Here is a 229614-nt window from a genome sequence, read left to right on the forward strand (position 1 = left end):
ATTTATAGATGTGATGAGAAACCCTCTTCCAAGAGGAATGAGGAACCCCCTTTAGGAATAGAAATCCCTTTAGGAATGTGACCTCCTTTCACGAATAGAAATTCCTTTAGAATTGTGAAACCCATAACCTTATCCAGTATACATCTTTTAACCCTTATAAACTTAAATTTTAACAGAATGAGAGGGAGGGAATTTCACCCAGTAATTCCGCCTTTACACATCACTAATCATCAACGTGAGTACCTTATGGAATTACAACCTTTATTATATAAATCATTGTTATGAAATAATTATTTCTAACAAATTAAACACCAAAAACTAAAAACATACATCCAACAACACAACAAGGTTTGAATTTGACAGCCCAACAACACAACAATCTTAACTCACTTATCAAAAGCAATGTTTGGTTTTAGGCTCACATGGATGCATTCATCAGTACATATTCATTGAGTAGGGCATACCTCCCCAGCTTTAACCAGTTTTCCTCAAACGCCCCCAATATCATCAAACTCCTCATTCACTTTCATTTTCTTCAGAGGATTCACTTTCATGCATTTTCACAGCTTTCCTTCATTGGCAATTTAATCTAGAAAACCAATTTCCATTGACAAAAATAAATAAAGTGAAAGATATTAGAATGAATGATTTCCATATATATATATACAATAATAAAAATTCCATAATAAGGGTCAAAAACCAATATTTCAATATCAAGGAAGGGTAATAGGAGACAAACCTTAGCTCCAAGATCACGAATAACAAGTGCCTCATTACCATAGCTGTGCTGCTCTTCTTGAATTTCCTTGCAGATTCCACCAGAATAGGATAACAATTTTCTAACTCAATTAGTTGTAGTGTATTTAAATTTGAAAATTCACTTGGAAGTTCTTCCAACTCCAAGCAAAATCTTAGGATTAAGCGTTCCAAGACCGGGAAATGATCATCAGTTGTATTCCAGCATTTGAGATCTGAGCGTTCAATTAGGAAGAGCTTTAATCCCTTAAAGCCATCATCATCTGCTGGTTCCCACTTTGGACCGGAGAAGGTAAACTCTTTAAGTTTGAGCACCTCGAGCATTGGCAACCTTCCAATAATGTCCATGTCCTCCCACGAAAGATAAGTATTACAAAGTGTCAACTTCTTAAGGTTCTGACGAAGAGCGGTTGGAAGATAAAAGCCCTCCACATTTCTCCTTTCAAATTTCAATCTCTCAAGCAAACTCAAATGAACAAGACTGTCAAAAGCACTGTTGCTAGATGGTCCCACCAATGTGGGTAGGGTGGTGACCAAAAGCTTAACAATTAAGGTTGGAAGATGAAGTGAAAGGTTTTTTGATTAATGGCTTCATTCATGTCCACTTAATGGGAGATTAAAGTGGGCAAATGAAAAGACAAAAGAGTTGCCTTTGTAAAGCCTATATAAAGGCCATGGATTTGGCTACCTTGGACATGAGAGAGTTCAAGAAGAAGAAAAAGAGAGGAGAGAAAATTTGTTGAGATATACAAGTGTGAGAAAATTAGCCGAGAAGAAGTTGGTGGATTTCGTAGAAATTCTTGTGCCTCGGGGTATGTTATTTTCTCTTGTATTTTGTGTTGCCTCTAATCGTTGAATTAGAGAAGCCTCCTCTGTTGTACCCATTATCTATATAGTGGAAGGTTGACTGGCTTGTGCCCGTGGTTTTTTACTCCTTGCCTTGAGGAGGTTTTTCCACGTTAAAATTCTTGGTGTTCTTCTTGGTGCCGTTTATTTATTTTCATTGTGCTAATTATATATTCTTGCGAGCTTTCTTCCCAACAACTGGTATCAGATCTTTGTTCAAGTGCGAAGCTATGGAAGGAAAATTCAATAGAATTGCAAGTTTGAATGGCACAAATTATCACATATGGAGAAATAAGATAAAAGATCTACTATATGTGATGAAGTTGCATTTACCCGTGTTTGCTACCTAGAAACCTGAAAATAAATCAGATGAAGAGTGGGCCTTTGAGCATGAACAGGTATGTGGTTTTATTCGGCAATTTGTTGAAGATAATGTGTATAATCATATTTGTAGTGAAACCCACGCAAGGACACTGTGGAGTAAACTTGAAGATTTATATGCTTCAAAGACTGGCAACAACAAATCGTTTTATCTCACAAAATTGGTGCAGTTGAGATATAACGAGGGTAGTTCTGTTGCGGATCACTTGAATGAATTTCAAGGGATTGTTGATCAATTGTCAGGTATGGGAGTTAATTTTGATGATGAGGTCCTTGCTCTTATGGTACTAGCATCATTGCCAGATTCTTGGGAAACTTTAAAGATTTCTTTGACTAATTCTGCTCCTAACGGTGTTGTCACAATGGAACTTGTTAAAAGTGGTGTCCTGAATGAAGAGATGAGACGAAGGTCACAAGGTACTTCCTCTCAACATTCAGAGGTCTTGGCTACAACAAATAGGGGGAGAAGTCAAAGCAAGGGTTCAAGGAGTAAAGATAAAAACAGAGATAACAGTAGAGGTAAATCTAATAAATTTGCTAATGTTGAATGTTATCATTGTCACAAAAAGGGGCCTATTAAGAAATTTTGTCGACTACGAAAGAAAGAAAATCAGAAAAATAAAGACTCTGAAAAGAATAATGGTAGTGAAGATGATAGTGTAGCTGCTACAGTTGAACATGATTTTCTTATCTTCTATGATGGTGACACAGATGCTATTAATTTGGCAAGTCATGATACAAACTGGGTAATTGATAGTGGTGCATCCATTCATGCTACAGCTCGAAAGGATTTTTTTGTTAGTTATGCAACAGGTGATTTTGGAGTTGTGAAAATGGGCAATGATGGTAATGCAAAGATTGTTGGTGTTGGCGATGTTCAGTTAGAAACCAACAATGGCACCAAGTTGCTTCTGAAAAATGTGAAGCATGTTCCAGATATCAGGTATAATTTAATTTTTGCTGAAAAATTAGATGATGAAGGGTATTGTAATACTTTCCAAAATGGCCAATGGAAACTCACAAGAGGTTCTCTAGTTGTGGCTCGAGGCACAAAGTGTTCTACACTTTATGTTTTACAGGCCAAGATCTCAGGAAATATTGTCAATACGGTTGAGAACGATGATACGAATGATATATGGCATAAGAGGCGTGCACACATATCTGATGAGAGGATGTCCATGCTGGTCAGAAAAAAGAGCTTAGCTGGGTTGGACAATGTTCATTTGAAGAGGTGTGCTCATTGTCTAACAGGGAAGCAGAACAGAGTATCCTTTAAAAGTTCTGCTGAGACTAAGAAGAAACCAGAGGTATTGGAATTGATACACTCTGATGTGTGTGGACCTTTCAAAACTAGGTCACTTGGTGGTGCTTGCTATTTTGTTACCTTCATTGATGAATGCTCAAGGAAATTATGGGTTTATTCTTTGAGGCATAAAAGTCAAGTTGTGGACATATTCAAGCAATTTCACGCCCTAGTTGAGAGACAGACTTGGAAGAAGCTAAAATACATAAAGTTAGATAATGGAGGAGAGTATATTGGGCCACTCAATAGGTATTGCGTAGAGCAGGGTATTCGCCATAAGAAAACACCACCAAAGACTCCTCAGTTAAATGGTGTTGCTGAGAAGATGAACAGGACTTTGATTGAGAGAGTTAGATGTTTGTTGTCACATGCAAAGTTACCAAAGACATTCTGGGCTGAGGCACTAAGCACTGTTGCGCATGTGTTGAATCTCTCACCATTTGCTCCTTTAAGGTTTGACATACCAAATCGGGTATGGACAGGAAATGATGTTTCCTATGATTATCTACGTGTCTTCGGGTGCAAAGCATTTGTGCACATTCCGAAAGACGAAAGATCGAAACTTGATGTTTAGACATGACAGTGTCTGTTTATTGCTATGGTCTAGATGACTTTGGCTACAGATTTTATGATCCAGTTGAAAAGAAGCTTGTGAGAAGCCGAGATGCTGTGTTCGTGGAGAATCAAACCATAGAGGATATTGACCGGGTTAAAGAATTGGGATCTCATAACGGTGATTCAGTTGATACTGAGATAGTACCTCCAACAGTGGTTCCTGAAGAGGTTGGAGAGGAGGACCAAATTGAGCAGCAAGATGTTACTGATGCTTCCATTAATGATGATGAACTCCCAGTTCCAGAAGCTTCAACTCCACCTCAGCTTCGAAGAAGTTCAAGAGTTAGACAGCCTTCCACAAGGTACTCTTCTGATATTTATGAAATTAATTTTGTTGATAATGGTGAACCAGAATGTTATGCAGAAGTTGTGGATAGGGGTGGAAATGGGACGAGCCGAGCCGAGCTTTAAAAAATTAGGCCTGGGCCTGTTACGAAAATCTAATGCCTAGGCCCGAGCCTGAGCCTGTATGTAGGCTTTTTGTTAGGCTCAAGCCTGAGCCTGCAATTAGCCTGGCCTGGCCTGAAGCCTCTTTAAAAGCCTGTTTAATATTTAGGTCATTAAAAATGCTTCAAAGCAAGTCCTACCTTAGTCTATTAAAGCGTACATGTTAATACTTTTTAAAAACTTTAGTATGTATAAATAATATAAGAAATGTACCTACAAAACTAATACATAAGTATATCACCACAATGCAAACATAATAGCAAATAAATATAAAATAAAACAAAACAAGTCACGACTTCAACATGCTCGTTAACTTGTTTAGAAATAAATTCAATTGTATCATTGTTTGTTATCCTATATAATATCGTAAATAATTAACAATCAACTACATTTCATTAAATATTATGATAGTAAGAACAATTAATAAAAAAAAATAACACAATAAGAAGAAGACTTATAGCAGGATTAACAACAATGTTTATAGTTGAGTCATAATTTATAATGAAATTTTGGAGGTGCAGGGTTAGGGTTTGATAATTATATATACTTGGGGTTATATATATATATATATATATATATATATATATATATATATATATATATATATATATATATATATATATATATATATATATATATATGCCAGGCCTGTAGGCCTGAAGGCCGAGCCTGGTATATATAGGCCTGGCCTGTTTACTTTAATAGGCTTTGAAATTGGCTCAAGCCTGGTCTTTTTACTAAACGAGCTAGGCCTAACTAGGCTTTAATTAGGCCTGGACATAGGCCCCTACAAGGGGCCTGGCCTATTCCCACCCCTAGCTGTGGAGGATGAACACAAGGAAAAGGGGATTGAAGCCATGAAAGATGAGATGAAATCCTTGTATGAGAATAATACCTTTGAGTTAGTAAAGCTACCTAAAGGTAAGAGAGCTTTGACAAACAAGTGGGTGTACAGAGTAAAGCAGGAAGAACACTCTTCACGGCCACGGTACAAAGCTAGACTAGTTGTCAAGGGATTCAACCAGAGAAAAAGTATTGACTTTGATGAGATATTTTCTCCAGTGGTTAAGATGTCTTCCATTCGTGTTGTTCTTGGACTAGCAGCCAGCCTAGATTTAGAAATTGAGCAAATGGATGTAAAGACTGCTTTTCTTCATGGTGATTTAGATGAAGAAATATACATGGAGCAGCCAGAGGGTTTTGAAGTCAAGGGAAAAGAGGACTATGTCTGTAAGCTAAAAAAGAGCCTATATGGCTTAAAACAGGCACCAAGGCAATGGTACAAGAAGTTTGAGTCAGTTATGGCGCAATAAGGTTACATAAAGACTACTTCTGACCATTGTGTGTTCTTTCAGAAATTCTCTGATGATGATTTTATTATGCTTCTGTTGTACGTCGATGATATGTTGATCTTCGGCAAGAGTGCTTCTAGAATTAATCAACTAAAGGAACAGTTGAGCAAGTCTTTTGCTATGAAAGACTTGGGGCCAGCAAAACAGATTCTTGGGATAAGAATTACACGAGACAGGAACGCCAAAAAGTTGTGGTTGTCTAAGGAGAAGTACATTGAGAAAATACTTTGTAGGTTTAACATGGACAATGCTAAAGCGGTTAGTTCTCCTCTTGCTAATCACTTTAAATTAAGTAGTAAGCAAAGTCCTTCTACAGAGGAAGAAAAGGCAAGTATGCAACAAGTCCCTTATAATTCTGCAATTGGCAGTTTGATGTATGCTATGGTATGTACAAGGCCAGATATTGCTCATGCAGTTGGAGTTGTGAGTAGGTTCCTTTCTAATCCTGGCAAGGAACATTGGATGGCTATTAAATGGATTTTCAGATATCTTAGAGGTACTTCTAAATTATGCCTATATTTTGGTTCTAATAAGTCTATGTTGGTTGGATACACAGATGCAGACATGGCAGGTGACATTGACTCTAGAAAGTCGACTTCGGGATATCTAATAACATTTGCAGAGGGAGCAGTATCATGGCAGTCTAAGTTACAAAAGTGTGTTGGACTTTCTACCACAGAGGCTGAGTTTATTGCAGCAACTGAAGCTTGTAAAGAGTTGCTATGGGTGAAGAAATTTCTTCGAGAACTCGGGATCAAACAAGACAAATATGAGTTATTTTGTGATAGTCAAAGTGCTATACACCTTGGTAAGAATTCCTCTTTCCATTCAAGATCGAAACATATCGATGTAAGATATCACTGGATACGAGATGTTTTGGAGATGAACCACTTACAACTTGTAAAGATCCATACAAATGAAAATGGGTTTGACATGTTAACAAAGTCATTACCAAGGGAAAAGCTTGAGATATGTCGTTCAGCTGCAGGGATGCATGTCCCTCCCACATTGGCGTGAGGGGGAGTTTGTTGCTAGATAGTCCCACCAATGTAGGTAGGGTGGTGACCAAAAGCTTAACAATTAAGCTTGGAAGATGAAGTGAAAGGTTTTTTGATTAATGGCTTCATTCATGTCCACTTAATGGGAGATTAAAGTGGGCAAATGAAAAGACAAAAGAGTTGGCTTTGTAAAACCTATATAAAGGCCATGGATTTGGCTACCTTGGACATGAGAGAGTTCAAGAAGAAGAAAAAGAGAGGAGAGAAAATTTGTTGCGATATACAAGTGTGAGAAAATTAGCCGAGAAGAAATTCGTAGAAATTCTTGTGCCTCGGGGTATGTTATTTTCTCTTGTATTTTGTGTTGCCTCTAATCGTTGAATTAGAGAAGCCTCCTCTGTTGTACCCATTATCTATATAGTGGAAGGTTTACTGGCTTGTGCCCGTGGTTTTTTACTTCTTGCCTTGAGGAGGTTTTTCCACGTTAAAATTCTTGGTGTTCTTCTTGGTGCCGTTTATTTATTTTCATTGTACTAATTATATATTCTTGCGAGCTTTCTTCCCAACAAGCACCTGGTGGCAAATCATTGTCAATGTAAACCCCTAGTTCCTTCAAGTTTGGGACCATTGCAAAATCTGTTGTTCTTGGGACCCGGCCATTAACTTTCAACCAAAACAGAGTTTGTATGCTTTCCTGAATCACATTTGGGAGGTATACCGTGGCTCTTTTGTCAAGGTGTGCATGCCTTAACCGTGGCAAATCCAAAATATCTCGTGGCAATAGCAAACAACATTCTTCCCTCCACGAACAAATAATTAGAGTCTGCAAATTTTGAAGCTTAAACAGTTAAAATTTGTCAAGAGAGCCCACAGTCGTCAAAGCCAAGTATCTCAGATGAACTAACTCCACAATTTCACTAGGCGCGCCATGCCAACATTTTATTAATGATAAGTCCAACACTCTCAGAAAGTTCATATATGAGAATACCAAGTTGCGCTTCGAGAGGTACACATCTTCACCAAAGTAGAGAATAGTATGAGTTCCATCAGAAGTAGGCCAATTAGTTGATTTACAACTAATCCAACGACAACTCTCTGCTGATTGGGATTGTTTTCTTACGCTTAGAAGTTTCCCCCTTCTAGCTTCTTTCACAGATATGTCATGCAACATATCATGAAGCTTACATGACTTGATTTTGCCATCAAAACTTTGCTTGCTGATTTGCACTAGATTTCGATTGATAAGATTGTGCAAGTAACTCTCTGCCACTTCTTCCAAACTCTCAGTCATCTCTTTCTCATTCTTTAAAAATCCCTCTGCAACCCACAAGTTGATCAATTTGGTCGCAAGAATGTCCCTATCTTCTGGAAAAACTCCGAAATAGAGGAAACAAGCCTTCAAGTGACTAGGCAAGTAGTTGTAACTCAAAGAAAGCAGTCCTAAACACTCATCCAAAGAATTCATATTCTTTACAACATCACCCCATGCTTCTACTGACTTGTCGAGTGCACGTAGAAGTCCAGCCATGACAACAATGGCCAGTGGCAATCCCTGACATTTCATAACAATATATTCCCCTATAGCCTCTAATTCGGGGATGTGAACATGTTTCCCTTCAAATACCTTTGTCACAAATAAATCCCAACTTTCCTTTGGGGTTAGAAGACACTTGGTATGAATAGACTTACTTGAGCTAGCATATTCGGCCACCTCTTTCTCCCGTGTGGTCATCAGGATTCGGCTTCTGCTGAAATTATCTGGAAAACATTGTCTGATTGCATCCCAGGCCGAACTGCTCCATATGTCATCTATCACAATCAAATACCTTTGACCCAACAAATGTTTGCGCTACTGGTCTGCTAGCTGACCATGTTCTTTGCTGTAGAGTTCATTGGTGGTTGGTACAATACAAGCTAAAAGGCTAATGAGTATCCGCTTCACATCAGGTTCTTGAGACACAACTGCCCATGCCCGAATGTAAAACTTTGACATAATATCGGGATCGTCATACACCTTTTTTTCTAGCGTAGTCTTCACGATGCCTCCCATACCTGTAACTGGGATGACTTCTAGTTGCTCAGAAGACTGTTGACCAATGATCATGTTCTTTATTTTCCGAAACTCATCTCACATCCCACCATTTGATTCTCAGGCTCTAAATCATGATGATGGGTGGAAGTCGAACCGCCGGCAGGCAGTTTGTTTTCTAACTTCAAAGCTTCTGGAGATGAACTGTCATGTGACTGTGACTCAGATGTGCTTTCCTTGTCAATCTGGATCCGGACTTCAAGTGCCTCAACATCCTTTAGTACTTGCTGCAAGGTCTGGTGAAGCCCACAACAAGCTTCATCTTGGTTGGTAGAAGCCAAATAAACCTCTCTGAGTTTTGATTCGATTTCAGCTTCTGCTTTAGCAGCTTCATCTCTGATTTCTGCATCCAGACTTTGATTAACAGTCTATGTTTCAAGAAAGTGTTGAAGAATGCGGAGCTTCTTGGATAACAAGAAGACTAGTTGCGTATCATCATCATCAAGAATATTGTTCAAAGATGGGTTGGGATGCGAAAGGTGTTGATCCACTATTTCCAGTAGAGAAGTTACGACAACAAAAGCCATTAAAGAATTCTAGTGAGCTAGTTGTATGTAAAGAGAGATGCAGAGTTTGAAATGAAGGGCAGCTTTAGTTTGAACTCTGAAATACTGAACAGGAAATGCAATGGGTATATGTTAATTAGAGCAACCACATTAGTATAATTTTTTCACAAATTTTTATGAACCAAGTAGGAGAGGAGCAGGGAGGGGAAGAAAACAAGAAAAAAGAGGAAAAATTATTATGTGGACCCGGTTCATCCTTGCAAAGTAGACCCAAATCTAAAGATATACAATTTACCTACTAAATGTTCACAATTTATCTTTTAAAATTTTACATTTAGTGATGATCTAAAATTTAAAAATTTCAAACACAATTTATATTCTAGAACTTCACAATTCCAATATTAAAATTACACTATTAGGACCAGGGTTCACCTTACAAGGTTGACCCTGGTCCATGGTATAACAACTAGAAAAGAGTTGTCATGAAAAAATTTGATATGGTTAACATGCCCAATAGGCTTTTTCATCTTTGGTCGGGCCCTCTTCTTCACCCTCACATTTGGCCACACTAAAAAATCAACAAAAACCAACTAATGGGGATGCTCTTAAGACTCCTACATTTAAAAAATGTACAAAGAAATATGTGTTTATAATGTTACAAAGTAGATTAATTAATAATAGATTCAGGCATTGTTTAGTAATCATCGGTTAGTAGATTCTACCATCGGGTTATAAAAATATATTTAGTAAAATTAGTTGTTTAGTGTTAGTGGTTAACATGTAAAATAATTATCTATAAAGACATACAGGGGAGCCATGTCCTAAATTTTGTCCTTTTTTCCACATCAATAAGAAAAGTGACATGAGAGCCTTAGATTACAGCTTGCATGCCCATCCATTGTAGTTTTATATATATATATATATATATATATATATATATATATATATATATATATATATATAAGTGTATTCAAATGAGGACAACTATATTATATAGGATTATGAGGATAAATGTAGTTGTGTGCTATTAGTTTGTATGTCGTGTGCATGGCTGGATGTAGTCATGTGCCATAATTTGTATGTAGGGTGCACAAATTTGTTAATTAATAGAGTCTGGGTTCGAAACATGATGTTTACATGTATGCTTGTATGTCATTGTGTATTAAATTGTGTGCACTACTTTGTCGTGAGCCCATTATCTGTCTGCACAGTCCTCTATATATTGTTGTCCTCATACACTACTAAAAATAACATTTTTAACGTCGGTTTTTTTAGACAAACGACGTTGATTTTTTTCAACGTCATTCGGGGAGACGTTATAAATAAATGATACAACGTCGTTTATAAAAAATTGACGTAGTATATTTTTTAAAATAATTTAAATGAAACATACGACGTCAATTTTTCACTAAAAACCGACATCTTATAATTTTTAAAAATTTAAAAATTAATAACCGAGCAAAAATTGATGTCGTTTGTATTTTTTTTTTTTAAATTAAATTATACAAACGACGAATGTCGTTTGTATCTAAAAAAATTTAAATTATACATATGACGTTGATTTTTAACTAAAAGCTGATGTCGTATGTATTATGTAAAACTTTAAAAAAAAAAAAAACAAACAAACAAACGACGTCGATTTTTAGTAAAAAACAAATGTCGTTTGTTATTTATAAATTTTCTTTTTATAAATTATACGATGTCGATTTTTGGTTAAAAACCGACAACGTCGTATAATATATTTTTAAATATTAAATTTATTTTATAATTTTCTCTCAAAACCTGTGCAATTTTACAATTCATATCAACATTCAAAATCTGTACTAACAGAGCATCAAACTTATCTTCTACTCCGTATATTAATCTATACTATATTCTAAAATATGTCTAGTATATCATTTTTAAAGTCTTGAGTACCGGGTTATCCCCTCCACGAGGATGATTCTGATTCAGAAGCATATAGCTCATTGTCCCAAGTTACCCCTCCATCAGATCCGAAAAAAAAAATGAAAATGTCTTTAGGAGCTAGGTCATTTTCTAATATTTCTTTCACTGTCTTAGAGTTTATAATAACAATTAATAATATGCTAGTTGGCAATTTCAATTCTTTTAATTTTTTCATATACTATGGTATTCATATTCTGCTATAATTTTTAAACTAATAATTTAATTGGAGAAACATTAATTAAATATGCTAGTTGTCTATTGTTATATTTAATTTGAAATGAAATTTTAATATTATCATGACAACTAATATGCTAGTTGTCTATTGTTATATTTAATTTGAGAGAAAATATTAATATTATCATGACAACTAGTCAACTATTATGCTAGTTGTCTATTGTTATATTTAATTTGAAAAAAAAAAAAGAAATCTTAATATTATCATGACAACTAATATGTTAGGTTTCCTATTGTTATAGTGAACTTATATTTTGCGTAATTTATTGACTATTCAATACTAAGAAATATTGTAATTTATGCATGTCTATCACAATATGTCAATTATATATATCATTTTTAAATTATTAGTGGTGTAAATATTGTTTCCCAATCTCAAAATCCGACATATATTGTTCCTTCCCTGAATTATTAGTAGTGTAAATGTGGTTACTCGTCGTTTTCTCTATTCGAAAACCATGTTTTTTTTTTCTATATTTTTCTTTCTTCGTTTGTTTTCCTACCGCCGACAACAATATTTCTCCTTCTTCCTATTAGGAGAGCGAGGGACAATATATGTCACGTTTTAAAAATTGAGGGATAATATTTACACCACTAATAATACATAATAACATTGATAATTGACATATTTGTGAGAGGCATAAATTACAATTTTCCCTTAATATTATCATGACAACTAGTCAACTGTTATGCTAGTTGACTATTGTTATATTTAATTTTAAAAAATAAATATTAATAATATTGTCATGACAACTAATATGTTAGGTTGTCTATTGTTATAGTCAACTTATATTTTTCACTGAAAATTCCGTGTACCATTCTCTCTACACGGCTCTAGGGTTTGTTAGTTATTTTTGGTAAGTTTTCCCACGGCTTTGCTGGCTTTGGCCATGGAGGCCAAGCCGGTGGCTCCGACGTCCATCGTTGAGGGGCAGTCGAAGCACAAGTTGGTGGCGAAGAGAGAGTTGTTAAGCGGTATAAGACCTCGAAAAGGACATTTGCTAGGACGGCATCTGATCACCCCATGCTGGGCGAGGATAATGGTGGCGTCGAGGAGGAGAATAACTGGTTTGACACCGAGATCATATCGTGGTGGAATCGGACAAGGAGGATGAGGACCCTGCCGTTGCGGTGGATATTCCGGTGGTAAAGTTTTCCAAAAAACAACATGAGGAATGGATCAAGCCTCAGAAGAACGATTTGCTGGTCAAATATTTGGGTAAGGCGGTGGCACTCCCTCTCTTTCAACAGAGGATGTTACGCATCTGGAACCCGGAAGGGAGATCGGAGATCATTGACTTGGGTTCGGGGTGGTTCATTGCGAGATTCCAACTCCAAAAAGATTGTTTGCACGTGCTGGTTGATGGCCCCTGGAAGCTATTCGATCACTAAGTCGTTTCTAAGAGATGGCGACCGAACTTTAGGCCGAAGTCTGCAAAGATGGACCGGATGGCGGTCTGGGTCCGATTACCGGGGTTGCCGGTTGAGTTCTTCAGAGAAGAAGCAATCAAGGAAATCTTGAGGAATGTGGGGACCCCGCTGAAACTGGATACCACCACGATTGGTGTTCAGAGAGGACAATTTGCTAGGGGAGTGGTAGAGATTGATCTTGCTAAGCCTCTGGTGGCGGTGGTTAACGTGGAAGATTACCATCAACGAATTGAGTTTGAGGGATTAAGAGTGATCTGTTTTGATTGTGGTGAGATTGGGCATCGCTCTGCGGCTTGCCCTAAGATTCAGAGTAGTGGTGAACCGAATGCTCCGACGAATGATAAAGAAGAAGGGGAAGCCCAGGTGTCTATGAGTATAGAGCAACAGAAGCAACCCGCCCCAGTGGAGAAACATGGAGTGTGGATGATCGTCAAAAACAAACACAAAACTAAAAGTAGGGCTACGAGCAAGCAGAATACTAAACAAAACAAAGGGGACAAAAGCCAATCCCGGACTGCCGCCAATACTGGGAAGAAGTCGACAACCTCCAGAAACAATAACCAGTTTGAGACTCTCCGAGACATGGAGAACGTGACTGAAGCAGGGCGCCCACGAGGCAGAAACAAAGGGGTGTTGGCATCGAATAGAGGTAAAGGAACTAATCCAACTTTTTCTCTCCCACAAAACTTGTCATTTCCCATGCAGGACGGCAGCACGGTGAGACAGGTTGGGGGTGGCATCATTGATATGCCTCCTAGAACCCAGACACTGCTTTATACTGGAGGGGGATCTTCCAAGAGAGGTAGTAGTCGCGGTGGTTCCCAGTCAAGCCACCGAGGAAGAGGACGCAGCATTGGATGTGGAAGAGGAGGTTTGTTTTCTGTTCCTGAATCTAGTGCGCAGTTTACCCACAGGGAGGGTAACCATGAGGATAACCCTTTGGTTTTTCTTTTCGGTAGTAGCCTTGCCTCTACCAGTGGGGGGACTACTCCCCCTGACCGGCCTTTGTTTAATCTCAACAATGTGTTTACGCCCGGGGAAGGCGGTGGCCCAACTTCCCCCCCGGCTTGTAGTAATCCATGAGGATCGTATCCTGGAACTGTAGGGGTGTGGGGAATGGGAGAGTGAGGAGACATGTGAAACAGCTCCTTCGCTCAACCAAACCCGACGCCTTATGCCTCCTGGAGATACGGACTAGTTTCACTAAACATTTTCTTGTCGAGCCTCTTGGTTTTGCAGGAGGGTTGCTTCTTTTATGGGATCATGGACGTACGAATCTTGAGGTTATGAGTCATTCGCCCCAAGCAATCCATACCAAGGTAAAGCAGGGGTTAGGTGACTATTTTATCACCTTCGCTTACGTCAGACCCAATCTCATGGCCAAGTCTAGGTTCTGGGAGGACTGTAGGGCCTTTGGTAACACGCTTCAGACCCCTTGGGTTCTTTTAGAGGATCTCAACGACATCGCTTCAGTCGAAGAACAATGGGGAGGTGACTCAATCTGTTCCTCGGCGGTGTAAAGGTTTGTGGATGCTTTAGACATTTGTGGGTTGTTCGAATTGGAAGCTGCAGGGAGTCGGTTCACCTGGTGCGGACATGTTGGCAAATCGCGTGGCACAAATGCGCAGACTGGATAGGATCCTATGGAATATGGGTGCTCATTCTTTGTTCCCGGAGGCAAATTCAGTCGTCTTGCCTAGGCTCCACTCGGATCACCACCCTATTATTTTCATAGATGCGGCTGGGAATCCACCAGACAGAAGTGTGCGACCTTTTCGCTTTGAGGCCGCCTGGCTTGGAAGGGAAGATTAAGAGAAACTTTGGGAAGACACAGCTGTAACACCCCGAAATTTTAAAACTTTTAAAATTTATATAATAAAGGTAAATCCTCATTAAATCCCGAAATCAAACATAAGAGTATGGGGTGCTATGCCACACCTGAGCTAGAGAACTCAGGTGCACAAGCTAACTAACTAAAATCCTCAAATAATGTCAATACATAAGCATGGCACGCAGGCCGAAAAGGAAACTAGCTACTCTACGCCTCGGATCTCTAGCGCGCTCTGGGATCTACTCATCTGTGCCTGAAAGCCAAATATATCTGTTCAGCGAGAGATGCTGGTAACCCACTCCAACGCGTTGAAATACAATATAGGTATATATATAGATATAGGTATAGGAAAACCATTTTGAAGCAGGAAGATATATACTTAGGAGACTCTAGCTTTAAAATCAGGGATAGACTCAGCAAATAGGGACAAGCACATTAATCAATGATAAACAGTTAAGTAGAGATAACATCATAAGGAATACGCATCTAAGGTCACAGATTCAATTCAAACACATCATCATTCAAGTATCATTCATATCACATAATCATTGATGGCGCCACGGGACCAATCGCATGCCCCGAACATGAGGGTTAATGCCTATAGCATTAACATGGCCCCGCAGCACCCTACCTCAGTACCGCGGTACGAAGGGAGTTGATCGCAACCAACCCTTTGAGAACCGCTGACGAACTCAACGTCGGACCACGATCTGACACACCGCTGACGCGCCCAGTCGCTGGACCGTGATCCCCTTTACAAGGGGGGACTTACGACCCTACACACCGTTGATGCGCACAATCGGCGGGCCGTAGCGGATCAAGCCCGACACACCGCTGAGCTAAACTCAGTCGGTGGGCAAAGATCCTCGGAGACTACGGTCCTACATACCGATGTCCCACCACTCGGTGGGTCGCAGCCAGTCATAGCCCTACACACCGCCTGATTACTCAGGTCGGTGGACTACAACCTTCCTCGGCTTGTTGGCCCCATACCGCCTGGCGCATCCCGGTCGGTGGGTCATATCACCGAGGCCCATGTGGACCTTCAGTCCTATACATAATCTTTATATACCTGACCGGTCTCTACCAGCTTGGTTAACAGTTGAGATGGTTCTCAACCCATTCAACTGCCCGTATAGTGGACCTCAGTCCTATATCATATCAATATCCCTGACCGATCTTAACCGGCTTGGTTAACAGTTGGGATGGTTCTCAGCCCATTCAACTGCCCGTATAGCCCAATTGGTCTTAACCAAGTTGGGGTCATGCATCACGTAACACATAATAGCACATAATAACACATAATTCACATAGGGAAGGGGGAGACATATAATTAAGCTTACATGTGATCATTCACACACTAAGAATAGTTCCTAAGGGCTCATATAACTTCCACCTAGGTCCACGGGTTACCAATTCAACTAGTATGCAATATATAAGACTCACACAACCTACGAATGGTACCCGAAATATTAAGCTAGACATAGGCACGATAGATGGAGTCCGTTGGGACACCACGGGGGTCGGGGGAACATCAAACGGGGAAGCCGAAATCCCGGGTTGGGGTATTTTCCAGCGGGTAGCCGGTGGGTGAGGGTTCACCCGCCGGCGTGCACTGTTCCGGGCAGCGGGTGCCCGGCGGGCAGCTGCCCGCCCGCCGGCTGCCCGCTGCCGGGACTGCCCGACTTGGCCGCGGGTAGGTGGCGGGTCCCCTACCCCCACTTAGCCCCCACTGACTCTTTCTCACCAAAAACGCCCCGGGAACCTTTGTGGAACCCGAAACCATGCTTAGACACTTTCAAACGCAATTGTCAACAATACGTAGACAATTAACGGATCACAATCAAGAAACATACGGCACATATCCTATCATGCTTTTCTAAACATAATTAACACCCAAACATGTGAATTCCCACCCAATATACCAAGAACAATACCACACGAGTTCCACGATGCAACCTAGGGTTCTAATCACTTTTAAATCAAACAAGAACACAATTCATCTTTTAATATCAAGATTCGGTAGGAAAATCATATAACCCTCAAGATCATCATACGAACACCAAGAATAATATATAATCATCAAGAACATCAAGAACTCCATAAAATCCTTAAGAACCTCTTATCATCAAGATTATCAAGAACATCAATGGAATCATAACACCAATTATCCACATAACGAATCATCAACACATGATAATATGGGGAATCCTAAGGGAGAATCATAGCTATGAAAATAGGTTTTGTTGAGACATGGGTTATCTCTTAGCCTTAATTAATTATCCCTTGGCTATTAAGGTTCTTCCCTAAGATTTCCATCCGTTTTGATCTCCCTAGGCTTGGTGGTGGGGAGTCTCTTGGGAATTCTTGTGTGGTGATAATTATTGTGGTGTGACTTCTAGGTTCCTCCTATGTCCTTATATATATATATATATATATATATATATATATATATATATATATATATATATATATATATATATATATATATATATATTTAGGAGTCCTAATTAGGGTCTGAATGGTATGGGTTTACTAATTCTATTCCTTATAGGATTAAGGGCTTCTTTTAGGGATAAGGGTCCATGGTCCATGGTGGACCATATTAATTAATTAAAGAAAATCCTAATCGTAATCTGAATAGTAAATGTATACTTTCTTTATTCCTAATAGATGTGTAGGCCTAGGATTCCTAATTAGGATCTGATTAGTAAAATGTTGACTTTCTTTATTTCTAATAGGCTTATGACTCTAGTTTAGGCAAGGGTCCACGATCCGTGGTGGACCACATTAATTAAAGGGATTTCTAATCAAATTAAATCCTTTTTAATTATTATTAATGAAATTAATTAAATAATTAATTCGGGATTAAAGGCCGTAACACGGGGTGTTACAACAGCCAGGGCCATTGAGGGCGGCATGGAGAATTTTATTCCATCTATCACAGAAAAAAGCAAGGTGTTGATTAGGGACGTGTTTGGGAATATCTTTCAAAGGAAGAAGCAGCTAGAGGGACGGATTCGTGGAATATAACAAGCCCCTAACTTTGCAATTTCAGGTGGACTGCAAGCGCTGGATAAGCATCTTACCAAGGAGCTTAATGCAATGCTGGATCAGGAAGAAACTCTTTGGTTCCAAAAATCAAGAACTAGCTGGATCAAAGACGGCGACAGGAATACTCATCTTTACCACAATTCGGCGGTCATCAAGAGAATAGAAATCGTGTTAGATTTCTTAAAGTCAATGGTATCTGGACGGCCGACCCCACATCTATATCCAGTAATATCAGTGACTTTTTTTCTTCGCTGTTTTGCAGGTCCCCTTTGATTGGAGGTTCGGAGATTGCACCAGTGGATGATACCCGAAAAATTACTACAATTCAAGCTCGGTGTCTTATAAATACTATGCCAATGGACGAGGTTAGAAAAGTTGTGTTTGGGATGAAAAGATTTGGTAGCCCGGGCCCGGACGGCATTCTAGCGGCCTTCTATCAACACTATTGGGAAATAGTGGGGCCTTCACTAACACAGATGGTTAACCATGCGTTACAAACTGGAACCGTTCATAAGTCCATGTTGGTGGCCTTCATGTGTCTCATCCCCAAGAAAGAGGCCCCGGAGTTAGCGGCAGACTTCAGACCAATAACCTTACTTAATGTCGCCTTCAAAGTTATCTCCAAAGTTTTGGTCAACGGGATGCGGCCCATCATGTGCAAGATTATAGGGCCGCACCAGAACAGCTTTCTGCCGGGCCGTTCCACCCTTGACAATATTATCTTGACTCAAGAGGTTATCCACACCATGTATAAGAAGAAAGGGCATAGGGGTCTTATGGCGGTAAAAGTGGACCTTCAGAAGGCTTATGATAGTGTAGATTGGGCGTTCTTGGAGGATACTCTCATGGGTTTTGGTTTCCCCAAGAATTTCATCGATCTTGTTCTCTACTACTTGAGGGAAAGCAGCATTTCTGTCCTTTGGAATGGGGTACCCTCCCCTCCTTTGTGTCGGAGAGAGGTCTTCGTCAGGGGGATCCTCTTGCTCCTTATCTCTTTAACCTTGTCATGGAACGCCTCGCTTACGACATTCAGAGCGAAGTGTCACGGGGGAACTGGAAACCCATCTCCATCACTCGGGGAGGGATTGGGATCTCTCATCTTTTCTTCGCAAATGATCTAATGTTTTTTGGTGAGGCTACAGAACGCCAAGCAAAAGTCATGATCGATTGTTTGGATAGGCTAAGCAAAGTGTTTGGCCTGAAGGTAAATCTATCCAAATCCCAGATCTTCTATTCGCCTAACACAGTGACAGGTTCCAAACAAAGTATGGAAGCCGTCATGGGGATCTCAGTCACGCCTCATCTCGGCTCCTATATAGGCATCCCCCTTCTTCAGAAACGGGTTTCGAAAGACATGTTCGGGTCTATACTGAGCAAGATGAGAAGGAAACTGGCCTCTTGGAAGGCTAATTCGTTGAGCATGGCGGGTAGAAGAGTCCTGGTTCAATCCTCCCTATCCACTATCCCGACCTATACCATGCAGTCCTTGTCTCTGCCGGTGAGTACTTGTAACGACATTGACAAAATTTGCAGGAATTTCCTTTGGGGTCACTCAGAAGATACTAGAAAGATCCATACTGTCAATTGGACCACCATATGCAAGCCCAAAGAACTAGGTGGCCTGGGGATCAGAGTAGCAAGAGACTTCAACCTAGCGTTCATGACTAAATTGGCCTGGCAAATGACTAATTGTTCAGACAAAATTTGGGTGCAAGCGCTCAGAGAAAAGTATGTTAAAGGGAATGATTTCTTAACGGTACCTCCTCAACCCAACGCCTCCTGGGGGTGGAAAGGGATTTTAAAGGGTCGTGACATCTTGATCAAGGGTGCTTGTTGGAAAGTTGGCACTGGGGAGTCTTTAAAATTTTGGAATGATCGGTGGGTGGGGACCTCTCCTCTTGCGGATCTACCTGATGTAACCGTACCCCCCTCGCTGCGCAACTTGCATGTTAACAACATGATCAAGGAAGACAATACGTGGGATCTCACAGGAGTGCAAGACTGCCTCCCGGACCGAATAATCAACACTATTTGGGCCATTCCTATTGCTTTAACGGAGAGCCCACAAGATGCCTTATCATGGCCTCACTCAGGAACGGGACTCTTCACCTTAAAATCTAGGTTTAATTTTATTACAGGTCATGAGGAAATTGAAGAGGACCTTAGCTGGGTTTGGCACGTTATGTGCACAGAGAATGTTAAGCTGTTCCTTTGGAAATTACTCAGAATGGGCTCCTCACGAATTCGGAAAGAAGACTTCGCGGGTTGAGGGCCGATGGTAGCTGCCAGCGGTGCGACTGTGTTGATGAGTCCTTGGATCACATTTTCAGAAGATGTGACTTTGCGACGGACTGCTGGGTAAGAAGCAATGCTCCAGCCTCTTTCAACGCTACTGCAATCATCCCTCTATCCCTTTGGATCAAGGGCAACTGTGGCATGGTGAAAGACTCTCCAAATCAGGGAAGTTGGCACACGGTCTTCCCCTACCTGCTTTGGTCTATTTGGAGGGCTAGGAACGAACTCATTTTTAATAATCATATGGTGCAGGTAACAGAGACGGTGACTCGAGCGAAGCTGGAGGCCATTGAAGCTGAACGCTTACTCATTACACATGGAGGGCTTATTCTTGGCCGGCAGCTTTGGATCAGCTGGAAACCACCGACACAGGGGTGGTGCAAGCTGAATACTGATGGGGCTAGAAAGGCGGCAACAGGGCTGGCATCGGCAGGTGGCGTGTTGCGAGATCACGATGGCTTATGGATGATCGGCTTCACCTCCAAAATCGGTATCACTTCAAGCTTCATTGCAGAGTTGTGGGGTCTCCGTGAAGGCCTCATAGTGGAAAAGAATCGGGGTTTTCGTTGGCTCATAATAGAAGTCGACTCGGAAGCGGCACTCCACTTTGTTTCGGGTGACAACACAAGTCGTCCTGAAGCCAACACCATCATAGGAGATTGCAAAGCCTTCATGAATATGTTTGAACGTTGTCTTATCACTCACACGCTCCGCGAAGGCAATCGGTGTGCAGACGCGTTGGCCAACTTGGGTCAAAGTAGCAACTGGTGGACCACGATCTTCGCCCTCCCGCCGTATGGGATCCAAACCATCCTTGATAGCAACTGTAACACCCCGTGTTACGGCATTCAAACCCAAGATTAATTGTTGAATTAATCCCGTTAATAATAATTAAAAAGGATCTAATCTGGATAGGGTCCCTAAATTAATTAATGTGGTTCACTATGGGCGTGGACCCTTGCCCATATTAAAGACTCCAAGCCCGATAGGAATAAGGAAAGTAGACCTTTTACTACTTAGATTCTAATTAGGAGTCCTAGACCTATACATCTATTAGGAATAAAGGAAGTAGGCCTTTACTATTCAGACTCTAATTAGGATTCCTGATTCTATAAATAGGGGATTAGAAGGCAATTAGAATCCTTTATCACCCATAATCATATCACACGAAATTATACCCAAGAAACCTAGCCAGGGAATTTTCCCGCCATCAAGCCTAGGGAGATCAATCAGAGGAAAATCTTAGAAAAGAACCTTAATAGCCAATGGATGATTAATTAAGGCTAAGAGGTAACCATGTCTCAACAAAACCTATTTTCCTTGCTATATCTTATTCATTGGCTCCTTTGATATATGATTATGTGCTTGAGTCTTGATAGAGCTTTGCCTAGGGTTTATATTGTGTTTATGTGATAATCTCGATGTTTATATGATGATCTTGATGATTATATGATAATCTTGATGTTTATACGATAATCTTGATGTCCTCGTATTTTGATTTGTATAGAGCCCTTTTCTAGGATTGATATATGGTTTCTTGCGTTTCTTGATGTTCTTGCATAATTGAGAATTGAGTCTTGAGTCTTGTTGTATTAGGAGCATGAATCTAGGATTTAATTGTGTTGAAGTCTTGGGGTAACCCATTGTAATGTTCCAGTTTGTTGTTACGTGTTGGAATGTGTTTAGTCCCGTCTTGCGTGTTAATTGATGAATTCCCAAGTTGGGGAAAGTTATGCCTATCGTGTTATTCTAGTGGGGGGTAAGTGGGGGGAAGGAGTCCCCACCACATACCCACCAAAGCTGTCCAGAATTCCAGCGGGCAGCCACCGGCGACCCGCTGGAATTCTCGTCGCCCCCGACGGGTGAAGTCTTCCCCCGCCGGCCACCCGCTGGAAGAGATCCGCTGCCCTAGAATAAGCTTCGCTAAGTGACCTTGATTTGAACACCATTAGAGATTTCCTTGCCTCATAATTGAGCCTGGCCACAAACTTCTCCACCTTGGCGACTTCATTGGGGACCAAAACGCGCGCAAAGCGAGCTAACTCGAGAAACCGCTTGTAGTACTCTACCACTGTTGAGGCCCCTTGCTTCAAATGGAGAACCTCTTCGTACATTGCCGCCCGAACATGAGAAGGGCAAAAACGTTCTCAGAGCTTGTCTTTCAACGCTTCCAACCAAACCCCGGTTCATCTTGACACACCGGTCTCTCGTGGACCCACCACAAATCGGCTTCATGGGTGAAGTAGCAAACTGCTAGCTCAACTCGGCGTTCCTTGGGACACCCAACTAAGGTAAAAATCTTGTACATGGTGCGAACCCATTCTTCCAAGACCGTGGGGTCTTCCTCCCCAGCAAAGGTCGGAGGGCGGTGATTGGAGACTTGTTGGGCAACATCGCGATTCCCATTTGGCTGTGGTTGATTGTTGTTGTTGTGGAGGAGTGCATTGCTCAGGGTTTGCGTGATTTGAGTTAGATGCTGCAGGTTCTGGGCTAGCTGTTCGTTCGTGGACGTGTCAGGAGTCCGTGCACGATGACGAGGCGGTGCCATTGCTGAGCTCTACATAAGCAACACAGGTTACGGCAGAACTAAAGAACTTGCACCCTTACCTGGTGCCTAAACAAAAGAACTTAAACTAAACAGAAGCAAGTAACGAAACACAGCAAAGCAATAAAAGAACTCACATCCTCACCGCGTGTCCTAAGAATCCTACACTTAGGTACTTAAACACTTAAAGGCTTCGCTATGCAACTTAAAGTCCTTAACTTACAAGCACTAACCTAGGCTCAAACCTAGGCTCTGATACCAACTATAACACCCTTGATTTTCAGCATAATTTAAAACTTAAATATGAGGATAAGGCTAGTCATTAAATTAAAGCTTAGCGGAAGCTAATCAATAGAATATGAGGGAGTTACGCCACATCTATTTAACCATAGATGCACAGGATAGAATCTAAACCAAAAACCAACATAAGTTAATATCCAATAATTCTAGGCTCACAGGCCACAACTCTAGAACAACAAAAGGAAAGCTACGCTATATAAGCCTTTTGTAACACCCCATGTTACGGCCTCCGTATCCGGACTAGTCGTAGAATTAATTCCGTTAACATATAATTAAAAAAGATTTAATTAGACTAGAATCCCCATTAATTAATTAGTATGGTCCACAATGGATCATTGACCCTTATCCTTAACCAAGTCTTTAATTCTATTAAGAATAGGAAAGTGGACCTTTACTATTCAGATTCTAGTTGGAACTCCTGAATCTATATATAGGGGATTAGAAAGCATTTAGAAACCCTACCACTATCAATTCCACCACAATAGACATTCCCCGAGGAAACCTAGCAAAGGAATTTCCCCACCAAACCTAGAAAGATTCATTGAACGGAGATCTTAAGGAAGAACCTTAGTAGCCAAGGATATTGAGTAGGGCTAAGAGGTAACCCATGTCTTACAAAATCTATTTTCCTTGCTATAACTTATTTATTGGCTCCTTTGATAATTGTATGGATGATTCCGTGATTGAGTCTTGATAGAGCCTTGCATAGGATTTATATTGTGTTTATTTGATAATCTTGATGTTGTGATTGATTATATGTGTGATCTTGTATTTAATTATGTCTAGAGCTTGTCCCTAGGGTTTATGTCGTGAATCTCATTGTTGTTCTTAGTACATTTGGGTGGGTTTATGCATGATCGGGTGTTGAGTCTAGCCGAGGACTTGTCTTTAGGACTTAGCATATAGATTTCTTGATGTTCTTGAGGTTCCGGATGCTCCTGAACCGTTATGTGTTTGATGTCAGGTCTTGGTATGTTTAGGAATCGTGTTAGAACGTAATTGGAATGATGCTTAGTTTAATCTTCGTAAATTGAATCCGTGATATTGTTGTTGCGTGTCAAAATTTGTTTGGGCATGGTTTTGGGTTCCATGAATGAACCCCGAACCGGACTTTCTACCCTCGTACCAGTGGGGATAGGTGGGGGGACGAGTCCCCACCACCTACCCACTGCCCCGTACTGCCCAATTCCAGCAGGCAGCCGACGGGCATCCGCTAGAACAGTGCCACCGCCAGCGGGTGGTCCACCACCCACCGCCCACCCGCTGGAATGTGGGTGTGTAGTGGGGTGTTTTTTCCCGTTTGATGTTTCCCTGTGTCCCGTAGTACCCCGTTTGACGTGTACGAGTCTTGTTTGATGTTTGGAATACCGTTCTAGGAATTTATGTGTAGTACGTGTCGTCGTTGTTATGTCTTGATTGATTATTTATTAATTATGTGTTGATTGATTGAATGATGACGGGTATCGTGGTCATTGCGCAATGATCGATGTGACTGATGATGATGAGATTGTGATTTGTGGAAATGAAATGTTGGTAGAAAGCACAACGAGTGCTCGGTTATCGTGCTAAAGGCACGAACCACCCCTTAGACTTGCTGGCTAAAGGCTTGGGTCAGGGTATAAGCGCCGCGGTGTCATGTTATTAGAGCTATATGCGCTAACCTCTTGGTATTGGTACTAGAGGTACGGACCATGCGAAAGACACTTTGGTATATATATATATATATATATATATATATCATGCACCAAACTTATGCATGCCACATCTCAACAACGTCTCAATGCAACAAGATAATGATATACCACATGCTCATGAATATTTGAAAGAAATACTTAGGCTCACGTTGGCCACTTATGCACTTTTAAAACATGATATACTTGGAATGCAAAATACTGTACAACATGCTCCAAATCCATATATATCACATAGAACTCTCAAGAACACAATATCATGCTCGGTTTGCAACATATCAAACTCTATATATTTCTACCATCAAAATAGACTTCAAATTCCATTGAACATAAAACACATTCTACTCATGCTTTTCTAATAATTATTTTTCACAAAGTGTTCATGCTTCTCTATTCAATACACAAATAGCATAATGGGATCAAAACAAAGCGATTCCTAAATCAGTGAACTCAAACAAACATACGGTGAAGCAATTTCATCACTAAATCCATCATAACATGCTCATTTCTAATCTAAATTCAACGAAATCAAAGCCAAAACGTGCGTCAAGGCGGCCCCGAGGTACCAAGCAACAAGGGCCCGTGACACCTGGTCCGAAACGACACGTAGCTGAACCACAAGGGCCCGACCACTGCACAGGAGTAACTCAGGTACCATGGGGCGGTGCTCATCATGGCCCGCCCCCTCAGGCCGTAAGAATGCCGGCCCTAGGCAAAAGCCCTCTCCTAGGGCTGTTCCCTAGGCCCGGCCGTCCATGGCTCTAGCCAACGGTCCCCTTGTTGGGCCGTTGGCTAGGGCCGTTACTTCATCTGGTGCACACTATCTGTGCACCAGATGATCTCTCTTCATCTGCAATTCAATTTCAAACAATTCCAACACATCCAAAACACTAACAACACATCATAGACAAGTAATAAATCATTTCATAGCTCAAACACATCAAAAACCTAGCATTTCCACTCATTTCTACCTAAGAACAAGGTTTCACAGAGCCAAAACTAAAAGTGGGAATTCGTGGGGTTATACCTTTGAAGCTTGCACTCCTAGCTTGGATCTCTTCTTCCTCCCAAATTAGCTAGCACCTCCTTCACCACCTAAACTCCTCAAACAAACCATACAAAGCTTAAGACTAGAACCTCAAAGAATGGATGGAAGCTAGAGGGGAAATGGATGGCTAGGATTGAATGGAGAAGGAGGATGAAACTTACTGTGTTGTTCTTCTTTCTACTTGGCAGACAAACTTTGGTGAGGCAAAGAAAGAGATCAGGGAATCAATGAGGGAATAAGGTGGGTTTTATAGGGTGCAAATGTAACACCCCAGATTTTCAACACTTTTAAAACTTATATAATAAAGATAGAATCTCATTAAATCCCAAAATACGATACAAAGAGTACGGGGTGCTATGCCACACCCGAGCTAGAGAACTCGGGTGCACAGGCTAAATTCTAAAACCCCAAACAGTATCAATGCTAAATCATGGCACGCAGGCCGAAAGGGAAAACTATCTAAGCTATGCCCCAAGCTTCTAGCGCGCTCCAGTGATCTACTCGTCTGTGCCTGAAAACCAAATATATCTGTTCAGCGAGAGATGCTGGTAACCCACTCCAACGCGTTGAAATACAATACATATAGATATACAAAAGCCATTTTGAACATGAAGATATATCCTACGAACTCTAGCTTTTAAAATAGAGATAGACTCATCAGATAGGGCTAAGCACAGACAGCAGTTAAACCAACATATATAGTTACAAACAGGCAAGACAGGTAAAGATAAGCATGATTAATGATCATAACCCAACACATGCGATTCCCAGTGTAAATCCCCTAGTCACATCCCCAAGATACTCATAACAACAACTCATCCGTATTTCATCACATAGCACACTTTGTTGGCGTCACAGGACCAATCGCATGCCCATACATGAGGGTCACCGCATATAGCTCTGACACGGCCCCGCAGCACCCTGCCCCGTATCGCAACACGGAGGGGTCGATTGCAACCGACCGATGAACCGCAGCTCATCATAGTTTGATCGCAACCAAACAGTGGACCGCAGCCCAAGAGTATGTCATCTGACCGCAGCCAGGAAATTATGAACCGAAGCTCATGTAGAAACGTTTGATCGCAACCAAACGGTGAACCGCAGCCCAAGAGTGTAAATCTGACCGCAGCCAGCTTCTGAACCGCAGCTCAGGAATAACCAATCCGATCGCAACCGGATTGGGGTATCATGCACACATAACACATAGCAAGCACATGCAACCCACATTATCACATTGGGAAGGGGGAGAAAACGTATAACAAAACCTATGCGTGATCCTTCACATATTAAGAATAATCCTAAGGGGTTCATACTTCTTTCACCTAGGTCAACGGGATACCAATTCAACTAGCATGCAATATATAAGACTCATACAACCTACGAACGGTACCCGAAATATCAAACTAGACATAGGTACGATAGACGGAGTCCGTTGGGACGCCACGGGGTCGGGGAAACATTAAACGGGGAAGCCAAAATCCCAAAGTGGGGTTCAAACCAGCGGGTAGCCGGTGGGTGAGGGATCACCCGCCGGCTGCCCGCCGGCAGCAGCTAATCCGGGCAGCGGGTGCCCGGCGGGCAGCTGCCTGCCCGCCGGCCGCCCGCTGCCGGTGTTGCCCAAGAAGGCCGCGAGTAGGTGGCGGGTCCCCTACCCCCACCTACCCCCCACTGACTCTTTCATCACAAAAACGCCCCGGGAACCTTTGTGGAACCCGAAACCATGCTTAGACACTTTCAAACGCAATTGATAACACACGTAGACAATTAACGGATCAAAATCAAGAAACATACGGCACATAACCTATCATGCTTTTCTAAACATAATCAACACTCAATCATGCGAATTCCCACCCCATATACCAAGAATGATATCATACGATACAACCTAGGGTTCTAATCACTTTTAAATCAACAAGGACACAATTCATCTTCTAATATCAAGATTCGGTAAGAATATCACATAAACATCAAGAACATCTTACAATTATCAAGAACATAATATAATCATCAAGAACGTCATATAATTATCAAGAACACCATAATTACCAAGAACCTCTCATCATCAAGATCACCCATGGAATCATCCCACCAATCATCAATAATAATATCACAATCATCAATACAGAATAATATGGGGAAATCCTAAGAGGGGAATCATAGCTATGAAAAAAGGTTTTGTTGAGACATGGGTTACCTCTTAGCCTTAATTAATTCCTTGTCTATGAAGGGTCTTTCTTGAAGCTTTCTTCTTTCTTGATTTCTCCTAGGGGAATTCTTGGAGCTTCTTGTGTGGTGAGGGATTATTGTGGTGGGGATTCTAGGTGCCTCCTTATGTTCCCTATTTATATATCTAAGAGTCTTACTTAGGCCTAATTACTATAGGTTTGCTAACACTATTCCTTTTGGGACTAAGGATTGGGTTTAGGGATAAGGGCCCATGGACTATGGTGGGCCTCCCTAATTAATTGTTGTGATTTAATTCTTTCTCTTAGGTGATTAATTAAATGATTTAATTGGTTTTAGGGATCGTAACACGGGGTGTTACAGCAAAACCCTAGGATGATACTCAATGATTGGTGGAGGGCAAGATGGTAATTTGGTGGTTGTTCTAGAATTATCAGACGAGGAAATGCCTTTGGTCCACCTTACAACATGGACCATAGTCTAGAAAGGTGATTTTAAATAGTTTGGGGTCAAAATAGATTTTTTCAAAGATGATTTCTAAACAAACACTTGGTTCAGATTTCTCCCGGTCTCACTCAGATTGGTTTTTAAGTTTAAAACTTGGCACACAAAGTACCCGAATGTTTAGGATTTTGGAATTAAAATAAGTTCCGGTGTTGAATTAATTTTAAATGTAACTCAAAATAATTTATTCAAACACCAATTTATTTTTTAAAAAAAAAATTAATGGAGTGAAAATGGCTATTTTGGAATTTCTTAAAATTGGATTTATAAAATTAAATTTTGGGTTGTCACATTCTATCCCCCTTAAAAGAAGTTTCGTCCCGAAACTTAGAAGAAATGAGTTGATCAAACTTTCGAAGGGTAAAAGGAGATACAACAAGGAGGTTAGGTATTTCTGTTGGAATACTTTAAAAGGTTTAGGAATCTCTGAGTTCTCAACTAAGCTAAAACTTATGCAACTAAACGCATAACAAATCTATTAACTGAACTCAAAGGCTTAACTATTTACCTTAATTGAAGCCTCCCGAAGAAACTCCTGGTGGCATGCAGCTAAGATCCCATCCATAAGGAGTCCATTTTTTCACGTTTTCAATTCCCACTCTTTCCTCCATCACAGCTGCCCTTTGATCAAAATTAGCAAATCCATAGCTAACTTGAGCACTCAGATTGTCAAATCGGGTATTGATCATAGCTTACAAATCCTCATAGGTGGGTCCTCTAGGTCCGCTCATGTATCCTTCTTGTGCTCCTGTCTGGGTTGCTGCAACCAGTGCTCCCTCATTAACCATTCCCATTCCTTGATCGGTTCCTACAATATTTCCTTCACCACTAGCCTCAGCTACATGTCCAGATTCAATTCCAACATCAGACCACTTCCTTTGTGGCACATTCAGGCTGACCACAAGTGCAATCCTCTCATCCATAGGTTTCTTGGTAATGTCTGCCAAAGTTAGGTACTTGTTGTCGGTGGTTTGGTATAGCTCATAGTACCGCAGATTGGTGGCATTCAAAGCCGTCATGGTGGTCATTTGTATCCTTTCTCCTCTCTCGGGCAAATTCATCTTTGTAAAGACCCAACTCAACATCATACCATAAGGCAAGTTTTTCATGTTCTTCGACTTAAAATAAGACATGTGTTTGAGGATTAAAACTAGCAGATTTATCGCGCGCCCAAACCTCAAAAAGAAAGCAATAGTGCAAGTCCAACTACCAATCTCTATGGAGTTGTTCCTACATGGAAACAAACACTCCTCTATCAACAATACCAACAACTTCTTTTCACCAGTCAGAGTGGGCCTCTTAGGTCTGTATTCCTTAGGGAATTCCTCCCTACTACCAGTCATATATCTCAGATACTCATGATATGTCAACCACTCGTGGGTAATCCAATCATCCCGATCATAAATGTCCAGTCCGTCTAATGGTAGATCAAACCAATTAGACAACTTTTGTGGTGTCAATTCAATTTTTGTACCTCTCACATTAGAGGTAATCATGGTCACTCCCTTCTTATGCTTTGTGGACAAATTTTCATAAAACTCAATCACTAAATCCGGATAAATTTCTTCCTGTATCCTTAAGAATTTCTTCAATAATCCTCGACCTTCCAGTATACTATTAAAATCCTCAGAAAAATACTCAGGAAAATAAGTTTTACCTCCAATCACGGTGTAAGTAGGGCCTTCATGAGTAGTTCCTTCCACTTGTTGCTTTCCTTTTTCCATTGTAGTCCAAAACTTCTTGGCTTGAACTTGCTTGGATTGGGGTAGATGACCCAAGTAATATTTTTCTTGTACTTAGGATGACTTGTAGAAGGCCCTCTTGAATTTTCTTGGAGCAAAGATGAAGTTTTGGAGAAGATAGGTTTTTGTTTGAGTTGAGGCAGAATGCTACGCCAAAAGGTAGAAGAAGATGATGATTTTGGGGGAAATCTGATGAAAGGTTAAGGGTTGGTGGGGCTTGGCAGCGGCCCTCCAAGTGGCCCGCCTCCAAGGCCTAGTGTCAGCGCTGCTGACACAGCCCCAGGTCACGGACCATAACATGGTTCGTGACCACGTTCTGTTACACGGAACGGAGTCCGTTCCAATCCGTGGCCTCGCTCCGCCATCCGGGTTGGGTATCCGGCCCCAACTTCTTTCGGTCCTCTGACTTTGTCAAATCTTCAAATCAGGTCAAATTGGATGTAGTCCTCGACTTTAATAAATCCCGATTCTTAGTCAATCCTTTGAATTTTAAGTTCCTTCCGGGAATTGCTTGTCCCAACTTAAACTTAAATTAAATTCTTATCCAATTCTTTTCTCGTCATTTCTTTCTCTTTCTCGTTCTTACTTCTACTTCGGAAATCAACTCTTTTAGTTAAACTTTAACAGTTTCTTAGCGATTTTACTCTTACTTACAGCTACTTTTATTCTTCTAATCTCTTGTTCGTTTAATCCTGGCATTCTTGCCGATACTTTCTCTAAAACACTTCTAATTAACTCTTAAATTCTCAAAATCTTAGACTAAGTACAACTTGCAACAAATTTTCTCAAGCATACACAACTCAATCAAATATTCGTGCAAGAATTCCACGCACTCATTCCAAGTTAGAGCGTTACCTTTCACAAGATTGTGGCCACCGGCCTGTGTCTGTCCCATGACCATGATCCTTCCTGGTCCAGCTCCTCCCGAACGTCCTTGCTGAGCTCCACCTCGTCCATGATTTCCATTCCTGTGTGGACCTCTTCTCGGTGGATATCCACAACCCATAGCTTGATTTGGTGCCTGACTACCCGGACCTCTAGGTGGCTGGTTCGGGATCGTGCCATGAGATCCCTCCGTCCTCGGATACCGATATGTTGCAGCTCTATGGCCCGGCCTCCCACACTGGAAACAAATCACAGGCATCCCTCCACACGTGGTCCTTACCGCATCTCGGGCACACCGTACCCCTCTCACTAGGTGGTCCTCCAGCTCCAACTCCCTGTCTCATCACCAGATTTTTTCGTTCCCCACTTCGGTTGTCGTATCTGCCCGTCAGATTGAACCTGTGCCCCTTGTTCAACTGTGAATCCACACCCTCATTCTTTTTCTTCAATCCCTGCATGGAATCTCGATGCAACTTTTGAATCCTAGAGTAACCAGCAGTTGCGTCGTAGGCTTCGATCAATGTAGCAAACCTTGTCGCGGAGAATGACTTCTGTGCATCATAGTGCAGTCCTCGGATAAACTTACGAGCTCTACTAGCCTCATCAGGTTCCAAGGTAGGAGCGAACCGAGATAGCGCCACAAAGCAGGCATGATACTCCTGGACAGCCGAGCTTCCTTGCTCGAGATGCAAGAACTCGTCATACTTGGCAGCTTTAACATGCTACGGATAGAACCTCTCCCTCAGTACCGTCTTGAACATCTCCCAATCAAACCCCTCTCTCGCCTGAGCAGTCGGTTCCTCCATCACCCACCAATGGTCAGCCTCTCCCTGAAGGTAGTACACAGCAGCATCCACTTGCTGGTCCATCGGGCAACCTACCACGTCGAACAGCTTATCAAACGTACGAATCCAACTCTCGAGAACCTCTGGATCCTCCTGGCCTAGGTAACTCGGTGGATTGCGTCCCGTGATCTTCCTAGACACATCACAGCCACCGTTGTTCCCATTGAGAACGGTGGCTCCGATAGTCTGAGTGAACTGGGTGAGCTGGCGCAGGATCTCGGTCAAGTCAGTAGATGATGACGCTCCGGATCCTGAGGAGTGAGGAGATTCCTCTCTAACTCTTCGCAGCGGCATTGCGATGTCCTTTTAACATGACCAGAACAGATCATACTTGTTAGCACAACTAAGGGTTAGCTGAATCTAACTTTTCTTTTCTTAAGACAAAGCTCGCAACAAGCAAGACACACAAAACAAGCAAAGGTACTTCTTCTCAACTACTTGAACAACTTTTCAAAGAAAACTTCTCTTCTATGCTTTAACTTTCAAACTATTGGTTTTTCATTTCAACTTCTCACTGATAACTTCTCTACTTTACTCAAAGAGATTACAAAAACACTTTAAACACATTGATAAATCACATAAGCAATTTAGAACAAAGCAAGGAACTCACAACCTCACCGCGTTCCTAATTGATACTTTAGGGTTTTTCTTAACACTGGATCTCATACTTAGTCACTGAACTTAGAGTCTTTCCCATCTTAATCTTCATAACTTAAGGCTCTTTCCTTAATCTCATCCGTCCTAGGATTTCCTTTAAGTTCATCTTCTTAACTTATTCCACTTAGGATTTCAACTTAGAGGTCATTTCCTAATCGGTCCTTCCTAGGATTTCCACTTAGAGTTTCTATACTCAATCCTCAGAGAACTTCCTAAGTCTCCCGCGGTTCGTACCGCACTGATACCAATTTGTAACAACCCACTTTTCTTAAACCTAATTACAGTTCTAATACCCAAATTCAAGGTAAACTACGTAGCGGATAAATAACTTAAATAATAAACTAGTGGGAATGTCACCGCCACAGTCACCTCTCCACGGTGATTGTACAGGCTAAGGATAGAACTAGATCATTAAACCAAACTAACATTCGAATTACTTAAATTAAAGTCATTTGCGGGAAAAAAAACCCCGAAGTCTAACATCAAACATAAATATCAAAGTCCACAATCATCCAATAAACATCATAACAACAATAAGAGTTTAGACTACTAGATCTACTAGACTAGTCTAACTCGATCATCTCTCAAACGCTGGGCCCACCTGAAAGGGGTTTTGCAAAACAACACATAGACAAGTAGGAAAACACCCGTTAGCACGAAGCTAAGTATAACCACACTCAATCCTGTAAATTACTACAGTATATACTTTGGAAAAACATTTGTTCACAAACTCAATCAAGCAATCTCAACACTTAGACAACTTTAGATACATCACAGACTTTCTATATGCTCGCAACCTATAATATCAATGGGCATGCTTCAAATATAAATAACTCGACAACATAAATATACCAACACATATTTCTCATAACAAATCTCATCATAACTAAATCATGCTATCAGTCATATTCATACTAGCAACCAATACGAAATTATCTTCATGCTTTCAAGTTCTCATCATGCAAACTGGATATGTAAGACATCAAAATGCAACTAAAGCAATCATACTCAAAATACAATCTCGGTTAATAATTCTCATTATGCAATCTAGTGCAAACATTCTCATTATGCAATCTCGTGCAATACTATAAGTATACTCATACACTCGTTTGTAAAATAGAATACTTTCTGTGGAGGTCTCTTGCTTGCTTTCTTTCTTTTCTTAGAGTCGCAATGACTCGCTTTCTTTCTTTCTTTTCTAAGAGTCGCAATGACTCACTCTCTTGATAAATGGACGAGGTAGGAACTTCACCATATTGTGAACGAACCTATCCGGGCACGGCGTCTAGCCGACCTAATACTCTGCTCGTCCACCGAACCACTCTCTGGGTTCTATGCTCAAACTCTGTGGAATCAGATATCGAACTATCAGCGTGCACACCCCCTGACCAGGATTCCAAGCATGGCGGGAAGTTTCCAACCTCGTAACATGGGAATACACCGCGTTACATATACTGGGACCGCAATGTCCATAACTTTCATCCGAGAAGACATAGTCCAAACAGGGTCCTCCAAAATCTCACTGATATAGACAATATATATATATATATATATATATATATATATATATATATATATATATATATATATATATATATATATATATAGGGTGAGGTTCTTGTGAGGTCACGTCTTCCCGTGCGGTCAGTGCGGCATACACCATTAGGTATGCATAAATGCACCACACAGTGTTCGTAAATACACCATTATGTGCAGTGTATTTTTTTTTTTTGTGTGGTGTATTTTTTGGTAATTCATTCTGGTGTATTTTCGAACACTGTATGGTGCATTTATGCATACCTAATGGTGTATGCCGCACTGACCGCACAGGAAGACCTGACCTCACAGGAACCAAAATCTATATATATATATATATATATATATATATATATATATATATATATATATATATATATATATATATATATATATATATATATATATATATATATCATGCACCAAACTTATGCATGCCACATCTCAACAACGTCTCAATGCAACAAGATAATTATATACCACATGCTCATGAATATTTGAAAGAAATACTTAGGCTCACGTTGGCCACTTATGCACTTTTAAAACATGATATACTTGGAATGCAAAATATTGTACAACATGCTCCAAATCCATATATATCACATAGAACTCTCAAGAACACAATATCATGCTCGGTTTGCAACATAACAAACTCTATATATTTCTACCATCAAAATAGACTTCAAATTCCATTGAACATACAACACATTCTACTCATGCTTTTCTAATAATTCTTTTTCGCAAAGTGTTCATGCTTCTCTATTCAATACACAAATAGCATCAAGGGAACAAAACAAAGCGATTCCTAAATCAGTGAACTCAAACAAACATACTATGAAGCAATTTCATCACTAAATCCATCATAACATGCTCATTTCTAATTCAAATTCAACGAAATCAAAGCCAAAACGTGCGTCAAGCCGGCCCCAAGGTACCGAGCAACAAGGACCCGTGACACCTAGTCCGAAACGACACGTAGCTGAACCACAAGGGCCCGGCCACTGCACAGGAGTAACTCAGGGACCATGGGGCGGTGCTCATCATGGCCCGCCCCCTCAGGCCGTAAGAATGTCGGCCCTAGGCAAAAGCCCTCTCCTAGGGCCGTTCCCTAGGCCCGGCCGGCCATGGCTCTAGCCAACGGTCCCCTTGTTGGGCCGTTGGCTAGGGCGTTACTTCATCTGGTGCACACTGTCTGTGCACCAGATGATCTCTCTTCATCTGCAATTCAATTTCACTCAATTTCAACACATCCAAAACACTAACAACATATCATAGACAAGTAATAGATCATTTCATAGCTCAAACACATCAAAAACCTAGCATTTCCACTCATTTCTACCTAAGAACAAGGTTTCACAGAGCCAAAACTAAAAGTGGGAATCCGTGGGGTTATACCTTTGAAGCTTGCACTCCTAGCTTGGATCTCTTCTTCCTCCCAACTTAGCTAGCACCTCCTTCACCACCTAAACTCCCCAAACAAACCATACAAAGCTTAAGACTAGAGCCTCGGAGAATGGATGAAAGCTAGAAGGGAAATGGAAGGCTAGGATTGAATGGAGAAGGAGGATGAAACTTACTGTGTTGTTCTTCTTTCTACTTGGCAGACAAAACTTTGGTGAGGCAAAGAAAGAGATCAGGGAGTCAATGAGGGAATAAGGTGGGTTTTATAGGGTGCAAAACCCTAGGATGATACTCAATGATTAGTGGAGGGCAAAATGGTAATTTGGTGGTTGTTATAGAATTATCAGACAACGAGGAAAAGCCTTTGGTCCACCTTGCAACATGGACCATAGTCTAGAAAGGTGATTTTAAATAGTTTGGGGTCAAAATATATTTTTCCTAAGATGATTTCTAAACAAACACTTGTTCAGATTTCTCCCGGTCTTACTCAGATTGGTTTCTAAGTTTAAAACTTGGCACACGAAGTACCCGAAAGTTTAGGATTTTGGAATTAAAATAAGTTCCGGTGTTGAATTAATTTAAAATGTAACTCAAAATAATTTATTCAAACACCAATTTATTTAAAAAAAAAAATTAATGGAGTGAAAATGGCTATTTTGGAATTTCTTAAAATTAGATTTATAAAATTAAATTTTGGGTTGTCACAGTATCAATTTAATGAGACTAGTCGCACAAGATGTTCTTAAGTCATGGCCATTAAAACTAGTATGTCTCCCCGATTCAAATATATACTTAATGTTTAACTCTTTGGGGGTATGAACCTAAAACCGTAAGGTATACACTAGAAAACTGTATGGTTCACCTATGATTAAAGCTTAAATGGTGAACTAAAAATAGCGGACTAAACGTGCTAAAATTCAGGCACTACCGCGACTAAAGTTTATGCGTAAGTCCAACTTAAATAGGAACTAATATAATTCCATCTCAAAGTATGCATTGCTAAAGGCATAATAAAATTGCATAATTTAAAACATAATATTATGCTTAGGACCAATATGCATAAAATTAAACATTAAACTCATATATTCCAAATAAATTACATAACTTGAAGCAATTTACAATATGAGATTTTAAAGTATAAAATTAATATTCAAACACCGATGAGTCCAAACCAAAAGAGACCCAACATTTTGAATAATAATGTACTGAATATATACTTTAAAAATTTTTAACTGTAAGCCCATGGTATTTAATGCATGAAGATCAAATTCATGAGAAATAACTGAATTTACAAATTCAAACAATATCAAACCAAATGGATATGCTATAATTTGTAAATCTAAATCTCACAAACCCTAATTGCATAATTAAACTTAATATTATGCACTTAATGTGATCGAATGCATAAAACAATCTAAAGAGTATGAACCAACTAAAGAATATTAATTTACACCAAATATTCATTTATTCATACTTAACCAAATATGGGCAATCAGATCTAAAATCATAATTCAAAGAACTAAATGAATTATGAAATTAATAGCAATATCCAATTGCCTGGATAATGTTTTTCCAAAATTACTAAATTGATACAGAACCACTCTCCATATCCAGTTAATAATATTATTATTATTAATGGCACAATTGCAAATAACCAAAATAGCAATAAATAGCCATAATAATATTATCACATTAAGTAGGAGACTAAATATAGAAAAACAAATGTTAAAACCGCTAACATTTATAAACGTTTTTGGATAAAATTTTGAAAACTTAATAAAATTTGAAGTCCGAAAAAACCTTAATGTCAAGAAAATTATTTTCTGACTCGAATATTGCCACATAAATTTATTTAAAAACAATTTAAGATACATATCTGAATGCCATAACAATATTAATGTTATCATTAATTAATTATTAATAGCAATAAGTAACATTATAATCACTATTAACATTAATAATGACAAACTAAAGTATGGTAATGGACTTTTAAAAGTTTTCATTTTTCTAAAGATAAAATATGTGACTAGTCCAAATTAGCGGTTAACTGTAACTGTAGCACTAAATATCAATAATAACCGTAAAAGATGATTAATGACTAACCTTAATGATGCAAACCGCATCTCCCCATTGCGCTAACAACGATGATGATCCACAAGAGAAGAAAAAAAAAAAAAAAAAAAAAAAAAAAAAAAAAAAAACTCCAGAGTTCTCCCATCTTCACTATCGGTGTCAATAGCCTCGATGCAGTGTCTAATGGTACATTTAAAATTTTATTGGTAGAACTTAATTACCAATATTAATAGTCATGTAAAATGAAGTGGTAATCATGCCAATGTACCAAATATAGCATATTGTCATGAAATAATAATTATTATTATGGAAGGTAATAAATGAGATTAGCCCCTAAACTTAATAACAGTAATTAATAATGCCAATTAATAATAACTAAAATAAAGGCAAAATTGTAATTAAGGGATGCCAAATACTACTCTCAATTTACAACATAATAATTAACCATGACTACTATGATACTTAGGGAGACTGAAGTTAAGGTAATAACCAAATTACCATTATATAGACAATATACCTGCTATATTGCTTTTGCTATGAAATTAAAGATTTAATATTATTATTAAGGCACTGAAAATTATTGATAGATTAAAAATTAATCAACTTAAACAATAGTTTGTAATTCTTAATGGCCAAAATAACAATTAAATCCTTAATCCTTAATGTCTCAAATCAGGCCAAGACCCAAGTGAATTATAACATGAATGAAAAATGGTCTTACTACTAAAATAGACCCAAAACTTAATATTATTACCAACAAGGAATACCAAAACATCGTAGTTAGTAATAATTAAAACCGAATAAACATGTTATAATCAAAAGGAGCTATAATTATTATTTAAATATCAATCAAAATGGTGGGATCCATACTTTAACAGTTTAATGACCCAAGATAGGTTCCAAATAGCTTGTTCAAAAAATCGCAAATTATGCTGTGCAACCATGTGCACCATGTATTGTGCACACGGTTGCAAAAACGACGTCGTTTTGACTAAAAACGCGCGTCCACTTAAAAAAAAAAATTTCAGGTTCGATTCCCTGCAATAGCATTTTTTTGTACTTAATTTGAATTATTTATCCACAAATTCATAACTATATATTCACAGTGAATGAATAACACAAAATTCGGAATGAATGAACTACATATCCACAATGAATTAACTAAATATCCACAATGAATGAACAACATAATGCTGTTGAGAGGAATCGAAACTGAATTTTTTTTTTAAATGGGACTCGCGTTTTTAATCAAAACGACATCGTTTTGCAACCGTGTGCACCATGCATGGTGCACACGGTTGCACAGCATAACTATTAGGTTCTAAAGTCCCAAAGACACATAAAACTAAAATGTGCTCAAAATTAAGGCGAAACCAAAACAAGCTACCTTAATAGGCTATAATGTCCAAAATTACCCTGAGGATCTAAAATTGAATGGTATTTTAATAATAAATTTATGAGTTAATAACATGCTAAATTCAACCTTAATATATGCTTTTCTAAATGTATAATTATAATAAAATAATTTATGAATACACAAAGCATGCTTGGATTTTTGCATATTAATATATTATTAACCATAAATTGTAAAACTTGAAACAATTCAATTTTCACCTTAACATTAAATTAAAATTCAAACAGCAAATTATAACTTAATATTTACCCCAAATTGAATGATAATTTAATAATTATTTAAGAAAAATTAAATTGAACAATCATATTAGAAGAAATCCTAATATGATGAATGAAAGCTGAAGCAGGCCCAATATACTTAAATAGGCTTAAGATTTTTTTTTTATAGTGGACTGGGTCAGACCCGGCCCAAATGTTATTTCCATCATCTTCTTCATGTTTCTTCAAAGGCAGAAGCCCTAGCTGCCTGCCTGCCTGCCTGAAGACGAAATCAACCGGTAATGAAGATGGAACCGTGACAGCCGGAGCCTGCAACGCTGGAAGGAGGAAGCAACGATGGCTAAAGCTAGCATCGCCTGAATGGGGGGACAGTAGCGGCGAGCCGGTAACCCAGCCAACCTCCGCCGTCACTCGTTGTCACGACACCAACGCCGGCGATCGCCGCCGTCCATCACGGCAGTGCCACAGTTCCCTTTCGTCGTCGACTGGAGCATGAGGAGCAGCGACAACCCAACTTCGCCGGCGTCGCCTGAAGAAGAGGAAGCAGCGACAACCGGAAACCCAGCCTCGCCCCGCCATCTCTCCTGGTGCTACGCCAGCTTAGTTGCCATGTCCAGCGTCCAACGACACCACCCACCTCCGCCATCTCTAGCTTCGCCACCAAACGGAGACCGTAACCGGCGAACAAATCCGGCGATTTTCCGGCGAACAAGTAGCAAGGCAGTAGGTCTATTGTTTTAATTTCGAAATTATTTTCTTTATATTTTGAAAACAATTTATTAATTTTTTTCCAAAATTTTTCTGGAAAAAACTGACATGTATATATATGCATATATGAAATCCGAATATATATGTACATACATGATACATACTGTAAAAGCAAAGCACAAATAATAGATGTATGCCTTTAATAGAATAAATGTATTCAGGTTGCATACATATTCAGCTTAGCCAAAATTATTCTTAATTTCAGTAGAATTAGAAATTAATTCACTCCAAAACATACACTTCAAATTACATAATTATATCCCGACTGAATAAATATATTTTTATGTGTATAGTTTAAAGAATTAAAACATATACAAAATCTTAATGTATATGAAACTTAACTTGTATATTATTTTAGGCAAAACAATCAACCAAGCATAGATTATAATGGATCTGAAACCAAATTACTCAACCTTGATTTACTCAAATTGAAAGATTTTGCCTTTTGTGGCCCAGAGTGGACACCCAAGGATGGGGAGTTTCTACAACTACGGTTCTTCCTTATTGAGCGCTCTGATCTTGAACATTGGAATGCAAATGCAAATCATTTCCCAGTTTTGGAGTGTCTAATTCTAAGATATTACTTGGACTTGGAAAAACTTCCAAATGATTTTGAGGAGGTTTGTACATTGCGATTAATTGAGTATGGCAATTGTTGTTCTTTCTCTTGTGACTTAAGCAAAGGTGATCCAACAAGCACAACGAGACTTGGGATATAAAGGATTTGTTGTTCGTGATGTAACTAAGGTCTCTCTCTAATTCCCTTTTATGAATTATGAATTTTGATAAATAGTTTATGAGTCATTTGGTTCTAAATAATCAATTTTTTTTAATCCCTCCTTCCTCTCCTATTTTTTCTTAATTGTTCTGGTTTTTAATATTATTTTTTTTATTAGATTGAGTTGCAAACCAATGAAGGCTCCGAAAAAAGGAGTGATGAGAATGCAATTTGATAATTTTGTGTTTGAGGAAATCTGGTTTAACCAAGGTATGCGTACCAAATTACCAATGGAACATAAAAACCTAGCTACCCTCATTTAGACATTTTATTTTGGGTATTTGCAAAGAATTTTAGCTTTTCCGTCTGTGTTTCTTGAAGGGAATCATATTCAAGTTACAATGGTGCATTGGCTTCATCCCCAGAAATGCATCCTGGCTGCCTGAAGTTGTGGTGTTCTCATTTGCAGCTTGTCTGTTATTAAATGATGTCGATGTTGAATTGGAGTTCATCTTCAATAATGTGGCTGGCTAATGTATTTGATATGTTGGAATTTTTTATAAGTGGTGTTTTGCAACTTGCAAATCTCTAATGGTTAGCATAGAATTGGCCAGGTCACATTAAAAATCAATCCTTATATGGTGGACCATGATTCACACAACTATGTACATTGGCGGAGCCAGAAAGTCTGGGTTGGGGCCTGAATTTATAGAGAAAATTTATCATCTTAGTCAACATTAATACCAACCATACAATATCATTATATATATACCATATATGATTGTGTCAATTATTATTGATAATTATTTTAATTATACTATGTGCAATAATATATTAAATTTATAATTATATGAGTACGATCGTTAAGATTGTCAAACATTACTTTCGAATTTTTCACAGAACACAAAATATATAAAATAGTTAAAAAAAAAAAACAAAAAGAAAAATTGCACTTTTCATCCCTAAGTTATAGGGTCATTGTAGAATTCATCTCTAATTAATAGTCGTGCTCATTTTTCATCCCTAAATTATACTCCCTAATTGAAGTTGCAAATTTCGTCCCTTTACTAACAAAACATTATGATCAAAATTTGCAACGCTAGTATAGCTTAAAGACGAAGAGTGACTACAACTTGTTATTAAAAGGACGAAATTTGCGACGTCAAATATACCTTAGGGCCGAAAAGTGAGCACAACCAACAATTAGGGACGAATTCTACAATTATCTAATAACTTAGGGACAAAAAGTGTAACTTTTGAGTTCATTTAATATATAATAGATTTATAAAAAAAAAAAAAAAAAAAAAATTACGAGGGGAGCCAAAAATGTAATTTATCCATAATCTAATAATATATACATATATGTTTACTAAAAATGGGAGGTGGGGTGAGGGGCCAGGGCCCCCTACCCCAAGGGGTGGCTCCACCCTTGACTGTGTGGATCATATATGGTCCAAAATGACGACATACGATATGCCAATCAAGTATTGGCAGCATGCAGTGCAATACTTCTTAATATATATATATATATATATATATATATATATATATATATAAACGAAAAGCAAACATTTGGCTTCGTTACCTCTCCAGCACGCCATTGTTACGTCTCTAATCTTCAGAGTAGTTGTTTTCTTCTCTTTTCGACGCATCTTTGCAAGCCTAAATTTTCATTAAGGTGATAATATTGTTATTCTATAGTTGTTTTATTCTCTTTGCAAGCCTAAAGCTTCCTTAAGGTGATAACATTGTTATTTTATAGGCAATGTTCCATTCCTTGCAAATATCTATTCAAAAAACAGAGAAAACAATTCAAACTACGTCATTTTTCTTCTTGGTCCATGCTGCTACGTGGATCATGGTCCACATTAAAATTTTCCCATTAAAAATTTCTCCAACCTAACCCACCTAAAAATTGCGTTAAACAGGCCTAATACAGCGGTGTGAGCCTCCTTTTGATAGCTCTACCAGCAAATTATTATGTGGACCGTGGTCCACACAGTGTTGTGTATACCATAAAAAAAAATACATTTTTAATATATTAAAAATATATTATTTTTGTACTGAATGTACATTATACAAAATAATGTACTTTTAGTACTCAAATACTATAATTTTTCTGAATATAAGGTACATTTTAATATATTATATTAAAAGTAAATTATTTGTGTACTGAATGTACATTATTTGATAATATACAAAATAATATACTTTTAGTATTCAAATATTATACTTTCAAATAGTATAATTTATGTACACAAATAATATCAAATGGATACCAATATGTGATTTTCCCAATTATTTCTACTTATATTTCCCAAATAATATTAAAGGATGTCAAATCCTCTACATGCTTTAATATTATAAACATTAATTTCTTTACAAAGAAAAATAACTTCTAGCATAAATGGTCACAAGTTCAACTCCTAAAGGAGTTGTTCTATTAGCTTTCTTGGTTTGACTCGACCAACTATGAAGAACATAGACTGATTTACCTCTTTATGATCTTTTACCGACTAGAATTTTAAGACAAAGTTTATCCAATGCACATTCTCAGATGTTGATTGCGAATTTTTTTCTTCCCTCAAATAAAAAGGACATTTTATTTGATTTTTTATTCAACAAACTAAAATTTTATCAAGTTAGACATTTTAGTGTGGTTGTTTGCACAAAATCAGCTTTTTCACTTTCTTGAAAGGGAGTCACAGATTTTTTTTGCACTTTCTGTCTCATGATTATAGTGTCACTAACAACTTTGATCCACAACTTTCAAAACATGCAGAATTGGTCCACGATTATTACTTTTTTAGCGAATTTGGTCCTTCCAGTGCATTCTCCGTTCAATTTTATCGTATTCAAATTAATTTAGTGGAAAAAGACAATATTACCCACGTTAAAAAGGTGGAAAAAAATTTCATCTAAAATTGATGTTTGTTTGTCTGTTATCACAATGATGTTTCATTGAGTTGTTGTTGGAGTTCATCTTCCATAATGTTGGTTGGTCGGTTGAACAGTTATTGTATCAAAACAATGGTTCATTAAAATAATAAAATGTATGATAATGTTGTATTGTGAAGTTTCATCAGAATTCTTATTATGTCTCTTATGATGTTTGTGGTGTGTTGTGGAAATTATAAACTTCCATTTGCAACTTTTCAAGCTCTAATGGTTAGCGATTAGTCATAAAGGCTCCAAGAATAAAGCTTTTTCTTTGGAAATATCCTCTGGTAATGTCCAGGTTGAACTTCCATTTGTAGGTTGCACAATCTGTAATGGTAAGCCATAAAGCCAAAACAAATGCAAGTATAAATGAAAGATGATTGCTGAAATACTTCAAATTTTTGTAACAAATATTTGAGGATCGTTTACTAACTTGGAAAAATGGAGGATTTTTCAGAAAAATAGAGAAATTGAGAAGTGAAAAAAATAAAAATTGGAGAAGATATTTACTAAATTTTTTCTTCCAAATGCTTACTCCTTCTCCAATATTCTCCAACTGTCCATGATAATAAACATCCACTGCACCAGAATTGACAGGAGTAGTCTTACCACAGAAATCAACTTACACAATTAAACACCAAAAACAAAACACCTATGTCTGCCTAATCAGCCTCTGCACAAGGAATTTTAGTTGAACATAAAACAGGAAGAGGAGGGAGAAGGGGTTGAAAAACAAGGTTCGTTGCAGCATCGAATCGAAGCAATGACGTTATTGTAACACCCCCGATTTTAGGCATATTTTAAAACATTTTAAGCTTAGGAAATACGATGAAATCTAATCATTTATACCCAAATAATTTGGAAGCTAACCATAATAGTTGAGGATGTTATGCCACATCTATGCGAAGAACTTAGATGCATAGGCTACTAATCAACTAATCATAATTCGTAAATAACATCTGTATAGCATAGTGGCTCACAGGCCGTCAAAAGTAAAGGCTAACGCTAACTAAGACTAGGAATCTCCGCTCCATCTAGCGCTCTCTTGTATCAACTAGACTGCACCTGAAAAAAATGCGGTGTAGCAACCGTTAGCGAAAATTGCTAAGTAACCCACTCAAACGCGTTGAGTACAATATGTATGTATGTATGTATGTATGTATATATATATATATATATATATATATATATATATATATATATATATATATATATATATATATATATAGTGAAAAGTTCCCATGCGGTTGAATTCTTCCCGTGCGGTTGATTAATGTGCGTGAGCGTTTTGTACCAATGTGCGTGAGACTTGTGCTTAATGTGCTTGAGATTTGTATTTAATGTGCGTGAGTGTGTAATGTTAATGTGCGTGAGTTTTGTACTTAAGGTGTGTGAGTCTTGTGCATAAGGTGCGTGAGTTTTATGCTTAATGCGCGTGAGTGTGTACTTAATGTGAGTTGTTGTTGAAACTTTAAAGAGCATAAGTTTTGTGCTTAATGTGCGTGAATTTTGTGTTTAAGGTGCGTGAGTCTTGTGCTTAAGGTGCGTGAGTTTTGTACTTAATGTGTGTGAGTGTATACTTAATGTGAGTTGTTGTTAAATCTTAAGGTGTCTGTGTTTTTGTGCTTAACGTGCGTGAGTTTTGTGCTTAAGATGTCTGACTTTTGTGCTTAATGTGCGTGAGTTTGTTTTCTGAATGTATTTTGTTTATGTGTTTAATTTGCGTGTGTTGTGTACTTAAAGTGCGTCAATGTAATGCTTAATGTGCTTCCAACCGCACAACCGCACGGGAAGCCTCAAATGCACCTCATCCCTTCTCCATATATATATATATATATATATATATATATATATATATATATATATATATATATATATATATATATATATATATATATATGGTCAGGTTCCTGTGAGGTCAGGTCTTCCCGTGCGGTTAGTGCGGCATACACCATTAGGTATGCATAAATGCACCACACAGTGTTCGTAAATACACTATATGTGTGGTGTATTTTTTTTTTTTTTTTTGTGTGGTGCATTGTTTTGGCATTTTATTCTGGTGTATTTTCGAACACTGTATGGTGCATTTATGCATACCTAATGGTGTATGCCGCACTGACCGCACGGGAAGACCTGACCTCATAGGAACCAATATATATATATATATATATATATATATATATATATATATATATATATATATAAGGAAATCAGTTGAGACTTGAGAATACATAAGTATAATCTCAATAACTCTAGCTTTAAAATCAGAACATTGACTCATTGGAGGATACACTCGTCAATCCAAACAAACACATGACTTACCTATAGGATCGACACAATAAGACAACGTTAGGATACAAGAATAACAAATCGTAACCAAGTTACACGTTCCAAGTTCCAACCTTTATACTGCTCCATCCTTATAAAAGTTCCAACCTTTATCTCCGAGACCACCATGTACACCAGTCCAACCTTATCCTTCTGGAGCCATGCCCCCCCGCCACCTTTTCGCCAGCTTTTCATAAACATAATCATAATAGCACACGCAATGCAATATCATGAGCACACGCAATGCAATATCATGAGCACACGCAGTGCAATATCATAAGCACACGCAGTGCAATATACCACCAATCATTTTGAGCACGCAGCTCGTTACCGCGAATCTCATCACATTAATCATACACAGACATCATCATAGCATTCAAGGCTCAACAATAGCCTATTCAAAGGGTAAACAAGGGAAAGTACACATACGAACCAACACTGGATGATAAGTGACATCAAGATAATCATAAGACTCATAGGAAACATCATAGGCTTTACATTAATCCAACGAACCCACCACCTCTCATATGGAAGAGCAATTTGGTGCCATTAGACCACAAGGTCCTTGGCAAACTATTTCAAAGGTAAGGCACAATATTAGTTTCTTATTTATTTTTGGGTAACGAGGGAGGCCACTACCCGAGGGTGTGCACAAACACCCTCTTGTGAGCCTAGCAGGCAAAGGAGGTAAACTAGCCTCGGTAACTAGGTTGGCTCTTAGCTGACAAGTTCAAACCAAAAATATCAATAGGCCACTCCTACTAGGAGTTCGATTTGGAACCTTGTGGTTACCAAGCCAACAGCCTAACAAACCTGGTTGGGGTTGCCCAACAAAATATTAGTTTTGAACATTAGGGTAGTCAATAGCCATAAAAAATTCTCCCACGAATTCTATGCACTCACCTTTAACGTTTGTCTGCATGTTTGTGTTTCCACGTCAAGAATTGATACAACATTCTTAGCAGCTGCTGCAAGATACCTGCCAAGACGAGGCTGAAATCTCACCTGAGCCGTGTCACCCTATTTCAAATAATGAACATCAAGATCAAGTCAGGATACCAAATAACAGTGACAACGAGGAAAGTAGCACCTTGAACGCTCTTGTGCATCTACCATTGGTGATGCTCCAGTACCTAATCTCACCATCCCTATCACAGGAACAGATCAGGTCTAGGATCTTCTTTATTGGGATGGAAATCTAGTGACATAACACCAACAGAATGCCCAGTAAAATTCCGAAGGGAGTATCCAAGCTACACAACAACCAAAACAGGTCCAATTAGGATAGTTTTAAAGAAACCGTGGCAAGACACTTCTCTCAAAATCTCCTTTCCATTTTTGGTTAGATAAAGGTCTAGCACATCCATTTTCAGAAATAACTCAACTAAGTGTTATGCACAATCTAACCATCTATCTTCAAATTTGAACGATCAACCAAACTTTTTAAGTTTGGACATGAACAAATTTCAGAAAGAAAAGAAACAAAGTATAGTATAACCTTGGCATTACATTGTCAGCACCCCAAACTCTTACACACTTGTCAAAAGAAGATGTTGTAAGGCGGACCATGCTGGGGCTAAAACGAACATCAGTTATGAGTGATGAATGCTCTTCAAGTGTAGTCTTTGGCTTTATGGTATCTGTATGCCACGAAACAGCCTGCATGACCAGATGATGAATTAGAACTTGTGAGGAACAATTAATATGAACCAGTGAGAAAATACTTAGGTGAGAAATTGTTCACCTTTTTATCATGGCCACCGCTGACAAGCAGCTTTCCATATGATGAGAAGTGGTTATTAGAAGAGAAGGAAAGAAGTAAAGTTGGTTAGAATCAGTTAGGATATTTTCTTCATTCAGTTAGTGCAGTTAGTTCTATTAGCCGTTGTATATAGGTTTTGTGTAAATTCTTCTTCATAGTTGATGGATAATGTCAATGTAACAGTGTTCATTCTTTAGAGTATTAAAGCTATCACTTTTTTCCTTTTCTTTCTTAGTCCTGTTCTGTAATATGGTATCAGAGCCATAAGCGTCCATGGCTTGGAACTGCGCATCGATCAGACCTCCTGGGACCTCGACGGCTCCACCTGTAACAGGAACTGCGACGGCTCCATCAGCACCGACGAATGTCAATCCCGCAGCAGCGAATTTTGATCCAAACGACGGTGTCAGCCCATATTTCTTGCATCCGAATGAGAATCCTTCGCTGATTCTAGTCTCAATTGTTCTCAGTGGCCGGAATTATCACCCTTGGGCCAAGGCAATGGATATGGAATTGCTATCTAAGAACAAATTAGGGTTTGTGGATGGCACATTCCCCATACCAAACGTAGGTGAAGTGAAATACCCTTATTGGAGGAGATGCAATAATATGGTGGCAACCTGGATCATGCGAGCCATTTCCCCATAGATCGCATCAACACTTCTTTGGGTTGGATCAACTGAACGTATATGGAGCACACTAAGAGCCAGGTTCAACGAGGCAGATATCTTCAGAATCACCGATCTACATGCTGAGATTCATCAGATCAGACAAGGTGACTTAACTGTTAGTGCTTACTTTGCAAAATTGAAAAACTTATGGGATGAGCTTCAAGTCATCAAGCCTTTGCTTACAAGCAAGTGTGATAGAATGTGTGACTGTGGATTGTTGGAAACTTTGCAACAACATCTAGAAAATGACAACCTCTTGGTTTTCTTTAGAGGCCTTAATGAGACTTATGCATCTGTTCAGTCTCAAATTATGATGACAAAACCCATTCCTACTGCTGACGAGGCATTTATGATGGTTCAACAGCAAGAAAGAAGGTTCCACAATGGGGTAACTAGGATGCAAACTCAAGAAGTAGGCAGTGTTCTACTCACACAGGGCAATGGAACAGGTTTCAAGAAGTTTCATTCCAACAATAACAAGAGACCTGTTTGTTCCTACAGTGGTTTTACTGAATACATAGCAGAGAAATGTTACAAGAAGAATAGTTATCTACCTGGGTGGAAACCAATAAATAAAGCTGTTGGTTCTGTTAATTTGGTTGCAACCAACACTAATGAGCAGTCTTCCAATGAAGATACAGGGTCTAATAGTACTGGTTCTATTACTCTGAGCCAAGATGAGTATAGATTGATCAAGCAGCTTTTCCAGAGGGATAGAATGACTCACCAATCATGCTTGAGTGTGACTGGAGGAGTGGCACCCCATGCCAACTTGATTGCTGCCAACTTTGCTCCTAATTCCCAGCTTGAAGGTACTCACTCTGAACTCTCTTCTGAAAACCAAGCTGTTTGGATATTAGATAGTGGGGCTACCCATCATATTGTGTGTCATCATAGCATGTTGACTAATGCAAAAGGGGTATAAGGTATGTTTGTTGAACTACCTAATGGAGGCAAAGCTGATATTACACACATAGGATCTGTTATGCTGATGATTTGGTTCTGCAAAATGTATTCTGTGTGCCTGCATTTCATTATAATCTAATCTTTGTCAGTGAGCTAATTTAGACCTCCAAGTGCAAAGTGTTGTTGTATTCTGATTGGTGCATTATACAGGATCAGGAATGTGAGAGGATGATTGGCTTGGCTAACTTGCAAAGAGGGTTGTATTACCTTGTAAAACCAACTCTTCCTGTTTCTAATAAAGTAGTACAGGCTAGAGTCAATTTCTATAATTCTGCCAATACTTGGCATGCTAGATTAAGGCATTGCTCTTATGAAAAATTGAAGCAATTACCTCCTTTGTTGAATGTAAATTTGAAAGTGAATAAAGATGATGTTTGCAACACTTTCCATTTATCCAAACAAAGGAGATTACGCTTTAGTACTAGCTCTACTGTCTCTAATGAGTGTTTTGATCAGATCCATATTGATATCTGGGGACCATACCACACACACACCATATATGGACACAGATTTTTCTTAACCATTATGGATGATTGTAGCAGGGCCACATGAGTCTATTTACTGAGAGAAAAAGATGAAGTCAGAACATTAGTCCAAGGATTCTGTGTTTTAGTCATGACACAATTTGGGAAGATGATCAAGTATATAAGAACAAACAATGGACAAGAATTTAAAATGGATAAATTTTATCAAGAAAAAGGGATAATCCATCAGACAACTTGTGTGTATACACCACAGCAGAATGATGTAGTTGAGAGAAAGCATGGGCACATTCTAGCTGTTGCAAGGGCACGGAAGTTCCAATCAGGGTTATCAGATGGTTTCTGGGGGGATTGCATACTGCATGCAGTCTATATTATTAAAAAGCTACCTTCAACAGCTTTGCAAGGTCAGATTCCTCATCATGAGTTATTTAAGAAAGCACCTCAATACTCACATTTAAGGGTTTTTGGGTGTTTAGCCTATGATGTCTTGCACAAAGGGTATCTCGGAAAGTTCTCACCTAGAGCCAGGAAATGCTTTTCCTTGGACATCCTAATGGAGTAAAAGGGTATAAGCTCTATGGCCTGGACTTTAGAGAAGTATTTGTATCAAGGGATGTGGTGTTTTATGAACATGTATTCCCTTACAAGGTAGCAAACTAGACTGGCAGGCAAGGATCACCTCAGGACCTCATTCTGTTAAGTGACACCAACATTATGGAAGATCTTGATTTCCAGAGGATTGTACAAAGAGAAGAAAGAATTTACATGTGGTCCCACACTTGATGCTACTCAAGGTGATCCAGTGCAGGCTGATCCTATTCTAGTGCAACCCAGGAGGTCCAACAAACAAATATCTAGACATGCTTATCTGAGAGACTATGATTGCAATTTGCCTACTGCTAGGACCTCTCCTCACACCCTATCATCTGTGCTGTCTTACAGGAAGTTATCACCTACATTCAAGGCCGTTGCTGCCAATATTCTTAATATTCAAGAACCCAAGTCCTATAATGAGGCTATAAAATATGACTGTTGGAAGGATGCTATGTAAGCAGAAATAGATGCCTTATAGGCCAACAACACTTGGGAGCTGACCACTCTTCCTCCTTCCAAGCAACCAATAGGATGTGGGTGGGTTTACAAAGTAAAACACAAGGCTGATGGAACAGTGGAAAGGTGCAAGGTCATGCTGGTTGCAAAAGGATACACTTAGACCTGTGGAATAAACTATGTGGAGGTTGCAAAAGTGACAACTATTAGAACATTGCTTACTATGGGATCTGCAAAAAGGTGGCAGTTACATCAACTTGATGTCAACAATGCTTTTCTACATGGAGATCACAATGAAGAAGTTTACATGACCCTTCCCCCAGGGTTTGTTCCTAAGTAACCTGGGCAAGTGTGCAGACTAAAAAGATCACTCTATAGATTGAAACAAGCAAGCAGACAGTGGAATGCTAGGTTAACTACTGAGCTGATCATCATGAGGTTTAAACAAGCAGTGTGTAATAACTCTTTATTCACTTGGAGATCTAGCTTGTGATGATTTCATTGCCCTCTTGGTATATGTAGATGATGTGATATTAGCTAGTAGTGACAGGACTCAAATTCAGTAGATCAAAGACCATTTACATTCAGTTTTCCAAATCAAGGACTTGGGAAGCTTAAATTATTTCCTTGGATTGGAGGTTGCTAGGAACCACACAGGCATATCCTTGACTCAAAGAAAGTATTCCTTAGACCTTCTACAAGATGCAGGTTTCCTTGAGAGTAAACCTGTAAATGTCCTATGGTCCAGACAAACAAGCTCTCCAAGGAGGATAACGAAGCATTGGAGGATAACACTCAGTACAGAAGACTGGTGGGAAAACTTTTGTATTTGACCATGACTAGACCTGACCTGCATATGTTTTGTTGTGCAACAGTTGTCACAATTCTTAGATAAACCCACTGTTTTTCATCTCCAAGCAGTCCACAGAGTGCTTAGGTACATTAAAGGCTGTCCTGGACAAGGTTTGTTCTTCCCTGCAGATTCCAATCTAAAGTTGAGTGGCTTTGCTGATTCAGACTGTGCAGCTTGTTCTGACACAAGAAAATCTGTTACTGGTTTTTGTGTGTTCTTGGGAAATGCCTTGGTGTCCTGGAAATCCAAGAAGCAAAGCACTGTGTCTAGATCATCCTCTAAAGCTGAGTATAGAGCCCTTGCTCTTCCTGTTTGTGAAATACAGTGGTTATTCTACCTTCTTCAGGTTCTCCAAGTGCAGACATGAGAAGCAGCCATCTTGTTTTCTGACAGTAAATATGCAATTGCAATGGTAGAGAATCCAGTCATTCATGAAAGGTCCAATCATATAGGAATAGACTGTCACTTGATAAGAGAGAAGATCCAAAAAGGCATTATAAAACTCTTACATGTTCTCACTGAACATCAGATAGCAGATATCTTGACCAAACCCCTACAGCCTATGCCATTTCAAATGTTTGTGACCAAGCTGGGGCTCCATTCCATGTACACTCCGGCCAGCTTGTGGGGGGTATAGTATTAGAAGAGAAGGAAAGAAGTTAAGTTGGTTAGGATATTTTCTTCATTCAGTTAGTGCAGTTAGTTCTATTAGCTGTTGTATATAGGCTTTGTGTAAATTCTTCTTCACAGTTGATGGATAATGTCAATGTAATTTAACAGTGTTCATTCTTCAGAGTATCCAAGCTATCAATTTTTTCCTTTTCTTTCTCAGTTATGTTCTGTCATAGTGGCAGTAGATTACTTTACTCACACTTGCACGAACAAAGTTTACTTCCATAAATGTGAACCATAACATTATAATTTATTTACATCAGGTTCATTCCAATGCATTAGACTGACTAAAACAACATTATATATTCTTTGGTAGAGTTGATGTTTTAGAAGATTATTTATCAAGTTTAAAATAGTGTAGTACTCCATTTTACATATTTAAGAACATTGTTAAATGTATACACGGATATCGGTATATATGTATATCCAAAATCCATGCATGCATTGGCATAAACATACCAATCGAATGGTTTCCGCAATTTCGCAAAGTTCCCAAGCGCGCCAAGTCGCCAACTCTTATATATGAGAAGCTAAGTTAACATGAATTGTTTAGGGGTCATTTATCAATTTGAAAAAATGGAGGATTTTTTAGAAAAATGGAGAATTGAAAAGGCTGAAAAATGAAAATTGGAGAACTTGTTTACTAAATTCATTCTTCTAATTTCAATCTCATCTCCAATCGCCCACTTTTTATACAATTCCGGAAAATTGAGAATAAACATTCTCCAAATAGAGGAATGGAATACATGGGTGAACAGTGGATGCGGATGAATAGTGCGCAAGTAGGGGCGACCACGGTTCCGGTTCCGGTTCGGAACCGTCGGTTCCGATTCCGTGGATGGCGAAACCGGAACCGGAACCTTATAGTAAGGTTCCGGTTCCGGTTCCAGTTCAGAACCGGCGGTACGGTTCCGGTTGGAACCGCCGGTTCTAACTGGAATTATTAAAAAAAAAATTAAAAATAACACTATAATATTTAATTTTTTCGGTTTGGAACCCGAACCGTCGGTTCCGGTTCCAAGATTTTACAAACCTTAACCGGAACCTTATAGGTTCCGGTTAAGAACCGAAACCGGAACCGTGGTCATCTCTATGCGCAAGGTCGTAAGAAGTTGTCATCTCTCATTTATACTTGCATTTTTGGCTTTATGGCTCACCATTAGAGATTGGGAAAATTACAAATGGATGTTCAACCAAGACGTTACCAGAGGATAATTTCCATAGAAAAAGTTTTAATCTCGGAGCTCTTAAAGGTGTAGACAACTTACAACCGAGTTTGTCTGGCTGTTAGTTTGCTTGGTAATCATAATGTTATAATTTCGACAATTTGTTATTGGCCTTTATCGAGATTGAGAATTTGATAATCACAAAATTTTAAATCAATTCTATATGAAAGTGATCTATTGACTTTCTAGGTTTCAACAGATTCCAATAACATCTCAACAAATATCATTAACCAATCATTACTTCAGCTTGCAGCGAGGATGCATGCATATTTGGAAAGTCCATGCATATGTGACTCCCTTCAAGAAAGACAGTGAAAAGCTGATTTTGTGCAAACAACCGCAGTAAAATGTCTAACTTGATAGTGTAATATAGTGGCTAGAACATTAATCGAACAAAAGTTCAAATAAATTTTCTTCCTTTCATGCTAGAAATAATTTTTCTTGGTGGAGAAATTAATGTTTATAATATTAAATGATCTTGAGGATTTGAAATTTTAATTAAAATATAATGTAATTAGAAAAATCACAAAACATGACTTAACCGACTAGGTTAGACTCGCTTCGCCCAATTTTTAGGTAGGTTAAGTTAGAGAAATTTCTAATACAATTCAGTCGGTCTCGACCTGTTTAGGGCTTTATAGCTAAGGATTTGAGATTGGACAATCTGCAAATGGAAGTTCAATATTTCCACAACACACCACAAACATCTTAGACCAATCAACAAACATAAAGGCCAAGTCTAGCACCTGATGACTAAGAGATTGTTGGGCAGGGATCAGTGAAGGGCTTAAAAGCAAAGTCCATCACCTAGTATCTCAAAAATATATGACGAGTATATAAAGAAATAAAATTACGGATTGATGTTAGGAGGAGAGATTATTGGGCGAAAACCAGTAAAGGCCAAATCTGGGCAAGTCCCATGAAACTTCACAATACAAATTAACATTTCAATGAACTATTGTTTTGATACAATAAAACTTCAACCAACCAACCCATTGATCCAACAGCAACTCAAAGAACCCAAAAAAACATCATTGTGATAACAGACATACAAACCCAATGAACCGTAGTTTGGATAAAATTCAGAACTAACATCTCAACCGAATACCAAATCATGTTTACACTAACACTTCAATGAATTTCACAATCTAGTAATAGACAGACTATCACTTATGAAACATTATTCTAACATATCAAATACAATAACCAACCAACATTATGGAAGATGAACTCCAACATCAACCCAATGAAACATCCTTGTGATAACAGACAAGCAAATGAGCAGACCACAACTTCAACTAGTGAGGATGCATTTCTGGGAAGCCAATGCATCATTGTAACTTGTTTATGATTCCCTTCAAGAAAAGCAAAGTGAAAAGCTAATTATTTGCAAATATCCAAAATACAATGTCTAAATAAGATGGTAGGTTTTGATGTTACATTGGTATGCATACCTTGCCTAAACCAGATTAGCTCAAACACAAAACCACCAAATTGCAGACTCAAAGTTTTTTACCTGAGCTTTCATAATCTGTTGACAGCTCAACCTAAGAAAAATAATAAAATTAAAAACCAGAACAATTAAGAAAAATAGGAGAGGAATGAGGGATTTAACCAAAAAAAAAAAAAAAAAACAAACAAAGGAAACAAAAGACTAACAGAACCCAAAGGCACATAAGCTATTTATCAAAGTCATAATTCATAAATGGGAATTAGAGAGAGACCTTAGTTACATCACGAACAACAACTGCTTTATAACGGGACTCTTGTTGTGATTTTTGGATCTCCATTGCAGAAGTCACAAGGGAACAACAACAATTGTCTAACTCAATTAATCGCAATGTATAAACTTCCACAAAATTATTTGGAAGTTTTTCCAAGTCCAGGCAATATCTTAGAATTAGACACTCCAAAACTGGGAAATGGTTTGCAGTTGCATTCCAATGTTCGAGATCAGAGCGCTCAATAAGGAAGAACCGTAGTTGTAGAAACTCCCCATCCTTGGGTGTCCACTCTGGGCCACAAAAGGCAAAATCTTTCAATTTGAGTAACTCAAGGTTGGGTAACTTGCCAATAACGTCCATATCTTCCCATGAAAGATACGTATTACTAAGAGTCAATTGCTTGAGGTTTGATGGAAAAAAATTTGGGAGATTAAACCTCTCCACCCTTCCCATTTTAACCTTTAACTTCTCAAGTTGACATAACTGAGCAAGGCTGTCAAGAGCATTAGGCAATACTTCACCTTCAATGTAGATCCCCAACTCCTTCAGGTTTGGAACTTTTGTAAAGTTTGTTGTTCTTGAGTCCCGACCGGTAACTTTGAACCATGAAAGAGTTTGTAAGTTTTCTTGAACCAAGTTTGGGAGATAAGATGAAGATCCCTTGTCAAAGCGCACATGCCTTAACCATGGCAAATCTAAAACATCACATGGCAGTTGCAATTGATACTCTTTTGTCCACGCGCTGAGAATGAGAGTTTGCAAATTTTGGAGCTTAAACAATTGAGAGTTACAAACAGAACCTATAGTTGTTAAAGCTAAATATCTTAAATGAACCAAATTCACAATCTCACTAGGCATGCCATGCCAATATTTTATGAATGATAAATCCAATACTCTTAACAACTTCAAAGATGAGAATAAGGACCAACACTTTGCAAGATATAAATTTTCATCAAAGTAGAAAAGAGAACGGGTTTTAAGTGAAGAGTTAGTAATTGACCAACAACCAACTTCACGACTTACCCAACGACGCTCTTCAAGAAACTTATTATCTTCCGCCTCACTAACCATCAAAATATCCTCATCAATTGCTTTTCTCAAGCAAAATTCTAATGAATCATGAAGCATACATGATTTGATTTTTCTATCCAAACTCCTCTTGTGAATTTGAACTAGCCTTCTTTTTATAAGATCACACAAATATTCTTCAGCTATCTCTTCTATACTCTTGTTCATCTCCGGGCTTACAAATCCTTCAGCTACCCATAACTTTATCAACTTTTTCACATGAATTTTGGTATTCAGAGGAAAAACTCTGAAATAAAGAAAACAAGGTTTTAGGTGAGTTGGCAAATAGTCGTAGCAAACATTAATTGAATCGAACAAGAGCTCAAAAGGATTCTCCTTCCATGATGAAATGATGAACAGAATATCCTCCCACTGCCGTGGTGAGTTGTTGAGTCTGGACAGAAGTCCACCAATCAAAACAATTACATGTGGCACTCCCATACATTTCTCAACAATGCATCTCCCTATTTTCTCAAATTCAAGGGGTAGACTACTACATTTTCCATTAGACATGGCAGTTTTGCTTAATAATTTCCAGCTTTCTTCTGGATTCAGAAAACGTGTTCTGTAAATCCACATACCTGAGCTGCTTGCAAATGTAGCCAATCCCATATATCGAGTAGTTATCAGAACTCGGCTTCCATTTCTATCATCTGGAAAAGATGTTCTCAATTGAACCCATGCCATTATGGACCAAAGGTCATCAATGACAATGAAATACCTTTGGCCCATCAGAAGTTTGCGGAGTTGCTCTGCTAGCTGCTCATCATCTTCTTGTTTGGAGATTTCTTCTTTGGGCAATGACACAATACAACTTAAAATATCAATGAATAGATTTCTCCTACTGTGTAGTAGTGGACCTTCAACCGTCCATGCTTGAATGTCAAAGTGAGACACAATAGATGGATCTCCGTAAACTTTTTGGGCCAAAGTAGTCTTACCGGTCCCGCTCATTCCCACAATTGAAACAACTTGTAGTTGAGTGGACGAAGAAGTTTGAATGAGCATGCCTTTTATTTGCTTAACATCACCTTCGACTCCTATTGTTGTATTCTCGAAATCATCCCCGACGTTCTCTAGCTGTAAACAAGGAGGTGTTGATGATGAAAAAGAAGAAGAAGCATCATCAATAGAGGCGGTACCTGAACTCATTAGCAGATCTCTGATTTGCACTTCAACAGACTCAAAATCCTTCACTACTTGTTGCAAGCTCCGATGAAGATCTTCAAAAGCTGCAGCATCTACTGCTACTGCGCACTCACCCTCACCCTGCAGCTGGTTAGCCGCCAAGTAAACTTCACCCAGTTTGGACTCGATTTCATACTCTGCTTTCATTGCAACATCTTTGATTTCTTCATCCAGCCTTTTCATCACTGCCTTAGCGCAATCGGGATCAGAGGTAATTATGGGCTTTGGTTTGTCAAGATAGGCCTGTAGGAAATGGAGCTTGTCCTTTAAGGTGGATAGGATGATTTGAGCATCATCTACATCTATCTCAGGAAGAATCAAAAAAGGATTTTTATTATGAAGAAGAAGAAGCTGTACATGTAGTTGATCTACTATTCCTAGTAGACTACTTACAACAACACAATCCATTGCTCAATTCAATTGCTTATTCTCTTGGATCTTCTTTTTCTCAAGTACTGATGGATCGGATCGGAGAATTTCCAGTATAGGAGAAGAAGTATTTGGTTGGTGTTATTGTTCAAACAATAATTAAAACAAGAGATAATAATTAAGGGTTCATTTCTCTAAGCATTGCATGATTAATTAATTGATTGTTTAATTAGATCGATGACTCATCAATTGGATACCCACTAAATTACACAAAATATAAGTTGACTTTAACAATAGATAGACAACCTAACATATTAGTTGTCATGATAACATTAAGATTTTTTTTTTTTTTTTTTTTTTTCAAATTAAATATAACAATAGACAACTAGCATATTAGTTGTCGTGATAATATTAAAATTTCATTTCAAATCAATACTATTATTAAAAAAACAAAATCCTTCTTTTTAACTTTCCGTCTAAACTCTTAATAATAATAAGGTTAGCAGTAAAAAGAAAACAATGAAAAAGAATATGTAATTCGAGAAGCCATAATGTTTTAAAATTATTTCTATATGTTGTTTTACTATTAATTTACTAAATAAATATGAATATAGGGAAGATTTTGTAAAAAATAAAAAAATAAAAAAAATAAAAAAAAAACCAGTTATTTATAATTTAGGTTAAAATTACAGGGCGTTATTTTACTATTAATCTAATGAATACAAGGAACATTTTGCAAAATAAAAAATAAAAAAGAATTGTTTATTAATAATCAATACTTCTATACAATTATTAACAAAACCCCTCATTTTAACTTCCTATTTAAGATTTTGAATATCCAAATTGATCCAAAACTTCCTATTTATGCAAATTTTGGAAAAAAAAAAAAAAAAACAGTCGGGTTGTCTTATATCGTTCTACCTCCATTAGTTGATACTTCAAGGTAACTTACTATGTCTGGGATGAAAGAACCAAAATGAATTCATGAGGCCGGGTTTAATTAATGAATCGCTTCCGAATAGTATGTTTTGGGTTTATTTAATTTAGATAATGAAGATCTGATTCTAAGTTATGTTTTGGGAAAGATTCGACGTAGGTTTATACGGATACCACCATAAAATACATTAAAAATTTAAGTAAGTAGTTATAATTCAATCAGAGGGCGTATAATTTATCGACTTTGCATCAAAGATTCGAAGGATTCATTTTTTATCTTTAACATGCCTTTCGCGGGAATACAATTCGAAATGCAAAATATCAAGAAACATTTTTTCTTCCAAAAAGTAGAAGTCAAGTATATTTTAAATTAAGGTAAGGAATGAGAAATATGAAAATAAGATCTTCTGTTTGTGAAATTTGTGAAAAATTTCGACTAATCCGTAGAAGATGACGAATTATAGTAATTTGTTCCAACTCGAGACATAAACAACAAGAATAATCAGACTTGCCAAATCAACCAATGTACAAATAAAGAATTGTGAAATGGATATATCCATATTGTTGAACTTATAATATATAAACATAAATGTTGGCCTGGTGTAGCAAAAATGAGTGATGGTGAGTGTACGATTGTGAAATGTCGTCCTCAGGGGATTGGGGGTTATGACACGTAATATGCAATCACAACAAACTAGGCACTAGCGTAAGGAAGTTAACAAGAAGCTAAGCAAATCATAACGAGGTTTAGGCTATGGTAACTAAACAAAATAATACAAACACATATTAACAAGATATAAACACGAAATAAAGAAATATGACTCAAGCTAGAGAACATTATCATCAAGATACTTCAACAACCTATGGGATCAGGGAGAACAAATAACCAAGGAATCAAGTGAGAATGCGAGTAGGTATCCTACAATTTATTAGGCACGTGGCAGTTTCAAAAGCGAAGTCCCAATATTGTAGACTTATTCTAATACAAGATAATACTAGACTAGGACAATAATAATAAATGTAACAAATAATAACATTACTAATAATCTAAGAACCACTCTTGTGATTAATAAACAATGATTCGAACAAGGAATCGCTCCGCTCTCGTGACGTATCAATTCCAAGTCTATCAAGCACACAAAGCATCTAAAAAGCCTCAAATTTCCCTTATTTTTGTAGGAAGAAATCGGGTCTATGCAAGGGGTGGTTCGAATTCATCACCCAACTCTCGTTGAGGCAAGGAATCCTCCAAATACATGCCAATGAATGTGTACATCAAACATTAACAAGATATAAACACAACATCCTCATAAACACTTGAACCCTAGGTTAGCGTTCTTCCACTTTTTGCAATAATCACAAATTAAGCATCAAGATAGACTATACAACCCTAACTCAAGTCCATAAACTAACTACTCATGATTCAATAGCATAAAGAACACAAAAATCATAAATGTAAAACATAAACATTGAAAGATAAAGAGATTAAAGGAAAGAAAACTTCGCTAGTGAAATGGATGGTAAATCTTGAAATCCAAGTGTTCAATCATTGATTAAAAGCTTCAAATATGTTTTGGAATCTAAATCTAAACCTAATCTAACACTATAATATGAAAGAAATGAGTAGAAAATGTCTAGAGTTCGAACAAGGTCCAAAACTGAGTTGAAAACGGACTTAAATATGAGCAGAGCACAGGTGGCACGGCCGTGTCTTAAAACTGCAAACTTCACTGTTGCAAAGATTGGTCTAGGTGATCCTAGACCGTGGCGATTTCTCTCCTAGGCGCTCGCCTAGGTGACTAGCCGCCTAGGTGCCCGCCTAGCGCCTAACTTGGCCGACTTGGCCACCTAAGTAGCCAACTAGCTCCTAACTCAGCCGAGTTAACTCGTCCATTTCGGTCGAGTTAGCCGAATTAACCCGGTATATATATATATATATATATATATATATATATATATATATATGTATGTATGTATGTATGTATGTATGTATGTATGTATGTATGTATGTATGTATGTATGTATGTATGTATGTATGTATGTATGTATAATATGACATATATACACCCATATATGTGCACTATTTTTTTTATTTTTAGTTAGTTGCATAGGCGCACATCTAGAACGCCTAGGCTCTAGCCGCTACTCTACCGCCCGACTAGCGCCTAGCGCCTACTGCAACCATGGCAAAAATACACGGCCTCACGCACGACCGTTCATTTGGCCGTCTCTTTTGACCTTCCAAACGTCTGAATTTGGATTTATGGTCATAACAAAAGTTGTATCTCTTTAACTCTTCTTTTTAATGGCGCAAGAATCACTTCATTTGGACATTGCTAGGTTGAGATATGATCAAAATACCAAACAGTAGTCGGTTTTGGACTATAAGTTTGGAACTTCAACTTCAAGGACGATTTTGACCATTGTGACTTCCTTTTTAGGCTTTGATGTCTTCATAGGAGTTGTAACCCTTTTATTCTTCTTTCCAATGGAATAAGAATCACTTAATTTGGATACTTATAGACCAATATATTGTCTGAATACAGAACAGTGGTCAGTCTATGCGAGAATTTCGGCGTTTTGACACTTGTTTCACTTTTGCCTTGGTTTGTCCATATGATCAAAACCCTTGTAAATATCACTCTTTGTATCCTTGAAAGTATTCATCCATCTCCATAGCTTCTTCTTGGCTCCCATGAACTCCTAATGCATCCAAAACGCTTCATTTGACTCAAATGCCCCCCAAAATGCATGCAAATACTCATCTTTGCTTCCAAAGCTTTCCAAACCAAACTCCTTGCAAAATAATACCTCCTCTGTCCCATTTTATTTGTCCTACTTACTATTCATCGGTCAAACCAACTCTTTCTTCTTTGTTTATTTCCTTTAATAATTTTTACTTATTTTTAAATATAATTTTTTGTGTTTAATAGTACTTTTAGTGTAGTTTCTAAATATATAAATTTTATATACTAATACTAAACTTAATATTATGAAAAATTGGATTAAAAATAACTTTAGTCGAGCCTCGTTAACTGAACAAGACACATAAAATGGAACGGAGGGAGTACAATGTAGTCCTAATCTCATGAAGTTTGGAATGATCTATAAGCCAAATGGCTTAGTGAAAATGGGCAAAAGTATAGACAAATAAGCACTTATCAAATGTGTTATCCAACTATGAGCTTAGGCTTTTAGTTGAGATGGAGGACATGTTTCAATTTGGTATTAGAGTCAACCCCATGCCAAAGGTCATGGGTTCGAATCTCTGCGTCACCCAATAAAAAAAGAGACTTGGCCCGCACCCGTGAGGGAGCGTGTTGAGCATATAATATATAAATATAAATGCGCCATCCAACTATGAGTGGTACAGTATATATACGGAGGTAGGCGTTGCTATATTGTATTGAGTACGGTGTACCTGTGCTCGGGGTCCGCTGATAGTAGGTCGGTAATCTCGAGGCAAATAGTACGGGTGTGAAGTAGGTGGAAAAGATCCCTCACTCGGTATAACAATTATGCATATAAATTTGGTTTTAGTGTGAGGAAGGGTCATCAACGTTACAAGGGATCTACTAACACAATTCAAATGAAGAACTTTTGTTGTTCTAAGGCTGGTTATAAGGCTAACAGTGGGGTTAAGGCTTATTCAAAAATTGACACAAGGACAGGGTGTGAAGCATTTGTTCAGTTTGACGTGGGTGATGATGGGTTGTGGACAGTTACAAAACATGAGAAAGTGCACAATCATGAGTTATGTGTGTTCTGTGAAAGAATAGGTCCTGGCAGTTTTATTCAACTCCTTTTTTGGTGTTATGTTTCCTTTATTATTTTTAGGTTGGTTGTAACTGTTCCTGTATTCTCTGCTTGTAGCCTCTATATAAGAGGTAGCCTCTGTTTATTTTGAACATTGAATACACAGTTTCCATATGGTATCAAGAGCCTAATACTCTAAAGAGTTTTTTTTTTCTCTCCCCAAGCATGTCTATCACACAAACCACCCAGATTGTTCATCTCAATGCCCCAACCCATTTTCCCATTAAATTAACTACTACCAATTTCCCAATATGGAGGAATCAAGTTGAGTCTACTCTAATTAGCCTTGATGTTATTGGCTTTATTGATGGTTCTATCAAAGCTCCGGAATGACTTTCCGATGCAGCTACAAACACCATTAATCCCCTTTACACAATTTGGAACAGACAAGATCGTATAATACTGAGTGCTCTCTTAGGCAGTGTCTCAGAAACTCTACAACCAGTTATCTCTTCTGTTTCTTCCGCTGCAGATGCTTGGTCACGCTTAGCAACCTGTTGTGCTGCCTTTTCCAGAAGCCGCATAGTCTCATTGAAGGCAAAGCTTGCGAAAAATCCAAGAGGGAGTCGCTCTATTGATACCTATATGCGCGATATGCGTGCCATCACGGATGATTTAGCCCTTGCTCAAAATCCGATTAGTGAAGAGGATCTAGTTGTTCATATCTTTACTCAATTGGGTGATGAATACAATCCTATCCTTGCTGCTGTCCGCGTACGGACTACACCAATCTCTTTTGGTGAATTAAGTGATGTCCTTACTGATTATGAACGTTTGTTAAAAGACAATGAGGGTGCCCACCAGTCTCTAATTGCTACAGCGAATGCCACTCAACGCCGATTTAATACCTTTCCACAATCGTCAAGATCAACCTCTCAAAATTTTGGACAACAAAATCGTCGTGGTAGAGGTGGTTTTTCTGCTCAGTTTGGACATCCAAATTCTGGCCGTGGAAACACCACTCGCAACAATCATTACTGCAACTTTTGTGATTATCCGGGTCATGACACTCGTTTTTGTCGCAAACTTGCTAAGTTCCTCCGTGACAACAACATTAGCGTCCATATCCCCTCAGTCAATCTGCCCAGGCTCCAATGGTCAATACAACATCTACTACTACTACGACACAGCAACCGTGGATTATGGACTCGGGAGCCTCGCATCATACGGTGAATGACCCGTCCCGACTGCAGTCGTTTGTTGACTATACGGGTCCGGATGAGATTGTGCTCGGCAACCAGAGTCATCTACTTCGTTCACATAGAAGTGTTGGAGATAATCAGCTCTTATATTTACAAGGTTTGAAGGACAGTGGAGTTGCACTAGCGGATGGTATTAGGTTCCTAAAACACCAATCAGGGGGGGGGGGGGGTGTCTCCATTAGTTGGTTTCACCAATAGAGATGCTTATAATTCAATGGCTGCTGATACAGTCAAGCGATTGGATGGAACTGATTCTAACTCTTTAATTGAAATATTTAGGAGGAGGCAGTCAACCGAGTTCGATTTTTTCTTTGATTTTGAACTTGACTTGGATGCAAGATTGTGCAGTTGTTTTTGGAGGGATGGTCAAATGAGACGAGATTATGAGGTGTTTGGGGATTTGTTAGTGCATGATACGACATATCGCACCAACAAATATGATATGATTTGTGACCCATTCGTATGGATGAATCATCATTGCATGAATGTAATGTTTGGATGTGGGTTTTTGATGAACGAGAGGATAAAATCGTTTGTGTGGTTTAAAGCGTTTTAAAGATCTATGGGTGGCAAGTGTCCACAGTCTATCATGACATATCAATGTGCAGCTACGGCTGCTGCTATTTCTCAAGTGTTTCCAACATCACGTCACTGTCTTTGCATATGGCATATTGGTGAGAATTCAAAGAAGCATATCAAGACGTTAAGGAATAATAAGGATTTCTTGGATATGTTTAACTACGTGTTGAAATACACAGAGACCGAAGCTGAGTTTCAATTTTATTGGACAAGGTATGTTAGTAATTAATGGTTTTTATTGAATTATATTGCATATTTATAGTATTATTGGATTATATTTCATATGTATATAGCATTAGGCTTTCTGATCATTTAGTATATTTATTATGGATGTATATGAATTATGGATGTATATTGTAAGAATTATGGATGTATAGTATAGCAATTATGGATGTATAGCAATTGAACTGACTGGTGGTCCCTGGAAATGTAATATATGGATTATGGATGTATAGTCTATCAATTATGGATATATAGTATTTCAATTATGCATATATAGCAGTTGAACTGATTGGTGGTCCCTGGAAATGTAGTATATGGATTATGGATGTATAGTCTATCAATTATAGATATACAGTATTTCAATTATGCATATATAGCAGTAGAGTTCGGAGCATGTGTTAGAGATGTGGTGATATTGTTTGTTATTCTGCTTCATAAACATTAGTGATTTTGTCTTATCAATTTCAGGTTGGTGACTGACTATAAATGTCACAAGAATACTTGGTTAGAAAAGCTTTATGACTGTAGGGAGAAGTGGTGTCCAGCATTTAAGAAGGATTATTTTTCTGGGGGCATTTTGTCGTCACAAAGGAGTGAAACTACAAATCATTCAATTTCTAGAAGGTTGTTTAAGACAGTTGGTCTTTGTGATTTCTGTTCATCGTTTGTAAGCGTAATTTCTGAATGGAGAAGTAAAGAGAATGGTGAAGATTTTCGTTGTGCTCAAGGAGTACCCGCTATGATGATGGAGCACGTGAAACTTCTTTCACATGCTAGAGAGGTATATACTATTGAGATATATTTTTTGTTTGAGGAACACTTTATGAAAGGCAGTGCTTGTCATAAAAAAATGGTGTTGAATGATGGCCGTCAACACAAGTATCACGTGTGGCGGCTAGATATATACATTATAAGGCATGAAGTTAGTTTTAACCCAGCCAACTTAGACATTTCTTGTAGTTGCAAGTTGATTTCTGAGTTGGGAATTCTATGCTGTCATTGTCTACGCATTCTTCATGTACATTGTGTTTCTAGTATCCCTGACAAATATATCCTTAAAAGATGGACTAAAAAGGTTATTGATGGTAGGAATGTCAACATTGATTCTATGGTTTATAATGTTGGTGTCCCTCCTTCAATTTGGGTTTTTGATATTAGTAGGAAATTTCAAAGATTAGTTGTTTCTAGTCAAGATAGTAGTGTAACTAGAAAATTGTGTGATGAAGTTGTTGACGATGCAAAGAAAACGGTTGAAGTTGAGATTGGGTATGTGCATATTGAAGAGTGTGGTGTTTCATCTTCAAGTGGTGGTGTACAAAATCCTTCAAGCCGGAGATTGAAAGGTGAGCGTAATAAAAAGAGGAGTGGTGTTATTGAAAAGAAGTACAGTCTTGCAAGGGGGAGAAGGAGTGCTGCAAATAAAGTTGCGTTGAGTACGAAGGGTGTTGTTCAATATTTGGTTTTGGAAGGCATATCCAAGCTTGATGGGGATGGATACCTCGTACATCCAAGTTCTTCGAGTTCATATTTTGTTCAGTTTACTAAGGGTTTAGATGACAATGTAGGTGTAGATTGAGAGCATGTTAATACAAGTTGTTATCATTGAACTTATTCAATTCTGGATTTATAGTTTTGTAATTCTGGATATGTAGTTTTGCAATTATGGATTTACAGTTATGCAATTATGGAATTATAGTTCTGCAATTCAGGATTTATAGTTATGCAATTATGAATGTGTAGTTTTGCAATTATGGAATTATAGTTATGCAATTATGAAATTATAGTTATGCAATTATGGATGTGTAGTCATGCAATTATGGATGTGTAGTTTCTATAGTGATGGACTTTGTAGTTACGAAATAATGGATGTATAGTTATATAGTTATGGACTTGTAGTTATGCAATTATAGATGTACAGTTATTAACTTATGGATTTGTAGTTATGCAATATAGTTATGAAGTTACGTATGTGTAGTCATGCAATTCTAGATTTGATATGTGCAAAAAAAAAATAGAATTGCATAGATCAGAAGTAATTAAATTGGTATTCAGTTTTAGCGTCATGCATTCACAGAGTCAAGTCACATTGTTAATGTAGAACACAAAAAGTTTCACATTTTTGAATACAGTCAACATGTCGAAGATACATATTCATTCACTTCTTCTTGGAGACACCTTTGGCCGCTTGTAGAACCACCCCCCTGACTGCGTTCATCCTCCACTTTATGAGATTGGCAGCATATTTCGCTCTCAATTCGTATATGAAGTTTGCCTGTAAATAAAGAACATTAAGTAATTAGTTTTATGCATTTTTTTAATGTATTTTGAAAGTAATATATTTATTGTACTCTTACATTCAAGCGTATGTTCTTCTTGAATCCTGGCGGCCAATTTTGTAGAGTCCCTCGGTATGTCTCCATATGCCGGAGTACATATATTCCGCAATCGGTGACATTTTCAGTGTTGGCCCAGTCCAACTTAAAGAACTCTATTGCAACATTTTGCAATCTCACATATAAGGAGTAGCACTCGGCTTTAAGGTAATCGTTGAATGCTTCAATCTGGACAAAAAATTAGTTTAGTGTTGATAATGCTTTAAAGTCAATATATAGGTAATGTTACGAAGTTCAAGGTTTTTTTTTATCAATTTTACCAACAAGTGTGGACAGTCGCCATATTTGTCTATCTCTGAAACATCAGCTGGTAACTCCTTATTGTCTATGACCTGTACTTTATGTTCTTTTATGTTGAAGCAGACCAAGAAGTAGTGACCATGGCGATGAACTGCGAAAAATATCTAATTCTAATTCAAAGTTAAAGCAATGTTAATATTTTTTGGACATGATAAAGTCAAATTGGACATGGGTAATAGAACTTACTAACTCTGCGTCACTGATATCTAGGTTCCCAAAGCTGGATATTTCATATCTTAATCGTTCATTGAAATTCTACTTTTTTATGTCAGTTGGGAGATCCTTCATCCACTGGTCATTTGGATCAATCTGCAGCCGTATACACAAATGCAAGAATGAGTATTCATAATTCATATACTATACTTTGAAAATGTTAAAGTTATACATACAGAATTATATAACTACACTTCCAGAATTGCATAACTATAGTTTCATAATTGCAAAACTATAAATCCAGAATTACAAAACTATAAAACCAGAATTTCACAACTACACATCCAGAATTGCATAACTACACATCCATAATTGCACAAATAAATATCCATAACTACTTTTAGTGTAATTACTATTATATGACTCTTAATGTAAATTCAAATTTTTAAAATAGGTGTTTGAAAGTCAAAAAAAAAAAAAAAACAAAAAAACACTTACATGTACTAGCGTGGAGAAGTAGACTCACTTTGTGTCCCCAACTGCACGGGAAGTGTTTAGCAATGTAAAACGCAAGGACCAGACATCTAAGAAGCTGCTGAGTATCTCACCATTGCCCAGAGTGGCAAAGTCATCCCTTGATAAGTAGTAGTCACCGTAATTGAACAATATCTCTCTACAACACAAAAAATAAATAAATAAAATAACATAAATTAATAAATAAAATTCATGTAAAATATGTGGATGGAAACATACCCTCCTAGGTGCTCATTTGAGACTTCCAAAAATGCGTAGTTTGACATGACATTTTCTTTGGCAGTTGCATTATGGATTGAGCCTTTATTCTTCGTCCAGCACGATGACCTCAAATAAAGTGGATGTTTCTGAATTTCCGCACAGGTCTTTTCCTCATGGTGACATCCTCGACGTCAAATTCACTCTCTTGCATAGCACTGTTGTTTACAAAAAACATAGGCAGTTATAATACCAAATATTCATAAATACACATCCATAAACTAATAACTATACATCCAGGATTGCATAACTACAAATTCATAACTTCATAAGTATATATCCAGAATTGCATAACTACACATCCATAATCTGTAAACTATATATTCATAATTTGAGAACTATATATCCATAATTATAACAATCAATGTCAATAGTTGAATAAGAACATATTCATTATAATCAAACTTCATATTCATAAATATTGATCAATTGAACATCATATTCATAGTTTAAACCTACATAAGAAAACACTAATCTACCTATCAAAGTCATCAATCTCAGCAGCAGCTTGGACAGTAGGTGTAGTAAGAGTGGTGGATTTTTCAAATGTCACTCTAATTAGTGATGGAGTTGCTTCATTCTCCCTCGAGGTTGATACTCCTGCACTCCTCGCAATTTTCTGCACCAAGGTGTCCAAAGGTTGCTCTTGAGATTGTGGTGGGGTTAGAGTAGAGCGTCCAAGTAGCTCAAATGACGAGGGTTCTAGTTCCATATCTTTTCTTGTTTTTTCAAAGGCCTCCACCAAAGAATCAACTGCTACCGTGAAGCTTTCACTTCCGAAGAATATGTCATCCAGTTGCGAGGCAGTTGGGTTAGAAGTGGGTTGAATCGTGCTTGCAGCACTCAGCATCGTGGAGATTCCTGAAAAAGCCTTCTTCATGATCTCAACTGGTGCCCCTTGCTTGCCGATATCATACATGACCTAGCCGAATTCCAGCACATCTGTTGTAAGCCTCTGAAGCACATGTGTCACTCTGTCAACATTAGACAGTGGCACAAATGGAGTTGGAACGGTTGGTGTAGCAACAGGGCTGGGTACTGGTCTAGGTATTGCAGCAGGAGGAGGTGCAGGTCGGGGTGATGATGTTGTTGCAATGGTGGTAGGCCTCTGAAATCTAGGGATAACATTCCCCTTTCCAAACCCCCTTGATTTTATTTCAGCTGATACTCTCTTTCGTACAAGCATCTTTGTCCAAGTAGAACAACTTCAAAAATTACAGAAGAGCATGTTAAGGAATTGAATAACTACACATCCAGAATTGCAAAACTACACATTCATGATTGGATATCTATATTTCCATAATTGCACAATTACACATTCAGAATTGCATTACTACACATCCATATTTGCATAACTATAATTCCATAATTCTAAAACTACACATCCAGAATTGCATAACTACGCATCCATAATTGCATAACTATAATTCCATAATTGCAAAACTATAATTCCATAATTACAAAACCACACATCCATAATTGCATAACTATAATTCCGTAATTGCAAAACTATAATTCCATAATTGCAAAACCACAATTTCATAATTGAAAGAATACACATCCATAATTGCAAAACTACACATCTAGAATTGCATAACTACACATTCATAATTGCATAACTATAATTCCATAATTGCAAAACTATAATTCCATAACTGCAAAACCACACATCCATAATTGCATAACCACACATCCATAATTGCATAACTATAATTCAATAATTGCATAACTATAATTCCATAATTAAAAACAGTTTACGCATAATAGGATCTTACCAGGATGAATACCATTGGCCCTGCAAAGGATCTTGAAGGAGTTTCCTTGTAAATTTCAATTGCATCAATCAGAGACCTGTATGTGTATCGACACCAATTCAGTCTTGGAATTGCCCGGATGTTGATCAAACACTCAAGAACTCTGTAGTTGGCATTTCTTCCAGTGTTTCCTCGGAGCAAGCAGGAAACAGCGAACACCACAAAGTCTTTCTTGAAAGCATCACCATGGTCACCTCTTCTAACTATCTGATCAGGCATTTTGGTTGTTATGGGTGACCCTGTTTGGACATTCCACCTTTTCCTCCAGTCAGTTAGGAGTTTATTATACGCAGCTATTGAATTTTCCTTAGACTTTGTCCCCTCTTCAACTTCCCTCTTTCCTCGGGGGATCCCCAATGTGTATTCAATGTCCTCTTCATTGACAAGGAGAATATCACCCTCAAATACAAAGTCTGACTTGAAAACATCAAATCTTTTCAGAAGATACTCAACTAATTGTGAATAATTGCTAGAGAATTACAGATGTTGCAGGCCTCCAAAACCAATATCAACAACTGCATCCTTTTGATCTTGTGATAGGCGTTGGACAAGGTCAAACATTTGTTTGGGACCCATCCGTGTGTTGAAGTAATCTGTGTCAGGGTTATGTACTTCTTCTCTTTTTGCTGGTTGTGCCCTCTTTCTTTTGAGTGCTTCTGGTTGTTGCCTTGTTGAAGGCTCTGCACAATCTATGCTTTGACGTCCATCGTTTTGTGCAGGGGAGAGCTACTCAGCGGTCTGTGAGTTCAATATTGCTCTGGTTTGTTTCTTCCTTACTGCCTTGACAAATTGTCCGAGTGAAGTTTCATCTCTTGGATTTGAGTGTTCCATTTCTGCAAATAAAAATCATACAAAGTTATGTTAAAAAGACTTGAATGCATTTTGGTGCACAGAGTAAGGTGAACAGAGTACTATATCCAAATTTGTATAAATACAATTCCATAAACGCACAACTATACTTCCAGAATTGTATAACTACATATCCATAAACTCATAACTATACCCCTTTCATATTTGTATGAATAGAAATTCATAAACTCACTACTATACATCCAGAATCTTATAACTACAAATCCATAAACTCATAACTATACCACATTCAGAATTGTTAAACTACACTTCCATAAACTAATAGCTATACATATAGAATTGCATAACTACACATCTATAATTTCACAACTAAACAACCATAACTTAATAACTACACATTCATAAGCTATGATCAATACATTCATAATGATAAAAATACACATCCATAATCATATATTCAGAGCTGCATAAGTACAAGCTCAAAAAGCAATAAAGATGAGACTGATATGGTCATAATGATAACATACACATTCATAATCATAAAAATACACATTCATAATCATATAACTACACATTCATACATTTTTTAAATAGTGCAAAACCCTAGTCTAAAATTACAAAAATGAATACTGAAAATTCATGCTTATTTTCTATAAATCCATAATGTAACAATGTAAAATGCATAATACCTATCTAAAAAAGAAGTAGAGTTCGATTGTAGAGAGGAAGTGCTCTGCGAAAATGACGACTGAGGAGGACGGCGACAATGACGACGACGAAAGTGAGCAAACCCGAGAGAATGTCGAAGAAAAGCTAATGAAAATGGTGACAGTCGGAGCAGGTGGAGGGAATCGTGTGGGAGAAGAAAGAGCTCTGTACTCTGTAGTGGAGGAAAGTGTTATGGGAGAGGAAACGATGTACTGAAGCTTTTGTATTTAAAAAAAAAAATAAAATTGATTGGTGGAGTGAAACGGTGCCACTAACGGCACCGTTTCTCCAAAACGGCATCGTATGCATCCGTATGCACCAAGAATGGTGCATACGGATGCACAACCTAACGATTGTTGATGGCAAATTGTGCTATGAGCATGTGTCCACCTTGCAAGGTGGGCACGATTCCATATCCATAATTTCTATACTATAGATTCATAATTTCTATACTATAGATCCATAATTTCTATACTATATATTCATAAAATTTATACTTTAGATTCCAATTGTTTAACTCTGTTTTCACAAATCAGAGAACTATATGTTCATAATTTGATAACTATACAGTTTAGAAATTATGAATTTAAAGTACAGAAATTATGAATCTACAGTGCAGATATTATGAATCTACAGTATAGAAATTATGAATTTACTGTAAAAAAAATTATGAATGTACTGTATTTAAATTATGAATCTACGGTTTAGAAATTATGAATCTAAAGTATACATTTTATGAATCTACAGTATAGAAATTATGAATCTACATTATAGAAATTATGGATATGGAACCGTGCCGACCTTGTAAGGTGGGCTTGTGCTCACAGCATAACGGTTGTGTGGACCATTAAAACAATACATTTTTAATATATTAAAAGTACATTATTTTTGTACTGAATATACATTATACAAAATAATGTACTTTTAGTACTCAAATAATATACTTTTTCTAAATATAAGATATATTTTTAATATACTAAAAGTACATTATTTGTATACTGAATGTATATTATTTGATAGTATACAAAATAATATACTTTCAGTATTCAAATAATATACTTTCAAATAGAATAATTTATGTACTCAAATAATATCAAATGGATACCAATATGTGATTTTCCCAATTATTTCTACTTTAATTTAAATGTTAAATCCTCTACATCCTTTATAATAATATTATAAGCCTGAATTTATTTACAAAGAAAAATAACTTCTAGCATAAATAGTCACAAGTTCGACTCTTAAGGGAGATGTCCTATTAGCTTTCTTGGTTTGAATTGGCCAACTAGAGTCACAAGGTAAAGTTTATCTCTTTATGAAGAACATAAATTGATTTATCTCTTTATGATCCTTTGCCGACTAGAGTCACAAGGTAAAGTTTATCTAATGCACATTCTCGAATGTTGGTTGTGAATTTTTCTCGTCGCTCAAATAAAAACAACATTTTATTTGATTTTTTATTCAACAAACTAAAATTTTATCAAGTTAGACATTTTAGTGTGGTTGTTTGCACAAAATAAGCTTTTCACTTTCTTGAAAGGGAGTCACAGAATTTTTGGCATTTTTGTCCCACGATTATAGTATGACTAACAATTTTGATTCACAACTTTCAAAACTTGTAGAATTGGTCCACGGCTATTACTTTCTTAGTGAATTTGGTCCTTCCGGTGCATTCTCCGTTCAATTTTAGCCGGAAATTTTCCCCTTTTTAACATGGACAATATTGTCTTTTTCATCTCACTGTGGTTACAGAATTGGTCCACGACTAGTTTTATTTCTACTCATTATCCTTTCGACACCTCCGGCCTTCATTCTTTATTAGCAAAATTCCTCATCATTTCAAGCAAAAATAATGAATATTATTTTTTGACTAAAATCAAAACTATCTTCTTCTCTTTTTTTTTTTTTTTTTTTTTTTTTTTTTAAATACCAACACAAAACTTATTTTTTTAAAACACGTTTTACCTCTTCCCTGCCTAATGACAGAGGTTCTTTGGACTTAGGATTAGTCTTTACATGAGATGAAACCTAATGTAAATAAAAGAAAAAAAAAATTATTATGAATATACAGGCCGGAACTATTGTCTTGTTTGCGGGGGTTGGAGCCATAAATCTAATTGGCTGGGGGCAAAAGAGAAAATTTTAATTTTGGCCACACGACTATAGGGGCTTTATTAATTTCAGCACATAACTTTTAAAAGTGTCAATTTAGTACCTTAAGTATGTAACTTTTGTTAATTTTGGTCACTCCGGTCAAATTGCCGGCCAAATTTAACCAGAAAAATTTAATCCAACATTTAGTCTAAAATCTGAGGGGCAAAATGGTCTTTTCTATCCTTTATCCTTAAGCTTTCCTCTCAACGTGTTCACCTCCATTTTCACATGAACGAAGGAAATGGAAACACCAGTTATGCTAACAACTCCTTGGCTCAGGTGCCTGCGTTTTGCATTCTAAATTTAATTACTATGTAGTTTTTTTCGTTAATTTTTTGGAAAAACTAAAGTTAATTTTATGGTTTATATGAACAGAAAAATGTGATAGTTCGTACAAATTAAAGCCCACAAGAGAACAAGCCATAACAGATCTCTATAACAGCCTTTGCCCAGAAACCATATCCATTACTTCTTCGAAAGGATAGAAAAGACCGTTTTGCTCCTCAGATTTTAGACTAAATGTCGGATTAAATTTTTTTGGCTAAATCTGATCGATAATTTGACCGGAGTGATTAAAATTGACAAAAATTACGTACTCAAAGGTACAAAATTGACACTTTTGAAAGTTAGGTGCTGAAGTTAACAAAGCCCCTATAGTCGTGTGACCAAAATTGAAATTTTCTCGGGGGCAAAATTTTAAAGCACTTTGGAAATGCTATAAAAATATTCATGATAAAATGTGAAAACACAATCAATTAGATAAATAGCTTGAATAGAAAATACATTATAAACCACGTCATCTCTAATCCTCTATTGATATTATTATGTTCATAAATATTTTTTTTTCTAGTTAGATCAAATTTAGAGTTTTCTAAATTGATTTGAATACGATAAAATATTAAATAAATTTGTAGACTACATTGACTAAATGATTCATAAAAAGTAGTTAAAAAAATATTTGTCATGACTAAATCACAAAATATCTTTTATATCAATTAATAAATTCATTTAAATAATTATTATCACATATAACATAATATAACCAACATGGTTAGCATGGTGGTTTAGGACCTCGTCCCTTAAGCATTGGAGTTGGGGGTTCAATCTCCACCCATGTAAATGGAGCAAACCATTTGGCCAGTGCCGGTTTGGGGGTTCAATCCCCACCCATGTGAATGAGCAAACCATTTGACCCGTGTCAGTCTTCTAACTATCGGTTGGAGGGATACCTTGGGCAAACCTAAAAAAAAAAACATATAACATATTATAAATATACGTATTAACAAATTATAAATCTCACAAATTAGCACACATTATAAATATAAGTAGTAAAATACTCAATGAAAAATAAATTTTGAAATTTGATATTAATTAAAAATCAGTCTAAATTAGAGGTGCGTATAATTCAGTGAGTGAATTAGTCACTGTGTTCGACGTTGATTAAATGTTTAAATTAATATAGTTAAATTGTATACGTAATTTGTATATTATGTATTTTAAGTATATTTTATGTTGAACATGTTGATGGGCGATAGAGATGCGAAAGTGAACAATGCACGTTGTTTATTCAAATTATGATCGCTACGAAAAATAAATAAATCACCAAATGAATGTAATCATTTTTGTAATATCTTTAAATATAAGAGATTTAAAAAAAATAAAAATAAAAAATAAAAAAATGAAAAAATAAAAAGATGAAAGGGTAAAATACACTATTACGGATGGTGAGATAGAAAAAGACAATATTACCTACATTAAAAAGGTGAAAAAAATCGGCTAAAATTGAACGGAGAATGCAACCGGAATGACCAAATTCGCTAAGAAAGTAATACTCGTGAACCAATTCTACAAGTTTTAAAAATCGTGGATCAAAGTTGTTCGTTACACCATAATAAATTCGGGAGTCATATATATACAAGTTATATGATGCATGGACTATCCAAAAATGCATGCATCCTGGCGGCAGGCTAAAGTGATGATTCATTGATTTGTTGAGATGTCTATGTGATCCGTTAGAACCAAGAAAGTCAATCAATCATTTCACATGGAATCATACTTAAAATCTTGTAATTATCAAACCAAGTAATCAATGTCAACCAACTCAATAAAAGCCAATAGGTCACTTCCATATGTTGTCAAACTTGGAACGTTGTAATTCTCACAAGTCACAACTTATCAAACTTAAAACATTATAATTATCAAACCAACAGCCCGACCAACTCGACTAAAATTACCTCAAAATCCTTATTTTGGCTCTTCGGTTGGAAGTTGCCTGCACCTTTAACTGCTTCAAGAATAAAACTTTTTCTATGGAAATATCCAGGTTGAACTTCCATTTGTAAGTTGGACAATCTGTAATGGTAAGCCTTAAAGCCAAAAAAAATGCAAGTATAAATGAAAGATGACAGCTGAAATACTTCAAATTTTTGTAACAAATATTTGAGTTTTTCCATGATAATAGGCATCCACTGCACCAGAATTGACAGGTGTAGTCATACCACAGAAATCAACTTACACAATTAAACACCAAAAACTAAAAAACCTATGTCTGCCTAATCAGCCTCTGCAAAAGGAATTTTAGTTGAACATACAACAGGAAGATGAGGGAGAAGAGGGGTGAAAAACAAGGTTGCAGCATCGAATCGAAGTAATGGCGTTGTCGTTACTTCCAAAGCTTAATGATCTTGTCATGAATGGCTGAAGCAACCAAACCCGCCACTGTCGATACAGCCAAAGAAGCAATCAATCCTTCATGTGCAGGAAGCGTCATCGTTTTGTTTTCGGTCATGTTCCAAAGCTCTAGAGACTGCAAGAAATGTCGTTTGGCTAGTTAGTTAGCACAGAATCACATTCTTAAATGGACGCAAATTGAAGGTTTCACAGTAATCTCAAGGAGTGGAGATAAGTTGATAACTTGCCTGGTAACAGCCAATAACTAGCAATGAAGAGTAGGAAGGATGGAAAACACAAGAGTGAAATTTGTTGCCGTTTGAACTAAGTTCATGTACACAATTCACTTCGCTTCCTGAACCCAGTGTCCACACTCTCACAGAGTCCTCGCTAACTGAAGCCAGATGCTCGCCTGAAGGGTCCCAGCACACAGAGTCACAGAGTGAATTGGTTTTGTATGACCCTAGAAATGAAAGAATGGATCTGTAACATCCCACTTTAAGGAACACAAGGAAAGGCAACACAACATAATAGTAGCTCACACTAATAGCCAGTGATTAAGTACGGAGAACGATAACAAAACAGTACTATGAGAAATATAATACACCGACTCTTTAAAATAATTTATTCCCATAAACTATTGCAAAGTTTTTTTTTTTTTTTAGTGTTACTGACTCTGTTACAATGTAGTATCTGTGTTCATAACTACTATTGAAGTTTCAAAGAGTCAATACCGCCTCCACTGAAGCTCGAACCCACAACCTCCCATATGGAAGAGCAACTTGGTGCCACTAGACCACAAGGTCCTTGGCAAACTATTTCAAAGGTAAGGCACAATATTAGTTTTTTTTTTTCTTTTTGGGTAACGAGGGAGGCCACTACCCGAGGGTGAGCACAAACACCGTCTTGTGACCCTAGCTAACAAAGGATCTGTCACGCCCCACTTCTAGGACATGACCCGGTCGTATCGTTACGTGAAGACATGTAACAATACGCAGCCTAACCATACATACCTCTCGGAACCTTCATAATAACACTTGAATACATGATAATTTCACAGTTAAAATGGCAAAATATAATCAACTAGTTCTTCCCAAAAACTCATCAAATCCACTATTCAATATTTACAATCAAAAGTAGTATGTCGAAAATGCATCACAAGCACCGAAACCAAGCACAATGGTTTACAAAAAATACAGAGGGTCAAAGAGAATATCCAAATAAACAAAAGTCCGTGATAAGGTCCAATACTAGGACTAAGTCTCCTAGTTTCAAGAATCAACTTCAAGAACCCACCACTTGTGCTCGTGCTATTCACATGTCCTTAACTACTCTGAAACATGAGGAAAAAAAATACAAATAATGAGCTAATGCCCAGTAAGTGGTATTCCTCTCAACCCCGGATCAAGTAAACCCAAAATATTACAAAAAGCTTTAGAGTAATAACTCGATGCAAAACTCGATCTTTAAACTATATCGAAGTCATAATACTTTCATCATACTATACACAAGTTCACAAAACAAGAAACTTTAGCTACATGGGCATCAACAATATTTCATAATACAATACTTTCAAATGCACAAACCATTCCTTAACATATGACTCATTGGCAACCTACAACCACCATTATCGGCATAATGGTCCAAAAAGACTCGACGATTCGGAATGAGTCGGGCTCGACGATTCAGAATGAGCCGGATGGAACGTTCCAACAAATAATTCAAAAGACTCGACGATTCGGAATGAGTCAAGCTCGACGATTCAGAATGAGCAATTAGGAACGTTCCAAGCCAAACAAAACAAATAACAAAATGTAGGTTGCCTCATGAGTTTGATCAAACAATCAAAATAGTTCTTATAATCAAATAGCCCGATGTAGCAAAAATCATTTCCTTAGGATGACATAAAAAAGTTCATATTTCCAAAATAGATAATAAGCTTATCAAACTAAGAAATATGCATGGTATAAACCATTCTCAAAATAATAATTTTCTTAGTACATAACTCTTTAAAAAATCATAAAATGGTATATTACCAAAGTAATTTCAAAGGGATTGAAATGGCTTAGGTGGAAAGAACTTAAGTTAATAAGCATAAGCTTTAGAGTTCAAGTCTCACTTTGCATAAATAATTTGGCCATTTTATAAAGCATATGGTATAGAAAAAAACCACACAGTATGCTAGCAAAAAGAGTTAAACCCACGACCTACCCACTTGCACAGCAGCCATAAACCACTCTACCGTCTCAACACATATGTACAATTTCAGTCAGAAATAATTTACCTTAATAGCTATTCCGAAAACACACCCAAACACAATTTCCATCCAGACTTCAGTTTAGCATTTCATACCCAAAAACATATCATAGTCTAAAATATTTTTAACTCATACTAACCCTAAAATGGGTATCCAAAGTAGTAGAGATTCCAAAATAGGTTAATATATGGGTTTTGCAAAATAAGGAGAGAAGAATTAACCACTTACCTAAAAACATCCAAATCTTAGCTATTAAACTCGCCCAAATACTCCTTGTCAAAATCCCTAATATTTTCAAACATTAATCTTAGGGTTCAAATGATAAACCCAACTCAAAAAGAGTGAAAAAATGGAGATCAAACTCACCTAGAATACTCCCAATAACTTGAGACCTGAGACCTAAACTTGAAGAAGATGGAGATCAAAGCTTCAAGATTTTTCCTTCCCCTATCTCTCTAGTAAATTCTCCTTATCTTCTTTTAAAAGAGAACTTTCTCCAAGACCAAGAGATTCCTTAATCTTTAAGGGTAGAGAAGGGTAATTTAGTTATTTTATCTAATATCAAATTTTAATAAGCTTTGACTTGTTGACCTCATTTACTAAACATATATATATATTATTTATAAGGTTGTGGGAATTACAATCTCCCCTCGTTAAAATAAGTTTCGTCCTCGAAACTTGCATACCTTCACACTTGAAGAGTTCTGGATATCTATCCTCATATCATCTTCCTTTTCTCATGTTTCTTCTCTTGGAGTATGATGTAACCATTGCACTTTAACAGGGGGATTAATCGGGACCTTAACAATTGTTCCTTTTGGTCAATGATGCGAAGAGGTACTCCTTCATAAGTTAAGTCATCTCTAACTTGCAAAGGTTGATACTCCACCACATGACTCGGACCTGCAATGTACCTTCGTAGCATTGATACATGGAATACATTATGAACTCTAGCTAGTTGTAGGGCTAGCTCATATGCCAAACTATCAATTCTACTCAAAATCTCAAATGGTCCAATGTAACGTGGACTTAATTTCCCTTTCTCTCCAAACGTCATTACTCTTCGGGTTGGTGAAACCTTTAAATACACCAAATCCCCAACTTTGAATTCCAATTCTCTTCTTTTCAAGTAAGCCCAGCTCTTTTTTTTCTGTCTTGCAAGGCTTTAATTCTTTTCTTAATTAATTGAATCTTCTCAACTGTGCGTTGTACAAGTTCTAGCCCTAAGATCTTTCTTTCTACAACTTCATTCCAATATAAAGGATATCTACATTTCCTTCCAAATAAAGCTTCAAAATGTGTCATTCCTATACTCGATTGGTAGTTATTGTTATGTGCAACCTCAATCAAAGTTAAGTATTTACTTCAACTACCTTTGAAATCCAAGACACAAGCTTGAAGCACATCTTCCAAGGTCAGAATAGTCCTCTCTGTTTGCCCATCTATTTGTGGATAATATGCAGTGCTTAATTTTAATTTAGTCCCCATGGTTCATTGTAAGCTTCTCCAAAATTTTGACATAAATCTAGAGTTCCAGTCAGATATTATACTAACAGGTACACCATGTAACTTTACAATTTCATCCACATACAACTCAGCTAGGTCATTCAATGAAGTTGTCTTCCTAATGGGTAAAAAGTGTGCAACCTTAGTTAGTCGATCCACAATAACCCAAATTGTATTTTCCCCATGCTGACTGTTCGGTAATCCAATCGCAAAATCCATAGATATATGTTCCCAATTTCATTGAGGTATCTCTAGGGATTTCAATAATCCTACAGGTCTTTGGTGTTCAGCTTTGACTTATTGACATATCATGCATCTAGCAACCAAGTCAGCAATTTCTCGCTTCATACTGCTCTACCAGAAATTATTTTTTCATATCTTTATACATTTTGGTAGCACCTGGAAGTACCGAGAAGTGAGACTAATAGGCCTCCTTTAAAATATCCTTCTTTATCTCAACATCATTTGGAATGCATAGTCGGGACTTGAAATATAGGGATCCATCATCATGAATACCGAACTCTCTTGGGTCACCCACTTGAATTTTTTTTTTCCCGAATCTTAATTAGCTCAGGATCTAAAACTTGGGCCGCTTTGATGCGATCTAACAATACCGATTTTGTGATCATAGTTGCCAATATCCCTCCTTGCTTATTTTGCAAAATAACCTCAACTTCTAAATCTTGAAAATCTTTCAACAATTGGGTTTGAGTAGTCACCACTATCACATTAACCGTGGAAAACTTACGACTTAAAGCACCAGCATACCATGTTAGCTTTACATGGATGATAATTAGTAGTAAGGTCATATTCTTTTATTAGCTCCAACCATCGTCGTTGTCTCATGTTTAATTCCTTTTGGGTAAAGAGGTACTTCAAACTCTTATAGTCCGTAAATATTTGTCAAGATTTTCCATACAGGTACCTCCAAATTTTTAAATCAAATACCACAACTGCTAGTTCTAAGTCATGAATGGGGTAGTTAACTTCATGGGACTTCAATTGTCAAGAGGCATAGGCTACCACCTTATCATTTTGCATCAACACGCATCCTAATCCTCTTCTTGATGCATCACTATAAATAACAAATCCTTATTCCCCATATAGTATGGTTAAGATAGGTGCACTAACCAATCTTTCCTTTAATTCTTGAAAGTTCTTCTCACACTACTCATCCCAATTAAACTCTATACCCTTCCGAGCTAACCGAATCAATATAATGGCATAGTTATTAACCTGCTAAACCCAGAAAACTCCTTACTTTTGTAACATTAGTGTGTCTCGGCCAATGTGTTATTGCTTCAACCTTAGTTGGGTCTACAGAAATCCCGTCTCCATAAATTACATGACAAAGAAAAGATATCTTCTTACAAAATTCACACTTACTTAGCTTGGCATGCAATTCATTTTCCTTCAAAGTGTGCAAGATGGTACTTAGATGTTGAGCATGCTCTTCCTCACTCTTTGAATATAGCAAAATGTCAACAATAAATACCACAACAAATTTGTCCAGAAATGACTTGAGGACCCTATTCATTAAATCCATAAAGAATAGCAGGAACATTAGTTAGCCCGAACGACATCACAAAAAAAAAAAAAAAAAAAAAATTATAATGGCCCTACCGGGTCCTAAAAGTAGTCTTGGGTACATCACTAGCATTAACCTTCCATTGATGGTACCCTAATCTCAAATCAATTTTTGAAAGGTATTTAGCACCTTGAATTGGTCAAATAAATCATGTATGTTAGGTAGAGGATACTTATTCTTGACAATAACTTTATTCAATTTCCAATAGTCAATACACAATCGCAAGCTACCATCCTTTTTCTTCACAAATAACACTAGTGCGCCCCAAAAAGATACATTAGGTCTAATAAATCTCATATCAGGCAATTCTTGCAATTGCACATTTAACTCACGTAGCTCAGACGGTGACATGCGATAAGGGGCCTTTGAGATTGGAGTAGTTCCGGGAACCTCTATTTCAAACTCAATTTCTCTATTTGGAGGTAATCCAGGTAAATGCTCTAGGAACACATCCGAAAATTCCTTAACAACTGGGATATCATCAAACTCAACTTCTTTCTGGTGGGTATCCATTACATAAGTCAAGAAACCGCTACACCCTTTTCTCAATTCTTTCTTAGCCTTCAATGCAGAAGTTACTTTCAATGCCACTTTCGACACCACCATTCCGCTTCTAGGAAAGTGTCTCAAAGTAAAGATAGATTGCCCAGAAATTTGAAATACCACCTTCCTACGAGCGCAATCAATATAGGCATAGTTTTTTTTTTCCTCTTTTTTTTTTTTTTTTTTTTGCCAGTCCATTCCTATTATCACATCAAAATCATGCATATGCAACTAAATTAAATCAATTGACACATCACTCCCATTAAGTTGTAGATGACAATTTTGAAACCAAGTATCTATCACCACAATCTTCCCCATAGGGTTATTAGCATACAAATGATCACTCAACTTCTTAGCTTGCAAATTTAAATCCTTTGCAACTTCTCATAAATAACATAATGCGAAGCACCTGAATCACATAGCACGTAAACATCTAAACCAAAATTCCGAATAGGTGACACATTTATCAACAGGCTAACACGACGAGTTCGACCACATTTAGGAACACCCCTCCTCATCCTTGTAAAGCAATACTCCTTAATTTCGAACAAAAAAAGTATGGCCACATTAGCGAAATGTTTAGGAAATCACATCCAAAACTTGCTCAGGGCCTAAACTTATCATCCGCTAGGTTAAAGCCTAATCTTGCAAAAATTCAAACTTAACTTCTTGACCAACTAAGGATTTAAACCTAGGCTCTGATACCACTCTGTCACGCCCCACTTCTAGGACATGACCCGGCCGTATCGTTACGTGAAGACATGTAACAATACGCAGCCTAACCATACATACCTCTCGGAACCTTCATAATAACACTTGAATACATGATAATTCCACAGTTAAAATGGCAAAATATAATCAACTAGTTCTTCCCAAAAACTCATCAAATCCACTATTCAATATTTACAATCAAAAGTAGTATGTCGAAAATGCATCACAAGCACCGAAACCAAGCACAATGGTTTACAAAAAATACAGAGGGTCAAAGAGAATATCCAAATAAACAAAAGTCCGTGATAAGGTCCAATACTAGGACTAAGTCTCCTAGTTTCAAGAATCAACTTCAAGAACCCACCACTTGTGCTCGTGCTATTCACATGTCCTTAACTACTCTGAAACATGAGGAAAAAAAATACAAATAATGAGCTAATGCCCAGTAAGTGGTATTCCTCTCAACCCCGGATCAAGTAAACCCAAAATATTACAAAAAGCTTTAGAGTAATAACTCGATGCAAAACTCGATCTTTAAACTATATCGAAGTCATAATACTTTCATCATACTATACACAAGTTCACAAAACAAGAAACTTTAGCTACATGGGCATCAACAATATTTCATAATACAATACTTTCAAATGCACAAACCATTCCTTAACATATGACTCATTGGCAACCTACAACCACCATTATCGGCATAATGGTCCAAAAAGACTCGACGATTCGAAATGAGTCGGGCTCGACGATTCAGAATGAGCCGGATGGAACGTTCCAACAAATAATTCAAAAGACTCGACGATTCGGAATGAGTCAAGCTCGACAATTCAGAATGAGCAATTAGGAACGTTCCAAGCCAAACAAAACAAATAACAAAATGTAGGTTGCCTCATGAGTTTGATCAAACAATCAAAATAGTTCTTATAATCAAATAGCCCGATGTAGCAAAAATCATTTCCTTAAGATGACATAACAAAGTTCATATTTCCAAAATAGATAATAAGCTTATCAAACTAAGAAATATGCAAGGTATAAACCATTCTCAAAATAATAATTTTCTTAGTACATAACTCTTTAAAAAATCATAAAATGGTATATTACCAAAGTAGTTTCAAAGGGATTGAAATGGCTTAGGTGGAAAGAACTTAAGTTAATAAGCATAAGCTTTAAAGTTCAAGTCTCACTTTGCACAAATAATCTGGCCATTTTATAAAGCATATGGTATTCAAGTCTCACTTTGCACAAATAATCTGGCCATTTTATAAAGCATATGGTATAGAAAAAAACCACACAGTATGCTAGCAAAAAGAGTCGAACCCACAACCTACCCACTTGCACAGCAGCCATAAACCACTCTACCGTCTCAACACATATGTACAATTGCAGTCAGAAATAATTTACCTTAATAGCTATTCCGAAAACACACCCAAACACAATTTCCATCCAAACTTCAGTTTAGCATTTCATACCCAAAAACATATCATTGTCTAAAATATTTTTAACTCATACTAACCCTAAAATGGGTATCCAAAGTAGTAGAGATTCCAAAATAGATAATATATGGGTTTTGCAAAATAAGGAAAGAAGAATTAACCACTTACCTAAAAACATCCAAATCTTAGCTATTAAACTCGCCCAAATACTCCTTGTCAAAATCCCTAATATTTTCAAACATTAATCTTAGGGTTCAAATGATAAACCCAACTCAAAAAGAGTGAAAAAATGGAGATCAAACTCACCTAGAATACTCCCAATAACTTGAGACCTGAGACCTAAACTTGAAGAAGATGGAGATCAAAGCTTCAAGATTTTTCCTTCCCCTATCTCTCTAGTAAATTCTCCTTATCTTCTTTTAAAAGAGAACTTTCTCCAAGACCAAGAGGTTCCTTAATCTTTAAGGGTAGAGAAGGGTAATTTAGTAATTTTATCTAATATCAAATTTTAATAAGCTTTGACTTGTTGACCTCATTTACTAAACATATATATATATATATATTATTTATAAGGTTGTGGGTATTACAGGATCACAAGGAGGTAAACAAGTCTAGGTAACTAGGTTGGCCCTTAGCTGACCAGCTCAAGCCAAGAAGGTCAATAGGCCGCTCCTCCTAGGAGTCGGATTTGGAACCTTGTGATTACCAAGCTAACAGCCTAACCAACTTGGTTAGGGTTACCCAGCAAAATATTAGTTTTGAACATTAGGCTAGCCAATAGCCATAACAAATTCTCACACGAATTCTATGCACTCACCTTTAACGTCTGTCTGCATGTTTGTGTCTCCACGTCAAGAATTGAATTGATACAACACTCTCAGCAGCCGCTGCAAGATACCTGCCAAGACGAGGCTGAAATCTCACCTGAGCCGTGCCACCCTATTTCAAATAATGAACATTAAGATCAAGTCATGATACCAAATAACAGTGACAACGAGGAAAGAACACACCATATATATTTATAACATGGAACTAACAAATTACAGTACCTTGAATGCTCTAGTGCAGCTACCATTTGTGATGCTCCAGTACCTAATCTCACCATCCCCATCACAAGAACAGATCAAGTCTTCTTTATTGGGATGGAAATCTAGTGACATAACACCAGCAGAATGCCCAGTAAAATTCCGAAGGGAGTAGCCAGGCTACACAACCAATACAGGTCCAATTAGGATAGTTTTAAAGAAACCATGTCAAGAAGCTTCTCTCAAAACCTCCTTTCCGTTTTTCGTTAGATAAAAAATAGGACTAGCACATGCATCTTCAGAAATAACTCACATAACTGTTATGCACAATCTAACCATCTATCTTCAAATTTGAACGATCTACCAAACTTTTTAAGTTTGTACATGAACAAATTTCAGAAAAGAAAAGAAACAAAGTACAGTATAATGTTGGCTTACATTGTCAGCACCCCAAACTCTTACACTCTTGTCGAAAGAAGATGTTGCAAGGCGGGCCATGCTTGGACTAAAACGAACATCAGTTATAAGTGATGAATGCTCTTCAAGTGTAGTTTTTGGCTTTAAGGTATCTGTATGCCACAAAACAGCCTGCATGACCAGATAATGAAACAAAACTTGTGAAGATCAGAACAATCAAATATGAAGCAGTGAGGAAATTCAGTAGCTCTGACAAGCAGCTTTCCATCTGATGAGAAGTGGCAGCAGACTACTTTACTCACACTTGCACGAATAGAGTTTACTTCCGTAAATGTGAACCCTAATATTATAATTTATTTACATCAAGTTCATTCCAATGCATTAGACGGACTAAAACAACATTAAGTGCAGTATATATTCTTTGGCGGAGTTGATGCTTTAGAAGATTTATCAAGTTTTACATAATTTTGAGAATATACATCAGAGACTCCAGTTTTGCAAAATATGACACGAGAAGTAGCATGCTACCAATCTAGAGAGTTCATAGACATCAATCTTGAAACACCATATCAAAGCACAAATTAAAGGACAAATCAGGAAAACGGAGAAAATCAGCAAAAGAGATAAGAAAATGCATTTAGTACTACAAACTACTTTTGTTTCTCAAGTGAAGGTTAAATCATTGCATCATGATTCATGAACAATAGTCAAACGGCTGTCTAATCATCCTCAAATTCACAAATTCAACAGATTTGGAAGGTTAAGCAAAAATGTGGTCAATATAAAAGCCAGTCAACTATCAAGAATCTAAATAGGTCAAGTAATTTGGGAGGTGGTGCATTTTTCTATTATTATACAAAATGGAGGAGTGCATAGAATGAAACAACATAAGACCAGATAGTGAAATGCTTTTGGTTCTATTTCCTTTTGGATTGTTGGCTAGCTTGGATTTGAGATAAATAATACGTCCCTGCGAGTGGCTAGCATAGCATGGACTGCTAGTTGACATTTTCTAATCTTTTAATTTTTTCATATGCTACTGGTATTCATATTTTGCTATAATTTTTAAACTAATTAATAATTTATTTGGAGAAACATTAATAAAATATGCTAGTTGTCTGCCCTATTATTATATTTAATTTGAAATGAAATTTTAATATTATCATGACAACTAATTAATATGCTAGTTGTCTATTGTTATATTTAATTTGAGAAAAAATATTAATATTCTTCTCCCAAGAAAATATTAATATTATCATGACAAATAGTCAACTATTATGCTAGTTGTCAATTGTTATATTTAGTTTGACATTAAAAAAGAAATCTTAATATTATCATGACAACTAATATGCATGTTAGGTTGTCTATTATTGTTATAGTCAACTTATATTCTGTGTAATTTAGTGGGTATCCAATTGATGAGTCATCTAATTAACAATCAATTAATCCGTAATTATTATCTCTTGTTTTAATTATTGTTTGAACAATAACACCATCCAAATACTACTATAGCCAATTCGAAATTCTCAGATCCATCAGTAGTTCAGAAAAAGAAGAAGAGAAAAAACAATTTAATTCAGCAATGGAATGTGTTGTTGTGATTAGTCTACTAGGAACAGTAGATCAACTACAGCGTCTTCATCTTCATAATAAAAACAATCCTTGTTTGATTCTTCCTGAGATAGATCTAGATGATGCTCAAATCATCCTATCCACCTTAAAGGACAAGCTCCATTTCTTGCACGCCTATCTTCACAAACCTAAGTCCATAATTACCTCTGATCGCGATCGGAAAGCAGTGAAAAGGCTGGATGAAGAAATCAGAGATGTTGCAATGAAAGCAGAATATGAAATCGAATCCAAACTGGGTGAAGTTTACTTGGCGGCTAACCAGCAGGGTGAAGATCTTCATCGGAGCTTCCAACAAGTGTTGAAGGATTTTGAGTGTGTTGAGGTGCGCATCAGAGATCTGCAAACCAAACATACAGCAGGTATGGTGTCTTCTTCTTCTTCTTCATCATCAACACCACCTTGTTTACAGCTACAGAACGTCAGGGATGGTGTCTCCTCCTCCTCCTCCAACTATGATTTTGAGAATACAATGATAGGAGTCAAAGGTGATGTTGAGAAAATAAAAGGCATGCTCATTCAAACTTCTGCGTCCACTCAACTTCAAGTCGTTTCAATTGTGTCTCACTTTGACATTCAAGCATGGACGGTTGAAGGTCAAGTACACAGTAAGAGAAATGTAGTGATTGATATTCTAAGTTGTATTGTGTCATTGAGCAATGAAGAAATCTCCAAACAAGATGATGAGCAGCTAGCAGAGCAACTCCGCAAACTCCTGATAGGCCAAAAGTATTTCATTGTCATTAATGACCTTTGGACGTCAGAGGAGGCATGGAATGAATTCATGAGTACATCTTTTCCAGATGATAGAAATGGAAGCCGAGTTCTGATAACTACTCGAAATAAGAAAGTAGCTGAATTTGCTAGCAGCTCAGACATGTGGATTTTCAGAACACGTAGTCTGAATCCAGAAGAAAGCTGGAAATTATTAAGCAAAACTGCTACGTCTAATGGAAAATTATGTAGTCCACCCCCTGAATTTGAGATAATAGGGAGATGCATTGTTGAGAAATGTATGGGAATACCACTAGTAATTGTTTTGATTGGTGGACTTCTGGCCACACTCAACAACTCACCAAGCCAGTGGCAGGATATTCTGTTCACCATTTCATCATGCAAGGATCGTTTTGAGATACTGTTGTATAACACAATTGAAGTTTGCTACCATTATTTGCCTACTCACCTAAAAGCTTGTTTTCTTTATTTCGGAGTTTTTCCTAAGAATACCGAAATTCATGTGAAAAAGTTGATAAAGTTATGGGTAGCTGAAGGATTTGTAAACCCAGAGATGAACAAGAGTTTAGAAGAGATATCTAAAGATTATTTGTGTGATCTTATCAATAGAAGGCTAGTTCAAATTCACAAGAGGAGTTCGGATAGAAAAATCAAATCATGTATGCTTCATGATATATTACATAAATTTTGCTTGAGAAAAGCAATTGAGGAGGAGGATATTATGATGGTTAGTACAACGGAATATGATAAGTTTCTTGAAGGGCGTCGTTGGGTAAGTCGTCAATATGGTTGTTGGTCAATTGCTACAAGTTATTTTACTAACTCTTCACTTAAAATTCGTTCCCTTTTCTACTTTGATGATAATTTATATCTTGCAAAGTGTTGGTCATTCTCATCTTTGAAGTTGTTAAGAGTATTGGACTTATCACTAATAAAATATTGGCACGGCATGCCTAGTGAGATTGTGAATTTGGTTCATTTAAGATATTTAGCTTTAACAACTATAGGTTATGTTTGTAACTCTCAATTGTTTAAGCTCCAAAGTTTGCAAACTCTCATTCTCTCCGCGTGGACAAAAGAGTTTCAATTGCAACTGCCATGTGATGTTTTGGATTTGCCATGGTTAAGGCATGTGCGCTTTGACAAGGGATCTTCATCTTATCTCCCAAACTTGGTTCAAGAAAACTTACAAACTCTTTCATGGTTCAAAGTTACTGGACAGGACTCCAGAACAACCAACTTTACAAAAGTTCCAAACCTGAAGGAGTTGGGGATCTACATTGAAGGTGAAGTATTGCCTAATGCTCTTGAGAGCCTTGCTCAGTTACATCAACTTGAGAAGTTAAAGGTTAAAATGGGAAGGGTAGAGCGGTTTAATCTCCCAAATTGTTTTCCATCAAACCTCAAGCAATTGACCCTTAGTAACACGTATCTTTCATGGGAAGATATGGAGATTATTGGCAATTTACCCAGCCTTGATTTACTCAAATTGAAAGATTTTGCTTGTTGTGGCCCAGAGTGGACACCACGGGATGGGGAGTTTCTACAACTAAAGTTCTTCCTTATTGAGCGCTCTGATCTCGAACATTGGAATGCAAATGCAAACCATTTCCCAGTTTTGGAGCATCTAATTCTAAGATATTGTTGGGACTTGTAAAAACTTCCAAATGATTTTAAGGAGGTTCATACATTGCGATTAATTGAGTTAGGCAATTGTTGTTCTTCTCTTGTGACTTCAGCAAAGGCAATCCAACAAGCGCAACAAGATTTGGGATATGAAGGACTCGTTGTTCGTGAAGTAACTAAGGTCTCTTTCTAATTCCCATTTATGAATTATGAATTTTTATAAATAGTTTATGAGTCTTTTGCTTCTATTAATCAATTTTTATTTTAATTCCTCCTTCCTCTCGTATTTTTTCTTAAATTTTCTGGTTTTTTTTATTAGATTGAGCTGCCAACCAATGAAAGCTCAGAAAAAAGGAGTGAGTATGCAATTCGATAATTTTGTGTTTGAGGAAATCTGGTTTAACCAAGGTATGCATACCAAATTACCAATGCAACATCAAAACCTAGCTACCGTCTCTTTTAAACATTTTATTTTGGGTATTTGCAAAGAATTTTAGCTTTTCCGTTTGTGTTTCTTGAAGGGAATCATATATAAGTTACAATGATGCATTGGCTTCATTCCCATAAATGCATCCTTGCTGCCTGAAGTTGTGGTGATCTCATTTTCAGCCTGCCTGTTATTACAATGACGTTGATGTTGGAGTTCATCTTCAATAATGTGGTTGGTTATTGTATTTGATATGTTGAAATTTTTCATGAGTGATAGTCTATATATTACTGGATTGTGAGATTCATTGAAGTGTTGGTGTTAAATATGATTTGGTATTTGGTTGAGATATTAGTTCTAAACTTACTCTACCCAAACATTGGTTCATTGGGTTTGTTTGACTGTTATCACAATGATGTTTCATTGAGTTGTTGTTGGAGTTCATCTTCCATAACGTTGGTTGGTTGGTTGAACTGTTATTGTATCAAAACAATGGTTCATTGAAATGTATGATAATGTTGTGTTGGAAAGCTTGAACTTAGGAACAATGGTGTGTCTTCATTACAAAGCAGAGAAAGCTCATAAGAGCTGGGAATTGTACAGAGTGAAAGATTACAGAAGGAAGAAGCATTATCCGGCTACTTAAGCCCTAGAGTAGTTATAACTAACAAAACTAACTCAACTAACAAAACTAACTAGCTGCATTATCTTCATCACCCCCCCCCCCCCCCCCTTAAGCTGGAGAATGAAGGTCTTGAAGTCCCAGCTTAGTATGAAAAGAATCAAACAAGGGAATAGGCAATGCCTTGGTGAATCCATCTGCTATCTGTTTGTGGGATGGAATGCTCATCAGCCTGATTATTCCTTCTTGCACCTTTTGTCTGACCACATGACAGTCAATCTCTATGTGTTTGGTGCGTTCATGAAAAACATGGTTCTCACTTATGGCTATAGCAGACTTGTTATCACAAAACAAGGAAATGGGACTGGCTGTGCAGCTGTTTGCTTGTAGATCTGCCAGAAGATATAAAAGCCACTGGATTTCACACACTATAGAAGCTAAAGCTCTGTATTCAGCTTCAGATGATGATCTACTGATGGTAGCTTGTTTCTTGGTCTTCCAAGAGATGAGAGACTTCCCAAGATAGATGCAAAAACCTGTTATAGACTTTCTGGTTTCTGTGCATGTAGCCCAGTCTGAATCTGAAAAGGCTTGTAGCTTAAGTTCAGAGTTGGAAGCATAGAAAAGTCCTTTTCCAGGTGAGGCCTTGATGTATCTTAGTACCCTATGAGCTGCAACCAAATGTGTGCTTCTTGGTTTATCAACAAATTGACTTAATTGCTGCACAGAATATGAGATGTCAGGCCTAGTGTTGGTTAAATAGAGTAGTTTGCCAACCAATCTTCTGAACATTTCAGGATTGTCAAGAAGTATGCCTTCAGTGTTGTTAAGCCTAGTTCCTGGAGTGCAAGGTGTCTTGGCAGGCTTGGCATCTAGAAATCCATTTTCATCTAGGATTTCCAATGCATACTTCTTTTGACAGAGGATCAATCTTGTACTTGTTCTGACTGCTTCTAGGCCTAGGAAATAGTTAAGCTGCCCAAGATCCTTGATTCTAAAAGCTGAATCTAGCATATGCTTTAGCTGCATTATCTGATCAGAGTTTGTTCCTGCAACAAGTATGTCATCTACATACACAAGCAAAGCAAGGAATGAGTTATTAGATGACATAGTGAATAGAGAAGGATCTGATGATGATTGCTGGAAGCCATAGGCTAATAAAGACTTTGTTAGCTTGGCATTCCATTGTCTGCTAGCTTGTTTCAATCCATATAGAGATCTAAGCAATTTGCAGACTTGATTGGGCTTATTAGTTTTGAAGCCTGGAGGTAGGACCATGTAGACTTCTTCATCTAAATCACCATGTAAAAAAGCATTATTTATGTCAAGCTGCTGAATATCCCAATTATTTGCAATTGCCACTGCCAAGAAGGTCTTGATAGTAGTCATCCTTGCAACAGGAGAGAATGTCTCTGTGTAGTCCACTCCCATTTGTTGAGTGTATCCCTTAGCCACCAACCTTGCTTTAAACCTTTCTATGGTACCATCAGACTTATGTTTGATTTTGTATACCCACCTACATCCAATGGGGAGTTTTCCTGTGGGTAAGTCTGTCAAAATCCATGTGTTGGTCTGAACTAAAGCATCAATCTTAGATTCCATGGCCCTTCTCCATTCATCATGTTTTACAGCCTCATGATATGAATGTGGTTCTATAGGTGTGACTATAGAAGATATACAGAATTTCTGTATAAGATGAGGAGAAGATATCTTACTTGTTCCAGTGTTGGATATAGAGTGACAGTAATAGTCATTTAGCTTATGAGGAGCCACCCTTAATCTAGTTGATCTTCTAGGCTGTGTACTGTGATTATTTGTTGCACTAGACCTCTCAATGCTCATATCAACACTGGCCATACTGTCATTAGAACTGCTGCTGTGATGGCTTATATCTCTAGGACTGTTTCCATCACCAATTTCTGAGGTGACACTGTGAGTGGGAGTCCTTTCATTAGGTTCTAGAGCTCCTGAATTAGGTGAAGCCTCTGGGAGGGGAATTTCAGTTGAAATGGGAATTAGAGGAAGTGAAGGACTGTCAACATCACATCCATCTGAGCTTTGGCCTTCTGTTTTCCTGAAGGGATATGTGAGCTCATAAAATCTGACATCTCTGGAAATGAAAGTTACTTTGTCAATAAGATCATAGAGTATAAATCCTTTCACATTTGCTGGATACCCCAAAAAAACACACTTTCTTGCTCTTGGTTGCATTTTGTTCCTCCCCTGGGAAATAGTGGCCCCAAAGCAAAGGCATCCAAAGTTTTTGAAATGTTCTTAGCTAGCATCTTTTCCTGTCAATAGTTTAAGAGGAGTGCTTCCACCAAGAACATGAGTGGGTAACCTATTAATGATGTAAGAGGCATGTATCACACAGTGTCCCCAAAATTCTAGGGGCAATCCAGATTGAAACCTCAAAGATCTAGCAACATTTAAAATGTACTGATGCTTCCTTTCTACAATTCCATTTTGCTGGGGGGTATATACACATGTTTTCTGATGGACTATGCCTCTCTCAGCATAGAAGTCATTCATCAAGAATTCTGTCCCATTGTCTGTTCTTATCATCTTAATCTTAGCAGAGAATTGAGTGAGCACATAGTTGTAGAAATTTTGAAATATGTTTTTGACTTTAGATTTACTTTTCATCATATGTAACCAAGTAAACCTGCTGCAGTCATCAACTATGGTTAAAAAGTAATGTTCACCTTTGAGGAAAGCCACAGAGAAGGGTCCCCATACATCCATGTGTATGAGATCAAAACAGTTTTCAGCTTTAGAAGTGCTAACTGGAAAAATAGACTTCTTATGTTTAGCAAAATTGCAAGCATCACAGACAAAATCACATTGCTGCTGTAAGGGAGTAGCTTTTATTCCATTCAATAGGGAAATCTTATTAATGGGATAGTGTCCCAATCTATTATGCCACAATCCTATTGTCACACTATTACATTGAGAGTTATCTACAACAATTTGTTGAGCATTCTTCTTAATAGGAGGACTGTTGATCAGATATAGGCCATCCTTTTCTCTAGCAAAACCAACCTTGGTTCCAAGTGGACCCTGGACAGTACAAGAATCAGCATCTATCACAATCTTGCACCCAGACTGCTTAGTTAATCTACTAGCAGATATGATGTTAAAAGTAAAGGATGGGATATACAGCACATTTGTCAGCAAAATATTCTCTTCAAGCCTGATTTCCCCTAAGTGAGTAACACTGACAATATCACCATTAGGTAACTTCACAGATAATCCCTCAATCTTGTGATATTTATCAAGAAATTGCAATGAGCACACAATGTGATCTGTGGCTCCTGAATCCAATATCCATATCAAGTGTGTGTGAAGAACAGCATTAACATGAATTCTAGGTGCAGAATTACCTTCATTTTGTCCTTCTGGAGAATCCTTGAAATCAGATTTGATTCCAGAGGTGTTCACTGTCACAGCTGCATTACTCAACACTTGACCACCATGGTTTTGATTCTGAAGGAGAGATACCAGCTTCTGGAATTGATCAGCTGAGAGGCCTGTGTCATTCAACTGACTAACTGCTGAACTTGATGGTTGTTGTGTGTCTTGTGACTGTTTGTTCTTGGATTTGTATCCTGCTACCCACCCAGGTGGGAATCCATGTTTCTTGTAACATTTATCAACAGTATGACCAAGCATGTTACAATAAGTGCACTTGGGCACATTCTTACCCCCATTATTTGAGAATTTCTTTCTATTATTGCTGTAAGTTGCAGCTGCTACCACAGATTGTCCTTCCCCAATTTGGATCTGACTTTCATGAACAGCATTGGACTGAGCATAATCACTGCATCTTTGGGCATTTGAGCCTCTAAGTTTTCTTTCAACCTTCAAGGTCATATTCAACACTTTCTCCATCTCTGGAATGGGGTCCATTACAAGCACCCCAGATTTAATTGCCTCATATTCATCATTTAACCCTTCCAAGAATCGGATCACTTGGTCCTCATCCCTTTGTTTCTGCATTCTACTCATTAGAGTGCATGAACATCTTGGCACACACTCGCACAGGAGTAGAGGCCTTAATGCACTCATTTGTTGCCATAGGGCATTACTTTTTGTGAAGTATTCATTCACAGTCATTTGTCCTTGCATATTTCTAAAAATTTCAGTTTGAATTTCAGAGATTCTATGGGGATCAGATTGGGAATACCTCTTCTGCAGTGCATTCCAGATGTCTATGGCCTTGTCATAGTACATGACGCTCTCTGCTATGCTTGGATTTACAGACCTTAGAATCCAGGAGCATACAATACGGTTGCATCTTCTCCAAGTCGTCAATCTCGGATCATTAGCTTCTGGAACTGGAACGGTTCCATTGACAAACCCGAACTTGTTCTTCACCTCCAGTGCGATGCGCATCGATCTACTCCAGGAATTGTAATTGGTCTCGGTTAGAAGAGGTGACACAAGACTGAGATTAGGGTTCTCAGTAGCGTGTAAGTAAAGGGGATCTTCAAATTCGTCATTGTGCTGATTCGATGGGATTTGGCTAGTAGAGGCTCCTGTCTGCTCTGTCTGATTGCGGTTTCTGTCACCGGCCGGCTCCATCACAACTGCTGCGGCGTAGCTCCGGTAAAGCTCGGATACCATGTTGGAAAGCTTGAACTTAGGAACAATGGTGTGTCTTCATTACAAAGCAGAGAAAGCTCATAAGAGTTGGGAATTGTACAGAGTGAAAGATTACAGAAGGAAGAAGCATTATCCGGCTACTTAAGCCCTAGAGTAGTTATAACTAACAAAACTAACTCAACTAACAAAACTAACTCTAGGAAAAGACAAAAGAGCCCTTGGCTTATAAAAGGAATAGAGCTGAGCTTGCTGTTATCTGCTATGATCTACTGATGGCTTCATGGCTTCATCATCTAGCTGCATTATCTTCATCATGTTGTATTGTGAAGTTTCATCGGAATTCTTATTATGGCTCAGCTCTTATGATGTTTGTGGTGTGTTGTGGAAATTATGAACTTCCATTTACAGCTTGCAAATCTCTAATGGTTAGCATGGAATTGGCCAGGTCACATTAAAAATCAATCGTTATATGGTGGACCATGAGTCACACAACTGTGTGGATCATATATGGTTCAAAATGATGACATACGATAAACCCATCAAGTAATGACAGCGTGTTGTGCAGTACTTTTTAATATATATATATATATATATATATATATATATATATATATATGTGTGTGTGTGTGTGTGTGTGTGTGTGTGTGTGTGTGTGTGTGTGTGTGTATATATATATATATATATATATATATATATATATATATATATATATATATATATATATATATGTATGTATAAACGAAAAGCAAACGTTTGGCTTCGTTACCTCTTCAGCACACCATTGTTACATATCTAATCTTCAGAACAATTGTTTTTTTCTCTTTTCGACGGCCATCGTTACAAGCCTAAATTAAGGTATTAATAATATTGTTACTTCCTAGGGGGGAGACTCGTGTCATGGTTTAGCAAGAAACAAAACTCTATAGCAACGAGCACAACTGAAGTTGAGTACATAGCAGCTGGAAGTTGTTGTGCACAAATCCTATGGATGATGCAACAACTTAAAGATTATGGTATAGTGGTCCAAGAAGTGCGAATCAACTGTGACAATACAAGTGATATTGCCATAACCCACAATCCTGTGTTACACTCTCGAACCAAGCATATTGATATCAAATATCACTTCATTCGAGATCATGTTGAAAAGAAGGAAATTCTGCTCGAATATATTAACATTGATGATCAATTGGCAGATATTCTCACCAAACCTTTAAATGAGAATAGATTTTCATCCTTGAGACATGAACTTGGGATGATCGAAATGACTTGACCGAAAGGAGGAATCAGATTGCTCCAGAGCATGCGCAAAAGATTCTCGAGATATTCCAAAGAGAAAATCTTGACAGGAATAAATGCAGAAAAGTAGAATATCTTGTAGATATCTTCACGCAAGATAACTACTTTTTCAACTTTAAAAGGACCTTCTTCACACATAAAGAAAGCACACTAGTCTCTTACAGAATTCTAGCTTTTCTTTAGTATTTTTGATTGCAGGTATGAGTCAAGACAAAGGAAATGAGAAAATGATAGGAGAATCCGAAAGGCGTGCTATTCGGCGAGAGCAATATCTGAAGGAAGCTCAAGAGATTACCGTCGCAAAGGTTGTCAAGATCAGGGAGCATCACCCAAACGAAGTAGAAATCACTTTCACTTCATCTGAGATTGACGAACAAAAGAAAGCTATAGACAAAATCCTAGATGAATCACGAGCCAATCAGGAGTACTATCTGAAGCATGCTCGAAAGTTCGCTAATGAAAGAATCATGCTAATTAAAAATGCTGGCAGCAAATCTGATGGTGGGACACCGGCCACGTTTCGTTGGTATCCTATTCAAGAAAGAGCACAAAGCCTAATGGATCTTTCACATGTCCAAATCCGTGCACCAACCGAACTAGAGTCTCACGAGTCGTTCCTCACTCTCAGTGAGTTAGATGAGTATAAAGACATGAAGAGCGTGCTCGAAAGGATTGATGGTTGTGATCTTTCACCATCCAGTACTTCACCTAATCTGTGTACTCCACTGAAGTCGACTGCAAGCAGCAAGAAAAAGATAGATTAACTCCTTGAATCTCTCTCAAGCATGTTATCCTCTTCTTTGAATAAATTATTGTCCCTTCTACTTATCATTCATGTGATCTCATGTTATTCTCACTCATGCCATGATATCGTTCCTGACCATTGAAGATTCTCACATATCTATAGTCAAACACTCCATTATGACGCATCGATTTAAGGGTCACATCGATAAGCGAAATCTCTTAAATTTTCGAAATGAGAATTAATGGCTATTCTGGAAATTTATGGTGATAAGAATTATCATCACTGACCCGTGAATGCCTTGCTCCATCTATTTAAGAGCGGATGAGTCCTCAAGCAGTTCATATCTTCTGGAAATGGATAATCAGAAAAACAAAAAATTTGGTGATCTAAGTGTTGCAAAAACTACATCCAAGAAAGCCAAAGGCCCAAAACCTGATAAGATGAGCAAAATTCTTGCTCGATACACAGAGCAAGAGCTGCGTGAGCTCAAGGAGGACATTGAAGATCCAGAATTCGACGAGAATCTCATAAAATATATCGATAGCATCCCTTTGCCCATTGGCCTCCTCCTGTCAGTGATACGGAGTCCGTCGTGTCTCTCAACACCTGGAAGAATGAGGTGAGGGCATGCTTGGATGGAAAATTTGAAGATGAAGACTCCGTGGATAGTCCAAGCTTCAAGGAAGGAAAAGATAATTAATCGCCCTTCTATCTCTCTTAGGACACGTGTTTTAGTACCATGTTCTTAAATGTAATAAGTGTCCTTGTTTGAATATCAATGAAGATCTATGGAGGTTATTTTATCTTAATTGTTGCGAAGCTTTATTTGGTTCGTAACAATCTTTGTGATTATCGCTAAAATTCAAACATAAACATGTGAAAGGACAGCGAGAGATGCCTATGGGACCAACAAGGAATTTCCGTAATGATTTGTTACATAGTCAAACAGTCATTATCGGAATGTGCGTTACTAGTCAAGGCTGCAATCAATACACGGCTGAATAACGCAAATACATTGAATGGTCATTCAATTCTTCCCAAAATTCAAGACCCGTGATTCTCAGATCTTAACTATAAAAGGACGTGAGCGATGAGCATTGAACTCACTTCTTTCACATCTAAAACTCTTCAAGGTTAGAGTTGCCATGGATCCTCGTAAACCAGTGACAAGAGCTACAACCCAAAGGCAAAAGGAAACTGCTCGGCGAATCCGAGAAGAACAAGCGGATCTTTATCCCGGAAACAGCCTAAGGGCACCACTGGAGATCTCTTCCGATAGTGAACAGTATGAACATCATGAAGGATTTCTGGTCTATGACCCTGAAGATGCACCTGTTGCAGATTAGCAAGTTGCACCACCCCCTGTGGATGGAGGAAGAACCTTTCCAACTGCAGAAGATTGGAAGAAACCTCATGCAGACCGTGATTATCTCACTTTTTTGAGCACGTACAAAGGAGAACCCGAACTAAGCGATGAGACGGAAGAGGAACCAGATTCTTCCTCTGGTTCCAATGTGACCAAGACCTCAAGATGGTTTAGTCAACAGTTGGGGAGATGAAGCAACACTGTTTTGGGAGAATAGTTTCTATGTATTATTAATGATAGCAAGCACCCAATATATATACAGAGAGAACCCAAAGATTAGGAAACTAACCTAAATAACAGGAAACAAAATACTGGATTAACTCTAACAACTTGGACTATTCTAACTGCTTGACAGGGGAAGATAATGAAAACCAGAGAGGAGGCAAGCAAAGGCACGAAAGGAAAAGAGAAGAAGTAGCCTTCCTTTCGTTAATATGCTAAGGATTTTTAATGTAATCCTGTTTTATGTTCTCTCTGGTTATCTTAAATAAAATCTCTTATGTTTCGTGTTGATCTCTCTTGAACGAAACTTTATTTGTTTCATATCTTCTCACACACGAATCATCTCTGAATGAGAACATCACAAGTCAGGAATATTTCTGAGAGATGGTATGACAGTCTCGGAAACAACAACTACTCTCTCGACAGACAAGGATGCTTTGAATAATATCGAAACTCGAAACTTCAGGGAATTGTCACTCTGATAAGTCTCGTCAAAAGGATATCACGGCCCGTGACCCTCATCCATCTATATAAAGCAGCCATCTCTTTAAGAGTTCTCACATATCATATCCTTCAAATGGACAAAGGCAAGAAGATTGCATCTTCTGACGATGAGGCAAAGCACGACCGAAAGAAGAGAGGAAGAATCCAAGGAGGCCATGGAGAAAGCTCAGAAAAGCGTTCAAGCTTCATGGTTGCGGATAAGGTTATTGCAACACCTACTCATAATGAAGTACCACCTCCACGAGATGGATCTGGAATTAATCGCTTGGACACTTTCATTAACAACCCTCTGTATGATAGAGAGTATGTAATGTGGCTTCGCGATCTTCCTTGTAATGATCTCGAAAGCAAAGAATACGAGATATCTGAAGCTGAATATGACTCTGTTCTAATAGATCTTCTCGCCTTCGAGCTCTTCTGCAAAGACTACTTTGAGAAGCGAACTCTTGAGCTTCAGAATGGAAAAGCCAAGAAATGAGGACGCTGCAATCCTTTATCGTGTTCTAAGATGTATTAGATGATTAAGTCTGTTCAGTGTTGTATCCATGTTTCGTGTGCTTAATAATTAATCATCTTCATGTTTCGTGTCTTAAATGACAACATCTTTGAAACATCATCACTCGAAAGAACAACACATATCTTCACGAAACTTTATTTGTTTCATGGAGTATTGTGAATTGATGCTTCTCTATCAAGCCATCATTGCAAGAAGATCAAACGGTTTCTTGAAGAAGTTTTTATCCCAACCGTTAGATAAAGTTAGTGGAAAACATCGTATGGTCGAGAAAATCGGTTCACAACCCCGTGATCACGCCTGATCATGTCAATGGAAAGGACAGGCATTTAATGCCCATGTCCCATACTTGAGTGTATTTCTCTCTCCACATTAAATATGGAATGACAATTTTTGATCTGATATCTCCCTTATCAGATGAACCTCACAGAAATATTGCCTTATATATGCTAATTGTCAGACTTGACCCAAAGCCAAATCTGAGCCTACCCATACCCTTTTCAAATTTGAATTGCGGGTTACCCATCAACGCGACCCTAAGAATTCGGGTATATCCTATTTAACCCTACACTCTCATTCTCATAACCCTTCCTTCCCACCTTGATCTCTCTCAAAACCTCTCATTCTTCACCAAGAACCTCCAACCTCCTCAAACAACAATGGCGAAGAAGTCTAAAACCAAAGCCTCCAAAGAGATTCCATCCACAACCACTAGAAAGCTTCAAACGTTTCCCACCTTGGATGAAGCCTTCATCAAATCCAGAGAACACTTTATTGCGTGTTGATACATGTGGGATGCACACGGATTTCTCCAATATGATCTGAACAAGAAGTTTGGGGACTCGGTCATCCGTCTACTATAGGAAAGTGGTTTGTATAGCTATGTAACTCATGTTTACACCTTCTTCTATCCTTTTGATGTTGCACAGTTTTATCTGAATGCTACTGTATCCTCTTATGCATCTACGATCACCTCCGAAGTAAACGACACAACCATTTCTTTGACCTCGGAGGACATCAAAATGGCGTTTGGTTTTCCAGAAAGAGATGCATCTTACAATTCAAATTTCTCATTATATTTCTATGATCAACATGCCTTTTATGTCCAAATCAAGAATGCTCAGAGCCGAACTGATGAAAAATGGCCTTTGAAGAAGAAGTGGTTCAAGTTGGATTATGAATTTGTTGCAAACATTTTCAACAAGATCGTTGACCACAAGACATCCGGGACAGATGATGTCACGCAAGAAAAGTTGAAAATTATGCATGCCTTCTAGTATAGTTATAAAGTGGACTTGTCGAAAGTTGTCTTTGATCATCTTCGAGTCCATGTCACTGCAGGCAAAACCTCGGATGGTGATATATGGAGAAAGGTTGGATTCGGTCTTATGATAGGCCACTTGCTCAGCTTCAAGAATGTCACACTAAGAGGGAGCACTTCACCTGGCCCGAAAGTTTGCCACATGAAGTCAAAGCCATCAGGTTATGATAAGCAACGGGCCATTGAATTGAATCTGCCCATTCCAGAGTCAAAATCAAAAACGAAGTCCAAATGAATCACCTCTGATAGTGATCAACCTACACCGAAGCGCCAAAGGCGAACACGAAAGGTCAAGCATTCCTCTGAAGAAGGCTCATCTCCTTCTCTTTCTACTGTTCAAGAAGACGAAAGTGGTCATATCTCTCCGAAAGATCTAGCCACTATCCCAACCTCATCTCCAATTCCTCTCGAGATTGCAACCAACTTGGCAGCCGAACCCACCCTACAACCTGCACCAATTAAAGACAAAGTCATGTCCCCATCTACACAAGTTCATCAGATTAGCAGCTCTAAGCAAACTCAAGTAGAAAATTCGTCTGAAGATGAATGTTCTGACATTGGTCGAACTACTAAAGTCAAGCTCCATTTTAGACCAATTCACACCAAAGCTCGAGAAATAATGACTCGATTAGCTCCACCTCCTCCTACTACTCTCTCCAAACTCAGGAAGAAGTCAGTTACACCCCCGCCTACTGCTCAAGGGGAAGATAAATCCGAAAGTGCTTTTGCAGTCAAGAAATTCTCTCAAGCCCTTGCCATTGTGCGGGAAATGAAGAAGCAAAAATTCACACCCGAACGTTCCTTACCACAAAACCTATTGCTACAGAGCAGGTCCACCCGATTCTGACACAAGAACCTGCAATGGTAGAAAAGGACAAGTGTGTTCCTTCTTCTAATGATCTCTTAAGTCTCCCACAAGAACCTAGCTTGCCAGAAGAGACGAAAGAAGAGATCAATGAGACCAGAGAAACTCCACCTCTATCGAAAGATCAACTGCTTCGCCAAGCTATTTGAGGAGTATCAACGAGTTCTAAGATGGCAGAAATGGCGTACATCTCCTCTCGACGTCTTCCTTGCAGGACTTGATGAAATGCGAGAAGAAGAAGTCTTTGCCATAAACTGGCTTTGCACGAAGGATGTCTATGAAGCTGTCATGATTCCTAAGATAAATCGGGTGTGAGACCCCGTATTTTCCCTAAAAATAAACTATAGTCTCAAAATTAAATATTTTAATAAAAATATTTATATATGCCTAATTATTCGAAAACGGGCTCGGGTCTACCTATTTTTGTGAACCAACATTTCTGTACAAAATATTCCAAGCCCCAAAATGATTTTATTCCTAAAAGCCTAATAATGACTCTTGATCCAAAAGAGTTACCCAACCCAAGTTTAACCAAGCCCATGAGTATTTGTAAATATATATGTGTGATCATTTTTGTATGCCCAAGATATATGTATATATCATATATGGTTCTTGACCCAAAAGGCTTCCCTAACCCAATCAAGCTAAGCCCAACCTAATCTTAACCCTACCATCCATAGTGTGTGTGCTTGTAGTGTATCTTTCCTTCTCTAAATCTCAGTAGCAGATTCATCGTTCGTCTCCTTCATGTGAGTTCCACCGCCGTTTTTAGCTAAGTCAGCAGCTGCAAACAACTCGCCACCTTGAAGCTCTACCTTCCTCTTCTCCGTCCAGTAGCAGACTTGTTATTCTATAGATGTTTTATTCTCTTTACAATGGCATTGATGCAAGCCTAAAGCTTCATTAAGGTGATAATAACATTGTTATTCTATAGACAACGTTTGCTAATATGTATTCAAAAAACATAGACAATATTTTGTACTGTCTTGTGGTTGTAATACCTGAACAACATTGTATGTGGTTTGACCCAAAAATTAAATGATATTGAGTGTTGCTAAAATGAACCAATATAATTGTCATACATGGAAGGTATATTATCAACTAAAACTGTGCTTGAATTAAAATAATGTTTTAGTATTACTATAATGAAACTATTGTGTGTATAAAATGAAATTGAATGATGAGAGAGGTTGCTACATGGACCATAATGAAATTTGCCATCTACCATTGTTAACGGAAAACACTTCAAACTACGTCGTTTTTCTTCTTGATCCATGTTGATGGTCCACTGTAAAATTTGTCCATTAAAAATTTCTCCAACCTAACTCGCCTAAAATTGGGTTAACCAGGCCTAGTACAACGGTTTGAGCCTCCTTTTGATAGCTCTACCGGCAATGTATGCTACCATGGCAAATGATTATGTGGACCATGGTCCACACAGTGTTATGTAGACCATAAAAAGTATATTTTTAATATATTAAAGTACATTATTTTTGTACTGAATGTACATTATACAAAATAATGTACTTTTAGTACTCAAATAATGTACTTTTTTTAATATAAAGTACATTTTTAATATACTAAAAATACATTATTTGTGTACTGAGTGTACATTATTTGATAGTATAAAAAATAATATACTTTCAGTATTCAAATAATATACTTTCGAATAGTATAATTTATGTACACAAATAATATCAAGGCCCTGTTCGGCAAATGACTGTTAGCTGATAGGGCAAATTATACTGTGGACCACGGTCCACAAGGCATTGTGGTCTAGACATTAAAACGGTGTTGTTTCTTTTAATGAAAAGAAACGGCACATGTTTTGCGCCGCTCCGCAAAAAGTAACTTTGATTGTATAAAATATTCAGTTTCATTTTGTATACACTACACAGCACTTTCATTTCAACACAACTACAGTTTTATTTCAATTCAATTGCAATTTCATTTGATAATATAAAAATAATACGTGAGACAATGTCAGTTTAGATCGGGATGCTAGCTATAATTGGGAGGTCGAATTAACTGCGATCAAAAGATCTAACTTTACCAATTACGGGAGTGGATTTACTCACGATCAGCGGATCGAACTCTTGCGCGATAAAGAAATCAAATTGCACCGATCTAGGGATCGACTTGCACCAATCGGGAGATTGAACTTTTAACGCAGTCTAGCGATCAAGTATTACCAATCGAGGGATTGGATTTTACTCACGGTCTGGGGACCTCAACTGATCATGCGGATCATAAGCGGGAACGCTCTTCCTAATGCCCTTCACTCGGGCTAACTGGTTGCGTCTGATTTGAGCTCGGTCAAACTCTAATCTAGATTACTTGACTAAAAGATCGCTCTTAGCCGATTACGATTGGCTGGCTTTGACTATTGCACTAATCACTACGACTTGCTTTTGAAAACTAAGAGTTATTCGGTCGGGGCATTTTTCCCTCTTCTCGCACTCGGTTTACGAACCGAAAATAGCAAGCGGAGGGACACTAGGAGACCCGACGGCTTAACGACAACGAGATGCGTTTCGAAAACGACAATAAGATGAATGAGAAGTTTTCTCCCTTTTACGCTCGGTTTACGCGAGATGCGCTCCATTTTTATTTTTAATCAATTAGTCAATTAGAATATCATATGCAATGATATATTTACCTAATTTTTGTTCGAGTTTTAATTGATTATGTATAATATTATTATTGAAATATTTTCGTTGCATTTTTAATTTAACTTTATTATTGTTTAAAATATGCCTTTATTATTTATGATGTAGAATATTATTATTAAAATATTTCCGTCCAATTTTAGTTTCCATCAATGTTTAATTAAAATGCAATGATCTAACCATTTATATTTTTCATATTAGTTAATTATAGATCATTTTTTATTTGCAGTCAACTATTAATATTCATTTCATTTTATATTTTCAGTTAATTAGTAATATCATATTCATTTTCAGCCAATTATTCTTTTTTTTTTCAGTCAATTAGCCAATTAGAATATTAGATGTAGTGATATTTTTACCCAATTTTCGTTCCATTTTTAATTGATGATGTAGAATATTATTATGGAAATATTTTCGTTTCATTTTTAATTTTCGTTGCATTTTTAATTTAACTTTATTATTGTTTAAAATATGTCTTTACTATTGATGATGTAGAATATTATTATTTAAATATTTCCTTTTTCATTTTGAATTTACGTTTGCTCGATGATGTAAAATATTATTATTGAAATATTTCCGTTCCATTTTTAAAATTGTGAAAGATTTATGACATAATTATGATTTGATGTATTATATTGCGTAATATTATTGTGAAAAATTAAAATGCAATAATATGACCATTTCCCTTTTTTCATTTTAGTCAATTATGGATCATTTTTTATTATTAGTCAATTATAAATATTCATTTCCTTTTTCAATTAACATAATTTATGTTACTTTTTTCATTTTTAATTTTCGGTCAATTATTAATATTAATTTATTTTTTCAGTTTACCTAATTTCCATTCCATTTTTAATTGATGATGTAGAATATTATTGTGAAATATTTCTGTTCTTTTTTTTTCCATTCTTTTTTTTTTATATATAAATTTACCTTTACTATTTACTATTGTTTGGGTGGAAAATCAAGTAAATATGATTTTGTTTTTAATTATAGTATAGATGGACTCATTTACGAATTGGTTCAATAAATCGTAAATATTACCAATTGTTTGGTCACAAAATAAGCTTTATCTAATTTATATATATATATATATATATATATATATATATATATATATATATATATATATATATATATATATATATATATTATTTAATAAATTAGAAATTATAAAAATAAAAAATGATTAAACTGTGTAAAGTATATTAGTGAATATTACTGATTATTTGCTTAGAGGAATTGCTTACTGAAAAAACTTTAGTGAATTATTTTATTATAAGCAGCAAAAAATTGCGTATATAAATTAATAAATTAGTTGTATAAATTAAAAATGAAAAAAACCGGAAGTACATACTTAAAATTAGATTTCTAACTTGTTTAATTTTCAAAATTTTGGAATAAATTTGTAATTGTAAATAGTAAGGTAAGAATAATTCTTATGCAATATAGGATTTGGCAACTCAATTAATATTAAGATTTCGTGCAATGAACATGTATTTCATCTTGTGTACTCACTTAAACGTTAATTTATTTTTATACAATAATTATGCATAATAAATTAATATTATGCTAATTAATAACTAATAAAATTTATTATTAATTTGACCATTAAAATTAGTTTAGATGGAAAAAAAAAAAAAAAAAACATATATGAATTGGTTCAATAAATCGTAAATGTTACCAATTGTTTGGTTAGAAAATAATCATTATCATTTGAGTTAATTGATTAAATTGATAAATTATACTTAAGATAAATATTACGGATTATTTACTTATATAAAACTTTTATTAAATTATTTTATAATAATGAGCGAAAAATTATATATATATATATATATATATATATATATATATATATATATATATATATACCATATTATTTATTGGTTATATACCATATTATGAATTTACGACCATATGAGAATATGAAAAGAATAAATGTACAACATAATTAATACTACATATTACATAATACCATACATAATTATTATTTTTAATACCACGCATACGATTACCATACATACATACTTGAATTAGTTATCAATATAGATTTCTTAAATTGGTTATATATCATCTTATGGTATTACGTCCATATGAAATAATATTAACATACATAAGATTACCATACACACTTGTTAATATTTAGATTTATTAAATTGGTTACAATTCATATTATAGTAAAATAATTCTTATGCAATATACGATTTGGCAACTCAATTAATATTAAGATTCCGTGCAATGAACATATATTTTATCATGTGTACTCATTTGACCAAAAATATGAAGATTGGTTCAATAAATCGTAAATATTACCAATTGTTTGGTTAGAGAATAATCTTTATCAAATAAAAAATAATTAAATCTCTATCATTTTCATATGCTGCTGCTTTAGGCTTTTGTAAGGAGCACTACTTCTGATCCTCAACACATTGTCATGGCTCCAAATCCTTGTGTTACTCCTATGGGTGCTGGAAGGGCCGTCACATCAGAAAAAAGAAATATTAATAGTCCAAACTCATTTAATGATGTCCCCTCTCATGCAAATGAACCTGTAGATCTAGTTGCTCAGAGTCCACTAATAATTAGATGGTTAGTTTTTTTTCTATCATTATGAATAGTGCATTATTTAATCCTGCCCAGAGTGCAATATAATAATAAATAACTTTTAATGGATTGAGATAAGGTATTAGAGAAATACCTTTTAATGGGTTGAGCAAACTCGTCCAGATTGATGATGATGAAGATGAAGTAAAAAGTGCATTACTTGCCCTCAAGCACAAACCTTATGCACAAAAGGTTGATGGTACTGGAAATCATGAGGTAAACATATATGTTTTGGGCTATTTTCATCAAAATTATTATAAAGATAGATGTTATAGACTATTTATGTATGTCATATAATTTATTGGGTCTTAAAAAACAGTAAAAATTGAAAGAAACAATATTAAACTTAATATTGATGTTTAACGAACTTACCCCCTAGATTAGCTTATATATATAATCAATATATTCGTAGTTTATATAATATATGTAGATAGATTTTAAATTTCATCAATGGTATGATTTTCTATTCTTTGGCTATGACTATCTCTTGATCTCAATGGCTATGAATGAAATGAAATAAAAATAAAAAATTTTATTTTTTACAAAATCTTCCCTATATTCATATTTATTTAGTAGATTAATAGTAAAACAACATATAGAAATAATTTTAAAACATTATGGCTTCTCGAATTACATATTCTTTTTCATTGTTTCCTTTTTACTGCTAACCTTATTATTATTAAGAGTTTGGATGGAAAGTTAAAAAGAAGGATTTAGTTTTTTTAATAATAGTATTGATTTGAAATGAAATTTTAATATTATCACGACAACTAATTTGCTAGTTGTCTATTGTTATATTTAATTTGAAAAAAAAAAAAAAAAAAAGAAATCTTAATGTTATCATGACAACTAATATGTTAGGTTGTCTATCTATGGGTAGCTGAAGGATTTGTAAGCCCGGAGATGAACAAGAGTATAGAAGAGATAGCTGAAGAATATTTGTGTGATCTTATCAATAGAAGGCTAGTTCAAATTCACAAGAGGAGTTTGGATAGAAAAATCAAATCATGTACGTATCTTTCATGGGAAGATATGAACATTATTGGCAATTTACCCAGCCTTGATTTACTCAAATTGAAAGATTTTGCTTGTTGTGGCTCAGAGTGGACACCAAGGGACGGGGAGTTTCTACAACTAAGGTTCTTCCTTATTGAGCGCTCTGATCTCGAACATTGGAATGCAAATGCAAACCATTTCCCAGCTTTGGAGCATCTAATTCTAAGATATTGTTGGGACTTGGAAAAACTTCCAAATGATTTGAGGAGGTTTGTACATTGCGATTAATTGAGTTAGACAATTGTTGTTCTTCTCTGGTGACTTCAGCAAAGGAGATCCAACAAGCGCAACGAGACTTGGGACATGAAGGACTTGTTGTTCGCGATGTAACTAAGGTCTCTCTCTAATTCCCATTTATGAATTTTGATAAATAGTGTATGAGTCTTTTGGTTCTATTAATCAAATTTTTTTAATCCCTCTTTCCTCTCCTATTTTTTCTTAATTGTTCTGAATTTTTATTTTATTTTTTTATTAGATTGAGCTGCCAACGAATGAAAGCTCGGAAAAAAGGAGTGAGTATGCAATTTGATAAATTTGTGTTTAACCAAGGTATGCATACCAAATTACCACCGGAACATCAAAACCTAGCTAACATCTCATTTAGACATTTTATTTTGGGTATTTGCAAAGAATTTTAGCTTTTCCGTTTGTATTTCTTGAAGGAAATCATATACAAGTTGTGGTGTTCTCATTTGCAAATTGTCTGTTATTACAATGATGTTGATTGGAGTTCATCTTCAATAATGTGGTTGGTTATTGTATTTGATATGTTGGAATTTTTCATAAGTGATAGTCTATTACTGGAGTATGAGATTCATTGAAGTGTTGGTGTTAAATATGATTTGGTATTTGGTTGAGATGTTAGTTTTGAACTTAATCTATCAAAACAATGGTTCATTGGGTTTGTTTGGTTGTTATCACAGTGATGTTTCACTGAGTTGTTGTTGGAGTTCATCTTCCATAATGTTAGTTGGTTGGTTTAACTGTTATTGTATCAAAACAATGATTCACTGAAATGTATGATGTTGTATTGTGAAGTTTCATTTTCGGAATTCTTATTATGTCTCTTATGATGTTTGTGGTGTATTGTGGAAATTATGAACTTCCATTTGCAACTTGTCAAGCTCTAATGGTTAGCCATTAGCCATAAAGGCATAATGGGCTCAACTGGTTGGAATTGGCCAATCAATCATTATATGGTGGACCATGATTCACATAGCTATATAAATTATATATTGTCTAAAATGACGCTATATAATAAACCAATCAAGTAAGTGCAGGACAAATTATTGTGTGGACCATGGTTCATTCAGTAATGAATCATAACAAAAAGTACATTTTTAATATACTAAATGTACATTATTTGTGTATTGAATGTACATTATACAAAATAATATATTTTCATTACTCAAATAATATACTTTCTCTGAATACAATATACATTATTAATATACTAAAAGTACATTATTTTTGTACTAAATGTACATTATTTTATAACATACAAAATATGGTCCACACAGCTTGTGTGAACTATGGTCTACCCAATAATGATTGTAATTACAGGGTGTAGCGCAGCATATATATATACATATATATATATATATATATATATATATATATATATATATATATATATATATACACACACGAAAAGCAAACGTTTGACTTTGTTACCTCTCCAGTACCCCATTGTTAGGTCTCTAATCTTCAGAGTAGTTGTTTTCTTCTCTTTGACAATGTTTTGTCATGTGGTTGTAATACCTGAATAACATAGTATGTGGTTTCACCAAAAAAGTTAAATGATAGTGAGTGTTGCTATAATAAACCAATATAATTGTCATACATTGAATGTATATTATCAAATAAAACTGTAGTTGAATTAAAATAATATAATGTTTTAGTATTGCTATAATGAAATTATTGAGTATATAAAATGAAACTGAATGATGAGAGAGGTTGCTATATGGACATCTACCATTGATAATGGAAAACACTTCAAACGACGTCGTTTTTCTACTTTGGTCCGTGTTGCTACATGGACCATGATCCACTGTAAAATTTGCCAATTAGGAAAATTATTATGTGGACCATAAAAAATACTTTTTTATATTAAAAGTACATTATTTTTGTATTGAATGTACATTATACAAAATAATGTATTTTTTCTTAATATAAGGTACTTTTTAATATACTAAAAATATATTATTTGTGTACTGAATGTACATTATTTGATAGTATACAAAATAATATATTTTCAGTATTCAAATAATACACTTTCAAATAATGTAATTTATGTACATAATATTGTAGCTTTTGTTTATCAATGGATACCAATATGTGATTTTCCCAATTATTTCTACTTTAATTTAAATGTCAAATCCTCTACATCCTTTAATATTGTAAACATTAATTTCTTTACAAAGAAAAATAACAAGTTTGACTTCCAAAGGGAGCGCTCTATTAGTTTCCTTGATTTGTGCCAGCCAACTATGAAAAATATAGACTAGTTAATCTCTTTATGATCTTTTACCGACTAGAGTCACCAAACGAAATTTACCCAACCACATTCTCGGGCATTGGTTGCAAATATTTCTCGTCGTTCAAATAAAAAAGGGCATTTTATTTTATTTTTTTATTCAACAAACTAAAATTCTGTCAAGTTAAACATTTTAAGTGTGGTTGTTTGCACAAAATTAGCTTTTCACTTTCTTGAAAGGAGTCACATATATACAAGTTATATGATGCCTGAACTTTCCAAAAATGCATGCATCCTGGCTGCAGGCTAAAGTGATGATTCAAGATGTGTTGAGATCTATTTAAATGTTCCATCAGTAGCTTCAGTTTTTTCATATTATTTTTATGTTTAGTTTGTTTTCATTTATTATATCTTTATGAGTTCAATATTTGATTGTCAGTTACCAGTTGTTAGTGCCTTAGTGGCTTAATATTAACAAGTTAGTTACTATTTTTGTTTTTAGTTTCATCTGTATATTTAAGTAGTGTTTTCACAGTTAATGAAATGCATCTATTCTCTGAAATAACCAACAAATCGGTATCTGAGTTTCTTTTCTTAAGGTATCTGTGAATGAACCAATGAACACCCACCATATAAAGTCTTACCTTCCTTTATTTGATCCATAAAATGATTCTGAAACATCTTTTACACATTAGCGCCACCAGTGTTTAAAGGTGAAAATTATCAAATATGGGCAGCTAGAATGGAAGCCCACCTAGAGGCAAATGATCTCTGGGATACTATTAAAGAGGACTACAAAGTTCCTCCCTTAATAGATAATCCAACCATGGCTCAACTGAAGAGTCATAATTTAAGGATACATGAAGCAGAGAAAGATCACAATTGGAGGGCAACTTTGCAAGAGGAGCTCGCTATGATTGAAACAAATCAGACTTGGGAGTTAGTTGAAAGACCTCAACATCAGAAAGGGATTGGAGTGAAATGGGTATTCAGGAAAAAATGAGAATGCGGATGGGTCACTCAACAAATATAAAGCAAGGTTAGTGGTTAAAGGGTATGCTCAAGTTTTTGGAGTAGATTACTTTGATACTTTTGCTCATGTTTCAAGGCTAGATACAATCAGAATGTTACTAGCTATTGCAACACAAAAGCAATGGAAAATCTACTAACTTGATGTCAAGTCAGCTTTTTTAAAAGGCTTTTTGGAGGAAGAAATTTATGTTGAGCAGGCTTTGTTGCAAAAGGTGATGAAGACAAGATCTATTTGTTGAAAAAGGAGTTGTATGGCTTGAAGCAGGCTCCAAGGGCCTGGTATAGTAGAATTGATGAATACCTGCTGAAACTAGGCTTTGTCAAAAGTCATAGTGAATCCACATTATATATCAAAGACGATAGAAATCATTTTTTGGTGGTTTCTTTATATGTGGATGATATTTTAGTGACTGACAGCAACATTTAGCTTATTCAACAGTTCAAAGAAGATATGATGAGAGTCTTTGAGATGACTGATCTTGGAGAAATGTCATATTTTCTCGGAATGGAAATCAAGCAAAGACGAAATGAAATCTTCATTTGTCAACAAAAGTATGCAAAGGAGATTCTAAAGAAATTTAACATGGATAATTGTAAGAGTGTGAGCACTCCTATGTGTCCAAAAGAGAAGTTATGTAGAGATGATGGAACAGCTAAGGTGAATGAGTCCATGTATAGAAGCTTGATTGGTTGCTTAGCTTGATGTATCTTACGGCAACAAGACCGGATATCATGTATGCTGTAAGTGTTCTTTCAAGATTTATGAATTGTGCTAGTGAGTCTCATTTCAAGGTTGCAAAAAGAGTTCTCCGATATGTGAAGGGAACTTTAAGCTTTGGTGTTAAATTCTGTCAAACACCAAATTTTGAATTGCAAGGTTATTCCGACGGTGATTAGGCAGGGTCCATAGATGACATGAAAAGCACTTCCGGTTTCTGTTTCAACTTTAGATCTAGAATTTTTACGTGGAGTTCAAACAAGCAAGAAATTGTGGCTCAATCAACCACGGAAGCCGAGTTCATATCAGCAACAACAGCTGTCAATCATGCCTTATGGTTAAGAAAAACTTTAAGTGAACTGCACTTGGAGCAAAAGGCGTGTACCGAAGTTATGGTTGATAATCAAGCAGCTATAACTATCTCAAACAATCCAGTTTTTCATGGAAAGATCGATCAAGCATTTTAGCATCAAGTTAGGTGGTGCAGTTTTGTAAAACTGAAAATCAGTTGTCAGATATAATTAGAAAGCCTCTTGCAAAGAGCAGATTTGAAGAGTTGAGAGAAAGACTTTGAATTTGCATCTACTGATGCAAGGAAGAGTGTTTGAACGTTGCATACTTGCATTAGTAGCTTTAGACTTTTTTCAAATTATTCCCATGTTTAGTTTGTTTTCATTTACCTAAACCTTTAAGGGGGCGTTTGGTTCACGGAATCTTGGATTACCTAGGTCATCTGAGTCTGGTAATGTTATATTACCTTGTTTGGTTCAAGTTATGAGATTACCAGGTAATGTTATATTACCTGAAAGCTGATGTGGCGGTAATGTTTCAAGGTAATGTGATTACCCCCATTTTTTTAGGTAATCTTAGATTACCTTGAATTATTCCAACTTTGCCCTTGTTAACTAATAATAATAATAATAATAATAATAATAATAATAATAATAATAATAATAATAATAATAATCCTATATATAATAAAGCCATATGGTCTTGTGAAAATTAAATGGTGATAATCAACATTTAATTTTCACAAGACCATAATAATATTGTTAATTATAATAACAATAACAATAATAATAATAATTGTAATAATAATAATGATATTAATTTCCATTGAAAGCTTCTTTTATATATATATATATATATATATATATATATATATATATATATATATATATATATATATTATATTTATTTATATATTGTTAATTATAATTATAATTATTATTATTACAATTATTATTATTATTGTTATTGTTATTATAATTAACAATATATAAATAAATAATATATATATATATATATATATATATATATATATTTATTTATTTATTTATTATATTTATTTATATTTCAATTTCTACTGGCAAATTATTGTGTGAACGATGGTCCACATAATTGTATGGATCATGAATATTAAATACATTTTTAATATATTAAAAATACATTATTTTTATATTGAAAGTATCTTACATACATATATAATGTACCCTTAGTATATTTAAAATATACTTTTTATTGCATGCAACCCCAAAGTTCATAAGTTTGAAATTAATATATGGCATAACTAGGTGGCCTAATATTTAAGATTGTTGATGTGCATATTGAGGACTACGGAGACAAAGATGCGTTATTCGTGGATTCATCGGATATTATCCAACAACACTCTCCAACTTAATTGACGTGAAGTAGGCTTAGTAACATTAAGATTATGTTCTCGAATTATTAGTTCTCATCTTTTATTGATTACACACTTAATTCGATAGTATTTGGAAGAAAAAATCAATGTTCACAGCAGCAAATTAAAACAAAATTGTATAAACAAAAAAAATTATAAAGTATAGTTTTATGAAAAGTTTGAAACGTACCGTAAATTTTGGTAGAAATTGATGAAAAATTTATCTGGTTGAGATAGAGATAAAAGTCTATAGAGAAAATTGAAAAGTTTGGGGTTGGAGGGTCAGATTTCATCTATTTATATTAATGAAGAAAAAGTCCACAGAAATCCTATTCTGATAGAGTCTATGAAAGTTGATAAATATTTGAATACCAGTAGACTTTTACAGACTAAGTCTGAAACGAATACCAATATACTTTTAAAGACTTTTGAAAAGTCGAAATCGAATACCGGTAGACTTTTAAAGAGTCTTTAAAAGTCTAAATTGAATACCCCCAAACTTTGAAAGTCATTAAAAGTCTTTAAAACTCTTTAAAAGTCTGGATTGAATACACCCCCCTAAGATTGTGATTTTAGTCTTTAAAGGTCAATTGTATGTTGCTACATCTAGATTTAGAAATCTCAAAGGTCTAAAAATTTTGATCCGTGGTGACTCTAAAATTGCAATTCAATTACTATTGTAGTTTACTAAGTTCTTAAAAATTTGTAATATTAAATACTATGTACTAAAATTTTAATATATTTTAAGATTTGTAGTAATCATCCACCTTAAATATTACTCCCTCCGTCCCATTTTCCATGTCTTACTTTCCTTTTTAGTTTGTCCCAAAATGTTGTCCTCTTTCCAAAATTGAACATCAATATCATTCTACTTTTCCAATTTACCCTTATGACTTTTGCTTTTATTTCCAAAAGTAAGAAAAGTGAAGGGCATAATTGGGAAATGACATAGCATTTACTTTAATTCCTTAAAAAGCGTGCAAAAAGCAAATGAGACAACCATTTCAGGACGGAGGGAGTATATTAATTGTAAATATATTTATGTTCATAATTTTATCATAGGAATTCACACATAATAATTATTAAATAACAAAAATTTTATATATGAATAAACCTCATATAGGATATATTTTTATAACATATTTTCCGTGCATCGCACGGGACAAATACTAGTAATAATAATAATAATAATAATAATAATAATAATAATAATAATAATAATAATAATAATAATAATAATAATAATAATAATAATAATAATAATAATAATAATAATAATGAAATTAATATATGTTTATATAATCAAATATACATATGTGTATATTTATATATTTAGTTTTTTTTTAATATTTAAATTTTGATATACATTCATACATATAAATAAATAAATACACACACATAATATATATATATATATATATATATATATATATATATATATATATATATATATATATATATATATATATATATATATTATTGAGGGCATTATTGTAAATTGATTCATATAACTTAAAATATAACCCTGAACCAAACAAGGAAATATTATATTACACCATCCAAACCAAACACACAAGGCAATCTTACATTCCCAAAATCTCACATTACCTTCCAGGAGGTAATCCTATTACCTGGGGTAATCCAAGATTCCGTGAACCAAACGCCCCCTAAGAGTTTAATATTTGATTGTCAGTTACCATTTGAGTTAGTGGATTAGTGACTGTTTTTTGTTTTTCAGTTTCATCTGTGTATTTAAACAATATTTTCACAGTTAATGAAATGCATCTTTTCTCAGAAATAACCAACAAGATGTCTATGTAATGAGTTGGAACCAAGAAAGTCAATAGACTGTTTTCACATGAAATCATACTTTAAATATTGTAATTATCAAATAAGGTAACCAACAATGTCAGCCAACTCAATAAAAGCTAATAAGTCAAACTTGAAACGTTATAACTCCCACAAGTTGTCAAACTTAGAACATTACAATTATCAAACCAACAGCCCGACCAACTCAGCTAAAATTGCCTCAGAATCCTTATTTTGGCTCCAAGAATAAAGCTTTTTCTATGGAAATATCCTCTGATAATGTCGAGGTTGAACTTCCATTTGACAATATGTAATGGTAAGCCATAAAGCCAAAAAAAAATGCAAGTATAAATGAAAGATGGCAGCTGAAATACTTCAAATTCTTGTAACAAATATTTGAGTTTTTCCATGATAATAAACATCCACTGCTGCACCAGAATTGACAGGAGTAGTCTTACCACAGAAATCAATTAACTTACACAATTAAACACCAAAAACTAAAAACCTATGTCTGTCTAATTAGCCTCTGCAAAAGGAATTTTAGTTGAACATACAACAGGAAGAGGAGGGTGAAAAACAAGGTTGCATCCAATCGAAGCAATGCCCTCGTCGTTACTTCCAAAGCTTAATGATCTTGTCATGACTGGCTGAAGCAACCAAACCCGCCACTGTCGATACAGCCAACGAAGCAATCAATCCTTCATGTGCAGGAAGCGTCATCGTTTTGTTTTCGGTCATGTTCCAAAGCTCTAGAGACTGCAAGAAATGCCCTTTGGCTAGTTAGTTAGCACAGAATCACATTCTTATATGGATGTTATCGGAAGTTGAATATGCAAAGGTTTCACAGTAAGTAGAAACACGAGGAGTTGATAAATTGCAAAATTAATCTCTAGGAGCGGAGATAAGTTGATAACTTGCCTGGTAACAGCCAATAACTAGCAATGAAGAGTAAGAAGGATGGAAAACACATGAGTGAAATTTATTTCCATTTGAACTAAGTTCGTGTACACAATTCCCTTCGCTTCCTGAACCAAGTGTCCACACTCTCACTGAGTCCTCGCTAACTGAAGCCAGATGCTCGCCTGAAGGGTCCCAGCACACAGAGTGAATTGGTTTTGTATGACCCTACAAATCAAAGAATGGATCTGTAACATCCCACTTTAAGGAACATAAGGACAGGCAACACAACATAATAGTAGACTATTTCAAAGGTTTTTTTTTAGTACTACTGACTCTGTTACACAATGCAGTATATGTTCATAACCACTTTCGCCTCTATTGAGGCTCGAACCACAACCTCCCATATGGAAAAGCAACTTGGTGCCACTAGACCACAAGGTCCTTGGCAAACTATTTCAAAGGTAAGGCACAATATTAGTTTCTTTTCTCTTTTTGGGTAATGAGGGAGGGCACTACCCGAGGGTGTGCACAAACACCGCCTTGTGACCTTAGCCGGCAAAGGACCACAAGGAGGTAAACCAACCTAGGTAACTAGGTTGGCCCTTAGCTGACCAGCTCAAACCAAGAAGGTCAATAGACCGCTCTCACTAAGAGTCGGACTTGGAACCTTGTGGTTACCAAGCCAACAGTCTGACTAACTTGATTGGGGTTGCCCCGGCAAAATATTAGTTTTGAACACTAGGCTAGCCAATAGCCATAACAAATTCTCCGACGAATTCTATGCACTCACCTTTAACGTCTGTCTGCATGTTTGTGTCTCCACATCAAGAATTGATACAACATTCTCAGCAGCAGCTGCGAGATACCTGCCAAGACGAGGCTGAAATCTCACCTGAGCCGTCCCACCCTATTTCAAATAATGAACATCACAATCAAGTTATGATATCAAATAAAAATGACAGTGAGGAAAGAACGCATCAGATTCATAACATGGAACTGAAATTATTGTACCTTGAACGCTCTTGTGCAGCTACCGTTGGTGATGCTCCAGTACCTAATCTCACCATCCCCATTACAGGAACAGATCAAGTCTTCTTTATTGGGATGGAAATCTAGTGACATAACACCAGCAGAATGCCCAGTAAAATTCCGAAGGGAGTAGCCAGGCTACACAAACAATACAGGTCCAATTAGGATCGTTTTAAAGAAACCGTGGCAAGAAGCTTCTCTCGAAACCTCCTTTCCGTTTTTGGTTAGATAAAAAAAGGACTCACAAATTTGAACGATCAACCAAAGTTTTAAGTTTGGACATGAACAAATTACAGAAAGAAAAGAAACAAAGTACAGTATAATGTTGGCTTACATTGTCAGCACCCCAAACTCTTACACTCTTGTCGAATGTTGCAAGGCGGGCCATGCTTGGACTAAAATGAACATCAGTTATAAGTGATGAATGTTCTTCTAGTGTAGTTTTTGGCTTTAAGGTATCTGTATGCCACAAAACAGTCTGCATGACCGGATAATGAAACAAAACTTGTGAAGAACAATTAATATGAACCAGTGAGAAAATTCAGTAGCTCTACTTCGTGAGAAATTGTTCACCTTTTTATCATGGCCACCACTGACAAGCAGCTTTCCGTCTGATGATGAGAAGTGGCAGCAGACTACTTTACTGACACTTGCACGAACAGAGTTTACTTCCGTCTGACTAAAACAACATTAAGTGCAGTATATATTCTTTGGTAGAGTTGATGTTTTAGAAGATTTATCAAGTTCAAAATAGTGTAGTACTCCATTTTACATAATTTTGAGAATATACATCAGAGACAACAATTTTGCAAAAATATGACACAAGATGTAGCATGCTACCAATCTAGAGAGTTCATAGACATCAATCTTGAAACACCATATAAAAGCACAAAGGACAAATCAGGAAAACAGAGAAAATCAGCAAAAGATATAAGAAAATGCATTTCGTACTAGAAACTACTTTTGTTTCTCAAATGAAGGTTAAACCATTGCATCATGATTCATGAATAATAGTCAAACAGCCGTCTAAATCATCCCAGATTCAGTTTCCAAAGGTCTGAATTTTCTTTTTCAGAATAAAATACAATGATAATAAATACAATGTATATTTTGTAGAAACAATGAGTGTTTAAGACTACACAAAGAACTATCACCCTCAAATTTACAAATTCAACAGATTTGGAAGGTTAAGCAAAAATGTGGTCAATATAAAAGCCAGTCAACTATCAAGAACCTAAATAGGTCAAGTAATTTGAAAGATGGTGCATTTTTCTATTATTATACAAAATGGAGGACTGCATAGAATGAAACAACATAAGATCAGATTGTGAAATGCTTATGGACCAAACGTGTGAAGATTAGTGTATTAGACCATCTTATGTTAAATAGATATTGTCTAGCACAATAGAATAAAACAGGATAAGTAGCTATCCATTTCCAGTCTTCCTCATGGGTAAAGTTGGGCTTTGAAAACAAATAAACAATAGAACCAGATGGAGGATGTCACCATATAGCCATAGATCTTGTTGGTTTCTTCTCCGAGACATTACCATGGAGAGATGTGGTTAAATGGTTAATATCCACCTACTTATCACTAATTGGTTTTAAGTAGGATATGGCAACCAAATAGCCAAAGAACTCCGTGGTTAATCGTGTTTGACTTACCACAGTCACACAGGATGAGTGTCCCACTCGGAAGTAAGCATAGTGCAGTGTTGAGATCCAATAAGTGGTTTTTTCATGCATGTGGATCCTCTATGTACAATGTCCTCAAATATTGAAGGGCAAGAGGTAGCTCATGTGCAGGTAGAATTTCACTAGCCTGACCTAGATATCCTTGAGGATCGTTTTGTGTTGTCTGCAAATTTTTACTAGGATTATACTCCATTTTACCTTGCAGAAATTTGGAAAGACTACAGCCTGGGGGATTCTAGATATGCAGCATAGGATTCTTGTATAATATATGTTGAAGGCATCAAAGCTATTCTAGATGAACCAGTATGAAATTACTGCAGTTTACACTATAGCTACAAAGAGCTGATCGAGTAGATAGATAATTCAAGTGGGCACTTCTTTGGACATCTCTAAGGAACTGCTATATAAGTAGTAGTTTATAACATGTCTTGGACTCTTGGAGGTTTATAATTTAGCTTTAAGCCCCTAAATAGTTGTGAATTTTTCTGGAATGGTTTCCTAGAATCATATTAGTCCACTGCTAGAAGAGGATATATTGAGTCACTGAGGGTGGATACTTTGCAAGATTGTTGAGTATATAGAAGCAATCTGTAGTTACTCTATGCAGTCAAAATTTGAAAATCAAATACACGAGCATATTATGCAAGAGGTAAATTGTATCCACATTCTGGGAAACAAGAACACCATAACTAGCAGCAAACTCACCTTTACTGGAATCCATACCACGACCAACTGTATCTCTTGGATCTGCATCATCATGAGATAAAAAGGATGGTGTTATGAAGAAAATCGAATTGCTGCAAAGATGAAAGCTAATGAACCATTATATTGTTTGGATAGAGTAAGTTCAGAACTAACATCTCAACCAAATACCAAATCATATTTAACACTAACACTTCAATGAATCGCACAATCCAATAATACAGTACTATCACTTCAGAACCATTGTTTTAATACAATAACAGTTCAACCAACGAACCAGCCAACATAATCGATGAACTCCAACACCAACTCAAAAAAACCCAAAGAAACACCATTGTAATAACAGTCAAGCTGCAAATGAGACACACCAAAACTTCAGCCAGCCAGGATGCATTTCTGGGAATGAAGCCAATGCATCATTGTAACTTGTATATGATTCCCTTCAAGAAACACAAACAGAAAAGCTAATTCTTTGCAAATACCCAAAATAAAATGTCTAAATGAGATGGTAGCTAGGTTTTGATGTTTCATTGGTAATTTGGTATGCATACCTTGGTTAAACCAGATTTCCTCAAACACAAAGTTATCAAATTGCGTACTCACCCCTTTTATCTGAGCTTTCATTGGTTGGCAGCTCAATCTAATAATAAAAAAAAAAAAAAAATTAAAAACCAGAAAAATTTAGAAAAAAATAGGAGAGGAAGGAGGGATTAAAACAATGATTAATAGAACCAAAACACTCATAAACTATTTATCAAAATTCATAATTCATAAATGTGGATTAGAGAGAGACCTTAGTTACATCACGAACAACAAGTACTCCTTCATCTCCCAACTCTAGTTGCGCTAGTTGGATCTCCTTTGCCGAAGTCACAAGAGAAGAACAACAATTGCCTAACTCAATTAATCGCAATGTAGAAATCTGCTTAAAATCATTTGGAAGTTTTTCCAAGTCCCAACAATATTTTAGAATTAGATGCTCCAAAGCTGGGAAATGGTTTGCATTTGCATTCCAATGTTCGAGATCAGAGCGCTCAATAAGGAAGAACCTTAGTTGTAGAAACTCCCCATGCCTTGGTGTCCACTTTGGGCCACAAACAGCAAAATCTTTCAATTTGAGTAAATCAAGGTTGGGTAACATGCCAATAATGTCTATATCTTCCCATGAAAGATACGTATTACTAAGGGTCAATTGCTTGAGGTTTGATGGAAAACAATTTGGAAGATTAAACCGCTCTACCCTTCCTGTTTTAACCTTTAACTTCTCAAGTTGATGTAACTGAGCAAGGTTGTCAAGAGCATTAGGCAATACTTCACCTTCAATGTAGATCCCCAACTCCTTCAGGTTTGGAACTCTTGTAAAGTTTGTTGTTCTTGAGTCCCAGCCGGTAACTTTGAACCATGAAAGAGTTTGCAAGTTCTTTTGAACCAAGTTTGGGAGATAAGATGAAGATCCCTTGTCAAAGCGCACATGCCTTAACCATGGCAAATCCAAAACATCACACGGCAGTTGCAGTTGATACTCTTTTGTCCATGCGGAGAGAATGAGAGTTTGCAAACTTTGGAGCATAAACAATTGAGAGTTACAAATAGAACCTATAGTTGTTAAAGCTAAATATCTTAAATGAACCAAATTCATAATCTCGCTAGGCATGCCATGCCAATATTTTATTAGTGATAAGTCCAATACTCTTAACAACTTCAAAGATAAGAATATCGCAGAACACTTTGCAAGATATAAATTTTCCTTAAAGTAGAAAAGGGAACGAGTTTTAAGTGAAGAGTTAGTAATTGACCAACAACTATCTTGATGACTTACCCAACGACGCTCTTCAAGATACTTATTATCTTCCATCATACTAACCATCATAATATCCTCCTCAATTGCTTTTTTCACGCAAAAGTTATGTAATATACCATGAAGCATACATGATTTGATTTTTCTATCCAAACTCCTCTTGTGAATGTGAACTAGCCTTCTATTGATAAGATCACACAAATAATCTTTAGCTATCTCTTCTAAACTCTTGTTCATCTCCGGGTTTACAAATCCTTCAGCTACCCATAACTTTATCAACTTTTTCACATGAATTTCAGTATTCTCAGGGAAAACTTGGAAATAAAGAAAACAAGGTTTTAGGTGAGTAGGCAAATAGTGGTAGCAAACTTCAAATATGTAATACAATATCTCAAAACGATCCTCGCATGATGAAATGATGAACAGAATATCCTCCCACTGCCTTGGTGAGTTGTTGAGTGTAGCCAGAAGTGCACCAATCAAAACAATTACTAGTGGTATTCCCCAACATTTCTCAACAATGCATCTCCCTATTATCTCAAATTCAGGGGGTAGACTACTACATTTTCCATTAGACGTTGCAGTTTTGCAAAATAATTTCCAGCTTTCTTCTGAATTCAGAGAACATGTTCTGTAAATGCACATAGAGCCAGTATATTCAGCCGTTTGCAGAAGTCGAGTAGTTATCAGAACTCGACTTCCATCACTATTGCGTGGAAAAGATGTACAGATATAATCCCATGCCTCTGTGGTCCAAAGGTCATCAATGACAATGAAATACCTTTGACCCATCAGAAGTTTGCGGAGTTGCTCTGCTAGCTGCTCATCATCTTGTTTGGAGATTTCTTCTTTGCTCAATGACACAATACAACTTAAAATATCAATCACTACATTTCTCTTGCTCTGTACTTCACCTTCAACCGTCCATGCTTGAATGTCAAAGTGAGACATAATAGATGGATCTCCGTAAACTTTTTCGGCCAAAGTAGTCTTACCGGTCCCTCTATCTCCCAGAATTGAAACGACTTGTAGTTGAGTGGACGAAGAAGTTTGAATGAGCATGCCTTTTATTTCCTCAACATCCCCTTCGATTCCTATCGTTGTATTCTCAAAATCATGCTCTAAATCATACTTGGAGGAGGAGGAGACACCATCCCTGACGTATCTCTGAATTGAGGCTGTATGTCTTGTTTGCAAATCTCTGATGCGCACCTCAATACACTCAAAATCCTTCACTACTTTCTGCAAGCACCGATGAAGATCTTCATAAGCTGCAGCCATTACTGCTACTGCGCACTCTCCCTCACCCTGCTGGTGCTGGTTAGCCGCCAAGTAAACATCACCCAGTTTGGATTCGATTTCATCTTCTGCTTTCTTTGCAACATCTCTGATTTCTTCATTCAGCCTTTCCACTGCCTGGAGATCGGGATAATTTGAGCTTATGGGAATGGGGTTAGGTTTGTGAAGATAGGCGTGCAGGAAATGGAGCTTGTCCTTTAAGGTGGATAGGATGATTTGAGCATCATCTAGATCTATCTCAGGAAGAATCAAACAAGGATTGTTTTTATTATGAAGAAGAAGAAGCTGTAGTTGATCTACTATTCCTAGCAGACTACTTACAACAACACAATCCATTGCTGATCGAATTGAATTGCTTTTTCTCTTCGATCTTCTTTTTCTCAACTACTGATGGATCTGAGTATTTGGTTGGTGTTATTGTTCAAACAATAATCAAAACATACAACGGATAAAACATATAAGGGTTCCTTGGATTGTGTTGGGGTTTATTTGAATTGTGATGGATAAAGCTGGCCGGCAACCTGCGCGCATAATCACTACGTAGCTGTCTACCATTTGCAATATAATGATTTTAAAATTCTACAATACTCACAACCATAGCTTCACTTCTCTATTATATCAATACAATACAATAATCTATACTATATAGCGTATAACATGTCCACATGTTCCTCTTAGCAATAAGTAATTTTTTAATATTTCTTTCACTATCAAGTAAAAGATTTTATGACAAAGTATTACTCTCATCATGTGTGTTTTATTAATTAGTTAGAATATAATATATATATATATATATATATATATATATATATATATGATAGAGATCAATTAAGTGAGGATAGTAACTCACATAAGAAGTGTGGACTAATGACAATCTTTGGATTGTGAATTTAGACGGCTGAGATTGCACAAATGGTTAGATTAAAAATTACGAAATAAGCGGTGAAATCGCAGAGAGTAAAGACGCTAGGGGGTAATTTAGTAAAAATGTTGGGATCTTGTTAACATGCATCTTGAAAGGAAAATTACGTCAAACTCGGTTGCATTATATTACCAAAACATCTTCCCCTTCGTTTACTAGCTTAGCATGCATAATGCTCAAACGACACGAACAGATTCCCAAAGCATTATGCCCTGGACCTGAGTCCACCATATGCATAGTGGACACGCTGTACATTCATAATTTTTATATTGTAGATTCATAATTTTTATACTGTAAATTCATAAAATTTATAATGTAGATTCATAATTTCTATACTGCACATTCATAATTTCTGTACTTTAGACACATAATTTCTATATTGCACATTCAAAATTTCTGTACTGTAGATTCATAGTTTCTATACTGTAGATTCATAATTTTTATAGTGTAGATTCATAAAATTTATAACGTAGATTCATAATTTCTATACTGCACATTCATAATTTTTGTATTGGTGATAACTATGTGTTCATAATTTGATAACGATACAGGTTAGAAATTATGAATCTACATTACAGAAATTATGAATCTACAGTATAGAAAATATGAATGTGCAGTATAGAAATTATGAATCTACATTATAAATTTCTTGAATCTACAGTTTAGAAATTATGAATCTACATTATAAGATGACGAGAGTCTCCTCTTCGGTCTCCGCCTCCACCATTGCCGATGACAAAGTTGCCCGGCCTCTGCCTCAGCCCTTTTCGCCGACGACGAAGCTGCCCGGCCTCTGCCTCTGCCCTTGCCGACGTCGACGAAGTTGTCCGGCACTCCGGCCTCCACCTCAGACTCGAAGGCCGAAACAAGCATAAGAAATTTAGAATTCCTATTTCCTTTTTTCTCTTTAACAAAACAAAATTGTAACTCCCACAAATTGTCAAGATCCGACCAACTCCGCTAAAATTGTCTCAGAATCCTTATTTTGGATCTTCGGTTGGATGTTGCCAGAACCTTTAACATCTCCAAGAATAAAGGGGTCGTTTACTTCGTTTCTCTGTTTTTCCATTTCCAGTTTTCCATTTTTCCATTTCTCCAGTTTTCCTTCTCCATTCTTCCAGTTTTCTATTTCTCCAATTTTCCAATTTTCATCCCACATTCCTCTAGTTCTTCATTTCTCTAATTTTTTGATTTTATTAAATACAATTATCTCATATAACATTTTTACATTTCTACAACAAAGATAATAATAATAATAATAATAATAATAATAATAATAATAATAAAAGGTAAAACTAATAATGATAATAATAATAATAATAATAATAATAATAATAATAATAATAATAATAATAATAATAATAATAATAAGAAGAAGAAGAAGAAGAAGAAGAAGAAGAAGAAGAAGAAGAAGAAGAAGAAGAAGAAGAAGAAGAAGAAGAAGAATAAGAATAATAATAATCTACTATACTAATAAGAATCCAAGAGAGTTAGGCCTATAATGGGTAGAAAAAATGACGGTTAAATATTTTAATCAAATATATGACTCAGATTGATCAGATTTTAATTTTCCCTTGAGATTTCTTAATTTATCCATAATGAATACGATTATTTGTTAACTTTTTCATTAAATATTATCTTTTTCGTTAATTTTTGTTAATTCACCGTTAACTTACTCATTGATTTCATTAAAAAGGTCTTAGGTTTGAACCTCAATACCTCATCCCAATCAAAATTGGTATAATTAGTACTCAGTTTTACTCTTATTAAATTAAATAATAATTTAGTAGCTACGAATAATAATAATAATAATAATAATAATAGTAATAATAATAATAATAAGACGTAGAATAAGAAAAATAATAATAATAAAGAAAATAAGAATAAGAATGATGATGATGGCGCAAGGCTAAAACTGAAGTGAAAACAAAACTGAAACAAGCGCACACAGCAGGATTCGAACTCACGACCACTTGAGCAATAGTACTATTCACCCGTGTTTCTCCCATCCTTCCATTTGGAGAAGTCCAAATTTCCTTTCTCCAAAATTGTACATGAAGTGGAAAAATGGAGGAGGAGTAGGCATTTGGAAGCAAAATTTTAGTAAACAACTTCTCCAATTTTTATTTTTCCACTTCTCAATTTCTCCATTTTTCTGGAAAATCCTCCATTTTTCCAAGTTAGTAAACGACCCCAAAGCTTTTTCTATGGAAACATCCTCTGGTAATGTCCAGGTTGAACTTCCATTTGTAGGTTGCACAGTCTGTAATGGTAAGCCATAAAGCCCAAAAAAAATAAAAAAAAATGCAAGTATAAATGAAAGATGACAGCTGAAATACTTAAAATTTTTGTAACAAATATTAGAGTTTTTCCATGATAATAAACATCCACTGCACCAGAATTGACAGGAGTAGTCTTACCACAGAAATCAACTTACACAATTAAACACCAAAAACTAAAAACCACTACTGGAAATTATGGAATTTCCGACCACCTGAAAGTGATCTTAAATCAAGTTGATACCAAAAAGAGGTCGGAAATAGCAACAAAGGTTTTTCCAGATACCAAAAGTGGTCGGAACAAGGTTTTTAACTTGATTTAAGATTACTTTTAGGTGGTTGGAAATTTCATAATTTCCAGTAGTGAACCTATTTCTGTCCAGTCGAAGCAATGCCCTCGTCGTTACTTCCAAAGCTTAATGATCTTGTCATGACTGGCTGAAGCAACCAAACCCGCCACTGTTAAAGTGTTAATACAGCCAACGAAGCAATCAATCATTCATGTGAAGGAAGCGTCATCGTTTTGTTTTGGGTCATGTTCCAAAGCTCTAGAGACTGCAAGAAATGCCCTTTGGTTAGTTAGTTAGCACAGAATCACATTCTTAAATGGATGTTATTGGAAGTTGAATATGCAAAGGTTTCATAGTAAGTAGAAACACGAGGAGTTGATAAATTGCAAAATTAATCTCTAGGAGTGGAGATAAGTTGATAACTTGCCTGGTAACGGCCAATAACTACCAATTGTTAGATATATTAAATAATAATATATCTATATAAGATATGTATATTATATACAACTAGTATTTGTCCCGTGCGATGCACGAAAAATATGTTATAAAAATATATCATATATGAGGTTTATTCATATATAAAAATTTTGTTATTTAATAATTATGTGTGAATTGCTATGATAAAATTATAAACATAAATATATTTACAATTAAAATAAAAATTGGTATTTAAGGTGGGTGATTACTACAAATCTTAAATTATATTAAAAATTTAGTACAAATCTTAAACGGCTTCGTAAAGATATCTGCAACTTGACATTCACTTGAACAATACTCAATGCTGATTTGTTTTTCAACAATCAACTCTCTGATTTTGTGATACTTGATATCAATGTGCTTGCTACGACCATGAAAGACTGGATTTTTGGACAACGAAATTGCTGACTTGTTGTCACAAAAAATAGTTGTAGGTGCTTCCTGCTCGTGTTGTAAGAACTCCAAAATTCTCCTCAGCCAAACTGCTTGAGTAGCACAGTTTGCTGCTGCAATATATTCTGCTTCTGCAGTTAAAAGTGCTACAATCTGCTGCTTCTTTGAAGACCAAGAAAATATAGTTGAACCAAGATAGAAGACATATCCTGATGTGCTTTTTCTGGTCTCAACATCTCCAGTCCAATCACTGTCTGTGTACCCAACAAATTCCACAGCTTCATTAGTAGAGTAAAAAAGTCCATCATTACTCGTACCTTTGAGTCTTTGACATATCTCAGAATTCGCTTTGCCGCAACCCAATGTGATTCTTTTGGTTCCTCCATGAATCTGCTAAGTAACTCCAAAAGAAATATCTGGCCTTGTTGCCACCAGATACCTCAAACTTCCAATTAAACTTTTATAAGCTGTAACATTCACATTCTTACCATACTCATCAACAAAATATGAGTCAATGCAACCATACCACGTCCTAGGCACTTGCTTTAAGCCATACAAGGCTTTTCTCAACCTATACACTTTATTTTCCTCTCCTTTCTTCAGAAATCCTGCAGGTTGCTCAACATATATTTCTTCTTCAAGAAAACCATTCAAAAAAGCAGACTTGACATCCATTTGATGCAATTTCCAATCATTTTGAGTAGCAAGAGAAATAACCATTCAAACTGTATCAAGTCTACTTACTGGGGCAAAAACCTCAAAATAATCAATACCTGGTTTCTGCTTGTAACCCTTTGCTACCAACCGTGCTTTAAAATGGTCAATCACTCCATTTGACTTGTACTTCGTTCTGTAAACCCACTTCACTCCAATTAGCTTCTTTCCAGGAGGTAAATCTGTTAACTCCCAGGTACCATTCTTTTCAATGGCACGTATCTCCTCATCCATCGTCTTAAGCCAATGAGTTTCTGTAGCAGCCTCCTCAAAAGTTAAAGGATCACAATCTGCAAAAAGAGCAAATTGAACAATCTCTTCATCAGACAGGTCATTATCATGACCGAAAACATAATCTTGCAAGCGAGCTGGTAAGTGGCGCTCGCGCTGAGATCGTCGAATTGACGATTCTGGCTGTGAAGGAGACTGGACATTATCTGGAATCGGTTGCTCATCAACAATATTTTCAACAACAGGAATAACAACTGAACTTTCATCTTTAGCTAACCAATCCAAGACACCATATTCATCAAAAGTGACATCACGACTTATAACAACCTTTTTAGTTTCAGGATTGTATATATAGTTTATAAGCCTTGGAAACGTCACTATAACCAATGAATATGCACTTCTCACCTTTATCATCCAACTTCTTTCTCAATGGATCCGGCACGTGTGCATATGCCAAACACCCAAAAACCTTGAGATTATATTTCTTATAGAGGGTTTCTTCCCACTTCAAGCTTCCTCAGGTGTCTTATCGCGAACACTTTTAGTTGGACACCTATTCAACACATAGACAGCACAAGCAACAACTTCTGCCCAAAAAGGCTTAGGCAGATTCTTAGATTTCAACATGCACCTCACCATATCCATGATAGACATATTCTTCCTCTCAGCCACTCTGTTTTGTTGTGGAGTGTTTCTAGCTGTCATCTGGTGTTGGATACCCTTCTTCTTCAGAAAATCATCACAGGCAATATATTTTGTACCTCTATCAGTTCTCAAGATTTAATTTCATAACTACTTTGCTTTTCAACAAAAGCCTTAAATTATTTGAAAACATCACATGCTTCAGACTTTTGCTTCAGAAAGTAAACCCATGTTTTCCTACTGAAATCATCAATGAAAGTAATAAAGTACTTACAACCTCCATGTGAGGGAACCTCCAACGAACATAGGTCTAAGTGAATAATCTCCAACTGTTTTGTGGCTCTCCTTGACTTGCACACGGGAAAGGGTCTCTATGCTTCTTCCCAATCACACAAATCTCACATATACAGTCAGGGACATTCACAACAGGTAAGTCAGAAACAAGTTCCTTTCTCGCAAGATAGTGTAATCCAGAGAAATGAAAATGCCCAAATCGCATATGCCATAACCTATTATCATCACAAACTTCAGAATTAAAGCTAGCAAGGAGAGTATGCTTAATTTTCAAAGGAAATAGTCGATTTTGGGACATATTTACCTTTGCAATCAAAACTCCTTTAGCATCTGCAATGGTACAACACACTTGAGCAATATCTATCTTATATCCTTTTTCTGACAACTGACCCATACTCAACAAATTTTGATGTAGTTCAGGAACATAGAACACATCGGATATAAAATTGTGAGTACCATCCTTTAACTGAATAGAGATTTTACCTTTTCCCAAAATTGGCACTTTTGACTTATTGCCAAATGTCACTTCAGACCGGACTGATTCATCCAGTTCAGAAAATAATTCTTTCTTCCCACACATATGGTTACTGCACCCAGTATCCAAGAACCATATGTTCTTATCTGCAGAAAAACTATCGCTGGCCAAAAGTAAGGTTTTAGAACTCTCACCAGACTTTTTAGCAGTATTTTCAGCAATGTTTGCTTGATTTCCACGATTGTCCTCATTATACCAGCAATCTGCAATCTTGTGTCCATACTTGCCACAATTGTAGCAATGAAATGGAAATTTACCTTGTTTGGTATTACCTCTACCTCTTCCTTGGTTGGAGTTACCACGTCCTCCTCCTTGGTTGAAGTTACCACAGCCTCTTCCACTAGATCCTCCTCTTCCTCTTCCACGACCTTTACCAGATCCTCCACCTCTTTGATTAGTGCCAGTCACATTAAGGGTGACTTGACTCTTCAAAGCTTCTTCAGCTAGTGGTTCCGATTTTGACGCAATTCTGTCAATATGACTTTCTACCACACCTTTCAGCTCTGCAATTGATAAGAGCTCAATTTTGTGTGACTCTGTGATCGAAGCCACCACATGGTCATACTTCATCGGCATAGTTCGAAGAACTTTTTCAACCACAGCACCATCTTCAATTGTATCTCCGTATAACCTCATCTTATTCACCATATCAATAAGACGAGTGAAATACGCGTCTACTGTTTCTGTAGAGGTCATCTCACAATTGTCGTACAACCTTCTCAACGACTGCAACTTAGATTTTTGTGCCCGATCGACTCCTTTGTTTGACACCTTTAAGATGTCCCAAGCTTGTTTTACTGTTTGAGCACGAGCTAATTGCCCAAAAATAGAATAATGAACACCTTGGTAAATCTGACCCAAGGCCAATTGATCTCGCCGTGTTTGGGCTGCATCAGCTCCTTCGGGTAGACCGGGATCAACAAAGCTCCAAAGATTTTGAACTTTCAAATGTGTGGACATCATAATTTGCCAATAATTGTAATCGAGTTTCCTGTCCAATTTGGGACCCGACCATACAATATTAAAATTTGCGACATAATTCACTACGAAAAATACCTCAGGGTTGAAAGGTTGACTGGCTTTGATACCAAATGTTAGATATATTAAATAATAATATATCTATCTAAGATATGTATATTATATATAATATATCTATATTCGTGTGTGTGTATATATATATATATATATATATATATATATCATTAACTATTTATACTAAGCAAATACAATCAAAATGCTAAAAAGAAGGAATTAATGCTCCATGACCCCACACTACACTTCCCACGTACTACATTACTCTATGCATGTATCACCTCATATTTCATTTAATTATTACTTGGTTTACTAATAATAATAATAATAATAATAATAATAATAATAATAATATAACACCAATGAAGAGTAAGAAGGATGGAAAACACAAGAGTGAAATTTGTTGCCGTTTGAACTAAGTTCATGTACACAATTCCCTTCGCTTCCTGAACCCAGTGTCTACACTCTCACAGAGTCCTCGCTAACTGAAGCCAGATAATGACCAGTGATTAAGTACTGTGAAAGGTAACATAACAGTACTATGAGAAATATAATACACCGACTCTTTAAAGTAATTTATAATGTAAAGAAATTGTCCGGTTGTTTGGGAAACAAGAGGCTATAACTTGTTCCCATAAATTACTGACTCTGATACAATGCATTATCTGTTCATAACTACTTTCTCAACCTACTGAAGTTCAAAGAGTCAATATCGCTTCCTCTGAAGCTTGAACCCGCAACCACCCATATGGAAGAACAACTTGGTGCCACTAGATCACAAGGTCCTTAGCAAACTATTTCAAAGGTAAGGCACAATATTAGTTTCTTTTTTTCTTTTTGGGTAACGAGGGAGGTCACTACCCGAGGGTGTACACAAACACCACCTTGTGACCCTAGCGGGCAAAGGACCACAAGAAGGTAAACCAGCCTACTAGGTTGGCCCTTAGCTGACCAGCTCAAACCAAAAAGGTCAATATACCACTCCTATGAGTCGAATTTGGAACCTTGTGGTTACCAAGCCAACAGCCTAACCAACTTGGTTGGGGTTTCCCAAGCAAAATATTAGTTTTGAATATTAGGCTAGCCACTTAGCCATAACAAATTCTCCCACGAATTCTATACACTCACCTTTAACGTCTGTCTCATGTTTGTGTCTCCACGTCAAGACTCCATACAACATTCTCAGCAGCTGCTGCAAGATACCTACCAAGACGAGGCTGAAATCTCACCTGAGCCGTGCCACCCTATTTCAAATAATGAACATCAAGATCAAGTCATGATACCAAATAACAGTGACATCGAGGAAGAACACACCATATATATATATATATATATATATATATATATATATATATATATATATATATATATATATATATATATATATATATATATATATAACATGCTGTAAGATTTTTCCTAATAATATATATTGTATATTATATATTAGGGCCTTAATTAAGTGGTGCAAGTTGACTAGACTTATTAAGTGGTCTGGTTGGACTGAATAACTAGAAGTTATTATTCAACTAGACTCTGTGTCTAATATAAACCTGGATCGATGGGCGGATTTATTTCCGCAGTTCTGCCTAAGTTTATTTTCGCCGGATTTATAGAAATTTTTCGACGAACTGATCTAATGTTATTAAGCCAAGCATGAACGACGGTGAAAGGGGATTTTGTTTTGGAAAATTGCACTGCCCCGTCTGTCGTCACTTTTTTGTTTTCCGAGCTCTCGAGCGAGACTGCTAGAGGTAATCTGCACCGTGGTTATCGCGTGCGATGGGCAGCGTTGGCAGACCTGGTGTCGCAACGAGGAGAGCCGGCAGAGGCGAGTTGGATTCTCCGGTGACGTCTCTGTCACTCCCCTGCTTCAGGTGACGCCGTTGTGCTCCAATCGCTGCTCCTCGATTTTGGACGAAGCTAGTTTCTTCTGGTGACGACGAAGGGCCGATGGCGATAAGCGAACGACGCAAGGATCGTCGGACGCCGTAAGGAACGTCGTCGGTCGGCGGAGGCTTCGTGAACAGAGACGAACATCGGTTGTCTCTGGCGTTGCGATGAGGAGATGCGATAGACCGAAGTTGCTGCTCCATTCCCTCCTTCAAGCGACGCCGGCGACATCAAGCTGCTGCTCCTTCTTGTTTCAGTCGCGCCTGCCGTTCGCCATGGCAGCTAGGGTTGCTGTCTTTTGAAGAAAGAAGAAGATGATGATGGACTATAATATATTGGCCGGGTCAGACCCATTTTGGGCCGACTTGGTCCAGTGTTTTTTTTTTAAAAAAAATGCCTACTTTAGTTATTGGGCTTGCTTAAGTATTTTTTTCATAATTATATTTGGACTTCTTCTAGCTTAATTGTTTAAGTCAATATTAAATTATCATTCAATTTTCGGCAAATATTAAGTTTTAATTTGCTGTTTGAATTTTAATTTAATATTAAGGTGCATATTAAATTGCTTTAAGTATTGCAATTTCTTTAGGATATATGTGTTAATAATATATTAATATGTAAAATGCGAGCATACTAAGTATTTTTTTTAATATAATTTTATTGTAATAATTATACATTCATAAAAGCATGCATTAAGGTTGGATTTAGCATATTATTAACTCATACATTCATTGTTAAAATAACATTCAATTTTGGATCTTTAGGCTAATTTAGGACATTATGGTCTATTAAGACAGCTTGTTTGGTTTCTCATTTAATTTTGAGCATATTTTAGTCCTATATTTCACTTGAGACTTTAAAAACCTATTTTGAACAAGCCATTTGGGACCTATTTTGGGTCATTAAAGTATGGATCTCACCATTTTAATTGATATTTTAATAATAATTATAACTCCTTTTGGGTTTATAACATGTTTATTAAGTTTTAATTATTACTAACTACCATATTTTGACATTCATCGTTTGTAGTAATATTAAGTTGGTGTATTTCAGTACTAGACCATTTTTCATCCATGTTATAATTCACTTGGGCCATTAAGGTTTATGAGCCTAATTTGAGTGATTAAGTGCTATAATTATTGTCTTGGCCTGTTTTGAGACATTAAGAATTTAAGGGTTTAATTGTTATTTTGGCCGTTAAGAATTACAAACTATTGTTTAAGTTGATTATGTTTTTTAATCTATCAATAATTTTTCAGGCCTTAATAATAATGTTAAATCTTTAATTTTATGGCAAAAGCAATATAGTTGGTATATTGTCTATATAATGGTAATTTGTTTATTACCTTAATTTCAGTCTCCCTAAGTATCATAATAGTCCTGATTAGTTATTTTGTGGTAAATTGATATTAGCATTTGGCATCCCTTAATTACAGTTTTGCCTTTATTGTAGCTATTATTAATTGACATTATTAATTACTGTTATTAAGTTTAAAAGTTAATCTCATTTATTACCTTTCATAATAATTATTATTTCATGGTAATCCGCTATATTTGGTACATTGCTAAGATTACCCATTTCCTTTTTTTACATAACTATTAATGTTGGTAATTGAAATTGCACCGTGAATCTTGAATGCAAGATTTAACTTATTTTTCTACTTGATTTTATGTTATGCAACAATCGCGTTCATTAATTAGGTTATTTAATCAAATGTAAATAACTGAACTTGAAAGCATAAAATAAAATAAGAACACATAGAATTGTTACGCAATTCGGAGCGCTTCTCCTACGTCTGCGGGGCAACCCACGTCTACCCAATCCACTATAGATGTTCACCAAGGAGTTATACAAAAGGTAAGTACAAAAGGCTACCAGTCGTTACTACCACAACACCTTCCTAACATCTACTCAGGATTGTAAGTGCATACATGCCGTGACGATCTTCAAGCGAAGCTTCAGTTGAACCAGGTACAGACTGTGCAGCTCGGATTTAAACTCTCAAGAAATAATATAATAAAATGATTAATATAAAAGCTTTGTGTAGAATTTCCTTTATCTTAATATAGCAGCTCTCAATTCGTCAGTTTCCAAAAAGGAATAGCTTCCTTTTATAGTAACTTTTAATCCACCATATTTGATCCATAAAGATAGCATCCATAATCTTCAACAAACCACATCCACACATACTATTTTGAACTTCTCTCACTGTATGCTCTGCTGACTTTCTTTTCTTAAATTTCCAATAAATGATAGCCACTTAAAGTAATCTTATAAGATAGAAAATGGTCCAAATAGATTTAAACTCATCTTAAATCTAATTAAATCTAATTAAATTGAAACTAAATAAATTAGCCAACCAAGGTTTTAATGTGTACTAGACTTGTACACTTACAATCACCTCCTTTGGCAATTTATTTGGTAAAACTATAGTATCTTATACTTTGGGCAAAATAAGATAAACAATTTGATTTTATTGAAGGCCCTTAGTATATGTAATAAACAATACCTTTAAAAAAACAATTTAAACTAAAACCCTTTTGGACCATATTCTGTCCGTGTAAACTAATGAACCTGTACTGTCGAATATCCCATGAGATGTTACGATTCAGACTAATAGAATTATTCCCAGAAACCACACAATACGAATATAAGCTAAATAAAAGCTTCATTGTGAATAGACATAAACCATGAATCGCATAATCAGGGAGTGATATTAGTCAGAGATTTACCACACAATATTCCAGAAGAGTAGTAGTACCAAAAGACATACCATATGCAGCAATCAGAGTGAAGCCAATACATCAACCATAACTACTACTCCCCCTTACTGTGTTCCCCCCTTATTCCAACTTACCAAAACAATATTCCAACAATTTTACCAAAACTCCCCCTTAATTCATACTCCCCCTTTGTACTTAATTTGTACTCCCCCTTTTTGCCAATAAATTGACAAAGGTGAACATCTATATTCTTGGATTGAGTCTGACGGAGTGCCCTATGGGACTGAACTTGCATAAGAAGATTAGAAACAAAACGAAAAAAGCAGAATGTGATAACAATTTGAACAAATAACATATAAGTACAAGGCAAGTGGGAGCAGATTAAGTAGATAAAATATACCAAGTAATAAACGCATTCAAGCACAAATTCGTAGCAAATAACACAAAAAGCACACAATTGGGTCACTCAAAAAGACAGATTGGTAAATAAGACAGTAAGCACATTCAGGTAAAGCATATTCAGCCAGAGATTCAAATAGAGCAAAATCAGGCAAAGATTCATATAACTCAACTTCAGGCAAAATTCATAACAGTTAGCACAATAAGTATACAAACAAACACAGATACGGTCATGACCGGACCAACAAAAACACATTCACATAGTAACACAGGAAAATACAAATATTAAACAAATTGCATCAAATTTTCATTCAAGTAACCATAGAGAATTCAAAGATGCAACACAAGAAATACCAATAAAATAACCTAAGCTAAAATAGGTTTATCAGTTCAAAATCACTCAAAACAATGCAAGTAGAACATTTAGTAAACGCATAGAAAACAGTCAAGAACAAAACACAAAGAATCAATCCGCAGTTTAGTAAACACATAGAGTAGTAGGCAACGAAAAGGACTAATTGCGAGAAAATTAAAAAAGACAAAATAGAGGGAAAATCTATCATAGACACACTCCAAAAAAAAAAAAAAAAACATATATGCAATGTGAGAGCATGTAGGAACAGAACCATTAATTCAAAAGATAAATTCCCTGATCCTGAAACAGATTCTATCACGGATGCAAAATATTACACTGGCAAAGATGAAGAATTGTCAAGATTTGATGAATGCAAGGATATTTGAAGTAGAAGGCACCAAATTAGGTAAAGGAACACATAAAAACTCAGCTTTAGACATAGGAAAATTTGCAGGTTTTTCACAAGACACATTAGACAATGACACCCTAAAATATTCATGAAATCAACAAAAGGAATTAGAGAGTAATGAACCTGTAGACCTTATCACCAAAGATGATGGCAAAATTAATTTTGAAGATGGATGATCTATTGTGGATGCGTGTTGGAATGTCAATGTCGTCTTGATCAGTATCAGATTCTGATTCTGGTTTTGGGTCAGGTTAAGATGGCGTAGGTGATGGCGTAAGCGACTCTGGATCTGGTTTAGGAGTTTCAGGATCAGGAGTTTCAGAACGGTTTGCATCAGGTTCTGTCACTGACTCAGGCTGTAAAACTTCAACAAAATCATTCGGTTGATCATCAATTACAACATTTGTAGACTCCATGATGGTCTTGGTCACTTTGTTGTATACATGATATGCACTGTTGTTCGTTGAATAATCGGGAAATATCCCCTCGTCGCTTTTTGGTTCAAATTTTGCAACAGGATTTCTATCCTTTCCATAATTCATACGGTGTTTGACTCGTGCCTGGCCGAAGATAGACTCGGTTGGGGATGTGACATGCGGTGTTTACAGCTTCTGTCCAGAATTTTTGAGGTAATCCTTTGGCGTTGAGCAGGACTCGTCCCATTTCTTGAATGGTGCGGTTTTTTGATTCAACGACTCCGTTTTGTTGAGGTGTCTTTGGTGCTGAATACTCGTGGGTAATTCTTGATTGATAGCAAAAGGCATCGAACAAGTTGTTGTCGAATTTCTGTCCGTGATCACTTCGAATTCGAATAATAGGTTCATTTCTTTCCTTTTGGAGTTTCAGTCCAAGTGTTTTGAAAGCTTCAAGTGCTTCGGATTTTTCCCTGAGAAAGATTACCCACGAAAAATGTGAAAAATCATCAACACATACCAGTATGTATTTCTTACTTCCAAAACTCTCTGTTTGAGTAGGACCAATGAGATCCATGTGGATCAGTTCTAGGTAGTGACTCGTGTTTATGGTATGTTGAGCTGGATGAAATGATTTGGTATGTTTCCTAGCTTGGCAGGCACCACAAATGGTTGATTCGACTTTCATCTTGGGTAAACCATTAACACCTTCTATCTTCATTAGTTTATCAAGTGGTCTGTAACTCAGATGCCCCAGTTTTTGGTGCCATAGCTCAGCTTCATCTATGTTGGTCCTGCAACAGAAGATATGTTAGTTAGAATATAGTAATTGTCAATTGACCTTTTACCTTCCATAACGCATTGATTTGTTTTATCCAGGACACTGTAGTTATTTTTGGTGAAGCACACGTTCCAATTTTGGTCACATAGTTGACTTATACTTATGAGATTTGCGTGAAGTCCACTGACTAGCAATACTTTTTCTAGTTTTGGCAGGCCAACTACATTTAGCGTGCCTATGCTAGTGACCTGACCTTTAATACCGTCACCAAAGGTAACTTCACCTTTGCTTGCATTTACGTTACTTAGAAATTTGGCATTTCCTGTCATGTGACGGGAACACCCGCTATCAAAGTACCATTTCTTTTCTCTTCCTGCACTTTTAGAGTGAAAAGAGACAAACGAAATATAGTCAGTTTTTTTTAACCCAAATCTGTTTTGTAAAGGGTTGGATGTTCTTGTGCCTGAACTTCTCGATTCTTTGATCCTTGTAGAAGTAGTAGCATTCGGGTCTGGTATGGCCACGCAACCTGCAATTATGACATACAGGGTTATAGAGTTTGTAATGTACCTTATTTGATCTTACTATACCACGGGTATGTTTCGTTGAGCTGGATTCAGGAATGTCTTCTAGATCAGGTCCAGAAGCTTTGACGAATACCGTTTTATCCTTTGAGTTGCTTCCGGTGAAACCCAAACCAAATTTTGCAGAAATTTTTCTACCAGAATCAAGGATTTTTTTCAAGTGTTGAAGTGGTGTCCATCATTTGGATTTGTCGTTTGTAGGTGTTTAGCTCCTGCTTCAGGGTATGTACTTCCTGTTTCAGTTTCTCTTCTCGGTCAGCTGCTTCTTTAAGCAGTACATCCCTATCAGCTATTTGAGTTTGATACACTTTGTTAGCATTTGTTACAATTCCTATCTCACTACCTAGTCTACGATTTGCTTTTCATAGGGCTTCCCATTTGGGGGTACAACTTATTAAACTCAACTTCAAAAGATAAAGCATTTAATTCTAAATCTTCCGCTGAGACATATTCACCACCCTCTGAGTCAGTTCCTTCATCAGGTTCTGAACAACCAGCAACACGTGCAGTAAATGCAACAAAATTACCAGAGATTTCTTCTATATCAGATCCAGTTGTTTCAGCATTAGGTTCGTCGTCACTCTAGGTAATGGCGGACAAAGATTTTTTGCGTCTGAGATAGGTGGGACACTCCGCTTGTACATGTCCAAAACCTTCGCACTCATTGCATTTGATTCCTTTATTATTAGATTTTTCTTTGGACTGCCCTGGACGTGAGACAGACTGCTTGAAGCTTGACGAGCCTGCCCAAGGGCCAGTTTTGGACGATGTTGCTCCTCTTTGTGGATTTCTGTTGCGCGAATTTTTTGAAACTTGTTTCAAAATTTTAGAGAACTGTTTAGTAAAAAATACAACAGTATCATCACCTGGTTCATCTAAGTCAGATCCAACATTATTTTCTTCAGCGGCAAAGGCTACATTTTTTTGTTTTTTCGCGTGATCAGTTAAAATTTCCATTTCATAGGTTCTAAGATTTCTCATTAACTGAGTAATAGTTTTGTTCTCCCAGCCGTCGTGTTCCTGAATAGCCGTGACTTTCATTCTGAACCTCGGTGGTAAGGACCTCATAATTTTTTTAACAAGTTTTGCTTGTGGGAAAGGTTCACCGAGGACCATCGCACGATTCGCCAGTTCCTGTACATGTGAAAGATCGTGATGGTCTCATCCGAAGCTCTTCAAAGTCGGACTGGACCAGTTGCAGCTTTGATTGTTTCACTGATGTAGTTCCTTCGTAAGTTGACTCAAGAGCCTCCCACGCACCTTTAGTTGAATCAATACCTGTAACTATAGAAAACTGACTTTCATGCATAAGGGAATAAATCGTATCTAAGGCCTTATCGTTATATCCAGCATTAGTTATTTCAGTTTGGGACCATTCGGTTTTAGGTTTAGTTACTCGCGTTCCATTATCACTGGTACTGGCTTTAGTCGGATGAGTCCAACCTGTCACCACGGACCGCCATACTGCATCACCCTGAGCTTTTAGAAGTGTACGTGTGCGAGCTTTCCAATAAGCGTAGCTATCGCCGATTAGCTGGGGAAGAACCTTAACACGATCCATTCTGTAACACTCAACAACCCGTGAGATTGAACAAATTAACAGAATAAAGAAAAGCAATAAAAGCCGATGAAAGCTTGAGTTCAAGAGGCACGGAATAGCCAGATCGACAAACTAATAAATTAAGTCTGCAGGCTCTGATACCAAATGAAATTGCACCGTGAATCTTGAATGCAAGATTTAACTTATACTTCTACTTGATTTTATGTTATGCAACAATCGCGTTCATTAATTAGGTTATTTAATCAAATGTAAATAACTGAACTTGAAAGCATAAAATAAAATAAGGACACAGAGAATTGTTATGCAGTTCGGAGCGCTTCTCCTACGTCTGCGGGGCAACCCACGTCTACCCAATCCACTATAGATGTTCACCAAGGAGTTATACAAAAGGTAAGTACAAAAGGCTACCAGCCGTTACTACCACAACACCTTCCTAACATCTACTCAGGATTGTACGTGCATGCCGTGACGATCTTCAAGCGAAGCTTCAGCTGAACCAGGTACAGACTGTGCAGCTTAGATTTAAACTCTCAAGAAATAATATAATAAAATGATTAATATAAAAGCTTTGTGTAGAATTTCCTTTCTCTTAATATAGCAGCTCTCAATTCGTCAGTTTCCAAAAAGGAATAGCTTCCTTTTTATAGTAACTTTTAATCCGGCCACCAGATTTGATCCATAAAGATAGCATCCATAATCTTCAACAAACCACATCCACATATTCTATTTTGAACTTCCCTAACCGTATGCTCTGTTGACTTTCTCTTCTTAAATTTTCAATAAATGATAGCCACTTAAAATAATCTTATAAGATAGGAAAATGTCCAAATAGATTTAAACTCATCTTAAATCTAATTAAATTGAAACTAAATAAATTAGCCAACCAAGGTTTTAATGTGTACTAGACTTGTACACTTACAGTAATTAAGTCTTACCAAACGTGCCATTGGACGTTGCATCGAGTTTATTGACACCGATAGTGAAGAATGGGAGAATTCTGGAGTTTTTTCTTCTCTTGTGGATCGTCATCGTTGTTAGCGCAATGGAGAGATGCGGTTTGCATCATTAAGGTTAGCAATTAATTATCTTTTATGGTTATTATTGATATTGATAATTAGTGCTACAGTTGCAGTTAACCGCTAATTTGGCTAGTCACATATTTATCTTCAGAAAATGGAAACATTAAAATGTGCATTACCATACTTTGATTTGTCGTTATTATTAATGTTTATAGTGATCATAATGTTACCTATTATTATTATTAATTAATTAATTAATTAATGATGACATTAATACTGTTATGGTATTCAGTTATGCATCTTGAACTGTTTCCAAATAAATTTATGTGACAATATTCCAGTACAGAAAATAATTTTCTTGACTTTAAAGTTTTTCGGACTTCAAATTTTATTAAGTTTTCAAAATTATATCAGAAAATGTTTATAAATGTTAGCGGTTTTACCATTTTTTTTTCATATTTACTCTCCTACTTAATGTGGTAATATTATTATGGCTATTTATTGCTATTTTGGTTATTTGCAACTTTGTCGTTAATAATAATAATATTATTATTAACTGGGTTATGAAGAGTGATTTCGAATCAATTTTTCTGGAAAAAAACATATTTTCTCGGCAATTGGCTATTGCCATTAATTCCATAATTCATTTAGTTCTTTGAATTATGATTTTAGTTCTTATTGCCCATATTTGATTAAGTATGAATAATTGAATATTTGTTATAAATTCATGCTCTTTAGTTGATTTATACTCTTTAGATAGTTTTATGCATTCAATCACATTAAGTGCATAATATTAAGTTTAATATGCAATTAAGATTTGTGAGACTTTAATTTACAAATGACAATTATACTTTTGGCTTGATATTGTTTGAAATTGTAAATTCAATCTATTTCTCACAAGTTTGATTTTATGCATTAAAATATTTTGTCATGGGCTTACAGTCTGAATCTTTCAAAATATTTATTCATTATTTCATTATTCAAAGCTAGGTACTTTTGGTTTGGGCTCAGATTAGTGCTTTGAATATTAAACTTTATATTTTGAAAGCTAATATTAAAATTGTTTTAAGTTATGCAATTTATTTAGAATATATGAGTTTAATGTTTAATTTTATGCATACTTGTCCTAAGCATAATATTTTGTTTTAAATTATGCAATTTTATTATGCCTTTAGCAATGCATACTTTATGATGAAATTATATTAGTTCCTTATTAAGTTGGACTTATGCATAAACTTTAGTTGCGGTAGTGTCTGAATTTAAGCACGTTTAGTCCGCTAATTTAGTACACCATTTAAGCTTTAATCATAGGTGAACCATACAGTTTTTGGATTATATCCTACAGTTTTTTTCGGTTCATACCCCCAAACAGTTATACATTAAGTATATGAATCGGGGAGGCATACTAGTTTTAATGGTCATGACTTAAGGACATTTTGTGCCAATAGTCTCCTTAAATTGATACTCTACTTAAGAAGTTCGTTTTCATTGAGACTTTGTCTCTAACCGCCTTTTCCTGGAGTATATTTAGATTTTCCCATCACAATTTGGTATAATCTGTTTGCCAAAATTTTTTTTAAGTATTCCTTGCCAACGTGTTTTGGTTTCGGTTCATTAAAGAATAGCCATAGTATCTTTAATTTATTGAAGTCTCTTAAGTTTTTCAATCTTGGTTAATTAAGGAATAGCTACAGCATATTCAACTACCTAAGATTATTAAGTTATGATCTTATAATTTTAATTTTGGTTAGGGAGTAGCCACAGCATCCTTAATCAGTTTAAATTATATAGGTTAGGCAAGGAATTGATAATTGTCTAGTGATTTTATAATTTTAATTTGGTTTGAGAGTAGCCACAACATCCTTAATCTATTAAAATTATATATTAAGCGGTTTATTTTGATCACATAAAGTTTTGGACATATCATTTGTGATTAATTGTATGTAATATGATGAAATTTAGCCCACAGGCAATTTCGTTATATTTAATTTGTATAATTAATTAGGATGAAATACTAGACTAGGGTCATAATTTAGCCCACAGGCAATTATTTATCGGAATGTAGTTTAGTAGTTTTATCAGTGATGATAGAAATAGATCAGTTTATGATTTCTAATTCTACCATAAAATTTAATTTTATGATGTAAACTTTATATCATATTTCTTAATTTGCCCACAGGAATTAAGAAAAGGCACATGATTTCTTAAGTTTTATCATAATGGTTGTAATGAATCTTATTGAATAACACTTTAGCCCACATGCAAGTTTTATGTCACTTGATTCTTCAACTCATTTGATAATTGTTTCATCATAAATAAATTTTTTCAGTTATATCTAATTGAGTAAAACTTTAGCCCACAGACAAGTTTTATGTCACTAGATTCTTCTGTCTATTTAGTAGTTGTGAAAAATATTGTCATAAGGGTTTAATTGGATTTAATAGAATTAAAATTTTAGCCCACATGTAAGTTTTATGTCAATAAATCCATCAACCATTAGATAATAATTTTATCACAATTCTTAGAATTTAAAAATTTAGTTCAATTATAATTCTAAGTTTCATGGTTTGCATTGGCAAAACTTGTATTCAGTCACTTCCCAAAATTTAGCCACTTTTATTAATCGATCCACGAAGCTTGCTCGGTTCTTCGGACTAACTGTAGTAAGTTACGTGATTTGACATACCTCTTTTGGATTCCATTAATAATAAAGTGTATCTTTTGAGCCAAATTCTAACTTGGTTTTGAAAGGTGTATTTGTTTTTTTTTTTAGTATGTCCAACTATGGTGGGGAATTATATCTTCATTATTTAAGTTGGACTTTAATTGGAACAAAATAGATTATTTAGTATGCCCAACTAATGGTGAGGAATTATATCTTCATTTATTAGTTGGTCAAATCAATTATGAGTATGTATATTCATTTTATTAAGTTTCGCTGAAAAATATTTTAATCAGTGGGAGTGATCATTCAGAAAAGATTATTAAAATGCTCCATTAAAGATTATGGATTTAATTATGAGTCAATCAACGATTTGGTCCCTCAATTATTAGCGAACTGTCAATGTAGTCCCTCAATTGCTTATTCATCGATTTGTTCCCTGAAAACAATTATTTTTAGTCGATTTAGTCCCTTCATCATCATGAAGAATATTGTTGAAAGATGGGTTGGGATGCGAAAGGTGTTGATCCACTATTCCCAGTAGAGAATTGTAGTGAGCTAGTATGTAGAGAGAGATGCAGAGTTCGAAATCAAGGGCAGGTTTAGTTTGAAATGGCGAAATGCAATGGGTATGTTAAATAGAGCAACCACATTAGGAAAAAAAAAAGAAAAAGCCTTTTCATCTTTGGTGGGGACCACTGGAGATAAAAAAAAATCAGGTCCTCCTGGAAGATTCTGAAACCTTATCTCTTGTTTTAATTATTGTTTGAACAATAACACCAACCAAATATACTATAGCCAATTCGAAATTCTCCAAAGATCCATCGGTAGTTGAGAAAAAGAAGATCGAAGAGAAAAAGCAATTGAATTGAGCAATGGATTGTGTTGTTGTAAGTAGTCTACTAGGAATAGTAGATCAACTACAGCTTCTTCTTCTTCTTCATAAAAACAATCCTTGTTTGATTCTTCCTGAGATAGATGATGCTCAATTCATCCTATCCACCTTAAAGGACAAGCTCCATTTCCTGCTGGCCTATCTTCACAAACGTAATCCCATAATTACCTCTGATCCCGATCGCAATGAGGCAGTGAAAAGGCTGGACAAAGAAATTAGAGATGTTGCAATACAAGCAGAAGATGAAATCGAATCCAAATTGGGTGAAGTTTACTTGGCGGCTAACCAGCTGCAGGGCGAGGGAGAGTTCGAAGTAGCAGTAATGGCTGCAGCTTGTGAAGATCTTCATCGGAGCTTGCAAAAAGTAGTGAAGGATATTGTGTGTGTTGAGGTGCGCATCAGAGATCTGCAAACCAGACATACAGCAGGTATGGTGTCTTCTTCTTCTTCTTCATCAACACCACCTTGTTTACAGCTAGAGAACGTCAGGGATGGTGTCTCCTCCTCCTCCTCCAACTATGATTTAGAGCTTGATTCAGAGAATACAATGCTAGGAATGGAAGGTGATGTTGAGAAAATAAAAGGCATGCTCATTCTAACTTCTTCGTCCACTCAACTACAAGTCCTTTCAATTCTGGGAATGATAGGCACTGGAAAGACTACTTTGGCCAAAAAAGTTTACGAAGATCATTCAATTGTGTCTCACTTTGACATTCTAGCGTGGACGGTTCAAGGTCAATTACAAAGTAAGAGAAATCAACTCATTGATATTCTTAGTTGTATTGTGTCATTGAGCAAAGAAGAAATCTCCAAAAAAGATGATGAGCAGCTAGCAGAGCAACTCCGCAAACTTCTGATGGGCCAAAGGTATTTCGTTGTCATTGATGACCTTTTCTCCACAACGGCATGGGATGAAATCAAGAGTACATCTTTTCCAGATGATAGAAATGGAAGCCGAGTTTTGACAACTACTCGATATATGAAACTGGCTGAATTTGCTAGCAGTTCAGGTATGTGGATTTTCGAAACACGTGGTCTGAATCCAGAAGAAAGCTGGAAATTATTAAGCAAAACTGCAACGTCTAATGGAAAATTATGTAGTAGTCTATCCCCTGAATTTGAGAAAATAGGGAGATGCATTGTTGAGGAATGTGAGGGAAAACCACTAGTAATTGTTTTGATTGGTGGACTTCTGGCCACACTCAACAACTCACCAAGCCAGTGGGAGGATATTCTGTTCACCATTTCATCAAACAAGAATCGTATTGAGATATTGTTGGATTGCATACTTGAAGTTTGCTACAACTATTTGCCTACTCACCTAAAACTTTGTTTTCTTTATTTCGGAGTTTTCCATAAGAATACCGAAATTCATGTGAAAAAATTGATAAAGTTATGGGTGGATGAAGGATTTGTAAATCCGGAAATGAACAAGAACAAGAGTTTAGAAGAGATAGCTAATGATTATTTGTGTGATCTTATCGGTAGAAGGCTAGTTCAAGTTCAAAAGAGGAGTTTGGATAGAAAAATCAAATCATGTATGCTTCATGATTTTTTACATGTATTTTGCTATAGAAAAGCAATGGAGGATGATATTATGACGTTTATTGGGATGGAACACAATGAGTTTCTCAAAGGGAGTCGTTGCGTAAGTTGTCTATATGCTTCCCCTAGAAGCTATTTTACTAAATCTTCACATAAAATCAGTTCCCTTTTCTACTTTGATAAAACTTTATATCTTGCAAAGTGTTGGTCGACAATCACATCATCTTTGAAGTTGTTAAGAGTGTTGGACTTATTATTAATAAAATATTGGTACGGCATTCCTAGCGAGATTGTAAATTTGGTTTATTTAGGATATTTAGCTTTAAGAAATATAGGTTCTGTTTGTAACTCTCAATTGTTTAAGCTCCAAAATTTGCAAACTCTCATTCTCTCCGCGTGGACAAAAGAGTATCAATTGCTACTGCCATGTAATGTTTTGGATTTGCCATGGTTAAGGCATGTGCGCTTTGACAAGGGATCTTCATATTATCTCCCAAACTTTGTTCAAGAAAACTTACAAACTCTTTCATGGTTCAAAGTTACCGGCCAGGACTCAAGAACAATAGACTTTACAAAAGTTCCAAACCTGAAGGAATTGGGGATCTACATTCAAGGTGAAGTATTGCCTAATGCTCTTGACAGCCTTGCTCAGTTACATCAACTTGAGAAGTTAAAGGTTAAAACGGGAAGGGTGGAGTGGATTAATCTCCCAAATTGTTTTCCATCAAACCTCAAGCAATTGACCCTTAGTAACACGTATCTTTCATAGGAAGATATGGAAATTATTGGCCTTGAATTACTCAAATTGAAGGATTTTGCCTTTTGTGGCCCAGAGTGGAAACCAAGAGAAGGGGGGTTTCTACAACTAAGGTTCTTCTTTATTGAGCGCTCTGATCTTGAACATTGGAAGGCAAATGCAAACCATTTCCCAATTTTGGAACGTCTAGTTCTAAGATATTGTTGGGACTTGAAAAAAGTTCCAAATGATTTTGAGGAGGTTTGTACATTGCGATTAATTGAGTTAGACAACTGTTGTTCTTCTCTTGTGACTTCAACAAAGGAGATCCAACAAGCGCAGCGAAACTTGGGATATGAAGGACTTGTTGTTCGTGATGTAACTAAGGTCTCTCTCTAATTCCCATATATGAATTATGAATTTTGATAAATAGTTTATGAGTCTTTTGGTTCTATTAATCAATTTTTTTTTAATCCCTCCTTCCTCTCCTATTTTTCCTTTTTTTTTTTTTGAATGCTACTAGCTCTATTACATTGTAGTATCTGTTCATATACTTTCTCCTATTTTTCCTTAATTGTTCTAGTTTTTAATTTTATTTTTTTACTAGATTGAGCTGCCAACCAATGAAAGCTCCAAAAAAAAAATAAAATAAAATAAAAAAGTGATGAGAATGCAATTTGATAATTTTGTGATTGAGGAAATCTGGTTTAACCAAGGTATGCATACCAAATTACCAATGGAACATCAAAACCTAGCTACCATCTCATTTAGACATTTTATTTTGGGAATTTGCAAAGAATTTTAGCAAATAAGTGATAGTCTTCTATTACTGGATTGTGAGATTCATTGAAGTGTTGGTGTTAAATATGATTTGGTATTTGGTTGAGATGTTAGTTCTGAACTTACTATGGCCAAACAATGGTTGATTGGGTTTGTTTGTCTGTTATCACAATGATATTTCATTGAGTTGTTGGAGTTCATCTTCCATAATGTTGGTTGGTTGGTTGAACTATTATTGTATCAAAAGAGTGGTTCATTGAAATGTATGATAATGTTGTATTGTGAAGTTTCATCGGAATTCTTATTATGTGTCTTACGATGTTTGTAGTGTGTTGCGGAAATTATGAACTTCCAATTGTAGGAAATTATGAACTTCCAATTGTAGGAAATGCAAAAACGACGTCGTTTTGGTTTTATATAAAAAAAAAAAAATGCGTCCCATTTAAAAAAGAAATCAGGTTCGATTCTCGACAATAACATTTTTATATATCCATAAATTCATAACTATATATCCATAAATTCATAACTCTATATCCATAGTGAATGAATGAAGTAAAAAATCCACAATGAATGAACTAAATATCCACAATGAATGAACTAAATATCCACAATTATTGAACAAAATATCCACAATGAATGAACAAAATATCCAGAAATTCATAACTATATATCCATAAATTCATAACTATATATCCACAGTGAATGAATGAAGTAAATATCCACAATGAATGAACTAAATATCCACAATGAATGAACTAAATATCCACAATGATTGAACTAAATATCCATAAATTCATAACTATATATCCAGAAATTCATAACTATATATCCACAATAATGCTATTGCCGAGAATCGAACCTGAATTTTTTTTTAAGTGAAACGCGCGTTTTTAGTCAAAACGACGTCGTTTTACATCGTATGCACCATGCATGGTGCATTCGGTTGCACAGCATAACTATTGCTCTTATGGTTAGCCATAAAGGCATAATGGGCTAAACTGGTTGGAATTGACCAAATCACATTAGAAATCAATAGTTATATAGTGGACCATGATTCACACAGTTGTGTGGATCATATATGATCCAAAATGACGCTCGGTAAACCAATCAAGTAATGGCAGCTCGCAATGCAATATATATATATATATATATATATATATATATATATATATATATATATATATATATATATATGATGTTATCACATCTGTGCATATTTTTATAGCTATTTTGATTCATCTCAGTAACAAAGTTACCTATTCGTGCCTATTTAATACTTGTTTTCCTTGCTTTCTCGTTAGAATATGTTTTACACTTGTTTTGAACGTCTTACGGTGTTTGGTAGTGTTATTTCACCATTACAGGCTAAGTGTAAAAGCAAGGGGAGAATTTCAAGCACGAGATGATCAAAAGAGGAAGCTGTCGAAGTATTAAAGCCTTGACGCGTCAAGCCAGCCTCTCGACGCGTCGAGAATTTCCAGTAGCTATAAGAGTCGCTCAGATTAGAGACTCCTTGCGTCGAGATCGCGGACTGCTGAAATTTTGAATCTTCCTAAAATAATTCCATTGGGTTGCTGCTATAAAAGGATCATCTTCCACCAACCCTAGAGGCTCTTCTTTTACCAGATTTTGGTGTTTGGAAGACAATCAAGAGCAAAGCACAAAGAGGACCAATTTGAAGATTTACAACTAGCTTTGGAATAGAAAACTGGCTAGAAAGATTCAGGAGAACTCTTTCACTCTTTCTCTTATTCCCTTTGTTATTTGTTTATCTTTAAACGTTGTATCGATTGTTATTATGGCCATGAGTGGCTAAAACCCTTAGGGATTTTTGGGTGAATTTGTTTATGAACCTATGTGCCTAGTTCGTTAATTTCTTAATATATTTATGTTTGGTTTTATGGTTCGTATTGCAATCTTGTTTTAATCTGTTGTTGTTGGTAATTAAAGGCCTAAATTACTAGCTTCATAGCCATGTTTGTGTCACCAACGGGAGTTGGGGCATAAATTAGGGCATACATGATTGCACCTAATGGTTGGACCTTGGGAAAGGGTAATTTATTGGGGGAATCTTATTCTAGATTGTTGCGCATCAGGAGATGGTAGTAATTAGAAATAATTGAATGCTAATCTTCGATCTTATCGGGTGTTTAAGCCACGGGAGTGAAAATTCACTAGGGATAGAAATCACGGGAGTAATTCTGTTCCACTTTGCATTCCCATACAAGTCTTAATTCCAAACTAAATATTACAAACGTTAATTGTACCTTCCCTTCTACAGATGCAATTGGATTTAATGACAGGGAGGTCAATTCTGAATTTTATCACTTTTTTTAAGAAAGGGCACTAGGTGATTAAACATTGTGATCCCAAGAATCCTGTTTTGCTCTATTGTTTACAAAACCTTGTTATTTATTTTATTCTGCTTGTTATTTTCTGCAATTACCCAATTTTCAAGTTTCGTTCGGACTAGTTTCATATGAGTAACTTAGTAGCTAATGCTTAGTACCCCATCTCCCTGTGGTTCGACAACCCAATACTCCCGGTATTATTTGCTTGTCCAAATTACCGCAATCAAATTGGCGCAGTTGCCGGGGAGGTGGCGTTACGTACTGACATTAGTGAAAGTCTTACTTTAGGAGTCTAGTCTATTTTCTTTTATTTTTATTTTCGCTAATCGATAACGAGTTTCTTGTGTTGAGCTGTGTTTTTGTTATCAGTGGGCTTGGTGTTGTATGCGAACTCGCTCTTCAGGAAACGAAGGATTAGAACCTTTTAACCCGGAGATCGAAAAGCAGGCTAAGTTCTTAAGAAAACAGATTAGGATGGCGCAAGATGGGAATCAAAACAATCTAGCCCTCAATGAAGGGGGAGCAAATCAACCACTACGCGCTGGGAGACCCATGGCAGACTACATTGCTCCAGAACTAGGGGATAATAGAAGTATCAATGTGCCAGGGGTTGAAGCTAATAATTTCGAAATCAAACCGGCTATTATTCAGATGGCTGCTACAGACCCTTTTGGTGGGTCACCAACAGAAGACCCTAATGCTCACATTACAAAATTTATGAGAATTTGTAGTACCTTCAAAATTAATGGAGCCTCGAGTGATGCTATCAAGCTTCGCCTTTTTCCATTCACTGTAAGGGGTAAAGCTGACAGCTGGCTTGCCTCTTATCCGGTGAACTATTTTGAAACTTGGGATCAGTTGCATAGAGAGTTTCTTAAGAGGTTTTATCCCATATCCAAGACTCAGAAAATGAGGAGAGCGATTCAGAATTTCAGACAAATGGGTGGTGAGTCTTTGGCAGAGTCATGGGAAAGATTCAAGGAGATGAAGAGACAATGCCCACATCATGGTATTCAGAGTTGGGACTTAATGATGGCTTTCTATGAAGGATTATTGGATAATTCAAAAATCCTAGTTGATGCTTCATCGGGGGGATCATTCACAGTTCTGGAGCCAGATCACGCCGAAGAACTATTGGAAAGGGTTGCAATGAATGGAACAACTTGGTACTCAGAGAGATCTTCCCAAAAATTGGTGAGAGGTGCGAATGATGTTGATCAAATATCAGTTCTATCAGCTAAGTTTGATAATGTGGCCACTTTAGTTCAACAGTTGGCTCATATTGCTATCAAGAATCAAACTCCAAGTAATGTTTCTACATCTTCTACTCCTCCAAGACCTATAATGATGTGTGAGCTTTGTGGAGGAGAGCACAATTCAGAGGTGTGTCTCAATGTTGATTCTCAAGCCACAATGGAACAAGTTGATGTGATAGGGTATGGTAGTATACAACCGGTATTCCAACAACAAGGAACCTACAATCCAAATGCACCAAGGAACCATCCTGGTTTCTCTTGGAGTAATCCAGTTGGGGCAGCTAATCCCCAACACTTGAGTGGTAGAATTCAACCACCAGGATTTCAGGGACAGCAAAATTTTAGAGGGGGTCCTCCACAACAGTTCAGGCAAAACCAAGGATATCAAACTCCAGTAAATCAATCTAAGCCTAATGTGGAAGCACCGGCCCCGTCGAATATGGAAGTATTGTTGGAAAAATTGGTTAAAGGTCAGTTAGAGCTTACAGAGAGGATGGATCAGATGAATGCTCGCCAAAATATGTTTGAAAGTCAGTTAGCAAACCAACCTTCTACATCAAGTACTAAAGTCACAGGGAAGTTTCCAGCTATGCCTGAAAATCCAAGGGAGCATGTAAATGCAATTGTTATAAGGAGTGGCAAGGTACTTGAGGAGCCACCTTTTTCGATTAAAGCATCAATTCCTAAAAAGACAGTTGAGGAGAAGATTGAAGAAATACTTGATGGTGTGGAAGATGAGCCAGTTGTTGTGCAAGACAATCTACCAGTTCAAAAGGAAGTAGAGAAGCCTGTGAGAAGGTATGCACCACCATTGCCTTTTCCTCAAAAATTAGAGACAACAAAAGAAAGTAAGTGGAAAAAGTTTTTCGAGGTTGTTGAGGGTTTAAAAGTTTCAGTTCCCTTACTTGATTGCTTTCACAAGTTCCCTCTTATGGAAATTTTTTGAGAGAGACTCTATCTAAGAAAAAGAAATATGGGGAACGAGAGATGGTTGTTGTGGCACAAGAGTATCGAGCTTTGACCCCAGGAATTGGGAGGAATATACCTAAGCTTAGAGATTACGGGAGTAATTCGATTCCACCTTGCATTCTCACACAAATCTTAATTCCAAACCAAATATTACAAACGATAATTGGCACTAGGTGATTAAACATTATGATCCCAAGAATCCTGTTTTGCTCTATTGTTTACAAAACCTTGTTATTTATTTTATTCTGCTTGTTATTTTCTGCAATTACCCAATCTTCAAGTTTCGTTCGGACTAGTTTCATATGAGTAACTTAGTAGCTAGTGCTTAGTACTCCATCTCCTTGTGGTTCGAAAACCCGAATACTCCGGGTATTATTTGTTTGCCCCAAATTACCGCAATCAATATATATATATATATATATATATATATATATATATATATATATATATATATATATACAGAGAGAGAGAGAGGGAGAGAGAGAGAGAGAGAGAGAGAGAGAGAGAGTTGAGTTCAAATGAGGACTAGGGACGGAGCTGCCCCCTGCCAAAAATTATACAGCCCCAAAACGACATCGTTTTGGGACTGTATTATATATATAATTTTTTTTCTTATTTTACCTAATACTGTAATACGTAGCAGACTAGATCGCAAGCTCTGCTTCTCTGGCTCTCGTCGTCTCGCTTCTCTCGCTTCTCCGAAATCTCCGACTTACCGGTCAGTAAGAACACCGGCGTCCCGCGTCCGGCAACAACGCCTCAGCCCTCTCGTGAGTCTCGTCTGAGTCGTCTCCTCTCAGTAGTCATATTCTTATTTTTGCCCTAATTTCTCTAATTTCCCAAATTACTCTAATTTTATTTTGATCAATTTAATGTATGTGCTTTGTTGAATACTTGAATACAGAATACAGAATACAGAATACATGAATTTTTTCATCAAGTTATGAATTATCAATTATGATTATGAATGTGAATTGTGAGTTGCCGGCCGTGAGTTTAGTGACTAGTGAGGCAGTGAATGGGTAGAATTTCTATTAGTTTTGATTTTTGAATATATAATTCAATTGATTATTTGATTTATGAATTATGATGAATTTCTATTAGTTTTGAATACATGGTTTTAGACTTTTCCTAATTTTGTGAATTGTGAGGCAGTGAACAGGTCATGTGTTTATCAGTTTACAGTTTAGTGGAGGCAGTGAAATGGTTTTAGACTTTTCCTAATTTTATTTTTTCCCTAATTTTCCTAATTGTATTTTATTGATTCAGTTATGGAAAAATTTTCAAAAAGAAAATCAACTTTTGGGGATTCATCTAGTCAAAGTAGTCGCGAAGTGTCAAGTACAAGGTCTCGTATTGAAGTTAACATACCTTTGCTTCTTCGCTCCCCCCCCCCCCCACCCACCCCCCTTCACTAGAAATCCTGCAGGCTCCGTCCCTGATGAGGACAACTATATTATAGAGGACTGTGAGGACAGATGTAGTCGTGTGCTATTAGTCTGTATGTCGTGTGCATGGCCTAATATAGTCGTGTGCCATAGTTTGTATGTTGTGTGCATATAGGTTTATTAATTTATTTTTTTGAAAGGAATATAGAAGATTTTATTAAAACATATGCTCAATACAAGAAGGAATCAAATTTAACCAACATAGAGGACCAGGTTGGGAACGAGTAACTCTTGCTAAAGCATGAGCGAACTTATTCACTGATCTCGGAATAAACTGAATAGACACTGATTCAAAGTGTCGTTGAAGTGATCTGCACTCATTTAAAACGCAGCCTGCATAGGAAAGATCTTGTGCTACGCCAGTAAACCACTTACATAATAGTTGGCAGTCAGAATAAATGGCCAACTTCGTATCACCCATGTCCTTGACCCACGATAGTGCTTCCTTCACAGCCATAGCTTCAGCCAAAAAAGACATCCCGCATACAACGAATGGGACCATTCCTTGCAGCCACATAATCACCATTGCTATTCATCATGAAAGCACCAAAATAAAAACCATCCTCTATATCTGGGAAAACTGCCGCATCTACGTAGATACCAACCGTATAGTACCTGGTGGGACTTGCGGTTGATAAGCTTGAGCATGTGATGTTAGAGACATGTTAGCAGCATGCATATGGCCATCATCCCATTCTAATAACAAATTTGTGATTTCATGCTTAATCGTAAAGAGCTGCCATTCTAGCTTTATTGTTCCATATTAAAGCATTACGATGCTCCAGATTGTCCAGCACACTGCCACACATTTCTTCACAATGTTTCCATCAGCTACAGCCAACCATTTCGAGAACCATGATACAAAATCTTCGCCCATTCCTAACTGCAAATATGACGTATCATCCCACAAAGATTGAACATGTGTACACTCAATAAATAAATAAATGGCATATGGTCTCCAGCTGCTGCTTACAAAGATGGCAAGTCGTATCAACGTCTATTCGCCTCGAAGCTAAGGCTGTCATTGTTGGCAGAACACCATGTAAGCATCTCCACAGAAAATTTAGCACATTAGGTGGAATTTTGAGCCTCCACAGGTCTTTCCAGGCAAAGTTTATGTGCTGATCATTAGTAACAGAAGAGATCAACTCATCAACCTGTAGCCATGTTTCACTTGATACTGGCCTTTAATGTCATTACGCCAACTCCAAGTATCTCTGAAGCTATGAGCCACTGGGATTTTACGGATTAAACCAAAATCCCGGTCATCCAAGCATGCTGCCAGCTTCACCATATCCCAGTCCTTAGATATAGGATCAATAAGCTCACTTACTGTCATACCATGGTTCTGATTAAGGCATGGGGAGCGTACATAAGGGTCTTCATCAGGCAACCAAGGATGCTTCCACACCAAGGTATTTTCACCATTTCCAATACATTTAATACAGCCAGTCGAAAGAATATCCTTGCCAGCTAAAATTGAGCGCCAAACGTAGCTAGGATTGGCTCCAATTTCAGCGTCCAAGAATTCCGATCGAGGGTAATAGCGAGCTTTAAAGATCCGGGCTGCTAAAGATTCTGGAGACGTTATTAAGCGCCACCCTTATTTAGCCAGCAACGCTAGATTGAACTTATTCAGCTGTTTAAAGCCCAACCCTCCATCGGTTTTGGAAGAACACATTCGTCGCCATGCCATCCAACGAATTCCGCCACCTTCATTTCCCCTTGTTCCCCACCAATACTGGTTCATAATACGCTCAATATGTTCGCAGAAAGTGAGTGGCAAATAATAGATACTCATAGTGTATGTCGGTAAGGCTTGGACGATACTCTTGATCAGAACTTCTTTTCCGGCCCGAGACAAAGCCTTCTTATGCCATCCAGCTAGGCGATTTCGTAGTTTTGTCTCCAGATAAGCAAACACCTCCTTCCTGTTTCGGCCAATCCCTAATGGCAAGCCTAAATACTTGCCAAGATTATCCACAACCATGACATTAAAGGCAGTAGTAACAGCAGTCCTATGATCAGTGGGCGTATTGGGACTAAAAAGGGCACAAGACTTACCAAAATTCACCGCTTGGCCGGACATTGCCTCATAAGTCGAAAGGCATCCTTTTACAATCATAGCCTCAGAAGATGTTGCTTTGAAGAAGAGGAGGTTGTCATTGGCGAAGAATAAATGGGACACTCCGGGAGCGCCGCGCGCCACAACACAATTTGGTGTTTTAATTAATAGTCTAGGTTCAAATTTTGATGTTTAAATGTATGCCTAGTGTGCCATTATTGTATGCATGATACTAATTTATTGTGTGCTCATTATTTATCCTCACAATCCTCTATATATTATTGTCCTCATGTGAACTTAACCCCTCCCTCTCCCTCCCTCTCTCTCTCTCTCTCTCTCTCTATATATATATATATATATATATATATATATATATATATATATATTAAAAGCAAACGTTTGACTTCGTTACCTCTCCAGCACGCCATTGTTACGTCTCTAATCTTCATAGCAGTTGTTTTCTTCTCTTTTCGACGCCATTGCTGCAAGTCCAAATTTTCATTAAAGTGATAATATTATTATTTTATGGCAATTTTATTCTCTTTACAATGGCATTGTTGCAAACCTAAAGCTTCATTAAGGTGATAATATTGTTATTCTATACGCAATGTTTCATTCCTTGCTAATATTTATTCAAAAAATAGAGACAATATTTTGTCATGTGGTTGTAATACCTGAACAACTGTGTATGTGGTTTCACCAAAAAATTGAATGATATTGAGTATTGCTATAATGAACCAATATAATTGTCATACATTGAATGTATATTATCAAATATAATTGTAATTGAATTAAAATAGTATTTTAGTGTTGCTATAATGAAATTATTGTATGTACGTATAAAATTAAACTAAATGATGAGAGAGGTTGCTAAATGGACCATAACAGAATTTGTCATCTACCATTATATTTTTAATGAAAACACTTCAAACGACGTCGTTTTTCAACTTGATCCATGGTCCACAATAGAATTTGCCCATTAAAAATTTCTCCAACCTAACTCGGCAAATTATGTTGTGGAGCCGTGTCCACATTGCAACGTAGACACGGTTCCAAAATAGTCATAATTGTGAATATAAATTCAAGAATTATGAACATAGAATTCTATAATTATGAAACATAGAGTTATGTAATTGTGAATATAGAGTTCAATAATTGTGAATATGAAGTACAAAAATTATGAACATAGAGTTTAGTAATTATGAACATATAGTTCAATAATTGTGGATATGAAGTTCAAAAATTATGAACATAGAGTTTTATAATTATGAACATAGAATTCAGTAATTATAAACATACTGCAAGGTGGACACGGTTCCACGGCATAACAATTGACCTAACCCACCTAAAAATTGGGTTAAACATGCCTAATCCAACAGGTTGAACCTCCTTTAATAGCTCTACCAGCAAGGTATGCTACCATTAGGAGTGTGCATTCGGACGGTTCGGACGGATCGGGTGAGAGAGAGGTGCATCCGATCGGATTTCGGTTTTGTATTTTGACTACCCTATCCGTTTAAAAATGTTGACTTATCCGGTCGGTTATATCCTAGTTCGGGTTTGGTCGGGTCGGTCGGATATCCGAAATTATTTCGGATATTAACAATTGTTGAAATCAAATAAAAAATTCATAAATTAAAATCAAAAGCAAAATAATAAATAACTGAAAGTTTGAAATACTGAATAATACTGAATAAATAAGTAAATAATTAATAGAATGATAGTGTAATAGACTAATACCAGTAATACTAAGTTACTAAGTTAGTAATTAGTATTACTAAGTAGTCTATTAACTAACATTAAGAGTCTTAACTCTTAAGTGGCTAAGAGTCTAAGAGACTAAGACTCCAAAAAAACTACAAAAGTACATACATACTAGCTTGTATACTATTTACTACATACAAATTTACATAACTGTTTAAACTTTAAACTGAAGCCCCACAAAAACAAATTCACCCAAAATCAGCAACTCAGCATTCAGCAACTCCTAGACTTTTAGAATTCAGACAATTAGAGTAGTTATTCTTCTTCCTGTGAATTGTGGCAAGTTAGTGTAGATAATTAGTACACAAGCAAGTAAACAAGTAAAGCAACTGAGCAAGCATTAGAAAATGAAAAACAGAGAAGGGATTATATAAATATTGGCTCAGTAAGCATATTTTACATATCATTTGGATTAAGGGCCTATTGCTTCAATATACCTTAAGTATAGAGCAACTGACCAACTTAATCCTTTCCTTTTCAGATTGAAGGTGGAAGCTTCATCATTGCCAAACTTGCCAACTTAAAGTGAACAGACAGAATAAAAGAGTCCATACATTACCAAATGCCCAAGGTACATGAGGCAGCAACTTAGTACAAGTTACCAAGCCTTCATACTTACAGAGTTACAGAGTCTGAGACTTACAGATGTCCAGTGGGCTCAAAAAATAGCAAGTGAGATTAGATTGCAATTTAGTTAGAATCAATAAAATCAAGTAATGTAAATAATAACATTACAGGAATTGTAGCAAGTGTAGAACCAAGAGACCTCCCACTTCCACCATCACCACTTAACTCTGCAAAATAAACAAGAAAAGTATTAACAATTTAAGCAATTTAAAATATAAGTATAAAGGATTATAATGTTCAAACTACAAAGTCATACCTTTTTCAAACCTCTCCAACTCTTCCAGATTCTCCTCAATACATAAAGGAGTATTTTGCTTTCTAAGCCAATCTTGTGTACACACCAATGCTTCCACAATTTTTGGAGTTAAAGAACTCCTAAAAGGATCCAATACTCTTCCAGATGTACTGAAGGCAGATTCTGAGGCTACAGTGGAGATTGGAATGGCTAGGACATCCCTAGCAAGCTTAGACAGAACTGGAAACCTAGCAGAGTTGATCTTCCACCATCCAAGTATGTCAAAAGATTCTTCCTCTTCAACTATTCCCTCACTCAAGTACATATCCAACTCAGTTTGTTTCTTACCCCAGACTCCAATCTTTGCTTTTTAATTTGGGACTTCAGAAAATGTTGTGGCTTCCCAACAGAAACAGAAGAGGCAGATGTAGGCTGTACAGACACAGGCACAGAAGGGACAGAAGAAGAGGCAGATGTAGAATAATCATCAAATAACTCAGCAAGACCAGCAACTACTTTGTCATAGAATTTTTGACCCTTTTCCTCACCATACATATGATTAAACTGAGTAGGCATATACTCTAACTTGTCTCTAGGGTCTAGAATGTTTGCAAAAAATATCATTAGATTCATTTTTTCCACATCACCCCAATACTTCTCAAATTTTGCCTTCATATTTTTCCCCATCACACCAACTGGCCCACCAACTTCCACCATGCCTTTCAATAGGCAGTACAGATCAGAAATCTCAGTAAAGAAAGTGTTTGAGGTGACATATAAAGAACCAGAAATTCTAATGGTCATGTCATAAAAACACTTCAGTAAATGAACCAGACTGCCAACAGATTCCCAGTCCATAAAATCAGGAATTGAATTACCCAAATCAGACTTAAAAGAGCAATCAGACTCCAAAGATTCAAACACTTTTTGGTAAGTTAATGCAGACTGCAACATTAAATAGGTAGAGTTCCATCTGGTTGGAACATCTAAACACAAAGAAGACCTTTGTTCAATACTCAACCAATCAGCCAAATCCCTGAACTTCTTGAGTCTAGCAGGAGAGTTTCTAACATATCTAACCACCTCCCTAACCTTCTTAACTGAACTATCACAATCCTTAAGACCATCTTGAACTACTAGGTTTAAGATATGGGCAATACATCTCATGTGAAGATACTTTGTCCTCACAGTAGATGATCCCCAAGACAGCATTTTTTTCTTCAGAAAAACCATAGCAGTGTCATTTGATGAGGCATTATCAACAGTCACAGAAAACACATCTCTAAGCCCCCACTCAAGCAAACAATTTTCTAGGGCTTTGGCTAGATATTCACCTTTGTGAGAAGTAACAGGGACAAATGCAAGGATTTTCTTATGAAGCTTCCACTCAGAATCAATGAAATGGGCAGTAACTACCATGTAGTTAATTCTTTGGATGGATGTCCAAGAATCTGTAGTGATACTAACCCTATGACTGCTTCCCCTTAAAAATTGCTTCAATTTCAGTCTCTCCTCATCATAGACAACTAGGATGTCCCTACTTATAGTCCACCTGGATGGAACTATAAACCTAGGGCAAGCAATAGCTATGAACCTCCTGAAACCTATTCCCTCCATAAACCTAAAAGGCAATTCATCTATGATTATCATTTCAACCAAGGCCCTCCTTATTGACTCTTGATTAAAAACCCAAGTCCCTATTTCTCCCACAGTAGGTTGACCATCTGTAAGTGATGTAACAGCCTGAAATGTTAACAGGGACTGCCTAGTTTCCTTGGAGTGAGGATTTTTCAAACAGCTAACCATGTGATTTCTTAAGGAAGAAGTCCCATGTTTTTTTGTCTCACAGTGGTAAATTTTGGCACAATAAATGCATTTGCCTTTTACAACCACATTATTAGTGTCCTTTATTGCCTCAAAATGATCCCACACTGGTGATCTGGAAGCAACCTGTTTCCTCTTCTTGGCTGGAACAGCAGTAGGAGGTTGCTCATTCTGTTGATTCTCAACAGTTTGGGCTTCCACCCCTGAAGGTCCATCAATTGAGGAGCTGGGAGGTTGACTACCAAGAGTACCAGGCATACTGATATTATCCATCTAAAAATGGTGAACTATTAATACACACAACAGGATTCAAAAGCATTCCAGAATCAGACACATTTTGTGTCATCATTAAACAGGAATGCATAATTAATTAAAGGGCATTATTCAATACAAAATTACAAATATACAAATACAATTAAGGGAATACATCCATAAACTTACAAAGAAATCCAGATTCAGGGATATATTTCAAATATCCAGATGAATCAGAGACTGTTATAACATAAAAACAGCTCATTTCATCAACATCATTAACTGAATTTCTAAGGGGCTTCCACCAATTAAAGCCTTTAAGAGACATTATAAGTTTATAACACTCAAATTAAACAGACTCTTATTAGTTAAAACAGTCAGTGCTTCCACCACAAGGGACAAGGGACAAGTGATATACAATCTGGAACTTCTCAACAGATTGACTTAATCACAGTCCACAATTCAAAGAATCATAGAAACCATAATCAAGTATCATAACATCACAAACAAGGGACAAGGGACAAGTGAATAAGTGATATACAATCTGGAACTTCTCAACAGATTGACTTAATCACAGTCCACAATTCAAAGAATCATAGAAACCATAATCAAGTATCATAACATCACAAACAAGGAACAAGGGACAAGTGAATAAGTGATATACAATCTGGAACTTCTCAACAGATTGACTTAATCACAGTCCACAATTCAAAGAATTATAGAAACCATAATCAAGTATCATAACATCACAAACAAGGGACAAGGGAAAAGTGAATAAGTGATATACAATCTGGAACTTCTCAACAGATTGACTTAATCACAGTCCACAATTCAAAGAATCATAGAAACCATAATCAAGTATCATAACATCACAAACAAGGGACAAGGGACAAGTGAATAAGTGATATACAATCTGGAACTTCTCAACAGATTGACTTAATCACAGTCCACAATTCAGAGAATCATAAAAACCATAATCAAGTATCATGACATCACAAACAAGGGACAAGGGACAAGTGATATACAATCTGAAACTTCTCAACAGATTGACTTAATCACAGTCCACAATTCAGAGAATCATAGAAACCATAGTCAGTGCTTCCACCACATTATCACAGAGACACAAAATAGATCACAAATTCGCAATAAACTCAGAGCAATATGCCAACATATCTAAGAAATAACTTTTACAAAACTAGGGTTTGCAGTAACAACTAACAAAGACACAAAGTCAGTGCTTCCACTACAATATCACAGAGACCACATAATACATCACAATAAATTTAAGAATAGGGTCAGCGAGTTACTTCTTTTCTCACAAATACCCCGGAGAACGAGGGCTTCAGCCTTCAGGCCTTCAGTTTACTGGAAGTCGACGTCTCGACGACACCAGTAGTCCACCACAGCACCACGTCCACGACCACCACAGCACCACTACACCAGTCAGGGCATGAGGGCTTCCACCAGTGACCAACCGGACTATAACAGAACCAACCGGACAAGGAGAGTATAGACTACAAAGAAGGTAGTCTTTGTCTAGTACAGAAAGACTAGAGAGAACTGAGGAGTGAGGACTAAAATCGCAAGGTGCGACTGCGCAGAGAACTGAGAGTCTCAGAGAATGAGAGAAGAGAAGCTCTCGTCTGGAAACCCTAGCAAGAGAAAGGAATCAAGAGACTGACTGCGCAAGTGTGGAGTTAGGAGTAACAACATATATATATACTAAGCCTAAACGACGTCGTATTGCTATCTACATACGCAACCCTATCTTTTATCGGGTATTCGGACGGGTCGGGTGAATTTTTAACCCACCCTATCCGAACTCCGTAAACCGACGTCGTTTTAGACGTCGGTTCGGTTTTGCAACTCGGGTATCGGTTCGGTTCGGTTGGTCTATTTCGGTTCGCGGTTCGGCCGGTTTTTTCGATTTCTTCGGATTATGCTCAGCCCTAGCTACCATGGCAGAAAATTACTATGTGGACCATTGTCCACACAATGTTGTTTAGACCACTAAAAATGTACTTTTATAATATATTAACAGTACATTATTTTTGTATTGAATGTATATTATACAAAATAATGTATTTTTTTAATATAAGGTACATTTTTAATATACTAAAAGTACATTATTTATGTACTGAATATACATTATTTGATATTTTAGTATCCAAATAATATATACTTTCAAATAATATACTTTTTGTTTATCAATGGATACCAATATGTGATTTTCCCAATTATTTCTACTTTAATTTAAATGTCAAATCCTCTACATCCTTTAATATTATAAACATTAATTTTTTTACAAAGAAAAATAACTTCTAGCATAAATGGTCACAAGTTCGATTCCCAAGGAAGCACCTTATTAGTTTTCTTGGTTTGAGTCAGTCAACTATGGAGAACATAGACTAATTCACCTCTTTATAATGTCACAAGATGAAATTTACCCAATACACATTATCAGATATTGATTACGAAATTTTTCTCGTCGCTCAAATAAAAAGGACATTTTATTTGATTTTTATATTCAACAAATTAATTTTTTATCAAGTTAGACATTTTAGTGTGGTTATTTGCACAAAATCAGCTTTTCACTTTCTTGAAAGGGAGTCACATATATACAAGTTATATGATGCATGGACTTTCCAAAAATGCATTCATCCTGCCGGCAGGTTAAAGTGATGATTCATTAATGTGTTGAAATGTCAAAGTGATCCATTGGAACTAAGAAAGTCAATAATAAGTTTAACATGGAAAGATACGTTAAATTTTGTAATTAGGGAGGTATCTCTAAGGCTCCCTTTAAGGGAAGGTCACAAGATCGAACCCGGTAATAGAGTATTGACTCTTTGGACTGTAATAGATAAAGAAAGTATATAACAGAATCAATAGTACTCAAAATCTTGTAATTATCAAATTAAGTAACCAACAGTGCCACTTCCACATGTCAAACTTAGAACGTTATAACTCCCACAAGTAACCTACTCGACTAAAATTACTTTAGAATCCTTATTTTGGCACTTCGGTTGGAAGTTGCCTGCACCTTTAACAGCTCCAAGAACAAAGCTTTTTCTGTGGAAATATCCTCTAGTAATGCCCAGGTTGAACTTCCATTTGAAGGTTGCACAATCTGTAATGGTAAGCCATAAAGCTAAAAGAAAAATGCAAGTATAAATGAAAGATGACAGCTGAAATACTTAAAATTTCTGTAACAAATATTTGAGTTTTTCCATGATAATAAACATCCACTGCACCAGAATTGACAGGAGTAATCTTACCACAGAAATCAACTTACACAATTAAACACCAAAAACTAAAAAGCCTATGTCTGCCTAATCAGCCTCTGCAAAAGGAATTTTAGTTGAACATACAACAGGAAGAGGAGGGAGAAGGGGGTTGAAAAACAAGGTTGCAGCATCTCCAATCGAAGTAATGGCGTTGTCGTTACTTCCAAAGCTTAATGATCTTGTCATGACTGGCTGAAGCAACCAAGCCCGCCACAGTCGATACAGCCAACGAAGCAATCAATCCTTCATGTGCAGGAAGCGTCATCGTTTTGTTTTCGGTCATGTTCCAAAGCTCTAGAGACTGCAAGAAATGCCGTTTGGCTAGTTAGTTAGCACAGAATCACATTCTTAAATGGACGCAAATTAAAGGTTTCACAGTAATCTCAAGGAGTGGAGATAGGTTGATAACTTGCCTGGTAACAGCCAATAACTAGCAATGAAGAGTAGGAAGGATGGAAAACACATGAGTGAAATTTATTGCCGTTTGAACTAAGTTCGTGTACACAATTCCCTTCGTTTCCTGAACCCAGTGTCCACACTCTCACTGAGTCCTCGCTCACTGAAGCCAGATGCTCGCCTGAAGGGTCCCAGCACACAGAGTGAATTGGTTTCGTATGACCCTACAAATCAAAGAATGGATCTGTAACATCCCACTTTAAGGAACACAAGGACAGGCAACACAACATAATAGTAGCTCACACTAATACCAGTGATTAAGTACTGAGAAAGATAATACACCGACTCTTTAAAGTAATTTATAATGTAAAGAAACTCTCCGGTTGTTTGGGGCAACAAGAGGGAATTACTTCCCATAAACTATTTCAAAGGTTTTTTTTTAGTACTACTGACTCTGTTACAATGCAGTATTTGTTCATAACTACTTTCTCAACCTACTCAAGCTCAAATAGTCAATACCGCCTCCACTGAGGCTCGAACCCACAACCTCCCATATGGAAGAGCAACTTGGTGCCACCAGACCACAAGGTCCTTGGCAAACTATTTCAAAGGTAAGGCACAATATTAGTTTCTTTTCTCTTTTTGGGTAATGAGGGAGGCCACTACCCGAGGGTGTGCACAAACACCGCCTTGTGACCTTAGCCGGCAAAGGACCACAAGGAGGTAAACCAGCCTAGGTAACTAGGTTGGCCCTTAGCTGACCAGCTCAAACCAAGAAGGTCAATAGACCGCTCCCACTAGGAGTCGGACTTGGAACCTTGTGGTTACCAAGCCAACAGCAGTCTGACCAACTTGATTGGGGTTGCCCCAACAAAATATTAGTTTTGAACACTAGGCTAGCCAATAGCCATAACAAATTCTCCCACGAATTCTATGCACTCACCTTTAACGTCTGTCTGCATGTTTGTGTCTCCACATCAAGAATTGATACAACATTCTCAGCAGCTGCTGCGAGATACCTGCCAAGACGAGGCTGAAATCTCACCTGAGCCGTCCCACCCTATTTCAAATAATGAACATCACAATCAAGTTATGATATCAAATAAAAATGACAGTGAGGAAAGAACGCATCAGATTCATAACATGGAACTGAAATTATTGTACCTTGAACGCTCTTGTGCAGCTACCGTTGGTGATGCTCCAGTACCTAATCTCACCATCCCCATCACAGGAACAGATCAAGTCTTCTTTATTGGGATGGAAATCTAGTGACATAACACCAGCAGAATGCCCAGTAAAATTCCGAAGGGAGTAGCCAGGCTACACAAACAATACAGGTCCAATTAGGATAGTTTTAAAGAAACCGTGGCAAGAAGCTTCTCTCGAAACCTCCTTTCCATTTTTGGTTAGATAAAAAAGGACTCACAAATTTGAACGATCAACCAAAGTTTTAAGTTTGGACATGACTCAGAAAGAAAAGAAACAAAGTACAGTATAATGTTGGCTTACATTGTCAGCACCCCAAACTCTTACACTCTTGTCGAAAGAAGATGTTGCAAGGCGGGCCATGCTTGGACTAAAACGAACATCAGTTATAAGTGATGAATGCTCTTCAAGTGTAGTTTTTGGCTTTAAGGTATCTGTATGCCACAAAACAGCCTGCATGACCAGATAACGAAACAAAACCTTGTAAAGATCAGAACAATCAAATATGAACCAGTGAGGAAATTCAGAAGCTCTAATTGTTCACCTTTTTATCATGGCCACCGCTGACAAGCAGCTTTCCATCTGATGAGAAGTGGCAGCAGACTACTTTACTGACACTTGCACGAACAGAGTTTACTTCCGTAAATGTGAACCCTAACATTATAATTTATTTACATCAGAGACGACAATTTTGCAAAAATATGACACAAGAAGTAGCATGCTACCAATCTAGAGAGTTCATAGACATCAATCTTGAAACACCATATAAAAGCACAAAGGACAAATCAGGAAAACGGAGAAAATCAGCAAAAGAGATAAGAAAATGCATTTAGTACTAGAAACTACTCTTGTTTCTCAAATGAAGGTTAAACCATTGCATCATGATTCATGAACAATAGTCAAACAGCTGTCTAAATCATCCCAGATTCAGTTTCCAAAGGTCTGAATTTTCTTTTTCAGAATAAAATGCAATGATAATAAATACAATGTATATTTTGTAGAAACAATGATCGTTTAAGACTACACAAAGAACTATCACCCTCAAATTTACAAATTCAACAGATTTGGAAGGTTAAGCAAAAATGTGGTCAATATAAAAGCCAGTCAACTATCAAGAACCTAAATAGGTCAAGTAATTTGAAAGATGGTGCATTTTTCTATTATTATACAAAATGGAGGACTGCATAGAATGAAGCATAAGATCATATGGTGAAATGCTTATGAAAGCAATAGAAGCAGATGGAGGACATCACCATAGAGCCATGCATTCCCATAGAACTTGCTGGTTTCTTCTGAGACATTATCAGATATATGGTAACCCATACATTTCCAACAATCTAAATTAGCCAGGTTTGTTCTCACATTTAGACATTCTCAGTAAGTATGGTAACTCTTCTTTGCAGGTGGTTTTCATGCATGTGGATCCTCTGTACAGTGTCCTCAAATATCAAAGGGCAAGAGGTAGTAGAATTTCACTGGCCTGACCTAGATATCCTTGAGGGTCATTTTGTGTTTTCTGCAAATTTTTACTAGGATTATAGTCCATTTTACCTTGCAGAAATTTGGAAAGACTACAGCCTGGGTGATTCTAGATATGCAGCATAGGATTCTTCTGTAATATATGTTGAAGGCATCAAAGCTGTTCTAGATGGACCAGTATGAAATTCCTGCAGTTACACTATAGCTACAAAGAGCTGAGTAGATAGATAATTCAAGTGGGCACTTCTTTGGACAGCTCTAAGGAACTGCTATATACGGAGTAGTTTATAACATGTCTTGGACTCTTGGAGGGTTATAATTTAGCTGTAAGCCCCTAATAGTTGTGAATTTTTCTGGCATGATTTCTTAGAATCATACTAGTCTACTGCTAGAAGAGGATATGTGTGGCCGCCCAGATACAGGGCCTGACAAAGATCAAGACTCACTGAGGGCGGATACTTTCCAAGAATGCAAGATTGTGGAGTTTATAGAAGCAATTTGTAGTTATTCTATTCAATCAAAATTTGAAAATGAAATACACAAGCATACTATGCAAGAGGTAAATTGTATCCGCATTCTGGGAAGCAAGAACGCCATATAAACATTATCCATTAAAGAAAAATATATTAATGGTGAAGTTCCTACCTCATCCATTTATTAAGAAAGTTAGTCATTGCGACTCTTAAGAAAAGAAAGAAAGAAAGAAAGCGAGTCATTGCGACTCTAAGAAAGAAAGAAAGAAAGCAAGCAAGAGACCTCCACAGAAAGTATTCTATTTTACAAACGAGTGTATGAGTATACTTATAGTATTACACGAGATTGCATTTGAGTATAGTATTACACGAGATTGCATTTGAGTATAGTATTGCATGAGATTGCATAATGAGAATGATTAATCGAGGTTGTATATCGAGCATGATTGTTTTAGTTACATTTTGATGTCTTACATATCCAGTTTGCATGATGAGAACTTGAAAGCATAAAGATAATTTCGTATTGGTTGTTAGTATGAATTTGACTGATAGCATGAGTTAGCTATGATGAGACTTGTTATGAGAAATATGTGTTGGTATATTTATGTTGATGAGTTGTTTATATTTGAAGCATGCATGTTGATATTATAGGTTGCAAGCATATAGTAAGTCTATGATGTATCTTAAGTTGTCTAAGTGATGAGATTGTTTAACTGAGTCTGTGAACAAATGTTTTTCCAAAAGTATATACTGTAGTACTTTACAGGGTTGAGTGTGATTATACTTAGCTTAGTGCTAACGGGTGTTTTCCTACTTGTCTATGTGTTGTTTTGCAAAACCCCTTTCAGGTGGGCCCAGCGTTGAGAGATGATCGAATTAGACTAGCTTAGTAGATCTAGTAGTCAAAACTCGTAGTATTTTTATTATGATGTTTATTTTGACGGACTGTAGACTTATGTTTTGATGTTGGATGTTAGACATCGGGGTGTTTACCCCTTTTGACTTTAATTAAGTAATGCTATGTTATTTTGGATTTTATGAGTTAGTTTCATCTTTAGCCTGTGCAATCACCGTGGAGGAGGTGGTTGTGCTGGTGACATTTCCCACTAGTTTATTATCTAAGTTGTTTATCCGCTGCTTAGTTTATGTTAATTTTGGTATTAGAACTGTAATTAGGTATAAGAAAAGTGGGGTGTTACACCAACTTTCAACCTCTCTCTCAAGGTCGAACTTTCGAACTTTCGGCTGAGAGTCCAGTGGCTTTGCATTGGAAAAATAACTTACCCCGCAGGTGCCGACGCACACGAGCTCAAGCTTTTTGAACTATTTTGGGATTTGATTTACAACCCCCAGTGGATTTGATTTACTGACACTTGCACGAACAGAGTTTACTTCCGTAAATGTGAACCCTAACATTATACTCCCTCTATCCCATTTTGCATGTCTTACTTTCCTTTTTAGTTTGTCCCAAAATGTTGTCCTCTTTCCAAAATTGAACATCACCATCATTCTACTTTTTCCCAAATTACCCTTATGACTTTTGCTTTTATTCCCAAAAGTGAAAAAGTGAAGGGCATAATTGGAAAATACATAACATTTACTTTAATTCCTTAAAAAGCGTGCAAAAAGCAAATGAGCCAACCAATTCGGGACGGAGGGAGTAATTTATTTACATCAAGTCCATTCCAATGTATTAGATCAGACTGTTGATATTTACATCACTTGCACGGACGCTAAGTGCAGTATATATTCTTTGGACTTTGGTACAGTTGATGTTTTAGAAGATTTATCAAGTTTAAAATAGTGTAGGGCCTGACAAAGATCAAGACTCACTGAGGGCGGATACTTTGCAAGAATGCAAGATTGTTGAGTTTATTGTAGTTATTCTATGCAGTCAAAATTTGAAAATGAAATACACGAGCATACTATGCAAGAGGTAAATTGTATCCGCATTCTGGGAAGCAAGAACACCATATAAACATTATCCATTAAAGAAAAATATATTAAGCTGTAAGCTAGGAAAAATAAGTAGCAGCAAACTCACCTTTACTAACGTCCATACCACGACCAACTGTATCTCTTGGATCTGCATCATCATGAGATAAAAAGGATTCAACATTATCATCAAGAGAACCATCATCCACAAAACGATCCATGTCAGCCTGCACAAGATCTTTATCATCCCACTGCCAAAATCAAATACAATTATACAAATGAGAACTAGCACAACTTTGCAAGAATTTTTCTTTTTGGATAAGCAACTAATAAGAGTTTCTTCTATATTTAAGGACTATGCTTACCAACTGATTTGATGGTGAGGTAAGTGTACCGTTGTTATCTGTTCCAAACATCATCATTGGCTTTGAAGAACTGCCACTATTATGCATGGGAGGCACTGACATCGCATCTCCAGCAGTGTGAGTTGATGGTGTTGATGGAGCTGAACTAGGAGACGGTCCAGCAGTGTTTGCAGTTCCAGAGCTATTTGCAGGCCCAGAAGATGAGACTGGCTGTTTTCTCTTTCTCCCACCAGTCTGGGTTTTTGAAGCCTTGAAATGCAGCAAAGACCATGTTAGAAACCAATTAGTTTGCAGTATTTGAAAAGTCTATTTCAAAGACAACAAAGCATTAATACTTTTATCAGTGAAATCTCCTCTAAATATGATAAAGGTTACTGGCAAACAAGTTAAACAAAATGCATAACCAATATTCCTTTTGATAATTTCAATAAAATGCTCTAGACAGCATAAGCCATAATTAATCAATCAGAAAATGAGAGACCTGTTCATTCCCCCTAAAAGAATTTGAAATGCTGCCATCCCCAGTAACACTTCCAGATCCCATAATTTTATCTTGCTGAAGACTATGGTTTGAACTTTGTGGTTGCTGGCTGGAAAGTGAGTGTTGCTGAAGTTGCTGCTGTGGCTGTTGTTGTGGATTGCTGTTCTGTTGTGACTGTTGTTGTTGCTGCTGCTGCTGTTGTTGTTGTTGTTGCAATTGTGCCAACTTTAACTAAGCATTTAAAAATAAAAATAAAAATAAAAATTAGCAGCTGTAGGGCATAGGTCACGTGGAGAATAAAAATTGCAGGTAAGAAATTCATGGGCAAAAAGAACTACTCCCTCTGTCTCATTTTATCTGTCCTACTTACTATTTTTAAATTTAATTTTTTGTGTTTAATAGTACTTTTAGTGTAGTTTCTAAATATATAAATTTTGCATACTAATACTAAACTTAATATTATGAAAAATTAAATTAAAAATAGCTTCAGTCAAGCCTCGTTAACCGAATCAGACACATAAAATGGGACGGAGGGTGTACAAAGGAAATGGTACCTTGATTACCATATCTGGATCTGCACCACGAGACAAAACAGAACAACCAGCCTGCAAAGGTGAACCAATATTTTGAACATCACCAACCGAATTTGAGAGACCATCCTTCCCCATAGTGATGTTCCGGTTATTAAAGAGCATTCTAAGCCTTCTGCTCTCTGCATCACCAGCAGAGGGTGAAGTCATATTTTGCTGTGCCAGTAATAGTTGGTGCTGATGCTGTGGTGATAGCATCTGTAGTTGATGAAAGGGTTGAGGACCCTGCATAAATGACTTCTGATGCTGGAGAATCCCAGACCGAAGCTGATCAAAACCCTGGACAAACCATACGTAATTAAAAAGGGTTGAAAAATAAGGGAAGAAATGATTCGAGCCGAGTCACATATAGGTCAAAATTAATTGGCAGAGTAAAGAAGCAAAAACATAAGAAACTTCCAGGCAGCAAGTTACTCATAATTAATGGCCAATGCTGCAATGCATAGTAATAAAGAGTAAGAAAGTCTCACAATTAATGAAATTCTAACAACTGGAAATAATGAAGTTCTATAACGACCGTTAGTAGGGGTTTTTTTGTAAGGCATGGCGAGCTCGTTAAGCGACCGGACACCTAGGTGTCGCCTAAGCGACGCCTTAACAACAATGATCATAATAATATTTAAGCACGTAATAAAGCTGTAAAGTCGTGGAGACCAAAATAATAAATAACTAAAAAGGCATCATAAATTCTAAAGAACTTACAGTCAAGGGCCATCCCTTCAAAGTCAAATTGTTGCCACCTTGATTTGAACCTAACACAAGCGCAGACAATTTAATTATGCATACAAACAGATTATACATTCAAGGAAGGTAGAACTATAATGCCTCATTTCCAGTTTATGAACACAATTAATAATAAAATCCATATTTACTGGTGATGGTATCTAGAACCAGGTTAGTTAAGACATAAAAAGGGGGGAGTAGTATATGGATATAGTGGAACATACCGGGCATCCCCATCAATGATCCTTCAGGACCAGGAGCTCGGGGGTTCAGCATTTGGTTGATTTCAGGCTTTATGTCCTGGTATACAATTGTAATTGACATTACATTAATTAAAATTTCATTCTTGAATATTTGGGGGAAAAAAATCATTCCTAGACTATGAAAAGAGAAGGAAAAACAATCCTAACTGGTGTGGACCCCGGAAGTTGCTGGCTCCGAGCCGCCTGAACTTGTGGAGACATACCCCCAGCTGCACCATGAAGCACTTGACTGGAAATAGGAAAGCTTTATACCTTAGATTATTTGAAGTAAATCAATTGGCAATTAAAACTCAACCTAACATTTATGAAGATAAGCATCAGTTCAAAAAATAATCTCAAAAGACACCACAACAATCAGTAAAAAAAAAGTACAAAAACAGAAAAATAAAACTAGTTCCTAAAGAAAATCTAGATGTAACCAATATTGGGATAAGGTAAAATAACACCAATCAATCACATCAAAAGGTATAAAGCAACGGAGATCTAGATAATCATACCCTGAAGGTTGTCCAGCTGCAGCTGTTGCAGATTTCAGAATGGAAGCATGGCTTGGATCCAACAGCTGGCTAGCGTTCTCACCAAATCTTTGCTGTAGCCATTTATTATACAATCAGTAACAAAAGAAAGTATACACAAGTTTCCTCACTTTCCTAAAATATTCATACCTTCATAGCGGCATCATCTATAGGATCCCTCTGGCCAGGTACTTTTAGTCCTTCCTCGTACATTTTAGTAGCCAATGCATTTGCACCGGGACTCTGTCTCATGAGAGAATCATTTCCCACAATTCCATTGGGCGTGCCATTCAACATATGGTTGCCATCTCTCCGCTGTTGCTGCTGTTGCGATTGTGGCTGTTGTTGTTGTTGCTGCTGCTGTTGTTGCTGCTGCTGTTGCTGCTGTTGTTGCGCTTGTCTCTGCAATAGAAGCTGTTGCATTTGCATTTGCTGCTGCTGTTGCGGCTGTTGGGGCTGCTGCTGCTGCTGCTGTTGTTGTTGCTGTTCCCTCGCTTTCATCAGCTGAGTCTGCAAATTTTATTTTTTCTTAGTAAAAAGAGCACGTGCAAAATTTTAGGGCACATAGCTGGCATGGAGCAAAGCATACATTCTGATTTAGAGTTAATATCATCTCGGGTCCTCCGAGTATAATGATTTTGCCATGTTTAGTCCTCTAAACTTACAAATTGACCACTCGTGGTCCTTCGAGTTTCAAATTGTTAACATTTGTGGTCCATGTTAACCACCCATGGTCCTTCAACTATCAAAATTTACCCACCCATGGTCCTTCCAGGAGGACTGCGACTGGTTAAATTTTGAAAGTTGAAGGACGATGGGTGGTTAACTTGGACCACTGATGATAACAATTTGAAAGTCGAAGGACCACGGGTGGTCAATTTGGAAGTTTAGGACTAAATGTGGCAAAACTTCTATACTCGGAGGACCCCATATAGCATTAACTCTTATGATTTATTAACGAAAATGGGGAATAGGGGGCAAAGAAAAGATGCCTGGGAAGGAAACTACTCTGAATAACAAACAAAGATCTTCGAAGACATTCGAGAACTATCTTGAACTAATTCAATTAAACACTCTCTTTCATTACAATAAAACTTATGCAAAGTATGCGACATAAAATAATGAGACTCCTAGTAATTTTTCCTGTACACGGCCTATGCTGCAATATCGATCTATTAATATCTAGGGGAATTAACAGATCCCTAAATGCTGGAATGGCCCACAGGATATCAAATCAAGCATTTTTAGCAACTGACGCAAATAATCTAGGCAAAAACATGTGTAAGACCATCTCACAGGTCTCAATCCGTGAGACGGGTCGGATCTTTGATTAATGAGGTCAAAAATCCGACCCATTAATCAAAGATTCAACCCGTCTCACGGATTGAGACCCGTGAGACGGTCTCACAAGTGTTACCCAATAATCTAAAAACGATCCTATGAATCACACGTGGCAACAGATGCCAAAACTAGACAGATGTTTTCTAAAACAAAATTAACCCATCACGGGCATGATTAACAATCACCAAAAACGACAAAACCAATCAATAAATTGATCTCTTAAAAGACACGGTAGCCGTTAAATAAGGTCTACTGATTGTTTTCTATTAAATAACGTCTTTTTTTAAACAGATGTTATCTGTTTTAACACGGACAGCACATATAATAAAACATCGTTAACTTCAACATCACGGCAACCAGTTCTATAGTCGATCAAGCATTTCTAAATTCACTTTTGAACATGCACGCTTCATAAAATACTCATCTTTAGAGATATAACCCTGTTTACAAGCTGGAACCCTTCTGACAAACTCCGAAGAATTAACTAACCTCGATATAGGATGCAGCAACATCAGAGTGCTTCTCATTAGTCCGAGCAATAAATATATCCCAAAACACTGACCACCATTCAAATAGAAAACCACCAGGAGCGTCAATCGCTGAAACAGTTACGTCACAGAAAGGTCAGCACATCGCGAAAAAACACAAAATTTGGTAAAGAAACCATAACTCTCTTCTTTGCATAAACTCCGCGGAAAAGCTTACCAACTGGGTCGGATGAAACTTTCCCTTCCGCTTGAAAAGCCTGAGCAGTAGCCTTTAAATCTCTCTTCACTAAGTAATCATGAATATACACATCTAACCTGAAATTTGAAATTTAAAACAAATAAATAAATGCCAAGAGCAAAACATAATTAAGGAACAGTATGGTATGAAGTTCAAAACCCTAATAAATGAAATAGCAAGTACAGAACAGAAAACAAAAACTAAGAAAAAACTCCTATAATTAATCATAAAACCAAGAATTATCACCACAGAAGGAAGGGAAAGAGGAAGTTTAACACCCAAACCAAGGCTCAAATCTCAATTCAAGGAACGGAAATCTTGATTTTGAACAGTCTGCTAATATTTGCAAGCATAAGCTTTCTACCATTAATACGAAATCCAGATTTTAAAGAAAATTAACTTTTTCCTCTACCACATACACTTCCCTCAAGGTTTGCAAACCCTAAATGCCCAACAGGGAGAAAAGCAGAGAAAAAACAAAAAAACAAAAAACAAAAAAAAAAAAAAAAAAACAAAAATATAGCTACATCATATACATATGCCCAGAACCCAAATCTACCAAATAGCATAGAGATTACAGAAAAATTGGTATCCAAACCCCAAAAATTTGTATAAAGAACTGAAACAAATACAAAGTATCAAGAAAGCTTACATTTTGTCAGCTTCCCAGTTGGTCTGAGACATGTTTCCTCAATCCAATTCACCCAAACCAAACAACCCTCTGTAATGTCAGATCCTAAGCCCTCAACTCCTTCAGCTCCTTCTCTCCCAAGCTCTGTACTTTTTCGAGCTCGCCACAAACTAAAAATAAGGGGAAAAAACCCAATCCTGCTGCTTTTATTCAAATTAAACAGAAAAAACCCCAAACTTCCATAGCCAAAATAAAAGTACACTTTCAAGAAGAAAAAAAAAACACCCAGAGAGAATATAGATGAAGACCAGACACAGGACAGAGAATGAGAAACTTTCTTTTATTTTTTTTTCCCTTTTATTTAATGAGATTTTTCAATTTTTTTGTGCTTTCCATGTGGATTGAAAATTTCCCCCTTTTTTTACTTTATTTTCTTATGTGTTTTGGTGAAGGATTTGGAAGCTAAACTGCTGTTGCAGATATCATATATTGGCTCTGTTGAAGGAATTTGTGGGAAAGTCCTTCGTAGTTTTCCAATTTACATCTCCCAGTCCCGGTAGAAGATTATAGAGGTCGACATAATGACTAAAATAACCTTCCAAATTTTGGCGTATTTACGATTCATTAAACTTGGTTATATGGTAATGATTGGAGTAACATGTCATTTAGTGCGACTCTCCGCCTTTAAAAGCTTTCAAATCGGTGCTTATGATTTGTAATATTTACACGCAAGTCCCTTAGTTTTAATATAATTTTTTTATTCGTGATTTTTTTATGCTTCTAGATCTTTCAGGAATTCCATCTCCGGTTCACGAATAGATCAACTATTGTGAGTCACCAAACGACACACACACACAAAAAAAAAAAAAAAAAAAAAAAAGATCTTTTTATCCTCAAATATCGATTGCACAACATTGTCCTTTTAAGGTTCATATCCAATCGTATAGACCTGTCATGTAATTACATTAGTATCATCAACTAAAGTTTCAATCATTATTTCATGAACCATGGTCCATTATAAATAAAAGATACATTTTTAATACATTAAAAATACACTATTTGTATGATAAAGATACATTATCTTAATATTAAAGATACATTATTTTTTATACTATTGCATATTCATTAGATATTATTCACAGGAAAATTTACCGTAAAGTTTTTCTTGGTTTGGGATCACAAAAATGTGCATGCACCCACTACAAATTCTCCCACTTGATTATGCCTCTTTGAGAATTTACCAATATTTTAAGTTATTAATATAACTTCTATTGATATTGTATAAGTATTCTCGTGTCCAGATTCATATATTTAATTTACGTGGTTTAGATTTGCTATTTCAAACAAATATGCATGTACCTTCTTGTATTCTTCCTTGACAAAGTAGAAAAAAGCATAATGGACAAAAAAAAAAAATGCCATCAAATGTTTATTTGATATTTAACGTGATATTATTGATTAAATTAATATGATTTTATTATAGTATTGTCTCTGAACCCTAAATGGCAACATGGAAATTGGTAGAATGATAGATATTGATGTGCTCATATTTTATTAGGTATTGCGTATTCAGAAAATTACAGTTCAGGTTACTTACAATTGAAGGTCGGAGGTTCTCAAGCTCGTAATGTTCTAGTATAGAGTATGGATGGTAATTCAACCCGTCCCCGACGAAGAAAACCGATCCCCGCTCTGACGGGGACGGGTTTGGGAAATTTTTTTGGGGAATGGGGAGAATTTCTCCATCCCCGCCGTCCCCGCCGAGGACGGGGAGGGCATTCCCCACCCCGATCCCCGATCTTCGCCCCGTCCCCGATTCCCCATATAATATTTATAAACAAAAATTTAAAATCAAAACCCTTATTCTAACCTTAGCAGTACTGTATAGTCATTCATACCCCACTCCCCAGCTTCATCTGCGTGACTACCACTACAAAAAAAAAGGCCAAAATAGCGACGGACCATTTCCGTCGCTAAACAGGAGAAATCCGTCGCTAAACTGATTAGCGACGGATTTCGTCCGTCGCTAGAATTGGCGTCGCTAGATTTTAGCGACGGCATTTATTTCCGTCACTACACTTAGCGATGGCTATTTCCGTCGCGGAACAAAAATAATCCGTCGCTATATTATTCGCGGCGACGATTTTGACGTCAAACATTGCAACGGAATAATGACGGACATATCCGTAGCTAAATCTAGCGACGGAATATCCGTCACTAAGACAAAAAAACATCCGTTGCTAGATGCATACCACGACGATCTTGTGACGAACGTTACAACGGACTAGCGACGGATTATTCCGTCGCTTATTATAGTGTCGGACGTATCCATCGCTAACTTCCGTCGCTAATATGCAGCGACGGATATTTTCCGTCGCTAGGTTATTTTTATTATTTGAATTTTACGCTATTTAGTTACGGTTTAGTGCCGGCAATATCCGTCGCTAAATTTAACGACGAAATTGTTCTGTCACTATTTTGTTACCATTTGATATTTTATATTAAATACTTAGCTACGGGTTTACTATAATATTTTTCCGTTGCTAAATTATAAAATTTTTTTAAAAAAAATATAGCCACTAATTAATATCATACCTTCATTAAACTTATAATATACTACATCAATAATATAATTGTAAAAATATATTATATTTAAACAATCATACTCCATAACAATAAACCACTATACGCCCTCCGCCCCTCCCAGCGACATCTGCGCGACTGCGCCCTCAATCTCTCACCAATCTACTACGACATTGCCTGTCTACTCTCTGTCGTGAGTGTCTCTCTGGTCGTCGTGACTCTGTCTCTTTGGTCCATAACTCAATACTGCCTCTCATCTGCTGGCTGTCGTAGTCACTGCCTCTCTAGTCTTCGTGACCTCGTCCGGTTGTAAACTGGTTACTGGTAATTTCTTTTATCCATCCAAATTCCAAATTAGAACTTAGAAGTATGTTGTAATCTCGTGCTTCGTGTCTGCCTTTCGTCTGATATAATTTTTCTTTGTTTAAATTTATAAACAAATTCCAAATTAGAAGCATGTTGTAGGTTGTAGGTTGTATGTAGCTCTAGAAGTATATACAATTTGTGGATTTTGAGGTATCGTCTGAACTGAATCCTTTGTTTTGGATTTGGAGATGGTATTTACAAGAGTCTTTGTGCATTTTGTTTTATACTGTAATTGTTATTGTGTTTCTATTTTAATTGCATCGGATGTGAGATTTATTTGTTATCATGTTTTTTTTTTTTAATTTGCAGCACTCATGATCAAGATGTATCAGTTTCTATCCTGATGAAAGATTTTGCAATGGTTTTGAGGAAATTTTATCTCAGTATATGGAAGCAAGCTGTTTTCGTTAATTAGCTTTAAGCCTCTTACTTTCAAAAAACGGGATGGGCGATTCCCGATCCCCGAAAAATCTCCGCGGGGATGGGGATGGGGAATAATTCTCCATCCCCGTGGGGGAACGGAGCGGTGTTGGTGAATATAGAGATATTTCGGGGACGGGGACAGAGACCCCATTCCCCGCCCCTGCCCCATCCTGCCCCGTTGCCATCCCTAAACTGCCATGGTCGTCATTTAGGACAATTGTGGCAAATATGAAATATTCTTCGGGCATGTAGCCGAATACCAAATCGGTATGTACTCCATATACCGCAGGGAGTGAGTCCTGACTGCGTCCAACCTTATAAGAGGACCAACCTTACCCAAGAAGAGATATAAGTTTGTCATTTAGTATATCGATTACTATACGGTGTGTCTTGGGCTCGGTCCCGATCACGAAGCGCAGACCCGGCATCCCGAACAGGAACACTTTCTACTCTAGATGACAAGTCCAATTAATAATATTCTACCCGACCACATTGGGAACATGCTCGTCAGGAATCTTTAATTTACACCCCGTGGGAGATCTTTTGTATTCTTGTGTTAAGGTGCGGTGCACAACATCTTTGACACTACTCTTGTGGTGTGGTGTGGTGTGATCCAAGCCCCGTCTCACAACCCCTCTATTCTTATATGAAAGTAAGGACTTTTAATGATTAGATTGCTTGGGCTTTGTTGTGAGGATTGATGCATCAAGATAGTAGGGCAATCCTCATCAGTCAGAGCATAGATCACGATAGTGGCATGTTAGACCCTGAATTGGTGACCGGTAATCTTGAAACCCAATATTGAATTTATTTCCCCTTAATCTTTAGTCATGGCATTGAATCATGTGTAACCTCATTCTCAAGTCCTATTTTGTTAAATTCCATGTATTGTTTGTGTTGTTTGATATCCTATCTCGATATTGTGCTTAGCTTCCACCAATTTCTTAACCCTTTTGCTTAATACTTTCAAAACCATGTCTTTAACTCCATCCCAGTGAAGCCTTTTTCTCTCTCTCGTCTCCTAAGCGTGTAGAGTTCCCCCCCCCTCTCTCTCTCTCTCTCTCTCTCTCTCTCTCTCTCTCTCTCTCTCTCTCTCTCTCTCCCCCCCCCCCCCCTTGTGAGTATGTGTTTCTGGTTTTTGTCTATTTTGGTTTCGGAAATCATGAAAAAGGGGAGTACGAGTGATCTAACTGATGCTTGTGAAGCTTTGACAATTGTTGACGACGATGAGGGTGTGGTTCTGGAGGTGGATGAGGTTCCAACCCAAACTTTTGATTACCAGTTTGTTGCGGTTGGTCGAGTGGTTACTAACAGACCGGTCAAATTAGTAATTTTTCGGGATGTGATGGCTACAACATGGCGCCTGGTGAAAGGTGTTAGGTTCAGGATTTAGGTTCCAACCGATTCCTGTTTCTTTTTTACTGTGAAAATGACATTATAAGAGTTTTGAATGACGGTCTTTGGACTTTCGATCAGAACTTAGTCCTCATGCGGTAGTTGAAGCAAGGGGATGATCCAATGATGGTTCCTTTGGAGATGGCTTCTTTCTGGATTCAAGTCCATAATATTCTAGTGGGATTTATGTCCGAGAAGGTGGCTCGAGTCGTGAGGAATCATGTTGGAAAATTTGAGCATGCAGATCAAAGGAACTCTGATGGAGGTGGGAGCACGTTTATGCGAGTGAGGACAACGTTAAACATTCTGAAGCCTTTGAAGGCGAGAATGAAAATGAAAAAACCTGGAGGTGATTGGTTCTGGCTTGACCTTAGGTATGGGAGATTGCCTTCGTTCTGTTTCTCTTGTGGAATTATCGACCATGCCGAAGAGTTTTGTCCAGTGGATATTGATAAACGGTGGACGGGAATGCAAAGCCTTTTGGCTCGTGGTTGAGAGCAGGGGATCGGCGAGCAACGGTGGTGCCGACGAATAGGTGGTTAGTTCTGGATTTTCGGTGGTGGCTAGGCCAGCTGTCGCTACGAAAAAAGACGGGAGTAACGGATGCAAATGAGGAGCATTTAATGCAAGATGAAATGCAACGTTTGTTGCATGGGGTAGGTGAGTTGGTGGGTCGTGTAGTGGGGGAAGAAGGGCAGAAGGGTGGAGTAAATGCTATTGATGAGGAAGAGGGCGTGATATATGTGGATCAGAAGAAGAGGCGGGTAGGCAGGCCCGTGTGAGTGGAATAACCCAATGATGGTTGAGAAGGACCTTCAAAATGCTTCTAAGGAGGTGGGACCTGGTTTCTAGACCCAATGAGTTGCTTTAGTTGGAACTGCCATGGGCTTGGAAACCCACTGGTAGTTCAAGTCTTGTTGGGCTTTGTCCTTCAAAGAAAGTCTGGCATTTTATTTTTATGTGAGACACTAAGTAATGCTAATACAATGGAGCGGGTTCGAGTTTGATTAAAATAAGATAATTGTTTTACCGTAAATGTCGTTGGTAAAAGTGGAGGTCTAGCTCTTCTCTAGAATGGGGGTAGACGTTGAACTTATAGGATAATCAAACCATTATATCGACACAATGGTTACGCCCCAGGATTCTGCTTCCCAAATGGAGGTTCACGGGGTATTACGGCTATCTTGAGCAGTCTCATCGCCGACATTCTTGGGACCTCTTAAGGTATCTCTCTACTCTGAATAACCTTCCATGGGTTTTAATGGGGGGATATGAATGATCTAATGTGGGAGAGGGAGAAAGAGAATGACAAGGAGGGGAGAGTTGCACACCTTGAGTGGTTGAGACGTGGTTTCTATGAAGCAGTTCGACAAAGTGGTTTGAGTGATTTTGGTTTTGAAGGAAGTCAATTTACTTGGGAGGGGGAGAGGAAATTCAAATTGGGTGCGTGAGAAATTGGATAGGGTTTTGGTCTTGGGTCCATGGCGTGATGTGTTCCCAGGTGCGAAAGCGTGGTCGGTGGAGGGCAGTTGCAGTGACCATATGCCCCTGTTTTTTGTTACTAAGGCGGTGGGTGGACGGGTGTATATGCGACATCCTAGATATAAGAATTCTTGGGGTAAGTTACCAGATTGTAAGGAAGTGGTAAGGGATGCTTGGTCTCGACTTTTGAATATGCCGATTGGGGAGAGGTTGGAGTTGTGCGGAAGGGAGGTTTGGGGATGGGTAGTCGGCGGCATAAGGGTGATGTGGTTAAGCTGTAGCGTTGTACCCAGCGTATGAATATATTAAGGGGTTTGAGCGATGACACGAGTGTGAGGGAGGTTCAAAAGACATATCTGTCACTAGTTCAAGTTCAGAGTGATCGTTGGAAGCAACGGGCCAAACAACTGTGGTATTCAGGGGTGATGCAAACACCCGATTTTTTCACAATTCTGTCAATTATAAACATCAAAAACACCACATCCATGTCATTCGCAATTCCAGTGGTGAGCAAGTATATGGGGAGGAAGGGAATGCTGCTATAATGGTGGATTATTTCCAGAATCTGTTTAATACAGAGGAGGGGGTGATCGGCCGGTTTAGCTTATATCGATAGACGAGTTTCTGATGACCATAATATGGATTTGTTGCGGCCTATTTCTCATGAGGAGGTCAAGGGGCTATTTTTTCAATGCATCCAGACAAGTCCCCAGAGCCTGATGGACTATCTCCTGCGTTCTTCCAGACCCATTGGGACGTCATCGGTGCTAAGGTTTGCCAATCTTTCCTCACAACTGCTCGTATGCCTAATTGTATTAATGATACCCAAAAAGAAACTCCCTAATTTAATGTCTGATTTTCACATGTTTTCTTTATGTAATGTTGTTTATCGTATCTTAGCAAAGGTTTTAGCTAATAGATTTCGGGGGGTGTTAAATTTTGTAATTTCTTGTACGTAAAGTGCGTTTATTCTAGGGAGGTCAATTATTGATAATGCAATGTTGGCTTTTGAATATGTTCATGCTATGAATCGTTTGAAGAAGGGGAGGGGGGTTTTGGAGCTCTAAAGGTTGATATGAGTAAGGCATATGACCAGGTGAAGTGGGGATTCTTGGGTAGAGTTTTGGAGCATTTGGGTTTCAGTAAAAGGTGGGTGAGATTGATGAGGGAGTGTGTGTTCACTGCTCAATATAAAGTTTTGGTAGAGGGGAAGGAATGGGGGCCTGTTGTTCCATCTAGAGGATTGAGGCAAAGGGATCACCTTTCTCCGGGTATGTTTATTGCAATGACTGAGAGACTGAGTGCGATGCTTCAAGTGCAGGAGGAGGGTGCACTGCATGGGGTGAGAGTTGCGAGGGGAGCTCCTACGATTTCCCACCTCTTCTTTCGCTGATGATTGTTTGTTCTTTTTCCAGACAAATAATCTTGAAGCTGGAATTGTTAAGGAAATTTTAGGGGTGTATAGAAGGATGAGTGGGCAATAGGTGAATTTGGATAAGTCTAGTATTACTTTTGGGAGTAATGTTGATAGGGAGGATAAAGAGGCTGTTTGTGAGGTCTTAGGAATTTATGAACATCACACTAGAGGAAAATATTTGGGGTTGCCTGGGTATGTTGGTAGGCGTAAACGAGAGATCTTCGATTTTGTTAAAGAGAATGCGTGAAATAGAATTCTGCATTAGGGGAACCGATTTCTGTCGCGAGGGGGTCGTGAGGTGCTTTTAAAAACAGTTCTTCAGAGTATTACAAATTATGATATGAACATTTTTCTTCTTCCTAAGGGTCTTTGTAAAGAGATTGAGAGGTTGATGAATTCTTTTTGGTGGGGTTGTGAGAATCAAAGGGGGGGGGGGGGGGGGGTCGAAGATTAGGTGGAGCACTTGGGCAAATTTGTGTCATCCTAAGCGGTTTGGGGGAATGAGGTTTCGTAAAGTGAGAGAGATATACTTAGCTTTGCTTGGGAAACAGGGGTGGAAAATTTTACATGAACTTGAATCTTTGGTGGCTAAGGCTTTTAAAGCTCGTTATTTCCCGAATTGTTCATTCCTTGATGCTGGGCCGGGGTCAAATCCTCCCTTTGTTTGGTGTAGTATTCGCGAAACTCGGGGGATGTTGAAGGAAGATGTTAGATGGAGGATAGGAAATGGGGAGAGGGTGAGAGTCTGGGGAGAACCTTGAATTCCTGATTGTGATAATCCTTTTGTTACTACTCATGAGCCTGTTTACTTAAATAGTCCTCTTGTAAAATCTCTTTTTGTGACAAATACCACTACCTGGGATGGAGAGTTGATTAAAGATATTTTTAGTGCCCGAGATGGTAATCTTATTCATAGTCTGCCCACTTCTACCTTAATGGTTAATGACTCTTAGTTCTGGAATGGGGAAGAAGATGGGATTTATTCGGTTCGTAGTGCTTATAGAAAGGCCGTGGGGATGTGTATTGTTAATGATGATTGTAACTGGGTTGGTGTATGGAAGCTGAACTTACCCTCGAAGATTAAATGTTTCTTTTGGTCCATATGTTCTATGAAGCTCCCTACAAAGGATGCGTTGGTGGTGAAGAGGGTAAGCTGTGATCCCATTTCTTCTTTATGTGGTCAAGAGGAGGAAACTGCAGTTCGCCTATTTGTGAACTGTAGTTTTGCCCATACTTGCTGGAAGGTTCTAAATAGGGATTGGGGTTTGGGTAGGATGGATTCCGTTCTGGAATGGGTAAGTGATATGTGGAAGACTTTATCGAGGGAGATGTGTGAGAGTGCAATGGTTCTTTGCTGGGCTATTTTGGGTATAGGAATGAAATGGTTTGGAATAGTCAGTGTAAGGACCCGGTCTCTTTGATCAGGCAAGCCGTAACCTTTGTTCAAAACTGGAAATCTCTCCAGGTTATTCCTCAAGGTGTTGCGCACAGTGGGAAAAGGCAGATTAGTAATGTGAATGGAAGTCTGGTACATACACCTTTTATACGAGCGAATGTTGATGCTGCCATGGATTTTGTGAACAAGCAAATGGGTTTCGGTTGGGTGGTTCGAACGGATGAAGGGGTAGCAGTCTGTGCTGCCATGAAAGTGATGGATGGTTTGTTCTCTGTTCGTGAAGCAGAAGCTACGGGGGCCCGAGAATAGACCTGGCAATTATGGACACGACACGAAACCGGACACGAAAATAACGCGTTAGTCTTTAGCCTTAACGTGTCCCGAGTCCTTAACGGGTTGACCCGTTAAGGACCCGTTATATTTCGTGTCTTAACGGGTCAACCCGTTAAACCTATTAAGAACCCGTTTAACCCGTTAATATTATCGTGTTAACCCGTTAACACGAACCCATTTACTAAACTTGTTTGTAACCCGCTAAGAACCATTGTCATTTAGGTAAGAACCATGGTCATGAATGAGATTAGAAAAGATATTATGAACATGACTAAGGATGAATTTACTACATTAGGCCAAGATCCTACACCATTCAACAATTAGAAATTTGAATTTGTGTTGTGTTCAATTTGATTCTAAAAACTAGTATGGACTCCTTTAATTATGATTTTTCGATGTTATTTTATCATTTTATGAATGTTATGGATTGAATATTTTTTAGTTTGTTTGATGATTGAACTGTAGGTTTTATTTATTTTTTATAGAACTTAACTTTAAATTTTAGTTTTTTTAAAAAAAATATATATTAATAGAAATAGCGGGTTTAAACGGGTTTCGTGTCATATCGTGTTGACACGACTTGAAATCTGTTAACAAAACGTATCTATCGTGTCAACCCGTTAACAAATTGTGTTCGTGTTAAAAATTTAAACCCGTTAACCATAACGTGTCGTGTCCGTGTTTAGCCTTATCGTGTTCGTGTCGTTATCGTGTCGACCTGTTAACGGACCCGTATACACGAATTGCCAGGTCTACCCGAGAAGCACTGAGCTAGATAAAAAGGTAAAGGATGGAGGCGGGTGCTCCTTGAAATGAATGCAAAGCTGGTCACGGAAGCGGTGTCTCATGGTGATAATATAACATTCTTCCAAAAGCCGAACCCCAACCCTAAGGGCCCCCCACACCCCGACCCGACAGAGCATTTGAGAGGATGTAAATCATGGTAACTCAACTGAACATGAACCACATAGGCTAGACATGTGCTCACTGCGCACAAGGAACCCCTCTCACTTTGAGAGGTTGCTCCCACACTGCCGCTAGTGAGTGAGAATATAACATTATAACACCTTATGGGGGTTTGATTGCGGAGATCCGTCACCTGATACAACAATGGTCTTCCACCTCCATCTGATTTGTGTGTCGCAAGCAAAATGAACTGGCTCATGTTTTAGCAAAACATTCCCTGTGTAATCCTAGTTATGAGCTGGTCGAATTTTCAGACTTTATGCCTAGATGTTTTTCTGGTTTAACTTGTATGCACTCTTTATCAAATTAATGAAATTTGTGTTTGTTGGTTAAAAAAAAAAACAAAACAAAACAAAATTCCATCCCAGTGAACGATCAAAACAATTTTCTTTGTTTGATTTAACCTGAATAAAAAAACTCTGCAAAAAGAAAAAAAAAAAAGGTAAGACTTTAAAATTTCAATTGAGACAAAAATAAAATAAAATAAAAGAAACAAAAAATATATCATTCTCTAATATTTCAACCACATCCAAGTTTTCATCAATTGAGATTTGGGTAATCTCAACCAATTTTGTGCAAAAACTGGGGCTCCACAATTTTGGGAGTTAAAGAACTCCTAAATACATCTAATACCCTACTAGTAGTACTAAATTCACTTTTAGAGGCAACTGTTAGGGGTGTGCAAATTTTGGAGAAATTTCGGTTAACCGACCGAACCGACGAAATTCGGTTAACCGTTTTCGAACCGAAATATTTCGGTTCGGTTAATGGTTAAAGGTTTTCCTAAAATTCGGTTAACGGTTAATTCGGTTCGAAAGTGTCGGTTAACCGAATTAACCGAACGGTTAACCGAATTTTAGAATATATATATAATATATAATATATTAAATATTAAATATATAATTACTAAAATAAAAAATAGTCAAAATGTCAAATAGAATACATAATAATATGAATTTATTATGATATGTATTTTATTTTAATTGGAATTATTATTTTAGGAATTATTTTATGGATTTTAAATTTTAGGGTTAAAAATTTCGGTTAATCGGTTAACCGACCAATTAACCGAAAAAAAGTTCGGTTCGGTCAATTCGGTAGAGTAAATTTCGGTTCGGTTAACGGTTAAAGCAAAAAAAAGTTCGGTTAATTCGGTTCGGTTAAAACAGTTCGGTTAACCGAACGGTTAACCGAATGAACACCCCTAGCAACTGTGAATATGGGAAGTGCTTGCACATCCCTGGTCATTTTTGAGAGAATATAAAATCTCTCACTGTTTAGCTTTAACCACCTAAGCGCATCAAAATCACAAGATTCTTCCACAATAGTTTCACTCAAATAAACATGCAACCCAGTCTGTTTATTGCTTCCACCACAACTCTCAATTCTCTATTTTTCAATTGACTTTTAAAACTAGACTAAGACCTTCCAATTGTAGATTGAGAATGGATAGTAGAAGATTCAAACTGCACATCAGAGGATTTATACTGCACAAAAGTGACACAATAGGTGGCTGCATAGTCATTATATAACTCAACCAATGCATCTTGCATCTTTTCAAAATAAAATTTGTCTTTCTCTTCACCATGCAACTGAGCAAACTGGTAAGTCATATACTCTACCTTATCCCCAAGATCCAAAATATTGACACAAAATTTTAAGAAGTTTATTTTTTTAAGGACCCCTAATATTTTTCGAAGTTGCTTTTCATTTGGGACCCCATAACTTATTAAAAAGTAAAAACAATGCAAAATTCCAAAAAAAAAAAAAAAAAAAAAAAAAAAACAATAACATATTACATTTTAATATACTCATATACAAAATTCAAACAATAAAACTTTTTTTAAAAAATAAACAAATTTCCTTTTCGGAACCAATTTCAAATCCAATTCAACCATATTATCCATCACGTGCAACCCAAATCAAAAATCTCAAAAGAAGAAAGTGTTAGAGGTGAAATAAAGATAACAAGATATTCTCATAGTCATCTCATAAAAACTTTTCAGAAGAATGACTAAACTTTGCATAGAACACCAATCCAGACAAATACGAACATAATTAGCAAAGTCAACAAAAAATGAGACATCATTCTCCTCATATGCTACAAAGACCTTTTGGTATTGTATCACAATGTTAAGCATAATGTAGATGATGTGCCATCTTGTTGGAACATCAAGTTGTAAAGCATATTTGACTTTCACCCCAATAAGATCATCAAGATTTATAAACTTCTTGAGTCTTGCAAGCAAGTTCCTAACCTATCTCACTGCACCCCTAACCCTATTAACAACACTATTAGCAAATTTCAATCAATCTTGCACCACTAAGTTCATAACATGGGTTGTGCACCTAATGTGCAAGCACTGAACCCTAACAAATGATGTACCCCAAGACAACAACTTGCTTTTGAAAAATCCCAAAATTGTATCACTAGAAGACGCATTGTCCACAGTAACAATAAACACTTTTTTTTTTTTTTTAATTCCTCACTCAAGCAAACAACTCTCTAGGGACTTTGCTACATACCCCCGCTCCCCCCCGAGAAGAAACATGGACAAAGGAAATGATTTTTTTCTCATTAAGCTTCAACTGATCATTAAAGAAATATTCAGTAATTCATCAGTGGTTAAGCTTGCCCTTTCGGTGCTCATCCTAAAAATCTTTTCAAGGCTTAATCTCTCATCTAGATATGTTTGGTAAATATCTCTTGAAACTATCCACCTTAAAGCGATTTGAAACATAGGACAATCAACACTAACAAATCTTCTAAACTATTGCCCCTCAACAAATCTCGAGGGAAGCTCATCTACAATTATCCCCCCTAATGCATTGTCCACAGTAACAATCAACACACAAAACGCTCCTAATGACATCTCAATTAAAATCCAAGTTCCCAAAACCCCCCACAAAACCATATGTTGCAGAGCTTGAAACATTATTGAATGTGAGAAGTGACTAGCTTAACATATGGTTTCTTAATGAGGAAGCATCCCCCCTCCCCCACACACACACATGTATAGACTTCGAATATGGTGCAACCCCTATACTAGATGAGATCATGAGATCTCATTATATCCATTGATTCATTTTCCATGAATGGTTGAGATTATAAGATATTGTGAAAGTAATTAAGGATATATTAAAATCAAAGGATTAAATAGTAATTGTAGATATATGTTTAATTATGGATATAAATCAATTGGAATCTTAAGCATTATACTAGGGAGATTATGAATGAAATTGATATATTAAATTTTTAGGGACCCTATCAATGGTAATAATTAATTATATTTTGTACATCTGAAATTTTAAATTATGGAGAATTTTACGGTGGTGTGTGCGTGGATGTGGAATGGTGTGGGCCATAGTGTACACCTCCTGTTACAGAAAACCGCACACGCCATTTCACACCCGCGCACACACCACCGTAAAATTTCCCACAATTAAAAAAAAAAAAAACACAACAAGCCCAATACTATATCTACTACGCACTGATCGATTATCTACTCGAAATTCAAACGCCGATACCCAAATTAGATTTGTATATTTTTGTTTTCTTTTGGATACGTTTCGCACACGCGCGAAATTAGTAACACACAAACCAAAATGTACATGCTTGTATCACGAAACGCACATACCAAAACGCATAATTTTATGAAAAAAACCAGCATGCCATGGTGTACGAGCCCCATTACAGTAAAACGCACACACCATTCCACACCCACGCATACACCACCGTGAAATTTCTCATAATTTAAAATTACAAATGTACAAAATATAATTAAATATTACTATTGATAGGTTCCCTAATATTCTGGTAAGATTCTATTTTAAATATAACCAAAATACAATTACTCTTTCATCCTTGTCTTTCAAATCTATCTTTATTTAATTGTTGTTTGACTTTCAATCATATCCATCAATTGAAACTTTATCAATGGATGAGATGGGATCTCATGATCTCACCTGATTGGGGTGGTCTCACTGGATTTAAACTCTATATATATATATATATATATATATATATATATATATATATATATGTGTGTGTGTGTGTGTGTGTGTGTGTGTGTGTGTGTGTGTGTGTGTGTGTGTGTGTGTGTGTGTGTGTGTGTGTGTGTGTGTGTGTGTGTGTGTGTGTGTGTGTGTGTGTGTGTTCAAATGAGGACAAGTATATTATAGAGGACTGTGAGGACAGATATAGTGTGTGCCATTAGCAGGTATGTCGTGTGCATGACCGAATGTAGTCGTGTGCCACAGTTTGTATGTCGCGCGCTAGATTTGTTAATTTATAGAGCCTGAGTTCGAAACCTGATGTTTACATTTATTCTTGTGTGCCATTATGTATTAAGTTGTGTGCCTAGTAAAAATTTGTTGTGTGCCCATTATTTGTCCTCACAGTCCTCTATATATTGTTGTCCTCATTTGAACTCAACCATATATATATATATATATATATATATATATATATATATATATATATATATATATATATATATATATATATATATTGGTTCCTGTGAGGTCAGGTCTTCCCGTGCGGTCAGTGCGGCATTCACCATTAGATATGCATAAATGCACCATATAGTGTTTAAAAATACACCCGAATGAAATGTAAAAAAATGCACCACATAAAAAAATACACCACACGTAATTGTGTATTTACGAACACTGTGTGGTGCATTTATGCATACCTAATGGTGTATGTCGCATTGACCGCACGGGAAGACCTGACCTCATAGGAACCTAACCCTATATATATATATATATATATATATATATATATATATATATATATGGAAAAAAAAGGTTAATTAAATTAAGCCTCTAAGCTTACATCAAAATAACGCTTTTACCCTTGTGCTTAAGAAATATTCAACTTTTGACATATCTAAAAGAGTTCATTCCAGCAATGGTCCTCTGACTATATTGATTTTTTGAAATTAGTCTCTGACTTTTAATTTGGACACTTTGTGTCCCTTGACTTTTAATTTTTTTTCAATTGAGGTCCTTTTGTCAGATTACGGTAAAGTGGAGTTTAAATGAAAGGGTAAAGTAGTCAGTTCTACTGCTGAATGTATAATTTTTTTGTATTTCTTCCTTGTATACTCGACTTCGGATATCAGATTCACTTAATTCCTTAATCCCTAATGGAATTTTGTTCTTCGAGTGGATTTAAGGATTAAGAAATTAAGTGAATCTGATGTCCGAAGTCGCGCATACAAGGGAGAAATACGTAGAATTATACATTAGGCATATGAAATGACTACTTTACCCTTTCATTTAAATCTAATTTATCATAATTTGACGAAAGGACCTCAAATGGAAAGAAATTGAAAGTTAAGGGACGTAAAGTGTCTAAATTAAAAGTCAATGACTAATTTTAAAAAATCAATATAGTCGGAGGACTATTGTTGGAATTAACTCTATCTTAAAATAAGGTTGTTTTCGGCCTTCTGTATAACCCGACAATTTATATCCGGCACCACGGCGCGCGTTGCATTGTGCGCCCAGATGCAAACATTGTCGTTTCAATTTTTTTTTTTTTTTTGAAATTTCGCTACCCAGTATTTGACAGTTAATTTTCCTTAAAAAAAATCTCATGTTCAAAAGAATACATAATGTTATACTAGAATACACATAATTGTATACATGAATGTACATAATTATATAACATAATACACGTACTCTTTTTTAACAGATAATACACATAATCTAACATAATACACATAATAAACATAAACTTTTAACATAATACACATCAACTCTTAACATAATACACAAAAATTTTCTGATTCAGACGTACATAATTGTATAAAAAAAATGTATATAATTGTATAAAAATTGTACATAAAAAATATTAATTATATAAACAAATATACATAATCATGTCAACTTCTTAACGCGCCTCCCAAAACGATGTCATTTTGGGAGGCGCGGAATGCACAGTGCACTGTTCGCCGTGGTGCTGGGTATAACGATTGGTATAACCCCCAGACGTTATGCCATGGAACCGTGTTCACCATTCATGGTGAACACGGTTCTAACGGTGTTAGTACACCGTTATCTTCTTCTTTTTTTTTTTTTTTTTTTTTTTAAAAAAAAAAAAATTAATTGCGTGACTTTTCTTCTTTATTTTCACATTTTGCGGTTTCACTTTAATTTGAGGTGAACAAAGATTTCGGACATTCATAAATTATGAATTCATGCCTGCACATTCACTTTGGAACCATGCCTACACATTCCCGTCCGAAATCACGGACATTCATAAATTATGAATCCATGCCTGCACATTCACTTTGGAACCATGCCTACACATTCACTTTGGAACCATGAGATTATGAATTTTCTGTTATAAGATTATGAATTTTCTGTTATCTGATTATGAATTTTCAGTTATGAGATTATGAATTTTCTGTTATGCGATTATGAATTTTCTGTTATGAGATTATGAATTTTCATTACATTCATAATTTCGGACATTCATAAATTATGAATTCATGCCTGCACATTCACTTTGGAACCATGCCTACATATTCCCGTCCGAAATTAAGGACATTAATAAATTATGAATCCATGCCTGCACATTCACTTTGGAACCATGCCTACACATTCACTTTGGAACCATGAGATTATGAATTTTCTGTTATAAGATTATGAATTTTCTGTTATGAGATTATGAATTTTCAGTTGTGAGATTATGAATTTTCTGTTATGCGATTATGAATTTTCTGTTATGAGATTATGAATTTTCCTAAAATTCATAATCTCATAACAGAAAATTCATAATTTGATCAAACGCGCGCCGTTAACTCCACATCCACAAATTTTTTTTTTTTTTTAACCTAAAAACGACGTCGTTTTGCCTTGTGTTCACCATTCTCGGTGAACACGATTCCATGGCATAATTTGCGGTATAACCCCTATGACTCACTTAGCGATAGCCCATGTCCACATAGAGCCGATTAAATGCCACTTGACAAAACCCAAGAAAATCCGAGCCCAATTAATGCTATGCATCATTCTAATTTGTTTTGGGCCTTTTGTATAACCCGTATGTTAAGGTTTATGGTTTGTTTGATTTTTGACTTATTTTCACATATTTGTTGTTGTTGTTGTTGTTTTTTTTTTTTTGGGTTGGGTTTTTTCCCAATAAATTCAAACAAAACCAAACAAGAAATTTGGTCTATTTAAACATTTCTTTTGCAAAAAGAATTATAGAAATAATATTTGTATAATCCCCAACCCTAATGGTCCCCCATACTTCAACTCGACATAGCATGTGAGAGGATCTAAATTACGGTGACTCAATGTGTTAGTATATATTCTCACTACACATCTTATATTGATTGAAACGACGTGTAAAAGAATAGAGAAAAAGTGAGGTTTCACCTCAAATCAATGACACTTAAGAGAACTGTCATATGTAAGGTAATTTTAAAATTAATACTTTTAAAAGAAAATGTAATATCTTTTTACAATCAGGACTATGTGGTCTAATGGTATCCGGGTTGGACTTCCATTTGGAAGGTTGTAAGTTCGAGCCTCAGTGGAGGCGTTATTGGCTCTTATCTAATACTAGAGCTAGTAGCATTCAAAAAGTAATATCTTTTTACGATTCAAAGAGTATTAATTCACTGAAAAGTATTATATTCTCGTTAATACATATTAAGAAAAAAGTAATACTTTTTAATAAAAAATATAATACTTGTTGACTCAAACAAAAATATTATATTTTCGTTAAAAAATAAAAAGTATTATATATTTGATATATGTATCGTACAAGTTTTTGTGATATACTAATATAGTTAAATTTACACTATGCATTTTCACTTTTTATATTAACATATTATACATCTAAAATGTTTACAATTTCAAGATATATAACAACCCAATTGGGTAGCTCAAGTGGCAAATGAGCTCTCTTTGTAGGGGAGAATTTCGGGATAACATGGGTTTGATTTTCACAAGTGATGATTCCCTTCGGGCTAGCTTCCGTGCCTCCCGAAGCGAACCGAGTGGACGGTGACAGAGAAAGACCCGGTCCACAATGTGTGGCTATCACCAAAAAAAAAAATTTCAAGATATAACACACACACATATTTTGTGGAGTTCTACTACATAGACTCCCAAAATTCTACTCCCTCATTTATACTCCCTGAGGTGACAGTCCAGAATTGGTTATTTTAGTTGGGAGTTTAAAATGGGAATACACCGAGTATTTTCCTATTTTGTGTGTGTGTGTGTAACCATCACCTACGTAATCTTGATAACAATTATATCGTGGGCCATGGTCCACAAAGCTTTATAGACCATGATCCAAAAACATAACGGTGATGTTTCTTTAAGTAAAGAAACGGCAGCCGTTACAGCTTAACGGAGCGCATATTTTTAGTGTGTTAATTACCAAATGAAACTACAGTGTATTTAAATTGACACTGTCTCACGTATTATTTTTATATTATCAAATGAAACTGCAATTGAATTGAAATGAAACTGTAGTTGTGTTGAAATAAAACTGCAGTGTATACAAAATGAAAGTGAATAACAATTTCACATATTTGAGTGTATATTGTCCAACGAAACTATAGTTATATCAAAATGATACAGTAGTTGTGTTGAAATGAAACTGCAGTGTATATAAAATGAAACTGAATAACATTTCGCATATTTGAGTGTATATTGTGCAATGAAACTGTAGTTATATCGAAATGATAATGTAGTTGTGTTGTAATGAAACTATAGTGTATATAAAATGAAACTAAATAACAGTTTCACATATTTGAGTGTATAATATCGAATGAAACTATAGTTATATCGAAATGAAAATGTAGTTGTGTTGAAATGAAATTGCAGTATATACAAAATGAAACTGAATATGTTATACAATCAAAGTTACTTTTTGCGGACAACACGGAACATGTGTCGTTTTTTGTTTTTTGTTTTTATTCTTTTGTTTCCATTAAAAGAAACGACACCGTTTTGATGCTTGGACCATAATACATTGTGGACCGCGGTCCACATTATAATTTGCCTAGTCTTGAAGGGCCGGCCAAACCGGAAATAAAGCATATATATATATATATATATATATATATATATATATATATATATATATATATATTGTTGTTAATAAATTTAATATACTATAGAATTTAGTAAAGAATTTATTTATAAAATTCATATGGAATATACTTTTATAGTTAAAAAAAAAAAATATTGTGAAAAATAATACCCATATATATATATAAGCTAAGACTCTAGGGCAAGTTAGAACTTCAATGTTGAGATTCAACCCTTTTTATTACATTAAAAATTATAATATTGGTGAACCTAAATTTTTATTATCTCATGAATACATGTGTGTATATATTTGTTGTAAAGTTGTAGGGTGGGCTTATTTAAATTTATATATATTGCAAAATGGAGTAGTTGACATATATGCATGCATGGTTGTACCCTCTCTTATTTTCAGTGCTAGATCTTGTGAGCAGCTTTTTATTCTTCTCCATCCATAGACTTGCATTCAACTAAAAAGCACAAAAGCTACCCATTTCTGGAGAAAGGGAAAACAAGAAAGTAATGCCGCAGAAAAGAAGCTGATTGATGATTAAAAAGTACATTATTATATTGCTAAATGCTAATTATAATATTGACAAACTAGATTTCCCAGTTTCATCGTGGATACGATATATTCTAAAGTCTAAATCTCATAAACTCGTTTCAGACCCATAAGAAAGTAAATCAAGTCAATCTAATATCTGAACTCAACATCAAATGGTACACTTTTACACACAAATTTTTTTATCCAAACCCAAACACCTAATGTTTGTGGATCATAACTATAAATTTTAACAATATTTATATTATTTTGAGGGATATATACAAAATATAAAATTGCCTAAAGGATAGTTATGATCCTATATGAGTATGTGTATCATGTACAAACACTTTCAAAACTTGTAAATTAAACCGTTACTCGATCTGAGATAGGCGTGACTCTCGAGCTGAGTTGGGATTAAATCATTATCAAGCTGAGTTAGTAATAACTCAAATCCCTAGATGGAATGTTAGGTAAGAAGGTGGCCATAGCTAGCTAGCAAGACTTGTAACTATCTCTTCCCCATACAGAAGCCTCCATAACTAGAGAGGGGTAGGGGGGGGGGGGGGGTAGTCCCAAGCTCTGAATCTTCAAAAGCAACATGCCACTGAAGCATGAAAGGTGGACCCAGATTATGATCGATCTGAAATATACGATTATACATGTGGAACTGATGAGACCACACCATTATATATATATCTATATATCAATATATACATACACACAGTACAGCTATAGTGAACTGGAGAGCAAAAAAACAAAGAAAGAAAGAGAGAATTTTCGCCACTGTGAAAGTGGACCTCCTCAGCTGCTACTTACTAAACCCCTTTCTGCTCATCTCTCTCGCAACCTAACCTAAAAACAAGACAACCTCCAAAAACAAAAGACTCCAAGTCCAAGAATTCCAACGCTAGCTTCCATCGATACCTTTCAAACCCACAACAGTGACAGCAAATGAAACATCGATTTGTCGTTTCAATCCAGCAGCGTTCAATAGTATATACATACATATACATATATATATATATATACACACACAAACACACAGGTTGGGAGAGGTGTGTAGATGAATCCTTTTTGTGCAGAGTCAACCACATAGACTGACTGGAAAGTTGTTTGGGTGACTCGCAATTTATCTCCTCCAACAACTACTCTTGGGTACGTGTTATGAGAACTTAAGATTAGTTTGGCCTGATCAGAAAAATTTAATGTATAAAAAAAAAAATAAGAGAGAGAAAATATTAATATAAGTGATAGAGGGAATAGGTGTAGCTGCTTGGTTGCATGCATGCGTGCAGAGCTGCTGCTTCAATTCCAGTACTAGTGCATGCATGCCAGCCAGCCATATATAGGGTTTGATCAGTACATTTGCATGCCATATCATGCCAAGCTATACGTGTATGTATTATTATATATGTGTTATATTATTATAATGAGGAAAACCCTATCGATTCGATTAGTTCAATCCATATATATAGCTACACCTCATCACTTAGCTTGCTTGTACCTTTGCTAGCTTACATAGTGAAATACACCCACAATTATTATGTATGTATACAAAAATTTAATTAGATTTGAATCTCATCACTTTTAACTCACCAATTAGTATATATATATTCAAGTGCATCCACCTGTTTTCATGAGACCCTTCGTAAATACAAGCTATTACACGAATATAGACACGGTATATGATAAGTCACAGATTGACTTAAATTGTGCTCTATACATTCTTATTCTTGGTTAAATCTTTAGGTAATGATTGTATAAAGAGTTGCCTTTTTTAGTGTGCTTAGATGGTAGGAATGATGGATTGGGCCTAAGCATGCACAAGCTTGAAAAGAGAACAATTCTGGAAGATATCAATGCAAAAAGGTGCAAAACGAAGGCTCGAGAGCATGACACGGAGCAAGGGAGCGAAGACGGTGTCCAAAGTGTCATCTGGAGACGCAGTAGTTGGGCGTCACGTTGATGGTCACGTCGTGACCATCAACGTAAACCCCTGTGTTCCACAGGCTATTAGGCAGCGTCACGGTGGAGTTCACAACCACAAGCCTAGTAGCGAATCCAAGGTGGTTATTTTGGCATGAACTTCGAGTATAAATGGCTTGGAGTGATTGTTTTGACTTCACTTTTGATCTCTTAGTTTCTTTCTCTAGGTCTTCTTTCATAGAAACTATCCCAAACACTTCTACCTTGTAATCCATCAACATTATTGAAGATCTAGAGGAAGAATTCAACTTGTAATTGCTTTTCAATCTTCAATTTCAGATTTGATCTTCCTATTTCCATAATCAAAGCTAAATGTTCATTTCAATTGTAATTTACTTTTCATTTCAAATGCTTCCATTGATTCTTCATCTTAGCTATTCAATTGTGATAATGTCTAGCTAATTCTTAGAGAATTAGGATGATGTTTACTTGTTAGGATGATAGAATGTTTAGGAAACGATTTGAGGTATTGACTTGATTCTTGTTGGAAGTGGACTTTGTATAGACTATTGTATGGTGATGGTCATATCATGCAATAAGTCTTGGAGGTGTGTAGTTGCCAAGATATTGAGACTACACTATAGCCTGCTCCACTTGCAATTCCCATCTTGCACCGAGAGGTAGAGCTCGGAAGAAGATGTTGCCTCTAAAAGTGTTCGATGAAATATCTCAAGTAGTAAGGTTGCTATGAGAGTAGGATTTTACTACTTGATATTCCAAATAAACCACGAGAGTGGCTTGGCAATGGAAACATCTTCCAAGAATCATGACCAATACACTACTTCCTATTCTTAGGGTCATTCTATTGCATCCAACCAAGGAACACCTAGTCCTAGTCCCCTCCATTCACTTAATTGCTTCTTTACATGATTACTTGTTACTTTAATTTACTTTCACTTGTTACTTTGATAATGCTCCTCATTTAGTCTTGAGACCTAACTTTCTACGGCTCTTACGCATTTGTGCTTAGTTGCGCATTTTTCAATTCCAATTCGCCATCCTTAGAAAACGACATTCTGGAGAAGCTTCATCTTTTCCAAAACCGTCTTTCCACCCCACACATACTACGATTATTACCAGTAAACTATTAAGCGTTTTTAAACTAGTAAACTAATCTTATTAGTTTATCTAAAATAATTAAGTGGTGAAAATTAAGGAATTGGAAAAAAAGCAGTGACATTTCTTCAATTATGATTATTGTGCATTTGAAAATGCTTGACATTATATTTGAAAAAGAATTTTTAAATGTCCCTTGTTAATTATTTGCGAATACACTATTAAGCGTTTTTTAATGCACAATTATAATTAACCAAATGTCACCATATTCTTTTCTTTAATTTTTAGTCATTAATCATTATATATATATATATATATATATATATATATATATATATATATATATATATATATATATATATATATATATATATGGTCGCGTTCAGGTGCGAATAGGTGCCTAGGAGAGAAATGCGAACCAATCAGCGCGCGCCACGTGTCAGCATTCATTGATCGGGTGCACCTACTTTCACCTACAAGTGCACCTACTTTCGCCTGCAAGTGCATGTAATTTTTGCCTGCATTCATTGATCGGGTGCACCTAGTTTCACCTACAAGTGCAACTACTTTCGCTTGCAAGTGCATGTAACATTCATGCACGTAGGTTTTCAACTACTTATAACTATAGGTGCAGTCAGTATTGATGCTCAGTGTAAATTTTACTTGCACCTATAATACATTTTATATGCACTCGTAATACATTTTTTTTTTTTTTGAAAATCACTCGTAATACATTTTACTTGCACTTCGATGTTCAATTATTTACGAAAATGCCAGTGTTTTCTTAAAAAATCAGTGTTTCTCATCCATTAGATCTGGACACGTGGACGAATATCAGGCATTCGCATATTCGCACCTGGGCACTCCATCCGTCTCCTTTTATGTGTCTGGTTCGGTTAACGAGTCTTGACTGAAGTAATTTTTAATCCAATTTTTCATAATATTAAGTTTAGTATGTATTAGTTATAAAATTTAAACACAAAGTACTATTAAACACAAAAAAAAAAAAAAATCAAATTTAAAAATAAGTAAAAAATACTAAAGAAAATAAACAAAGAAAAAAAAATTAATTTGACCAATAAATAGTAAATAGGAGAGATAAAATGGCATAGAAGGAGTACAAATTTTTAAGATATTGCTCCATAATGGATATCTCAATGTATGTAAAAACAAAACAAAAAGATGCCATGCACTGATACACGTACCAGCTCCTGATAATTTACCATCTCGTGGACAAAACGTAATCTGTGAATATTTCAGTTGACAGGAGTCAGTATGTTGTGCATCATGACTAAATTATTGCTGACAAATTATGCATGAACTTATATTTTTATGTTCAAATTGAATTTTAATATTATTAATGTGTTGAGACAAAATTGATTACAAAAATTTTCAAAAAGTTGAAGAAATGGATCTTAACGCGTAACATTTGTGCACATAATAAGATGCTACAAAGAAACTTTATTGTTAATTTAAAAGTTAGTATCTCGTTTGTTGCTTTAAGCTAGATTTTTTCTGAGTAATAGTCAAAATATGCATATAGATTTCAGATTAATTTTATAGTGGTGGTGATATCAGATGTTGTAGGTAGAAAAAATAATTAATTTTAATTAGTAAAACTAACTGATATTAAATACATATTTTGTATTGACTTTTATAATTGACGAGCTAAATTCAATTTTTAAATAACTATTACCTTATTAGTGTTTTGTAATTCTAAAATGCTAAAATTCAAAAAGCTACTCAAAGCAATTTTTTCAATTAGTTTTTCGAGAAAAGAAATTATATCAAACAGCTATCAGCTAACAGCTAATTTACTAAACACCTTTCTACAATCAGTTAAGTTATCAATTAATTATATCCTCTAATTAACACAATCAGCTAACAGAGTAACAGCTATCGGCTAACAGCCATTTACCAAACAGGTACATATAGATCGAATTAAAAGCATGTCATCTTTATTAAGGGTGTGTTTGGAAACCAGTAAAATGATTTCTAGAAAATGAGTATTTTTCATAAAATATTTTCATTTATAGTGATTGGTTGCATTCCATAAAACAATCTCTGTATATTTGGTTCGTTTTTTCATAAAATGAGTAGAATTGTATAATTAATGATGAGTGTATTTAAAAAAATGTTATTTATAAAAAAATAATGTTATTTATTTAAAAAAAAACAGTGTGGGAGCGTAAGATTTCCGGTAGAAACCATAGCCTGGTTTCCTCGGGAACCAGTCCTCCCCACAACCAGAAACATCTTCAATCGGCAGCAAGAAAGTGAAGAACGTTGTGTTTCTCTTTGATAGCAAGAAGATGAAGAAGTAGCGCAAGAGGAGAAATGAAGAATCTTGGAAAATGACTTTCTTCAAAAAAAAATGAAAACTTATTTTTCAGAAAATTTAGTTTTTTTTTTTTATCTTTTACCAAAATTTATTTTTATTGACTCTAATTTTTAGAAATCATTTTATGAGTTTTCAAATACTATAAATGGATTATGCATGTATTTCATTATTTGAAAGAAAAAAAAAAAAACTGTGAACATGAAATATATATTTGAATTGGACAAAGAAGGAAGAAGAAGAGTACAAGGGGTGTAGGGTCAAGTGAGTATATGCAAAACGAATCTGCAAATAGAATTACCCAGCTGCTTGCATTGGGCAAAGAGTCAATCCCACTCCATATATATTATATTCCATTCTCTAATTGTCCCCACTTGTTTCCAATATTGACATGTCTTATTCACTCGGATTCTCTTATAATCCGACGAGGTTGCACTTGTACGTGTACCTTTTTCACTTCAATTTCAATTTTGTGTGCATTATATTATGCTACCTTATACCAACAATTATATATATGTTTATTACCACTTACAATGTCACACATTGATTTATCAAACCATACTATACTATACATGCATGAAGAATAATAGAGTAAATAAATAAATAAGCTATTTGTCTTTAATATATATACTAGTGAGGTATTACAGATTTTAGATCACAAATTCAATAATTCTTTTGCTATACAAGGATTGCGACACCGTCTGAATTAAAAAAAAAAAAAAATTACTTCCTTCATTGCCGTTAACTTATAACCGTATGTCTTCAGAATTCGTTCCTCTATATTCACAATTTTTGAACTCTATATTCACAATTTTAGATCTCAATATACAAAATTACAGAACTCAATATTCACAATTGCAGAATTCTATATTCACAATTTTAGAAGTGAATATTCACAATTTTAGATCTCAATATACAAAATTACAGACTTCAATATTCACAATTAAAGAACTCTATATTCACAATTTTTGAACACTATATTCACAATTATATCAACAGTGTAACATAATTTTTGAATCTATATTCACAAAATATATATATATATATATATATATATATATATATATATATATATATATATATATATACCGTTATTCCAGACGTGCAAAGCTGCGTCATTTTGAACTTTGGTCCACCTTGCAAGGTGGACCCAGGTCCATGTCATAACAATTGACAAGGATCCTTCTTGCCCTCACAACACCCACCGTATCATCTCTTAACAAAGCTTTAGTCTCAACAGGTGGAATGAGAATAAATTTGAAATTGTCATTTTATATAGGACGTATTTTATTTATGATTATTTAAAATTTTAGAGCTGAAATATGTTATAAAAACAATAATAGAGAATTCATTATGTCAATAATCTAATTTGATTAAAAAAAAATACTAAATATATCAATAGATTGGTCCAATCACTCACACACTTGTATAAATAAAAATCACACTAAGGCTTAGAGTAGTTAGTTTGTCGCCCGACTTAAAGGTCATTACTGGAGGCGGTAGTGTTGGGGTTCGAAACTTCGAATTCCACTGGAAGCATGTGTGGAAAACGGCCCAAGAATGTTGGAAGATGTGAATTGGATCCTTGTGCGTACATGAGGACTAGGATCTAACTGGTGAGCTTATTGTGCAACTCATGATTTACATCCGCGATGACTCTGTGAACTTAGAATTAATTCGAAGAAAGGATCACCTAAGTTTTTTTTTTTTTTATCGGATTTTTATTTATATTTTTATTTTCAAAAAAAAAAACCAAAGTTTTTTTTTTTTTTTTTTTTTTTTTTTAAGTAACTCTATATCAAAAAGTTGATGTAACAGTTACATATTTACAGAGTTTTCAATTTAGATCCCCCGCCCAAAAAGAAAAAAGAACATTAATTCGATTATTTGAGTGTGTGTGTAGACTTGTGTATTTAGTAGATTAAATTTGGTTCTTTTCAACAAAACCTAGCTAGTGAAAACAATGATGATGGGGCTTGGAGTCTGGGTCCAAGAAACACACAAGGGGGCCCAGATTGTGGCTAAAGGCAAATTGTACTGTGGACCACTGATATAAATTAAGGTATGATATTTTTATTATATATATTGAAGGTACATTATTTAATAATATATTAAATAATATACTTTTAAATAATGTATCTTCAATATTTTTAAAACGTATCTGGTCTTATGTCAGTGATTTATTTTATAAGATGGACCATGATCTATGTCTCTATGGTATAATGAATGGCGGCTAAAAGGGCTAAAGAGGAGGCATACACGTTGGACTTGAAGGGCTAAGGAAATGGGGTGCAAATTGAGTTAATTAAGGGTGTGGTCCAGATGGGAAGCAGGAAGGTTCAGGGGTGGAGCCTACGAGCCAAGACATGGAGCAGAGTGGAGGATCAATAACTAACTGCTTATTTTTTATTATAAACTCTGTTTAATAACATTCCTAATAGTTATAAAATAAAATAGTCTGAATTTTAGGTTGGATGTAGATAAAATGTTAATACCCAATATTATTTGAATCATTAAAAAAAACAGTAGTGATATTAAAAAAAAAAAAAGATAGGGCTAGAGATATATGTTGACATTATGACAAGAGAAAATAGATAATATTTGTTTTTTACTATGATTATAAATTAGTCCCCATAAAATGTGAATAGAAGTGAGACCAGGATGTTAAGCTCTAGAGGTCGAATATATGCAAGTAGCTAGTGTAAATAGCACAAGCAGTGAAGGGAGATGTATGAAATAAGACGAACTAAAATGATCTGGAGCGCAGCTGAAAGGTTATTTATACTAGATTTCAAGTTTCTATGATATGGACATATGGTGACACACCTTATAAGTTTGTTGAGCTGAATGTCACGCATTGTTTGCGTGACCATGTTAGACTCAATGAATGAACGAGCTAACTGGCTAGTTTGCCATAAAACGAGTAGGGGGCGATAATAGCGTCAATCGTTGTGCTTTAGACGCTAAGCTCTGGCAAAGTTAGGCATGCGACTCAGTTAAGTTCGGGGTGCTTGTTGTTAGTCTTGAACTTGACTATGAAAGGGACTGAACGAGGTGATTCGAAACGCACAATTGTACTGTCGGGAGCTAATATCGTTCCACTATTGAGCCCATGGCAGGGCGAAACCAGCAGTTTGGGTGCATGTAAACCTAAGCAAATCCTCACATACATTCAACCATTAGATAATAAGGTGTGGTTGCACAACACGGCACTAAGGTACATTATGTGCACGTTGAAACTTGAAAGAAGCTAAGGTAGCATAGCATGAGAATGAGGCAGCTGCTAGCGGCGAGTGACGACCACCATTTCTTCATCAATTCTAATGAATGCTGCATTATCATCATATCATGCAGCGCCTCATCAGCAGTAGCATGCAAATCGGATTGAAACAAATCAATCAACCAACGATTGAGGCCGACCCACTGCACACACCCACCAACAACGTACGTAAACATTTAATTACTTTCCTTGATTCCTTAGCGAGCTTACAAAAACCGTGCAATCCGATGCAATATATACATACAATACATGCAATTCCAGACGAGAGAGAGAGAAAGAAAATTATATTTAAAGAAGGAAGGGGTCAGTGACTCAGAGAGTAGCATAGTACTGCCACTGTACGCCAAGGTGATAGGGGAATGAGTGACGTCAGCGTCACCGTAACGCGTGCAACAAGAGAAATTGAACAAGGGAAGCGTGTGATTGGGATTTCGATCTGCATTATATTCATTGCAACAAGCCACAAACAAGCAAGCTATAAATTAAACAACCCAATTTCACTTTTTTTTTTTTTTTTTTTTTGTCAGGGATTAAGAATATGACTCTCATATAAAGAATATGAGTAAAGCAGTTTGAGTAGACCATTGTACAGTCTATAAATATATTAGTTGTATTTCTAGGTGTTGTATCGTCATCATTACCATTACTATGAATAAAAAAAATAGAATTTTCTTTACTTTTATGCTATTATTATTATTATTTTTTGTTTTTGTTAATCTCAACATTTACATTATATATATACTTCCATCTATCTATCTCTTCTACTGCAGCAGATTGATTTAAGTTTTGGCCTTTTTTCTATTGTGGCGGCAGACTATCCTAGCTTAGTATGACTTCTTGAGCTCAATCTCTGCATTTATTGCCCCTACCTATACTTATTAGCCCATATTTTTTTAATATATGTTTTATAGCGTTTCAGAATGAGAAATGAAGTGGTTAAGTTCAGGTGTGATTTGGGCAAGAAGGGATATATTTTATGGAGTTCGAGGATGAGAAATGAAGTTATGAAGTTGGGGTATGGTTTGGGAGGGTGAGAGAGATGAGGGGAGGGGAGGGGGGGGGGGGGGGGAGATGTAAGCAGCTGTCAATATATATGTAACAGAGAAGGTACTCGTACTATAGGGTGTCAGAGCCCCATCATTGTCTCAATAATCAGCGTGAGAGAGAGAGAGAAGAGAGAAGAGAGAGAGAGAGAGAGAGAGAGAGAGAGAGAGAGAGTATGGAGAATGGGGTTTTTAACTGTACTGTGTGTATGGAAAGAAACAAAGAAAGGTGGTCAGTGATGACCTTCTTTCATCTTCCAACTTCTACCTTGCATGTGGGGTTGTGAGGTTGCAGGACAGGAGGAATGACGAGGGGCGGGGTCTTGGGGTGGGTGGGTGCTGGGAGGTAGTATTGGTATATATGTAATGTACTTACATTAATATATATATATATATATATATATATAATAACAACTTTGAATGCTTTTATTACATGTGACCTTTGGTTTGGAAAGGTGACAAATGTCATCAGATCACAAAATACTTATCATCAGACACTTATTTGCCAATAGATTAGAACGGGAGCGAGGTTGAATTAAATTATGAACAATCCCCGTGTGAGGGTTTCGGCCTTTTAGGTGAGGATGACTATTTGTGGACACTAGGTGCCTATCCTTCTGTTTAAAGAGTCGTTGAGTCATTGTAATTTAACCCATCAACAATTATTGTAAGATAGAAGTGTGGAGCATTTGAAACTAGGGATTTCGCCTTACACCCTAGGTTATAGCTTGAAGTTTAACCAAGGAGAGGAAATCAAATCAATATATTGACCTTTGTCATTTAAGATTGTTTTGATTAATATTTCATCTAAGCCTAATAAAAATATTTTAAAAAAAAATAACATTAATTGTCACTTCAGAAATAAATAGATGAGACAAAAACCAAAAGATTAAGTTTATATCTAAGGTATAATTCAAAGATCAAATATAAAAGATTTCTAATATTAAATAAAACATATTGTAATATAATTCCTAACAAAATGGAGACACCATACTAATATATATCAAGATTTCCTCATCTTTATTGAGTCTAGTTAGGTGAGGATTTTAAGAGTTAAAACACCATCTAGTATGGATTCAAATTTTGAACAACTTTTAAAAGATCACACTTAGACTTTGTTGAGCATGTATAATTAGTTGAGACTTCACACTATCCAACCAATTTCTTGGAGACCGTCAAAAAGTAATCCATCATATGAGAAGACTACTATCCACATATTTTTCGGAGTCAGTAAAAAAAGCTCCCAAAACATTTGAGAGGTTAAATCACAGTAATCTAATGACTCAAAAAATAGGGTCAAATAGAAGGGATTTATCAACTTTGAACATAATCCCATACTCTGCTGATGAGCTAGGTTCGAACCTTAATCTTTTCTTCTAAATACTACTTACTGAATCAGTGGGCTAAGTTCGTGCAGGTAAAAAGTAACTGATCTGTACATATGAAAGGAATCAAAGGATAATCACAAAATACATCTTTTAATTGACTTGAGCTAGGCTCGATTGGAATACTATACTTTTGCTGGTGTGCAAACGTGTAAGTGCCAAAAGTGGATTACTGTAGAGAATGTAGGCAGTAAGAAAGCTGTAACCGGGTTTGGCAAAAGTCGATGAGAGTTGCAGACCATTGAAGATGATGCTCTAACAACGTTAAAAAGGAAGAAGCTTGTATGTATGTATGTATATATGTATGATGAATAAATCTCGAAAAGCAATAAAGCTATCTACACTCATTAGCTAACCTAACAATCAATCTAACATGATGATGATGATGATGATGATGCCACTCTGATTCCAGCATTGACTCCCGCTGACCAAGTGTCACAATCACATGAGGCCTAGCTAGCTAGTGTCAAAATTGTCATTTAATCTCCACTGCATGCATCATCGGTAAATGTATGCTTCGCAGCCATCCATGCATGATACGGTGTACAAGATCATGACTCATGAGCTCAATCCGTCACTGACTCTAATACTATTTGTTAGGATCAAATGTTTTATCATTACATCAAAAACTATAGTTCTTAGAAAAGACATAACTTTGGAAGTGTTTGGTAAATGACGGTTAGCTGATAGCTTTTAGCTGATTAGGTTAGTGAGTTTGACTAGTTGATATCATAAGCTGATTGTAGAAAAGTGTTTGGTAAATTAGCTGATTACATACAAAATGATTTTCTCAAAAAGCTGATTGAAAAAGCTTTTTTTGAGCAACTTTTTGAATTTTAGCATTTTGGAGCAATAAATTGTTACAAAAAGTTAATTAATCAAACACTTATATGGATTATTTAACAAGTCAAACGGCTAATAATGGAGACAAAATTGGTTGATAGGCTAATTATTTTACCAAACAAGGCCTTTATTTCTCTTATGCCGTCACATTTTCGAGAGATAAAGTGTTGAACTTAGTCGTTCACCGATTTCCACCCAAAAATTTTTCTAGCCATCAATTGTTAGATTTGATCCTTCAACGACTTCTACCCAATATTATCCAAATATTTTCAAGCCATTCTTCAACTCAATTCAAGAATCATTGATGAGTGGAATTAATATTGACAAACAAAAACTTTATCTCTTAGCCAAAAGAGGAGACAAGTAGAGTAAATATTGTTGGGAAAAAAGGAAAATTCTATTTCCAACATTTTTTTTTATAATACATCCCTAAAGGGGTTACATTAGGATAAGAACAAGTAGAGCCCTATGCAAAATTTTGGATATTTACAAATGAAGAAAATTGGGGAAAAAAGGTCGAAAATTCGCATAGAACATCCACTATCCACTACTTAGTAAGGAAAGAGTGAAGAATAAAAATTCCCTTGACTTTATGAACCTACCATTAGTTGTTTTTTTTTTTCCTTGGGGACTTAACCAAAAAAGAAAAAAAAAATCAGTCTTTGGCTACCTTGGTTGAGAAGTAGAAGTTGTGTTAGCATTTCTCTCCATTGTTCATCAAGATCTCAAGCAATGTTCACTGTTTGAGATGAGGTTGTTCAGTCTCTGGCTACCTTGATTGAGGTACAAGTTGTGTTGGCCTGCCTCCATTGTTCAGCAAGATCTCTAGCAATGTTCATTGCATCAGATGAGGTCCCTAGCAGCCCTCTCCTTGTAAACCCAACAGTGTAAAGACCATTCTCTCCTTTCCACCCATTTGGGAATGGTGTCTTTGGCATCCCTTCTTCTTCAGTGAAGAAATCACAGCCCTACAAATTTCACAATCACAGAAACAGATCAGAGTACTTTCATGGCTGCCATCACAGGGAGAAAAAGGTCTCATTTTAGTGAAAGTGTGGTGGTCCAGTTTTCTCATCAGACTATATAATAAGCTTTAAAACCCAATGTTCATCAACCTATGTACAAACAAAAACATAAAATTATTGACTAATGATAATCCCAGCTTTCTTGATTTGAGCCGGTCAGCTATAGATCACAAGACAGGATTTACCTAACACACACTTTCAGTCGTTTCAGATAATGACTGCGGGTTTCTTTCGACAAAAAGAAAAAATAAAAAAGCATAAAACTACACGTAGGTTGTGGTACTAGAAACAATGCAATGACATATATATATATGGTCTACTTCTGTTAGCAAAGTACTATGTATGAAAACACATGTGCAGTTGCAAGTGAACTTCCTTTGGGGATGCCTATATGGATAACCCCAGTGGCCAACTATCAACCACATAATTTATTTATAGAAAAAATTATTATTATTATTATTATTATTATTAATTTCAGCTAATAAGAGTTCCCCTTTTATAGATACCTACTATACGCCCTAGATTTCATTTATGCATGAACAATAATTACAAGATATTAGTCAAAGATCCTAAATAAATGCATGGGAACATGCACCATAAGTCAAAGAATAAGTTATAATCTAGCAAGGTAATTTATTGACCTTTTTAATTTAAATCAGTCAATTATGAATAATTTAGACTAATTTTCTAACTACAATTACAAAACGAAATTTATTCGGTGCATACCATAAAATAATGATTTCTTATCACTACATAGAAAATGTCAAACATGTGTAGTGTGACATGAGCCATCACAAACTTTTGTACCTAATGGCATGATGATTAGCTAATGGTTATGTAAAAAGTTGCATTTTGGGTTTTGGGCAAGTCTAAAAATCCTAATAAATAATATAATAAGGTGGAAGATGGAAATGTTGGACCTAACTATGGCGATTGGAGTCATCTTTGAAGTTCGAACCTATATGAAACCTACTTTTAGCACTGAGATTACTGTTGAGTGGATAGGCATCAGTAGGAGTAACATATGTGGAAAACAGCAAAAAGAACACTTTCTAGGTATGCTTTACTATTTTAACTTAATTATTTTATTATTTTTTTTAAAAATAATTTAAAGAGAAAAAAAGAGAATATTTTGATGATAGTTACACATCATCAAAATCCAACAAAAATTATTTTTAGGGAAAAGAGAGATGAGGAGGAACAGTCCAGACAAATGAGAACAGATTTTCTCTTTTGTTTCAAGAAGTGTAAGGAACGTTTTGTAGCCTATGACTGCATGTGTAAGACGAAAGTGATGTGAGACTGATATAAGATTACAAAAAATATTTTTTTTTTTTTAAATATCACATATACGTACATACATACATATGTACATAACTGTGTATATATATTACCTTAAGCCATGTTGGAACATTACTCTTGTACCCTGTTGCTAGTATTATGGAATCAAATTCCCTTTCTTGTCCATCCACAAATTTTGCACCATTCCTAGTTATCTCCCTCACACCATCCATTACCTGCAAAGTTTAACAATGATTATTAGCATATACTAAGGTGGTTGTGTCTCATGTTCGCGACGCTTACTATGTTATGTCGTTATGATATTGTTAAATAATTTGCTAATTCTAATATAATTGATGATAAATTAATTATTGTGTTATTATAAAAATACCTTAATTTTTTCTAATCTGATTAGTGACAATGCTCCGACATCGAGGACTGGGGTCTTGCCGGTAGCGTTTTTGAGCTCGATCGGCCCGGTTTTCGGCCGTCGGATACCCAATAGTTCCGTCTTGCCGAAAGTCAAATTGGCCACAAGGAGAAGGAGCTTGTCAACCAGCCTTAAGGGTAGCCATTTAAGTAGTCCCATGGCTATTGTAAAGGTTGATACACCAAACATTTCCCTAGGTAAAATATGAACCTGTTTCAAAAAACATGCACAACAACAATATTAACAAACCTAGTATAACCCAACATACAAAATTTCTAACTTCCCTAAATAATTAAGTACTCATTGTAACAGAGTCAGTAGTACTGAATAAGACATTATTTTTAGTAATTAATTTAAAATTTACTATTTTTTTTAGAAAAAAAAAATAAAGTAGTTGGAGTGGTGGTACTTACAGAGTTTCTGACCACCATGTGAGGACTGGCATTGTGCCTACACAAGTCTAAGGAAACTTCCATGCCGGAATTCCCACACCCCACCACCAAAACTCTCTGATTCCGGAACTCCGACCCGGAGCGGTAGAGGCTGGTGTGCATAACGGGGCCGGAGAATCGCCGGATGCCGGGAATATCGGGGACGAGAGGCTCGGCATTCTCGCCGGTGGCCACCACCAGCCACCGCGAGGAGTAGCGGGAGTCGGCGGTGTCGACTCGCCAAACGCCGGCGGCGGCGTCGTACTCGGCGCGGCGCACGGCCTGCTTGAACTTTGGCCGGATGTCGAAGTGGTCGGCGTAGGCCTCCATGTAGGAGATGAACTGGCGCTTGGAGGGGTATTTCGGGAAGTCGCCGGGGAAATTCATCAATGGAAGCTGGCAAAACTGCTTGGGCAGGTGGAGCTTCAGGCGGTCATAGGTCCTCTGCTGCCACAGAGAAGCGATGCAATCGCTCCTCTCAAGAATGACGGCGGCGGCGACGCCGTTCTGTTTCAGGCACGCCGCCACCGCCAGCCCTGAAGGTCCCCCACCTATAATGATAGGCCCTTCAACCACAATCACCTTTTCATCATCTCCTTTACAAGAACCCATTAAACAAAGAAGCTAAGAAAAAGAAGAAAGGGGTTTTAACTTTTAAGTGTTTTCGATTTCTGGGAATGATTCCCCTGTTTTTGCACTCTGTTTTCCTCTGTTCAAAGAAGAGAGTGTGGGAATGGGACGCATATAAAGAGGAAGGGGAGGGGGTTGGGAAACGGAAAACTTCAATGCATAGAAACACAGAGGGAGTTAATGGCGAGGCGTGAAGGTTAAGGAAAGGATTCGCTTCTCTTTCTCAAGGCTATTTGTTTCTCTCTGAGAGTGTAAGAGAAAGAGACTGGATTGGCTTTGGGGTTTATATGGATTTATGGGGTAATGGGCAATACACACAGAGATGATATAAATACATTATAGAAAATGACAACTAAAATAAATAAATTCTCCAAATAAAGATTTAAGGCTATGAGGATGAAGTTGGGATTAGTATAGTTCCTTGGGATAATATAATGGAACTATATGATTTGGTACTTCACTTCTGATTGAGGGAGTATGTAATGATAAAAATCACAAATAGGTAATTTTCGACCACTTCAAAGTAAATAGTTAGAGCTTTCTTAGAATCTCTAACTTTAAGAATTTAACAAATTACATATCTGATAAGAAATATACTCCCATATATTGACCCGTATGAACTAACCCCGGTTCGAATCCGACTCTTTAAGTAGCGTAGGTCCATTTTCGACCTGGTTCGTCTGAGGAGAGTACCTGACCGACCCGACTTGAGAATTAGCTAGCCAATTGACTTAGTGAGCTTCTGCTTTCAGCTTTTATACTCGATCCCGACTTGGATTATCGGCTTGGTACCCCGAGCCCATTTACTTAGCCATCAGAGGCGAGCTTCGACACAGATGCTTAAGTCGAGCCAAATGGTCATTGGTTCATCAGATATCCTTCGACGCGTGGACATCTTCTTCTTGGCCTCTAAGCCTGCCGAGTGCATGGCGGACACGTGGCGTACATGTCGACCTCCCGACATGTGTCCCTTCATATCTCCTATAAATACCCTGCTAGATGCTTGTAAGAGGGGCTTTTGGTCCATCTCTAATAGACATTGGCTCGGGAACGTCCGGTATCTGGTCTTAGCTATCTGAGTCATTACCTCCAATTTTTTTTTGTCGATATATCCAAATACTCATTACGAAATACAAATACACATACGCGGTGAAATTTATCACATCAATATTGTTGTACAATTGTATCCGTTGACTTTAGTATAAAGCCTATTACTTTGTATGGATAGACTCTCTCCGGGATTACTCATTCATTATATCACCATTTGCCCAACTAGTTGGTTGAGTAGCTTGTTTTAATCATTTATTAGTTGTTAGTTCTTGATTTCGCATATTATCTCTTGAATCAATATCTCATATATTCAAAGTATCTATTTCCTTGTGTGCTATGATTTTAATGTGTAGTATTGAGCGTTAAGAAATGTTAACACTCAACCACCGTTGTCAATTCTATGAAACGTATATTGTTACTTTCTATTTCGTCTTTATACGTGCTCTTGTTCATGTTTAAGGGAAAACACTAGTTTAATTGTCGTTGTCCCTAACAAAAGATTTGAGGTATTGAAATTTCTTTTGGTAATAACTTATAATAATCTCATATCAATCAATAAAAAACTTTATAATAAAATGATTTAAACCCTATAGTTTTATGTGGAAGTTTATCATTGAATTATCATTCCTTAACCATTCAAATGTACATATAAAAATAATATATCATATCATCCTTTTTAAAAAGTAGTTAATGTATACTAAATGGAGCACTTATTACAAATGAGTTAATTTTTTATTTAGTTAAAGATTGATAGTTCTTTTAATCTAGTCATTAACTAATAATTTGACATAATTTTATCTTTTACTTAAATGAAGTTTTAGATTTTGTTTCTATTATTGGTTCTGTCACCATCTCTATGCAACCTTAGGATTCATAATGAAATTACGTACTATCTCTAATTAATTTCCTCTATTATTAATTCATTCTTTGATCATTCTTTGGTTCCATTGAAATTCTTTTCAATGCATTTAGACAATGATGTTTGGTAAATAAAAGCCTAATAGTTAGATTGCACATTAATGATTATATGCTCAACACGTCTCCTCACGTGTGCGGTGGGTTCTAAGCAACACGTGGACCGTAATCGCTTATCGGGTGACGTAGAGATTTGATACCAAATTGAAACATGTGCTACATCTCAACTAAAAGCCTAAGCTAATAGTTGGATTGCACATATATACTGATTACATGCAAAATGACTCTCAAAAAATTTATCAAAAAAACTATTTTGAGCAGCCTTTTTAATTTTAGCATTTTAAAATAATAAATTGTTACAAAAAGTTAATTAATCAAATACTTATATTGGTTAAATAATAGTGATCAAATAAACCAAAATTGATCGGATTAACTATTTTACCAAACAAGGTCATAGTTTAACTAGAGTTTGAGTGTTTAAATGTTAGACTTGAATCAGATTGTGGAAAGTAAATTACTATTTTTAGTGGGCTAACAAACATTAACTTTAATGGTTCCACTATTGACAAAATAGTACTTTATTTTTTAACCAATATAATTCATGATGTTTTATATATGATGCATTACTGCACCATTGCAATTTGAGACTTGTACAATTAATTGAATTTAAAAAAAAAAAAAAAAAACAGTGGAAATGCCGAAGGTACAAAAGTTAGATGCAGTGCACAATTTTATAATTTTATTTTTTATTTTTGCCGTAGAATCGGACTTGTACTGGACCGACCTCTAACTTGATTAACAACAAAACATGAAATTTCAGTTAAATTAATTAGTTTGCCTAATATAGACACCTCACTACTTCACTTAAAATTTTAAATTTCAAAAGGTGGAATTTACTAAATACATACTAAATATGATCACCGTTCAATTTCAATTTTAAATCGCCAGTTCTCGATTCCTAAACCAGTGGTTCCGGTTTAACTTTTTTTTTTTTCCATCCTATTTATAAAATAATTGAAATTCAATAATAATAATTTTTTCTTTTTTTGGATTCAGAATCGAAACCGAGTTTCGAGCCGGAACTGGTGGTTCTTGTTCCTGATTTCAATAAACCAAAACCGTCCATACTGATTCGATTTTGCTTCAGTTGGACTTGCTACAGTGTCCGATTTGATTTGAAGATTTGATTTGAATCCATGGGTACAAACCAAATCATGATCATCTCTAGTGCACACCCTCAAATAATACCTACGGATTTCTCTCGTAATAAAATAAATAAATAAATCCCAAAAGTGAAATTAAAATGTTTTTTTTTTTTTTTTTGTTTTGTTTTGTTTTTTTTTTTTGTTTTTTGTTTTTTTTTTTTTTTTTTCATACGACATCTGTGTTCAATTCAATGGAACAAAACATTTTCTCAAACTATTAGGCAAAATTAGAGCGAATTTTAATCTTTTGATCTTAAAACATTTTTTAAAGTAGACAAAAAAATGTAAACAACACTAAAAACATCATATGTTACAGGCTCGAACCGGAATCGATAACAAGAATTGAACGTGTTATTATTATTTTTTTCCTACATAGGTTTGAATGCTTTTTTGTATTTTAACTAGGAGTTCAGACTTAAACCTGATTGACAAAGGCACGTGTCAAATAAAAGTGCATATATAGGGTTGGTTGAGCCTGAATTTATGATTGCTTAGGGATATAGAGCTTAGAAATGACACGTTTTTAGTTATTCCATTGAATCTATTACTGCAATTTCTTCTTCTTATTATTATTTTTTCCCCGTAAAATTTATCACAAGATTTCTAATGACAACTCTTAATTAAAGTTAACTATACCACTATATTATAATGTTATTGGACTATTGGCTTCGGCAATGTCATTTTTTTTTTTCTTTTGAATGCTACTAGCTCTATTACATTGTAGTATCTGTTCATATACTTTCTCAACCTACTGAAACACAAAGAGCTAATAACGCCTCCACTGAGGCTCGAACTTACAACCTTCCAAATGGAAGTCCAACCCGGGTACCATTGGACCACATAGTCCTGGTCAGCAATGTCATTTAATTTTGTCGTTTTGGTAGAATTTTAAATGTATAGTAGGTGATATGAATAGTGTTATTAGACTTGACAAACCTTTGATTGAATTAATTTTTTTTTTTTTTTAATGGTGATTGCACAGGTTTAATTCACTAGTTCAGTAGACGGTATTTGAGAGAAGAGATCAAAGTTCAAACTTCGCTAACTACAGTGTGAGGATATGATTCTGTTCAAAATGAACAAATCCTTTGTGCGCACCAACATTTGGCACTGTCTGCTGATCCATTGAGTCACTATCAGTAAATGATTAACATATTACAGTTATAAAGTATAAATAACATTGTCATTTTGATTACAAAATTTTATATAAGAAAAGTATATATTTTCTGTTATTTACTAATATAAGACTAACTTATTGTAAAATTTGGTAGATGAAACTATTATATTCACTGTTCATTCTTTGATGAGAGGTTGTCAATCCAAGAATTCAATATGCTTCAACTGGTCTACCGTTTACTTGTTCCCAAATACAAGTCAAATTCATACATCTTTACTTGCGGTTGCTAGCATAACAAAATCTCTTAATTTATTTTGAGTTAATTGGCCAATTGAGTTGTGAGCAGATACAAAGTAAAGCCTCTCAACTACTAATAATAGTGTTTTTTCCTAAAGCAAAGCCTCTCAATTAATAATAGTGTTTTTTTCCCTATACATCATGTATATGTGGTGAAAATATAGCTAGCCTATAGCTAGGTGCTAGTAGAAAAATGCTCTTTTGGTGTTGCATCTATCTTGGCTGATTTGATTTTCTTAGGATTACACATTTTCATATCAAATCTTCAATTCTAGTCAACATAATGCATACTGGTAAAATGTACCTACACTATTCATTCATTCTTTTGTCACAATCAAAATAAATGAAGCCCCACACTATTTACCTTTCTTCTTGTACACTATGCTTCTCAATATGTTTTATTTTCAACATATACTATATGCATATATTTGACAATGCTATTGCAATACATAATACAATTGCATATCCATTCATAGTTATTGACAAATTTGCAATTTCTGTCCAGAATTCCCAACACCAAACAAAGTCAACAAAACTTTTGAAAATTTTCAAATTTTCAAACCTAGTTGGTGGTTTTCAAAAAGTAGTCAAAAATCGGTTAAGGTAATAGGTATTTTCGATCACTTTGATGAGTGGTTGAAAAATTCATAACCTTATAAAAGAATCTCATTTCTACCACTTTGGTGGTTGAAACTTCCGACCATTTTTCTAGAAAAATGTTGGTGGCCAATTCAAAAAGTTGAAAAACTTTAATTTGAAATTTTTTACTCATCATATATATAGGGGACGGTTCAGTTGAGAACACCCCCGACCAGTAAAAAGTGAAGACTGATATGATCCATCAATTTTAGTAGATCAATTGTTGATGATTGCTGAAAAGTAAGGGAAAAAGTTTGTAATAATTATAAAATTGACTCCAATTTATTTATTATTATTATTATTTTTTTTAGTAAAATCATCAACCGTTTATGAGTGGTTGTGATCTATACTCACTTTTTACAAGAGGATCATGAGGAGAAGAATTAAGGAGGGGGAGGAAGAAGCTAAGATGGGAGCTAAAGAATATATAACAGTTTTTTAATCCTGATGGTTTAATTGAGTAATTGACCATGATTGTTAATAACAAAAGAAAACCGAATCCTCAAAGTGGTCAAAAAAGACTATTTTGTTACTAAAAGCCCTATGTTTTCGACCACTATATATCTTGGTAACAAATTTAAGATTTTCCAAATTATATACATATGCATTTATATATATTATATGATTTACACCGTATAATGTAAAACGCCCACTTACTTATAGATAAATAAGTACATAGAAAATCCACATTTTATATAATCATATCTCCTACTCTATTCAATCAAACACTAACAAGACTAACAAGACACATTAATTGCATACATGAAAATTAATGAATCAAATGATACCCACCCCAATGAATTATACATTGCACCTTAACTAATTCTAGTGAGGAGATCGATATGGAGCATTATATATATATATATTATGTTATATATGTGTTGTCTTTCTTGATGATGTGTCCATGGGCGAGATCTTATCTATATATCAGCAAAGGTTACGATTGAATGTGCAGTGCTGCACCAATATGGTATTCATGGGAATGCAAAAAGAGTATTTGTCTTTAGTGAACTATTGTTCACTTTAGTTGTTTGGTATTATGAGTCAACAATGTGTCTCTAATTTTAAAATTATCGTCCAACATCTTTAGGACCAATACAGAATTCATGTTCATAATGCACAGAATTTATGTTCATAAGGTTGAAACCGTTGGTAGAAAAACAAATAATAATAAAAAATTAAGATTATTATTTTCTGGAAAACAAGGGAAGGAAAGATGGAGAATTTTGGCTCGTGTTTGGTGTTGGGTTTTTGCAAGAGTCAAGCGATCACTCTTTCCTTAAAACCTTATTTGCCACCTCCCAAAGATGCTTGGAGCGTTGTGGCCTAGGCTTCCCGGGATAAAACTTGCTATGATTCAATGTTTGAGCATTCAAACAAAGAATCCGGCGAGCAAGACAAGGTTATGAACACAGTATGGCTAAAGAAGGAGTAGAAGCAGAGAGGTTTTGAGGCTAAAAAGATGAACTTTCATGTTCCAATTTTCTGTGTAAAAAACTCTACTGCCCAACTCCTCTTTATATAGGGGTGAAGGATTTAATAGCTTTTAATTAGGCACTTAAGGGCACCCCTCTACCTTCCTGTAACAGCAACCTTTAACCTGGGTTTCAATTCGAAAATTAAAAATTGGAATTAACTCAAAGAATTAATTCCGTAACAGCCGAATTGAACACCCAACGGTCACAAAACCAGGATAGGTTTGTGTAGGCCGAAACTTCCAGTTTTGACCACCATGGCCGAAACTGAAAGTTTCGGCCATGGGTCCCAAGTCTCGGCCTCTTAGGCCGAGACCACATTTTCGGCCATAGGGTTGGAAACTGAAAATTCATGTTCATAATGCACAGAATTTATGTTCATAAGGTTGGAGCCGTTGGTAGAAAAACAAATAATAATAAAAAATTAAGATTATTATTTTCTGGAAAACAAGGGAAGGAAAGATGGAGAATTTTGGCTCGTGTTTGGTGTTGGGTTTTTGCAAGAGTCAAGCGATCACTCTTTCCTTAAAACCTTATTTGCCACCTCCCAAAGATGCTTGGAGCGTTGTGGCCTAGGCTTCCCGGGATAAAACTTGCTATGATTCAATGTTTGAGCATTCAAACAAAGAATCCGGCGAGCAAGACAAGGTTATGAACACAGTATGGCTAAAGAAGGAGTAAAAGCAGAGAGGTTTTGAGGCTAAAAAGATGAACTTTCGTGTTCCAATTTTCTGTGTAAAAAACTCTACTGCCCAACTCCTCTTTATATAGGGGTGAAGGATTTAATAGATTTTAATTAGGCACTTAAGGGCACCCCTCTACCTTCCTGTAACAGCAACCTTTAACCTGGGTTTCAATTCGAAAATTAAAAATTGGAATTAACTCAAAGAATTAATTCCGTAACAGCCGAATTGAACACCCAACGGTCACAAAACCAGGATAGGTTTGTGTAGGCCGAAACTTCCAGTTTTGATCACCAGGCCGAAACTGAAAGTTTCGGCCATGGGTCCCAAGTCTCGGCCTCTTAGGCCGAGACCACAGTTTCGGCCATAGGCCGAAGCTAAGGTTTCGGCCACAAGGCCGAAACCGTATACCAGTGGCGTGTGTTGGATTCGGCCATGGGTCCCAAGTCTCGGCCTAAACTGTGATTTCGGCCACAAGGCCGAAATCGTATACCAGTGGCGTGTGTGTGGCCGAAACCGTATACCAGTGACGTGTGTTGGAAAAAAGATTTCGAAGTTTGGCGTGTGTGTGGCCGAAACCGTATACCAGTGGCGTGTGTTGGAAAAAGGCGTGTGTGTGGCCGAAACCGTATACCAGTGGCGTGTGTTGGAAAAAAGATTCTGAAGTTTGGCATAACTTATGCCCGCACACACGAGCTTAAATCAAGCCTTTTTCAATCTTGTCTAGTTGCAAGCCACTCATTAATTATGTGATGGTTAACCTTTACCACAAATTAATGAGTGGTTAAGGTCATTTAAATAATATGAGGCCTAAATTGCTTGGCCTCTATTATTTAAACAGGGTCTTGCCTAAACACACCAAGAAAAATATTTCATTTCTCTCTTCTTTATGTGTCTGCTAGTCAAAGTCTGAGCAATAGTGAGGTTCAACTACGTTTAAGCTATGAGCTTAGCGTGGTTATTCTGTGTAGCCTGTCGAAAGCGTACCGATTTGTCGACTGCACCGTCACCGGGCAAATAACGCTTTTGAGGTGTGTTATTATAACACGACACAGACTTCTTTTCAGTCATACACCCATAGTGTCCGTGTTTCTTAAAAGGTTTCCAGCCCGCGCGTTGACGTTACGAATATTTTCCAACAGTTAAAAGAGTTATTTTAGCAACAGTCAACTACTCGAATCATGGAGCAGAATTCTGTGCATTATGAACATGAATTCTGTACATTATGAATATGAATTCTGTGTATTATGTTAAGTGTTTATGTGTCTTCATTATATCGTGTTACTGTGTATTTATATTATGAACATAAATTCTGGACATTATGAAATAAAATTATGTGTATTGAACCAGGATCCACAGTGTATTGTAGACGCTTGTCCACGATATAAATTGCCATTTAGGATAGGTCATATATATTTACCTATAGATTAAATAAATACAACTTAAATATATAAAGGTTTCAAAAATTTACCTACACAAATCTATTGGTAAATTAAATAACTGCATATTATATATATATATATATATATATATATATATATATTGTAGATAAATCTGATATTTCTGATAAATAAAATGGGAAGAAGAGAGTAGGAATCAAACTCAAGCCAAATCACTAGAAAGAAACAAAAAATTAAAATACTTAAATGTTTAGCTAGGGGTGGACGTTTCGAACTTCGGTTCGGGTATTTTTTATTATTTTTTTTGGTTTCGGTTTTAAAAAAATTAAATTAAATTATTCGGTTTAACATTAGAGTTCGGTTTGGTTTCAGTTCAGTTTGAAAAAATTGGATTTCGGTTCGGTTTTGGTGGAAGTCCACTATTTAAACGTTTCTTTTTTTGCCTGACTTGGAGTGCCACTTGAAGTGTTTTGTTGATGACAAGATGAAGAATCATCCATCTGCATAGTTAATATTTGAAAAATAAGTATTATTAAAACACCAAATATTCCAGTTTACTAGAGACACAAGAAAAACATAATAGCAATAAACCCTAGTCCATATATAACTAACAATACAAACAACAGCACCAAAGCTAACAAAATAAAAGCGAATAGGAACCTATTGCGTGTGTGTATTACTACATATTAGGGATTTCACGTTTCATAGAATCGTAGAACAGAACATATAAACATAAAATTAGGTTTAATAAAGGGAAAGAAGGATGATGAAGAAGTAGGTATACCTTGGTTTTTATCTCTGCAACGGAGGGGCAAAGAGTTGATCGAAGGGTGGAGTGGCAGACTGCGTGAGTGTCGGTTGCATGAGCGTAGACAGTAGACTAATTTGGGACTTATGATTTAGAGTTGAGGTCTGAGGACTTGAGAGGAGTTGAGGTTATTAATTATTATAATATGTATATATATAATATATGTATTGTTATAAATAATAATAACAACAACAACAACAACACCAACAGCATGAATTCATTGAAGATTTAGTTCAATATGTACTGAATGTAAATGTTGAGACAAATGTGTATATAGTTTAATAAGTAAGACTCTTGCTTTCCAAATTTGATAGTTAGGGCCGGGGTTCAAATCTCACTTTAGATATTTATTTTATTTCATTTTTTTTCATAACATGTATATATTTATTAAAAAAATCAATCGGTTTTCGGTTCGGTTCAGTTAAAAATCGAACTGATCGGTTTCTCTAAATCCAGTATTGATCGGTATATCGGTTTAAAATCAAACCGGGTTCGGTTCGGTGAAACTGAACTGAAACGCCCAACCCTATGTTTAGGTACGAAATAAATCTTTTAGGTATAGCAAAAATGATCTATCTTGAGTTGTTGGTGTTTCTATATGAACGACGGAAAACATTACACCCAGATTAGGATGTTTTGTATATATGCAAAAATGCATGATATGATGGAATGTTAGGGACAAACAAGACAAGACGACGACATGTACACATGGGAAAAGTTTATAATGAATTAGAGAAATGATGATTTGGTTACAAGTCATAACCTCATGATCAGCAGAATATAGTCAGCATGGTAGCTCAACTAATCGCATGGGTGAAGTTTGGAAACAATGATCTGGGATCGAGTCTCACAAGCGACAGTAAATGTGGGAAGAACCTCTCAAAGTGAGGGGTCTCCTTGTGCTCAATAAACAAAGATCTGTATTCACAACCGACAGTAAGTGTGGGAGGAAACTCTTAAAGTGAGGGGTCTCCTTGTGCCTTTGAGGCCTAACCTCTGTGTTCGGCTGAGTTACCATAATTGATGTTCTCATAGATGCTGTAGAAGTGGACTTCATCCAAAACACACATTTGGGTAATATATATGTATTTTTTTGTAATCAAATGTAAAATTTCTGGCCACACAATCTAAAAAGAATTAATCCTAGTCATGCAATTGAGCTTGGCTATGAGTGAGACTAAGGGTGTGTTTGGAAACTGAAAATCATTTTCCGGATTTTTGGTGTTTGGCTAGACATGAAAAAGAGAAGTCAAAGGAAAATCACTAGTGGGTCAATGAAAAATAACCCCCTTCTTCCGGAAAATGACTCCCCCCTTTTTTTTTTTTGGAAAGTCATTTTCCAAGTTCTCAACCCTCTCCTCACGCCTCTTCTCTCTGTCCTCTCCTCAGTCCTAACCCCTCTTCTCTCTGCCCTCTTGTAACGTCGCCGGCGAACTGCGTTGCAGTGAAGAGAAGACCTCACCAAGCCCTTCGTTCCACTTGAGAATGTAAGGGGAAATCCCCTTGCAACTGTCAATTTAAGAGAAGAAATCGAGGAATCATTGTCGTCGGATTCGCCAGGGTCGGAAATCGGAATATATAAATTTGAAGGTTGTTCAGGTTGTGGATGTTGAGTTTTTTTTTTTTTCCAGTCAAGCATGAGCCTTTGGATATTGATGCAAATTTGCGGACAGAGATTGTTTTCTTGAGTTCTGGATAGGGTTGGGTTCTGGATTGGGAAAATCAAATTTGGGGAATGAGTTTGTTTTCTTGAGTGTTTTCAAATGGGAGCATAGAAATGGATGTGATGTATTGTTGAGGTCTTACTTGAGAGAGTTTGATAAAGATGATGGTGTTGCATTGTTTCTGTTGAGTAATCCATGGGCGGTGGCGGAGACAGATGAGGAAGATGAGAAAGGCGAAATTGAAGTGAGATTAAATTATAATTAAACTAAATAATTAAATTTTAATTAAACAAAATAATTAAAATATTTATATACAATTCAAGTCATTTTCTTGAAAAATGAACCAAACACATAAAGATAATTTTCTGTTATGCAGTCAAACACCAGAAAGAAAAATGTTTTCCGAAAAATAACTCATTTTCTAAAAAAACATTTTTCAAAAGTCATTTTCCTGCTTTCCAAACGGACCCTAAGAAAATTAGTGGTTGGGATAAAAGAATCTAATAAGGAAGTTTGACGTACTTGACTTATCCCTTTGCATTTATCCAATAGAGACATATGGGTTCCTCAAAGCACATATAATTAAAATCTAAAATTTATACCATTCGAGAATTTAAATGTAGTTTTTAATAAATTATATTTGATAATGAAAAAGATTTGTATAAAATCGTTTCAAATGAGAGTGTAATATTTTTTCACATTGTAATTATCAAAGAGGTGAAAGTTGGAAAGAGTGACTAGGGATTGAGTCTCACCAGCGGCAGTGTGGGAGCAACCTCTCAAAGTGAGGGGGGTTCCTTATGCGCAGTAAGTAAAGGTCTAGCTTATGTGGTTCATGTTCAGTTGAGTTACCATGATTTAGATCATCCCAGATGCTCTGTCGGACCAGGAAGTGGGAGACCTTTAGGGTTGGAGTTCAACCTTTTGGAAAGAACTATCAAAATTTGATCATGCGTCCTTGGATGGAATTTACCCACCCAACGACCAACAAAGCTAATTGTGAGGGCACTAATACTAATCTCTTTTACCCACCCAACGACTAACTAAGCTTACCATGATTTACATCATCCCAGATGCTCTGTCGGACCGGGATGTGGGGGACCTTTAGGGTTGGGGTTCAACCTTTTGAAAAGAACTATCAAAATTCGATCATGCGTCCTTGGATGGAATTTACCCACCCAACGACCAACAAAGCTAATTGTGAGGGCACTAATACTAATCTCTTTTACCCACCCAACGACCAACTAACGACCAACAAAGCTAATTGTGAGGGCACTAATACTAATCTCTTTTACCCACCCAAAGACCAACTAAGCTTACCATGATTTACATCATCCCAGATACGGACTGAGATGTGAGGGACCTTTAGGGTTGGGGTTCAACCTTTTGGAAAGAACTATCAAAATTCGATCATGCGTCCGTGGATGGAATTTAAAGCTAATTGTGAGGGCACTAATACTAATCTCTTTTACCCACCCAACGACCAACAAAGCTAATTGTGAGGGCACTAATACTAAACTCTTTTACCCACCCAAAGACCAACTAAGCTTACCATGATTTACATCATCCCAGATGCGGACCTTTAGGGTTGGGGTTCAACCTTTTGGAAAACAAAGCTAATTGTGAGGGCACTAATACTAAACTCTTTTACCCACCCAAAGACCAACTAAGCTTACCATGATTTACATCATCCCAGATGCGGACCTTTAGGGTTGGGGTTCAACCTTTTGGAAAGCCGTGGATGGAATACTATTTTTCTTACCTACTTATACTTTTTCAACTTGAAGGTTCCACTGAGGCTCGAACTCACAATCTCCCATATGAGAATCTAACCCAGGTGCCATCTGAACACAAGATGTTTAGCATTAACTTAAATGCCTAATACCTAATTACCTAAAGAACATCTATAAGATAGACACACAAACATAGCGATTTTTTTTTTTAGAGTTATTCGCTCAAAATGACGTCGTTGAGAGAGAATAACCCCCCAAAAAAAAAAACGTCGTACAATAATTATTTTCGAGCGGCTAGGTAGTCTATTTCCACCTAGCCGGCCACGGAGAAGGCTGATTCCAGTGTTCTTCGAGGCGGCCAGGCGCCGTCTAGCGCCTATTTTTACAACAATGCTTATTATTACTATGATATATATATATATATATATATATATATATATATATATAAATATGTCTATGATGGAGATGTGGTGAAATGCCTACTTGATAGTGAAAAGCAAGTGGTCTTATGCATGGCTAAGGTTGATGACATTGTTAGTCTTGCGTAGTGCTTCAAGGTGGGGGAAAGGAGGAACTAACTTGATAGAGACAAACATGAGGGAAGTCATTATTTCCCACAAAACACTTGTAATTTATATTAATATAATAAATAGGAATATAAGAAAGTCCAAAGACAACTTCTTATCTCTTTCACTATCTAATTTTTTTTAATTAATCACTTTTTAATAGTAAAAAATCATGGACTTTCCAATTCTGTATGTAATAAAATAATAAAATTAATGATTAAATTAGTCATTGAATAACACACAAAAACGTAATTGAGCCATTCAATTAAAAAATATAACTGACTCATTAAACAAGTCAAATTTGTGTAATTAGGTAAAATATACCTATTCACAAAGTTAATCAATGATGTGACAATTAATATTTTAATAAATTATTATTTTTATTTATTTTATTAAATTTAATTATTAAAAGTTAAAAAAAAAAATACACAGTCCTCCTCTCTCTTGTCTCTGGTTAGAGACGAAGAGTCATTCTCCTTTTTTGGCTAGCTTGGAGACGAAGTGTTGTCACTTTGTCTCCCGCCGGAGATGAAATACAGATATCTCAAATAGGAGACGAAGGGGGAGGGGAGGGGTTTGAGTTTTTACTTTTCTTTAAACTTTTTATTTTAGTATTTAAAAGTGATTAAATAAAAAAAAAATATGTATTAAATGTTACTTTGGATCCAATTGCACAAATTTAACATGTTTATGGAGTCAACTACATTTTTTTAATTAATGGTCTAATTACAATTTCATGTCTAATTCTGTGACTAATTTGACTTTATTTCAATATAAGATAATTATTAGTTCTAAGTGGTATTATTTTTGTATTCATAAGCTATATATTTAAGAATTTATCAAGTTATTGTAAGTTAATTCAATAAAACATGCCATTTTTAAAAGAAATAAAATAACATGCATGATCTAAAATCTAAAAACATTATGTGTGAATCCAACGTACATCACATTTTGTCCGTATCTTCAACTAACGTTACTATGTTTGTACATTAAGCTTAAAACAATGTACATCACATTTTATTAAGACAAAATTATCCCAATTTCGTTAAAATACATAATCATTAGTCAATCAGTTAATTTTATCCCAAATTATTGACTAACATATTTAAATATTGTTTTTTTTTTTTAATTATAAACACAAATAATATGGTCATAATAAATTTCATATTCATCAAATAGTACATACATCTTTTTCCAGAATATAGGACTTTTAAAAGTATGTATAACTATGATGAGTTAGAAATGATAATTTAAAATTATTTTTATTAATAGATATTAATATAATATTTAATACATTTAAATTATTATTTTAATATTGGACTTAGATTCGTGCATTATATTGTGCATAAAAATGATTAGTGTAATTAATAAATCTCAAGACCTTACCTAGTAACAAGGCTGGTAACAATTTTGCACACTTTTTCCCTACCTACTTTTAATACTAAAATTGTTATGTAAAGTTTTAATATTGTGATATTAGGTTAAATTCGATATTAATTATATACAATGATGATAATATATATTAATAATTGATTTACTAGAAAGTTTCCGGTCGCTATTTAAGTGTGCACTGATGAAGAGTATTATATTTTAGATGAATTATCATTCCCTTTAGAATTGATGATAGATGAAAGATTATGTTCTCTCAAGTACAAATTAAAGTACGTACTAAATTTTCTTATGGAAAGCTAACCCCAGTAAAGAGAATTTTGGGCAAGATAAGCAATAAACTAATACAAGCAACACTTAAATGGATGGAAAATGATATAAAAGGTGGGGGAAGAATAGGAATTTAGACTAGGTTAACGTAACTTGACCTAGCCGGGAACAAGAATGAAAGTTAATTGACTTGACAAAGGATGTCATTAAATTAAACTAGAGGAAGCTAAGCTTTTCTCAAGGTCATCACATATTCGTAGGACACACAAGGATATTCCTACGACTCATGAGTGTTGAAGAAGCATTTCATTAAACATCTTGTTCTTGACATCCCATACTCTGCTTTTTCTCAAATGTGAAGGTTAATTAATTAACCTCTCAGGTCTATATTAGATAATTACATCCCCATTGAAACCCAATCACGTTAATCTACAATTCTAATAAGAGCCAATAATGTTAGGCCCTTAATTGGAATAAAAAAAATGTCGGTACTACTTGTTTCTTAAATTGAATGGTTTATAGTATTTTGATTTTAGTATTTTTAATGACTAGTATTTGCGCCCGTGCGTTGCACGGAATGAATTTGTTATAAAATTTTAAAAATACTTATATCGATATACAATTGTATAAATTATAAAATCGAATATTATATAATATAATTGAAGAATTGAGTTGCACCGATTATATTTTCTGATGTTATCAATGCTTGAATTCGAATAAATAATTGCCCAATTAATAGCTAACGTGTAGATATACGCATTCGGTGTTGCAACTTTAGAGATTTTATATATCAGTGTTTATAATTTGTATTAATTGGGTTAATTAGCTCGTTGTCTAGCAACTCAGTTATATAAATTATTTATACGGAAGATATATTTTCTATGTAGATCAGCTATATAGCAATTTTGTCATTTTTGTATATAAAAAAAACATAACATCAATGGCTTAAATTATACATTATTGAAAATCTCTTTATAGCTAGACGACATTGGTAGTAGTAACAGAATTTTATCCATCCTCGTCTAAAGTTAAAACTATCAGACTATCAGGATGAGTGACTCGGAAAAAAGTAACATACAATTAATCGTGATTAAAGACTGATTTTTTCAGTAATAACCCAAATATTATATAGTGCAATTAAAGATATGGTTTCGCCCGTGAATTTGTTGTAATATATTAAGAATATCTGGATTGATATATAATTATTTAAATTAGAACATTAAATATTATATAGTGCAATTGAAGATATAGTTTGGATCGTTTATATGTTTTGATGTTATCGTTGCTTGAATTTAAACAAATAATTGCTCAAATTAATAGCTAATGTGTAGATATACGCATGCAGAGTTGTAACTTTGAAGATTTTATTTATCATTGTTTAGTATTTTTATAAATTGGGCAAACGTGCTCATTCTTTAGCAACTCAGTTATAGGAATGAATTGCTATCCTAATTCATTTGTATGAATTTTTATTTTTATTTTTATTTTTATTTTGTCTAGATTGCTTTAAAAAAAATTTATTTTTTTTGTGTGTAGATATATAGCAATTTTGTCATTTAAAAAAAAAAAACATAATATCAACAATTGTATTTACACATTATTAAAACCTCATATTGTAGACGACATTGGTAGTAGCAACATAATCTTGTCCGTCCTCGTCTATAGCTAACATCTTCAGTCCATTAGAATGGGTGACTCGGGTGAAAATATATCATCGTAAAATATCAGTCAATTAGTAATATCATATTCATTTTCAACCAATTATTCTTTTTATTTTCCGTCAATTAATCAATTAGAATATCATATGCAATGGTATTTTTACCTAATTTCAGTTTTATTTTTAATTGGTGATGTAGAATATTATTATTGAAATATTTCCGTTCCATTTTTAATTTACCTTTACTATTGTTTAAAATATGCCTTTACTATTGATGATGTAGAATATTATTATTGAAATATTATCTTTTCATTTTTAATTTACTTTTACTTGATGATGTAGAATATTATTATTGAAATATTTTCGTTCTATTTTTAATTTCCGTTCTTTTGTTTAAAATTTTGAAAGATTTATTGTGATATAATTGGTTCACATATTTCAATTATTTATTTTTTCTTTAATTATTATAAACAGAAATGATATTGTACTAATTAATTTATGATATTTATCAAATTGTATTTTTTTTTTTAAATATAAGATTTACACATGTTATGAGGGGTTAAAAAAATATTTTAAAATGATTTTTTATTAGTATGAATTTTTATTTTAAAATATTTTATAGCAATCCAAACACTCCATTAGCCTCCCATAAAAAACTGATAAAAGAAAAGTCATTTCATTAAGGAAATTAAAATTAATTAAAGTAAATCAAATCATGCTATATTTATTTGTAACTGTATATTAATTTCATTTTGAAATCATTGGTTCACATATATGATTTTTTTTAATTATTATAATTTATAAACAGAAATGATATTCTACTAATTAATTTATAATATTTATCAAATTCTAATTTTAAAATTTACACATGTTATTGGGGGGGGGGTGGGGGGGGGGGAGAGGGGGGTAAAAAATATTTCAATTTTTTATTAGTAAGTATTCAAAAAAATAATAATAATTTTCAGCAACTCAAACACTCCCTTAGTCTCCCACAAAAAACTGATAAAGAAAAGTCATATCATTAAGGAAATTAATACTAATTAAAGTAAATCTAATCATGCTATATTTATTTGTAACTGTATATTAGTTTCATTTTGAAATTATTGGTTCATATATTTGAATTATTTATTTTTTATTTAATTATTATAAATATAAATGATATTGTACTAATTAATTTATGATATTTATGAAATTGTATTTTTTTAAAATGTAGTGTTTTACCCGTGTGTTGCACGGAATTTTTTTTTTTTTGTTTTTATGAATTTAAAATTAAAATAAAAAATAAAAAAATGTTAAAATGTACAATATAATAATATAGTTAGACTTTTATATATTTGGTCAAGTATCTATTTTCATAACATACAAAATTTAAATTTTGTATGGTTAATAT

At 36.1% G+C, this 229614-nt stretch overlaps 8 protein-coding genes and 3 long non-coding RNA genes across 17 annotated transcripts; 3 read left to right on the forward strand and 8 right to left on the reverse strand.

Moving 5' to 3' along the window:
* Positions 1-434: 434 nt before the first annotated feature.
* LOC109171017 (putative late blight resistance protein homolog R1A-3) lies at positions 435-1244 on the reverse strand. Its single transcript, XM_019320152.1, has 2 exons — positions 740-1244; positions 435-589 (listed from the first exon to the last, which is right to left on the reverse strand). The coding sequence occupies exons 1-2, from the start codon at positions 1102-1104 to the stop codon at positions 574-576; spliced, it is 381 nt and encodes a 126-aa protein (XP_019175697.1). The 5' UTR covers positions 1105-1244; the 3' UTR covers positions 435-573.
* A 1551-nt stretch (positions 1245-2795) lies between these two features.
* On the forward strand, positions 2796-4350 carry LOC109171020. Its single transcript, XR_002052519.1, has 3 exons — positions 2796-2807; positions 3131-3132; positions 4269-4350. It is a non-coding gene; the product is annotated as an uncharacterized LOC109171020 (long non-coding RNA).
* A 3195-nt stretch (positions 4351-7545) lies between these two features.
* Positions 7546-8802, reverse strand: LOC109170976 (putative late blight resistance protein homolog R1B-17). Its single transcript, XM_019320110.1, has 2 exons — positions 8568-8802; positions 7546-8507 (listed from the first exon to the last, which is right to left on the reverse strand). The coding sequence occupies exons 1-2, from the start codon at positions 8800-8802 to the stop codon at positions 7546-7548; spliced, it is 1197 nt and encodes a 398-aa protein (XP_019175655.1).
* A 22400-nt stretch (positions 8803-31202) lies between these two features.
* Positions 31203-32123, reverse strand: LOC109170978. Its single transcript, XM_019320111.1, has 2 exons — positions 31770-32123; positions 31203-31706 (listed from the first exon to the last, which is right to left on the reverse strand). Exons 1-2 carry the CDS (start codon positions 32121-32123, stop codon positions 31203-31205), a joined length of 858 nt encoding a protein of 285 aa, XP_019175656.1.
* Positions 32124-40306: 8183 nt separating this feature from the next.
* LOC109171019 lies at positions 40307-41240 on the forward strand. Its single transcript, XR_002052518.1, has 3 exons — positions 40307-40643; positions 40793-40884; positions 40996-41240. It is a non-coding gene; the product is annotated as an uncharacterized LOC109171019 (long non-coding RNA).
* Positions 41241-54783: 13543 nt separating this feature from the next.
* On the reverse strand, positions 54784-124251 carry LOC109171012 (putative disease resistance RPP13-like protein 3). Of its 4 annotated transcripts, none has more exons than XM_019320147.1 (5): positions 123931-124251; positions 56941-57638; positions 55292-56606; positions 55022-55114; positions 54784-54922 (listed from the first exon to the last, which is right to left on the reverse strand). In XM_019320147.1, exons 1-3 carry the CDS (start codon positions 124230-124232, stop codon positions 56593-56595), a joined length of 1014 nt encoding a protein of 337 aa, XP_019175692.1. In that variant the 5' UTR covers positions 124233-124251; the 3' UTR covers positions 54784-54922; positions 55022-55114; positions 55292-56592. The 4 variants fall into 4 exon arrangements, with proteins under 4 accessions (XP_019175692.1, XP_019175691.1, XP_019175690.1 ...); XM_019320145.1 differs by lacking the exons at positions 54784-54922; positions 55022-55114; positions 55292-56606; positions 56941-57638 and adding exons at positions 120912-121239; positions 121351-121439; positions 121593-122219; positions 122305-123882 and having other exon boundaries at positions 123913-124250; XM_019320144.1 differs by lacking the exons at positions 54784-54922; positions 55022-55114; positions 55292-56606; positions 56941-57638 and adding exons at positions 120912-121239; positions 121351-121439; positions 121593-122219 and having other exon boundaries at positions 122305-124250.
* LOC109171014 (putative late blight resistance protein homolog R1A-10) lies at positions 88306-148481 on the forward strand. 2 transcript variants are annotated; one of them, XM_019320150.1, is made up of 5 exons: positions 88306-89598; positions 108804-109092; positions 109233-109295; positions 115413-115419; positions 148379-148481. In XM_019320150.1, the coding sequence occupies exons 1-2, from the start codon at positions 88362-88364 to the stop codon at positions 108983-108985; spliced, it is 1419 nt and encodes a 472-aa protein (XP_019175695.1). In that variant the 5' UTR covers positions 88306-88361; the 3' UTR covers positions 108986-109092; positions 109233-109295; positions 115413-115419; positions 148379-148481. The 2 variants fall into 2 exon arrangements, with proteins under 2 accessions (XP_019175695.1, XP_019175694.1); XM_019320149.1 differs by lacking the exons at positions 108804-109092; positions 109233-109295; positions 115413-115419; positions 148379-148481 and adding an exon at positions 90258-90283 and having other exon boundaries at positions 88306-90119.
* Positions 117080-118901, reverse strand: LOC109171015 (transcriptional corepressor LEUNIG-like). Its single transcript, XM_019320151.1, has 5 exons — positions 118737-118901; positions 118385-118540; positions 118164-118280; positions 117392-117598; positions 117080-117229 (listed from the first exon to the last, which is right to left on the reverse strand). Exons 1-5 carry the CDS (start codon positions 118884-118886, stop codon positions 117086-117088), a joined length of 774 nt encoding a protein of 257 aa, XP_019175696.1. The 5' UTR covers positions 118887-118901; the 3' UTR covers positions 117080-117085.
* LOC109171011 (transcriptional corepressor LEUNIG) lies at positions 132840-176090 on the reverse strand. 3 transcript variants are annotated; one of them, XM_019320141.1, is made up of 18 exons: positions 175685-176089; positions 175012-175109; positions 174796-174905; positions 173116-173475; positions 172948-173039; positions 172598-172679; positions 172412-172487; positions 172167-172216; positions 171429-171743; positions 170875-171105; positions 170394-170642; positions 170138-170255; positions 166686-166795; positions 166445-166594; positions 166100-166255; positions 165879-165995; positions 164953-165159; positions 164424-164840 (listed from the first exon to the last, which is right to left on the reverse strand). In XM_019320141.1, exons 1-18 carry the CDS (start codon positions 175714-175716, stop codon positions 164697-164699), a joined length of 2697 nt encoding a protein of 898 aa, XP_019175686.1. In that variant the 5' UTR covers positions 175717-176089; the 3' UTR covers positions 164424-164696. The 3 variants fall into 3 exon arrangements, with proteins under 3 accessions (XP_019175688.1, XP_019175686.1, XP_019175685.1); XM_019320140.1 differs by having other exon boundaries at positions 170138-170279; positions 175685-176088; XM_019320143.1 differs by lacking the exons at positions 164424-164840; positions 164953-165159; positions 165879-165995 and adding an exon at positions 132840-132949 and having other exon boundaries at positions 170138-170279; positions 175685-176090.
* On the reverse strand, positions 146201-160741 carry LOC109171021. The gene is made up of 3 exons (XR_002052520.1): positions 160729-160741; positions 160652-160653; positions 146201-146289 (listed from the first exon to the last, which is right to left on the reverse strand). It is a non-coding gene; the product is annotated as an uncharacterized LOC109171021 (long non-coding RNA).
* A 31909-nt stretch (positions 176091-207999) lies between the features above and the next one.
* Positions 208000-211613, reverse strand: LOC109171002 (probable indole-3-pyruvate monooxygenase YUCCA4). Its single transcript, XM_019320135.1, has 4 exons — positions 210709-211613; positions 210257-210505; positions 209979-210101; positions 208000-208527 (listed from the first exon to the last, which is right to left on the reverse strand). The coding sequence occupies exons 1-4, from the start codon at positions 211336-211338 to the stop codon at positions 208318-208320; spliced, it is 1212 nt and encodes a 403-aa protein (XP_019175680.1). The 5' UTR covers positions 211339-211613; the 3' UTR covers positions 208000-208317.
* Between the last annotated feature and the right edge of the window lie 18001 nt (positions 211614-229614).

This window comes from Ipomoea nil, unplaced genomic scaffold (assembly GCF_001879475.1).
Source record: "Ipomoea nil cultivar Tokyo-kokei standard unplaced genomic scaffold, Asagao_1.1 scaffold3384, whole genome shotgun sequence".
Taxonomy (NCBI): Eukaryota; Viridiplantae; Streptophyta; class Magnoliopsida; order Solanales; family Convolvulaceae; genus Ipomoea; species Ipomoea nil.

What these genes read in the sequence shown, in the direction of transcription:
- LOC109171014 (XM_019320149.1), top strand. Translation starts at nt 88,362, where the DNA reads ATGAGTACATCTTTTCCAGATGATAGAAATGGAAGCCGAGTTCTGATA.
- LOC109171017 (XM_019320152.1), bottom strand. Translation starts at nt 1,104, where the DNA reads ATGGACATTATTGGAAGGTTGCCAATGCTCGAGGTGCTCAAACTTAAA.
- LOC109171011 (XM_019320140.1), bottom strand. Translation starts at nt 175,716, where the DNA reads ATGTCTCAGACCAACTGGGAAGCTGACAAAAT. An exon ending in TGAAGGGATGGCCCTTGACT is followed by an intron (nt 171,744 to 172,166) that starts GTAAGTTCTTTA and finishes TGGTTTGTCCAG; the next exon opens with GGTTTTGATCAGCTTCGGTC. An exon ending in CTTTTAGGGGGAATGAACAG is followed by an intron (nt 170,643 to 170,874) that starts GTCTCTCATTTT and finishes CTGCATTTCAAG; the next exon opens with GCTTCAAAAACCCAGACTGG.
- LOC109170976 (XM_019320110.1), bottom strand. Translation starts at nt 8,802, where the DNA reads ATGATCATTGGTCAACAGTCTTCTGAGCAACTAGAAGTCATCCCAGTT. An exon ending in ACTCTACAGCAAAGAACATG is followed by an intron (nt 8,508 to 8,567) that starts GTCAGCTAGCAG and finishes TGATTGTGATAG; the next exon opens with ATGACATATGGAGCAGTTCG.
- LOC109170978 (XM_019320111.1), bottom strand. Translation starts at nt 32,123, where the DNA reads ATGCCGCTGCGAAGAGTTAGAGAGGAATCTCCTCACTCCTCAGGATCC. An exon ending in TGGAGGAACCGACTGCTCAG is followed by an intron (nt 31,707 to 31,769) that starts GCGAGAGAGGGG and finishes TTCTATCCGTAG; the next exon opens with CATGTTAAAGCTGCCAAGTA.
- LOC109171002 (XM_019320135.1), bottom strand. Translation starts at nt 211,338, where the DNA reads ATGGGTTCTTGTAAAGGAGATGATGAAAAGGTGATTGTGGTTGAAGGG. An exon ending in TCAGATTAGAAAAAATTAAG is followed by an intron (nt 210,102 to 210,256) that starts GTATTTTTATAA and finishes TAAACTTTGCAG; the next exon opens with GTAATGGATGGTGTGAGGGA. An exon ending in ATGTTCCAACATGGCTTAAG is followed by an intron (nt 208,528 to 209,978) that starts GTAATATATATA and finishes TGAAATTTGTAG; the next exon opens with GGCTGTGATTTCTTCACTGA.
- LOC109171012 (XM_019320144.1), bottom strand. Translation starts at nt 124,232, where the DNA reads ATGGATTGTGTTGTTGTAAGTAGTCTGCTAGGAATAGTAGATCAACTA. An exon ending in GAGTATCAACTGCAACTGCC is followed by an intron (nt 122,220 to 122,304) that starts GTGTGATGTTTT and finishes TTGGTTCAAAAG; the next exon opens with AACTTGCAAACTCTTTCATG.
- LOC109171015 (XM_019320151.1), bottom strand. Translation starts at nt 118,886, where the DNA reads ATGCAGACTGTTTTGTGGCATACAGATACCTTAAAGCCAAAAACTACA. An exon ending in CATGCAGACAGACGTTAAAG is followed by an intron (nt 117,599 to 118,163) that starts GTGAGTGCATAG and finishes TTTGATTTGTAG; the next exon opens with GGTCATACAAAACCAATTCA. An exon ending in TAGTTATTGGCTGTTACCAG is followed by an intron (nt 117,230 to 117,391) that starts GCAAGTTATCAA and finishes CATTTCTTGCAG; the next exon opens with TCTCTAGAGCTTTGGAACAT.